This window comes from Sarcophilus harrisii, chromosome 1 (genome assembly GCF_902635505.1).
Source record: "Sarcophilus harrisii chromosome 1, mSarHar1.11, whole genome shotgun sequence".
Lineage (NCBI taxonomy): Eukaryota > Metazoa > Chordata > Mammalia > Dasyuromorphia > Dasyuridae > Sarcophilus > Sarcophilus harrisii.
This window is the reverse complement of record NC_045426.1, coordinates 654,707,084-654,992,864: the sequence shown is the minus strand read 5'-3', so window position 1 is coordinate 654,992,864 and position 285,781 is coordinate 654,707,084. Positions and strand designations below refer to the sequence as shown.

Below are 285,781 nucleotides of genomic sequence, written 5' to 3'. Positions count from 1 at the left end.
GCATTGAGGGAAAAAAGAACTACTGGTTTTTACTGAACAAGAGCAGAGTTGCTTTAGGAACATCACCTTGATATCTAAATTAATGGTAATTCATTGTGTAATCTTTTCTGGTTATTCGGTTTGGGTATTTGTTTTTTGTTTTTGTGGTTTGCTCTATTTTTGTAGTCATGTCTGACTCTTCATGATCCCATTTGGGGTTTTGTTGGCAAAGAAACTAGAGTGATTTGACATTTCCTTCTCCATATTGTTTTCAGATGAGGAATTGAGGCAAACAGAGTTAAATGACTTCTCCAGGATTCTCCAGCTAGTAAGCATCTGAGACTGAATTTGAACTCATGAGGAGGAAGTCTTCCTAGCTCCAGGCCCAGAGCTTTATCCACTGTGCCATCTAGCTGTCCAAATTTGGGAACAGAGTTGAATTTTATAAACTAAATAGAGGCTGGGGGCTGGGGAGGAGTTGGGGGGCACCTGGTCAGCCTCAAGCAGTTCATGAGTCTGTGGACCTGATTAAAGTCAGCTTCAGTCAGCTTATAAGGAGGTTTAACAGAAAGAAAGAATAATTCCAATACATTAAAGGACTAAGTCACAAGAGATTTGTGATAATTATACTTATTCCTTCATAGACTCAAGGAAAGACATCTAAGGAGCTGTGAAATGAATATGTTCAATTGAAGATGAAGTTGTTTAAAATTGGAACATGGGTGATGCTCACAAATTGTGCAATGGGAGCAAACAGGCAGTCCAAACTTGGACCTCTTAGCTTGAGTGGATGTCATACTCTGAAAAGCTATTCCAGTTATATCCCAAGACAATACTTGAAGCACCACCTTTCTCTTTGTAATCCCATGTGCTCTTCATGCCAAATAAATTCAGTGAAGTTTGCTACTAGAAGGTTGACTACATGGTAATTAATTTTTTGACCAAATCAACTCATGGAAACTATCTTCTGAGATACAAAATATTGTCATCCATGTCAATAAAAGGCTCCAATAACTAGGCCCAAAGAACTATAAAATTGTGCATACCATTTGATCCAGCAGTGTTTCTACTGGGTCTGTATCCCAAAGAGATTATAAAAGAAGGAAAAGGATCCACATGGGCAAAAATGTTCATAGCAGCCCTTTTTGTAGTGGCAAGGAACTGGAAATTGAATGGATGCTCATCAGTTGGAGAATGGCTAATTAAGTTATGATATATGAATAGAATGGAATATTATTGTTCTATAAGAAATGATAAACAGGATAATTTTAGAAAATCCCAGAAAGACTTACATGAATTAATGCTAAGTGAAGTAAGCAGAACCAAGAGAACATTGTACATAGTAACAAAAAGATTATATGATGATTGACTCTGAAGGGCTTGACTCTTTTCAACAATGAGATGATTCAGTGCATTTCCAATAGATGAGATGGAAAATGCCATCCACATCCAGAGAGAGAACTATGGAGACTGAATGTGGATCAAAGCATAGTATTTTTACCTTTCTTGTTTTTGCTTGAGTTTTCTTTTTCTTTCTCGTGGTTTTTTTCCCCTTTTGGTCTAATTTGTTTTGGTCAGCATGATGAAATATGTTTAGAAGAATTGCACATGTTTAACCTATATTGGATTGCTGACTTGTCTTGGGGAGGGAAGATGGGGGAAGAGAGGGAAAAATTTTGTAACACAATGTTTTGCAAAGGCGAATGCTGAAAACTATCTTTGCATGTATTTGGAAAAATAAAATGGCATCAAAGGAAAAAAAAATAAGATTCCAATAGTTTCCTATTCTAGAATTAAATATAAATTTCTCTATTTGACATTTAAAATTCTTCACAACTTGCCCCTTCCTACCTTAGCCATCTTCTTACACTTTAGTCTCTTTCACATTTCCTACCAAGCAATTGTATTGGCTTATGTATGCACTGTTCTTTTTACACCACTTCATCTTTCATCTCTGTATCATGGCACTGAATGTCCCCAATACAGCAGGCAGAAATGCTCTGCTGCCTCACTTTCCCTATCTAGTTGGCTTCCTTCAAGCTTCAGCTCAAAATTCTAGGAGACTTTTCCCATTACCCTAGTTGTCTCTGTTCTCCCTTGGAGATCACCTTCTATTTGTGCTATAAATATCTTGTACTATATTTATAGGTTGCTTTCCCCTTGGTCCTTTTCCATACCTGAAGTGAATAGTATAGTGCCTGGTACAAAGTAAGCACTTAATAAATGCTTGTTGATCGATTGCCACTGATGAAAGAAATCATAGATCCTTGTAGTATTTAAATAAATAGAGGTGAGAAAAATAGACTCAAAAAATTAAGTGATTTGGCCAAGATCATCAAATAAATTAGAGCCAAGATGCCAAACCACATCCTCTGATTAAAGCCCGCAGTCTCCACATTGCTCTATATTTCTATCAGAGTTCATAGGTAATTAGATATTTATATATCTAATATTTAGGGTTAGATATTTATATATCTAATTGATGTTTTATTATTGTTATTACAGATGAAAGAGAACATTTAGTCCAACTTCTTTATTTTATAGCAGGTCTAGGGAGAAAATAGATGATGCTGAAAAGAAATGAACAACTTGTTGAAAAAGACAGTTGCCTGCCTACAAAGTGTGATTTGGTGGAACCAGTCATTAATGCTTAATATTCTACTAGTAGAAATTCATTTCTTTGGGTTAAGGATTTTTTCTTTTTGAAAAGAGCATTGGATTGGGAATCATAAACTGGATTGGAGATTAGCTCTGCTATCTGCTAACTATGGGAACTTGATATCAGTTTTCTCATCTGTAGAATGAGAATAATAAAATTTATAGTACCTACCTCACAAGGTAAGTTGTGGTTGTTTTTAATTAAATCTATATAAATGTGAGCTATCATTCTTATGCTTCCATAATTCATTGCATCTATGATCTCACTGAGATAGGCACTGCCTTTATCAGGGCCAATTATAACCCAAATACACCCTCTTCCCATTTTGTGGGAATTCTTATTCACATTCTCCCATAAATGCTTCATAGAAGATCTACCTAACATGTAGGACTCAAAAAAATCCTTTTGAATTGAAATGTTCTAAATGCCAATCTTCTACAAGAACCCTTTTCCAATCCCTGTTCCCTCTGTTGATTATCTCCAATTTATCCTCCATATAGCTTGTTGGTACATAGCTGTTTGTCTCCTCTATTAGAGTTTGAGCTTCTTATTAGGGCAGGTTTTTTGGCCTTTCTTTTTATTTTCAGAATTTAGCACAATATCTGATACATAGTATCATATATCTGACACATAAGTATCATAAATACTTGTTGACTTACTATACTTCTTTGTGTATCCCCCAATCAAATATGAGTTCTGAGAGGGCAGGGCTTTAGCTTCTTTTATTTATTTTTTTTTGCTTTGGAATCCATGAAGTCTTGCACAGGAGGGCTTTAATAAATGTTTACATAATATATTGAATTATTTGCCATCTAGGGGAGGGGATGGGGGGAAGGAGTGGAAAATTTGGAACACAAGCTTTTGCAAGGGTCATTGTTGAAAAATTATCCATGCATATATTTTGAAAATAAAAAGCTTTAATTAAAAAAAAGAAAATAAATGTTTGTATAGCATTTTACAAAGCACTTCACAATAGCCTTGTCATTCCAGTTTTGCAGATGAGAAAACTAAGACTCAGAGCAATAGAGTGACTTGTCCAAAGTTACACAAAGTTACAAAGTTATACAAAAGTTACTCTGTGTACATAAAAGGCTATGTGTCTTATATTCTATTATTACTTCTTTGCTTTTGTTATAAGGATTTTTTCCCTTTTTCCCCCTCAGTGGGGCTAGAGGAAGGAAAATTTAAAAAAAATTATCACAAAACCAAAAATTAATACAAATTCAAAAGAACTTAGAACAAATCTTGCCTAGTTGTATATTGTTGAAGGCAACTCCTATAGAGGGCCAGAACTCTGGAGAAGTACACTTGAAACAAGGATACTTACAACAAGGTGTTAACTCAGTGGAATTGATGATGATGGTTCTTTAGTACAGATATACTTAGTACTTAGCATGGTGATGTAATGGTTCTCTAGTTCACACATATTCAGTAAGCTATAATGATGTAATTACAAAAGGATATTTAAGGGCTGTGGACTGAAATAAGACATTCCATCTTTTACCATCCTCCTGGTTGATCTCCTGCCTCCTTCACTCCACCACTAAAATCAAGACTGGTCCTGAGATCTTCCAGAGAGCTAGTCCGGACATTACAAACTTCCTTTTCTTGAAACATTTTATGTTTTGTTTTTTTCCCCCACAAAAATACTGTGAACTCCTAGAGAGTAGGTGTTATCTTTTACCTGTATCTCCTTAGTGCCTAGCAAAGTGCCTGACACAAAGTAGGTGCTAAATTAAAGTTTTGTGAGTGTGCTCCGGGCGACAACATAATGGCCTTCAAGTGAAGACTTGACTTCTAGTCCCAGCTTTGCTATTAACTATGTGACGCTGGAAGCTTCTTTGGGCTTCATTTTCTTCATGTGTAAATGAGGGAGTCATCCCATATCATGTCTAAAGTCCTCCTGCTTTGGTTTCCCAAGAGCACATAGTTATGTCACTTCTGATATATTTCAGTATGTTTTAGATCAATGACCTTCAGAGGATCAGGGAGCCCTGGTACTAAGAGTCTAGCAACTGAAAGGGGAAGGTTAATGATGAGGAAGATAATAAAGGCAAACTTTTTTTTTTTTTTTTTTTTTTTTTTTTTTTTTTTTTTTGGCCTTAGCAATTTTGCTGAGGGCTATTAAATCTTTAGTAAATCTCTGATTGAGGAGGAATGAAGGAAGTTTAGACCCAATCCCCTTTGCTCCTATAGAGGACAATATCAAACCAAAGCAGGAGATTATATGCAACTTTTCCCTCTGGAATTTACTAAAATGGGAAAAGTGAACAAAGTGGAGGCAGAGGAGGGGAGAAAAGGAGGGCATGCAGGAACAGCTAGGCCTGTCCTTCAAGAGGGTGAGCCTAGTATAAATAACACAATGGGCTTTCTTCTCCTCCACATTTGTAAAAAATGTCCTTACACTTTTACTAGATTAAAACAAACAGGGAATACAACTTTGGAGAACTCATAAAAGATGCAGCCTAGTGTTAGAGGAGGGGATGAAATAATCTATCTTGTTTTCCCTTGGAAAGGGATAGGGTACATGCTAATTGAATAAATGCCTCTTTTTATTGGCATCAGTTTGGAAAACTAAAAGGGACGTTAGAGCACATTTAATCCAGATTCTGTCTGATGCAAGAATACGCTTGAGAACATCCTCAGCAATTGGTCATCCAGCTTCCACTCCAGCGACAAGGAACTCACTACTCACCAAGGCAACTTTTGATCAGTTCTAATGATTAATTCTTTATATAAACCTCTGCAACTCTTTCTACTCTGAGAGGTTAAGCAGAACATATCTGATCCTTCTTCCATGTGATAGCCCTTCAAATATTTGAAGACAGCTCTCATGGTCCTTCCCCTTCCAGGCTAGACATTTCCATTTGTTCTATTTGAGCCAATAGTAATGTGGAGATCATGAGAATGAATCTCCATAAGAAAAAGAAAGAGAAGAAAGGAGAAAAGGAGGTGCTCTATAATTAGATGATTTGAAGGGAGAACTTTCCAATTTGCAACTGACCAAAGTTCCTTGGAATCACTTTATTCCTCCCATCTAAGATCTAAGTTAAACACAGATCCATTGCCTAGATCCTATTATTAGCTTGACTATTATTCTATAAGATCAAGAAATACAAGAATCTGGGTGTGACCCAGGAACTGTTATGACCTATATATAACTTAGGGTTGGTGGGGAAAATTTATGGCACCCATCATGTGCCACAAGTTTTATAGACATGAGAAAAGAGGACCAAAAAACATAGACCAAAAAACAGTACAGGAAGGAATACTTGTACTCTCTTCAGAAAGTTGAGCACCTTAAGAGATACTCAATAAAAAGACAAATTGTGAAAATTTAAACCTTTCTTTTACCACATTTTGCAACCAATCAACACATTACATGGTTTTAAGTCCCCTTTTAATGCACTGATAATAACAGCTCATATCTGAGTAACACTTGAAAGATTGCAAAATGACAAAGTCACAACTTTGGAAAGGAGGTGCATTATTTTTATCCCTGTTTACACATGAGGAAATTGAGGCAGACAGAAGTTAAGTGATTTTCCTAGAATCACACAACTAGTATCAAAGGCAGTATCTGACTCCAAATCCAGTGCCCTATCTACTGTACCATCTAACTGCATCTAGCTAGAATGAAAGAAATTTATTCCAAAGTAGTTGAAATGAGGGCTGACATTCTTAGGACAAATGATATAGATAGTTCAATTATTATCTCCATTTTACAGATAAAAAAAACAGGCACAAACAAATTACATGACTTACTCAAGGTTAATAAATAAATGTAACTAAACCTCAGATCTTAAAAAGAGGAAGAGATATATAGTAACTGTTAATTACTACCTGGGTAACCCAGAGGCAGTTAGGTAGATAGAGTGCTGAGCCTGGAATCAAGAAGACCTGAGTTCAAATTCAACCTTAGACACTTCACTAGCTGCGTGATCTTGGGAAAATGACTTAATCTCATTTATCTTAGTTTTTCCAATTATAAAATGAGTTGGAGAAAGAAATGGCATATCAGTCCAGTATCTTTGCCATAAAACTTCAAATGGAGCCACCAAGAATTGGACACAACTGAACAATAATCATGTTAGGAAATTGCTTAACTTATCTTAGCTTCATGTATAAAATGAATACCTGTTGCATCAAGATTCCTTTCAGCTCTGAATCTATAACCCTATGATGTACCCCAGGACCAGCCCAGATGTGGACAGTAGTTGTTGCTCAAACCTTGGAATTCAACTCCTGAGCATCATGGAAAGTTTGCTAATCTCAGAGCCCAGAAACCTGGGTTTGAATCCTGCCTTCACCATTAATTATTGGTTCTGTGACTCTGGGGAAAACACTGATCTGAGACTGTATTCTCTTCCTTATTTTTTTAAAATAATAGCTTTTTATTTTCAAAATATATGCAAAGATAGTTTTCAACATTTGCCCTTACAAAACCTTATGTTCTATACTTTAACATTTAACATGTATGGGACTACGTGCCATCTAGGGGAGGGGGTGAAGGGAAGGAGGGGAAAAGTTGAAACAGAAGTTTTTGCAAGAGTCAATGTTGAAAAATTAGCTGTGCATATGTTTTGTATATAAAAAGCTATAAAAAACCCTTATGTTCCAATTTTTTTTCTCCCTCTTTTTTCCTCACTCCCTCCCCTAGACAGCAAGTAACCCAGTATATGTTAAACATGTGCAATTCTTCTGTACATATTCCCAGAATTATCATGCTGTACAAGAAAAATCAGAAAGGAAAAAAATGAGAACGAAAACGAAAACAACAACAACAACAAAAAGGTGAAAATCCTATGTTGTGATCCACATTGAATCCCCATAGTTTTCTTTTTGTATGCAGATGATCTCTCCATTACAAGTATATTGGAATTGGTCTGAATCATCTCATTGTTGAAAAGAGCTAAGTCCATCAAATTGATTATTGAATAGTTTTCTTGTTGCTGGGTACAATGGTCTCTTGGTTCTATTCACTTCACTTAGCATCAGTTCATGTAAGTCTCTCCAGGACTTTGTAAAATAATCCTGCTGATTGTTTCTTATGGAAAAATAATATTCCATGATATTCATATGCCATAACTTATTCAGTCATTCTCCAACTCATGGACATCTACTCAGTTTCCAGTTCCTTGCTACTACAGAAAGGACAGCTACAAATATTTTTTGCACGTGTGGGTCCTTTTCGCTTTTTTTCTGATCTCTTTGGGATACAGGTCCCCCCCAAAAAAGACACTACTGGATCAAAGAGTGTGCACAGTTTGATAGCCCTTTAGGCATCGTTCCATATTGCTCTCCAGAATGGTTGGATCAGTTCACAACTCCACTAACAATATATTAGGGTCCCAGTTTTCCCACATACCATTCCAACATTTATCATTATCTTTTCCTTTCATCTTAGTCGATCTGAGATGTGTGTGATTATCCTCTTCTTTAAAAATAAATATAATAATGTTTATATTACCTTTCTCAAAAGACTATTGGCAAGAAAAAAAACTATGGGTTGTAAATGCATTGGAATATTATTGTGATAAAGAACCGAGGGGTTAAAAATGTGGGAAGAATTGCATGAATTCATTCAGAACCGATCAAGCAATATACATAATGACTACAATGATGAAAATATTTACTAAATGGAAGTTGAACCCTAAGTCATTAAAAAAAAAAACACGAAGATCTGGAGAATAATTAATGACACATACTGGCCTCAGAGAGGAGTGACTATTAGTACAGAATGTTGTAGCTATTGCCAGATATCATCACAGTATCAGATATTTTTGCTTATTTTTCTTAGTCGGCTAATAAACATTTATTAAGCGCCTATAAGGGAGTAGTCTTATTTCCTTTCCAGAAATGATTGCAAAGACAAAAGTATCAATAAAATATATCTAAATAAAAGTTTTATATAAATGTGAGTCCTTATTGTTGTTATCTTGATGCAACACCTGGAAAATCCTATAAAATTAGCTCTGAAATTACAAACTTAGTAATATATCCCTTTGAGATAAGCATCATCTTTTAAAATGCAGAGTCTCAGAAGAGGTCACATTAATTTCACTAACTTCTTTTTTTTCATTATAGCACAGAAATGACCCTGAACTGTGGCATCCATGGTACACCCTATCAAGCTGGAAAGTCTGTCTGAGAATCTGCAGACACACAGAGAGGGTGTTATTGGGTTTTTTTAATTACAGAAACTCATGAAGATTTCTAAGGCATAAAGGGTGTCAGTGGAGGAAGTTCCAGCTGGAAAAAGCTACCAGTCCTTAAAGCACTGGAGTCCCTTTTGGTGAATGAGTCCTTCTTAGGTTTAGCTCCAGTCAGGAGCTTGGATTTCTAAAAGCTGAAAAATTGGGGAAGGACAACAGACTTCTTTAACAGCCCATTTTACCAAAGGACAGCTCTGTTTCATCTGGTCCCACTGGAGGGCATTACATTCAGATGTAGAAAAAACTGCTGGAATGCTCCATTACTCACTATGATTTACTTTAAATTTTCAGGGACTGTACATTGTGAAGGATTCAGTTGGTTGTACAATGAGGTTTCTATGATATGCCAAAAACAAAATACATACATACGTGTAACATAGGTCCTCTTGGCCAGGTGCATTAGATTTCACTCTTCCCAGCCCATCCCCCTCCAGCACCCTTAAGGACATTGGCAATTTCTGCAAATGGCTTTTCCCCAAATTCATGTTGTTACTTCAGTTATGAGGGTGTTTCCCTGCACTCCAGTTCCATTAAATACTAACAGCCAGATTAACTTTTACTTCAGAATGTGTTTACTTCAAACAGAATGTTTACTTCAAAAAGTATAGCCATACGAATTTATTCCTATGTGTGGGGTTTTGCACCCTCCCCCTTTGTTCCACCTCAGTCTCTGGAGGAAAGGTAGGGGGATCAGCTTCACAGTTTTAGTTGAGTTGTGAAGAGCACCATCCCTGTTCCAAGTCCAAACCCTGTTCCCCCAACTCTGGCTGGAATCCCAGACACCTAGGCTCCCCTGGGATTCCCTGTGGTCTGACAGGCTGTACCATTCCACTTCAGAGCACTTTGGAAAGAGCCAGGAGAAAAAGAGCAGTGGAAAAATTGCAAATGGCACAGTCTCTGCCTTTTTTTAGGCAGTCAATCAGAAATGGCTATTAGTGGTAAAGGACACAGCAGACTCCATGTTCAGCAAACTGGGAAAGTCCAGTGAAGTTTGGATTATAAATGTATATATAACATGTATATGAATGCATATTATATATGTCATATATAATTATAAAGTCATTATATTATATTACACATATGTATTATATATAATTGGGTGATCAATAAACATTTATTAAGTTCCTAATATATGCTAGGGATGATGCCAAACTGGAGACACAAGGAAAGGCAAATGACAGTTCCTGCTCTCAAGCAGCTCCCAGTCTAATGCAGGAGACTAAGTACAAACAATTCTGTACCAAAAAAGCTTATAGACAAAATAAATTGGAGATAATCATCAGAGAGAGAGGGATTAGAATTAAAGGGAATCTAGAAAGGCTTTCTATACAGAGAAACCATAAGGAGGGAAACAAGACCATTTTAGAAAATGAAAAGCCACAACTACATTTTGTTGTCACTGAATATTAATTCATTTGGTTCTACTTGGTAGAATATTATGGGTTTTGTGTAAAATGTTATTCTTAATTCTGTACATTCCATTATTTGTCTTTATTGATGGTTATTAAGTTTGAAAATACTTGTGTTTCCTTAAATGTTTTAATATCCTTAACTCCCAAGATGTCATTTATTCATTCATTCAACAAATAATTATTGAATGTTGAAAGGACAGTGAATAGGGATTTTTAACCCGGGATCTATAAATAGACTTTAGTATGGGAACTTGGGTGAGGAAAAAAATTTCCCTCTAACCTTCTATTGAAATTTTGTATTTCTTTTAATTATTTAAAAACATTATTCTGAGAAGGGGTCCATAAATTTCTCTAGAATGCCAAAAAGATTTATCACTCACACACACACACACACACACACACACACACACAAATTTTGAGCCCCTGCCTTAAAGAACATAGTTCTGTCCATATCTAGATGCTATTTAGGCATTGTTTGGGTGCACCAAAAAAAAGTAGGTAAAAGTTCACTTAACTCTGTGTCTTAACTTCAGTCCTGGGCCCAGCCTTCAGCACTCCACTATAGGACTCAAGGGTCAAACACAGAACTTCTATCCCTCCCCCATCTCCAAATAAGGCTCATAGGATACTCTCCCAATCCCTCCAATGATACCAAGCTGGACTGAGTCATCTACCCTAGATTTCTGCCCATGACCAATGAGGAAGAAAGCAGGGGGGAAGAAGAGGAAATGACTATCTTCAGTTAATAGTCAGCCCCACCCCCTAAAGATGAGGGAAGGACCCCTCCCCCATGACCCTTGTACCTGGTACAGATCAGTGCTTCCCTCCCAAGAAGAGGTATAAAATAATCACAGAGATGAGGAAGGGGTGGGGACAGAGCCAGGAAAGAAGGAGCCGATTGTTTTTTGCCTTAAACTATAAAACCTTGAAGTTTGGGGATCTTTTTGCACTGATTGTTGATAAAATTTCTTTGCTTGTGCTCCTCTAAAACTGAGATTCCTTTGTTGGGAGGTGGTTGTGAAGTTGCTGGAATACAAATAGGGAAATATCTCTCTCTGCACCCCCAACACACACTGGCCTTCAAATCTGTTCAATTGCCACCTCAAGAATCAATGATTTCGTTGAGATGAACATTTGCTCCATAAGCCCTCTTCTTCTTCTTGAAAAATCTTATCACCTGGTAGTTCAGAGCTGAACCACCCTGACCTTGGCTAGGCTGGCCCTTCGATGGGTAACCCATGACTGTTGTAGCTTGGGAGGACCTTTAGGGTTTGTGTTCTGACCTTGGAAAACCCAGGGTCACTGACCCCAAACCATAATCGAGGGTTGCGCAGAGAATTCGCAAAGTTTTGTTACCCTGCTTTCAGTTGCCATATTTGCTGGTTAAGAGTTTGGGTGCTTTGGGTATGATGAAGCCCCTGACTTGTTACAACAAGCCATAGGTGACTCAGGGCTAGGGTGCTTTGGGGATAATAAAGCAATCCTCTTATTGGCCATTGAGCAGGAAAAGCTGATGACTCAGGGAATCTTTAAAAAGGAAGAAACTTTGCCGTTGGCTTTTTTTTAAGACCCTATAGAAGGTATCATCAAGAAACTTCCCATAAGAGGTGGGGAAGAGCTGGACCTTTTCCATCCCATCAAAGGTGCCCACAGGACAAGAGCAGTGGGGTTCATGAAGGTTAGAGACTTTAAGCAGATGCCTTTTGATGTCTCTTCAGCTTGGGGTTCCTTTGCCTGATTCTACTTCCTGAAATGATGTTGAGATGGATGTGTCCAGGCGTGGAAGCACCCTTTCAACATGGAGATGCTGGGTTCATTTATCCAAATCTACTGAGAAGTCCCTGCCTTGGAGAAGAAACCCACTGCTTGGGGAATGAGCCCAGTCCCTGGCCTGGCTTGTTGGAAGATGTCTACCTCGAAGGTAGACTATGAGATGAAATCTAACAATACTTGTTCAGCATGTTGGACTAGATCACAAGATTATTTCTAGGTCTTTTCAGCTCCAACATTACATGTTTGTGTTCTCACAGATTAGGGTTTTTAAACCTGAGATCCAAGGATTCCTCCCAGGTTTCATATATAGATTTCAGGATAAAAACTTGGATGGGGAAAAAATATATCTTTTCCCCTAACCTCTACCTGAAATTTAGCATTTTCACAAGCAGCTTCTTGTTCTAAGGTTTGCTTCTCAGTAACCCGGAAGTTCAGAACAGTACTTATAAGCTAAGTTATCAAATCTGCTTAAAGTCTTCACCAATGCATACAAAAGACGAATACACATTTAACAACTCTCGTGTGTGTTGGAAATATCTGCTTTAGTTGTACATTGAATGTCTTTCTATTCCCTCCCCTCTTTGGGGAGATTTTAGACATGAGTCAAAGCCCGAGTTATAAGTGCTCCTCCCCAAGTGTTGGGTGGGTGTGTAAAGATCATGAGAAAAAGACAATTCATGTTAGAGACCAGGACTGGGGACTTGTTGACCATGTGCCTGGATGCGGAGCACAGCTAGCTTCTCAAGCAGCAGCAGGTTCTTATTGTTAGAGCAATAATAACTCATACTTCCATGTTGTTTCAAGGTTCACAGAGAACTTTCTTCACATTAGGACTATTTCTTGCAAATCGGAACAGAGTCTCAGCTGGCTTGATCATCGTCATGTAGCTATTATTATTGCTATTTTCATAGGAGTGCTGGTCTCCCAACTCCATTTGTAGCACTTTGACAAATAGGAGTGACCTCAGCTGAAATCTTCCTCACCTCACCTTGACATGGAGGTCAACCAGGTTTTAAGGTGTCACAACAGCAGACAGCACCATCTGTCTGGTCTGACCTGGAAAGCCTGAGCCTGGAATGTTCACCATACATGAAAGAAGTCTCACTAATTTCTTTTTTTGTTTGTTTTGGTTTTATTTTGTTCTGTGTGTGGGTTTTGTGTGTGTGTGTGTGTGTGTGTGTGTGTGTGTGTGTGTGTGTAAGGCACTTGGATCACAAAGTAATTTGCTTAGGATCACACAGCTAGTAGGTATGTACTTTGTGGGGAGGGGGGGGTTTGGTTGTTATTTTTTTGAAATCTCACTAATTTCAAAGAGGTTCATTATTGACCTCTTTGAAAGTCAATAAATGACCTTCAAAACTGGTCATTTTGAATGATCAATTTATTCAAATTAGGTATTTAAAAAAAAAAAAAACACGACAGCTCACAAAACCATCCATTAAGGCTTGGAGTAGTTATAATCTATATTGGTGGAAGGAGTACGCACAAAAAATGAATGAATCAATAAAACATTTATATCATTTTGTGATAGGCATGTATTAAGTTCTGAGGAAAGGCATACAAAAAGCTAGACAATCTCTACCTTGAAGGAGCTTGTGTTCTAAGAGGAGAAAAGGAAACATAAAGGGGCCCAGTATTTTGGCTTGGGAAGTCACCCAGACAGTGAGTGGACTCAGAGGATGATTGAGATACCCTTTCTGGGAATGGCAGTTCCTAGAACAAGAAGAGAAATGTAACCAGATATGTCAGGAAAATGGCTGAGGCACACTGTATGTGAGGGAGACCTGCAGCATGTAGGATGTGGTGAACTGCCACCAATCAGAAGGGCAGGGATCCAGGATGAAGCTGGAAAGTCATTGGAATACAAGTGTATAGGAGAAAAGTAGCCAGGTTGATCCATACCACTGAAATTAAGACTCTGTAAAGTTGAATTTTCAATTTAATTAATGCCTTGTACTTGTTGGGCACATTAAGAAATACAAAGATGAGTGAAACTTAATCCTCTACACGTTCTAATATATCCATTTAGACATGCATAGGAATTACTGCCACACATGGATAGCCATACAGTGTCACAAATACATGTAAATTTATCCATGTACAAAACATACTACATGTAAAATATCTGTACACTAGATATATCTGCATGTTACATTCAAATATTCACATATAATTATCCTCCTTTCCTCCCATAGATAACATAATTAAACCATTAGGACAGAGGCTCGATTGTTGAATACTGATTCAACCTACTTGTTAGGTAACTGCTTGCTACCTGTGAAATCTTGGGACGAATCCTTTCTCTCTCAACTTTACAATTCTTTATCCATAAAATAAGATGATTAGAATAAATGATTCTAAAGGTCTATTTTAATTCCAAATCCTTCTACTACTTTACATTGTAAAGTACTACAGTGACTGTTTCCAGCTGTGTCATATGCTTTACTTTTTCCATCTGTACTTAGGTCATAACTTACTAAAGGAGAAGGAGATTGTGGGTGGGAGAAGAACTCAGCTTTTATCTTTCAAGAATATAATTTATATTCAAAGGATTTCAAAATGAAGAGATTCCCTTTCAATTACTGACCCTCTGCTCCTTCTTAATAGGAGATAGAAAGGACAGAAAGAACATGAAGGGAAGGCTAGGTAGCCCTCAGTATTGCACATCTGTAAGACTTGGAGACCCTCCTCTCTTCAGGTGAGATGGCAGAGGAAAATCAGCTGTGGGAAAACATGATTTTCTTTCCAGATTAGTGTTCCCAGAGTCCAGCACTGAGCCTGGCATTTTGATAGTATTTAATAAATATCATCCCAACTTCAATAGAGGAGGGCCTGGCAGTCATGGGCCACCACTTACCTGGTCTAGGACAATTGAAGGCAATTAATTTCTAATCAGTTAGAACTGCATAACAAGCAGATCAGTCACCCTCCTTCCTTCCCCTGGGTCCCCCTTGAGCTATGACACCACACCCCAGTCACAAGGCCTCTTACTCACCCTCTCTTGGACCAGGAAGAAAGCAATTGGCTTCCCCAGAAGCCCTCAGTGCCAGACCTGAGGGACTGAGGGGCCTCAGCTAAGTCCTTCTTTCTCCAGCTCCAGCTCCATAGGAGCGGTCTAGAAGAGGACTAAAGATTCCCCTAGCTCTGAAAGCTTCCTGTTCCATCCAACTGACAAGTTCAAAAAGTGGAATGAATCGCTTTAGTCTTTAATGAGGGATTGTCTACTCTCTGGAGTTCTTCAGTCAGACACTGAAGGACTACATTTCTCAGGGATGTTGTTCAGGGCCCTCCTGCCCAGAAACGGTTCAATTAGTTGCATTCTGAAGTCTCTTCTAGTGCTGAGATTCTAGGATTCTATAATCTCTTAAGAGAAAGAGAAGAACAAAGCAATCAATACATCTTTATTGAGCACTATCAATCTCGGGCGAGCCCTACGTAAATTGCTATAGCACTTTATGGTCTACAAAGCACTGTCTGCACAACTCTGTGAAACTCATAGGTCAAATATTATTCATACCATCTTCCAGATGAGGAAACTGAGGTTTCAAGAGGGAAAGTTACTTGTTTAAGGTCTTGCAGCTGGTAGACATCAGAATAAGGAGTTCAATTGAGACATTCCTAGTATACCAGGCTGCTGCTCAAGGAGAGCTGGAAAATTAGCAACAATTATCGCTGGGCTTTGCACAGTGCTTGGCACATTGTAACTAATTCAATACTAGTTGACTGACACTTTCCCATTCACTCTTGCCTGAAAACACATTAAATGGGTACATACTTTGTTTTGATGTTAAAAACACTTGTGAAGCAAAGGCAAGAAACTTTTTTGGTTTTATAGTGTCAGATTTGTCTTTTATAACTCCTCTCATTCTATAACCCCTAACTCCTCTTTCTACCCACAGTTGTGAAAACTTTTCTCTATTATGGTGTAATTTTAAATCATCATATCTTGGATCCATTTGGAATTTATATTCATGGCATAAATATACAGATGTATGTATGCACATTTACATGCAAACATACACATGCACTGTGTGTGTGTGTGTGTGTGTGTGTACATGTGAGATATCATGGAGAGAGCCTTGGGGTCAGGGAGAACATGGCTTATATGAGGTTCTTCCTGCCATAGCAAGTCACTTTAGCTCTCAAGACCCCAGGTAACTCTCTAAGACTTTAAGTTACAGAGAATTTTCCTATTTGCATCAAAAGAGGAAATTTCTACACTGAGAACTCCTCATAAAATTACAGATCCAGACCAAAAAATAAAGTCAGTCAGCTAAGGCATTGATCTAGTACCAGAGTATACCTCGATGGTAGATCGCAGGAGTCAGAAAGAGCTAGGGTGAAATGGGGTCTCACTGACTAGGCAAGTCACTTTACCTTGTTCATTTCAGTTTCTTCATCTGTAAAATGAGCTGGAGGAGGAAATGGCCAACAGCTCCAGTATCTCTGCCAAGAAAACCCCCCAATGGAATCAGGGAGAGTCAGACAGGACTGAACCACGAGTGTATAACTGCACTATGCTCTGGGACACAAAGAAAGCCCTGAAAGAGCTCACAGTCTAATGGGGGAAGCAGCATGAAACCACTAGGTGTATACAAGGTCTAAATGGAGTACATTGGAGACCCCATCAGACAAAAGGAAGGGGGGGAGGGAAGAAAGGGAAGGAAATGGGGACCAGGAAAGGCCTCCTGCAGAGGGTAAGATATGAACTGAATCCTGGAGACAGGAGGTGCAGCTTGTAGGAAAGGGAGATTTTAAGTTAGAAGATACTATGTTTTGGGCGTGAGGAATGGCAAGAAGCTAGTGTTGTTGGATCTTAAAGTGAATGAATGGAGGGGAATAATGAGTTAGAATCCTGGCAAGGCAGGAAGGGGCCAGATTGTTAAGAACTTTAAAAGCTGAAAAGATAAAATTAAGTATGTAAGGACAGACTTTTCTCTGGCTAAAATACACCACCATATGGTGCCTGGCCTAAACTTATTTTTCACCAACTTTTTCCCCTTATTTTCCCAAATGTTTTCTAATACAGAATTCCCTAGTAGTCTGTGTTTTTGTATTTATTAAACATGACGCTGCCATGCACATGTTTCTGGGCTTGCTTACTGAATCTCTTCCACTGATAGAATTTCTTATTTTTTTAATCCAGTACCAAGGTCATGATAATTATTATTTTGTAATACGAGGATCTGATAATACCAAATCCCTTTCATATATGCTTTTCCCCAGCCATTATTTCCCTCAATATTCTTGAGCTTTTATTTTTCCATATGAATTTTGTTATCATTTTGTTTAATCCTATAAAGTATTCCCTTGGTATTGAGTGGTACTGATGTAACCTACAACACTGACCTGGGGATCCCCAAATGCTGTTAGGCTGTCTCATCCCTCAACAATACCATATCAAGTCTATAAATGGTCACCACCACCTTTTTGGAACATGTGGTTCCCAAATTCCCTTCTTCTCTAATAACGCTTGTTCATCTTTTAGACACAGGATTAGTTGATTTATTTAATTCATAATATTTACTCAAAGATCATTCAGTGCTAGCGTCACCCCTGTTTATCTCCCGCTTATTCTGATTGTTATTGGAAATGTCAAGATCCTGTCTACTTCTCTCAGCTCTTTTAGCTTTCAGTACAAAGAGGAGAAGACCCACTCTTAGGAGAAGCTCTCTTCCCCTAAAACAATTCCCTTTAGCAATCTGACCTTTCACTTATTAGAGCATCATTCCTAAGGCTTAAATGCTGACTTTTCCTTTTAAGTATTTATATCCCCCTAGATGATGATAGGAATTTGGCCTAAGTAGGGACTGCAATGGTTAACCAGTCCCATCTGAACAAGAATTTTCTATTTAATGTTAGTTCTAGATCACAGGACTTGAAAAGAGCCTTAAGGGTGCAGTTTTCTCCTTTCTTAGATGAAGAAACCAAGGCATGGAAAGGTCAGGTGATCTACCAAGACATGGAAAGATACTAAGTGACAGTGTTTGACAGAAAAGAGGATGTTTAAAGTCCAGACACCAGGAAGAGCTAGGCAGGAGTCATGAGAGTCGTCCTTATCTGAAGACATGTCATGTGCAGGAAAGATTAGGCTTATCTTGCCTGGCCTCCAGAGCAAAACTAGGAGAAAGGGGTGAAAGTTACAGGGAAACTGCTGGCTCTGAAAAAGAAAGCCCTCCTGCTGCTCAGAGGGAGCAGGCTTCTGCAGGGGGCTGGTCTCCCTTTTACCAGAGGTATTTATGATACTTTTCCAGGGATGGTCCCACAATATTCTGTGCTGAATAGGTCAGAAGTCCCAGAAGGCCTGGGCTTAAATCCCAGCTCTTCCAGTCCTCATTTACAAAATGAGAACACGACACCAGAACCTGCAGCAGCCCCCAAAGTGAGCCTCTGAGTCAGATCCACAGCAGAAGCAGGACACCCCTGCAGGAAGTCCATGTTGTGTAGCAATACTCAAACACACCTGGTTGCCTTCATAGGATCATGAGACGATGGGGTGATGGACTCAAAGGGTTATGTTACATCATAACACTATGAAGTCATCTTGGGGCACAATGGAGTAATATTGCATCATGCCTTTCCTGAGAAGCTATTGCTTTCCCCACCCCCCTCCTCCACCTGTTCCCCAGGTAAATGTGCTACAATATCTTACCAGCTCTTCTCAGCACAAAAAGTTCAGCTTCAGTTAAGTGGGTCTCATCCTTCTCTGAGCCATCAGGAGGCTGATTTTGAATACAGCTATAGTATTTACTAGCTATATGATGGTGGACAAAATCAATTAACCTTTCTGAGCCTCAGTTTCCCATTTGAAAACAAGAATAACCACACAATACTCATTTCATAGGGATGCTATTAAATAGGATCATCTTTTTTTTTTTTTTTTTTTCTTGCTGAAGCAATCAAGGTTAAATGACTTGCCCAGGATCACACAGCCAGGAAGTGTTAAGTGTCTAAAGCAGTGGTTCTCAAAGTGTATCCAAAGAATTGTTGGGTTCTCTGAAACCCTTTCAGAGGGTCTACAAATTCAAAATTATTTTTTATTTCTAATAGAGTAAATAGCTATAAATATAACCCATGTGAACAAAAACTCTTTGAACAGATCCTTGATAGTTTTTTAATAACATGAAGATACTGAGAACAAAAGTTTGAGAACCATTGGTCTAAAACCATATTTGAACTCATGTCCTCCTTTATTTTCTTGCTGAAGCATTGGGGTTGACTTGCCCGGGATCACACAGCTAGGAAGTGTTAAGTGTCAAAAGTCAAATTTGAACTCAGGACCTCCTGACATCAGAGATGTAGCTCTTATCTACTGCGCCACCTAGCTGCCCCTAAGTGGGATCATCTTCAAGCCCTTCATCTTCTGTTCCAGAGGCCTCCTTCCCCTGTTCCTTCACTCCACCCTGACCACCCTTCCTTTTTGACTGGTTCTCGTAGAATCTCCATTTTCAGGTACCCAAGCCAGCAGTGTCTCCTGCCTTTCTATGCTTCATCCCTGATTCTCTGAACTTTCTCCATCATGCCCCATTCCTTCTCTTTCCTCCCAGTTCCCTTCAGCTTTCTTTTCTTATTGGAATGTAAATTCCTGGAGGGCAGTCCTTGAGTTCTAGAAAATGATCCTTCTGCTTGTATTTGTATTTCCTGCACTAAGCTGAGTGGCTGGCATGCTGAAGGGCTTCCTGATGTGTTGAGCCCCCTCACTGTCTAGCTCCCACCTTCTCCCAGGCTGAGGAAAATCTGTGCCTTTTTGTGGTGGCAAAGAACTGGAAAGGGAGTGGATGCCCATCAGCTGGGGAATGGCTGAACAAGCTGCAGTACTTTAAGATAATAGAATATTATTGTTTTCTAAAAAATGATGAAGAAGCTGATTTTAGAAAGCCTGGAAAGATTTACATGAACTGATGCATTGTACCCAATAACAGCAAGAATGTGCGATGAAAGGCTTGGTTCTTCTCAGTGGTTCAGTGATCCAAAGCAATCCCAATAAACTTTGGACAGAAAATGCCATCTGCATCCAGAAAAAGAACTAAGGAGACTGAATGTAAATCAGCACATGCTATGTTCACTTCTTTTTTCTGTTTTTTTTAATTTCTCCTATGATTTTTCCTTTTGCTCTGATTTTTCTCTTCCAACATAATTCATAAAACAATGTGTATTAAAAATAAATAAATTTTTAAAAAAAAGAAGAAAAAAAGAAAATCTATGTGCTAGCCTACTGTCATTCCCTCTATACAATGTTCCAGTCTCTTTCGCTGGGCTTCAGACACACAGAATACAGATCTAGAAAGTTTTCCCTCCTCTCATATTCAGCTCTTGTGGCTGCTCACTATCCCCTTCAAGGTTCAACTCCAGTATTACCCCTCTAAGAGGAGTTTTCTGGTTCCCCTGTTGGGTAGTGCCCCCTCCTTCTCTCTCAAGTTACATTATATCTATTTTGTATTTCTCTCTCTCTCTCTCTCTCTCTCTCTCTCTCTCTCTCTCTCTCTCTATATATATATATATATATATATATATATATATACATAGTTTTTTTTTCTCAGTTGAATGTAAGCTCTTTGGAGACAAGAACTGTTTCACTTTTGTTCCTGCTTTTCAGCATTAGGCACAGTGCCCCCATAGAAGAAAAACTTGGGGATGCTGAATCAAATAAGAAGCCATGTTAGTAAGAATTAATCATTATTATTATTCTCATTCTTGACACAATTCCCTAAATCAATAGACAATGGCTAGCTACCATCTGTAATAGGAATTCCCAACATTTTTTGAGTTATGGAGACCTCTGGCACTCAAGTGAAGCTCATGGCCCACTTCTAAGAATAATGTCTTTTAAATGCATCAAATACAACACAGAAGATTACAATGGGAATCAATTATATTAAAATACAATTATAGAAATATTTGGAGGAAAAATGGGTTCATGGACCCTAGGTTAAGAAACCTGGGAAAGGAAGAAATTCAAACTAGGAGTTTGGCCTGCCATTTAAGACTCTTCAAAATGTAGTTTCTACATATCTTTTCAATCTTCTTTCACACTCACCTTTGTTTCTCTAACATGGGATAGATAAGTGATTGTTAAATCGAATTGGATTGAAATCTTCTTGCTTTCTATGTCTTTAAATATCCCCACTCCAGATAGGAAAAGCAAATATAATAATTATAAAAATAATAACAATATACTGCTAGGAAAGCTGAGAATTAGTTCAGTCTTTTCGGAAAGCAATGAGCAGAATTAGGAGTTCCAAGAAGGTTTTTTTATTGTCTTTGACCCAATTATCTCCCAATTATGTTTATACCCTACTGATACTATTCACAAAAGGAAAAAGTCTACCTATATCACCACTATTATTATCTTAAACAAGTATCTATTAAGTGTCTACTATGTATCAGGTCCTATGTTAGATGTGTGGAACAAACAAAAAACAGACCCTTTAATACATGTTTGTACAAAACAGATACAAAATAATTAATTTTGAAAAGGGAAGAGGACAGCTGCTGGGAAGATCCCCAAAGGCTTCATATAGAAGGTGATGCTTGAGCAGAACTTTGAAGGAAAAGAGGAATTCTAAAGGTAGAGATGAGGAAAGAGTGCCTTCCAAGCATGGGGAAAAGCTTATGGAAAGATATGGAGAAAGGAGAATGCAGTATGAAGAAAATGACCTGTTTGACTGGATTGTAGAAATTATGAAGGGAAGGAAGGTATAATGAGGTAGAAGGTAGGTAAGGGCCAGGCTGTGAATGGCTTTGAGTACAAAACAGAGGTCTGTGTCTGACCCTTGAGGAAACCCGGAGCCAATGAAGTTTATCGAGTAATCAAATGACACCATCAGACTCCAGCTTTAGCTAAGTGCTCTTTGGCAGAGAGGGAGACTCAGAGCAAGAAAACCAATTAGGAAGTTATTGCAATAGTAGTGGAGTGACACTGTTGGAAAACAGATCGCAAAGGCCTGAGAAGTAAGAGAAGAGAAAAGGAAGACTATGGATACAACTGCCTTTCCCAGGAGCTGGTATTTACTGAGAGAGGCTTGAGGGCTACAAGACAATAGCATAAGGTGATGGTAGTACCTAGTGATTTTTCAAAAAGGTGAAATAGGTGGGATTACTGGCTACAGAGAAAAAACCACTTGATAGGGAGAGGTTGAATATTAGAGAGGAGAATGACTGTGGGGACAAAGACTGGAGAGGGAATGGTAACAAAGGCACACATATCAAGGGTACCTGTGAAAAGGGCTTTGCTTTATCAAGGAGAAGGGCCACCTCTTCAGAAAAGAAAAAAGATATTGATGTCAGGAGGTTTTGAGATGAAAGGAAAGAGAAATGAGGGAGTTTATGGGAATTGTCTCAATTTTTTCAGTGTTATTCCTGATCTACCGTGGGGTGTAATATTCCCACAAAGGACTCCAGTTCTAGGCCCAAGCTGTTCAGTCCTAGAGGAGTCTAATATCTGGAGAGGGAGTCAGGCTTTTCTTACAGTCTCTAGTTCCATCCCCATCCTGGAACCAGTCAGCACCTAAGAACTCCTGATCTCATGCATATACAAGCTTACCACCAAGGCTGAAAGTATCCATCTTAGAATTGCTGTTCAGTCACTTATCTTTAGGAAAATAAACAATACAAAGAGAAAGGCAGCGATTGAAGGTTCAGTCTAAGGCTTGGCCAGGCAAGTACATGTTTTCACTATCACATGTTTTTGGTTGCCATAGCTGCTAATGAAGAAGGAAAGCTAGAGAGAAATCCTTCCTCTCCTGCTGAGAAGTCTGAAGGGAGCTGGTTCTGCCTGTGTCTCAAAAAAGCCCTGAAAAAGGACCAGAAACTCTCATTCCTCAAAGCCCACAAAATATGGGCATCTTCTCTTGGATCAGTTGATAATCTTCTTTGACACAGGTCTCTCTCTTCCCCCATTCAGCAAAACGACCCAGGGGCCACCCTGAAGAGCTTGTGGCCTGCTGGAAGGGAGCACACATAGACCCATTCTTACCCATGATCTATAGCATAGATTCCCTGCTGCATCAGCAAAATAGGAAATACTCAACTGAGTGAGTCTCTGTGTGTGACAGTGTGGAAAAATTGAGAGAAGAGAAGGCTTGGAGCAGATAATGAATGGACCAAGTCAGGTTGTATATTTCTTAGAGCTCCATTCCATAGTACATGAGTAGGGGCTGAAGAGATGTATGGTGGGAAAAATGGTATAATGTATGCCATCAAATGTTATTGTAATAAATATGGAAAAACTCAAAAAAGCCTAGGAAGGACATACATGAAGTGATGTAGAATAAAAAAAAAGCAGTCAAGAGAAACATGAACACGCTCACTGCAATCATGCAGCTAAAATCAACAGCAGCAACAAAAGCCAAGCCACACACTGACGAGATCTTTGTGGCTACTTTGTGAATATGTAAAGCCTTTGTCTCTTTAAATAATTAATATATAAGTTTATAAGTAACATATAAGTTTATAAGTACAAATAGAAGTTTATAAGTACAATCACTTAAGATAACTTTTTTTAACAGTTTTGTCTAGTTTTCATTCTATTGGTTTTGTTTGTATCTTTACCATCAAATATCTGAATATTGTGCTGATCAATAGAAATTAAAGCTTTTATTTTTAAAATACATAAAATGTACATATATCTAAAATATATATATTTTAGGAAAAAATCCTCCTCATTCAAGTTTCCACTTCAAACTTTGCTCTTAAACTGTAACATCTTGCTCTTACTGTCCCCAGTTTTGTTTCTGAACACAGATAGATAGATGGATAGAGAAATGGATGAATAGATCTCTCCAATAATTAATCAGCAACTATTTAGGAGAACATTTCCCTGTCGCCTCTTCATGTTCCCTCATCCCCATCCCCCACCCATGTCCCAATCCAATTTTGCCCATTCCTTCCACTATGCCTTCTGGAATTTTTGTTACATAGCAAACAAACTCTTCATCTTGAACTTCTTTCTTTCATACTTGTTCTATCTATTAGTCCATACAGAGATATGGCTCCCCTCTGCTGATATTGCATCCCTAGTTCTCCTCTTCACTCCTAGCCTCTAAGAGAAATTTGGCATTTCCTTCAATTATGAATTTTATTTTATTTCATTTGATGATGAAATATTTTAATGTTTTCCCCTGAAAATGAGCAAGAAAAACAAAGTTTTTAAAGCATACTTTGATCTATACTTAGAGTTCATAAGTTCTTTTTCAGAAGGTAAATGGCATTTTTAATTGTGAATTCTTTGGATCAATTAGGAGTTTAAAAAAAATAGACTTCACCAGACTGCCAGAGAAGTCTGAGACACAAAAAAGGTTAAGAACCCCTTTTCTATTCCTTTTCTTTCTCTCTGTGTCTGACTCTTTCTCTGTCTGTCTCTGTCTCTGTTACTATCAACTCTCATTTCTATGCAGATCTATATATCCAGTTCTAGTCTCTCACATCTGAGTTTTAAGTTCCCCTATCACCAACTGTCCATTGGAAATTTCAAATTATGTTTTCCATAGCTATCTTAAATTTAATATATTTTAAACTGAACTCATTATCTTTTCCCCTAAATCTTCTGTTCTTCCCAATGTCCCCGTTTTCTGCCTTCACAGCATTCCTATTATCTGATCCCTTTTTCTCTTCCCACAGCTACCATCTTAGTTCATGCTTTCTCTTGAGTAGTTTATTATAACCTGACTGGTCCCTTTGCCTCATGTCTCTTCATCACACACTGCTGCCAATCAATTCCATTGGTTTCCTCTTCTCTCCAGGAACAGATCCTCTATTTGGGCTTTTAAAGCTCTATATAACTTGGCCCAAACCCATCTTTCCAGTCTCCTTGAATATTACTCCCTTTACCAAATACTGTAATCCAGTTAAACTATCCTCTCTGTTCTCAGTTTTCCTTTAAGGAATTTAAAATTCACCTCTCTCAAGACTTTATTTGTAAAAGATTTGTACTAGATGACTGTCTATCTGTCTTCTCATATTCCTTTCACTCACAGTAGTCATACAAAGTAGTAGGTGGTGCCGTGGATATTGCCGGATTCAAACTTCCCAAGATCTTAGTTCAAATCTGCCTCCAGACCCGACCTAGCTTGTGACCCTGGGCAAGTTACTGTTTGCCTCAGTTTCCTCATCTGTAAAATGGGCTAGAGAAGGAAATGGCAAATCACTCTACTATCTTTTCTAAGAAAACCCCAAATGGGGATCACAAAAAAATCCACAATGACTAAATAACAATATTATTATTTCTACAAGTTATGTTCTAATGTTCCTCAAGCACTGATACTCCATGACCTACAAGTTCTGATAATCTGTAAGAGTACATTATGAAGTAGTGTTAGGAAGAGTCCAAAAATATGATAGGGGCTCTGAGGAAAAGAGAAAACCCTATGATAGATGAGAGAAACAGGGAAGGCTTCCTGGAAGAGAAGGGCATGTGAGCTGACTGGTGAAATACGATCAAGATTTATACAGGCTGAGTGAGACAGGAGGGCTGGGAGTGGTGATGATTCTCCGGCAATGGACAACAGGTGTCTAGAGGGGGTGGGAAGGGCTTGGTCCTGGAAACTGGAGGTCTGGGGAGGACTGGGTTTCAGGGTGCCAAGGCCATTTAGTGGAAGGGAAGAATTCTTGCTAAGTAGGGGAAAGGTCATGGCAGACCTGAGAAGCTGGAGACTTTGAGCTTTGCCCACTTTGGACTGGAAAATCACAAAACATTTAGATAACGGTCACCCCGCCTCCTCTAAACACACCTGGGAGGAGGGGTGGACTCAGGATTGGTCCTTTTTCCTGTCTCTCACCCCCAATCCTCCCACCCCTACCAATTGGTCTCCAGGGGTGGGATTTCAGCTCTCTCTTGGTATTTTTTAGCCCTCACCAGTGGAAGTGTTGTCATAAAGTTGAGCCAGCTGGGCTTTGGCAAGCAAGCTTGGGGAGGGACTCAATGCCTGGTGGTTCGGGGAGTTGTGATCCAAAATTTCCCCCATTGTGGGGAAAGGAAGAAGAAAACTTCCCTGAACATCCCCTGCTGAATGGGGATTTAGCCTCAGAAAAGGTGAGGAGGGCTGGAAGATGCAAGGGACGGGGGAGTGGGAGCAGCTGGAAGCCCAACCTCTCTAGGCCTCAGCTCTCCCTTCTGTATTAGGCAGTGGATTACACTAAGGATCCTTCTGGCTTTAAAGACAGTAAGCTACTTTGGATGGGAGTTCTCTGGGATTTAGGGTCAGGAAGTAGCTGTCACAGGGACAGGAGGCAGCCTGAAGGAAGGAGTCTTGGGCCAGTGGTAGAGCGGGGATACAAAAATGGTAGAGTTGGGAGGCACCTTGAAACAGTTTATTAAAGATGGAGCTGGTAGGGGATTTGAAGATTTTCTATATCAACCTCCTCCTCGTTATACAGATGGGGAAACTCGGGCTCAATACTTGCCCAAAGTTGGATAAGTGAATTTCTGGCAAGGACAAAAATAGGATGGATGTTTATCCACCCTGCTCTCCCTGGCTACCTGCTCTCCCAATCACTTATTCTTCCTCCCTGGAAGCTTAGGACATATGAGTAGGTGCCCACAATGCTTGGCAAAATATGCAGTCAAGCTTGTAGAAAAGGCTAAAATAAAAGGCTATCGCTTTCATTCAATAGAAACAAAAAGAGTAGAGAGGAGGAGAAATAGAGACAGAGAGAGGGGGAGAGACAGAGAGAAGGAAGGGGGGGCAAGAAGAGAAAGGAGGAGGAGAAGAAATGGAAAGAGACAGAGAATAACAAGTGATATTTTTCTGGCCCTCCTTGGAGTCTTAGTATATTCTTTTGAAGAAGATACTAGAAGTATTAGCATTCTTATTTTACGAGAAGATACTTGATTATGATCACACTGTTTTTACTAGGTACCAGGAGTGGGATTTGAATCTAGCCCTTCTTGCCTCCAAGTCCTGAACTCTGTTCACACTGCTTTTCTCTAATGAGATGAGTAGGAACTAATGAGATGAGTGGGAGCTCAGTGGTGGAAGCAAAGGGTTCTCCATGATGGGGGTAACAATCAGCCTCATCTCTCTGAGGAAAGCTGTGTCTGGTTCAGTCCCCTAAGGGGAGATGCCTTAATACTTTTTTTCCCTCTTAGTTCCAGATGGCCTCTTCTTGCCCCATGGGGTCCGTTGATAGCCTGGAGCTTCTAGACCTTCTCTTTGACCCACAGGATGGGGTCTTGTGGCTCATGGAGCTGGGAGACTCTGACTGTGCCCATGCTGAGGACAAAGTGAGTTCCTCCCAACCCCACAAGTCCTTGGAAGGAAGACCTTCTTCCAGTTGAATGAGGAGCAAAGCCAGATCTCCAGACTCCCAAAGAGAATTTATACATGGATCTAGAACTAAAAGGAATCTTGGAGGGCTCTTCTTATTGTCCTGCCCAAGCCCCTCAGTAATTGTTCCATTCCTAACCACAGTTCTAGGAGGGGGGAGTAGAGTGCCTGTTCATTACCCTCCCCAGCTCCAAGCCCTCATTACTTATATTTTCCTCCTTGTTTGGTCTCCAGCAAACCCAGTTGGCTCCAGAACCAGACAAGTTCCTTAGCTCCATCTTAGGAGGTGGGGACTCTATCTCCAACTCCCCAATCTGGTCGCCAGCTGCTAGTGACAGTGGGATCTCTGAAGATCTGCCCTCCGAGCCTCAGGACAGTCCACGGTGTTTTCAGGCTGGAACCAGCCCAGATGGCCAACAAAAGGCTTCTCTGCCTTCCTACTGTCATGGTGGCCCCTGCCCTGGCTCCACTGGGCCTGAAGGGCCAAAAGCCCAACAGCTAGAGTCATCTGTATCCATAGATCTGGGTGAGTTCTGATAGTGGCAAGGGTCTTTATCCAATCTTATCAGAGTTTCTCCTCCCTGGAAGGTTTTTTTACTAAATTTATTGATAAGGATTAAAAATAGGGAATGGGGGACTCAAAAATTAAATTCACGCCTATCCATATGTGTTATGGGGGAGACAAGAGCAAGACCTTAAAAGAAGAGGATAATTTGACTATGTGGATGGGGGGGGGGGGTGATATTTGATTAGGAAAGAATGGTGGAAGAGAGGGTACCTTTAAGAGGGCTAGGAACAAAACCAAGATGAAAGCAGTCTCTGGGCTAGGAGCCAGAGGAAAGGATAGCAGTCCCTGTTCCTCCTCCTATGGGAGAATGGGCTGGGAGGTGAGCCCTGGCTCTGAGCTGAATGAAGACATCCGATAGCAAGAAATAACCCTAAGAAGTATCTTTTCTTGCCCTGTTTACGTGGGGCAGAAATGTGGAACTCAGACGGCATCTTCCAGGACAGCCCCGACCTGACAGGCTCAAGTCCATCCTGTATCCTCACAGTCAAGGATCTGCTCCTGTCCAGTAATGCAGACCTGGTAAGCTCCTTCTTCCCATGCTCCTGAACTGTCCCCTACTTCCCCCTCATGCTTTGTCTCCCGGTAACTTCCTACCTAGGACCTCCAGTCCTATCCCCTAGTCTTGCTCCCAGATTGGTCTCTTTGTCTTGGCTGCCGTCCACAGCCCTCGGATGTTCTTGTCCATATCTAGGTCTCAGTGGGTCACAGAAAGTCAGGGCTAAAGGGATCTTAGGGATCACGGAAAAAGCTAGAAAGGATGTTGGAGATTAGATGCACCCTCTCATCTGCCAAATAGGAAGTCAAGGTCCAGAGGTGGGGAATGAGCAGACAGAGGTGGAGGAAGCCCTTAAACCGGTGCTCTCTCCACCACAACAAGGTCCTCTTGGCAGGTGGGCCATCTGAGGTTCAGAGGTGAAGGCTACACAGCGGACCCAGTCAGTGACAGAGATGGGACTTGAACCCAGGCCTCCTGCCTCCTAGGTCAGGGCTCTTTCCACCATGTTCGGCCACTCCCTTTGACCCTGAACCTTCAGCCTCACTGGCATGGAGCCCATTTGCTCCCTCCCTCCTCCCCCTCGGTCTCCCTTGCCAGCTTGGGCTCTGCATAAGCAGCTTTGGGGGATGGTCCTGATCCCTGACTGTCCTCTGAGACTTTGGGTCTGCCCACAGCAGCAGCAGGGCTCTCCAAGTGTGCAGCGGCCCAGCGTCGGGCAGAGCCAGGAACTGGTGCTGACTGAGGATGAGAAGAAGCTGCTTGCCAAGGAGGGCATCACTCTGCCCACACAGCTGCCCCTCACCAAGGTGAGCCCCCTCCATCATCCAGCTCTCAAGGAGGCAGCCACTTGGAACCTCCGATCCTCACCTTCAGAAGCTCTCTCACCATCACCTGTCCACCGTGACCAGGGAGAACAACCCAGTGCTCTACACACAGACCTTTCAAGTTTCCTTCCAAGTCTGTGAGATCCCTAATGTGAACATCATTGCTCCCACATAAATGAGGAGCCTTAAAGTCAGCTGAAGTGACTTAATCTAAGTCACGTGGCTAGTAATTGTGGGACTAAAATCCAGAACTCCTCATTCTCAGTCTAATGCTCAATCTATTTGATTCATTTTTCACAACTATCCCACTGCATGACATCTTAGTTCTGGAGGACAACTTAACAGATTATCTTGGAATCTTATACATGGAATTATGGGACCTGGACTGTTCTGAACCCCAGTTCTAATACTTCTTAGTCATGTGGCTCTGAACATAGTTTGTTAACTTGTCACAGCCTCACTTTTCTCATCTGTAAAATGGGGATAGCACTATAGACCTCAGAGGAGTGTTATAAGGAAAAATGAGCTGTAAACTTTTAGATAATCCAGAAATGTTAGTTATTCTCCTCACTATTACTGTAGTATGCTCAGGGAAAAATTCATGTGACAAATCATGTCATATCACAGAATTAGGTGTATGATGTTACCCCTCCCAGGAGGACTGTTTAAGATGGGGAATAAATTAGTAAATGGAGGGATTTCAGGTGACCTGGGAGGAGAAAATTTGATGGAGAATCTTCCAGTTGTCCCACCACATGCCAGTTATGCTTTTGTACTACCAGAAAGTCAACTGTTCCCTGTAGGCAGGTGGTTAGGTCTTATCATCTTAGATATACCCATCCCTTTGGGGGCCAGGCCAGCAGTACAGGAGACAGGTTCCCAGACACAGCAAATCAACAAAACATTATCTTGTACATTGGTCTTGTACAGAGTTCCTCCTAACCAAAGAGATCAAATAGAGGAGATAGAAAAATAATGGGACCTGAAGTCAAAGGGCTAGAAGATTTTGACATGTTGCAAAAATAGGGACTGTACCACAATATTTCTAAAAGCACTTTTTTGATATCTCAAAAATAAAAATAAGGATTCTAGGATTCCAGGAACCTCCTGGCAGATAACATGAGAGGCAAGGAGGCTGGGATTCTGAGGATCAGGAGAGCTTGGGACAGTGCGGGGTTGGGCTGTCAGGACCACAGACTGCCCCCTTGACTCGTCCATATTTTTTCCGGCAGTATGAAGAACGAGTGCTTAAGAAGATCCGAAGGAAAATAAGAAATAAGCAATCAGCACAAGAGAGCCGGAAAAAAAAGAAAGAATACATCGATGGGCTGGAGCTCTGGTAATGAACTTCCCTGACATCTGTTCTGTGCTGGAGTAAACTTATTTTTCACAATGTCCCTGATGAGAAGGGATGCCAGGGATTGTTCCCCTCATCTGACAGAAGAAGGAATTAAGGCCCAGGGAGAGGAAAGCCTTGCCCATGATCATATACAATAAATGAGTAGCACAATTATTTATTTTGAAAGGGGCCATAGAATTCATCTGGTGCAATCATTTCGTTTGCTGCAGAAGGAAACTAAGAAGCAGAGGAGGCAAGTGATTTGTCCACAAAGGGCTGACAGTGGCAGAACCAGCACGAGAACCTAGATGCTCTGACTTGGTGCTGGGTTTCACTTCACCCTGGCTCCACATTCTCATTTCTCTTATTCATCTTGGTTCCTAAGGAAGCCTGAGCCAAGCAAGACAACAGATACTTTGAGGAGGGAGCTAAAAAGAGCAAGAGACAAAGAGAAAGGCCCATTGAAGGAATTAAAGATGTTTAGCCTAAAGAAGAATAGATTAGGGGGATAGATCACTTTTCCTCCGGCTCCTAACTGGCCAGGAATGTCCCTTAGGCTCTTCTTTAGGATACTCCTTCCTCTACATCCTCTTCTGGAAATGGCAAGAGTTTTATTATGTCTGTTACAATGACTTCCAAATTTACATATTGAACCCTAATCTAGTCCCACATCATCAAACGTCGGCCAGACATCTCTACATATGTGTGTGTGTGTGTGTGTGTGTGTGTGTGTGTGTGTATAGGCACCTCAAATTCAATGTATCTAGAACAGATTTTCTTATCTCCCTCCAAGTTTCCAATCAGCAGTCACATCTAGTTGTTTCTACTCCTGCAACATCTCCTGCAAACATCCCCTTCTTTCTTTTCACAGGGTCACCACTCTTGTTTTGACTCTCATTATCTTAGATTTGACCTATTGCAATAGTCTCCTAATTTGACTGCCTCAAATTTCTTAAATCTATTCTCCATGTTGCTGCCAAAGTGATCTTCCTAAAGCTCCATTCTGATTGTTGCTACTTCATTATTCAAAAGAACCAAGTGGCTTCCTACTATCTCTAGGAGCAAATATCAACTGCTCTTCATAGGCTAGCTCCTTCCTATTTTCCAGTCTTCTTGCATTTTTTTCTTTCAATACATTTTTTAGTGATATTTTCTGTTTCTTACAATACCAAAGCATCCCATGGATTTTGTTTCCTTCCCTCCCAAAGAGTCAATGTATATAATCAATACTATTTTTAAAAAGGGGGGTAAAAGTCAGCACAACTGATGGCTACATTGAAATTTTTAAAAAGTCTAATTTGTAACACCTGTGAACCTGCCCTCTCTATAAAGGGGTGGATTGGAAGTGTTTTTTCATTCTTTGTCATTCAAGTCCCACTGGATCTTTATAATTTTGTTACATTTACTTTTGATTTTTTGTTATGTTGTTATTTTTTTTGATTTATATTTTTGTAAGTTAATATGTTATTTTCTTAGCTCTGCTTATTTTATCCTATATTAGTTCATATAAATCTTTCTCATCATAGTAACATTCCATTACATTTATATACCACTAGTAGTTCAACCATTCTCTAATGAATGGATTTCTGTTTTTGATATATCAAAAAAGTGCTTTTATAAATATTTTGATGTACTCCCTATTCTTGCAGCATGTCAAAGTGCACAGCCCAGAACCAGGAGCTTCAGAGGAAGGTCTTACACTTGGAGAAACAAAACTTGTAAGTCTGAACACTCCTTCCTCCTGTACCAACAGATACAGGGAGGGGAAGGGTGCCAGCCCAGCCCTGTTAGCCCCAGAGTCCCGTCAAAGAGCAAGGCCCTTCACAGCCCAACTCTGATCCCAACTGTACTTCATAGCCACATTTCCCCCCTCCCCTTTGCCCCAGTCCGTTCATCCACCAGCTTCATTCCTGTCTTCTCTCCTCAGGAATGCTCTCCCTTCCTCATCCTTCAAGGGTCAGGTCAAGTTCCATTTTCTTCAGAAAATCTTCCCAGATTCTCCCCACCACCACTACTCTCTTCTCTGATCACCTATAGTTTTCTTTACCCCCTTCATTTGGCACCGAGCCCACCCAACCATGAGTTTGAAACTTTTTTCCTACTTCTTTTAAACTTTTGGTGTATTTGTGTCTTGTCTCACCACCTAGATTGTAAGGTCTTTTTGGGCTGGACTGGGTTGGCTCCTTTAGAACACCTCTGGGAGATGGGGGTGTGCAGTAAAAGAGTAGTGAACTAATTCCTCCCACTAGAGCTTCAAATGCAATTTAAAGAGTTGCCTGAAGCCTACAACATGCTTAGGATCCTGGGAGGTCAAGGGAATTTAGGGATAGCTGGAAGCTGAAAGCTGGCCCCTGCCACCAAGGAGTTAAGAGTTTAGCTGGGGAGACAAGACTGATCCATAAAACGAGGAGACCATAGCTCATGTGTATAACCTGCTGAGTGTCTGTCATCCCAGGACCAAAGGGTGGCTGACCTCAGAAAGGCTCTTCAGCACACAATTGGCTACCAGGGGATAAAATGTTCTACTCAGGTCAATTCATAGTGACTCAATCTAATTGGAAAATTGGTCAATGTAATTAGAAAAGGCTGCAATCTGTGTCCATGGGAGGAACCCCCACAAAACAGAAGTCTGCCACTGGGGTTTGGAAGCAAGACCTTAGGAGTTCAGATTCCAAGTCTAGCTCTGTCACCTCTTTGCCATGTATTTCTTTCCATCTTTGGGCCTTGGTTTCTCTCTAGGGAGTGGAGGAAAGGAGAGGATAGACTTGATTTCTTTTCTTTTTTTTTTTTTTTTTTATTAAAGCTTTTTATTTACAAAACAAATGCATGGGTAATTTTCCAACATTGACTCTTGCATAGGCTTGTGTTTCAGATTTTTCGCTCCTTCCTCCCACCCACACCCACCCCCTAGACAGCAAGTAGTCCAATACATGTTAAATATGTTAAAATATATTAGACTTGATTTCTAAGAACTCTTCTGTCCTAAAAGTCTGTGAAATGATTAGTGAGATTCAGGCCTTTAAGATAGCCCCGGAAGGTATTTTAGTGTATACATTCATGTCTTATTTTATACAAAAAGAAATCGAGACTCAGAGAAAATGGCTTGCCCAAGGTCACACAGCTTATAGCCAAGTCTTGAATTCAGATCTTCTGTATGCAACATTGATGTTTTTTCTGTTACATAATATGGTGCCATGGAATTAAGCCAGAGTTAAAGGAATTGGGGGGGGGGGGGAGGGAGAGTGTAGAGACAGAGACACACACACACAGAGACAGAGACAGACACACAGAGAGACAGAGAGAGATAGCTCGCCAGCGCTTAGGAAAGGTGATATTCTGGGAAGATTTCTTGGAGAAAGCAGGGATTTAACTGGGCCCTGATGGATGGGATTGGGAAGGGGGGGAATTTGGGAGAAGTAGGGAAGAACATTGATCAAAGTATAGGAGGCAGAAATGAGAGTTGCCTGGGCTTGAGACACCTAAATCTGGGCTCTGGTTTCATTAGATTTTTCCTTGTACCCTTTCCTTCTAGGTCTCTCATGGAGCAACTAAGGAAACTCCAGGCCCTCATGGTACAGACGACCAGCAAATCAGCCCAGACCGGCACCTGTATAGCAGTATGTTCCTTCTCCCCTCCCAAACCTTTTTTTGGTTACTTGTTTTAGGAATCCCTAACCTGAACGGTGAAATGCCAGAAAGCTGCCCCTTAAGCTGTGCCTGAAGAAAGAGGCAGAGGGTACAAGGGACAATGACTCTGTTTCAGACTTTTAGCTCCAATGCAATTCAACAAACATTTGTTAAATTGCTCCCTATGTTTAGGCATTTTGCCAGGTGCTGGGGAACAAAGGCAAAAAGAAGCACCATCCTAGATCTCAATTAGACTTAAATTCTATCTGAAAGGGCAGAAAAGTAACTCCCCTAGAACTCCACAGGCCCATTTGAGACTCAATAACTCAGAATGAAGAAAGTGGAGGAAAGATCTGATTAACTTCTGAGATCATAAGATGAGAATCAGAGATCACAGAAAACAGAATGTCTGAGCTGGAAAGAACCTCAGAATGTAAGAGCACCAAAGCCAGAAGGTATCTCAGGGCAGACAACAGAATGTTAGAACTGGAAGAACTTTAGAACTTAAGCGCACCAAAGTCAGAAGGCATCTCAGGGCAGAAAACAGAATGTCATAGCTGGAAAGGAGCTGAGAGAGACTCCAGAACAAGAATCTCAGGGTCTAGAACAGGTAATACCAAAGCTGGATAGTACCTGAGAAGGCAGAATGTCAAAGCTGGGGATACAAAGGAAAAAACCATCTGCCTGTTAGGTGGCACAGTGGAAGCAGTGTTGGACAGGGAGTCAAGACCACTTGAGTTTAAATCCCTCCTCAAGCTGTGTGACTTTGGGCTAGTCACTTAACAACAACTTAACAGCCCCAGCCTCCTCATCTGTAATATGGGGATCTTATTAGCAAGATTGTTGTGAAGATCAGGTGAGATGACAGGTAAATTGCTTTGCCCTTCCCAAAGTACAATACAAATGCTAGCTATCATTATTGCTTTGAAGGAATGCACAATTTTCTGGGGCTTTTGACACACAGAAATGTCAGGGCTCATAGAAAGCATTGATTAAATTTAATATAGTTAGAGCAGGAAGGGAGCTTAGAAATGATACAGTTGCCAAGTTGAAGAGCCTGAAGCCAGAGATGTGGATTGCCAGAGATGGAAGAGAGGAACAAATCCAGGGCTCTTTCCACCACACAGATGAGAGACTAGAAAGGGGAGTCAGAGGGTGAATAGGACCTCTATGTCAGCACACAGCTGACCATCAGGCAGGGGAGGGCTGGGCTTCTCCCACTTTGGAAGTCAGTTCTGGAGATGTGGGACGGGAGCCTTGGTGTCCATGACCTTTGTTCTTCCCACCCCAGGTCCTGCTGCTGTCTTTTGCCCTAATCATCTTCCCTTCCATCAGTCCTTTCGCCCCCAACAAAACTGAGGCACCTGGAGACTTTATGCCAGTCAGAGGTAGGTCCAGTGGATTTCCCTTTCCCTCCCTGATTTTCCTTTGAGCACTTGGGACCCCCTCCAACATGACCCTACCGAGAGTTAAGAGAGGCAGGAGCTAAGATTGGCATTGTACTAAGTACTCTACAAATAACATCTCATTTGGTCCACACAAAAATCCTGAGAGATAGGTGCTGTTATACTTCTCTTCTTACAATCAAGAAAACTGAGGTTGTAACTTGTCTAAGGTCACACAGCTAGAAAGTGTATGTAGCTGGATTTTAATTCAGATCTTCCTGACTCTAAGCCCAGCATTCTCACCACTGTGCCAACTAGCTAAATTATTAAATACTAAAAGTATTAGGAAAAAATATTAAAAGCATATTTCTATAGAACTTAATTTATATCAAGTATCTTGAAAAATCTCCCAGGAAGTCTGGGATGAGAGTATTAGCCCCATTTTACAGATGAGAAAACTGATGGGCATCACAGTTAAGTGACTTGCTGAAGGTTGGGGGAAGGAAAAAAGATTCCAAAACCAGGAATGAAGTTTTGAGCTTCTAGGGCTTTGCACTGGTTTCTACGGGGTCCCAGGGACCCCTGCAGTTTGCTCTCCCTGCATCTCACCTTCGCCAACTCTCTTCCCTGACTGCCCTCTTCTTGTTCCCAGTATTCTCCAGATCACTGAACGCTGATGCTGCTTCCCGGGTGTTCCACGCTCCAGTCCCAGGCGGGGAGGAGCTAGGACCCCGAGCCCCTAGTCACTGGAGCCGGTATCCCCAGGAACCCAGCAGCCCAAGGCCTCAGTCTGATGCTGCCACGCCAGGCAATGGAACGCCGGCCCAGACACCAGAGCTGGCCCTCTTGGACAGGATGGAGCCCCGCCACACTAAGGCTACAGGATTGCTAGAGGCCGAGGAGGAGCTCTGAGAGGCCCCTCCCCCTGGAGACCCCACTCCACCCAGAGGCTAGGCCGTACTATTCCTACAGTGTTGTGGGGGAGTTTTAGCTCCCCCAGCTTTAAGTGGAGTGGTCCAATATGGGGCAGGTCCCTGCTCTTCTCTTGAAAGTAAGCTACACCCTACCACCCTGGGCTGGACCCAGGCCAAATGAGGTGGTCACCCCCTACCTCCCTTTATGTCTTCCCTGCTTCTGACTGAGAAGCTATTAGACAAAGACTGAAACATACACAGACTCACAAAGGATATAAAAAATGGAAGGAACCTTAAAGATCAGGTCAGTCGTGATTCTGCATGTGAGAACACTGATGCCCAAAGGTGGGGCAGGAACTCACTTAAGGTCATCCAGAGAGTCTGGACCTGGTTAGGACACGGGCCAGAACCACAGTCCCAGTCCAGTGTAAATTTTATAAAAACATATATTACTACCAACAATATATCCCCAGGAACAAATCTGTCCCCATGACCAGGCTAAGGTACATGTCCTGGCATCCCTGAGAAAGATAATTCCAGAGCTCTCAAAAGTGAATGGGACAAATCTTGGATCTCGAAGGCTCCCTCATTTCCCAAGTTCTGCCTTTGAGGAGATCTCATGGGTATCTAGCCTTGGGGATGCCTTGTGGGATTTTGTAAGCTGAAGTGATCTTTTAATAAAGTATTTTGGCAGAAAGCAGCTGGAATGTTTCTGGGTTTGGTGAGGAATGAGCAGCATGGTTCATGCGGGTTGGGATCTGAAGTCAGAGATGTTACTTGGGGAAGAGCGTTCTATGAATCCAAGGCAGAGTCTTCCCCTTTCCTCATGACTCCAGCGAGGTTTGCTTGGCTGTGGCAAAACTACTCTTTGGATTGCGTCTGTCTGGCCATCTTGGCATCTTCTCATTCTCTCCTACTCTGTGTGATCCCCTTCCCTTACTTGCCACAGGCAAACCAAACAACACTTCCACTGATGCTGTGTGAAAAGGAGACTGCGAGGACAACAGAGAATACCCATGCAGACAAGGTTTCAGGACCTTGGAGAGCAGCACTGCTGCTAGCCAAGCTTGAGGTTTGGAATCCAGTCCTATTCTATCAAACTGGAAGTTTAGGGTTTGTCTGCTCTAATCCTCAAATTTTAAATCGACAGCCTTGAGAGATTAATTACTTTCCCATATCACACATCATATTTGTGACTATAAAAGGATAGATAAGTTGGGACCAGATCTAAATCCTATGATTTTAAGTGAATTTAGGAGGGGAAAGAACAGATCTGCCAGGTCTATTGTTCAAGAGAAAGATGAATCTTCCAAGGCCTAAAGAAATTAACAATTATTCTCAAAGTCAACAGAGCCCGAATGTGGCCAAATCCCCTAACTCCAATCCAGTAGGCTCCAGTTTCGCCCTCCTCCAATTCAAATCTCCTCCCCTTTCTTGCTGGGGCAACACTGGAGCCCAGGGCAACAGGAAGAATTCCAGAAACTCAAACATCCATTGCCTGGTCCCTAGTCAGGGCAGTATGTCTGGCCAAGGTTTAAGGGCCTCCATGGAGACTTCTCAGCAGCTGTTTCCCTATTAGTATTCAGACTTTCTTGCTGGTATGAAAAATCTGGAGGATTAGAGGAAGAAAGTAAGGAAAGGTAAAAGACAACAAGTAGAATAAATACAGGATACTTGGAGCCTTATGGAAGAGATCCTGTGGATCGCAGTATCTGAATATCTAGAATAGACCATAAGAGGTCATTTAGTATGTTTAGTCCGACCCCCTCATTCATGGATGAGGAAACTAAAGTCACAAGAAGAGCAAGGACTTTTCCAAACAATGCAAGTAGTGACACAGGCAGGATTGTAATCTGGGACCTGGAGCTAGATTCAAAGCTCCTTTAACATGTTTCATGAAATTGGCGGCGGAGGTGAAACCAGTAATGTAGTGAAGTCAATCACCCTCCCCCAGACTACTTTCCTGCTGTTTCTTCTACACAACACTCTCACCTCAGAGCCTTTACACCAGCTGGCTATCCTTCCTCCCTGCCACCTTAAGAGTCCCTTCTTTCCTTCAAAACTCAGCTCAAGCACCAAAATGGGAGAGGAGGGGAAGAGGAAAGGAGGAGAGGGAGAGACAGAGACAAAGAGAGAAGATGACAAATGTTTTTATTCCCACTTCCTGGCCTCTGCTATCAAAATCTCAGGGACACCACTTCCCCCTTCGTTGGGAGTAAAATACAAGCTCCAAGTTTTCTGGGAATTTCCCTTTCTATTACACTATTTGCTTTCTCACATCTCTCAATCCAGGGGTTCACTGGTCAGATACCACATGAAAAATGTTAGACGTAGCCCCACTGGATGAGTCCAACTGTCTCTGTAGAAAGGTCTATGGGTCAGGCTGTCCCATCCTCCCCTTCTCCCTCGACAAATATCTACTTCTTATCCAGGACAGAGGCCTGACAGATTCACTGACTCAATTACCTCTTCAAGCCAAATCAACTCAGGTAGATACGATTTAGAGAAGACAGGGTGGGATGACTGCACTGAAAGCCTCCCCACCTTGGTCCTGAACACCAACACCCACACTCAGGAGACCCAATCAAAAAAGCAGAAAGATTAAGAGATGTTTAGCTGGCAAAGACCTCAAACACTATTTAGTCTGCTTCCTCTTGTTTTATAGAGAGAGGAGCAGGTCCTGGGATGGGAAGGGACTTGCCCAAGATTACACAGCTAGTATCCAATATAAAACTGGAACTTTGATGTGGTTTTAGGACCTGTCTCAGCTGCCACTGACAGCTTCCTGATCGAGCATGGCTGTGATCCTTGTGCTGAAAGAGGTAGGTATTTATGCTCAGGCAACAGAGAGAAAGGGATAGCAAAAAGTTCTATTTATTCCCAAGGACAAGAATCACCACTGATTTGGGAAGATAAGCTTCTAGAGGTAATCAACCAGGTCCTTCCCATCTGCCTGTGGGTCACTAATTCCCTACCTTTGGTGTCTAATGTGACTCAGAAGACAAAAAGAGAGAAGAAACAGAAAACAGAGAAAGGATGAAGGAAGGCTTGACAAGAACTGCTCCATGGAACCCAGAATCAGTCCTAAGCCAAGGTCTGCCCAGGCCTCATTTCTCGAAATTTCAGCAGGACTGCCAGAGATAGAAATCCTAGGGGCTGGATGGCAATGGGCCCAGGCCCTCTCATGCCTGGTGCTACTAGAACCAGATACTTCAACAGATTCTAACTGAGAAGATGAGACACACAAAAAAACAATAGAATAAGAAGATTTAGAAACAGCAGAGACATCAGGTTGACTCCCAGAAAGGAAAAATGAGGCCCAGAGAAAAGGAAATTAGTCCAGGTCACAAGGCTCCCCAGTGAGCTGCTTCCTGGACTCCAAGTGGAGAGAACAGATCCTGGTTACAGTGGGAGAGAATGGCAAGAACTGCAGACAAGGTCCTCCTAGGAGACCAGAAGGCCTGCAAATGTTGTTTTACAAACAACAGAAGGGTGTGAAAATTTTATAGCATAATATTAAAAAAAAAAAAAAACTACTATGAAAAAGGAAATCAAATTTATTTAAAAGTAAAAAACCCACCCATACTTGCTCAAAGGATTATGGTTATGGGAACTGGAAAGATGCTTCAATCACCTAGTTCCACTTTACTTTACAGATAATGAAACCTGATTTCCCCAGGATGGGGTCTGAATCCAAGTCCTCTTGACTTTCAGTGCAGTGCTCCTTCTACTAGGCCACACTGCCCCCAGGAGTGAGGTTGGAGGGGCCTGGAGATATCACTTGAGTGCCCTCGCCCTTGGCAGAGTGCACCAGCCTGAGTCCACATGCTGTCTCAAACCAATTCAGCTGGGCATAGGCTCCACCTTCACCCTCTTGGGCAGCCGGGGGGCAGGGGGCTGCTCCCGTTTGCCACCTTCCAGCTCTGGTCTGTGGCGATGGGCAGGGGGCTCTGTCTTGGGTGCTGAGGGCAGGTCTGGGAGGGTGGGGAGCTCAGCCTTCACTTGTTTCAGAAGGGGCAGCAGAGGTGGGGCCCGTTCCACCACAAGGGGCCCCTGCCATTCAGGGATCTCCAAGCACAGGTGTTTCATGAGCTTGGCCATGACATCATCGACGTAGCCATGAATTCGAAGGTCAGCCTGGCGGTCCTGGGAGGAAAGGGGAGGCAGACCTAAGTGAGGGGAACCTGGCCGGCTGAAAGATGAGGTCCAGGAAGCTGCTGAGGGGCACAAGACCCTCTTGAGAGGGAAGTACTCACGTGCTTGGTGGCTTGCAGGTTGACTATGACCAGGCGGCCTCCTTTGCGTTTAGTGAGCAGAGGCAGGTTGCCACTGGGCCGGATCTGCAGTGACGTACCCAAAGTAATAGATAGATCGGCATTCCTGGAAATTAAATGGGAAACCTCAATACCCTCAGTTCCCTGAATCCCCCAGGGTCTGGACCTCCCCTCTATCTCCTCACAATGGTAAGACACAGGGATGAAAACCCTCTTATCTTGCATTCTCCCCCTCCCCCAACAAGGAGAAGCGTAGGGAAAGAATGCTGAATGCTGCCCGGGCTAGAGTTTTTGTGTTCCTTCTGCCCCTTGGGGTTTTGAGCCTGAGCTTCTTCATCTGTTGAATGGGAGAATAACCCCCATACCGACCTTCACAAGCTTTTGTGAGGAGTACTCAATGAATTTTTAAATGTTATAGAAAAAAATGAAGATATTAGTATTTTATCATCCAGCCTTCAGTGCTGTCAATTCTGGCTCCAGGAAGTCAACCAGCATTTTAACATCACTACCAAGTGCCTAGCACCGTGCTAAGCGCTACAGATACAAGAAAGGTAAAGAAGGTTTAGCACTTTCATAGGAACTGAGTTTTATGAGGGAACAATATGGAAAACAGCTCTGTATAAACTGCAGCCTGGATAGATTGGAGACGGACACAGAGGGGAGAACGTAGCATGGAGGGGAACTTTCAGGAAGCACAGAAGTGGAGCTGAAGAGTGAGAAAATCCCAGGATCAGGCAGAACCAGTGACAATTCCTGGAGCAGAGAGAGTCTGCTTCTAGGAGCCGAAAAGAAGCCAGTGTCACAGTGTGACACTGGGGACTGAGATAAGGCCTATGAATGACATGAGCAAGACCGGGAAATAAGAATGTATAAAGAAATAGATACAATAACAAATAAAAGCACAAACTCTAAACTACTGGGAGTTTTTCAGTAACATGTATACAGCAATTAAAATCAGTAGTATCTGAGTTTAACCTTCCTGGATTTCCATATCTTCCTTTGTAAAATAAAGAACTTGGATTCAATGGCTGTTGGGACCCCTTCTAATTCAAGTACCATGATTCAAAATCTGATTTGTGCTGTGTCTCCTTCCAATTTTTGCTAATTGTATAGGGAGTAAGAAAAGTAGGGAGGAGTCAAGTTATAAAGGGGATTTTATGTTTGGTCTGGGAGGACAGAGAACCACAAGAGTTAACTGAATAAAGAAATTATGTGGTCAAACTCAAGCTTTAGAAAGATCCATTTGAAGCTGAACTGGAAGATGGGCTGGAGGGGGAAACCCAACTAGCAGCTATTCCAAGAGTCCAGGAATGAGACAATGAGGGCTTGCACCAGGGTGGTAGCTGGACCAGCGGAGAGGAAGAGCCCATGTAATAGCTTTAGCCTTATCCAAAAGCCTACTAGCTTTTGCTTTTCTGGCTCTAGCCTTTCCCCTTCCTCATTCATTGCCAAAGGCCAAAGGTATTCCCCTCTAGCCCCAATCCCAGAAGGAAGAAGGACAGGGCAAGGAGATGAAAGAGGAAGCAGCAAAGTATTCAGAGTTTATCACACCTGCAGGCTTCATCAGCAAGGTTGAGGTCTCGATCAGGCAGGGCATCTTCCCAGTCCAAGATGGTATCTCTCAGTTCCCCTCTAAAATGAGCAAAGAGGAATCCATGAGTGACTGAGCACCTGTGACTGGCTGCCCACCATCCTCAAGCAAAGTCAGAATGAACTGCTTGACCCTAAACAATCAGTAGAGCATCAAGGAAGAAGCTAGCAAGAGCAGAGTTGTTGGGAGGAGGGTTCTATCAATTGGCCTGAGACACCTAACTGCTCTAGGAGTGATTCTGGTTAATGATAAGGCAGAGCAGAGTTGGGGGTGGGGGGGATATGAAGTCAGAAAATCTGGATCTGGCTCTCACCTGTCTGCTGTGACTGTGGGTTCTAAATCATCCCTAACCACTGCCTAGCTCCATGACCTTGGCCAGGTCACTTCTCCTGCACTGGATAATCTTTAAAGGTCCTCCATAGCTAAACTAACACGACTGTTATTCTGGCAGGTGCAATGAGGGTTATCATGCAGTAAGAGCAACAAATAAGAAGAGTCTTCAAACTACAGGGATTATCCACATTGCTCAAGGCAGAGGCATCCAAGGGAAATGTTAAGTGAAAAGACAATATAACAAAGATAAAGTTAATTTGTGGTTTTCAAAGTCAATATGCAGCCACAAAGCTCTGCTTCTATTTGAGTTTTAACTTCTTTCCTCTAGAGTGTTAGAAATTTACTGCAGACTGAAAGTATTATTCTCCCAATAAAATTTTCCTCTGCTGTGCCCTGGAGTATTAATAGGATGGAAGGTCTTTTTGCCTTTGCCTTCCAAGAACCACAAACAGTACCTGCTGGGTGTATGGCAGCAGCCTGATAAATGCATGTCAACTGAATGGCGAGAGCCTGGCAGCTTCCCCAGGTTAAGCTGGCAGAGCTAGGGATCCAGTCTATGCTATAAAGGGCAGATGAGGGGCCCGCTGAACAGCTACCTCTCCCACAGGGAGTACTTCCTTGCCAAAGCCCCATGAGGCCAGGGAGCATAAGGACAATGCATCCTTTTTCACATATGAAACTGAGCACAGAAAAGTGCCATCACACAGCTAAGGGGGCATGGGAGTTAATCACAGACCCAGGGATTCGGACCTCACACCAGAAGGAAGCTCAGAAGCATCTAATCCAACCCTTCATTGTAGAGAAAAGAAAACTGAGAAGAGAGCAGAAGTTATTAGAACAGCCGGTTTCTAAAACTCCTCTCAGTTTCCCAAGCTCATGGGTCACTCACCTGCAGGCCCGAAGGCCTCGGGCCTTTGCCACAGTGCACAACCGTCCTGTTGCCTTGAGGCCCATGCTGCCCACCACCACATCACGTACATACTGCCTGAAGAAGAGAGTCCAGGAATGAGAGAGGGGACAAGAGATCTGGGGGAGATCTGCACATGAGCTTGGCGAATTTTCTTCTGACATATACACCCTTATATCAAGTACTTTTGCCAGTTATTCAAATGATAAATCTACCACCTGATCAGTCTACTGTGTGACCTGCTCTGAAAGTAAAACTTTCCTCTCTTCTAGCTCTAGGTTGTCCAGAGCTTGGCAGAGCTCTTCTCCCAAAGATAGCTTCAACAAATTAAATTTTATGTGATGACCACAATTTCCCATTACATTAATTAATGTAAACCTTACTTTTAAAAATAATTTTAAATTAAATTAAAAATTAAAATAAATTAAAATTTTCCCCCCATCTTTTTGAGAGAACTGCAATCTTCTTCATTTAGGTAGGCACTTTACATCAGGATGCATCTCACAATTCATCCATGCCCTCTAAAATCGCAAATATGCCAGGTATGATGTCCAACATCTAGAACTCCAGCTGAGTGTTATGCTGGTGCATTGTTGAGCTCAGAATTTCTGAGCTACATTGGTAAAACCCCAAGACGAGGGCCACCAAGATTTCTACAGAAAGGTGAATCAGCCCAGGTCAGAAGTGGGGCAAGTTAACGTTTCTAGGCCAACAAGGATTGAGATAAGGCCTATGAATGACATGAGCAAGACTGGGAAATAAGAATGTATAAAGAAATAGATACAATAACAAATAAAAGCACAAACTCTAAACTACTGGGAGTTTTTCAGTAACATGTATACAGCAATTAAAAACAGTAGTATCTGAGTTTAACCTTCCTGGATTTCCATATCTTCCTTTGTAAAATAAAGAACTTGGATTCAATGGCTGTTGGGACCCCTTCTAATTCAAATGCCATGATTCAAAATCTGATTTGTGCTGTGTCTCCTTTCAATTTTTGCTAAGGTGTACATTATCAAACCTTACTGCTGTTACTCATAATTCACACCATAGAAAGCTTTATATAGGATAGTGCAAGAGCAAATTACTTTAACCAATCAAAAATGTTAATCATATTTATCAAAATGGGCACCCCTTCATCAGGAACCCTATTAGACATTGCTTCCTTAGGGACATCCAATATAACTTACATAACAGCTTTAGTAGTAGACCCGTTTTTAGCTCTGGATCCTTGGTAAGTTCTAGGCCTGCCTGGGCTCATAGCTTAGGAAAGGCCTAGAATTGGACTGGCTGAGAAGCCATTGGGCCTGCTTCCCTAGAGCTTCTTCACCAGCCCCTGCACGCTCCCCATCTCCCACCTTCCATCCTCAGGCAGCTGGAGCACTCACGTCTTACACTTGGCACATTCTTCCACAAACATGTTCCCATGGAGTTCAGCCAGTTTGTCCCTGTGGAAAGGATGAAGCATGGTGGATGGGACCTTAGAGCTAAAGCTTTCTCGGCCTTCAAAGTCCAGGGTACTCCTCTACCAAGAAACCAGAGACTTTGGAGTTAAAACTCTGGGCCTTGCCAGTAAGCAATTTCTTGAGTAAGTAATTTTTTCTGTTCCAGTTTCTAGGTTACATTTAGTTATTGCTCCTCCTTCTCCGAGGGCTTTAGAAAAATGATATGGAAAGCTACCAATGTTCTAACAATATAAAAGCTTCTTGCTAGAATTATTCCAAAGTGTTGGAGACCCCTCAGATATACAAAAGATCTGAGAGTTGTTGGGTTATAGGGGATTCTAAGGAGAGGGCTCCTTCATCATACGACTCTAAAGGAAGTCTGGGGCAGTGACCCTCTCAGGCATGCCCACTGTCCGTAAAGATCCACACATTAACTCTTAAGCCTGATTCAGATATACTCTGAATTTTCCCTCAGACTCACTCTACTTTGTTTCTCTTGTGTATTACTTGTGTATTTTCACACATCAAACACAAAACCCTCCTCTTTCATAGAAAACTTTTAGCTATTTCAAATTTCAGCTTAATAGAAGTACAGCAATGGATTCTTGCTCTCAGACCAGATTATATCTGAGGCGGATCATAACTGATATTTATAATGCCTGAAACAAACAAAAAAATAACGTGTCCCTCAAACCCCAGTCAAAATGCATGGAGGAAAGCTGAAAGAAGAAACCTGAAGTCCTATCTCAGGCTGGAAGACTGTTGAAGGGGTCCTTATTCCCCTAAAAATTTCTTCACTAGAACAGAGTATCAGGGAGATCCCAGATGGTCCCTGACAAACATTTAGGGGAATTGGAAATCAATGGGAGAGGGATCTGGAACCTGTGCTTGTCTTGACTCTGGATTCCAAAGAGGGAATTCTTGCTTGCAGGGTTCAATGATGGGGTGATGAGATGTTGAAAGTATGAAGGAAACATGGATAGGGAAAAAAGTACCTGGGGAAGCCGGAGCGCACGTGCAACCCATCTACATTCTGGCTCACCAGGAACTTTAGGATGCCCACTCGCTCCAGTTGCAGCAGGGCCATGTGGGTCTTAGAAGGCCGGGCACTCTCAAATGTTATGTCAAACTTGGGTGCCAGACCCTGTTCCTCCATGGTCCAGACACCCTGGGGACCCCTGGAGTGAAAAAAAGAAAGGATAGGACAGGGGAAGCAAAGGAAACAGAGGACTGGCTAGAGAAGAATTTTTGTTACCTGTATCTTTCTTTCCTTAATACCCAGTTATGAATCTAGCTTCCCTGCTCGGACTAATGAGCTCCTGGAGGCAAAAAGTCTGGTTGAACCTTCATTCTCATATCTTATAAACAATACATTTCTTCAGCATTTTCTTTAAGGTTTTTTTTTTTTAATAACAAAATACAGTCATACAAAATAAATTCCTTCCTGTCCATGTCCAAAAACTTTCTATAAACTTAGAAAGTGAATTTCTTACAACAACCCTGTGAGGTAGATTGTACAAGTATTATTGTTCCCTTTTTACCCATTAGGAAGCTCCAGTTAAGTGGCTTGCCCAGTACCCCACAGATAGTGAGAAGAGAACTAAAATCCAGATGTTCTGCCACCAAAATCCGTGTTCTTCCCCCCTGTCCTGTTACCACTGTGGAGTGGTTAAGTCAGAAAGCTTGAGTTTAAAATCCCAATTCCAACACTCCTAGCTGTATCATCCTAAGAATCAGAAAATTACAGAGATAAAAGGGAGCTGAGAAGCCGGTGCATCCAGATTCCCATACAGTACAGAATTCCCTTCTTACAAGATTCCCAAATAACTGTTACGCAACTTTTGCTCAAATTATTTCCAGTGATGAACAATTCATTACCTTTTAAGCCAGCTCAGTCCACTTCTTCCTTATTAGGAAGATGAAATGAAATCTGGCTACTGGCAGGTTCCGTCCATTGGTACCAGTTCTGCTCTCTGAGGCCAAGTACAGAAAAAGTACCATCCAGAAAAGTAGGATTCTTCTCCCATATGACAACTTTTCACATACATAAAGTGATTATTTCCCCTTTGAGCTCTCGCTTGTCTAGGTTGAACCATCTAATGTCCTCATCGTGTCCTTGCATAGCATCCTCTTCACTGCCTTCCCCAGCCTGGTTACCCTCCACTAGACACACTGCAGTATTCAATGCCCTTCCTAAAAGGTGGTGCCCAGAAACAAACACTACACTTAAGGGCAAAACAATATTTAGAATGACTTGCAAAAAATACAAATAAAAATCAAGAAAGACTGACATTTCAGCCTGCTGCCTCACCAGTTCTTCCTATCCTGAGCTCTTTTCATGGAATCAATTCAATGATCACTAATGGTAAGAACATCCAACAAGGACTCCTAAACTAGATGAATTTTGAAGAGACAAAGGGTTCAGGTTTTATCTTAGATAGTGAATCCCATGTTATTATGACCACCTACCAGTGCTGTTTTCCCTCCCCCCCTCCCCCCCCTTCCCTCACCTGAAGTCCGGGATGCCTGAGGAAGTGCTGATACCTGCACCTGTGTGAAATACCACATTGGAAGAACTCTGAATCATCTGTGCCAGCTCCCATACTTTTCTGTCTAGCTCTTCAGGGGAGTCGAAGATCTATGGACAAAAAAAAAAGGACCAGGAAGGTATTAGGATATCTGCAAGGGAATGAGATGCCAATCAATCTGCTTTCAGGAAGGGTTTCACCCACATGCCAAGATTATGGCAGGAAATTGGTTAGGAAGTTGAACCTTGAACAAGCATTGCTAAGAGATGAGTTGGGCTCAAGACTGAATAGCAGGAAGAAAGTGAACAGGATTACATTTTTGTGGTATTTCAATAATTCCAATATGTTCCACATCACAAATGCCTGGCCTTCAAACATAAACCACAACCTTGGAAAATATTAAGATTATAGTTGACCCCAAAGTCAATAGAAAGATAGAGTGTTCTGTATGAAACAATCAGCAGGATGATTTCAGAATGATCTGGAGAGACTTCAATGAAATAATGCTAAGTGAAGTGAGTAGAATCAAAAGACTATTGTACACGACAACAGTTTTATGTGATCAACTGAGATGGACTTGTTCTTTTCAACAATAAGGTGATTCAGACCAATGCCAACAGACTTGTGATAATGAAGAAAGCCATTTGCCTCTAGAATGGACCATGGGGACTGAATGTGGATAGTATTTTCACCTTTTTAAAAAAATTGTTGTTTGCTTTCTTTTTTTTTTCTTTTCTAATTTTTTTCCCTTTTTCATCTGATTTTTCTTGTGCAACATGATAAATGTGGAAATATGTTTAGAAGAATTGCTCATGTTTAACCTATATTGGATTAGTTGCTGTGTAAGAGAGGAAGGTGGGGGAAGAGAGGGAGAAAAATTTGGAACATAAGGTTTTGTAAAAGTGAATGCTGAAAACTATCTTTCTACATATTTTGAAAATAAAATTATTATTATTTTTTTAAAAATCAGAGAAAGAATAGTGGGCTGGTAATTTAGAAAGACAGAAGGATAGTTAGAAACACAGGGAAAAGATCCATATAGGAAATGTGTTTTGCAGGACTACAGATGTATAACTTAGGTCAGATTGTTTGCCTTCTCATTGGGGGGAAGTGGAGAAATGAAAGGAGAGAATTTGGAACTCAAAATTAGAAAAAAAAAAGTTAAAATTGTTTTTACTTATAATTGAGATTAAATAAATATTAAAAAATTCATATACCAAGCTGGACAGATCCACTAGGGAGGACTTATGAAAAGGCCAGGACCTACAGAGCACTGAATCTTTCAAGAGGTTGAGATGCACCAATAAAGGAAATATCTACATTAAGGAGATAACAGAGTTATAACTAAAGTAAATAAATGCCTCCCCTTTTTCTAACCATCTCCAGAGAAGCTGACCACCTGTTCCCACCATACTTTCCTTAGTAATGAGCTCTAGCAGCTCAATATCAGGCTATTTCTGGCAGTTAATCCTGTGGTTTCCACATGACATTTGTTTTATTTTCTGCCTTACCTGAATTAGGGTCAAATCTTCTTCATCTTTTACACAGAGATTAATTGTGCTTTAAGTGACTGACCTGCAAATCTAGATTTGTTTCTTTTTTAACTTGAGTTCCAGAAAGCATATTTCTGCAATTCTACTACCAGATTATAAACTTCCTGAAGACAGGAGTAATAAATGATTTATCTTTTACCTTTCCTAGGGACAGGGTTAAATGAATGAATCTCTTGGGGATTTGGAAAAGGTGCAGTTGAAGGAATCAGAGATTAAGAGCTGGAAAGATTTTACAGGTCAATGAGTCTAGACATCTCACTTTATAGATGAGAAGACTGAGACAAAAGAAAGATTGATTGATTTGCCCAGGATTGCACAGCTAGTGTCTGAGGCAGCATTTGAACTCTATTCTTCCTGATCCCAAGTCCAGAATGCTACCTACTACCCCACTTAAAGGTTTCATGGAATCTGCTCCATCTCTCCTGAGTTCTCCCATCATCATACAAAGTTCAGGGAGCTTCATAAATATGTGGGAACAATGAAGGTTCACATTTACATAACAATTTATATTTATGAAATAGGCATGTGAAGCAGGTAGTAATAGAATGATCATCTTCATTTTGTAGAGAAGGAAACTAAGGCTGAAAGGGTGAAGGGACTTGACTGTCCCTGTCATACAACTAATAAAAGTCAGCTAACCCCTCTAAATGATGAACACACATAAGGTCTCTTCATCCACAATCCACTGATTCTTCCACTATACCACATCTAGTCCTGAAAGAAAAGTGAAATTGGTATCTGTTTTTCAAACATTTATGAAACTCCTACCATTTGCAAGGAACTGTGTTCCACATAGGGAACACAAATATATTTAATGTAAACTTTAAAGTTTTGTGTCTAGGATGTTTTTTCCTTTCAGTTACTACCTAGCTGGTTTGTTTCCACCTAGAGAAATGTGATGTGATAGCTGTGTTAAAGAGAAAGGAGTATCTTTCTTAGAGAGAAAAGTATATGAGCTCAGGAGTGAGGGAGAGGGAAGACAAGAGGAGATGGAAGAGTGATTAACATAGAATTAGTGGGATCCTAATGTGAGCTCACCTAAACTATGTAAGTAATCATTCATTAACTCCTTCTCTGCTCCAGCAGGGTTGGCTGCTAACACATCTCAAGCCTAGTTCCAGTGTTCATGTCAGGTACTCTTTTACCTCACCTACAGTTTGAGGCCTGTCAATTATCTCAATATGATTTCTGACTAAGATGTAGATACCAAATGGGGATGAAGAATCCTGAAAAAGTCTTGGCAAGCCCTCACACCAGAGCTGCTAATTCTCTCTGAACATTCTATATAAATAAGATAATATATGTAAAGCACAGCTACAAAATATTGTACACAGTGACTGGCACAAAGGCAGCCCTTTACAAATATTAGATGTTATTACTATTAAGAGGTAAGATTCAATTTTACCAGAAGTCTTCAAGCAAAGCCTAGAAGGATCATGTGGTGAAGATGCCCTTTTCAGGATTCTTAGCCAAATACAAGTGCCTATCGAGAGATGGTATTTCCTAAACATAAGGTCTCAAAGGAAGCTTATGAGAATCCTACAACTATGAAATTCTGGGTTTCAGGAAGATAACATTTTGAATGACACAGGATTTGAAGCTGTATTTCCTATTTCCTGTATAAACTCAATTTAAGAAAAATAAGGTTCTGAGAGATTAAATAATTTGTTTTGGGTAGTAAAAAGGCAGCAAAAGGCAGAACTGAGATTTAAATTTGGGCCATTCTCCTACTCCTGGGTTTTAAAAGAGTGGTAGAAATCCAGCCACAGAATCACCTGGACACCCAGAACAGCCCCTTTTTTTATACAAGCACCCTTCTAAATTCTTTGATTCATTCTGTGTTCTAAGTTCTTTACAGCACTGATATTTCATGCTTTGTAGCTTTCAACTCTGACATTTTAAGTTCTAAAGTCTTCTGTTATCTAGTCAGAGACCTTGTTTTTCCAAATGACATGTATTCATACTTCCCAATCTACCCCCTTTGTCTTCTGACATATATAAACATATATATGTACATAATACATTAATGCATGTACAAATATTCACACATATATCCCCTCATACATAAATGTCATACATAGCTACAACTATACCTCAAGGTCCAGCTCAAGTTCTATTCAAGGACTTTTGAGTCCAGCCAATTGTCATTCAAGCCATCAATTAAGCACATCTTTATGCAGGGCCACAAGTTAGATATACTTTAATTTATGCATATTTTTTTCTTCTCTCACTCCCTTCCCCCCAAAAGAATGTAAGCCCTTTGATGGTAGTGCCTAATACATAGAAGACACCTGATAAATGCTTATTGATTGGTTGAAATTATAATAAAATGAAGTCTAACAATATAAAATTGCTTCCTACTGAAGAAACATGAAAAATCTTAAAAACTCCAGTGTTTTGTCTTAGGGAAAGGAACAAAAATAACAACACATTCCTGCTATTTCTTTCAGGTTCCCAAAATGCTTTCTTCCCCACAATGCTATAAACAGCAGTAGTCCAAGGATAATGTCCATTTTATAGATGACAAAATTAAGACTTTGAGAGTAATATTAAGGTAGGTGGCCCCATGGATGAGCACGCCAATTTGCAATCATCAGGAAGATGGGAATTCAAATTCATCCCCAAATTCTTCCTAGCAGTTTTACTGGGAATAAATTAACATCTTACTTAACATCTGTTTGCCTAACTTTTCTCAGATGTAAAAATGGGAATAATAATAGCACCATAATTATAGCAGCTAATTCCAAGAGCTATTGGGAGGATAAAATAGCATCTATACAGCACTTTGAAAACTTTAAAAAGCCATATAAATGCTGGTTATCATTGAATGAGCTGAGCAGGATCCTAGCTTTCTTCAAGATCCTGCTAAAATTCCATCTGCTCCAAAAAGTCTTTCCTGATGCCCATTACAAGGAGCGCCTTCCTTCCACTGACTAATTCCAATTTATTTTTTATATATCTTGTTTGTACGTAATTGTTTCTCTTTTTGTCTCCCCCCGTTAGATCGTGAGCATCTTGGAAGCAAAAACAATCTTTGCCTGAGTCCCGGCACTCAGCATGGTGCCTGGAACACAGTAGGCGCTTAATGAATGCTTACTGATTGACTGAGGGACTGACCCAGTTAGGAAGCATCTGAGGCTGGACTCAAATCAGGTTTCCTCCCTTTCAGCATTTTTTTGGGGGGTGGGAATGAGACCATTCTCTATCCATGTCCACCCCACCACCCACCCACCCACCCATTAAGAGTAATGTGGAAACAGAGACGGGGACCCAGAGAGTCGCATATGAAAGGAGTGCCTCCATCTCAGCATCAGCATCCTTTCTTCTTCTCCCTCCCCCCCCCCCATCCCCAGGATATTGATGGGGGGACCTCTAGGTTGAAGAAAGGGTAGGAAGTTGGTCTATACGAGACAAGTAGTCAGCCCATCCCGAGGACAGCAATGGGGGGGACGGGGAGGGGGAAAGAGAGTCAAGGCCGGCTCAAAGCGGCGCCCTTCAGCCCACATGCTGGGGGAGGGATGGCGGGGACCCCGGCCCAGTCCCTCCAGGCCCCGCCTAGCCTCACCTCGGGGAGCCCGCACTTGCCCTTATCCGCATAAGGCGAGAGCCCGGCCGCGTAGTTCACCGACATCGTCTCCCAGGCCGCGGCCCGGCCCGGCCCGGAGGCCCCCTCCCCCCAGCCCCTTCGGGTTCAATAAAGTTTTTCTTGTCTAGGACACTTCCGCCGGAAACTCTCTTGCAGGGAACAAGGCAAACCCAGAGAAAGGTTTGGGAAGAGAGGGCGGGATTTAAGGGTATACGCCTGAGCAGTGACGTGAGTGGGAACAGAGGCGCTGAAGGCCATCTTGATTCCTGGCACAGCCTGTTTGAAAGTTTAAACATGAAGCGGGGAGGGGTGGGGTGGGGTGGGGAGAAGTGGGGGGGGGGGGAATCCAAGATGATCAGTGGGCATGCGTGGCAGTGGCTCGCCTTCTAGACCTCGAGGCGGGAAGACTTGGGTTCAAATATCATCCTTGCTTCTTAAAGTAACAGCCTTTGTATAGCGCTTTAAGATTTACGAAGCTCTCATTTTACCTTGAGTAGCTTTTGATTTTTATGTTTTTATTTATGTGGGTGAAGAGTATGACTTCTGCTTCTGTGCATTTATTAGACCTATTTGAAATTAATATAGCATCTACTTATTGCTGAACTGAAAGCTAATTAATTATAGTTGGGATTTTAAAGTATGTTCATCCAGCTACTTGGATTTTCCCCCCCACGTTTTATTTCTGTTCTCTAATGGTAAGAATGACATTTTGAAATTAAAATTGTGTGTGTACATGTGTGCCTGCGCATGGAAATACACATGAGCGTGCACGTGTTAAAGAATTACTAGTCAGCAATATTTAAAAATAAATGATTGGGCAAAGAAAAAAAAAAAAAGATTTGCAAAGCCCTTATCTTCACTTCCTTCCCCTATTTAATATTTGGGAGACTGCTATGATGTTGAGGCTGTTTGGCAACTTTCAGAAACTTAGTTTCCACATCTGAAAAAAATCCCACTAAGACGGATATAAGTTATCTCATTTGATCAAAAAAGTGGAATTTGGGCTTAACGAATCTCTCTGAGCTTCAGCTTCCTTATCTGTAAAACAGAGATGAAAATACCTGTGGTGATATCAGATGTAGAAGGACAGCTTCAGAGTCAACCTGGGTTAAAGTCCTACCTGACACGCCCCACCGTGGGCTCCTGGGCAAGTCACTGGCCTTTGAATGCTTCAGGCAGCTCTCTAAAACTATTAGTTACAACCGCAGTTACATTGTTGCAGGCATCAGCAGAGTGTATCTGCACTGGCAAGTCCCTAACATTGTTGCAGGCATCAGCAGAGTGTGTCTGTACTGGCAAGTCCCTATACTGGTGAAATCACAGGTTATCCCTGCTCCCCCAAACTCTTCTCTTTCCTAAAGCTGTGTGTAAAGCACTCTCTATAAACCTAATTATTATGAGTAACAGAGCGACTGTTAGGTTGTTTTTTTTCTCTGAATTGGAATCATAAACATCCATCAGTAGGTAGCCCATAGCACAGAGGTACTGTATAAATCATTTCCCTCAAAAAAAACCTGGTCTTTCTGATGCCTCCTCCTATCTAATTCAAAGCTATAAAGAGAATTCCAGAAGAGGGAATAGCCTCAAAAGATATTTAGTCTAACCCAAAACTGCATAAAAATCTACACTATTGATGGCGAGTCCTTTGTAGGAACATCTCCTGGACAATTGCTAAAAATCTGCCTCTGAGACTTGTGCCCATTGTAAATTGTCTCTTCTACATGAGAGCCCTTCAAATAAATGCAGGAAGACAAGGAGCAGCTGTGCTCCATCTCTTTCCATAGGGACTACACTCTAATAGACTACAGACTACAGAAGCTCACTTTTTAAAAAATACACATTATTTTATGAATCATGTTGGAAGAAAAAAAGTCAGAACAAAAAAAAAGTCAGAGAGGAGGGGAAAAAAGCAGAAAAAAAAAAAAGAAGTGAACATAGCATGTGTTGATTTACATTCAATCTCCCTAGTTCAAAATTCAATGACTTAGATTCAATCTCCATAATTCTCTTTCTGGATACAGATAGCATTTTCTACCCAAAGTTTATTGGGGTTTCCTGAGAAGAACCAGGTCTTTCATAGTTGATCATTACACACAGAAGTTCACTCTTGAAAGGCATCTTCAAGTTATCAGAGTGGACCCCAAATAGCTAGAACTAATATCTGAGCTCCTTTTTATTCCCATTCCCTTCCTTCAAGCAGGAAATTGGATTGGATCTTTTTGACACTTTTAAACCTTGATTTTCATATTTGCAAAATGTTTCTCTAGTCACCAAAATCCTGTCCTGCACCTAAGGACTTCATTTTAATTTTCATTAAAGACTTCATTATGGCATGGAGTTATCCCTGAGCTCTCCAAGCTTACGTCTGGATAGTCCAAGCTCTGAAAGATTTTGACTGTGAAAAGGCTACAGATGCTGAAAGGTGACAAATGGTGTGAAGAAGTTCAGAAGCAAGTAATGTTCTTTATATCCATGACAACTTAAGACACTATCTACTATGGCAGAGATTCTCAAACTTGTTTTGCTCCTGGCACAGTATTATTTACTATGCAAAGATGTGGCACATTAATTTTAAATTTCTAACACTATGGAAAAGGCAAAGACTTGTAACTGCATAGTTTCCTTTCAATAAGAGCAACTATTTTTCTTGAGACTGAGTCTTCGTTTTTTTTGTCCAGACTAGAAGTGCATCAGTCACTCATGGATCTGATCTCAATAATGACTGGTCCAGCTTTAACTGCTTTCTTTTTCCAATAGGAGGAGATTTGGAATCCTTGTGGTTTTCTGCTCTAAGGCACTCATTACACTGGTACCTGGCTTAGCATGGGCACCCTACTAGTCCAACCTATTGCAGGTCAGAACCCTTCAGCTCAAGTGATCCACCATTCTCAGCCTTCCTGTTAGTAGAAATGACATGTATGTTGGCACACACATATGTTTTTGCCTCATCCTTCACAATGTCAAGGGATATTGTGTTTTGAGATTAGTAGTAGGCAAATGTTGTTTATTTTGTGAATAAATACTTCTCTGGTGGGTAAGAATAATCTATACTAAACGAGATAATTTGTTGTCTTTTATCTGCAGTAAGGTAGCATACAAATTTTCCCAGCATGCCAGTATTGAGGTGTGAAGGTAGTGCAAATGTTATTGCTGAAGAGATCATTCAAACCTTTTAAATAAGGGATTATTGAGATGTTTGGGTGTAAGATATACCACTTACTTCATAGTGCCATTTTGAGAAAAGTGCTTTCTAACCCACCCAGTGCTTGAGAGATTGGAATTATAAGTAATATAATTCACTCAGTATCCACAGTCATAAACAAGGATGAAACTAAGTAAGAGATCTTTGCCTGTATTCCCATAAGATCATTCTTTTTCTTCTTCCTGGTCTAACTTCACTTATATCATCTGGAGAAAGAAGTATAGATTCCCCATTCCACATAAATTCCTTCTCAGAGCTGGGAAAGGCAAGGCTCAGGTCTGTGCTTCCATAACATCCTTTCCACACAGCCAAAGAGCTAGAAGACTTTTGAAGTCTAGGGACTCAGGGACTCCCATTGCAGCCCAAGCTCTCACCATGCTTGCTGTAGCTTGAACAGGCCCAGAGCAGAGGATGGTTGATCTAGGACAAATCCTGGAAATTTCGAGTGGCTGTACTAGGAACTAAAAGTGGAATTAGCAGAATGGAAGCCATCAGAACGGGGACAGGCTTGAATCAGAGGAGATTGGCGGCAATGGCCACTTCTATGAAAACTTCCAGCCTCAGGGAGACTAGCATAATATGGTGCTAATATCCAGTGTTTCTCCTCTGTTTCTGTGCCTGGTTGCCAAGCCAATTTCAGCAAATTTCAACCCTTTCTCTGATCTCTCTTCCCCTTTCTTTAGATCACTTCCTAGAGGCAGGAAGACCTAATTCAAATCTAGCCTCACATAGCATTAGCTGTGTGATCCTAGGTACTTTATTTAGTTTCTGCCTACTTTAGTTTCCTGAACTGTAAAATAGGGACCATAATAGCACCTACTTTCCAGAGCTATGGTGAAGATCAAATGAGACCAGATTTGTAAAGTGTTTAACACAGAGTATTTGGCACATAGTAGGTACTTAATAAATGTGTGTTTCCCCTTCCTTCTCTCTGGCTGAAAAGAGATGGACTTTTCTACTATAGCCTTTCGGTCGAATGCCTCACAAGAGCATTAAAAAGTAAACCATCTAAGTCCTATGAATAAAGTAAATTAGTCCTGGGAGGTTTCCCAAAACAGAGCAGGGGCTTAGAGCAGAGAAGAAAGGTTTAAACTATTTTTGTAATTTTTCAGCAACCTCTAGGTCATATAGTAATAATAATAACAAATAGTTAACATTTATATAGCACTTACTATGGGCCAGACACTATGCTAAGCATTTTGCAAGTATTAGTTCATTGATCCTTACAACAATTCTGGGAGTTATTACCATTTGCACAGATGGGGAAACTGAGGTAAGCAGAGGTTGTGATTTTTTCAAGATCCCACTACTCTTGAGTGCCTGAGACTTATTTTGAATTCAGATCTTGTTGACTTCACATGCTCTGTGAACTATGGTACCACCTCTTACCCCTGGGTTCTCCTATCATATCTCTAGATCTCTAGCTCTAGAACTTTTAGCTCTATAACTCCCAATTATAGAACTGGGAGCCAGACAAATATGTCTAAGCTTGGGAGAACTCAGAATATGGGAAGGGAGAGTGGGAATGTTCTCTGATAATAAGAGATAATAAGATAATAAGAGACTGAATGAAGCATTTGAGAAAGTCAGGCTGCCTTTAGAAAGAAGGAAAGAAGTGGGGTAAAAGAGAAGAAAGGAAGGAAAAAAGAAAAGAAAAGAGGAAGGAGGAAAAAAAGGAAAGAAGGGAGGGAGAAAGGAAAGGAGGGTGGAACAGAAAAGGAAGGAAAGAAGGAAAAAAGAATAATAGAAGGGTAGGAAGGAAGGAAAGAAGGAAGAAAAAAGAGGGAGGAAGTAAAGAAAAAAGGGAAAGAAGGAAGGAGGAAGGGAAAGAAAAATGGAAGGGAGAGAAGAAGAAATAAAAAGGAGGGACAAAATAAGGAAGGGAGGGAGGGACATCCACTTAACATGCTAGAGACCTTCCATTTCTCCTGGCATGGCAATGATATCAGTAGAGCACTCACATTGTCCATCTGTCATCCTCTACCTTCACTGGAGGATCAACCCATCTTTTCTTCCCAATATATATTTTTCTGATGACATCTTTTAGTTCTGTGCTTCTTGAAAAACATTGATCATCTATTGCTTCTTGCTTCATTAGCAATATTGATTTCAGTACTTGAGAGCCTGTCGTGTTCCACACCTCTCACCACCTTACAATATCAAAAAAAGTTGGTATAAAAGAGACAGACCTTTGTTTCCTAGGAAAGCTCAAGTTGTTTTAAGGGAGCTTTTCATTTTCTTGAAGACAATCCAATTCTCTTCATGTTTAATAGTAGGCCCAACTCATCATTCATGAATACTGTCTGTCCCAGATATAAATACCAATGGACAAATTCTATAGAAAATATCTGTGACATTTCAGACAATAGACAGTCTTCAACCATTTGGCCCCCTCTTTATGGATGATGAAATTCTACCCCTCACCTCCACCCTTTTTAAAAATGGACAATAAACACTGTTTTGAATGGTTACCTATATCTTCCAGAAGGCTCTGAAATGTTCCAGAGTTTGATGCCATCAGCACAAAATCACACTTCATTCTCTCCAAAGTCACTAATGATCTCCTAACTGCCAAATCTAATGGCCTTTTTTTCAATCCAGTGACATTGTACAACTTGTGCTTATTCAAAAATGATATTCCATCTTCATCTTCTTGTTCATATTTGGAACGCTCTTTTTCCTCACTTTTAATTTAGCTCCCCTGGCTTCCATCAAGATTCAGTTCAGGTCCCATCTTCTTCAAAAGCCCTGCAAATTGGTAGTGCCAAAGGCACAGAAAGGTGAGATAGGGTGTTGGGAGTGAAGGACAGAGAAAGGACCACTTTGGCAGGATCATAGAATGTGGAACAGAGAATAATATCCAATGAGTGGCTGAAATGGTAGGACTTTAGAAGCCAAATAGAAGAATTTATATTTTAATCTAGAGATAGTAGGAAACACTGGAGTTGGTTGAGTAAGGGAGTCAAACACTTAAAGAAAATTACTTTGGCAGGAGTACGTAGAATGAATTGGAGTGACAAGAAGCTCACAGAACTGAGATAAATTAGGAGATTGTTATGATCATCTAGGTGAGAGATGATGAGGACCCGAACCCAGATAGCAATTGTGTGAATGGAGGGAAGGATCAAATGTGAGAGATGGCATGAATGTAGACATGGCAAGATTCGGCAAGTGACTGGATATATAGGCTGAGGAAGAGTAGGTGTCAAAGATAGTGTCAATGTTATGAACCTGGGGCACTGGAAAGATGATACTGCCTTCAGCAGAAGTGTTGTTCTCAGTGAGAACCAATGAAATCACAAAGATGAGGACTTGCTTCATAAATTGGATTTAAATGAGGCAGAGCAGTGCAAAGCCATCAGCCTCACCCTCTCCACCAGAATCTTTGGAGTTCAGTAGCAAGGTAAAAGTCAAGATGATTGGTGATGACCCAGAATGTAGTAGGTGACCTTGATCTTTTAAAACTAAGGTCTTTCCCAGGTTCCAGTTTGTCTGAATCAATACACATTCAGTGAGTAAGGGCTAAGTAAGAACTGAGACAAAAGATGGCCTGGTTTGTCATCATCAAAGAATCAACAGGAAGAGGGAAGTTTGGAATAGGGGAGGTTTTAGGTCAGAGAAAGATAATTAATTCAGTTTTTGAAATGTTGAATTTAAAAATTCTTCAGGACATCCAGTTCTCCAAGACACCCAACAGGAAATTAGTGATATGGAACTACAACTCAGAGGAGAGATTAATTTACTTTCTTGATCTGGGAGTCATGATTATTATAAATATAGTCCTTAAACCTATGGGAGCTGATGAAGTTACTGAGTATATATAGAGAAAAGGCTTCTACTACTTTCTTCACTTTTCAGTCAGTAATAAGATAGTAAAGATATGGGCCTATTGTGGAATATCGATTATGAAAGTCTGCCCATTATCTATTATTACTCTCATTGGAGATGCATCAGTTCATGTGCAGATAAATCTCATAAAGGCTTTGTTGAGATGGGAAAGTAGTCCTATAGGTCAGTAGTTGATATTTGTGGGTCTGAAATTCTCTAAGCAAGGGAACTCTTGAGTTCCCCATCTCCCATCTCCAACCAAGGGCAAGTTAATTATATCAAAGAAAGGCAGGGAGCTCCATTATGATTATATAAGTGGTTTACTATTCATATGGATTATTTACATAAGGGTAGTCTTGAGAGGATGGCTAGATTATTCAGTGGGTCCCCACAAAGACCTCCCCCAAATCCCATGATAATTATAGAAATCAAAGGGAGGAAGAGCTGCAAAGCATCAGTACATGTCATTGGGGATTTGCATTAATGCTTAGTAAGTAGTTCTAATTTGGGCCTGAGTCCCTGGACTCTGAAGTCACGCCAGCACTATTAGGTGAGTGCCTAGACACCCAAGGCTAAGTGGTGGACTCAGTGAAGATTATGTTCTGATCACAGTGTCCTTGTTATATTTTGTTATAGCTTGCAACTGGTTATTATATCCTTGTTATGGCTTTCAACCCAATAGGACCCCACAAGGCCATGTGCTGGTCAGTTTGAGTAAGTTCCCAGGCACACACAAGGTTATTTTTTAGGCACAGTGTTCCCGTAACAGTTTTTATTCTCCTTGGAATGGCTTTCACTACAGTAGTACAGCTTTCACCAATCTGGATCCCACCATGTTTTTAGGTCATTAATTTTTTCTTCAATATTGGAAAGAACTGAAATTTTCCCCATGTCTTTGACATCTTCTTCAGCTATCTTATGAAATACTCTCTCAATGCCCTCACAAGTACTTTAAGGTCAGTCTCTTATTCCTATCATTGTTCTCTTTATTCTTATTTCCATTACCTTCTGCAAGTACATCTGGAACTATGATAATAGAATCCCAGTATGGCAGCTCCACTGTCCTTGGCAGTGAAAACAGTTATAAAAATTTTGTATATATTTTCCATTTTCCTCAGGGATTTCTGTTTTGGCTCATTTTCATCTTCCAAATGTCCTCAAGATGACTTTGCTCAGTTGGATCTTTGAGAAAACATTCTATAAACTAGCATTATCCTTCCATGGCTCCTTTTTCCTTTATGAGGCAATACTTCTCATTCTCAGCGATCAGTCTTCATTAAGATTTTTTTGCGAACCAGAGTTGCCTTTGGCTGTGTCCTCCCTTCCTACCTGGCAAGGAAGTTAAGTGTTTGCTGAGTAAGGTGTTTTTTATGATGTTTTAGTCTCCTTGTTAATGGTGATTGATTTATATGTATTAGACTTCTGAATAAAATTAAGATGATTATTGTTGAAATCATTTATGCGGTCCTTACCCACTTTTCCAATATCAATTGCTTCTTTAAATGACTTAGGACTGAGTTGTTTCAATTGTTTGCCTATCTTTTTTTCATTATTCTTGTAGATTTTGGCTAATTCTGATTCTTGTTCTAGGAACATAATGTTCTGACTGTATACAGACAAATTCAGTGTTCAGATTCCACACCAGTAATGAATCTTTTATTGTCTATTAAAATATAAACAATTTCATTTTTGTGTGTCTGTGATATCCTTTGGTATTATCAAATTATCAATCTGTTCTTTTAGCAAAGAAAGTGTTCGTGATTTGAAGGGCTGAGGTTCCTTGGTAGTCTCCCAGTCTTTGGCCTCCCTTATTCTTCCTCATCCATATTTTCTGACATTTCCTGCCATGCACTAAACATTTAATAAAAGCTTGTTGGTGGACTGAAATCTATGCTCTAGAGTCACAGAACTTTCTACCTATGTAACCTCGACAATCATTGACTTTTTTTTTTGTATAATGAGATAGTTGAATGCAATATCTCAATTTTCTTCCAGCTCTGAATTGTGTGTTCCCATAATTCTCTGCCACAAGTCTAGATGATAGAAATGGAGTACAATGACACCAGATGCCTTTCCCGCCAAAGGCCTGCCTCTGCCTCCAAGAGGAGGCACTGGACCAGAAACAGGCACATAGGCCCCTGCCCCCCTCCACATGCACACATCCAATCTCCTCACCAGCAGCCTGGGCTGAGGCCACCTGTGTGGAGTCAGGTGTCAGACCGGGCTAAAGTAAGGAGACACTGGGGGAGAGCTGCCGCCCAGTGCTGTAACCAGAGCCAGGAGGCCCTGCTCGGAGCTCGGCTGCAGAGCAGGTAGGAAAGCAGAAAAGGACGGTGTGGGCAACGAAGGCCACTCTGTTGTGGCCTTGGGGATTGGGACACCTTGTTGGAGTTTAGCCTCTCATGGGGGTAGCTCCGGCACCTTTGCCCCTCACCTGGATAAATGTGGTTGGATGGCCGGATGTCTGCAGCCGTGCCTGTGTTTGGGGGGTTTACTGTGGAGAGCTGTTGCCTCCTGGGTTTGTAGCCTGAGACTGGGACTCAAGGAGGGAGATGGATTTTTTTTGGTGGATCAGACACATGATGTCAGGTCATCAGGTTGGATGGCCGGAGGGGGGGGCGGGGGGGAGGGAGCCTTTAATTCCAGGATGAGGGGTGGAGAAGAAACAATGATGGCCTCAGACTATTTACCAGCAACAAGACACCCAAGGAAGGGTCCTGCCTTGGAGCCAAGAAAAATGGTATTCAGGTCCGTTTTCCTCCCTGGATCCTTTCCCAAACCTCACAGAAATAAATACTCAGAAGCAGACAAAGACACCCAGGGGAAGATGCCCACATGCATTCATTGTCTCATACACACACACACACACACACACACACCTAACAAGGTAATGATATGAAACATAGTTAGCTTTTGGTGCTTTCTCTGTCATTCCTCTCACCTCAGTGTCTTCCTCCAAAAACCATTCACTCCCTGAGGTCACTATTAGTACTATTACATTAAAGTTCACGGAAGAAGGTTAGTTTGAGCTTCCCAGGAAACATCGCTGTTGTCCACAGGACCTTTGATGTCCATTCTGTCCCTGTTCTAATGGTAGAAATTTCAGAGCAGATAGGAGGGGAGGAGGTCCTCTGGAAAAGAGGAGAGATGTTTGAACTCCTGGTAGAGCCCATTTTGTCCCTTTACACAGGCAGCTCTTGGCTTTGCCTATAATCCCATCCCCAGAAGGGATTTATCCTAAATGTCCCCAATTCACTGTTATCTAGTGGGAGGAGTCTCCGGAAGGAGCTCCTACAGGTCTCAGCCTTCCAGGCTGGACAGCCAGCAGCCTGTCTCCTACTTTGGCTAGGGGGGGCAGGTGTGTCTATTCAGGGCTATGCAGAGGTAAATGACCTAAAATCAATTTCAGGCATTCTCTTCCCTGGAGGACATCAGGCTAGACAACAATCCCACTGGGTTGCTAAGCACTGGACTTAGCTACAGGGCTACATAATGAGGATTTCCTAGAAGCAGAGAATAGGATCTAAAAATCAGGGACCTAGGAAGACATGTATAAACCTCAGAGTAAAAATACCTGGGTCTTAGTCCTGGCTTTGCCCTTGACCTGCAATTTGAGTCTGGATAAGTCATTTTCCCTCTCAGGTCTGTCTCCCATCTAACTAATGGGACTGATAGTCCTTGCCCTCCTCACTCAGAGGGAGTCAGAGTGTAGAAACACAGGATGTAGAAGGGACCTTAGGGTCCAGCCTCTCTGTTTTACAGACAGGAACATTGAAACTCAGAAGAGACTGGCTTGTCTGAAGTCACGCAAGTTGCTCAGGTCTTTGATTTGGAGACCTTCCATTATGATACCGGAGAAATATCTTCTCTCTGAGTTCACATGATGGGAAACTGCTGCCAAATATATATATTTACTGCAACATAGAAATTATTGAGGTGAAAACCGAGGTTTTATTATTATGCTCAGTCCTCAGAGAAAACCTTAACAATTATTAGGATTCTAACAGAATTACTTATGGGAAAAATTACTTCAGAGTAACAGAGAAATAATTCATTTACATACTGCAATCTTGTACATTTCTCTCAGGCCATAAAAGCTGGAGAGAAGATAGAACCATAATCTTGTACTTCCTTCAGGGTCATAAAAGTTGAACAAATTTAATTAAACACACTCACAATCTCACACATCCCCTATGGAAACAAATTTCATCAAATAATAGGTGAGCTAAATCAGGTTATAAATTAAACTACATTTAGAGGATTCACACACAAAAAAAACTGCCACCCAGGAGTCAGTGACAGTTGAGATTCTTCTTAGGCTTTTTATCTAAGGAATGCTTAAGTTTTTAAGTAAATTTGTATATCCCAGCGATTAGGTTTTGATTAGATGAAGTTAATATTAATCAAAAGATTCAGGAGGAATAAAAAAAATTCTCATAACAGATATATAGTACCAACCTTGAAAATAATTGCTAACATTTATAGAGTACTTATTATGTGCCAGGCACTGTGTTAAGTGATTGGATTTTTTGTTGTATTGTTTTTATTTTTTTTTCAAATATAAACTTATTTGATTTTCACAACAGCCATGAGAGGTAGGAAAATTATTATCTTCATTTTATATTTGAGGAAAGTAGGTCAGACAGAGATCAAGTGATTGTCCAAGGTCACACAGCTGGTAAATTTCTGGGATCATATTATCCTGACTCCAGGTTTAGGGGAGTCTATCCACTGTACCACATAGCTATCCCCACAAACTTTTGGCATGAACTTTGAAAAATATAATAGTAAATATGATAGTAATAATATAATATATAATAAAATATAATAACAATAGATATCATTTGCTTCAAGGTTTACAAAGTATTTTATATAGATTGATACATCTGATCAGTGGGAGAGCACATTAGAGAAACACAAGGGATTCTTATTTCAAGACCACATGGTAAAGCAAGCAACCTTTCTCAGACATCAGGAATGGCTACTAGAATTTCCCATATAGGAATTTATATTTTCATGTCATTGCCATACATTTGCATATATCTTCAAAATGGAATGGAGTTTCTGAATGACAATTCATGACAATGTTATGATAGAAAAAGTCCTCGAGGAATAGAAGCTAGAAGATCTCCACGCTGGTTTCTGCTCTGCTTCTGTCTAGCTATTCAAACTCAGACAAGTCATTTTCCTTCTCTAGCTCTCAGTTTCCTCCTTTGTAAGTGGAAGCAATTAGACTCAATGATATCCTAAGACTTCTGAACAGTCCTTTCTTCTCTAGCTCTGACATTCTTGCTCTGTCCCTCTGACTAAGGATTTGGGGTGAGAGGTGGAGAGTGGTAAGAGGTCAAACTCTTCACCCATTTGACAAGTTAGAATTGTTTCATTCTTTTTATTTGTATCTCCAAGTGTCTAGTACAGTGTCTGGCATATAACAGGCACTTAATAAATGTTTGTTAATTTATTGTTGAACTATTAGTCCAGAGCCTACCCCAAGATTTTGACTAACACCCCTCATACAACCATCTCTCCCAGGTTCCCCTGGCAAAGTCAGAAGAATCTGGCAGTAGCTATGAAGAGCCTTCGGGCTAGATTTAAAAAGACAGAGGTGAGTCCTAAGGGCTGGGATGGGAGGCCAGGAGATACCCACCAACCGGAGGTGTTGCTCCTCCCCAAAGAGTCATTTTACCTGAAGCATACTTGGAATTTCATCTCTCTCTGTGACCATCCTGGACTCCTGTTCTCAGAAAAAAAAAAAAAAAAAAAAAAAGCCCTGTTAGGGCCTGGTCAAGGCAGGTACCCTGCAGGGTCAGGGTCCTTGATTCCTGGGGGAATCTGTAGTCTGGTTAGGAAAACAAGACTCACCTGCATGGAACACAAAGATAAAGAAATGACTTAGAAGAATTGAGCATCTAGATGAATGGAACAGAAAGTGGGTGGCAGGTCTCATGACAAAGACAGAGTCATGGGATATGGGGGGCTTCTAAGAGAAGGGATGCCTTCTTGAAGAAGCTAAAACTTGGTTTCTAAAAGGATAAGAAGAGGAGAAGGTATGTAAGGCAGTGAAATATAGTGGGAAGAGTACTGAATTAACTTTTGTTGAAACCCCAGTTCTGTAATTTACTAGCTGTCTCTAGTAGGTCACTGCTCTATTCTCAGTTTTAGTTTCCTCATCTGTAAAATGGGGATAGTCCAAATATTTATATTACCTCCTCCATGGGAGGGATCCAAGGAAACTGCCTCATAAACCTTAATATGCTGCAGAAATAGGAGTGAGCACTTATAGTAATAATGATAACAGTAAATATTCCTGCTTTATATACAGAGAAAACAGCATGAACAAAACTATGGAAATAGGTGGAAGCCTGCAATGTTTGGGGAAAAATAAGGAGATAAGTCTGGGAAAAAAGATGTTAGGGAAGCATTCTATGCCTCAGAACCCCTAGATCCATGGAAGTTTCCTCTCAAGGGCTACCTAACATGTGAAGCCTTTCCTAATCCCCCACAATTGTTAGTACTTCTTGCCATATACAAACACAAAATAAATTATTTTGTCTTTTATAGATAGGTGTATGTATACTCATACATAAGAATATATGTATATACATATATATATATGTCCATACATGTGTATATATGCATACACATACTTAATCAGAGTGTCCCAAAAAATCTTAGTTCAGAAAGTTTAGGATTGTACTAAGACATTTTGGGCCAACCTGTGCTGTATATCTACTTACTATCTATGAGAAGAAAGTAAATTCCTTGAGGGAACTATGGTCATTTTTGTCTCTGAAGCTCACTGCCCAGGAGGGGAAGCTGCTAGGGAGCACAGTGTGGCTAGAATACCAGATTTGGAATTTTGAAGATCTGTGTTCAAATCACAACTCCAATTCTTATTGGTTTATGACTCTATTCAAATGAGTCATTTGACTTAATCTCAATTTTTCCTCTGAGGCAATTGGGGTTAAGTGACTTGCCTAGGGTCACACAGCCAGGAAGTATTAAGTGTCTGAGACTAGATTTGAATTCAGTTCCTCCTGACTTCAGGGCTGGTGCTATAACCACTGCACCACCTAGCTGCCCCAAATGACTTAATCTCTACCTCAGTTTCCTCAGTTTTAAACCTTCCAGGGTTGTTGTGAGGTTCAAGTAAGCTAATATTTGTAAAGTACTTTGCAAACCTTAAAACAGTATCTAAGAGCTGGCTATTATTATTATTATTATTATATAGTAGGTGCTCAATAAATACCTGTTTAATAGAGAGTGAGACTAGTGTCAGATCTTGGAGACCCAGGTATGCCGGGTTCCGGAGTTTGTGCTTTGTCCTGTGGACAGTGGAAAGTCACTTAGCAGTGTGAGAACAAATGATAGAAGATGAATGTGGTTGCCTCTGCAGGCTGGACAGATTGATAGATTGACAGAAGAGACAGAGAAACTGGCTGGTGCATCACTCCTATAGTCTAGGCAGGAGATGGGAGCTGGTGATAGGAAAAATTTGTAAATTTGTAGTGGGTGACTGACTGGCCTGGGGAGTGAGTAGTCTGAAATTATCTGGAGATCTTGGAGGCTGACGTCATTGCCAGGAAAGTTAGAAGGAGAAACAGGTCTGGAGGATGAATTCCATTTTGGATATGTCATATTAGATGAAGCAATAGGACATCTTGGTAGAGCAGGCAGTTGGAAACAGAAGCTCATCATGGAGGCTGAGGTTGAAGTTGAAGTTGGAGTCACAGTTTGGGAAGTAATTCACAAAGAGGTGAAGTCAGGGGTGTGCTGGAGCCAAATTGTAGAGGTTATCAAGTCTATTATTAAATTTCCAACATGATTATTTACATATTGGAAACTGAAAAATGCTATAAATTCTAATTTTGAACCAGCGCTGCATTGCTGGTATGAATCGTACTTGGTCATAGTGTATTATCCTGGGGATGACTTTGTAATCTCTTTGCTAATATTTCATTTAAGATTTTTGCATCAATATTCATTAGGGAAATTGGTCTATAATTTTCTTTCTCTGTTTTGACCCTACCTGGTTTAGGTATCAACAACAAATGCTATAAATCAAGCTTTGATTTATTGCTTTGTTGATTATCAAGACTTAAGAAAGTGATGGAAAAATGTTGATATTGCATATTAAACTTTAAAATATGTCCTACATATATTTTCCCTCAGAGAGCCAGTTGTTAAAAGTTTACCAGCACTCTCCTGAAGGTAAAGTTGGAAGCCATTAAAGTTCTGCTGTGGAAGCAGATAGGCACTCTAAAAAGGCTAAGAACAGAAAAATTCCCCTTCCCAGGTCAGACCTGTGGTCCACAGAGTGTAGGATTCTTTCCCTGACAAAACTACCCAATGGCAAAATCTGGAATAGAGTAAGGGTAAAGGCCCTTGGTGAGACAACTTTACACAGGTAAAGTGTAATTGTTCAATTGTTTTCCATTTTGTTCAACTCTTTGTGATTGTATTTAGAATTTTCTTGGCACAGATACTGGAGTGTTTTGCCATTTCCTTCTGTAGCTCATTTTACAGATGAGGAAACTGAGGCAAAAAGGGGTAAGTGACTTGCCCAGGTTCACCCAGCTAGTAAGTGTCTGAGGCCAGATTTCTTCTCTTTCTCTCTCTCTCTCTCTTTCTCTCTCTCTCTCTTTCTCTCTCTCTCTCTCTCTCTCTCTCTCTCTCTCTCTCTCTTTTTGCTGAGGCAATTGGGGTTAAGTGACTTGCCCAGGTTCACACAGCTAGGAAGTATTAAGTGTCTGAGGCTGGATTTGAATTCAGGACTTCCTGACTTCAGGACTGGTGTTCTGTCTCTTGTGCCACCTTGCTACCATAAGTAAAATAGCATGGGATATATAAGAAAGAACCCTGGACTCTGTGTCAGACAGATATGGGCCCCTGTCCTGCCTCTGCCAATTCCCAGCTCTGCAGTCATGGGCAAGCCACTTAACATTTCCGAGCCTCAGTTTCCTCACCTGTAAAATGAGGGAGCTGCCCCACATGTTGGCTCAGGTTCCTTCCTGCCTGGAAGTCTTTTCCTATCTATTTGACCTTTGGGTCAAAAAAACAGAAACTGTGTTTAGGGAATAGATGACCTCGATAAGAAGAAAAATGGGAGAGTTCAGTAACTCTGTAAACAAACATTTGTTAAGTGCCTACTATTTACCAGGTGCTCTGTTAAATGCTGGGGATAAAAAAAAAAAAAGAGGCAAAAGAAAAACCAGTAAACATTTATTGAGAACCTGTCATGTACAGAATATTCTTCTGAGTGCTATGAGAGATAACAAAATTTAGTTAGGACTTAATTCTGTCCTCGCAGAGCTCAAAGCTTAGCAGAGAGACTGAGACATGAACACATATAACTAAAATATGTAACATTGTGTTATAATTCAATTTAATAAGCATTTAGCAAATGATAACTACTGTACTGGTATCCCTGGGATACAAAGACAAAAATCAAACAGTTCCCGCTTTCCAGGAGAGTCTGTTCTACTAGTGGAAAATAATATGTAATCAAGTAAACACATGTTAAGTATACCCAAAGTAATATATGGTGCTGAGGAAAGAACATTGGATTAGAATTCTAGGACCTGGATTCAACTTCCATCTTGGGCATTTAACCTTTCTCAGCTTTAATTGTTTTGTCTGTTAAAAAATGAATGGGCCCCTAGAGTTCTCAGTCTGTGACTGGAATAGAGAATAATGTCAATAAAGAAAGAACATTTGCGGGAAATCATGTAGGAGGTGGTACCTAAATCATGCTCTGAAAGAATCTAGGGATTCTATAAGGCAGAGGCATGAAGAAAAGCATTATAGATATGGGAGACCACTTGGGGAAGATGATGGGGGCAGAAGACAGGATATTATGTATGAGGCACAGCTAACAGACCAAGAAGGAGATGAAAATGAAGAAAAAGCAAAGTAAAGTGCTGGGAGATCATTGTGAGAAGATCATTGTAGCTGGGAGCATCTGAGAATCCTCCCTGGAGAAGTGTCTGTGGAGTTGGACTTTAAAGGAAGGGCAGATAGCCAACAGATAAAGAGAGGTAGGGAGAACAGCACAGGTAGAGGGGTCCCTGGAAGCAAAGACAGGCTTCTGACCTCATCCTTCAACTAAAACTGCTAGATCTCCTAGAGTTCTGTTGTGAGCCCTCTTCTCTCTCTACTATTTCCCTTGGTGATCTCTTCAACTCCCATAAATTCAATTATCATCTTTATGCTGATGGTTCTCAAACTGTCCCCAACTATCTACTGCACATGTTAAACTCAGTGTGTCCAAAACTGAACTCATCACCTTTCTCCTCATCTTCCTCCACCTCCACCTTCCAAACTTCCTTGTTACTGTTAAGAATACATCATCCTATACTATAACATATTTAACATGTATAAGACTGTTTGCATCTAGGGGAGGGGGTAGAGGGAGGGAAGGGAAAAGTCAGAACAGAAATGATTGCAAGGGATAATGTTGTAAAAAATTACCCAGGCATGTGTTCTGTCAATAAAAAGTTATAATAATAAAATAAATAAATAAATAAACTTTAAAAAAAATTTTTAAAAAAGAATACATCATTCTAATTCAGCCCAGTTCCAATAATCTTGTGATGAAAAGAGTCATCTGCACCCAAAGAGAGGACTGTGTGTGGATCACAACATATTATTTTCACTCTTTTTGTTGTGCTTTGCTTGCATTTTGTTTTCTTTCTCATTTCCCCCCCTTTTTGATCTGATTTTCCTTGTGCAGCAAGATCATTGTATAAATATGTATGCATATATTGAATTTAATATATATTTTAACATGTTTAACATATATTGGATTACTAACCATCTAGTGGAGAGAATGGGGGGGGGGATTGTAACACAAGATTTTGCAAGGGTTAAGTTGAAAAATTATCCATGCATATGTTTAAAATAAAAAGCTTTAATAAAAAATATTAAGAATACATCATTCTCCCCAATTATCCCCATATCATCCTTGATTTCTCATTCTTTCTCAGCCCTCCATAATCAATCTTTTGCTAAAGGGCTCTCAATTTTGCTTTCATGTAACATCTTTCAAACACATCCTTTTCTCTGATACTACCACCACTCTAGTACTGCCATCACTGCACATCTAGGCTACTGCAATAGCCAGCTCTTCTGCCCATCACAAATATCTGCTCATTCTAATCCATCCTTCATTCAGCTGTCAAAGTGACCTTCCTAAAGAGCAAACCTGACCATGTCACCTCCCCTACTCAATAATCTTTAGTGGTTCCCAGAGTGAAATATAAAACCTTCTGTTTGTCATTCAAAGTGCTTCATGATTTGCTCCTCCCCCTCTTTTTAGTCTTCTTACACCTTGCTGAACCCTATCCCCTGAACACACTCTTTTAGTCCCATGACCCTGACCTTCTCACTGTCCCTCACACAAATCACTACATTTTCCTCTGGGCATTTTCACTGGTCATTCCTATGCCTAGAATTCTCTCCCTCCTCATCACTACCTCCTGATTTCTCTGGCTTTCTTCAAGTGTCCATTAAAATTCCACCTTCTATGATTAGCCTATTATGATTCCTCTTAATTCTTGTGTTTTCTATATTTATTTCCTATTTTTCCTGAGTAGAGTTAGCACATAGTTGCTTGCATCGTCTCCTTCAATAAATAGTGAGCTCTTCAAGAACACAGACTGTCTTTTACCATTTTTGTATACCTAGGGCTTAACTTAGTGCCTGATACACTGTAGATGCTTAATAAATGTTAATTGACTGGCTGAAAGGCTGTATGGAGGAGGGCAGGGAAGAGAGCAGAAAAGAAAGAAAGAAGAAGAAAGCCAGAGATCCTGGAGACTGGGTTCAGAGGCATCAAGCTTGCCAACTGGGGTGCCCTGTGCTTATAGGGTAGAATGGGATGAGGCTGGCTCCTTCAGATACCTCCTTGGACTAAGATCCCACCTCATCCCTACTCTCTATGCACCTGCTCCCCTGCCTCTCTTGTTTCTGTGACAAAGGGAGTCAGGTTTGCCCTGCATTAAGCATCCCAGAGGAGGGAACCAGATACCAGTCAGGATGGGTGACTGCAGCTGCTCTAGGGGTGACAGCTTGGGGCAGGGGGGTTGGTGTCCAATCTCATTATCTTTATCAGAGAACATTTATCCTATGACTAATTACCCAGGCGCTGGGTTGGGCGCTGGCTGGTGGGGATCTCTCTCCTGGGAAGAGTAGGGTCTCCTTTTTATCTGGCTTTTCCTATCATTCCCTGCATCTATTAAGTTCATTTTGTTCTTCTTGCCCTTGATCATGTCCTTTCTCTCAAGTCCAGAATGTCATCCCTCTTTATAATTTTGCAACATTTAATTTTGATTTTGTGCTTATTATTCTTTCCATTTCTGTTGTTTCTGTCATTGTGTATATTGTTTCTCTGGTTTCAATAACTTCACTTTGTGTCAGTTCATCCACATCTATCCATGGTTCATTCTGTCAGCTCATCATTTCTTATAGCAAAACAATTTTCCATTTAATTCATGTAGCATAATTTGTTTAGTCAGTATGAGGAAATACTTGTTAATGATGAACTGAGCTCTCTTTGCAACAAAGATGGCCCTCAGACAAATTAATTTACAGAGCCCCCGATTTTCCCCTTTCTGTCCTTTTGACCCTACTTTTTCACCCTACTGATAAATCTCCATCCAGAAAACTGAACATCCTACATTCTCCCTGTCCTTACTTTCCCTTTCTTTCTATCCTTACTTTCTTTGGGATTAGAGCTGAGTTAAGGGTACACTATAAGACAATAATAAAGAAAAGTCAGGGTCTTTGCCATTGGGAAGCTCACAATCAAGATGGAGAAATAAATTTCACCTTCATAGATAGTTAAATGTGAAATTTGGATGACAGACTTGAAGTACAATAGGAATTTGGGGGATGGATAAGTGTAGAATCGGAATGATCAGGGAAATTTCCTTGAAGAAGGTGAGGTTTGACTGTAGTCTGGAAGGCTGAAGAGGATTTACAAAGACTAGAAGGAGTTTATTCCAAGCAAGGGGAACTCTGGAGTATGTGCAGTCTAAGGAAGACATGGACAAGGGTGAAACAAAAAAGGCATAAGGAGTGGGAAAGGAGAATGTGACCCTTGTCTTCCATTTTCTCATCTGTGAAATAGGGTTAATGTTAATTGTTGGTTCACACACAAAGTTGTTGTGATGATCAAATGAGATAATGAATATACAAGGATTTCTAGAGAGGCAGTTGAGAAGTAGAAGGAACTAGTCTCCAATCTAAAAAGACCTAGGTTCTAATCTCACCTCTGGCACACTGGATTCAGGGCCCCTGGCTCTAAGTTACAATAAAAAAAAGTGCTTGGTCTGAAAGATCAGGAATGTACCTGTACCATTGAAATCATAGGTCTATTCCATTTTCCTAAAGAAATGTGACCTATAATCACATAAAAAGCTGCAAGGATGCTGACAAGGGTTAGGGAGGGGGGCAGAAAAGAACATTCTGGAGCCCTAAAATATCAGGCAAAAAAGTTGGGATTCTGACTAGATATCATAACTTCTTTAGGTATTTGAAAGCTAGTCAGGTAGAGGAAAGATTAGATTATTTTGCTTCAATTTAGAGGATAGTCTAGGTGCAGCAGATAGAAATTGTAAAGAAGTAGATTTCGACTCCATTTATGTGAAAAAATGCTAAAAAAAAAATGTATCTCTGCAAAAGGGAAAAAAAGGTGTTTTGGAAGAGCATTGGAGGTATCAAATGAGATAATACGTAAAGAACTTTGCATGATCCTGGCAACACTGGTGGTAGTGATGAGGAAAACATGGTGCAGATTATGACAGTGATGGGTACTGATGATAGTGGCACTGGTGATGACAACAATGATGGTTGAATGATAATAAGTTAATGATAATATTCAAGGACGATTGAACTATATGGTCTGAGGTCCCTTCTAGTTCTAGGACTATTTTTGTGAATGTCAGAGTTTAAGGAGCAGGAAGTGACTTTTGAGAAAAGAATGTCACAGCTGGAAAAATCTTAAAACATAGACAATTAGAGTTGGAAACGACTTCAGAGATCATGAAGTTTAAATTTAGAGACAGGAAGACACTTGATGGTTACAAAACATTTTCTCATAGGGACATGAAACAAAACATTCAGCATACCCAACAAGCTTTAAAATACTTTAGTATTTTAAAATACTATTTTAATATTACTATTTTAAAAATACAATTTTAATACTACTATTTAAATAAATACTTTAGTTTTATTCCAGGGGTTAGAGAGGGGGATGAAAGAGGGGCAAGAAGGAAATGGAGGGAGAATGGCAAAGAGAGAGAATAGAAGGGAGGTTGGGCAATGGTAGGCACAAGCCCTTTGCCCAGTGAAGTGTGATAAATTACATGCACAATTTATGCCCAGGAACCTCCAGGCTTTTAAAAAATAATAAGTTGGAGGAGTTCTGCCCTGTTCTTTTCTGGAGACCTTTCCCTGAAGAAATCGGGAGAGCTGACCAAGACCTTTTCCCTGTTTCCCTCCACCCCTCCCATCCCATTAGGAAAGTCCTGGCCAGTGGTGGGGGGCGAGGGAGGGGTAGGGGTGAGAGCATCGATGGGGGAGGGTTGGGGAGAATAGGGGAAAGAGGGAAGGAGTCATGGGAAAAAAGACGCTTAAGGAGAGAAGGGGACCGGGTGATGGAGATTAAGGGGGAGATCTTGGAAAAGGGGCTGGGGGTGGCGGGGCAAGGGGACTGGGCCGGGGCGGGTGTTGGGGTGAGGGGGGAGGTGAGGCGGGGCTGCGGGAGGCTGGGAGGCTAGGGAGCTGCAGTGTGACCGGCGGGAGGCGAGGAGGGGCGGGAGAAGCAAGAGAAGGAGCAGGGGCCCTCGAGTCCCGAGGGATGAGGCTCGCTGGGCTCCCGTCCCGTATTCGGGCAGCACCGCCCCGAGCCCTGAGCCCCAAGCCCTAAGCTTCTCCGGCCCCAAGCCCCGAATGGCCGCAGCCCCGGAGCTCGCCTTGGACGTGATGAAGCAGATCTGTCTCTGCGCCACCGCCTCCTTCTCGGTAGGAGCGGGGCAGGGGCAGGGAAGGATGGGACAGTGGCAGTGGTTGGGGGGCTACTGGCTCACCCCTCCCCGCACCTGGGCTCTGACCCCGCACGGGATCTTCTCAGCCCCTTAGAATAGTTCGGGTTGTTTTCTTTTGGTTAGTGGGGGTGGGAGTCGGAGTTTGAAAGAAGCTCCTCGGGATGGGGGAGAAGTTTAAAGGGGTTAGAGTTGGGAGGGGGTTTTGGGGGATAGCAAAAGATTCAGAGAGATAGAGTGGGTGGGTATGCTCTAGCGTGAGCTGAGATTTAGAAAGACGGGCTTTGGGGTTGTTAGAGAGTTTAAGGTTTCTGTGGAAGGTTAGGGATGGAGTTGGAGAGAGGTTGAAGAACATAATGTGGAGGGGAGCAAATTTAGAGTTGAAGTTGGTGAAAATGGGCTGGGGGACTGAATTGGGGGAGGGGTTTCGAGAGATAAGTTTCAGGAGGATGTGCTGGCAGGCCAGGGGCCCTGCCCCAGTCCAGGACTGCCCTTCCCAAACCCCACCCCCGCTCACAGCTATGGCTGAGCCCAGCCGACCTTGGCACCTGCCCCCCCTGTGGCCGATGCCTGATCCCGAGGCCCACAGCGAGAGGCTGGCACCAGGCAAGTTGGCAGGCACCCTATGGTGGGTAGACAGGGAAAGGGAGAGAGCTGAGCTAGCTGGGGGTTTCAGGTGCCCTGCCTGAGGCTGCCCTCTTCCATGCCTGCCCATAGGCAAGGGCAAAAATGAAGGGCAAAGGGGACTAAGTAGTGTTTGGAGATCCCAGCCTGACCTGCTCCCAAGGCTCAGGCTGAGACAGGAACCTAGCTGGGAGATAGCTGGGGAGGAAGGGGGCCAGCCAGCACCCGCTAACCCCATCTCCCGGCTGCCCAGCAGAGCCAGGACTGGGGAAGGAATGACGAGAAGCTGATGCAGGCTGTGGAGAGTAACGACGCCACTCGAGTCTCTGCCCTGATTGCCCGAAAAGGGCTGGTTCCTACCAAGTTGGATCCGGAGGGCAAGTCCTCGTAAGTGCCCCACCCAGCCCCCGGGGACCTACCAATGAAGCAAGCCAGGGGGCAGGTCCCGCATCCTTGGGAAGGATGCTGCCTTGGGATGAGGGGGATGACAGCAGCTTCCCTGGAGCCTCAGTTCCTTCCCTCACTCATGAATGCATTCAAGCACATGCTTCTCCTCTCCATGCACCTTTCAATCCAGCTGAACTGGCTTCCTCTGTTCTTTTAAAAATTTAAAATGTAAAGCTCTTTGTTACCTGGGCCCTTCCTCCCACGCCAGTCTACTTACTCCATACCCTCTGTGGCCCAGCCACACTGGCCGGCTCACATTTCCTCAAGTGGACACTTCACCTCCATGTCTGTGTCCCCCTTGCCCACCAGCCTCCCAGAACTCCTCTCTTCTACTGGGAGCTTCAAATACTACATTCCAAGCATCCCCTCAGCCTCCAGGGCCCTCCTCTGTCAACCATCTTGGAGACAGCTACTTTTTATTTATATGCCTTCATTCTACTTATATTTATATACTCATATATATTTATATTTATTTTGTGTGTGTGTGTATATATATATATATATATACATAGTATACATGTACGTGTAGATATATATGTGTATTCTTGTCTCCCCTGTTAAAATGTAGGCACCTGGACATTGAAGGCTATTTCATTTATTATCTTTATAGCCCCATCATCTGACATAATGCACAGTTCATAGTAGTTGCTTAATAATAATAATAGCTAGTATTTATGCAGTGCTTATTATATGCCAGGCACTATGCTAAGTACTTTGTAATTATGTCATTTGATCCTCACAATAATCCTGTGGGTAGATACTATTATTATTCCCATTTTACAGATGAGGAAACCGAACTATAAAGAGGATAAGTGATTTTCCTTGGCCTTGAGTGTGCTTGACTCCCTGGGTTCAGAGATCAGAACCCTAATGACTTTTCCCATTTTTTTTTTTTTTTTTGCAGCTGCCACCAGCTGCCTGTTCATTTCTTCAACATCTTCTATACACTACAATCGATAATAATAATAATACCTAGCAATGTGCTTTTACAAGTATTATCTCATTTTATCCTCTTAACAATTATGAGAGGTAGGTGCTATTATTATCATTCCCATTTTACAGATGAGGAAACTTAGGCAGAGAACACTTAAGTGATTTGCTCAAGGTCACACAGTAAGAATCTGAGGCAGGATTTAAATCTTGATTCCAGGTCCAGTACTCAATTAACTGGGACATCTAGCTGACTATAGACAAGATGTAAAGTTGTGCATTGGTAGTAGTGGAGAATTGTATAATTATAAAATTATGTTAAAGGGAAATTATGTATAAGATTCTATAGTAAGGTATTACTTAGTCTGTATCACCAAGTAATACCTTACTGTAGAATCTTATACAAGGAGTAACTGGCTGAACCTGTGTTTTATTTCATCTGTGTTGACCCTGGATCTAGGGCTCTTTCTATTATACCTTACTATTTATCAAGTTAATCTTTAACTAAAAATTTCAAGGCCTAGCTTATAATAATAACCATTTCAAAACCTTTTCCTTAAAACAACTCCATGAGGCAGATGGTACAGTTTTTGTCCCCATTTTTTTTTTGAAGAGAAAAACTACAATTAGGGAGATTAAAAGACTTGGTTCACAACTACTGAGAATTAGGAAGTGAACACCAGTCTAATCTGTATGCTTTCCACCATCCAGCCTTGACACTCATGATTTGTGATTTTCCTAGACCTGGAGATAAGCTATTTTGCCCCATACCCACCCAGGAACAGAGCCTCTAAGACCAGAACTGTCCCTACACCAAGATATGATCTCTCCTTATGAAAAGGCCCACTTTTCTGGGCCTTAATTTGAATGAATTCATAGAATGAGAATCCTGAGCTTGTTTTTAGTCAGTCAGAAAATTTTCTGTGCTATCAATAGATACTGTCTCTCTATTTGCCTACAGTGGAAGAGGGGTGGAAATGTTAAAATGAACCTGATCACCCAGAATAAAAGAATAATTCATTCCAATACCAAGTTTATTCCCAAAGATACCTCCTTTTCACGGCCCCAAATTTCCTGTTCCACATCCCAAGATCTCTATGATGGTCAAGATGGCAGCCTAACTTCTCTGGGTTGATGCACTCCTGGGAAAGGACTAGAAGTTCCTCTAACCTTACTCCAGCTGCCAAGCAGTATCTGTTCATTTTCACTGAGGCCTTGTAGAACAAGGCTTCTTAAACTTTTTGTGACTCCACGCACAAAAAATAGTCAGCCATTTGTAAATAATAATTCGTAACCTCCATGCTAATAGATCATCAATATTTTTCATATGTCTCTTCCTACATGTTGGCCAAGGAATCTACTATGGATCCTACTTTTACAAAGAAACATGAAACATTGGGGTAATCCTACTTCTGCAATTTTCACAATATTTTCACAATTCCAAATTCACTTATGTGACCCCCATATGGGATCTCAGCCCACAGTTTAAGAAGCTTTATTCTAGAAAATCTTCCCCTAAAATTTTTGGCTAAATCATTCCTGATTCTAAAGGTAGGGATTGGAAATTCCCTGCCCTCTTTTCCCCTATTCAACAAATATCTCAACAGCTTAAAATTTTTAAAAGAGATCTCAATGTGTGACCAATACCATTTAATTCCTTTGGGATTTTACGAGGATGAAATGAGTTAATCTATGTATATGGCAACACTTAGTATTATTTATTATTCCTTCCATTGCCAAAGAAATGAACTGGATTATAATGCAGACTTTCTAGGATGTAGTTAGAAGTGTTAGGGTAGAAATAGACTGAGGAGAGAGTAGAATGGAAAGAGAATTTTAGAGCAAAAGACTTTGGTAAGAACCAATTGGTCTATTAAACCATGGTAATAGAGGAAGGTTTTGGGTAGCTGAGGGCAGTGGGCAGTCACTGGGTTGTCAAGAATCCCTGAGAAGAAGGGGAGCTTTGAGCTTTAATCATTGGTTTTCCTACCAGTAATGCTCAGTAGTTCCTCTTTCCCCATAGGATAAAATCCAGGTTCTCTATCCTGGCATTCGAAATTCCCTCCCCACCTGGCTTCAGATTCTCTCTTCAGAATCACATTTTCCTTGTTCAACCTGCCCCAAGCCAGACTTTCCCTCCTGAGAACACAGCTCTTGCACTCTTCCTTTCTATTGCTTGCTGTATGCCCAGAATCCCTTGACGTCCACCTCTCCATCCATAATGGCTTCCATTGAGCTGATCTTTGACCTGAGAAGGAAAAATCAATGTGTGCAGTCCCAGGTTAGACAGAATAGTGTCAACTATTCTGTTCCTTTAACTCTCCTGCCCCAGGGAGAGGTAACTTCAACACAGTGCTCCTCACCTCATCCCCACAGCACCCCAGAATTTGCAGCTATCTAGTCCAATCCATATCCGAAAGGAATTCCCACTATATTAAGATATAAAAGAATTCCCACCATAATTTATAGAATAATATAAAGGAATCCCCACTATAATTTATGTCATAATAACATAATATTTGACCACTAAATGAGTAATCATCCAGCCTTTTCTTGAAGACTTCAAGCCCTGAGAGCCCCAGTGTCTGCTCTGAGGGAGGATACATCTAGGAGTGTCTCTACAGTTATAAGCCCAGTCCCCCCCTCCTCCTAAGCAGAATGGAATGATAGAGTGGGGTCCAGAGCTTAGGAACACAGGTCTTCCATACTTGATCCTGAGCCAATCTTCTCCAAACCTCAATTTCCCCAGCTGTCATAAGATCACTGAATCAAAAGCTAGAATTAGAAGGGAATCTTAAAGAAGTCATTGGGTCCAAATCCCTCTTTTTATATATGAAGGAACAGAGGTCCAGAGGGGTTAACCTCTCTTTTAACAGTCAGTGACTTGCATCAGGCCATACACATAAATGAGAAAGGCAGGATTAACTTCAAGTCCTATGTCCCAAATCCAGGGGTTTTTTTGCCCTGGATTTGGAGTGGAATCCTCTCAAGTGAAAGCATCAGACTGAATGATGGTGTCATGAAGAGATGTGCAGTCAGGACTCTGGTTGAGTTCCATCCAGCTCTACTCCTTTTTGTATGTCTGACTAAGGGCAGGCCATACAGCATCTCTGGGTCTCATTTTCCTCTTCTATAAAATTAGCTCGAATTTGAGGACTTCTATATTTTCTTCCAGTGCTAAATCCTGTGACCACTAATCACTATAAGCTCCTTCTAAGTCTATCATTCTGTGAAATAGCACTTGTTCTTTGAGGATCAGCTCCTATGCCATTTCCTCTAGAATCTTTTCAGGGATCTTCACAGCCAAAAGTATTCTCTCCTTCCTCTTTTTCTGTGCTTTTTATAACTCTCTTAAGGCACCTATATTCTACACTGAGGCACGGTTTTCTTAGTGTACATTAAGTCCCCTAAAAACTATGGGTTCCCAGAGAGCAGAGACTGTGCTCAGTCAGTCAGTTAATAAGGATTAGCAAACATGCTATTAAGCATTTGTCATGTGCCAGGCAGTCCGCTAAGTGCAGGGAGGGTATAAAGAAAGGCAAAAACTCTGCAGGAGACAAGATGTAAATAACTATGTAGATACAAAGTATACACAATGGAAAGTAGTCAGAAGAAACATGTAACCACAAGGTTTGGGGATTGGGCCTGGAAAGGCTTCCTGCAGAAGGTAAAATGTGAGCCAGGTCTAAAGGAAACCCAGGCAACTGGAGGGAAAGCACTCCTGCCCAGGACAAAACCACTGAGTCGGGGCAACAAGAGCGTTTTGTTCAAGGCACCGAAAGTAGGTCACTGTAGTTGAAACATAGAATGCATAGAAGTGGGGAAAGCCTGGAAAGGAAGAAAGGGACCAGATGGTGAAGGGCTTTAAATACCAAGCAGAAGATTAGGACTCCGAATTTAGTGTTGATCACATTTTGGCTGTATTGAGTTGAAGGTGGTAGGGTTTGAGAAGCCAAATCAACACCAGGGATTTTTGGACAGGCAGGAGGGGAAGAGATATTTGGGAACCCACTCTTTTTGTGTAGGTTTTGGGCCTCCTTAGCAGGGAAGGGCCCTAGGGAATGGGAAATTGGGAAAGGAACATTTTTATTGTCATTGGTGGGTAGGGATGATGCTTTCAAAATACTCTGGCCACCTTGATGCAGACCATCCTTACTACCCATGTCATTCTTGCTTCTGCTGTTTCTCCTTTCAGCTTTTATTTTACTATCAGACTAGTCTTTCTTAGCCCACATATGATCATCTCACTCCTCTGCTCAAAAACTTTGAGTGATTCAACCTCTTAAGTAAGCACTTAAATAAGCTCTTATCTTTCCAGCTTTGGATTCCATGGCCCAAATACCTCAATCTTTCCCAATAACAAGCTCAGAATGTTTCTGCTCTGTTTGTTCTTCACCTGGCTGCAGTCAGTAAAAATTTTTCCTCTCAGACCTCATGTAGTGTTTCTTTCTGTCTCTCAATGATGCATTTATATAATACTGTGCATGATAACTGTTGGTGACATCTTCAGAGACTATAAACTCTTTGAGGCCAGAGAATATATGTTCTTTGAATGTTCTCAGTACCGGATTCTGCACCCAATAGGTACTCAATTAAGTAAGGATTTATTTAGGGTCTACTATATGCAAAGCTCAATGCTAATTTCTGGGAATGTGAAGACATATGGACACCTTTGAAGAGATTACATTCAGCCAATTTGGAGGTGGAGGGGAGAAAGCAATAATGAGGAGGGGTTTGAAGAAAGGCTTCCTGAAAAACGAGGGAGTGCGTTCCAGATATGGTGAATCAAACTGTGCAAATCAGAAGGTGGAATGCTGATTTCCGCAAGTAAGCCATTTTAGATAGAATATAGAGGACATGGGAAGGGGAATAATGGGAAAGTGGGCTGGAAAAGGAGATTAGAAGTAAGTTGTGATGTAAATGTCATCCTGAGGACTCTGTATTTTACCCATGAGGAAAGCAGTGTGGTTCTATGGAAAGAAATCTCCATTTGGAGTAAGTGGACCCAAGTTCAAACAGGCCTGAGCCACTGCCTCTTGAATAAGTCACTTAAACTTTCTCCAGCTCGGTTTCTTCATATGTAAATTGAAGAGGCTGGCTTAGAGACCTCCACGATCTCTTTCAGCTCTACCTCTCTGATCCTGCAAAATGGGGAGTCAGCGAAACTTCTTGAGCAGAAGAGTGTTAGACCTGTTTTAGGATGTGTCCTGACTGGATTGTTGCATTGTATTGTCTGTTGTGTTGTTGTATCATATCCAAGGTTCCACTTGGCTGCTATGCGAGGGGCATCTGCCTGCCTGGAGGTGATGCTGGCCCACGGTGCCAATGCCATGAGCACTGATGGCTCAGGTAAACACCCTTCCTTCATGATGGGACTCTAGGGGAGGACTAAGGAGGAGCAGTAGAAGGACCTGCCCTGTCACAGCCTGGAGGGCAGAATGCTGAAATAATTCAGTTTCTCCCTCTATAAAATGGGGACTTATGAGCCTGTTGATATTGATGCAACATGGTAGAGTGGAGAGGGTTCTTGGGAGACACAAAGAATTAGCTTCAGTGGTGTGACTGATACTCACCGGATGACTTTGGGTAAGCCCCTCCCCTCCCTAAACCTCTGTTACTTGTCAAATGGAAGGTTTATTTGGTCTAGATCTCTAAGGTTCCTCTCAAGCTCAAACATTCTAGTTCCAGAAGCCAGATTGACCCAGGCCTCAGCTAATCCACCGTGAGCAGTGAGACCGACCTTTTTGTCACCAGATTAATTTTGGCTGACCTCTTCTAGTTTAGAAAATGTTCTTCCCCAGATGCCTCCCGATAGGTGGCCCAATGGATTTTCTGTCTTTCAGGTTACAACGCCCTCCATCTGGCAGCAAAGTATGGACACCCTCAGTGTTTGAAACAACTGCTGCAGGTTCACCTCTCTTTGGACCTCCGTTTTCCATCAGTGTTAGATAATCTCTAAGGTCCCTCTCAGCTCTCTGTGTTCTAAGGTGCATCCTACTCTAACACTCTCTAGTCAGATCAGGCACCCTACACGTAGACTACTGTCCCCCAAGGGAGCAAGGGCCTAACAGGGAGGTAGGGGCAGTGAGAGAAGAGGTGGGAGGGAACAGCCGTGGACCTCAAGATCCCTCCTGGTCTGGCCTCCCACACTTTTCACCTCCTTCACCTTAGGCATCCTGTGTGGTGGACACTGCGGACAGCAGCGGCTGGACTGCGCTCCATCACGCAGGTGAGTACTGAATCCTGACTTCCCTTGCCTCCTCTCAGGCCTAGGTACCAGCCTGATAGGGTGTCTTGAACTCCAGTGCATTCCTCCTGATGGGAGCTCTATAGCCAGCATTGCCTCCTGGCCTAGAACCTCCAATTCAGCATGTATCATGATTCAGTTTCACACCATAATATAGTGAAAAACCAGCCACATCAAGAGATGTGGGTTCAAATCCCAGCTCTGCCTGTGAACATGGGAAAGTACCTCTTAGAGTCTTCTTCTTAGATAATAAAATAAAAAAACTTGCACTATCATGTGGGGAAAGTAATAAAATGTATTTTATTAATAAATTTATTAACAAATTAAAAGTAATTTTATCAATTTATTATTGTCTTAGTGACAATGGGTCACTGAGAATGAAGAAAAAATGAAAAATGAGGGTCAGGATAATTAGTTCAGTCTTCTGGAGAAACATTCCTAAATTGATCTGGGTTCTACTACCGGTTTAGGCAAGTTGTTATCCCTCTCAGTTTCTCCACTGGCACTTTAGCATTTTTAAAGATCCATGATCAATGTGGGCACAAATTCTACCACATGCAGATTACAGCCATCTGTCTCCTTGGTAGGTAGCTTAATGCAATGCTGTGACTAAAAAAATTCTTTTAAATGATCCCGTTGTTCATGTTCTAGTACATTGGCCTCTGTAGGCTTAGCTGGGAAGGGGCTTGGACAAGAGACGCACATGGCCTGTACTTGAAGTCTTTCCCAAAAGGCAGGAACTGCATACTAATAATCAGCTGATGGCCACTATGTTATGATGACCCATCAAAACCTATAGTCCTTTTCTATAGCTTTTGAGTAGGCAACCTGAGCTAGTGGAAAGAACAATGAGCTTGGAGTCAGAGGATGTTAACTTGAGTCCCAGTCCTGGGGCTACATATTGCTTAAGTGACCCCAGGCAAATGACCATTTCTCTAGCTCTCAGTTTCCTCATCTGTAGATTGGGGGAGTGAGTATGGCTGGACTGAATGACCAAGTCAGTGACCCTCTGAGAGCTCATATTCCATTCCACAGCACAAGGATGTAGCAGCAGAAGCATTCTCAACAAGGTTAATACCTACATTCTCTTCCTCATAGGGGTTGAGAAAACAGATATGAAATTGCTTTTGAAAAATCTTAATATAAGGGATGAGTAAATGCAGAGGCTGATGGTGGTAAGCACAAGACTTTAGAGAGTGAAGTGGAGTCTATTGAGGCTGTCACCTTGGATACAGCCAGTGCTTGAAGTATAAATGTAGAAGCTGCAACTTCTGTAAATATGTAGTTAAAGGTAATATTTATACACCACTCTAAGGTATGCAAATTGTTTTACATTTATGTAATTTCACCCAAGCCTCAATAACTCTATGGAGTAGGTGCTATTATCATCTCCATTTTACAAATGAGAAAACTAAGGCTGAGATGGGCTATGTGACTTATCCAAGGTAATGCAGCTAACAAGTATCTAAATCAGAATTTAAACTCAGGTCTTCCTAACTTTATACACTAGACTATTAGCCCTCTCTGGGTAATATCTTTGTCTTGACATTGAGAATGTCGCTTCATTTTTTATATCTCAATATTTCAACCCTCAATCAGAACCAGGGCACTCTTTCTAAAGCTGAGGGATATTTCAAAGGTTATCAAGTACAACTCCCTCCTTTTGTAAATGGAGAAACTGAGGCCTATAGAAAGGAAAAAAAACTCACACTAAGTATCAAAGAGGGATAAGAACCGAGGTCCCAAAGCCTGTTCTCAATTGATTTCTCTCCTTCCCCTCTGATGGCTCCCTCCCTATCCTTTTCTGTCCCCCCTGCAGCGGCTGGTGGCTGCCTGGCCTGCTCTGAATTGCTTTGCTCCTTCAAAGCCCATCTGAACCCCCGGGACCGGGTGAGCCTTCTCCTTTGACCCTAAGCATGCCTTATACCAGCCTGAGTTGGGCAGCATCCCTCTCTTACTGGTCTTAGGGGAGCCCATGTTCTTAGGGCTTCATTTCAGGGTTGGGGCGCCTCCCAAGTAATATAGGAAAGGCCAAGGGCCACCTGGAGTTCCCTTTACCCTCAAGGCATCTCGTTTCATGCTTTCTCTTGCTGTCCTCATACCCCTTCCCAGTCAGGCGCAACCCCCCTCATCCTGGCAGCTCAGATGTGCCACCCAGAGCTGTGCCGGCTCCTCCTGCAGCGTGGGGCTTCTGTGAATGACCGGGACCAACAGGGTAGGTGAGTATGCTTCATGGAAACCATAGTCCTTGGGCCTCAGCTGAACCAACGAAGTTTTGGAACAGGTCCAGAGGACCTGGCCCACAGGACCTGGCCCTCCTCCCAAAGGTTTCCTCTTCCTTAACTTTTTTCACTGATCACCGAATACAAACATGTCTTCACACCTTCTTGTCCTGGAATAAGAACTCGGGGGCACCAGATCCCTAGTGCTTTTTCCCTTTTCCTGTGGCCTCTCACTCCTTAGGGTCCAGTTCTAGCATCTGGTCACACTCTGCCATCTCCTTTCTGTGCTGGCCTGCTGGGCCATTTTCTGTTGTTTCCATCTCCTTTCTGTGCTGGCCTGCTGGGCAATTTTCTGTTGTTTCCTCACAAGGATGTAGAAAGTGCAGAAATATTAAAACTAAGGTTATGTTTGGAAGCGCCCTGTGCTTGGAGAGGAGAGCCTTAGGATCCGCAAGATAAGGCACAATCCACCCCACATTCAATCAAAAGATAATTTATTGAACTAGGGATACAAATACAAAAACAAGATCGAATCAGTTTGTGCCCTTAGGGCCTCTCTCTTCTGTACAGACAATCCCACATAAGCAGAGAAGTGTCTACATGAGTGAGCTATGGGGGCACAGAGGAGTACTCACACCCAAGAGAATCAGGAAGGGTTTCCCAAAGATTTTAGTGCCCAGGATAAGCTTTAATAAGTGTTTACTGAATTATATTACTAGATTCTAAGAGGAGGTGGGAATGCATTGCAAGCCTGGAGAACAGACTGTGACAAGAGAATAAAGTGCCCAGTGGAGGAGGAGATATGAGCTGACACATAGGCAGAATGTTCTTTGTAAAGATTCAAGCACTATAGAAACAGGATTATTACCTGTCCAACTAAAGTAAGCTTCTCTCATGATCCTCTCCAGGCCAAAAGCTGGCCCCCTTGGAATCCCAAAGAGAAGTAGCATCTTCCTCCATAGAAAATCATTCCACCTGAATCTGGGAGTCACCTTAACCTTCTCCCTTCCTATCTAGCACAATTTGAAAGATATATGTCAGTTGAAAATTGGTGACTCTAGCTTCCATTACCATAGTTCATAGTCATGCATTAGTTGTTACCTTGGGTATCACCCACCCAGTTGACATCAATCAGGATAGGTTCAGAAGTAGCTTTCTGTTGGGGGGACCACATTTGGGGTCTGGTTTTCAGGATAGACAAACAATGGGACACCTGAGCTCTCTGACTACAAGCAAATTGCTTCTCTTTTAGGGTTCAAAGAGGAATACTTTACAATTTGGTTCCCTCTATGCCGGGGTAGGGAGTGAGAAGTCCAAAATGGGCACCACAGAATTGAAGCAAGGAAGAAAACCCAGGGAGGGGGATCTTGGCACCCAGCTCCCATTCCATACCACTTTGTCACAGGACAGCTCTGATGTTGGCATGTGAGGCAGCCAGCGCAGAGACAGTGGAAGTGCTGCTCCAAGGAGGTGCTCGGCCTGGGCTCACGGATGCCTTGGGCCAAGATGCTGCACATTATGGAACCATAGCAGGGGATGCCCTGATCCTGCACCTCTTACAGGAAGCCATACAAAACCAGGTTCTGACCAGTGGTATGTGCAGATAGAGGTGATGTGCAAGGTGGGCAGAGCCCCACCTTCCTTGGGATTTCCTCTTTGCATTTCCCAATCCTATTCCACCTTCATGTGGTTTTGTATCTCTTACCACATCCCCCCACCCTTCTTAGAAGGCTTCTTTCCTCCCCTGATCTAACCAATATCAAGGCACTTCTCCACTTGGGCATTTCATGATCTGCATATTCCCGACTCACAGTAGTGCTTTCACAAGTTCTTCCTCCACCAAACATCCCTAAGTTAACCGAGTCTGGGGTATGAATTATCCTGGGATCCAACCCTGGTAATTCTTGGCCCATCTAGCTTCAACCCTGTTCCTATCAAACCAAATCCCCACTGGATTTGGTGACAAGTTCCTCAGTATCTTCTCTGCAGCTGGTGATGGGAGGCAGAGAACCAGGGTCTCTAAGTTGGGACATTAACTACTGCTCTTATCTCCACCTGCTACAGAAGAGGAGTCAGCAGAAGTGTCTTCACAGGTATCAATTGCCAAGTCTTTACTGAGTCACATCCAGCCTTGTGTGTTAGGTTGATGGGGTTGGAGAGGGTCCGAGGCGTAGCCCTGCCTTTGGGAACTTCCAAGTCTTAGGGAGGCAGAGGAACAAATCTGGTCCCACACTTTGGTAGCTCCCAATTTGGTGGAAGACAGAATTCAGGGGCAAACAGCAACGCATGCAGCTGCAGAATTGCAGGGTTTAGTTAGACTTTTCAAATCTGGGTCATTGGATCAGAGATTGAAATGGACTAGAGAAATCAAGGGAGCATCTTAGGGGACATGAGACCTATATCATGTGTGGAAATTAAATATTTGATGGAAAAACTCCTTTCTTCCTCTTTTTAGCCCTTTGTACTCTAGAGTACAAAGGTAAAATTGGTAGAGACAGTAGACTAACAGCCGGGGTGTTGCAAAGCTCTATCTAGTTCCTCTCCAATGAAATTCTGACATCACACTAAATTACTGAGTCCCAGGAAAAAAAAGTGACTTTCAAGCAAATTAATGGCAGAATCAGGATTTTAGCTCAAACAGGAAGGGGTGTGGTAGAGCTGGAAGGACAATTCCTTTACACTCATCATGTGTTTCCCTCCATAGACATCTCAGTCCAGTCGGGAAAGGGCAGCAGCCCCCAAGAAGAGAAAAGCTCCTCTCCCTCCTGCTAGCATTCCTGTCCCGGTAGGGAGATGCCTTGGGGATGGGAGTGGGTGGAGGGAGAAGGATCACATGGAAGGTCCAGGCTTGGGGGGGGCACCCCATCTTGTGCATCTCTCTCTCCCAATCTGAAAGTGTGAGAGGCAAATCTGATGGTCTAAGGCCTAAAACCAACAACTGCCCTAGGATGACAGGGAGGCTTATGAGGAAATTGTACGGCTAAGACAGGAGCGGGGTCAGCTTCTCCAGAAGATCCGGGGTCTGGAACAGCGGAAAGAGAAGAGGAGGCAGGAGGCGAGAGCTGGGGGAAGGGGCCCTTCAGATTATGCTCGTGTGTGCTGGGGGAGTGGGGAGGGAACGGCTTAATTTGGAGGGAGGTAAAGAGATATGGAACATGGGAGAAGGAGACAGAACCTTGCAGAAGAAGCCATTACCTTGGAGAGGGGAGGGAAGGCTGATAAGGGGTTCTGAGATCCCACAGGCTCTGACCAGTCCACTTCTTCTCTTCCCCTCCCATAGCACCAGGAAGCTGAAGACAGCTCTCTACAAAGCCTGGAGAGACAGGTTGGCCTGGGGGTGGGGGGAGAGGCACAGGATGCTGATGTCAGGCCAGGCTTGTGGGGCCCACTGATGGCATTTCCTTTCAAGCAGCCTTTGCACCCTGCTATCTGTGGTTGGCAAAAGCCACCTCCAGGGAGTTAGGTCATGCAAACTGCTCCCCACACCCTAGGTGCAAGAGTTGCAGCAACTGTTGGCTGAGAAACAGGAAGAGAAGGAGAGTCTGGGCCGTGAGGTGGAGAGTCTGCAGAGTCGCCTGTCCCTTCTGGAGGTGGGGAGCAGGGAGAGAAGGCACCCTTGGATACAAAGGGAGACACAGACATACACAGTGACCACATATATGCCTTTAAATAACTCAGAGAGTAGACCCTTAGAAGGGGCTAGAAATGATATGGGGCCTCCAAAAGTTAGAAACCCTTTTCTGCACTGACTGAACAGGCTAAGGAACCCACAGATTTTCACCCTGGCTGGGCAGGGTGAAAGAATGGGGAGTTCCAGTGATGACTACTTGCAGGTTAAGAGGGGGACCCTGACTCAGGCTCTGCCTCCCCTCAGAATGACAAAGAGAACACCAGCTATGATGTGGCCACGTTGCAAGACGAAGAGGGAGACCTGCTGGACTACCCAGGTTTGGAGCCAGCCTGGGGGGAAGGGGTGGGGACCCCTTTAACTTTGTCATGCTATTTCATTCCCTGTGTGCTAGGGTTTTATTCCCCTCATCTCCCAATTCCTGCCCCTTTTGTATTAGACCTGTGAACTGTGCTGCAGTTCAAAGCTGAATGAGACCTTAGAACACATACTGTCAAAGCTGGGAGGGCACAGGAAACTCCAACTTCATTATATAGATGAGTTAGCAGATCTAGAAGGGGGGGAGCGAGACTAGAACCTAGGCCTCCTGACCCCCACCCTAGCTAAGACTGTCTCCCATCCCCTATAAGGCTTGCCGCCATCTTAATTGAGGAGCCTCCCCTCCATTCCATGCAAGGGAACCCTTGCATTCTAACTAAGGCCCTGCTTCAAAGGATAGACTAAGGGTTCCAAGTCAGGCTCTGAATACAGAACCTGGGGATCTGCCAGCCTCCTCTTTCCCTTGAGCAGAACAAGATAAGGAACCTCCAGCCCAAATCTGGATGGTGGAACAGCTGGCTCCTCCTGCCACACTCCCTATTTTTCTGGGCTGCACCATTATCTTCCCCATCATCCACAATTGAATACTAGTCAGACTTCTCTTCCTGCAGCTTTGATATATTTCTAAGGGCACTAAATTTGGAGTTTGAGGAGCTGATTTAGGCTCACTGCTCAGCTGCATGCTGTCTGCATGACCTTGGGCTAGTCTGGACTTCAAATCTTCTAAAGCAGAGTTAACTATTTTTTTTTGCATCATGAACCCCTCTGGCAGCCTGGTGAAGTCTATAGATTCCTCAGGATTTTTTTCAAATAAAAATGTAATTTTTTCCCATTCAAATTCAAAAACCTCCTGAAACTTTCCATGGACTTCAGATTAAGAATCTTGTAAATCACATCTCTTTATTTTTCCTCACATTTCTTTCTCACTCCCATACACATTATTCCCTCCACCTTTCTTACCTGGATTATTGCAATGGCCTTCTAAAAGGTCCCCTTGCCTGCAGCCTTTTATTTTTCTAATCTATCTTTGATGTGCTGCCAGTCATTCAAGCATAGGTCTGACCACACAATCTTTTGCTGAAGTTCCACCTATATTTCCTCTAACATACAGTTCAGGTGACTCAGCTTAGCACCAAAGATGCTCCAATACTTCCTTTCTAGTCTGCTACACACACGTGTGCACACATAGAGTCAACCAAACTGGACCACTTACAGTTCCCTAATCTTGACCTGACATCTCTCTTCCAACATATGCAAGTCATCCGGAAGCCGACAATTCACTTCCTCTTTTTTGTCTTTTGAAATATTCCTTCAAGGTTGAGTTTAAGTCTTTTTCTCCAGGAGGCCCTGATTTCCATCATCCCCCATCAATTTCTCACTCCTTTCACATTTTCCAAAAGTATTTTGTCCTGATCTGTCCTTGGCTTTCATTCCACCTTGTGTTAGTTGGGCTGATTTTTCTTCATACTAGGTGGTAAACCCCTTCTAGGTAAGGATGATTTTCATCTCAAGATCCCTCAAATTCTTCGTGGGCTCCTAGGAAATGTGATTTTAAAAAACATGCTTCTGCAGGGGTCGATGGGTTGCTGTCCAAGGGGCTGAGCCCTGCTGCCCAGGAATTGCTAGCCTCCCTACAGGACCAAGTAGCATCACTTACTAAACAAAACCAGGAATTAATGGAAAAGGTCCAGGTACAACCCTTCTTTATCCTATTCTATGTTTCAGAGTCTGAATTCATTCCTTATCCTTAATCCCACTTATTCCCACTCTCCCCAGCTCCCTCCCCTAGTGAGAGATAAAGCCAAGATGGGACTCACTACCACATTCACCAAATGTGCAATAGAACAGTGGGAAGAAGATAATGTAGTCTAAACTTCACACTTCACCTCTTAAGTGCCATCAATAATAGTTCACTTCTGTAGTGGGTTAAGATTCAATTTTGTGATTTTTCTACACAACCCTTTGAGGATTATTTTCTGCCTAGTTTATAAATGAGGAAAAAGAAGCCCAGTGAATAATGGGGGGACTAAGATCTGAAGCCAGACTTCCAATTCCAAGACCAGGGCTCTCTCTATGACTTTCAGGCTTCCGGGTCCCCTGTGGAGGTGAAGGTCCATGGCAGGGGAAGCCTGTCCCTCCCCTGACCCCTTTCACATCCCACCTCTTTCCTGAGTCCCTTCCCTAAGGAGCAGATGTCAGACTATTTCCTCTAAACTCATTTTTCTTCTTAGGTCCTGGAGAACTTCGAGAAAGACCACATGGACTTGGAAACCTCCGCAGACTTTGTTCCAGTCCTCCTCTATGACACTCTGAAAGCAGAGCTTGAGCAGGTCCGAAGGCAGCACGAAGAAGCTCTCCAAGCTTTGCAGCAGAGGGGAGCTGAAGACTCGGCCCAGGGACCCCTGGAGAAGGAGAAAGTCAAGAAGGGTGGGACCCAAGGGAACGGGAAGGAGAAGGAGACGGACAGGAATGAAGTGGAAGCCGAAAAAGACAGGGGAAAGGAGGGAGTAAAGGAGGGGGAAAAGGATGAGATTGAAGTGAAGGAGATGGAAACAAATGAGAATTCAGTGAATGGGAAAGAGGAGGAAAAGGAAGTGAAGATGAATGTGACAGAGAATAACAATGTGGAGAAGGAAGCATCAGCTGTGGCCACAGCATCAGGTGAGGACCACGATGGGGTGGCAACCACGGACCATGATGGGGTGGCAGCCGCGGACACCGACCCAAAAGAACCCAAGATTCCAGGGCCTTCTGCCCATGAGAAGACCAAGGCCAGCCCAGCCGAGGCCTCGGAGCAGCTGCAGGAGGAGCTCGAATCCCGAATCCGGGCTCTGGAGGAGACTCTTCGGCAACGGGAGCGGGAGGCGGCTGCGGAGCTTGAGGCGGCAAGAGGCAAGTGCGAGGCCGCAGAGGCCGAGGCCGGCCGACTGCGAGAGCGGGTGCGGGAGGCAGAGGGTTCGGCCAGCGGCGGGGGCAGCAGCGGCGGGGGAGGGAGCAGCGGAGGCAGCGATTCAGCGCAGCTGAGGGCTGCCTTGGAGCAAGCCCGTGAAGACCTCAGGGACCGCGACGAGAGGCTCCGGAAGCTAGAAGCCCAGGCTGAGCAGGCCTCAGCCCTGGAGGCAGAGAGGGACCAACTGCGGGCCGAGATGGAGACGGCTCGAGGGGAGCAGCAGCGGCTGGAAACGGAGGCCCGGGAGCTGCGTGAGGCGCTGGAGCGCGGGGCCCGCGAGCAGCGGGAGGCGGAGGTGCAGCTGGAGAGCCTACGGGAGCAGCTGGCCTCCACGTGCGTGCCCCGACGCCAGCACCTGGAGACCGTGGAGGAGCTGGGCCGGGCGCGGGAGGCTGCCGAGAGCCGGGCGCACGAGCTGGAGAGCGTGTGCGAGGAGGCCCGGAGGGGCCTGGCCGAGCTGCGCGAGGCTTCCGAGGTGGCGGCCCGGGAACTCCGCGCCCGGGCGCAGGAGCTGGAGCAGGAACTCGTGGTCAAGGGCAAGGAGGCGGCGCGGCTGCAGGCCGAGCTGGACCGTGAGCGGGCCGGCAGCGTGGCGCGGTCCGAGCACGAGCGCGTGGCGGGCGCCCTCCGCGCCGAGGCCGAGCAGCTGGCGGCGCGCCTGGACGAGCTGGGGCGGCGGCACGAGAAGACGAGCGCCGAGGTGTTCCAGGTGCAGCGCGAGGCGCTCTTCATGAAGAGCGAGCGGCACGCGGCCGAAGCGCAGCTGGCTACCGCCGAGCAGCAGCTGCGCGGCCTCCGCGCCGAGGTAGAGCGCGCGCGCCAGGCCCAGGGCCGAGCGCAGGAGGCCATGGACAAGGCCAAGGAGAAGGACAGGAAGGTGTGGGGGTGGCGTCGGCAGAGGGGCGGGAGGAGGGCAGGGGGGAGGACAGCTGGAATTGGGGAGGAGATGGAATTGGGGAGGAGCACGTCCTTGGGGACTGATCGCTGGCTAGGGGATGTGGTTCCAGAAGGGGATGCAAGATTCTTAGGAAATGGTTTAAGGACGGGTGGGATTGCAGAGTTGGGCCACAATGTCCTGTGGGGTGTGAAAGAGAAACAGGATGGTGAGCAGGAAGGTGGGGGATGAAATGGAATGGAAATGGAGGGTGAGATGAAAAGGGGGAGCAGGTGGATAGAGCAGTGGAAAGAAAATATGTGTGGACACTGGGCACATGGGAAATGATGGGATGGGGATGAACTGGACAGAAAGGAAGTGAGGAGCAAAAGTGTGGGGGGGGTGTTCAGGGGATGAGGGATGGGATGAGGATTTGGAAGTTGGGGGTGGAATGGAGATAGGATGGTGGTTGGGGCCAGACACTGTAAGATGAGTTAAGAGTGGCAAAAGGTAGAGAACTCCCTTAGGGGCTGGATTTGTCACTTTCTGGGTTGAGGTAACCTTGTGCAGGTCATTTTATTAAGGTGTAGAAACTGGAAAACCCCTGCATTTCTCTTGAGGACCCTCCAAAGGCCACCCCCAGAGAATTATCAATCTCTTTGAGCCAAAGGTCCTCTGAAGATTATAACCTTTGACCAACAGCCAGGAATCCCAGGCTTCATCATAATTTTGCAGCTGGGTACTTGGGAGGGCATGAAATTTAGGCATTAAATGATGAGACTGGGGTCTTTTGTAGGAAAACCAAGGGGCAAAATTAAAAATTACTGCCCCCACAACTGACTCTTGGAGTGGAGAATATTGCACTACATTTTAGTCAATGGAACTTTTTAAAGCAATTTTGAAGACATTTTCTTGATACGGCCCTTCAGTTTAGAGGAAACAAGCTCAGAGAGAGGAAATGGCTTGCTCTAGATCATGCAGTGAGTCAGTGACAGAAGTAGGACTAGAAATCCTTCTTGGGCCGATTTTGCAATGCCATCTTTCCTACCTAGCCATGCCCTGGGTGGGATGGGGGAAAAAGGTGGGTGGAGAAGGGGTGGAAGAATTTAGGCTTGGAAAAGATGGGGCTTTGCAGTTATCAGTGCCCCACCCCCTCCACAGATCACAGAGCTGTCCAAAGAAGTCTTTAACCTCAAGGAGGCCCTCAAGGGTCAGCCTGTTGCTCCTTCTCCAGAGGTGGCCACCCTCCAGGGACAGGTGAAGACATTGCAACAGCAGCTGGAGGTGAATAGAGACGCTGGGTTTGGGGATGCCTGGCTTGGGCTCTGCATGGAGAGGAGAGGAGAGGGATGTCCAGGGTGATTCCCCTTTTTCTTATTCCTCCTTGTGCCTCCCATACAGGACACACACAAATGTCATAGCACAGTGGTGGCCTTGTATCGGAGCCATTTGCTTTATGCCATCCAGGTCAGTTTCCCCTCCCCGACTTGGGATACAGGAGATGGGGCAGGGTCCCTGGGCCTGAGCTGGCAGCAAGCAGAAGTGGGTTAATGCCTAAATTGTGGAGTTGTGGGACCAGGAAGGTGGAGGACTCTGAGGGGAGAAACTTGCCAGCCAGGACTGGCTTCATGGTCTGACCTGGGGAGAGACCATTTGGATTACTGGGGTATCGGGGTCGTAAGAGAAGCCTCAGAGGATCCCAAAAGCCAGGTGGAACTTGTCAGTCCAGTAATCAGAAGATACTACTAAGGTGAGTTAATTCCCTGAGCCATTATTTTTCAAAATGCCCTGGATTGTAAAGGGGAAGTGGGGCTGTTCCTTTCATCTGGAGGTTGGTGCTGTTTCATTCATTCCCTCTCTCACCAGTGTGTGAGGAAGAAGAGTTGGCCCGCCCCCTATCCCAGTAGTAACATCTTCTCCACCCCAGGGTCAGATGGATGAAGATGTCCAGCGAATCCTAAATCAGATCTTACAGATGCAGCGGCTGCAGGCACAGGGCCGATGAGAAGACTGGGGCCCGAGTCTCACCCTCCTCACTCTGGCACTGCCCAGGGCACACCTTCTGGACCCTGGCATCACTGCAGGGACGCTCTCCAAACACAGCATACCTTTTGGACCCTGACACTGCCCAAGGCACACCCAGTAGAGCCTGGCACCATCCCAGGACAATCTCCAAACCAGCAGTCTCTGGACTTGGGGGCCCCTTGCCTTTATGGCTCATCTCACAAATGCCCCCTTTCCCTAAGCTACCTGAACACACACACACACATACACACACACACACACACACACACACACACACGAAGGTGGCAGCTTCCAGAGCCCCTAAATCCTGTGACAAGCCTCTAGCCCACAGCCTCCCCATCCTCAGGAACACCAATAAATGTATTTATACTCACAAAGTACAGTGTGATGTGGCTGGTCTCTGTCAAGGGATAGGGAAAGGAGGGCTCCTCCTGAGCTCCATGACCTCGGTCACAACCTGTTTCTGCTCTTCTGTTTCCTCGTCTGTAAAATGAGAACTCTGAAGAGCTAGTATTACAAGCAGTAAAGAAACATGATGGGCAAAAAATTGAGTAACAAACAAGGTTGACAGCCATTGCTAGTCTTAAAAAGTTTTTAATACCTGCTGATAGTCCAATGTGATCTCATCCATGTTGGTATTCTCTCTCAGAAGGCCAATTTCCATTCATTCTTGCTTTTTCATCCTCTACCATCTTTGCCCTTGTCCTCCCATGAATCCTTCACTTATAAGTGAAGCAAGAAAAATAAAGAAATAAATATTGACAATGAAGAGATTTCTAAAGGCTACGAGCAGGGTAGATAGTGTTGAACTTGAAGTCATAGGAAAGCCTGAGTTTAGAGTCTACCTTTAGAAACTTATTAGCTGTGTGGCCCATTTAACTTTTCTTTGTCTTTCTCTTCTTCATCTATTAAAAAGAGGATAATAATAGTATCTATTTTACAGGATTATTATGAAAATCAAATGAGATAAGATGAAAAGAGCTTGGCAAATCTTAAGGTTTTATGTAAATACTGTTATTGATGTTGTTATAGCATAAGCTCTGAAAACCCTCTTGAATTAAAAAGGTTTAAAGTCTCAGTGATGGACTGAAGATCAGGCTAGATAAGTTACAAGAGTCTCGTTACCATGATGGCTACCGGATAGTGAGTTTTGGGATCATAGCAGTTCTTAAAGTAATTCATGATAATGATATGATGGATCATTTTACAGACTATGACATGTGTTTGGAAGGATTTTGTCCTTCAGGTTGTAGATCTGGAAGAGAGAGTTCATGTGAACAGTGAATTAGGCTTGAAATTAAATAAGAAAGGGGATTGAATATCCTGTAGGAAGTAGCCAAGCACCTTTAAAGCCCTTGCAGCTCTTGAATCTCCACTTTGTAGTAGATGGCTAATATACAGAATACTGCTGTCTGAGAAACTAAAAAGGGAGTCACCCAGAAGGCAGTGGGAAGGCCAGATGAGTGTGAGCAGGCAGCAACTTAAAAAGAGTGAGAATCTTGAGGGAAAATAAGGAGGGAATGATGTCATCTGAGAAATGCACGAAACTGAACTCCTTCTCTTTTCCCCCAAACTCTCCTCTCTTTCTAACTTCCCTATTATATTAAGGGAACTGCCTTCCTCCCAGTCACACAGTTCGGGGTCTCTGGTCTATACCTGTTTCTCTCTGTCCCTGCCATCACTCTGGTGCTGGCCCTCATTCCCTCACACCTGGATTTTACAATAGCCTTCCAGTTAGTTATTTTGTCTCCAGTCTCTCCCAACTTCAATCTGTTCAGCTGCCAAAATCTTCCTAAAGCACATGCCAAAGAGGGCATTAAGGTAGTTGGTGACCCTGAGCAAGTCACTTATTCCTGTTTGTCTCAGTTTCCTCATCTATAAAATAAGCTAGAGAAGGAAATAACAAAACATTCCAGTATCTTTGCCAAGAAAATCCCAAATGAAGTCACAAAGAGTGACTGAGATAATTCAACAACAAAAAATGCAACAAACATGTCACTCCGCACACATTTGTCCCATTTCCCAATTCCCTCATCTCCACCAGCTCCTTATCAGGATCAAATATAAAATCCTGTTTGGCATTCAAAGCCCTTTCTTACCTGGCCCTCTCCTATAATTCTAGTCATTTTACACCTTATTCCCTAATCAAGGACTCACTGAGGCAGACTTCTTTGCTATTGAAAGTCCAGATTCTGTGTTTTTTGCTTGATGTCTCCCATATCTGAAATCTTATCCTCCTCATCTCTGCCTCCTCTCTTTCCTGTCTTAACCAAAGTCCTGCCTTGATAAGAAGCCTTTCCTAGTCCTTAATATCAGCCCCTTTCCTCTGGGATTATTTCCAAGTTGTTTTATATATATCTTGTTTGTACATCCAGTAGTTGTTTGCATGTTGTCTCATTAAACTTGAGCTCCTTAAATGCTGAAAGGGTTGTGGGAAAACTGGAACACTAATACATTATTGGTGGAGTTGTGAACTGATCCAACCATTTTGGAGAGCAATTTGGAACTGTGCCCAAAGGGCTATCAGACTGTGAATACCCTCTGACCCAGCAGTGTTTCTACTGGGTCTGTATCCCAAAGGGATCTTAAAGGAGGGAAAAGGACCCACATGTGCAAAAATGTTTGTGGTAGCAAAAAAAAAAAAACCTAGAAATTGAGTGGATGCCCATCAATTGGAGAATGGCTGAATAAGTTGTGGTATATAAATGTTATGGAATATTATTGTTCTATAAGAAATAATCAGCAGGATGATTTTGGAGAGGCCTGGAAAGAGTTACATGAACTGATACTAAGTAAAGTGAGCAGAACCAGGATTTCATTGTACATGGCAATAGCAAGATTATATGATGATCAATTCTGATGGACGTGGCGTTTTTCTTTCTTGTTTATTTTTTTCCATTTTTTAATTATAGCTTTTTATTATCAAGATATATACATGGATAATTTTTCAGCATTGACCCTTGCAAAACCTTTTGTTCCAATTTTCCCCCTCCTTCTTCCCATTCCTCCCCCAGATGACAGGTAGACCAATACATGTTAAATATGTTAAAGTATATGTTAAATACAATATATGTATACATATCCATACAATTATTTTGCTGCACAAAAAGAATCAGACTTTGAAATAATGTACAATTAACCTGAGAAGGAAATAAAAAAGGCAGGCAGACAAAAATAGAGGGATTGGGAATGCTATGTAGTGGTTCACACTCATTTCCCAGAGTTCTTTTGCTGGGTGTAGCTGGTTCTATTCATTATTGAACAAATGGAGCGGATTTGGTTCATCTCATTGTTGAAGAGAGCCACATTCATCAGAACTGATCATCATATAGTATTGTTGTTGAAGTATATAATGATCTCCTGTTCATTTCACTCAGCATCAGTTCATGCAAGTCTCTCCAGGCCTTTCTGAAATTGGTCATTTCTTACCGAACAATAATATTCCATAACATTTATATACCACAATTTATTCAGCCATTCTCCAATTGATGGGTATCCACTCAGTATCCAGTTTCTGGCCACTACAAAGAGGGCTGCCACAAACATTCTTGCACATAGAGTGGACGTGGCTCTTTTCAACCGCGAGGTGATTCAGACCAATTCCAATGGACTTGTGATGGAGAGACCCATCTGCACCCAGAGAGAAGGCAGTAGGAACTGATTGGGCATCCCAACATATTATTTTCACTGTTTTTGTTGTTCTTTGCTTGCTTTTTGTTTTTTCTCATTTTTTTCCTTTTTGATCTGATTTTTCTTGTGCAGCAAGATAATTGTGGAAATATGTATAGAAGAATTGCACTTTTAACATATATTGAATTGCTGTCTAGGGGAGGTGGGAGGAAGAGAGGGAGAAAAATTTGGAACACAAGGTTTTGCAAGGGTGATTGTTGAAAACTATGTTGGCATATATTTTGAAAATAAACAGCTATTATTAAAAAGAAATATATATATATATATATGGGAAAAAAACCTGAGCTCCTTGAAAACAAGCTATTCTGGCCTTTTTTTTTTAATCCCCCAATACTTAGCAGTACAGTGTTTGAAATGTAAGAAGCGCTTAATTAATGTTTATTGATGACGAGGTTAGTCAAATTTTTAGGATAAAAACTGACAGGTAGATAGCTTGTGCTACGATGCTATCCCTAAGATATCAGAAGAAATGGAGAATGGCTTTCAGTACGTTGTGATATAAGATAGGCAGGCATGAATGAGATATAACATGCATCAGTGGATGAAACATCCATTATCTGACATACAGAATTTTTAAGATTTATAAAATAGTTTTGGTACCAAAATAGCTGGTGGCTCAGTGAATAGAGCACCAGTCTTGGAATCAGAAGACCTGAGTTCAAATCTAGTCTTAGAAATTTGCTAGCTTTGGGAGCCCGGGCAAATCACTGTGTCACACTGATGCCTTAGTTTCCTCAACTGTAAAATAGGAATAATAATAACAGCTACTTCCCAGGGTTACTATGAGGATGAAATGAGATAATATTTATATAGCATTTGCTTACCACAATGCCTGGCACCTAGTAGGCGCTGTGTAAATGCTTATTCCATTTCCTTCTATTCCCTTCCCTACTGAAGAGCTGTGGCTGCTGGGGAAGGAAGTATCATTCAATGCTGATGAAATTTTTGTTGTTCATTTTTATTTTAGTTGTGAACACCTCTTTGTTGGACAACTATTTGGGGTTTTCCTGGCAGAGGTATTGGAGTACTTTGCCATTTCCTTTTCCAGCTCATTTTACAAATGAGGAAACTGAGGCAAACAGGGTTAAATGACTTATCCAGGATCACATAGCTAGGCCGAGTCTGAGATTATATTTAAACTAGGGAAAATGAATCTTCCTGACTACAGGCCTGGCACTCGATCCTCTGCAGCACCACCTAGCTACTCCTGATGAAATTACAGAATCTTTAAATTAACGAAGAAATAAAGGAGTTAAAATATTTCTCTTAGCAGCTGACATATAACCCAAAGCAATCAAGGCAATAAATTATTTAAGCAATCAATCTGTTGTAAGAAAAACACAGGAGCAGGTAGAGGGAGCAGTGAATAGAACACAGGCCCTGGAGTCAGAAGAAGCCGAGTTCAAATCCTATCAAAAGAAAAGAAAACACAAAAGTCAGATGCATTTGTGTGTGTGTGTGTGTGTGTGTGTGTGTGTGTGTGTGTGTGTGTGTTGCAGTGGATAGAGAGAAGGTATAAGAATGAGGAAGACCTGAGTTTGAATACTGTCCCTATCACTTAATTTTTATGTGACTCTGGACAAGTTTCCTTCTTTCTCTGGGGCTGTTTCCTCATCTATAAAATGGGTGTGATAATAGCAGCAACCTCACAGCATTAGGAAGATGGAATGCAATAATATTATTATTATCATCACTCCTAAGAGAAACCATGAGAAGTTGGTAAAAAAAATAGCATGAATGGCATTGACAAAATATGTTAAATACTTAGCCTTAACATGCCAGGACCGATGAGACCTTTATAAAAGATAAATTTAAAAATTTTGACAGAAACAAAAGAAGCACCGAATTGAGAGAAAAGAATCCTTTTTCATGTGGGTAGGTCTAGTCATGGTGATTCTCAAACTATCATAATGCCAGGGCAATAAAAATGGAAATGCCACTGACCAGTGGCTTCAGAGGAGGTTCCTTCTATCCTGTGTACTAAGGTCCATAGGCTGCCCTGAAAGTCTTCGGTCTGTAATTTCTTCCTGTCCATCTGGGTCCCTTCAGCCATGTCTACCTAACTCATGAGATGTCCTGATTCAGGTCCTCCAGGAACCAGCGTCCAGCTTCCCAGTTGACAATGCTCCTGAAAACCCCAGGGGGGGTTTTTGGCTCTTCCCAGTTGGGGAAGTAAGGGAAATTAGGTACTGTTTCTTTTTGCCTGTAGCTGTAAATTTTAGTTTTGTTCAATTATGATGATACTTAGATGGGGGAGAAGGCTGATCTGGAACTAAAGTCCCTTCCAAGTGTCAGCCTTTATGATTCTCAGCTCTCTTCTTCCATCCTGGGTCCACATGTTTCCCTGAGAAAATGAGCCAGTGAGAGATCAGCTTGTAACTGCTCTTGATCTCCTTGACTAGTACACTGGAGCCTTGAGCCCCTGACTCAATGGGGATAAGAGAACCTGGTCATTCCAAATGGTTCTAGTCCCCCAGAAAGAATGAGGTTGGGGAGGTTACATTCAGATGTTGGCTACTAGTTTTTCTTACAACTAAAAATTAAATGAATTTCCTAAAGTCAGAGCTAGTAAGTGGCAAAGCTGGAATTTGAAACCTGGCTCTTCTCTCTAAATAGAGTGCTCTTTATAGGACATCATATTGCTAGGCAAATCCCTTATCTTCCCTGAGTTTTGGTTTCCATATTTATAAAATGTGGGCGATGGACTGTGTGATTTCCAAGGTCCATGTCCTGTGTTCAATGATTCATTCTCGTTTTTCCAAGGCTCCCTGGATTCCCCTGAAGAGAACTAGAAACTATGTTTTTCAGAATTTTCTGGTGGGGCAAGAGATCAGAGGCCAGAGACCTTTACTCATACTCTGAACACTGAATCCAGGGCCAACAGCATGGACGCTGGAGGGAGCCAGAATGACAGACTGTCAAATGAATGGGTCCTAATCCTGGGCTCTTGGATCATTGAAACCTCTTCTGCCACATGCCTTGAAACCAGTCATTCAAGCTATTTCTGACTTTTAAGATTAAGACTGTCACTTTAGAAAGTGAAAGGCAAGAGGGACAGGAAGGAGGATTTCCCAGAGTGGTATGATCAGGGGATTTTGGGGAAGCTGGAGTTGCTTAGATATAAGAAAGCCTAAAGCAGCTGGTAAGTGGACAAGCTGAAACCACTGCACTCCTCCTTCTTGGTCTCCTACAGAAGCTCTAAGCTATGGGATCTCCTGCCACCAGGCCCATCCCCGCCATGACTTGGAGGCTGGCTCTGGCTCTGAGCTGGGCCTCCTGTGGACACCAAAGAGTTTGGACAAAAGTAGAAGGTACGTGAGGCAAGTGGGGGGATCTCAGAGGTGGTTTGTAAAAAGTGAGCTGCAGAAAAGAGGCCCTCTTTAATCGGTAGAGAATGGAAGATGTCATAGCAGGAGATAAGATAAAATCCAAGGAACCCTTGTTCTAACTTATCTTTGCCCCCACAATCCTTACACCTTCAAAAAGCAAGGATGAGCAAAGATATGAAATCAAGAATTGTATTTCCTCTTTCCTGATCCCTTCTTCCACCTACCTCTCCTGCAATCCCCTTTTATACACAGCAAGGAGGCCAGTGTCCCTGCATTGTAGAGTACCTGGAAAGAAGAAAGGAGGGGCTGAAAATGCCCAACAGAGAATTTCATATTTGGTCCTAGAGGGGAGAGGGAGCCACTAGAATCATTCAATAATGCAGTGACCTGGTCAGACCTACAGTCTAAGAAGTTCAGTTAGATGACTAAATGGAGGATGGATTGCAGCAGGGAAAGGATTGAAGCAGGGAGACCAAGCAGCTAGCTATTGGAATAATACAAGTGTGATGTTGGGAAGGGGGCTTGCAGCAGCATGATGGCAGTGTCAGAGGCAGCAGTGCCTCATCATATGGAGGAGAAATGTTATAAAGATAGAAACAATAGGATTTAGTGACCAATTGGACATGGAAGGGAGAGTAAGGAGTTAAAGATGACCACTAAGTTGTGAGCAGGGATGATGGTTTGAATGGTGGTTCCTTCTACAGTAATGGGGAAGATAAGAAGAGAAGAGGGAAGGGTTTGGGGAGAAAGTGAGTTCTGTTTTTGACGTGTTGAGTTTAATATGTCTACGAGATATCAGTTTGAGATGTCCAATAAGCAGTGAAGATTCAAGCCTGAAGGTCAGGACAGATGTTAGGGCTGGGCAAACAGATATGGGAATCATTTACACAGAGATGATAATTGAAGGCATGAGTTCATGAGATCACAAAATAAAACAAAATGGCAAGAGGGAAAAGAAACAAAAAAGAGAACCCTGAACAAAGCCATAGGAGGCAGCTTGTTGAGTAGGCTCTATTTGGATATGGATCCAGCAAAGGAGATTGGCCAGACAAATAGGAGGAAGACCAGAGAGAGGTTAGGGTCATGACTTCCTAGAGAGAAGAGACTATCCAGGAGAATAGAGTGATTGGCACTGTCACTGTCTCTGTCCTCAAAGAATTTACATGTTACTATATAATATTACATTCTATTAGAAAATAATAATAAAAACAAACTATCTCACATTTATATAGACCTGTTTGGATCTGTGAACTTATTCTAAAAACACTACATTTCCTTTATAATCCTACAATTTTATTTCATGTCTTTAAAAACATTATTCTAAGAAAGAATCCATAAATTTCACCAGACTTCAAAAGAGGTACATGACACAAACAAGTTTAAGAACTCTCACAATATAGAGATATCCTATCCTAAATATCCTAAATAAATATCCATGATCATTCAAAGAGGGAGAGACTATTTATAAATTTATAAATAACTAAGAGATCAGGAAAGTAGGAGGTGCCAAATGAGTTGAGTCTTAAAAGATGCTCAGGATTTTAAGGAATGGATGTGAGAAAGGAGCATATTCTCCATGTGGGAAACAGCCTATTCTAAGGTATGGAGGACAGAGACAGAACACTGGGTTTGAGCCTTATCAGGGGGCTACTAGTTTGGCTGGAGAGTGAGTGGAGGGGAGTGATAGCATGAAGAGCTTCAAAGGTTCCTGGCCCTATCCTCCCTGTGCCTTTTTCTTTCATCCTTCAGAGTCCCCAAACCCCCTGTCTGTGCAGTGTTGGGCTGTGAGGTATCCCAAAGCCATAGACTGCTCCTGGACCACCAACAAAGCAACAGAGATGACTCCTGAGCCGGATCTGCAAGCCTCATTTATTGCTACTTACAGGTCAATCACAGAATTCTAGAAATTTAGAAGTTTAGTCACTGGATGGGACTACAATGACATATTCCAATTCTCCCCCCCCCCAAAAAAAAAAAACACAAAAAATGTTCCTTATAGGAAGTTATCCAGTTCCTGACAGAACACTTTTAGTGAAAGAAAGCTCATTTTCCATGTGTGTATTTGATTCCCTTGATCCCTCTGATCATTTGGAACTTCTTCCTTATATTAAACTGAAATCTACTTCCATTTCACCAGTTGTTCCTAGTTCTGTCCTTTGAAGCTGGGGAGGACAAATCTGCCTTCTCTTTCACATGACAGGCCTTCAGCTACTCACAAATACCTATCATGTTCTTCCCACTCCCCACCCCCCAATTTTTCTCTTTTCCAGACTAAACATTTCCAGTTAATCCAGTGACTATCCACTATCCTAACCACTTTCCTCTGGATGCACTGAAAGTCACAGAAAGTGGAACTTTAGAACTAGAAGAGTTCTTGAAGATTATTGGTCTAACCTTCATGTTTCAGAAGAGGAAGATAAAATTGAAGTAGGGAGAAGATAGTTCAGTGGCCCAGTAAATAGAGCACCAGGTTTGGAGTCCAAATACTAGATTAAGAAACGATGTGGGCTTGGACAAATCTCTTTAATGCCTGTCTGCTTCAAATATAAAATGGAGATATTAATAGAATCTAAAATTTATAAAGTACTTACACACAGAGTGCCTGTTCCATAGTAAGTAGTATAAATGCTAGCTATTACTAATATTTTGTTGCTATTTTGTGATTTGCCCCAGAATCACACAGAAGCAGGTTTGGAACTTAAGCCTCAATCTCTTAATTCACAATCCAGGTTCTTCCCACTATATACCCCAAGTTCATTTTAAAATTATGATACCTAGACTGGGATAGAAGGAGGGATGTGGGAAATGACATAAATTTGTGGTCCGTCCCTTCCAGTGCAAACTAGAAGATGTTCCTGAATCAGGAACAAGGTAAAGGGGTTACTGAGCTCAGAATCCTGTCTTTTCACATCAGGTTCGGGATGATCACCCAAGGAGAGACACATCCCTGCCTCCAGCCTTCCCCTGAGGCCCAGAGCTGTGTCATCCCCGACATCCAGATGTTCTCCATGATCCCCTACATACTCAATATCACAGTGATCACTCAGCAAGGAACCAGAAGTAAATTGGTCCCCTTCATTGCAGAGCATATAAGTGAGTCCAACCTGGGAATTCCAAATAACATATTAGGAAGTCAGAGCTGAGTATAGGGAATGGGTGCTTAATAGAATATCACATATTCAGTGCTTGACTTTGGGGCAAAGACATAAACTTGGTGGGGAGGATCTTTAAAGTGGGGTTCTGGGTAGCCATGAGAAATAATGTTGTCTTAGGACCCTTCACACCATAACCAATGAGTTTATATCTGGCAGTTAAACCCGACCCCCCGGAATCTATGAGTGTGAGTCCTATCCCTGGCAAGCAACTCCGGGTGCAGTGGGAACCCCCCCATTCCTGGCCTTTCCCCAGGTATTTTCCACTCAAGTACCTGATCCGTTACCAGCGACAGGGGGCCAAGAGATTCCAACAGGTGAGGCCTTGACTGGGACAGAATGGGGCTTTTGAAGCCCAGTATCTCAGAAGGGTGGTTAGAAAGAAGCAGAGCTTCAGAATTCTGGATGCTGCAAGGGTTTCAAATGTTAAAACATATACTTCGGGGTGCAAAGGGTTTTAGAGATAATCTGGTCCAATTCTCTCATCTAACTGGTGGAGGATTTAAAATGCAAGGATATGAAGATATTTTATTCAAGCTCACAGCAGGGTAATGCACGCCAGAAACCAGTTGTCCTGATTCCTAGTTCCAGGCTCTGCCCACCAAGATTACAGCTTCCCTCCATGTTAAGGAAACCTCTCTATCCCTCCCTTTTCTTCAGATGAAGTCCCTCCCTGGGCACTGACCACCCACATTTTGCTCTCAGGTGGGGCCAACTGAGGAAACATTCTTCATCCTGCAAGGCTTGCGCCCCAGGACCCAATACCAAGTACAGGTTGCAGCTGGTGACTTTATGGACTATGGGGAGCTAAGTGCCTGGAGCACTGCAGTGGCTACCACCCATGGCAGCAAGTAGCCTGAATTTGCAGCAACCCCAAATTCAGCTTTTGCAATGGGGCAATGCCCCAGATATTCAGACCTGACAAACCAGTCCCAAGCCTACCTGCGGAATCCTGTCATCTCTGAATCTAGGCCATCCCCTGTGGCTTCTATTGTCCTTCTCTGGTGCTCTGCAGACACTTGTTGGATCAGACCCACCCCCAGAATTGCCAGCTCCTGTCTCATTTTCATGTCCCATAGGCTGTGCCTTTGCCTCTTGGGAGCTGGGCTCTTTGGGCTTCACAGAACACACTCTTCTGAAGATTGGACCTCTTGCAAAAGCCTTCAACGGAGTAACTCCTGCATTCCTCAAAGGACCTCTCTCTAGCCATTGATACTCTGCATGGATTTATTCCTTAATAATATTTATTCTTAACTCACGATCGTCTCCTTATCAGAATCAGTGATTCTGAAACCCACCCCTGCTGTCATTGTACCAAAAAAATTCATAGCCTGTTCCTTTATTCCCATCATCTTCAATTCTATCTCCCAAATGTCTTATGATATTATATGTTCCTCTTCTACTGTGTTCTCTGAAATCCTTACTCTGTTATCAACAAATTTGCTGCCATCTTAAACCTTTTCACGTCTCATTCCTTTCATCTTCTGGCTCTCATGGAGATCTTGTTTCTTCTGATGACATGGCAACCCTAGTCCCCCTTTCCACTTGCACACAAACTCCCTGATTCACTGGGTGTAGTCTGGGGGGCAGAGGTGGTAAGGATATTCTTTGTTCTCCATAATTGTCACTCTTTCTCTAACATCAATTCTCCAAAATATCTCCTCCTTTTAGATTCCTTCAATCCAAATTTATCACCCAAACAAGATTCTAGTATCTGTTATCTACAAACTCCAGAATACTCTTTCCTTCCTCAATGAATTCAGTGGCTGAGTCCTAATTTTCTTTTTACCCCAAGTCCTATATTGAAGGAGATTTCAATATAGTCCCCTTGATAATTCGATACTCTCTCAAACACTCAAACTTCCCTATCCCCCAGCCTACTCATTTGTCATGACCTCCTCCATGACACATCAGCTACACATAGAGATACTCACATATACATTTCCAGCTAAAAAACTCTGAAATTCCTTTAATAGATTATAATCTTTTGCCAGCTCTCTTTCTCTCTGCCTTATGACTTTAACCCTGATCTCCATTCTTACTAATTTCCACTCCTTATATCCTTCAGTTTTGTTCTCACTACCATTAAAACACACTCTGTACTAGCTACACTGCTTCCTTCCCTGTATTGAGTCTCTGGTCAACCACATCATCTCTATATTGTCAGCTTCTCTTCAGTTCCATGTCCCTTTTCCTCCTGCCAATCATGACTTTGCTAAACTCCCGCTTTGCATTATTCCCACCATCTCTGCCTCCATTCCTATTCAAGTGCTGGGGGGAAAAAAATCTCAAAATTATGTTGACTGAGTCCACTCCAAATCTGTGTTACATAATCTTAACTGAGACCTCACTGCAGTGAATCAATCCTTTCCCTAATTGGTGCACTCTCTCCCTTACCACAGTGGCCATTCTAAATCTTTTTATCCCTTTTAAGCCTCCTGTCATATTCCTTTCTTCACACACTATGAGCTAAGGACTTCACGGGTAAAAATGAAGTCATTTGCAGAGTTCTCTCTCTTCTTTCCTCCTTATCTGACATCAATCAAAAGTCCCTCACTAATTCTTCCTTCACCCTTGTCTTATCTGAAGATGTGGCCCTTTCCCCTGCAAAGGCAGACTCTTCTTTATGTCTCCTTGATCCCACTCCATCTCATCTCTCCGGCGGACTGCCCCTCTACCATTCTTACTCACAGGGCTGAGGTCCCACATCTCCCTTCCTCCAGTTTCTATATCTCTCCTCCGCTTCTTGTCTCAATGTTGTGAGAAACCCCTCTATAACTGGCCCCTCCATTTCCTCCTCTCTTCTAAACCCTCTGCGGACCACCTTCTATTCACCCTTCAACTATTTATTGAACCCTAACCCCTCTGCTGACCTCCAGTCCAAAGCCTCCAGCTGCCACCGAACGTCATCCCGCTGAAGGTACTACAGACAGCTTAGAATCAGCATGTCCGAAGGGGAGTCCGTCATTTTCTCTCCCAAACCCTTCCTTTGTCCTAACTTATTCAGTAAAAGCGTCGCTCCTCTCCCAGTCACTTAAGTTCAGAAAACAGGCATTATCCTCAACTCTTCCTCCGCCTCACCCCCGAATCCAGCCACTTTCCAGGTCACGCAGCTGCTCCCTCCATCCCATCTCTCTGTGCATTTCCCTCCCCCTCTAACCCTGCTCCCGGCCCTCAGCAGCGCGCGGCTGGGCTGTCACAGTATGCGACATTTGGTCTCCCTGCTTCAGATTTCCTTTCATTCCGGATCGTCCTCCCCTCAGTCATCAAGCGCGTCTTCCCACGGCACAGGCTTGCCGCCCACCACCCCCCTCTCGGTGAGGCGGTCTCCCTGGGAACGGCAGAATCACGTAGAAAGCCCCGGGCTGGGGGAGCGCGCTTTGCCACCGCATCCCCGCGCCCGACGCCGTGTCGCCCCGGTCCCCCGGGCTGCCTTTGGGCCTCGGCTCCAAAGGGAGGCTGCCGCTCTCCCGCAGATAACCTCTGTTTCTGTCGTCCACGTCTTGTAGATACACAAGGTCTGAGAACGGCCTCCGCGCTTAGGCTGTGACCTCCTTGCAGACGGGGGTCCTGCAGCTTTCGTTGCACCCCCAGAGCGAAGCCTTAGTAAAGCTGCTTGACTGACTGACTGACTGACTGACTGACGGACTCCTCCCCAGGATTCCGTCTTTAGCCTATGGATCCTGGGCTTCAAGTTCACGCTTCGCTCGCAAGGGGTCAGGAGGAAGAGGAGGGAAGGGAGGGAAAGAATAGGAGAAGCCTCATAGAACGGGGACTGTCAGCCCAGGAAAGGAGCGTCGATCAATTCCACCCGTTTAATTGACGGGAAAACTGAGGCCCAGGGAGGGGAAATGAACTTCCCCAAGTTCGATCACACAGTGAGATCGCGTCTCCTAACCCCTTAAATGGCCCAGAGAGTGCTTCGGGGGCCCAGCCAGAGGAGAATTTAATCAATAAATGGCGGGAGGCACACGCGCATGCGCACAAAGTAGGCACGAAAGCGCCGGGGATCGGGGCCGGGCAGGGCCGGACTTCCTTCTCTGGTCCCGGGAACCTTCGCAGCGGCGAGGCCGAGGCGCCGTCGGACCCCATAAGGAAAAGAACCATCTGTAAAGGACGTGAGGGGGAGGGAGAAAGAACGGGGCCTGCGTCGCAGGAAGGGGCGGGCCGTAGCACCCTCGGCCAATAAGAGCGGTGGGCCCGGTTCGTGTTTCCCGGAAGTGGGCTGTGCGGGTTGGGAGAGCCGCTGTGCCGCGGCCAGTTCCCGAAACAGTTGGGGAGTTGGGGACTGCGGAGTGGGCTCCGTGAAGTGGCGCCAAGATGTCTGAGAGAAAAGTCTTGAATGTGAGTAACACGCGGGTAGCAGGAGCCCCAGACCCGGGTCCTCCGACCTCCGTCCTCCCTAGGCCCGCACTGCGCGGCTCCTCCCCCAAGTCCCCCCCCCTGCCGGGGATGGCGCCCCCCCTGGGTGGGGCGCGGGAACCGCAGGCGGCTCGCTGTGGATGGGGCGGGGGGGGGAGGGGGGGGGGGGGGGGGGGGGGGGAGCGAGGGGGGGGGGCGTGGTGCCGTCCGGGGCCGTCAGCTCCGAGTGCTCCTTCATTCATTCAGGAACATGGATTTGGCGCCTGCTGTGCCCCAGGCACCTGCGGAGCGCTGTGATTACCGAAAAAAAAAAAACAAACCAAAAAAAAAACAGTGTCTGCTTAAAGCAGCTAACGCTCCAAAGCAGGGGGTGGGGGTCAAACCAATAGAGGATATTAAGTAAACACCGGGTAAATGGGGAGTCGTTTGCAGAGGAAAGGGGCTGGAATTAAGAGGGTTGACGGGGCCCAAGGGGAGAGCCAGGCCCGTGGTAGCCACCGGGCTCAGGTGTGATCCCACCTGCGTCGTACCTCATCCCAGCGCCAGAAGCCCACGTTTTCTGCGCGAGGTTTCTTGCGTTGGACTGCATCCTTTCACGTTGCCAAGGGGTTCTCAAGCCTTTCCTGGTCGTACTCTCAGTTTTCCGGGGCGAGGGGGAGGTTGCCCCCGTCCTGAGAGCATCCTTGTTCCCTTTCACCCCTCCCCAAGAAGTTGCTGGGGTGCTTATGAGCAGCAGCTTTCTTAATGTTTCTCCCCACAAAGTTCTCCCTCTGTTGACTGAGCTTTCCGATATTCTCCCTTTAGTTTTCATTCTCATCTATAAAATGAGAGACTTGGCTACATGGCCTTTAAGGCTCCTTCCATCTCTAAGCCTTTGATCCCATCATCTTTTGGTTTTTCTCCTTTTTAACCTCTTCTCTCCATCTTCCTACCCCCGCCCCCATCTTCCTTTTCTTTCCTTACATTTTATCCCCAAACTAGTGTGCCTTCCAGTCCTCCTGATATATTTCCTTCTTGGCTGGTCTTTATGATCCTCTTCACTATATAAATACCCCCTCTTTGAGATTTTCCTCTAATAATACAACATACACACCTTCTCTTTTTTCTTGCTTTTTTCCTGCTGTATTCCTCCGTTTGAGAATGGGAGTCCAAGCTCGCCTTCTCTGGATCATTACCTCTCTTTATCTTGTTCACAGAAATACTATCCACCGGATTTTGATCCATCAAAAATCCCTAAGCTCAAGCTACCCAAAGATCGGCAATATGTGGTGAGACTGATGGCCCCATTCAATATGAGGTGAGAATACAGTGGAATGTATACTTATTGTGTATCTAATTTATATTTTAATATATTTAACATCTACTGGTCATCCTGCCATCTGGGGGAGGGGGTGGGGGGAAGGAGGGGAAAATTGGAACAAGAGGTTTGGCAATTGTCAATGCTGTCAAGTTATCCATACATATAACCTGTAAATAAAAGGCTATTAAATAATAATTTAAAAAAAAAGAGAGAGAGAGAATACAGTGGAATCCCTTCCCTGAAATATATAGGAAAGTGCTAATAGCTAAAGAATTCTACCTAGCCACCTCTGGCTTTGAAGGCCAGAAAAGGTTGATATGGGGAAATCATAGATATATTGCCCCCCAGAAATCCTCAAAAACAGAACTTCATTATCTGGGGTCTATGAATTTCTTTTAAAAAATATTTTGATAACTGTATTTCAATAGAAATGCTTTCTTCCAGCATGGAATTAGTCTGGACCAGTTTATGGGGAAGGAGGTAGAGAAAACAGTTTTCTTTCCCATCAGGTAGAGGTATTTCATAACTGACTTAGGGAGTGATTCCTATTTCCTTCTTTTTCTTTTTCCAGATGTAAGACATGTGGTGAATATATTTATAAAGGCAAGAAATTCAATGCCCGGAAGGAGACAGTGCAGAATGAGCTATATCTGGGACTCCCAATTTTTCGTTTCTATATCAAGTGTACCCGGTGTTTAGCTGAAATCACCTTCAAAGTAAGTTATTAAAAATCTTTTATACACACACAAATATTTTATTAGAAATGTAACTTGGAACAATACAAACAACTAAATTTAGTGACTATTTACAATAAATTGAATAATTTCAATGCATAAAATAATGTATCATTTTTTTCAGTCATTCATTCTATGTCAGAATTTTTTGACATTTATTCCCAATCATTTTTTCTCTTATATGGGAGTAGTTATTTTATACCTAATTCTTCTGGTTCTGCTCTAGTTTCATTCTATTATTTTAGAAAGCCCTTTCTAAGAAGGGTATTAGAACTTTGTAAAAAAAAATTATATTTGTTTGTTAAAATGTATCACCATGTACTTGGAAGTATGAAAGAATGCTAATCACCAAATTTAATTATGAATTATACCACATATGCTTTTCCAAGTATATTCACTGGGAAAAGCATTCAAAAAGAATAATGCATAACTTCCTTAAATCATGAGATTTTAGATTCTGGACTTCATCAAATACAGGTCAATAGGTTTGTTGAAGACAGAAAATATTAAACATGAAGTGGAGGATATAGTGGTCTAGGGCTTGTTTGAAATGATCCATCCTCTTATACCCTTAAAATATTCTTAATTCTGATACTTCTTTCAAGTGAGAACACCTTTACTAATCAGTCATTCAAGAACATTGAACTAAATAAGAACAACCTAGGCAACCAAGTTTCAGAAAGAATAGAATACGTTAAGCCACTGTATTGATCAAATGAAGTGATACTATACAGGAAGTATGTTGATTTTGGCTGAAGAAACTCAGTTATATCTGTGAATTTTGCATAGAAGAGCAAGCCAGTTTAGAACCCAGTTTTTAGTCCCTGTCCTGTTCCAGCCAAATCCCTGAAAGGAAATCATTTTGAGGAATGATAGACAGAGGAGAGCCTCTGTTTCCTCTCCCCTCATCTGGAAGTTGTAAACTTCAAAAGGATTCCATGAACACTCTAAGATTCTAGCATCCTGGAATAACTGATGTCAGTGTCTACATTAGGAACTGAGGATAAAATAGACACTGACGTGTATAGGTTGATCATATAACCCTCCTTCCTTCCCCCCTCCCAGTTCAGTTAACTCTAGTGGTTCCTTATTACCTAGAGGATCAAATATAAACTCTTCGGTCATTTAAAACCCTTATATCTTGCTCCTTCCCATCCTCCCAGTCTTATACTTTACCCCTCCATACCCTCTACAAACCAGTTGCTTGTCCTACTTGCAGTTCCTTGAAGGCAGTCCTTCACCTACATTTTCTTGCCTTTGTACTGACTCTTCCCCAGAACTGGAATGCTCTGTCCCTAACCTCCTACTCTTGCTTTCTCTGGCTTCCTCCAAGACTCCCACCTTCTACAGAAGGCATTCCTTAGCCCTCCTTCCTTCTATCTCCACCCCCAACTACTAATAGTTTTCCTTCTGAAACTATCTTCTGTCTATTCTATTTTATAGATACTTAGTTATATTCTTGTTGTTTTCTGTATTAAAATATATGTTCCTTGAAGGCAGATATTATTGTTATGCTTTTATTTGTATCACCAGTACTCAGCCCTAAGTGTAGTAATTACTTAGTGCTTTAGTAGGCTGTCAATAAATGCTTATTGGTTGACTGAGTAAATGTTTATTGACTGACTTTCCAGATTTCTTTATACTCTTCTTGCTTGTGTGTTTCTTGAATTCTAGCATTCTATTGTACCACAGTTAATTATCTAGTCTAGTCAAGTTAACAGGCAGCTTTTAAGTGCTTACTACATATCAGGCACTATATTTAACTTTGGGAATAAAAACCTAAGTAAAAAAAGAAAGACATTTCCTGCCCTCAAGGAGAGGGAAGACAGCACATAAAAGGGAGCTGGAAAAGATGAAGTGCAGGCAGGGAAAAGGTATATAGAGGTGTCATGGTAGCAAAGTCCCAAGTCTAAAGCCAGAGGAGAAATGAAAGGTAGTACTTCCTTCATGAAAGTGGAGGTTTTGCTATATTGTTGAATAGATTGCTTCCACTTTTTAAAAATCACATACAATGCTACTAGAAAAATCTTTGAATATAGAACTATTTTGTTTTTTGTAACATTTTCAAGATATATTCCAAGATCATGAGTCTTAACCTACCCTGATAGGCCCCCTACAGCTACTTAAATTAATCTCCTGGATCTTTTGTAAATTTTCAAGCTGGTAAAGGCAAGACTACCTCTGAGAAAAAGAATGAGAGGCAACTAATTACATTCCCTTGACTGTCAGATGTCTCAAGAAGGCCATGGGTCAGACATACAGCTTTGTGTATATCCCTTCCCTGCCCTTTGGATGGTTTAGAACATCCTTACAAAAGCTTTCTACTTACTTAGACTGGCTAGCCTGTGTTTTTTTCTCATAGAATGAACTGATCAATACTTAGTATTTCCAGATCCCAAGGCCAAAAGTTGTGGGAAATGCAGTGGTGCATGAGACAGTTTCTACCATCATAGAATTTATTGATACTAATAAAATTATTCATACTCTTGCTCATATACTATTTTATGGTTTGTAAAGTGCTTCCTTTACAATAAGTCTGTGAGCTCAGCATGTGCAAATTTTATTCCCATTTTCAAGATGAGAAAACTGAAGCTGAGAGGAATTGTGGCTTTTTGAGTTTCCCAGCAAAGAAATATGAAAGCCAGTCCTGAAGCCCTTTGGCTCTGTGTCCAGTGTTCTTTCCACTGTCTCATAAAATGAGAAATAAGGAAACTGTAACATCAGATCCAGTCAGGCATGGCCTGAAATAACTGTTTACATCATTATCTGTGGCCTTTTCTTTCCTAACTCATTCTGAAATGGAATTGTTCCTGATCATCAGCCTCACTGGATGAGGTTCCTGATGGCTACCTAGGTTTGGGTTCGACCAATTGGGTTTTCTTATGGCTTCTCTTTCATTTGACAACCACATAATAGCAGCTTATAAGTCAGATCGCTTTTGACCCAAAGCCTGCATTCATATAAAACTGATGTCTTTACCTCCAGACAGACCCTGAGAACACAGATTATACCATGGAGCATGGAGCCACCCGGAACTTCCAGGCTGAGAAACTACTGGAAGAGGAAGAAAAAAGGGTACAGAAGGAAAGAGAGGATGAAGAATTAAATAATCCTATGAAGGTAATATAATATCAGTTCCTCACATTGCCTTTTTATCTTGAGCTTTATAGAACACTTTCTTCACACCAGAGGTAAATAGCATAAATATTATTAATCTGGTTTTAGAGATGAGGAGGCTGCTACTGGGGCAGAAGTGACTTGTTCACAGTGATATAGAAAGCTAATAAGTGTCAGCACTAGTGTTTGGCTCCAAGTCTCTCTTTTTCCTGGCTTGGAGCATTCTCCAGGGTTCTTTGCTTGAGGTGGCAGTGCCCTGGGCAGCCCCTTTCATGTGGCAGCTGGTAGTCCCAGAGCCAGAAGGCAGAAGCCCCAAGCACCTGCACCAAGACCCTCGCAGGGTATGTTCTGAGGCTCGCTCCTTCTCTCACATTCTGGATTCTGTGTCCCAGAGTCCCTTCCAGTTTTCATCTTATGTTGCCAGGAAATAGTGAGAGGGAGTGATGATGATGATGAGAGTAACTGGCATTTGTAAACTTTAAATTATACAGGATGCTTTACATAGATATTATCGAAAGTTCAACAGGAATTCTGTCAGCTTTGTAAATGAAGAAACTGAAGCTTAGCCATGTGTAGTGCCCAAGGAGACATGGCCTTCAAGCATCAAAGGAGGGATTGGAACCCAGGCCCTCCTGACTTTAAGTCCAGCATCAAGGTGGAGATGTGATGCCAAGGGCTCTGGATCCTGGGCAGTCGAGAAGACAAGATGTAGCCCCAGAACCAAACTGCAGTCCTGCATTTGTCCCCATTACAACACTGGGAAGCCAGTGATGCAAGTATTAGCATGAGAAAACTGAGGCTGAGACATTTGGGCACAGTACCAGGAGCCCAGCTGGCCCCGAGTCTCATTCTGTGCCCGTCCCCTCCCCTGCCTCTTCCCCCCAGGTGCTGGAGAACCGGACCAAGGACTCCAAGCTGGAGATGGAGGTCCTGGAGAATTTGCAGGAGCTGAAGGAACTCAACCAGCGCCAGGCCAATGTGGACTTTGAGGCGATGTTACAGCAGCACCGCGTGTCTGAGGAAGAGAAGCGCCAGAGAGAGCAGGAGGAGGACCAGAGGGAAATGGAGTAAGTGTAAGGGGGAGGAGGATGAGGGGAGGTACATATTTTGGGAAGGACATTGAGAGTCTAGGGATGGGGAACAGAGGAAGGTGATGTCGACACAGGGGGTGGCCCTGGAGGTCTTAAATCAGAGGCTTGATGTCCTTTTGTGAGGAATGTTGTAAGATGCTTATTTGTGTTTCTGTAATATTTTAATGTTTACAAAATACAGTTCTTACATGGCCAAGATGTCAGTAGTTTGTGTTATTATGCCCATCTTACAGATGAGGAAACTAAGCTAAGACTGTGTAAGTGTCTTGTCTGTAGTCACATGGTCACCCCGCTGGTAGGTGTAAGGGAACTTGAAGCCAGTGGGACTTTTTCCAGGGCCTTTCCTCATCACTGTACCACTGCTAGGAGACTGCTAAGGTCTTTGCCAACTTTTGAGATTCTAGTTTTCCAAGAGAGATTACATAACTTACTGGTGGTTTCCAGACCACACAAGGGGTCTGGAATAGAAGTGACCCTGGGAGCCCTAGAAGATTTTATCCCTTACAAGTAGAGAGTTGTTAGCAGGGATAGAAGCAAAGTTGTCCCTTAATGGGAGTGTGGCAGGAAGATTGGAAAGAAAAACCATTCTACTTTAAAGAGACTTGAGGGAACAGGGAGATAGCCAGCCAGCCAGGAGGATGTGGCTCACTCATTGCTAAATTGTAAATGCTCTTTAAGAGATCCACCTTCTTTCTGTTATCATCTCATCTACCCTGAGCAGGGGTAGACAACCAAGATGTAGTTACCACCGAGTAGCTACAAAGTTGCTTTTTGTTGTCTTCAGTATTTGTATTCCTTGCAAGCCTCAGCTCATTCTGCACTGTAACATTTTTAACATTTCTGGGGAGCCTCACCACTTTTGTATTCATATTCACTTACTTGCCCTTTCTTTAATTTTCTGTATATTAAAAAAAATCCGATTCTCGATGCATGCACATTGCTCGCTTTTAGAGTTTCCCTTCTTCTTCCTCATTAGGATAATTTGTGTTCTTTCTTGAGAGCCTCCCAGTCCTCTTGAGTGAACTTTATCTGTAGAATCTTTAGGCCATAGGATTCTACCTCTTTATAATAATTCTTTGAAATTGGGTATTCTCAGTTGTCTGTGGTGACCCTAGGTCTTAGTTATCCCAGCTCAGAAATAGATACAAATGAGTGTTTCCTCCATTTTTTTTCTCCCCACACCCATATACCCCTTAATATTTTGACAAATTCATAAAATGAAAATGACTGGGGATCCTAGCTGAGATCCCAGCCTCCAGAGCAAGCCCTACCACAGACTCTCCAGCCTGCCCTTTCCTCAGTATGATTGTCACCCCTTCTTCTGAGGACAGAAAGAACCCAGGATGTGAAGGGCTGTTAGGAAACCCATCTGGGAATGCCTCCTTGATGTTCCACAATGTCATGGTGATAGACTGTGTGGGAAGCAGCTCTGGAGCCCATTCTCTTCAGGAGGAAATGGAAAGGGAATAGCTTTGGGGGTCACTGAGGGAAAGAGGAGCACTGTCCGTGGTCACTGACTAATGAGAGGCCGCCTCTGAAGTCATAGCTCGGACTCCCAAGGAGCAGCCAGGAGGCCCTCACCAACCACGGTCTATCCCACAGGGCCATGATGGAGCAGGCTCGGAGACGGCGACTTATCGAAGACTCGGACTCTGATGAGGAGCCCGCCCTCACGCCTTCCCAGCTGCCCACTCGGGGCGCTCCCACAGCCATCTTAGAGGAGGTAAGGTCTGGGTCTCCTCCCTGCCCACCAGCGGTCACTGTGTGGCTGCTCTGGGCACCCAGACTTCGTCCTTGGGGCCAGTGAGGAATTTAGGCCATGTGGAGGTGGCCGCCAGCCAGAGCAGTCAGCAAACATTTATTCAAAGCTCTATTGTGTTCCAGGCACAGTGTTGACCATTGGGGACATAAAGACAAGGAAGAACAGGTATGGCTGCGCCATAGAGAGCATGGAAGGGACAGTATCAAAAGACTGAACAGGCATGAGAGGGCCAGGCTGTGGGGAACCTTAAACACCCGGCAGGAGTTTCTATATGACCCTGGTGGTAATGGGGAGCACTGTACTCACTGAGCAAGTCTGGGGAGGAAAGAGCAATTTGGCTCTTCCTTCCCACCCTCCCCATTCAGGTCCCTCCTAGACTTAGTGTCCTCTGGTGGCTGCTAGGGAAGATACCTGCTGTTCTCTCCAGGTCTTCTTCCTAGGCCAGGGCTTTCACCTGTATCACTGCCATCCTGGAGCTTTGATGAACGTGCTTCCTGAGTGGCCAGCCTTGTGAGGGTTTCTCAGGAAGTGATTTGGGAGAATTTGCTCCCTTTCATGCCTCTGAGTAAGAAGTCATTGAAAACTGAGCCAGAATGGACTGTCGGCTTCATAGCCTAGACTCTCCATGGGCAGGATGCATTACTCAGAAAGAATGCACTCCTTTTGAGTGACCACACCAAAGGCTGGGCATGGTAATCATGGCTGCCATTTGTATAGCACTTTAAAGTTTACAAAGGCCCTGTGTGCTATCTCAAGAAAGGATTAAGCACTAGTTAATTCCAAATGAAAGGGTAATTCTTGAGTTTTTAGGAATTTTTGAGAATAGACTGCCTCATTGCTCTCTTCTTCTCCCTCAGGTCCCTCAATTGAAAAAGCAAAAGTTGGAGAGCTGGGAACGAAGCGTTGGTGCACTGGGCAGCAAGTCAAAGCTGGCAGGCCTGGTTGTGGCAAAGAAGGCAGCTGCCCAGAGACCCAGCAGCAGCAATGGGCACATAGTCGTGGCCTCTTCCAGCACAGGTAATGGGCTCCAGTGTCACAAAAGTCCCTTAGCCACTGGAGAAAAAATGTCATTGGCAGTTAGAAGTGGAGGACCATCTGAGGTCAGAGCCAACTCTGCTGCTTGCTAGCTGTGTGACCTTTATTTATAAAGGCCTCAGTTTTCTCGACTATAGAATGAAGAATTTGATCTAATCCAGGAAGTCTTAATTTATTTTGTGTCTTGGATCCCTTTGGAATATATCCAGTCATATCTGTGGTCCCCTCTTTTGGAAAAAAAATTTTAAAATAATTGAAGGAAATGCTAAATTTCATGTAGAGGTTAGGGAAAATGTAGATCTAAACATTTTTTGGATACAAGTTCATGGATCCTCTAAAAATCTATGAACTCTAGGTTAAGCCTCCTAGGTTTAGATGGTCTGCAAGATCCTGTTCTCTGAATTTTATACGATTTTCAAATTCTTGGTCTGTATCCTATTTGCTGAAGAAACAAGAAGTGTCTTTCAAGCAGCCACTAGGGGGCAAAGGATGCCCATGCAGGTGCAGAGAATAGCTTTGTTTCTGATCCTTGATTCTCTTTGTACCCCAGAGTCAGATTGAGGAGAGAAGCTCATTCTGAAGATGTGGGGGGGTGGGGAAGGAGGAAGTAGTTATTTAGGTTTTCCTGCTCTGCTGAAGCATCCGTGACTGTGGAGCACTGGGAACCCAGTGTGGGGGAGGGCTCAACCAAGTTGACCCCAACCTGTCTTTGTAGGCGTACCACAGAGTTTGAAGGAGACCAGTTCGTCGCCCAGGACCCCCAATGCCTCATCCCTGAGCCAGCTGGGGGCCTACTCAGACAGTGAAGATAGCAGCAACAGCAGTTGAAGCCTTCATCCCTCCCCTTGGAGGGAGGCCCCAGACACTTAATGGCCCCTCCCCCCTGGGGCCAAACCCCGGAGTCAGGCTGCAGTGGGTTTATTTCTTTGTTCAGTGAGCCCAGCAATGTGAAGAGGAGGACTGGATGGGAACAACACTGCCAGATCCTCTGACTAGTGAGCTCACTGTGCTTTCCCACTTCTCAGCTGCCCAAGACCTGGCTGCTCCTCTCCTCTCCAGGCCCATAGACTTTGGGAGGATTCAGTGTTGTAACACTCTTCCCTCCTTAGGGAGTGGCAACTGAAAATTCCATCCATTCCTAGCCTAGTGCCCTCCAGGAGATCAGGGGTGATCTTACAGAAGATATTGGGACTCAGCCTTGCTTCCTTTGGCCCAGCCCCTCGTGCTCATCAAGCCCGGATGATCAAAGCAGAATCACTGCGGAAGCAGAGTTGCCTCTTGCCATCTTTGGAACTTGAGGGCTTTTTTCTCCTTGATGGGGCTAGAATTCATTTTTTCTGTTGCTAGTATGTCATGGTCACATACCCCAGAGAATGGAGCTTGAACCTTTGGGAATTGAATTATGAGATATATGATGCTGTATCACAATGGACATCTTTTTCCCTCTACCTCCTTCCTTCCCAGACCTAAGTAACATATGGGGGCAGATCCTAAGACCAACCATGCAGCTACTGACCAGATTAGGCCAACCTAAAAGTCCTGTCCCCATTATCCCTGCTCCTCTTACCCACCTCCCACCCCCTGAATCCTACCAGCTCCACCTGATTTGTATCTATAAGTCATTATCTTAACCAAATAAAGAAAACCGAATGGACTGGTGATTATGCTGATCTTGAGCCTTAAATTTCTTGATCATCACTAAGGGAGGGAGGCAGCATGGGGTAGTTATCAGGGGCTTACTGTTCTGGTGGGCACTGGAGCAGATGCAGAGGTCCCTGTCATCTCTGAGCTACTGCAGTTCTTTCATAGTCCTTCACTCCTCCTTTGGCTGGGAACAAGACTATTGATAGACTATTGACTTTGAGCAAAGCATATCACCTTAACTAGAAAATGAGAAAGTTTTATTGGGTAATTTCTAAGGTGTCTCCCAGCCTTAAAAGGCTCTGATAATGTGAAGAAGTAGGGTTTGGATCCCGTAAGTTTAGCAGGTCTGAAACCTGCCCTCAGGCTCCTGCAGCAGGAGGTTGAGGCAGAGTTGCCTCCCAACCCCATTATCTCAGCTGGTAGTTCTGCTGTCCTACACTTAGCCAACCACCCTATAGGGGAATGACTGGTGAATGGTGGTTGTACCCTCTTCTTCTCAGTGGGGTCCTTGTTATTTCACAGCAGGACTCGGCAGAGTAGTCTAGCCTCATCCATCAGAGGGCTATGGTCTGTGTCTTCCATGAGTTCTTTGCGTGCAAGGAATCATTGTTAACAGCTGGGGTGTGGGAAGCCTTAAATGGAAGGTCCTGATTTGGCATGACAAGGGAATGGGCTGGGGTGGGAGTGGGACCTGCCCAGTCCCACACACATACCTCCTTATTCCACCAAAGGTCTGCCCAGCCTCCCGGGGCATCAGGTTCATGTAATTAGGCACCGAAGTGGTCTCCAGATTTGGAGTCAGGAGATAGGCTCTGCAGCCCTGGCTTTGCTGAATACTAGCTTTTTGGCCTTAGATAAGTATTCAGTTTATTCATGTAAATAAGATAAGGATGATAATACTTGCATAGAATTGTTGTGAGAAAACTTGTGAATTTCAAAGTATCAGTAATATGAACAAGGTGTCTAGAAATACAAACAGTTCTTGCTTGATGTAAATTCACATTACTGTGATTTTATCTAAAGAATTCTGAAAGAAATCTGCATTCCAGAAAAATGAGGAACAAAATTTCAGACTTATGAGTAGGATAAAATTTTATGAATACACAAAAGATAGAGCATTGTAAGATATAAAATAGATACTTTAGTTAAATTTTAAAGGTTTTGTACAAATAAAACCAATGTAATCAAGATTAAAAGAAAGCAGAAAATTCATAGTTTCTCACATAAAAGACATTTCAAAGATAAGAGAATTTTGTCAAATTTGTAAGAATGAGTCATTCCCCAATTAATAAATGGTCAAGGGATATAAATAGGCAGTTTTTCTGATGGAAGAAATCAAGGCTCTTTTATAGTCATATAAAAATGCCCATAATCATTATTGATTAGACAAATGCAAATTAAAACAACTTTGAGATATTATCTCACACCAAAATCAGATAAGTTAAAATGATAGAGGAAATGACAAATTTTGCAGAGGATGTGGAAAATTTGGGATACTAACATACTATTGGTGGAACTGTAAACTGATCCAACCATTTTAGAGAACATTCTGGAATTATATCCAAAGAATTCTAAAACTCTGTATTTCTTTTGACCCAGCAATTTTATGTCTTTTTTCCTAAAGTGCTTAGGTTAAAAAAAAAAAAAAATTATATGTTTTAAAATATTTATAGCAGTTCTTTGTGGTGGCAAAGAACTGAAGATTGAGGTGATGCCCATCAATTGAGGAATAGCTAAATAAGTTGTGGTATGTGATTTTGATGAAATACTACTGTGCTGTAAGAAATTATGAACTGGTTGATTTTAGGAAAATGAAATAATGAAGAGTGAAATGAGCAGAACCAAGAAATTACTGTATACAGTTATAGCAATATTGTTTGAAGAAAAACTGAATGAATGAGTTATTCTGAATATTACAAATACTCAAATCAATGACAAAGGATTTATGAAGGAAGATGTCCTTCACCTCCAGAGAACTGATCAAAAGAAGTATGCATAGTATTATTTTACATAAATATGTAAAATAATTATATATATATATATATCAAATATACACATATATGTGTATATCTATGTATATGTGGGTGCATATATATATCAAAGGATAGCTTTAGTGTGGAGTGGGAAGGTGGAAAGAATTTAAATGTGAATTTAAAAAATTAAAATTAAAAAAAGAGAAAGAAATCTATTCCAAAAGCCCTTGTGGACTGCAGTCTCTCCCCTCCTGCCCCTTACATAGCTTGATACTCATCTGCTTCCCACAATCTCTATCTACAACCAAATCCACAAACTCTAAAAAACAAAACAACCTCTCCAAGTGAAAGCAAAACTAAAGTGGGGAGTGTCTTAATATTTGTAAGGATTTTACAAGTATCATTGTCCCCAGTTTACAAGTGAGGAATTTCAGTGAGGCAGAGAGAAGTTGTTAATTGCCCAGTGCCACACAGCCAATAAGTGCCATGGGTGGGTTTGACTACAGTGTTCTTTTCCCACTGTGCCATTCTGCTGCCTCAACACCTAAATGTCGGTAAAATGTGTATTGGATTGAATTGAGCTAATATTAACAATAAAGCCAGGATAACTGGACCCTGAAGGGATTTGTCAGAGCTTTTAAAGATACTGATTTCCCCATCCTCCCAACCCCTTTGCTCATTCTTTACCTTTATAAAGAATATCAGTCCTCCAATTAAATGCCTTACCCTTCCACCCCATTCCAGGGGAAGCCATCTCCCCGAGGAAAAGACCATTCCTGACTCCAGGAGTATGAGTTAGTGCCCATTCATTTCTGTGTTTCTTCCTTCTGAGGAATCAGAAGACCTAGAATCTGGTTCTATTCTATCATAAATTTGCTTTATGACTATCAATGAGCCCACTTCTGTGGCTTCATTTTCCTGTTTGTAAATATAAATATTTATTAGCCATAGGATATATTGGAGATGCATAGATACCTGCTCTAGAGGAGCTAATTGAGGGGAATGGGTATAATCACAGATGAGTTGGTCTCAACCTCTAAATTTCCTTATAGATCTGGCTTTATCTCTTCTTAGGGCTCTCCCAGCTCTGACATCCTGTGTTCTAAGGACCCTCCCAGCTCTGACCTCCTGGGTTCTAAGGGGCCCTCCCAGCTCTGCTATTCTGTGCTTTAAGAGTCCTCTCAATTCTAATAGTCATGTCCCAAAGGGTAGTTTATGTTCATGTCTATGAACTTTGGCCAGTCACTTCCTTATTTGAATCTGTACCTATATCTACATCTACATCTATAAAATGGAAAGAATTGTTCTACCTGTCTCCCAGGGTTGCTATGAAGAAAGCCTTTTGTAAATCTTTTTTCTAAGCTTCCTTCCAACTCTTAGATTCTGCAAAGGTCCCTTTCCTCTTCATCTGATGTTCTGTATTCTGACGTTGTGTGTCCTCATGCTCCCTTGCCCACACTACTCTCTTCCCCCCCCACCCCTTTCCTCTCATTTCTCACACCCACCTCCTAGTGATGTCAGCACTGCCTCCCCACTACTCCTTTGTTCCAAGGTTTGTTAACAAGGTGCTCCTGGATATGTGGTGTTGTCACTGTTTCAGGGATGGATGACGAGGGTTCCCTATTTTTAGGCACTTGTCTATGATATACTCCCAAGCCCAGTAGAACAAGGAGGCAGGGTCTGGTCCCCAGAGCCATCATGTGGGGATGGTTTGTGAGGATTCAATAAACACACCTGCAGAAGAGAGGTGGGTAGTAGCATGGGGAGGGACCATTCTGGTTTCCAGCCAGCCAGGACCCTTCCTTTTATCCTGGGTCTGACTCTAGTGAGGAAGAAGTCTTGGCATCTAGGAGAGATTATAGGCAGCTGTTTTTCCCAGGGCTCAAACAGAAAGAAGACTGGGCATTTTCAGCCACTTTCCATCTGATACACAAAGATGCTTTGAGTAGCTCCCTTCATATTCCTTATGTATCAAGCATGTGTTTCCAGACACCATCCCCTGTTTCCATCCAAATCTCCCCAGGAAGCCTTCCCTGACTGCTTCAGCCTCCATCTTCTCTCTTTTCTCTAACTTCCTACATGCTCAGAACTTACCCCTTATCTGATACTTTGCATGTAGATATAATGGGAAAATCTATGATCTGGGAACCAAGAAGACTTTTTTTTTTTTTTTTTTTGCTTTTATTTGCATCCCTAACACTTAAACATAGTCCCTGGCACACAATAAACACTTAAATGCCCGTTGACTGACTGACTGACTGGTTCTTGTTAGCATCAGCTAAGTGGCAAAAAGTACATAGAGAAGTGGTCGTAGAGTCAGGAAACTCTTGATTTCAAATATAATCTCAGGTACTTACAAGCCCTAGGACCGTGATTCTGCCAAGCCAACTACCTTCTACCTCAATATTCTCAACTGTAACCGTAGGTGACAATTCCAAAGGATTCGTGATATCCAAAAAAAAAAAAAAAAAAAATGCTGTTCACCATTAGAGAAAGAACTAAAGGAATCTGAGTGCAGGTTGATGACACTTTCGCTTTATTTTTTAATATATTTTTTTAGTCCATGTTTTCTTTCCCAATATATTGTTGTTTAGTTGTGTAGGATTCTTTGTTACCTCATTTGGGGTTTTCCTGGCAAAGAAACTGGAATGAAGTGCGGTGGATAGAATACCAGCCCTGAAGTCAGGAGGACCTGAGTTCAAATGTGGCTTTAATATTCCCTGGCTGTGTGACCCTGGGCAAGTCATTTAACCCCAATTGCCTCAGCCCAAAAAAAAAAAAAAAAAGAAAAGAAAAGAAACTGGAATGATATGCCATTTCTTTCTCCAGCTCATTTTATATAAGAGGAAATTGAGGCAGACAGGATGAAGTGACTTGCCCAGAGTCACCCAGATAGTTTCTGAGATCAGACTTGAACTCAAGTCTTCCTGACTCGAATTAACACTGGACCAACTAGTTGTCCCTTCATAACATGACTGACATGGAAATTTATTTTTATTTTTAGAACACATATAAAGTTAATTTTTTCAACATTGACCCTTGAAAAACCTTATGCTCCAATTCTTCCCTACCCCCCATTTCTCCCATCCCCTCCCCTAGATGGCATGTAATCCAATATATGTTAAACATGGTAAAAATATATAACATGGAAATTTAACAAAATAATAAAAAATAAAATGAGGATAGCAGTAACACAAATCTTCAGGGTTCTTGGGAGGATCAAATGAGATAATGTAAAGTGCTTAGCAAGCACCTGTCACATCATGGGCTCTTAGTAAATGCTAGTTTTTTTTTCCTGTTCAGATGCCTTGAGAAGATTCTTGTTCAGATGTCTCAAGAGAGGTGGTATTAGTGAGTAGAAGATAAAAAAATAGGAGAGGGAGAAATCTAGAATTCAAAGAAATTTGTGAGTAGTACGAGAAGGTAACAGAAGAGCATAATGGAAAGGAGTAGTAAGGGAATGGAGTTTTAAATGGAAAGGGAGGCACTCAGCCCAAGAGAGTAGGTATCTATGCATCTCCAATATATCCTATGGCTAATAAATATTTATATTTACAAACAGGAAAATGAAGCCACAGAAGTGGGCTCATTGATAGTCATAAAGCAAATTTATGGTAGAATAGAACCAGATTCTAGGTCTTCTGATTCCTCAGAAGGAAGCATGGAGCAATTGATTGTAATCTTTGGGAGAAAGAAGTATCCTTCCCTTCCTTCCCTTCTTCCTTTTACCTTTGCCACTGATGGTTTATCACTTCCCCCAGCTCTCCCTAATACCGGCAGAAATGTTTGATGAAGGACAGTGAGCTTTCAGATATGGAGTCTGCAACTAGACCAGGTTTCTTTAAACTTTTTCCACTTGTGATCCCTTTTTGCCCACAAAATATTTATGCAACCTCAAGCATATAGGTATATAAAATAACTTTACAAATTAAACATTTACAGATAATAAATTACCTCCTGATGGGGTCAAGATTCCACAAACATCGCTCTAGATTGCAGCAGGGAAGAATTAGAGTCCCTATAGATATCAGCTCCTGGACATGTAGACTGCCCTATCCTAGTTCCAATTCTGGAAAAGTAGACTGTATTCCCTACCTGAGACCTTAACTTAAAAAGACCAAGGTCTCCCATTTTATCCAAGGCTTGTTTTCTACTTGTCCTGATCTATATTTGGTCACTGGATCCCAATGGCTCTGGAAGGGAAAGTGAGCCAGGTAACCTTGTACTTTTCTTGCACTTTTAAGATTTAAGTGACTCCCTTAATTAAATCCAATTCATTTGCATGTCATGGTATCACCTCCTAAATGTCATAGTCCTCTTCAAGAACGAAGGACAAACAACTTCCTGATTCACTGAAAGTGAGCCTGCGATTGTAGTATGCCCAGGAGAATGAATCTTAAATCAGTTGTGAAAAGGATGTTCTGGTGGGGAAAAGATCATCCTTCTCAGGCCACTAGAGAGTTGAATGCCCTGGGCCTGGGCAAGATTATGGGGGGCCAAGCTAAGTCCCAGGAATGAGAGCAAGTTGAAAGTTTACAGTAAATCCTGCACTGTCCAGTTCTATGTTGGGGAATGGAGGAAAGGAAAATGAGGGGAGAAAGATAGTTGGGATTCTGGAATGTAACAGCAAGGTAAGATTGCATTTGGACCAATTAGCAACTTGATCTGGCCCTTAACAAATCAACTTATTCAGGATCAATTCTTTCCTCCTGAACAACTCTGAGAATGGCTCTCAACTCATACCTAACTTCTCTTATATCCCTCTCATCTATTGAACCTCCTGCCTTTTTCACTGGGAAAGAATGACTGGAAGTTGTGGAGAAGCAGATTTTTGCTTCAGTGTAAGGAAAAATTCCTAATAAGAGCTGTCAAAAAGTGAAATGAGATGCCTCAGGAAATAGTGGAGATTTTCAAGTAAAGACTGCATTACTCCTTGCTGGGAATGCTGTAAAGGAGATTCTTGTTCTGGTAGGGATGGTACTGAGGTGCCTTCTGTCCTGAGGTTTGGGGATTCTTTGAAAAATGCCCAGGATTCTTTCTGTATCTCTAAACCCCGCAGTCACAAGCCACAAATCAGTCTGGTTTGAAGATCATGGGGTTTCGGGTTACCATTTGTTGCACATAAAAACGTAATTAGCCAGCCCCTATAACATTTATACACCTGAGAGGTGACAGATTTGATCAGATTTGTCAACAAACATTCCCAGTGTCACTGAGTAGCCTCCTAGCAGTTCTGAATAGAAAATAGGACAACATCCTGCCTTTACCTCAAATTGTATGGACCATTCCTTCTCAAATTCAGGATCCCTGAACAAATGAGGGGATTGAGTTTGATCTTTAGTGAGAAACGTGTATATATATATATATGTATGTATAATAGGTACATATGCAATATACATTCACATATATGTGTATATACACACATATAGCAAAATGCTATGTAAAAACTATTTTTTTTTAAAACAAATTTGTCAAGTTTCTTTTTTTTCCCTTTAAAAATTTCTAGTTTTTACTACTGGTTCAGCTACTGATTTGCTGTGAGACCTCGGCCAGACCCCTTCTACTCTTGGAACTTCAGAAACCCCATTTATAAAATGAGGGAGATTGTACCAGATGATCTCAAAGCTCTGTTTCATTTCTCAGTCTGTGATCTTGAGAAAATTAAGGTCTCTTCCAGCTCTTCCATGTGCTGCCTTTCTGGAAGAGGAGGCTTTTAAGAAAAATGGGCTGTGGAGGAGGAATAAAACTCCCTGAATGGAAGGGATGGAGCACTGAATTTGGAGCTGGGAGACCAAGTTTCTCCAGCTTTGCCACTAATTCATTGGACTAAATTGTGGACAAGTCACTCTTCCCTCTTTGGGTTTCTGTTTTTTTCATCTATAAAATAAGGGGATTGCAGTGCAAATCTTATTACTGTGACTTTAGCTCTTAAATTCTAGGTTCTAGGCTTCTCTAGCTGCAGAGGAGTGTGGCAGGGTTGGAAGAGGGTAGAGAGATGTAGTCTCTCTAGATGTAGTCTCTACTAGATGTAGTCAAAGTCGTAGAGCTGGAAACTGGGGAATCTGAGATCCCATCCCAGACCAAGGGACTGTCACCTTTGTCATTCCCCAGAGGCATCAAGAATGACAGAACCTTTATTCCAAGGAGCAGAGCCTGAGGGAAGAGATGTCCCCAATAAGGCAGATGGTAGACAGGGGAGATGGGGGAGTGCAGAATTTAAGGGGGTGGACATCAGTGAAACTGGATAACCCTGATAGACAAGGGATCATGGCTCAGCCTGAAAGGATATAGGGAATTACTTACATGAGAGACTCAATGTTCCAGAGTAATGAAAAGTTTATGTCTTAGATATACAGTAGTAGGAGTCAAGTAACCAACTTTTCCTTCCCTTGAGAGAAGCAGCTCAGAACCCTGGACTGTAGCCTCTAACAATCTTGAGGTCTATGCCAGGTTCCTATTCTGGATCACTGGGGTTTGAGGTGTTTATCAGACTTGTGAAATCAGCTGGCAGTGGAAGGTAGTAGTGGGAATTTTAACAATGTAACCTTAAGGAAGTGAGGGTTTTACAGCTGTTAAAAGCTAATTGGCAAAGTACCTGCAAAGCTGGGTTGTTTTTGTTTCCCTCACTAAGATCAGATCCTACTGGGTGGAAAATGAACTAAGACCATGGCTGGGGGCTTTTTTATCATTTCAACATGAAATGCTCTCTAACCAGGCAGGGCACGGGGCATCTTTAAGAAAGAAACTGAAGCTGGGAGAAGGTGATTCTTTGGAAATAAAAGGTGGGACTATTACACTTGCCAGGAGATGCTGAAGAGCCAAAGGGGAAAAGTAGGGGAAGAAAAGTCCTGGACCTTCCATCCTGGTGGGTGGGTAGGTATTTGTTGGTGGGAATTCAGAAATTAGGCCCCTCTAGACACTTGATTGGCTGATAACTGCTGGCAGCCAGATCACAGTACTCCCCAACCACTAATTTGGTTTATCAAAGCCAGAGGCTGGGGCTAATGGGGGAGGGGTGGAAAGGAAGTGAGAAAGAGCTGACCAGGGCCATCTCTGATGTCTTAAATTTTTTTTCCTATATACTCTGAGCTCCTTTGTGGTCTTAGCAGAGCAGGACTGGTCACATGGGGTCTCCAGTAGGTCTTCTGCTCTCGGGGCTTTAGAATGGGGGGAAAGGGGGTGGGGAGTGGGAAACCCTGGGCCTCCAAAGAGCAGCAGATGGGCCGGGCTGGGCCACGTGTCAGAGAAGTGATAGCATCATCTACCCCGGGCTTCCCTTAGCAGCTGCTCTTAAATCTCCCCCTTGACAATAACAACCCCCCAGAGTAGGAGGAGGGAATAGGAAAGCTGCAAAAGACCTCTAGGGCTGGAAGAGAAGGGAATAACAGCCAATGACCTCTCCGCCCCCTCCCCCACAGCTGTCACCTTTGTCAGCCCCAAACTCGCCCCTTCATGCATTCTGGGCTCTTTATTTTCCGCAGCCTCAACATCTGCCCAGCGAGCCTGGCCCCTCGCTGACCCATTCCCCCCCCCCCTCTCTTCTTCCTCCTCCTCCTTCTCCTCCTCCTCCCTCCCTCCCTCCCTCTGGTAACTGGAGGGGCTTTGGGCACTGCTAATGGCTCTCAGGCAGCTGTAGGTCTAGGTCACCGCCTGGAAGACAGAAGGACGAGGGAGAGGGGGGGCAAGAAAGGAAGAGAAATGATAAAGAGGAGGGGAGGAGGCAAAAGAGGAGGCAGAGTAAGGGCTGTAGGGCCACGGAGGGTGAAAGAGGAGGAAAAGGGGAGGAAGGGGAAGAGTGAGAGGGGCTAGGGGCTAGAGAAGAGTATGGGGAAGAAGTAAGGGGAATACGAGCTGGAGAAAAGGGGCAGAGGGGAAGAAGGGGGAGGACTAAGGCGGATTAGGGCAGGAAGATGAGGATGACGGGGAAAGAGGCAGGAGGAGAGGGAAGAAGGGAATGGAGGAGAGAGGGGAGGACAAGAAAAAAAGGAAGATAGAAATCGAAGGAGTCCCATAGGGAGCCCGAGGAGGAGAGAGGAGGGAGAGTGGGAGTAGAAGGGCGGGAGCTTTGACGCGTTGCTCCAACCCCCCGCCCTCGCCTCTCCATCTGAGTTAAAAGCTCGGCTGGTCTCTTCAACGCCGCCCCCTCTGCAGGACCAGCAGCGGGGCCGCCTCTGGCTGGATCCGCTTCTCCGGCCCCGGCTGCCCGCCGCCCACTGCCCACCTCTGGTGCGCAGCGGGACGCTCACTCCTTTTGTGGCAGCGGCATTCAGGGCTGGCCTGGAGGTTGGGGGAGCTCCCGCCTCCCGCCGCGCTGCCTGGGCGGCTATAACCGAGCAGAGCAGATGAGCGGAGCCAGCAGGGATACTGAGCTCCCCGCAGCCCAAGTTTGCGCTCCTGGAGCTACAGACGCCGCTACCCGAGCCTGCCTTCTCTTCCTCGGTCTAGAGGTTCAGACACCCTGAGAAGCTGACCCCGATCTGTGCAGGGGTTTGGGGAGAGGACAGTAGCCTCCCTCTCTAACAGCTGTCCAGTCCCCCGGACCCGGGGTCCTCGAGAAAATCTAAGCCTTGAAAGCCGAGGCTGATGATGATCTGGGGATCTCAAATCTGAAGGTGGTCGGCCGGGACCTAAGAAATTCCTTGGCTATTGCCCCAGAGACATCAGGAAAAATTAGTCACGACCTTAGAGCCTGCTGGGTCCCTGCTGGTTTGGGGTTCTGCACTCTCTGAATCTGGCGCTGACCCGGCTACGGTGGTCACCTGACCTTCCACCTCCAAGAAAACCTGGAAGCTTTGTCCTCGGGACCCTCCCCCAGCCTGGACTAGGATGGGATCAATAGCTCCTTTCCTCCCTTCTCTAAGCCCTGAATCAGACTCGACCTCTCTAACTTCTGAATGTATTCCTCAGTTTCCCAACCTGGTTCCAGGAGAGTGCTGATGAATCCCCCCAGAGACGGGGAGCAAAGGTTGAACCTAAGAGCATTCTTAAGTAATCCATCCTGGTCTCCTTTACCTGTCTGATTCTGGAAGGCTAGACTCCCTGCCGAGGAGTAATTAGAGAGAGAATACATGGCTAAGTGGCTGAGGGACTACCTGACCTTTGGTGGACGAAGGCCACCCCCACAACCCCCCAAACCCGATTACACAGAGAGTGATATCTTCCGGGCTTATCGGGTTCAGAAAAGTCTGGACTTTGAGGATCCTTATGAAGATGGAGATGGGCAGGAGGAGCCCGAGTCATCCTGCCTCAGTTGCCCCGGCAAACCTTCCTGTTCTGGGGACCAGCAGTACGGCTCCCCCAAACACCGGCTCATCAAGGTGGAGTCAGGAGACCTAAATCGCAGTAAGATGTTGCTGGGGACTCCTGAGGAGGATAACGTAAGTACCTGAGTGGGGGGAAGAGGGAGAGGAGGAATTTAGCCCTTAGACAGTTCAGCTCTACCACACATAGAACGGCCACAGCCTAGGTGACCTCCGAAATGTGATTCACTGCCTTTGTATTCTGCCCAAGGTCAAGAGTATCAGGTTGAAGAGCAGACCAGAAAGAAAAAAAAATTGGATCACAATAACTCATGTTCCTCTAGCCAAAGCTCTTTCCAAGAAAGAACCCTCTAGGTTAGGCAACAAAAATGGTATTCAGTCCATTTTACAGGTGAAGGAACAGGCTAAGGTTTGTCCATTTTCATATAACTATTAAGGGCAGGAGTTGGAATATGAATTGGTTTCTTCTAATTCTAAATCCTGCATCTTTGTGTGTATGTATACACACATAAACATATATAAAAATATATATGTATACACACATGTGTATATATATTTTCTGTTTGGAATAGGAAAGAAAGGGAAGTCAAAGATCTGCCTTGTGACACCTCCAGGAGCTGGGAAAGGCTGCCTAAGAGTAGTGGATGAAAAGGAGAAAGCCTCAGGAGGACCAGCATCAGATCTGTCAGGGGCAAGAAAGGTTGTGTGTGATCATGGGAGCCTGACTGGGAAGGGGCTTAAGGCGATGAACTAGATATTAGATGTGATAGATGGTGATTAAATAGGAAAAATGGCCAGGGCTCCATGGACAGAATGAGGGAGAGGCTGTGACTGCTGATAGAAGGGAAAGGACAGAAGAATCATTCTAAGATAAGGGGATGAATGAGCTTTGAAAGAGAATGTCAGGACTGGAATGGCAATAAATCACAGAATGTCAGAATTTGGACTTTAGAATACAGAATATTTGAGTCGGAAGGGACCTTAGAGCAGAGAATGTCAGAGCTGGGAGAGATCTTAGACACAGAATGTCAGAAATGGAAGGTCAATAAAACAGAATGAAAGGATTGGAAAGGATTTAAACAAAGAATGTCCAAGTTGAAAGAGACCTTAAAATACAGATTTTCATGTTAGAAAGACCCATGAACCATGCGACATAAATGATGAAAGAGACTCTGGAGATAGAACATCAAGGCAGAAAGGCTGAGAATGGGAAGAGGGGAGTATTTGGGAGAGATGTCAGAGGAGAACAACACTGAGTCCCTTGTCCTTACCTAGACCGCAGATGATGGTGAGTATTCGGACCCCTTTGATGCCCAGCCCGAAGCTCAGTTGGGTGCCTCAGAACAGCTGCCCCCTGACAACAGCTACATGGAACCCTATGATGCTCAGTGTGGGGTAACAGGTGAGTGTCACTGCATTAGAGTGGGTGGATAATACAGCTTCCTCTCCAGGTCGTCCATTTGTCCTTGAAGTCTAGTCCTGGCTGACATTCCTAATCCCACCTCCAACCCCCACCAGGAAGGGAAGTGTAGAAACTAGCTCTCATCACTGACCCATTCACTCGCTCTTCTATTCTCTCTCTACAACTTCTCCCTTCACTATCTCAGACACTTCCGTGGCTTTAATTATATCTTCTAAGTGAGTGACTCCCAAATCTCAATCTCCAAGGTAGCCTGATCTGCCTCTTGAGCACCAGCTCCATATTTCCCAGAAGCACAGAATTTGTTAAAAGGCACCTCTGAAGTGATCCAGCCCAACACATACCTGAATAAAGAAACCTCTTTACAACTTAACTGGAGTCTCTTCACTCTTAGATCTCTAGTGAAGGCCCACTGCCTCCTGAAGTAGCCCATTCTACTTTGGAATAAATCTAAAGCTAGAAAACTTTACCTGGTATCAACCCTAATTCAGCCTCTTTGAATCTCTTACCCATTGCTCCTAATTCTATCTTCCTGGACAAGAAAAACAAATCCAATCCTTTTTCACATGAAAACCTTTCAAATACTTGAAGCTATCATTCTTACCTTCCAGTGATTTGTCATACAAGGCAGGTGGGTAGCAAAGTGGATCAAGCACTGGATCTTTGTCAGGAAGACCTGAGTTAAAATAGACTCAGACACTAGCCATGACTAGCCAAATCACTTACCCTCTTCCCTAAGTTAAATGACAATAACAATACCTCCTACCCCACAAGATTAGCTGTGAGGATCAAATGGCATAATATACAAGCTGCATGCTTTTGGTGGATCCTATGGGATCATATCATGAGTACAGTCTGATTGCTGCCCTCCTGGGCTTTTCCAAGTTCTGCACCTTGAGTTGAATCTAGACCACAGAGCTGTCAGCATGTTCCTGGATGGGACTCCAGTAGAGTTGGCCCCAGCTCCTGTCTACTAACTAAAGGGTTCAGAAGGTAGAGAATGATTGTGCTATTGCTGATCCTTGTTCTGGTTCTTCTCTGGAGAGAGTTGGGGACTGAATACTCCATCAGGTCCTTCTGGGAGACCCCATGCCTTTGGTCCAGGGATGTCTTCAACCTTCTTTGAGTCTAAAAACTGCCTTGTGCTGTTCACCTAGTTCTATTAAGTCTAGGGTTAATTCTGGGATCACAGTTCAGCCTGGGAGACTCTGCTCTCTTGCCTGAGCTCTGTGGCCAAAATTCTGACCTTTCTAGATGACCCCACACTGCTGGCGTGGAGCTGGGAGGAATCCATAATTTGTAAACCTTGAGGCTGAACCCTGAAATTTGTTTTAAGGTGACTATACAGTACTGCCTGTTGAGAGTCCTGGGAGCTAAGTTGGCTGTGTCTGCAATCCAGAGCCAACTTGTCACAGTGGTTGACCTGGTCATTTGCTTTTGGCTCCAATTTGTGACCAAACTGAAAAGGTCCATTGTGGTTGCTTCTTAGATTTCCTGTCATTTCTAGGTCTAGAGCTCTTCTTAGGACTGTGTTTGTCTTAGAGGAGAAACTGAGGCTGTCTTGCTTACTCTTATTCCCCTCTCCCCCCAAAGTCATTTGTCTAGAACTCTTCTTCACCCTGTCGCTCTCTTACCCTGCCAAGGTAGCATATCCTTACTATTAGACTGTAAGCTCCTTAAGGGTAGGGACTGTATTATCTTCCCATATTTGTGTCCCCAGGAACATTAAGTGCAGAGGGGCAGAGATAGGGACTGGACCTGTAATTTTATAGGAAAATCCAAGGTGAGGAAATTGCCTTCACCAGTTTCATTATGCACCTTTCCCACAAGTCTTAGAGAGTTGCTTAGAGTACTAAGAAGTTAAATGTTCTGCCCAGGGTCACACAGCCAGTATGCATTAGGGTTGAGATCTGAACTCAAATCTTCCTGGCTTTATGGCCACCTCTCTATCCACTGAGCCACACTGCCTACCAAATATATAGTAAGCACTTAATAAATGTCTATGGAATTAAACCAAATGTGGAACACAAGATTTTGCAAGAGTGAATGTTGAAAACTATCTTTGCAAGTGTTTTGAAAAGTAAACGTTATTATTATTTTTTTGTTAAAAGAATTAAACTAAATGTAATTACCTATCAGACCTACAGCTCTATGACACACCCTATGAGGAGCAGGTGGTGGGGAACAGCCCAGAGGCTGAAGGGAGGCCCCGGCACAGCCGCCTGCCCCGGGATGATGAGCGGCCTGCTGAAGAGTATGACCAGCCCTGGGAATGGAAGAAAGACCACATCTCCAGAGCTTTTGCAGGTATCAGCCCCTGAAGGCTCTGACTAACCCTGGCCTTGTTGGCCCTCCCACTTTGGTCTTCCCTCTCCCACCCTAACATACACACTCTGCCAACCCCATTCCTTGCTTAATGCTAGAAGTGGGTCACCCTTTGCCTCCAGAGCTTTCCCTCTGATAACTCCCATAGGTGCTGACTCTGCCCAGTCCCTCATTCTGAGATCTATCCAGGTTGAATCTCTTCCCAGTCCCTGGCTGTGACTCATCAGACTAGTTTCATTTTTAATACATGGAAGCCCTATTCCTCTTAAGCCCTGAGAGCATCCCCCAATTCCCACTTCTCCCCTCCCCGAGGCTCACTTCTCTGAATCCAACGACCAGTCTCTGGTTTTTGCCCTCGGAAGGACCAGCTGGTTAAAGAAAAGCGTTCTTTGGTTTCTCTGCCTGATCCAGTGCAGTTTGAGAATCCTGAGTGGGAACGGGCCCCAGGCCTGGCCAAGGAGCTCCGGAAGCCCCCAGCTAAGACCTCTGGCGGCTGGGTAGGGAAGGGGCCCAACCCAGAGGAGCATAGCCCCCAGCCAGCCGAGCGTGTGGACCCAGCCCTGCCCCTGGAGAAGCAGCCGTGAGTGATGAGACCAAGTTCAAATATAGCCTCTTTCAGGAAAGAGTTCCCTCCCCCTAGGCAGAAGAGATCCCCAGCAGAACACTTGACTTTGATGGTCCTTCTCCAGAGTAATGGTCTCTCAATTCCCAGGCCCTAAGAGATCAAGTCTCTCTCCTTTGGGTTTGTTTGCGGGCACGTGCCAAGTTAGAAACAGAGCTGGGATAAGGGGAGGGGAGGGGCAGAGCCTGGTCCATCTCTGAGGGTGGGCTCTGGCCCCTTCAGCTTCACTCCCTGTTTCTCCCTGTCCCCTGTCAGGTGGTTCCATGGTTCCCTGAGCCGGGCCGAGGCCGAGAACCTCCTGTCCCTCTGCAGGGAGGGCAGCTACCTTGTCAGGCAGAGTGAGACCAGTCATCCGGACTTCTCTCTGTCCCTCAGGTGAGCCCTGGGTTCTAGACCACTGGCCACAAGGGAGAGCAGCCTGGAGGGTCAGACTCCAGTGGGGAGGGAGAGCTGGAAGAGGTCCCAGTGTCCTCCTGGGAGCTAGAGAGGGAAGGGCTCCATCAGACAACGTGAGTCGCCAAGTGACTGTTAAACAGGCAGGGCATCTCTGTGCCCTTGGGCAGGCTGGCAGACATGGTCTGTCACTGGGCTGCTATTCTAAGCCTTTCTGCCCTAATAGGAAGCTTGAGCAGCCCCACAAGGGGACAGGGAGAATAAGGCTAATATTCTCTAGAGCAGCGTCTCCTGCTTAGTTTATTTCTCTGTGGAATGGCGACAACCATAGGTGCCTCGATATCCAGGCCATGGAGGCCACCTGCCCTTGGGGACCTGGGACCCCAAAGGGAGAGCAGTACTCACATCCTTGGCCTGATTCTCTGGGACGGCGTCTCAGGGACTGATTGACTGAAGCTAGCTAAGTCCCTTCCCCTCCCCCTGGTCCTTCCAGAGCTTGAAGCTCCCTCCCCAACCTCCCTCTGACCCAGGGTCGCCTCTTCCTTCCCAGGGGCAGCCAGGGCTACATGCACATGAAATTCAGCCGGACAAAGGACAACAAGTTTGTGCTGGGTCAGCACAGTGGGGTCTTCTCCAGTGTGCCTGAGGTGGTGCACCACTACAGCATCCGCCCACTGCCAGTGCAAGGCTCTGAGCACCTGGCCTTGCTGCACCCCATCGCTGTGCAGACCCCCTGACTGCCTCTGCACTAGGACCCCGGCTCTTCCTGCCCATCATCCCCCCTGGGCTGCTGCTGACCTCTGGCCGTGGTACTTCCATTCCGGGCAGAGTCTCAGAGCTGGAAGGGCTCTCACCCCATCTGGTCCAGTTCCCTTCGGCAGCATCTCTGACTAATGGCCAGTTGTTCCCTGGAAACCTCCCGGGATGGGAAACTAACTGTCTCCTGAGGTGACCGTTTCCCTTCTGGGTGGCTTTTGGTGTAATCTGATTATAATCTGGCCCTCGAGAACTTCTCTCTGTCCCTCCCAATTCTGGCCTTGGGGGCCAACAGAGGACTAGACTGTCTCCTGCACCAGCCCTTCAAGTGCTTGGACAACAGCTCCCAAGTCCTATTCTCCACGTTCAGCATCTACATGTCTCTCAACCAGTTGGGCAGCGTCGGGTCTCAAGGCCCGTGTTGGTCCTGGTCACCCTTCTCTGGCCAGCCCCATTCTGTCACTGCCCTCCCTATAACAGGACCCCAAGCCTGAGGTAACACTACAGAGGAGATCCGACCGGACACACAACTCCATAGCCCTGGACTTGGTGCTGTTCAATAAAGGCCAAAAGTCAGGGTGACTACAGGGTTCCACTGGCCTGTTGACTTATATTGAGCTCTTCCAGGATTCATGAATCCCCATTTCAGTTCCTGGGCAAGGGCCCTTGGGGAAAACGAGCGTCCCCAGATAAAACAAAAACGGGCCCCTAGCTCAGCCTTACGGTTGCCCCCAGACACGATGCTCCCACCCAAGACAAGACCTGGGCCTTGGACACGGAGGAGTCCACTTTATGCTGGACACAACTTACCTGGAGAAGATATAAATGGTGAGAGTTTGCTCCCCTTCCTCTAGCCTTTCCCATCCCAGGCTGGAGGAAGCAAATGGTACAAACGGACAGCCTTGGCTCCTCTGTTCCACTGCCTGAGTTTTCAGACTCCATAGATTTTTCCAACTCTTTCACACTCAATAAATCAATTATCTCTGGCTCCTACATACTGTCGTTGGGGGAGGAGAGGAGGACAAGAGCTTTGGGTGCTTGGGAGGAGGATTGGCTGGTTTACGAGCATGTGGGACCCTTTTCAATCGTGCCTTGTCCTGGGTGCTGGAATGGGCAAGGTACTCGGACAGGATGTTGGGGGATAGCGTGGATCAGTCTGGCTAAGTTGAGATTGTGTGGTTCAGCCCCTGTACCTTAGTCTCCCATCTATCATGTAGGATGGTGTCCCACAATTCATTCCTGTTGAAGGACAGAGGAACTAGATGACAGTATGCAAGGAAACTACCGATTGGGAGGGCAGTGACATGGCTGATAGCCTTTCTCTTGCTGAGTGATCAGGCAAGTCCCTTCTGTCTTCTAGACCTGAACTCCTTGTTTGTGAAATGGAAATACTTTAAAAAGACTATTTTAGAGACATGGAGCATAGGATGCTAAGCACAGGAACATCTGGAAGATCTTCTAGCCCAGTGGCCAAGATAGAAGAACTGAGGTCGAGAGAGGGAAAGGAATTTGTCCAATGTCACAGAAGGACTTGGGATCAGAAAGCCAAGACTGGCATTGGGGGTCTCAGGGGTAGGGAGATGGAGGTCATCCAGGATGGGGGTCTGGAGGCCTGAAGCTGGCGGAGGATCCTGGAGCCTCTTCACCTTCTGTGAGTCTGGATCTGCTCTGCTTCAGTCCCCTTCAGGTCCCCTTGGCTCTGCCAACCTTCCAGTATGTCTGTGTCTCTGACAACATCAGAGAGGACATCTGTCTCCATGGAAACAAGAGGGGGAAGACTGCTCTGAGCCAGTGAAGCTTCAAGGTGACAGGCAGAGGCTGGAGGGAGAAAGGGCCCATCCCATGGGGATCTTCAAAGGCAGAGAGAGGGCAGGTACAAGGGGCCACCTGCCCTTCCTCCCAGGTCCCTTCCCTTCTTCCATCTGTGCTTGAGGGAGCAGGGTAAGAAACAGCTGCAGGAGGCTGGCTGTGTGTGTGTGTGTGTGTGTGTGTGCGCATATATGGGATGGGAACGCTGGGCTGCAAGCCAAGTCTAGGGGAAAAATCCTTAGTACTCTGATCCTGGGACAGGCTAGGGATTCCGGGATGGCCTCAGACCCATAGCTTCCCTCAGGGGGACCAAAGGAAGCACAGTGTGTGTGAGGAGGGGGAGTGGAGGAGTCAGTAAGTAAGTTCCTTGAAAACTGAGTCTCTCATCCCCCAATATCAAGGAGGTTCCCCGGAAAGGTCACTTCTTTCTGCATCCCCCAATCCACTCAGCTATTCCCCTATTTATAGATAATTATTCTTTGGGGAATGGGGGGGGAGAAGATGTATTTCAGTCTTTCCCCTATCCCAACCTCAAGATCTCTTCCCCAGATTTTAGTCTTCCTCCAATGCAATCAAGATCCCCAAACTTCCTTAATCCTACCCCTCCCCTAAAGCTCAGCCTCCCCAGGTTCCTAGAGAAGAAATAACTTATGGAAGATCCTTTTCATCAGATGAGCCAGTTCTGCAGAAAATCCTACCTCCTTTCTTCAGTGTCTCCTCTATATTCTCTTATTTTCACTCTCAGGTCTCCCTTCCATCTCAGCCACCCAGAATTTAGCTTCCCTAGAGTCCAGCTTCCAAATAACAGATTTTTTCAGATTTATCTCAACACTAGCCCATAGATCCCAGTCTCTCCAGCTCAGCCCTACTTTACCTTCCAATTTTAGCCCCCAAGATCTAATTCTCCCCCAGAGTCTATTCTCATTTCACAATATCCCCAAATCTCAGCTCCCAGTCTCTTCCATTCCAGTTGCAAGGATTCTACTTTCCTCAGATCCAAGTCTTTTAATTCCAACTCCTCAGATTTCAGTCTCTCAGATTCCATCCCTTCCCCTATTCCTTCTCAGGTGCTCTGGGGTCTTACAGGCCATACATCAAACATCATACATCCTGCCCTCATCAAACAAGGGCCTCTGGTTTATTAATGCTAGACCTTACGGAGAAGCCATAGGATACTAAGTCAGTTGGGCATTAGGGATGGGGAAAGGGGAGAGCAAGCTCTAGTAGTGTCTAGGAAATGATGGAAAAAGTATATGAGAAGCAGTCTCACATATTAGAGTCATATCAGATGATCTTGGTTCTTTTGTTTTTTCACTTTATTTTTCAATCAACAAGCATTTATTTTCTCCATTTTCTCCTCTTCCCCACTAAAATAAACAAAAAAAAAATCCTTTATAACAAATATTAAGAGTCAAGTATAATATTGGGGCCATAAAATTGGGCCATCCTCCTTTTTGCCACTTTCATTTCCAAAAATGTAGCTCTGGCTTATCTTTAAGCATTGGATCCTATCCTCCATGACTTGGCTGAAGAGGCAACCTCCCAGCTTCTGGGAAACCTTAGTCCTCCCTCACTTTCCCATTCTCAGGAAGGCTGACCTCTCCCCCACACCTCACTGGACTGAGCAAAGAAATCCTAGGTTAAGTGAAGGTTGGAGGCAGGGAGTGAGCTGGTTTTATTGGCTAAGAACTAGCCTGATGCAGGCTGGAGTGGGTAGGGGGACGGTTCCAGGGGACTAAGCCCTAGGGGTAGGGGTTGGGAGTTGGAGACCAGCAGAGTAGATCCTCTCTCCTCTCTTTTTCTCTGGTGTCCCTTGCAGAGGCTTGTTCTTGTTTGGCGTGGCCCCCTTAGTTTCTTTGTGGAAATAGAGAACATTGCCATAAAAGTGGTTCTCTGTAAAGAGACAGAGGAGAATGCGTCTCAGTCCATATATCTTTCTCCGGGGCTAACATTGGAGCTTCCATTTCAATTTCTCAGTCATCTTCCCCAGCTCTGACACCAGGAGCAGGACCTGTGTGGAATAGCTATCTCTGGGGATAGAGAATCCCCATGGGAAGGTGACTTAGGGAGCAATAATTGGATAAAAGCAGCAGCTATGGATCAAATTGGGCCATCCTCCTTTTTTCCACCAATGGCTGAGAACACAGTTTGCTAATGTACTGAGACACCGACTGAGAGGCAGCTAGTGTGGTCTGGCCAGGACTCTGGGATGGGGGAGTAGAAGGGGGGGACACTGTACCCCTGGGGCCTGCCCAGTGCTGGGGGACTACTCACCGGAGTCTGTGTTTCTTCTAAAGCATCTCCAGATCATTCTTGCCAACACAGCCCCCAATCCTATCATGACACACGCCATCAGCAGCCATATGAGAAAATCTTGAGAAGAGATAGTCAGTGGAGAAGGAGAGCCAGTGGAGACGTCGTGAAGAGGGGAGATTGGCAATGAAAAACAAGTTCAGAGGAAAGAACCATGGGTTGGGAATCGGGAGACCAGGGTCTAAACCCTCCGCTCCTGCCTCTGACTCACTCACTGCAAGACCTTCAGCAAATCTGCCTTCCTTCCCATCTGTAAAATGAACAACATGGTTTCTGGGGCCCCTCTCCTCCTGACACTGACATTCTATACTTCAAGAATCCTTTCAGTTTTCACTCTATTCTCTGTTCTAAGAAATGTATGATGCTAATGATAGCCAAGCTGATTAATATGGATCATCTCACAAGGAGCAGGGACAATCTGGGAGGAGGAACGGGGAGACATTGGGATGGGCATTATCTCTTACCTGGAAAGCCTTTGATCCAGCTGCTTGTGAAGGAATCTGTAAAGAGATAAATCTCTATTGCTCACGCTACCATCTCCCTTGGCGTGTTTTTGCCCTCACTTCTCTGGAGGGGTTTTGAGCTTTTAGCAGTTTTGGTTTTCCTCCTTCCTTTCCCTCTGAGGATCAGAACCTGACCCCTCTGTATGCTCACTAAGACTCCTGTGATTTTCAGAGATCACTAATCCACTGGGGAGGGGACGGCACACATAATTCTCTACGATGGTCATATGTCTGGAAGTTGCTGGGTCCACCACTACCCCCTCTCATAAGTAGGAAGAAATATTACCCCCTCACTCCCGAGTTGGAAGGTGATCTCCATCTCTGGGGAGTCCTGGTATGTTCAGCCATCCAAGGCACATGTGTAGAGAACTCAGGATTAAATCTCCATCCCCTATAATTTTTTCAGGGATGCTTCTCCAGGGAATGGAGAAGGGCACCCCTGTGGTAAATTCTTCTCCCACCCCCATCCCCAGGAAGTAAAGGAAAGATCTGGGAGGGGTTGCAGCAGCTGTCAATGCTGGGTCCTTGCCCAGGGGCCGGGCCAGAGCCAACACTGACTCCTATGTCTTATGTCTCTGCTAATTGGTAATTGGCCCCTCCTGGAAGAATGGAAACTGGTAATTGGTAATTGGCCCCTCCTGGCAGAATGAAAATAGGGTAGGCGTGTGGGTGGCACAGATTGGCACCGTGCCAGCAAAGCCATGGAGCTTCAGAGAGCTGGGATGTCTGGGAGCGGGTGTCATGGGCTGGCACATGGAAAATCTGGGGACATCACAGGCTGTCCTTTAGGGGCCAGGCCAGAGGCTGTGAGAACCACTTCTGGGAGATGCTGTCAGGGAGGGAAGGAGGAGAGGAGATGACTGGGAAATCGGCCAAAATCAGCCAGAAGTCTGAGGATGAGAAAGGAGGAGACCCATAAAACATTTTCCTCGGTAGAATCTTGTTCTAGAAGTTAGGCTATCTGAATTTTTAGCCTTGGTTCTGCCACTGATCTCCTATGAGATTAGAATGACTTTGTCATTAGTGAGACCTTGTCCCTGCCCATGTGACCTTGGACTTCCTAGCTCTGGATCTCAGTTTTCTCCTCTGTCAAGTAATAGGGTCCTACTCAGCTCCCTTTAAGATCCTCTCCAGTCCTTTCATTCACTATATACTTTTTTTTGGAAGCAATTGGGGGTAAGTGACTTGCTAGAGTTAAGTTACCCACCTAGTAAGTGTTAAGTGTCTGAGGGCAGATTAGAACTCAGGCCCTCATAACTCACGGGCTGGTACTTCATCCATTTCTCCCATTCATTCACCTTATGAACAGACATTTATCAAGCTTGTGAGCAAGGTTAACCCTATGCTAAGCACTGGAGACACAAAGATAAAGGGGATACGTACCTTGCTCACAAGAAGCTTACAATCTAGTCATGGAGAATAACCCTACTTCGATAGCTGTGATAGAGAGGTAAGTACAAGGTAGGGTCTGATATGCAGGAAGAGCCTGAGATTTGGAGAAACAGGGCCTGACTTGAGTTTCTCTGTAACCTTAGGCCTCCCTGAGTCATCTGTAAAAAGAAGTTATTGGATTCCACAGACTTGAGTCCCCTCAGCTTGTCAGGGGCACAAATGCAAAATCAAAATAGTTTCTCCTCTCAAGAGACTTACATATTACTGGGTAGGCTGGAAGAAGATACAAAATGGACCCAGACAAAGAAATAAAAGATCATTTGAAGAAGATGAAAGAGGTAAAAATTGGAGGGATCCAAGAAAGGCTTTCCAGAAGATGTAACATGGAAATGGAATCTTGAAGGAAGAAAAAGATTCTGAGAAACAGTGAGGAGGGCGCTAGTGAGTTCCAGGCATCTATGGGAGGACAACCTATTCAAAAGCACAAAGTCAGGGAGGGGGCATTGAATGTCAGACAGATCTGGAGAGTCCAATTTGGCTAGAACATAGTGTCCATGAAGGGGAGGAATACAAAAGAAATCTGGAAAGATAGTTTCGAGTCAGACTGTGGAGTCTGGCTTAATAGATGCTTGAATATATGATATAATAATAAATATAATAAAAGCTTAATAAATGTCTTTTGATGTAGTGAGTGAATGAACTGAAAGGGATCTTTAAGGAAGTTGTATTTTATTCAAGAGACAATAGGGAACAAACAACTGAAGATTTTTGAGTGAAGAGTGACACGGTTATACTTAAGACCGTGGGGTCCTGCAAGATAGGCCAAAGAGGGAAGAGACTGGAAGCAGGGGAGGTAAAGGAAACCATTAAGGTAGTCTAGGTGAGAGGTGTTGTGGATTTCTAAAAGAGATAGGACATAGAGTGAAGATAGAACCTGGTAAATGTTTAACAATTGGCTTCTCTCCCCCCTTGGAAAATGTTTATGTGACACTTTCAAGTTTAATCAGCATTATTAGCACTTTCTCCATCACTTCTTAACATCTAAATAATCAAGAAAAAAATCAAATGCTTCATTGTAGAATTTGCCAATTTCTGAGATGTAAATAAATGCTCACACTGAAAAACAGCAATCTGGAACCAAATCAAGCTGCCTCCAGCACAGTCTTGGATTGAATCAACAAGAATTGGAACAAGAAGATGGATGGAGGGAGGAGCTCAAAGTTGAGATCTAGCAATGTTGAAGTGAGGATAGAAAAAGATGGCATGGGATTCAACAGCAGAGGGTTGTGATCCTTGGTTAATGACAGAATTGAGACTATGAAGGAAGGAAAGTAAGATCAGAACAAGAAGGATGGACGAGGAATAGATGGGAAGATAGAGGGTCAGAGATAGCTGTGAAGACAAACAATAGATGTGAAAAGAGTGAGGGAGAGAGAGTAGGACAGGAGAAGAATTTCAGAGTTCAGCTTCATGGGAAATGCTACAGTTCAGGGTGAGAATGAGCTGACATGATCAACACTGGATTGTTAAGATGACACTGTGCTCCTCTACTGTTCGTTCTCCCTGCCTTCCTGCCTTCTCCCCATACCTGAGACTATGAGATGTGTCCCATTGCCTTCAACCGTCTGGAGCTCTGGGATTTCCATTGTCACATGACACACATAGTGCCCGCTGTCATTAACATTCACATTATTCAGACTCAAGGTGATGGTATTGTTCCGTCTGAGGACCGACATGTTTCTGGAACTCCATATAACCTGGTTAGAGTTCTGACTGATGGGCAGGGACTGGTACAGTTTTTTGCCATCCTTCTTCCACTCTACTCGGAATTGCTCCCAATGGGTCCAGGTGACTTGGCAATCCATGTTCACTTTGCTACCCGAGTCCACCTTGATTTGTTCCGCCTGCTGCACCATCAACTCTCCTGAGAGCACTGGGTTGGGAGAAGAAAGAAAGAAAGGTCATGCACGGTTGATAATGGGGGCTTGAGCAGGAGAAGAAGAAAAAGGAAGCAGCAGATGAAGGCTTAATTCTTCTAGAGATCACAGAATCTGAGAAACCCAAAGGACTTCTGAAACTTCATAGAAGCAGAGTTGAAGCTAGAACCCAGGTATCCTGACTTCTGGTCCTGAGCACTTTATTTAATCTCTCGTCCCGTCCTTTCTAATATTCTACATGCTAAGATCTTTATCAGATCTGATACCATGTTCAAAATCCCTCCAGTTCCAATACTTCCCATCTAGATTTTCTTTCTTCTCTATTTTGGACATTTCTGTTTTCTATGTTCTAAGAGTCTTTCCAGCACTAATGGTCTATGTTTTATGATTCAGTGGTTTCTTCATCCACACTGAGAGTCTGAAATATTGTCCCCATAAATTCAAACAGTAGACAATTAGCTTGGACCTTGGTATACTCCTTAATAGATAAATTTTAGAGGAAAAGTAGGAAAAAGAAGGGCTCCTTCAAGACTCTTTGAGATCCCCATGGTCTGAGAGGACAGAAACTTCAGCTATCTTGGAAATCTAGAGGGTTATGGTTTCTTTAATGATACAGGAAGAAAGAGGCTTAAGGGGGTCTCCTAGTAGGCAGGGACCTTTGACTTGGTTACTTACCCCCCAACAGTATCAGGAGAAAAAGATCTGTAAGAAGACATTCCATCTCTTCTCTCCCCTCAGGTTCCTTTCTACCTTTAGTCAGCTCTGCTCTTCCTTTCTGCCTGTAGAAGCAAATGTTTCTGAGGGTAGATCTATTCCTCCCTCCCTCCCCACCTCTTTCCACCCATATGTTCTCTGTATATGGCCAACCTGACAGATAGCACTTCCTGCCACAATATCTGCCCCTCCCTCTCTGAAGAACTTTGGAAACAATTGAATGACATGGGAGATACTGGCAAAGGACTGCCCAGCGTAGCATACCCACTATATTGTATGAATGAAGCAGAATTTTAGGAGCTCAAAAGAAACGTACAGATTTAGAGACATTTCCACCACAAATGTTCATTGAACTACTTGTGCCCGACCTGTGTTAGAGCCTTCAAGCTCACATTGGTCTGATCAGGGACAGTTGGACATACCATACCTAGTGCCCACTGTCACTAGCATTCACTTCATCCAAAACCTGGGTGATGGTATTTTCCTGGATCCAGACCAATTAGTTTCTGGACCCCCATGTAACCTTGCTGGAGTTCTGACTGACGGGTGGTATACTGATACTTTGACTCCAACATAGCAATGTCATTTTGATTCTCTTTGAGAATGATGGACAACAACTAATCCATTGGAGTGGTTTGCCATTTCTTTCTTCAGCTCATTTTGCAGATGAGACAAACAGAGTTAAGTGCCTTGTCCAGGGACACACAGCTAGTAAGTGTCTGAGGCTGGATTGAACTCAGGTCCTCCTGATTCTAGGCTTAGTGCTAATTCAATCTATTTTTCTGTGAAGGAATCCCTTCTACAGATATCCTGAATGGAGTGGGAGGGGAACTATTCAGTCTGTTTCCATGTCCAGGAACAGGGAGCTCACTACCATCAAAGCACCCTTTTCCAGTATGATTCTGTCTTGTTGGTTAAAATTTTTTTCAGCTGAATCTGAAAACTGTCTTGCTGTTGCTATTAGCAAGATAGATACAGATATATCATAGAGAACTGGAGAAGGTTCATAATCACAGGCTCTCAAGGTTAGAAAGGCAGGAATCCTACCTATAACATAATAGTATATGACATGTTTATAAATCATTTTCCATACATTTTCTCTTCTGATCCCATAAAATCACATTGCTTTTAGCCTTGTTTGCACCTCTCCATCATGTCTTCCTTCTCCAGGAATTGAGAAATCATATTAAACTGCAAGATTCAATCTGCCCAATCCTCTTATGTCCTCAGTACCCTCTGACCCTGATTGGATGCTGTAACTAGAGGTCAGGGTCATGGGCTTCAGTGCTTCTATTTAGAAAGGAGAAAACACAGGCTTTTCTCCCCTTTTCACACCTGCTACATTGCTTAGGATTTTAGAATAGTCCATCATACTCTTGGTTCAGGCTGTTCCCTCAATTCTTCCCTAACATAAACCACCACCCACCTTTCTGCTTCCTTTTGATTGTAGTCTTTCCCCATTAGATTATAAATTTCTTGAAGGCAGGGACTATTTTTGTTCTTATTTATATTTTTATCCCCAGTGCTTAGCACAGTGCCGGACACCTGGTAGCAGTTTAATATATGTTTATTGGCTGATTAATCGTCACAACAACCTTGGGGAATCTATTATTGGTATGATTATCTCTATTTTACAAATGGGGGAACTGAAGTTCAGAGAGGTTAAAATGGTTTGCTTATAATCCAATAGTTTATAAGGGCCAGTTAGCCAGTCAAAAAGTATATTTTAATTCTTTCCCAACATGACTAAGATGGAACTATGTTTAACATAATTGTATATGTATAACCTATATCGATCGCATTGCCCGCTGTCTTGAAGAGAAGGGAGATGGAGAGGAAAAATTGTTAACTCAGAATGTTACAAAAAATCAATGTTGAAAATTATCCTCACATGTAATTGGAAAAAATAAAATACTATTGAGAAAAAAATTTAAAAATAAATTTAAAAATATATAAGCCCCTACTAAGTTCCAAGCACTGTGCTAAGTTCTAAAGATGCAAAGAGAGGTCCCTTCCAACACCCCCCCCAAAAAAAGAAAAAAATATACTCTCAAGGAAGTCATAATCTAAAGTATAGCTAACATTAAAATTAAAGTTTTAAAACTAAAACTGCACTAAGACTTTGGGGACATCTTATATAAGTCTTTTAAGGTTTGTAACCCCCTTTCTGTGTGGTTTCTCATTTGATCTTCATCACACATCTATGTGTTTAGACAGGGATGAAATTTAAATCTAGATCTTCTTGACTCCCAGTAAGCCCAACAGTATGAGTTTAACAGTAGAATAGGAGACCCTGTAACCAACAATGGTGGGGAGATTTCCGGGCAGGGAGCTACTACACTTTAAGTCTCAGCATCAGAAGCTTTTGTGAGCATCAACCACAGGCTGATCTCTTTTTAGAGGCAGCAGCCACTGCAGTGGGGTCTGTTTTCTGAGAGGCTTCAAAGAACGGGCGGCCCACCCACAAACCAGGGTTGCAGGAGTTCTTGAAACTCAGATGAGAAGACTTCTGCCTTAGAAAACAGCTTTCACTTTAACCATGATCTCAAAAAAACTTAAAGTTAAAATGGATTTAATGAAGAGAGAAATAGAGAAACTATACTATATGTTAGCTATATTAATCAATATTGATGTATTTAAATTTAATATAACCAAATAGAATAAGATTGGAATTTTGTTGTAGTGTAGGAAATGATGAACTGGCAGAGTTAGGAAAATACAGGAAGACTTGAACTTATGAAAGATGTGATTCATCTTCAGAGAAACAGGACAAGTGGAAATAAGCATAGTATGGTCTTACATATATGAACCTATATTTGTATGTATGTGTATGTGTATGATATATGTATAGATAGATATAGATATCTCTGAGCTTAATTGTAGAGAGAGAGAGAGAAGGAAGGAGGGGGAAAAAATTAAAAAATTAAAAATGCGCAGCAGAGAACAAAAGAAAACTTACAAGGAAGTAAAGAAAATACGGATAGCTCTGAACACAATGTGTAGTATTTATTATATAGGCTTTCTTGAAATGGAAATTTATTTCTTTATATTTTGAATCCTCTCAGGTTCTGCTGTGTACTGGCAATTTCTATCTTTTCTTATTTTGTATTTATGTTTAAAATTTAAAAATAAATAAAGTTTTTTAAAAAGAAAAAAAATAACAGTTTTCATTTTATAAGCAAGGCACCTGAAATCCAAAGCACATATTATTGGCTGAATTGGAATTCAAAGACAAAACTCTCAATTCCAACTCCTGTCCTCTCTTCTTTCTGTTCCAGACTAAAGTCCCTTTTGCCTCATAGCCAGACTTCCCCTATCCCTGCTCCTCAGGGAAGTCAGAACTTGTCCTGGAAGGAACCTCAGAGATCATCTAATCCTGGAGTTCTTAATTTTGTGTGTGTGTTCCATACTATTAGACTAGTGAATATTGTAAATTCCTTTTAAGAATTGTTTTTCAATGTGTAAAAGAAAATACAGAGGATTACCAAGGAAACCAATTATCTTGAAAAATAATTTTCAACATAGTTAAAAAAAAATTTCATGGGCCCCAAGTTTATCCTCTCATCTACAGATGGGAAAATAAGATTCATAGAGTAGAAATCACCTGCTGAGATTACACAGGCAGTAAGTAGCAGAGATTCAAACAACTCTGAAAACAAACAACCTAAGAATCATAGACATTATGCAACTACTGTTAATACTAAAATACCAAAGAACTCACACAGGTTTTCACAACTACAGTTAACTTTGAAAAATAAAATAGAAACAAAATAAAGCTTTCTTTATTTCACTGGAGGAGAGAAACTAGACATATGAGCAGGGCCCCCCCCCCACCCCCCTCCAGTAGAAGACCAGCTTTAGTGTGGACAAATCTTAATAGATACATTAGTGGCTGCATAGTCAGCTGTAGCCCTGACAATGACAGGGTAAGAGGAATAATGAGACAGGGTTGATTGATAGTGGGGCTTCAAGACTGCAACATAGGTACTGCAGGTACATGTCCAAGCTCAGAGAATACCTGGTGCTGGTGTGAAAAAATTCTGTGATTTTGCTGTGGCTGAGTTCATCCAGAAGGTGAGCAAAAGAGATTGTCATCACGCTAAGCTCAGAACAGAACTTGCTTGCTGGAACTTGGCTCTGGTAAACATGCTATAGAGAAGTATAAAAAGAGAGAGATGGTTTTAGCATGGGCAGATTCAAACCCAGATATCTCAACTCCACATTCAGGTCTCTTTTTAATGCATTATAAATTAGAAACACTCTCTCTGGTAAATGCTGCAAAAAATTGGAAATGAAATAGCAGAAATTAGACTTAGACCAATATTTTGTACCATATTCCACTATAAATTCAATTAGAAGAGAAGCACATCATTTTTCTTTACATCTATGGGTGGAAGATGAATTCTTAACCAAACCAGGTATAGAAGGAATTACAAAATATAAAGCAGATAATTTTGATTATGTGAAATTGAAATACTTTTACAGCAAAATAATGTATCCAGGATAAAAAGAAAAATAATGCATCTAAGAAAAGAAGGGAAATAGTGAACCAGGGGGAAAAAAATCTCTATATCAAGTATTTCTGATAGAGGTTTGATATCCAAGATATGTAGACAACTCACAGAAACATATGCAATCAAAAGCTATTCCTTAATACAGAAGTGGTCAAGGGAAAGAAATAGTTTTTAAAGAAAAAATTGTGACTGTTAATACCAAATGTTCCAAATTGTTAATGATAAGGCAAATAAAATCAAAACTACCTTGATATTTACCTCACACTCAACAAATTTGTAAAGATGACAAAAGACAAGAGCAAACATGATCTCGTTGGCTTTGGCATTCTACCTCGTAGCCACTCTGCTTCCCTCGGATTAGACAGGATGGAGCCATGAACTCCCAAACCTTCATTTCAGAAGGAAAGTCAGCTCAGAGCACCCCATTTCTTATCTAGAAAAACTACTTTAGGGCTGTGGGGAGTTTTCCACTTTTCCCCACCTGTTTCAGTTTCCTGTTATGTGTTATCTTCCCCTACTAGATAGTAAGCTCCTCGAGGTCAGGAACTGTCTATTTTTTAATCCAACACCTGTCATGGGTGCTTAGTCAATATTTATTGATTAATTATTAATAATGGTATATGGAGAAGCACGGAAAGACTTAGGTTAGGCAAAATGAAGTAAGGAGAGTAAGGAAAACAACAATTGTAATCATATACTGAAAATGCAATAGAAGATTAATGTTTGAAAGGGAAACAAGGTTGACCCCAAAAAAGAATTGAGAAGATGTCTTCTTCCTCATTTGAAGGGAATGGAACGCTATGTATATGGAGATGGAACACTGTATATAATATCCAAATTTTTTTTATGTATTGGTGTTGTACTTTTTTCCACTTCACTCTCTTTAAAATATAAATTTAATATATAAATTCTAATAAGGGATAACTCTAGGTGGCAATGGTAGGAGATACAGGGAAAATCTAAGCAATATAAAAACAAAATAAAAATCTCTTAAGATCTAATTTTAAAATTAGATGATTTCTTAAAGATGTAAAGTCAGAAATAAAAACTCTCTTTAATATCAACCAATCCAATTCTCTAATTTCATAAATTGGGAAACTGAGACAAGAGTGAGAAACTTTCTTTGAGCCAATGTAGAAGTACCAATAGAAGAGCATTCAATGACTGTAGATTTGGGAAGTTGAAAATTGCCCTTCAATCCTTTATTTAATCAATTAATCAAGTAAGCCAACAAGTATTTATTAAGAATTTATTATATACCAAACTCAGTATTAGGAATGCAAAGACAAAAAAGAAACAGTTTCTGTCTATACATTGTATCAAAGGAAACAACATGAATACAAATATAAATACAGTATATAAAAAATTTATACAAGTTAAACAGGAGGCAGCTGGGGCAGTGGGTAGTTCAGTGGATAGAGATCTGAGTTAGGAAGACCTGAGTTCAATTTGACCTCAGACATTTACTATCTGTATGACAACATAGCAAATCATTTAACCTCTGTTTGCCTTAATGCACTGAATCCCTCAAGTATCTTTGCCAAGAAAACTCTATGGACAGTATGATGGAACTACTGAACAATATAAATTCAATACAATACAGGGTAGCTAGGTAACAAACAGGGTAGCTAGGTAGAACAGTGAATAAAGCTCAGGACCTGGAGTCAGGAAGACCTGAATTCTGGCCTTAAATGCTTCCTAGCTGTGTGATCCTGGGTAAGTCATTTGGCCCTGTTTGCCTTAGCTTCCTCATCTGTAAAATGAACCGGAGAAGGAAATGGTAGACTATTCTGCTATCTTCGCCAAGAAAACTCCAAATGGTGTCACAAAGAGCTGAACATGGCTGCAAGACAAGACAAAAAATAAACTAAACACAAAGCAATGGTGAGTGTTGTTGGAGAGACATTAGACACCGAGTCTAGGAAAAAAGGTCTAATGTAGAAAGTAGAAATTGAGCTAAGTTTTGAAGGAAACTAGGAATTCTAACAGGCAGTGATAAGGAGATGTTGCCTATGTAAAGGCAAAGAAAGAAATGGGGGATATAACATCATGTAAGAGGAGCAAGAAGACAATTGAAAATGACTTTTGTTAGGCTTCTGGAGACGTAACAGCTGCTGGAGTGTCTCCTCCCTCTTCATTTCTCTCATCTGTAAAACAAGAATGCTGAACTAGATCAGCACTTTCTCAAAATTTTAAATGTCTTAAAAATTTTTGAGGATCCCCTCCCCCAAATATCATTTGTTGATATGGACTATGTCTATTGGTAGTTAACCATTTTAGAAATAAAAATAGCTTAGTGTTATTAGGAAAATAATTTTGACCCCTCAGATGCCCTGGAAGGAAGTCATCAACACATTTTGAAAAACTTCTCCTCTCTTACACTAAATTATCTTTAAAGTCCTGTGCAACTCTAAACCTATGATCTACCATCCTTTGGTTTCCAAGGACCCATTCAGCTCAGTCATTCAATGTCTTAAAGTTCTTCCCAGAACCAACATTCTAAGAACTCTTCTAGCTCTGATGGCCTGGGTTCTGTGTTCTAAGGACCCTTACAGTTTTGAGCACTTATGTCTGGAGCATTAAGTTCCTTCAAGATCTGAAATTCCATGTCCTGTTGAATTCAACTTAAAAAACGAAAACCAAAGCAAACAAAAAGCCATTGAGTTCATTCTGTCTATAAAGTATTGTTTTAGGTGCTGGTGATATAAAGACAGAATCAAAATAGAACCTAACCTCAACAACCTTACTTGCATTCTCCTGGGAGAATGCTTCATGCAGAGTAAGTAGACAGGAGGTAATTTGAGAAGGGAGAGAGGGCAGTAGTAACTGGAGGAATATGGTGGTGGTAGTGGGAGGAAGTGAATAAGGTTTAACAGAGGAAATGGCTCTTGCAGTGAGTTTTGAAGATAAGATCCTAAGCGTGGAGCTCAGCGGAGCATAACAGACCTAGGTGAAAGCTCTTATAGAGACAGAAGGAAGAGATGTTTAGTTCAGGGAAGATCTAGTAAGTCAGGCCAGAATGATGGAATGTAGAATGAAAGCAGAGGGATAAAATGAAACAAATTCGGAAAAAGTTAGTTGGAGTCAGATTGTGTCCAATATTCAGCTCTGATATTAGATTCTAGGACCCGACCTTGCTCTGATTTTTTACCCTTTAAGCTCTGAATTCCCTTACTCTTCCATTAGCCAGGGGCCCCCCTCCCTAGTCCTGAACTACATTTCCCAAGATGCCTCGGCCTATACGCCTGCGCCGTAGGGGCGGTGATGGAGCGGCGAGGCTGGGGGTGGGAGAGGACCTAAGTCCCAGGCTGGGCGATGGGTTCTGGGCACCTTTGTGCCTAGGGGCGCGCGGTGGCGGCTGCGGCTGCGGCTGCGCGGGGCGCACCGGGGCTCTTGCGAGCATCCTGGGCCGGGCGCCATGGGGGATCAAAAGGTAGGGGCCAGGGCCGGGTGAGGGTGGGGGTGTAGATGGGAGACGGGGCGGGGCGCGCGCTGCACCAGGTGCTGCAGCAGCCTACTCTCTGTCCCTCCCTGACTCAGGCAGGCCTAGAGTTCGGCATGGGATGTGGGATTGCGGGGCCGACAATAGAGGTTTCTTGGGGGCTGGCGGGGAGGAGCCCCTTCTAAGAATGGATCTAAGTGTCCCCCCCAGCCACTTGGCCTGGAGCAGAGTTGGGGCAGCCGCAGTCCCGCCTACCATGCTGAAGACCCGCATTGCTGCTGCAGCCTGGAAGCTGGGTTGGGAAGGGAGGGACTCCCTTACCCTGAGCATTAATCCCTTGTACAGGTTGTTGCCCTCCCCCCCCCCGCCCCCAGCCTATTTATTCCCTTCCCCTTACTTAGCCCTAGCTATTTTCCCTTACCCCCATTCCATTCACACACCCACACCCATCTCCAATTTATTGACTTTTTAAACCTGTTCATTTCTCTAGCTCTTCTTTTCACTCTCGCCATTACCCCTTTCCCAAGCTCTGTATTCCTCCCTACTTCTCAGATAGATTCAGTTCTCACAAATTCGTGTGTTTTCCTTGAATCCCTGGGTCTTGGGACATGGGATTTCTAGAGGATATTGTAGATCATTTGGGCTAGGAAGGATGAGATAGACTTCAGGTGAGGATGGGACTTTGTGTCTTGGGTGTTGGCACAGGAGGCACTGAAGAAGATCATCACAACTCTGGCAGTGAAGAATGAAGAGATACAAAACTTCATCTATGCCCTGAAACAGATGCTGCTGAACGTGGAGGTAGGAGGAAATGGGGAAAGGGGGAAGGACTATAGATCAGCCTCCTGGGAACAGCTGAGATTCGATATTCTGAAGTCTTTCCCAGATCCCACTTTCAATGCTTGAACGTTCCTCCCAGCTTTGGTATCTTGTGTTCTAAGTCCTCCCAACTCTAACATTCATTCTATAGTCTATGTTCTAAGAGCCCTTCAGCTCTGACATTTATTGTTCTAAGATTCCAAAACACTCTCCTGGTAGGCTAACTCCAACAAGGTCCAAGAGGACTTGGAGGCAGAGTTCCAGTCATTGTTCTCACTGCTGGATGAGCTGAAGGAGGGCATGCTGATGAAGATCAAACAAGACAGAGCTAGCCGAATCTATGAGCTCCAGGTAAGTCTGCTTCTTCTGAAAGTAAATTTCCTAGATCTAGGGAAGGAGGTGCAAGATTAGGTAACTGTGAGAGCCTTTATTGGGCTCCCTAATCCAGTCCTACTTCGTTCCTTCTGATAGACCTTTGCAAATGTCTCTCCCTTTGGAAACCCCTATTCCTTTTCTGGGGCAGTGTATAACCTTAAGTAAATTTTCCTTTCTGAGCCTATTTCTTCATCTTTAAAATACGGCTATTGGACTAGCTGCTCTAAGAGGTCCTTTCCAATTCTAAACCTAGGAGTCCGAGGATTCCACCTTCATCTATCACTAGCTTAAATCATTGTACCAGCATTAAGGTGATGATAACTTTATATTTATACCATTTGAATATTAGCACTTTATAACTAGGTCCAGAACATGCAAATGAGGAATCCCCTTTATTCCAATCCACACTTTTTGAAGTTAAAATTATGTAAAATATGGTCACTGATTAAAGCCTGTGGTCCTGAAATCACTTTAATCTGTATTCTTGAGTTGCCATATCAAGCCCAATGGAAATTGCAATGCAGATTTAAATAATGCACCCACTTCAAGGGATTCATTAATCACATTAACCTGGATCTAGCTATACATATATTCTCATTTGATTCTCACAGCAACCTAATGAGATAAGTGATTACAGGTATTATTATCTTATTTCACAAAAGTAGAAACTGAGGCTCAAAGAAATGAAATAATTTTTCCATATTCACAGATCAGCAAAAGGCAGAGGTGGAGCTGCAGTACAGATCTCTCTTGACTTTATGTCTCCCCTTTGTTCTAATCTATTTATTTTCTAGTCTTTCTGAATCTGAATTCTACTCTTCCTTTAAACTCCAGCTCATGTTGTACCTCTTCCATGGAGCTTTTCTAACTCCCCCAACACCCCATGTCAAGTTACTAGATTAGTCTGCCTAATGACCAGCTCTGGTGACATTCTGCCCCAGCTCAGGAAGCTCTTCCTGCTGACAATGGGAGTCCAATGTCAGCAGCCTAGCATTTGCTGCCCTTTATGCCCTTCCCCCATCTTCCTTTTTTAGCTTTCTCTTTCCTTTGCTCCCCTATATGCCCTTTTCCCTCAAGCCAGATTTGGCTTTTCTCTTTCCCCTGAATAGTCAATATACTGATAGTGGGGGAAAAAAAAAACTGGGTTTGGAGTTGGAGAGGCTTGGAATCAAATCTCAGCTTTACTACTTACTTGCTGAATGATCTTGAGGAAAATTCTTTCTCTCTGATCCTCGGTTTCCTCATCTGTAAAATGGGTATGAATGAAATAAAAGACCTGTAAGGTCTCCTCCATGTCTAGGTTTATAATTCTATAAATAAAGTTTGATTTTGCTGCCTTTGTCATCCTGTTAAGGCCCAGTTCAATCACAAGGCTCTGTTAACTGGAAGGGACCCTCCCGACTTTAACCCATAGTAATAGATTTCTAAAATTGTTCCCTCCTACCCCCTTGAAAGAGTCTGCTCTTAACAATTGTTAAGAAATTTTTTTATATTAACTGAAATCTTTCTTGGCAGTGACCATCCATGATATCTCTTTAGGTTTATAAAGTGTCACTTTAGCCTTCAAAATCCCTTATACCACTGAGATTTTGTGATTTTTGTGAATCTTGACTTTGCCACTTACTGTGTGATCTGGTCCATATTAACCATTACAAGCCTCAGTTTACTTATCTCTAAAATGTAGAAGTTGGCTCACTTTATTTTTAAAGACCTTCAGTCAAAAAACTTTTATTAAATATCTACTGTGTGCTAGGTATTGTGCTAGATGCTGGGCATACGAAGATAAAAGTGGAATAATCCTTCCCTTTGTGGAGTTTACAGTCAAGTAGGGAGAGCAAGATATTTTCTTTAATTATATCTTTTTATTTACAAGTTATATGCATGGGTAATTTTTCAGATTGACAATTGCAAAACCCTTTGTTCCAACTTTTCCCCTCCTTCCCCCCACTTCCTCTCCCTGATGGCAGGTTGACCAATACATGTTAAATATGTTTAAGTATAAGTTCAATACAATATATGTATACATATCCAAACCGTTATTTTGCTGTACAAAAAGAATCGGATTCTGAAATATTGTACAATTAGCCTGTGAAGGAAATAAAAAATGCAGGCGGGCAAAAATATAGGGATTGGAAATTCTATGTAGTGGTTCATAGCCATCTCCCAGAGTTCTTTCACTGGGTGTAGCTGGTTCAATTCATTACTGCTCTATTGGAACTGATTTGATTCATCTCATTGCTGAGGATGGCCACGTCCATCAGAATTGATAATCATATAGTATTGTTGTTGAAGTATATAATGATCTCCTGGTCCTGCTCATTTTACTCAGCATCAGTCTATGTAAGTCTCTCCAGGCCTTTCTGAAATCATCCTGCTGGTCATTTCTTACAGAACAATAAATATTCCATAATATTCACATACCACAATTTATTCAGCCATTCTCCAATTGATGGGCATCCACTCAGTTTCCAGCTTCTGGCCACTACAAAGAGACCTGTCACAAACATTCTTGCACATACAGGTCCCTTTCCCTTCTTTAAAATTTCTTTGGGGTATAAGCCCAGTAGTAACACTGCTGGATCAAAGGATATGCACAGTTTGATAAGAGAGCAAAATACTATTTACATATAAAGATATATTTAAAAATGGATATGAGATAATAACAGGACAGAGCTAGAAGTCTGCCTTTGAGTCCTTGAGCAAAACCTTAAAGAAAAGCTTCCTTTGCTCCCTTTCTCCCTGGCTGTTCTGCTCAGTGAGCCCCAAAGGTTTGCAGTCCCTTTGGCTTGGCCCTTTTCCAAATTTGCAGTTCCTTGGTGCTCAGCACAGAGCCCGGCCCTGAGCATGGGGACATTTCAGGATTTGTCTGACTGACCTTACCCATTCTGCCCTCTCTCTTCCCACAGAACCAGCTGGCAGCCTGCACCAAGGCTCTGGAGAGCTCTGAGGAACTTCTAGAAACAGCCAACCAGACACTACAGGGAGCAGACAACCAGGATTTTCCCCAGGTTTGGGACCTATGTTTACAGTTAGGTAGGGAGAGTCTTGATGGGGATCTGTCCAAGAAGGCTGGGGACCCGGCCTCATGTGGACTATAGCAATAATGGAAACAACGATACTGACATTAAGAAAGAACTTTAAGGTTTGCAAAGGGTTAACATACATGGTTATTGTTGAGTCATTTCCTTTGGGTTTTTGTGACCCCATTTAGAGGTTTTCTTGGCAAAAATCCTAGGGTGGTCTGTCATTTCCTTCTCCAGCCTGTTTTACAGATGAGGAAACTGAGGAAACAGTGTTGACTTGCCCAGGATCACCTAGCTATGAGTATCTGAGACTGGATTTGAATTCATAAAGATGAGTCTTCCTGACTCCAGACCTAGCACTCTATCCACTGAGCCACCCAGCTGCCCTGCATACATGGGCAAGTATCTAATCATAGCAATAAAGCCTTTCCTTGATATTTTAAGTGCTTTCCTCTCAATCTGGGATTTAAGTGCCATAAGTTACTATTCCTAATTGAGAGCTAAAGAAACTGAAGCTAAAGAGGGAGAGTGACTAAGGCAACTTCATGCAACCAGGCATATTTGAGCTAGGATTCACACCCAGGCCTTCCAGCTCTGATCCCAGAGCTTTTATCCACCATAAAACATACACATTTATCCAATAGAAGTAATCCCTGGGTTGGAAGCTCCAGAAGGCAGGTTTGGAGACCTTGGGAGAATGGAAAAATGGGAGAGCACTGTAAAGTGATGCAGGGGGACAGGATGGCCTCTGAGGCACCTTTCAGCCCCAAATCTAGGGATTCAAGCTGTGGATTCAAGTTGTACCCATCCTCTTACCAGATGCTGTTCCTTTTGTCAGTATGAGGCGGGGAAAGAATGCTGGAGTTGGAAGGGCTGGAATTGAGGCCTGGTGCTGGAACTTTCTGCCTGGATAATTTTAAGTAAATGACTTCCCCTCTATTTCCTCACCTGTAAAATGGGAATAATAGTATCTGCCATCCCCACAGCACTATTCTGAGGAAGGCTCCTTGTAAACTTTAAAATATCGACTTAAACATGAGAACTGTTATTTCTTTTGATTCCTCCAACAAGCATTTGTACAGTCCATACTATTCACCAAATATCAGCAAGCAAAGGCAAAATCAGCTCCCATCCTCAAGAGCATAAATTCTCCTGGAAGATACAACATGGACATAAATAAGTGAAAACAAAAAATATACAAAGAAGATTCTTTCTTCCTCTTATGATTTCTATGAGAAAGTTTTACTCATTTGTGTATTTCTTAGCACCTAACAACATGTGCTGTATACAGTAGGCACTTAATAAATGCTTGTTGAATTGATTCAAACATTTTTTAAGTGTCTGCTATATGCAGGGCCCTGTACCCAGTGCTATGGATACATAGATGAAAAATAAGGCCCTTACCCTTAAGGAATTTCTAGTCAACTACACATATACACACACACAATAACTGCGATATAAATTATAATATGATTGAGATCCTACTCACATGGATCTGAGATCTTACTGGTCTCAAACAATGCAGACCATAACTTAAGTGCCTATCTCTTCTGTGCTATTTATTGTCCATGGTGCAGGAGAAGGAGTCCCCCCAGGGTTGGGGGGGGGGGGCTGGGAGCCTTCTCTGCTTCCCCTGATATTGCAAGATTGTATGTGGAGATGTAATATTGCAAGATTGTATGTGGAGATGTAACTTGGGGGGGGGGGGGGGAGAAGATCTCTATTCCCTGCTCATCCATTTCTCTGAAGGGATCATTTGTTCTGATTTTTCTTCTAATTTCTTTAATTGTTGCCACCTGCTCTCCCTCCCCACGCACCTCTCCTTTGCCTTCGTGCATTATTTCTTTTACCTCTGGCGACCGTAGTATAGCATCACCCACAGCCAGGCGCTGTCCCAAGAGAGGTCAAGGGGGGTCCGGGGACCTTGGGGAGCTGGAGGGGAAGTCAGAGAAGGCTTCTCCAAGAAGGTGACACCTGAGCTGGGCCTTGAAGGAGCAGCTTATGACCTCAAGGCCTCACCTGTCTGGTAGAAGGGATAAGACAGCCACAAAGAATTAAAGTTAAAGGCTTATTTGTGTGTTATTAGGTAAAGGTGTATAAAATACCTTGTACTTTTAGAGGAGGGCAAAGAGTGCTGAATTTGAAGTTTGAATCTTGTCTCTGTTGCTCATTAGCTGAGCCTAGCAAATGTAACTTCTCTGGACCTCAGTTTCCTTATTTGTAAAAATAAGAGGGTTTGACTGGATGATTTCTGGCTTTGCTTTCAGCTTCTGTCTTTCCTCTTCTCTCTTCCCAACTTTCTAGTGGGAAGAGCCTGGGCAGGGAATGAGAAAACCTGAATCTGAGTCAGACAGAGAGTAAATTCTACCTTCTCTCTGGGCCTTAGTTTCCCCTCTATAAAATGAGGGGTTAGATGGATTAGGCCCATCCTGCTCAGGAAAGTATGACTCTCACTCTCTCCTTCCTTTTTCTAGGCTGCCAAACAGATAAAGGACAGGTAAGATTCCCTACTCTTGATAGTATTATTGCTCATTGGAAAGTGCCCAACCTGCCCCCTGCAATCGGATCTCAAAAAATTCCCCTCCAGACCAACGAGATAGGAGTTTAATGGGACCAAAGGATTTAGAATGTCAGTCACTTTTTTACAATGAAGAAAATAGAATCCCTGTGAGGGTAATTGATTTGCTTAAAATCACAACAAAAATCAGCAAATAGCCTTGCAGAGGTCCTCAAACTATGGCCCATGGGCCAGATGTGGCAGCTGAGGACAATTATCCCTCTCACCCAGGGCTATGAAGTTTCTTTATTTAAAGTCCCACAAAACAAAGTTTTTGTTTTTACTATAGTCCGGCCCTCCAACAGTCTGAGGGACAGTGAACTTGGCCCCCTATGTAAAAAATTTGAGGACCCCTGCCTTAGAGTCTAGGTAGGTCCTCTGACTAAAATTCTAGGTTTCCAACTCCAGGGGTGGGCAGGATTCCCTGGAAGCAAAAGAGAGAACGCTCCAATTCCCTTACCTGTGGCTCCTGGTGGGTCCTCCAGGTGATCCCAGACCATCCTTCTTCCTCCCCTCACTACCCCCCCACAGTGTGACCATGGCCCCAGCATTCCGGCTTTCCCTGAAAGCGAAAGTCAGCGACAACATGAGCCATCTCATGGTAGACTTTGCGCAGGAGCGGCGCCTTTTGCAGGCCCTGAAGTTCCTACCAGGTGAGGTGATATGGGGACTGGTGGGTAACCCGGGGTCCCTGGGAGGCAAGGCAGGGGGACTGGAGTAAAACGGTAGAAATCTGAGAAAGCCCAACTTCTCGGCTGGTGGGAACCAGGCCCCGAGCTCCATGGGAAGGTTGATCCCTGACACCCCCATTCTCTCCAGTGCCTAGTGCCCCAGAGATCGATCTTGGGGAGTCCCTGGTGGCAGACAACTGTGTGACGCTGGTGTGGCGGATGCCGGATGAGGACAGCAAGATCGACCACTACGTGCTAGAATATCGGCGTACCAACTTTGAGGGCCCGCCTCGGCTCAAGGAAGACCAGCCCTGGATGGTGATTGAGGGCATCAGGCAGACTGAGTACACCCTGTCTGGTGAGCGCTGATCTCCTTCTTCCTTAGGGCCGAACAAAATCCGGTTTTCTATTCCCTCTGTCTGCTGGGCCCTAATGGACCTATGCCCCTGGAGTGGGGGTAAGGAGGCTATACCACTTTTTTGCTACAAATCTTTTTCTCTCTGTGTGTCCTAGTTTTCCCATCTACAAAGAAAGAGCGTTAAAGTCCCTAAAGACTCTTCGAATTCTGATATCCTATAAATTCCAAAACTGTTCATTCTGAATATTGTTGCTTACTGGAAACACTAATAATAGTAGTAGCATTTTAAGTAGTAATAATACTTAGTATTTGCAGTAGTAGAAATAATACTAAATAGTACAAATATTAACAGAAGTAATAAGAATAATGGTACTTTAAAGTTTGCAAAATACTTGGCAAATACTTCATTTTAACCTCACAACTACCCTTATTATCCCCATTTTATATATGAGGAAGGGAGCTTGATTTGATTGAATCAGCACTTTAGGAAAGTCACTTTATTGGCTGAATGGAAGTTGGGTTTGAGGGGAGACTTGAGGCAGGCAGACTCCTATCATGTTACTGCAATAATCCAAGTAGAAGGCGATGAGGGCCTGCACCAGAAGGATGACTGTGGCGTTGCAAAGGTGAAATCAACAGGCCTTAAATATGGCGGGATGAGAGACGATGAAAAATCCAGGATGATTCCTGAGTTGTGATTCTGAGGGACTGGGAGGAAGCTGAGTAATAGAAAAGGGTATAGGTGGAAAGGTAATAGACATAGCTTAAAATATCTACTATACATCAAATTCAAGATGTCTGAAAAGCATTGGAGGTCAGCAGAGAGATGGGGGTAGGAGGATAACTTAGAGAATCATCAATATAAGAAGCTGAGGAGATCACCAAATGAAGTAGAATATAGGGAGAGGAGAGGTCCAGGGCAGAACTGTTAGGAACACTACAGATAGAGAGTGTGATCTGGAAGTGTGATCTGTGAGGAAAAAGAGGAGAGATCAGATAAATAGGAGGAAAACCAGGACTAGTGCTCCTAAAACCTAAAGAGAAATGAGGATTAAGGAGCAAAAAGTACAGCAATGTCAAGGGCTGCAAAGAGGTCCAGGAGAATGAGGATTGAGAAAAGATAGGTTCATCTGGCAACTAAGAGATCATGAGTAACTTTGGAAAGAGCAGCTTTGATGGACTGATAAAGCCAATTGTAAGAGGTTAAGAAAAGAAGGAGACCAATTCCAATGATCTTGTTGATGAGAGCCATCTATAGCCAGAGAGAGGACTGTGGGAACTGGGTGTGGATCACAGCATAGCATTTTCACTTCTTTTTTGTTATTTGCTTGCATTTCTTTTTCTTTTTCATTTTTTTCTTTTTGATTTGATTTTCCTTGTGCAACAAGACAATTGCATAAGTATGTATGCATATATTAGATTTAGCAATGTATTTTACCATTTTAATATACATTGGATTACTTGACATCTAGGGGAAGGGATGGGGAGAAGAGAGGGAAAAATTGGAACATAAGAATTTACAAGGGTTAAGGTTGAAAAATTATCCATGCATATATTTTGAAAATTAAAAAGCTTTAATAAAAAAAGAAAAAGAAAAGGAGAAGAGAGAAAGCAGAGGCTCTTATTGTAGATAACCTTTCCAAGGAGTTTAGCCACAAAGTTTAGCCAAAGAGATTTGGAAATATAGTTAACAAGAATGGGAAGATCAAGTGATCTTTTTTTTTGGAATTTTTTTTAGGACAGGAGCGATTTGGGCATGTTTGCAGGTAGTTAAGAATGAGTTGGTAAAGAAAGAAAGATTAAAAATAAACTATATGTATAACATATCAGATTGCTTGCTGTCTTGGGAAGTTAAGGGAGGAAGGGAGAAAAAATTTGGAACTCAAAAATCTTACAAAAATGACTGTTGAAAGTTATTTTTACATATAATTGGAAAAATAAAAATACTATTGAACAAATTAAAAAAAAAAAAAGAAAATAAGTGATAGTTTGAGGATGACACAGGACCAATCTTTTGGAGGAGATGGGATGGAATGGGATTGTTTGAACAAGTAGAGGAGTTGGCCATGGTAAATAAAATTAGACACCAAGCTGGTCTTAAAGGAAGGGCTGAGGTTATCCCACCTCTTCCTGACCCAGGCTGATTCTATGAGGTTGGTCAAGTGGTTTTACTTTTCTGGGCTCTACACACCTCTATGAGTCTATAAACTGCAGAGAAGGTGCTGACCTGCATCAGTAGAGAAAGCACTGGGAGGTTTCCTATCTCATTGATCTAGGCCCTGTTCCCTAGTCTTTAGTAACTTAATGTCACTGCTACTCCATAAGGTACCACTTCATGGCATTATTTATTTTAGTGTGACTTCATGCTAAGGGAAGTAGTAATGCCATTCATTCTGCTAGGATTAGGATTGCTATTTTGGGGTTACCCAGCATCAGTAGTACTTGGAATGCTAATAGGTTTAGCCTTATTTGATTTGGTATTAAGGGTTCTCATTGTTAGTAAGATCATAACATGTTAGAGTTGGAAAGGAACTCAGACACTGTCTAGTTCTGTTGTTCCCTTGGACGATAATGGTCCAAGAGCTCAAAAATTCTAGACAATTTAAGCAGAAAATAACTACCCAATTAACATAATACTTACTATTTTAAGATGATAGTAAATTTATGAGGTCTTGCCAAATTACTTCTTTTAATTAGGATAGAATTTCCCACATAAAATATGAGTAATCATGTTGTAGAATTTTATAATTTTATATCTTTTGGAGTTTTTACAATTATAAGAACAAAATTTCTACATTTTATAATTATATAATGTAAATTTTAGTTTGGAACTTTTTTGGAGAAGTGTTATCTTTCTAGTTATTATAAGCACTTAATGAATAAAAGAATCTTTTGGATAGTATATGAAATTACCATGGGAATCCACAACATTTTGTTGTTGTTGAAAAGGGTTAGTGGCAAAAAAAAAAAACAAAAAAAACAAACCGAATTTTGGAAACCACTGATCTATTCCAGTACCCCCATTTTGTAGATGAAAAAACTGAGATATGGAAAAATTGAATGGTTTGCCCAAAGTCTAATAATTGGTTGAGAGTCTAGATCCAAACTCAGGTCATTTGAGTCCACATCCAGAAGCTTTTCCATTATGTGACAATGCCTGCTAGCTTCAGTGTTACTCAGTGTTAAGGTTAGTAGGAACAGCAATAGCAGGAAGAGAAAAATAAGAAAAAAGAAGGAAGAAAAAAGGGAAAAGGAAGGGAGAGAAAGAAAAAGGGAAGAAGAAAGAGAAAGGAAGGGGAAAAAGAAAAAGGAAGGAAAGAAGGAAGACAAATCAGTATTATTAGCTCTTTGGGTGTTGTACAGAGTGTGAAGAGCAGTAGTACTCTTAATGGTTGCAGCTTTACCCTGTATTAGTGTTGTTTTTTAGAAAATTAATTCATTCTTCAAGGACTGCCATTTTGTTATTCACAGGAAAAGAATGATCATTATTGCAAGGTTTCTGTGGCTTCCTTTTAGGTCTGAAGTTTGATATGAAATACATGAACTTTCGAGTAAGGGCATGCAACAAGGCAGTGGCTGGAGAGTTCTCAGAACCTGTCACACTGGAAACCACAGGTGAGTGATCCCTTCCTGTTCTTCTCTTTCCCCTCCTTTGGACCTTCCTTAAGAGCTTTAGAGTCCTAGTTTTAAGGGCAGCCTTGGAGTCGTTCTGTTCTATCTTCCTGGAAAGACTTACAAGACTTACACCAGGGAAGGTCACTGCCTGCCTTTCTAAATAAGCAGTTTTCACAATTAGGGGACAGTGACCAGTGGCCTCCTAGCCCCCCCACCTAGCCCAGAGTCCCATGGTATAGAGTATAATTACTTATATTTCTGTGCTTTGTGCAAATATTACTGATCTACCTAACAGGTGAGCTCAGCACTCTGTCCTTTCCCACCTCACCCCCTCTCCTCTTCAATGACTTGAAGGTTATGAGTTCTGGGCCCCATTGCCCAGGGGGGTAGGTAGTGTGTCCTGCTCTGGGCTGCTCTCGGATGACATGGTTCTGCCTCTGACAGCTTTCATGTTCCGACTGGATGCCACGACATGCCACCAGAACTTGCGGGTGGAAGAATTATCGGTGGAATGGGACGCCATGGGAGGGAAAGTCCAGGACATCAAAGCTCGAGAGAAAGACAGCAAAGGTCGGACTGCCTCTCCTGTCAACTCCCCAGCCAGGTAATCCCTCCCTTCTCCCCAGAGTCCCAAGGTCTAAGGGTGTGACAGCCTGCCTTTGGGAAGCTTCCAGTTTGGAAGGGGCAGAATGCAAAGCAAAAACCTGGAAAACTTGCCACAAACCACATGGTGACCCTCCAACAGGTCTACTAGCAGCTTCAGGTAGGGGCCCGGTGGCAGACCGAGTCTGCTTTCTAAGGGCTAGCCTCTCTCAGCAACCGAGATGCTCATCATCACCAGGAGGCTAACCAATTCCAACAAACCCAACAAAAAATGACCAACACAATGACCATTGGTCCTTCGCTCCCCCTGTGCCACTGTGGAGAGAGTGGCAGAAATCACTTGGCAGGGGGTTCAAAGAATCCATTTTTAGACCTTCTACAAACCTTCATTATTGATACTCTGAACTTGCGATCCTTGTCACTATGTTCCATGAGCCATCACCACTGGAAGAAATTAATTATGTAAAATTGACGTGCTAACTGCAAACCAAACCATAAAGAAAAAAAGGGATTTGAAGCCAAACTGAAGGATGGCTCCCAAAGTTCTCCTTGAAGCAACAATTATTGCACTTTAAAGTTTCCAAAACATTCTGCAATTCATCCTCACAACAATTATGTGAGGTAAGTTGTTATTCCCGTTTTATAGATGGGGAAACTGAAGTTGAGAAAGGTTAGATGATTTGTCAAGATCACAAAGTTCTAAGTGACTGAGTTAAAATTAAAATCAGGTCTTCTTGACTCCAAGCCCAGCACACTATTTCTTCACCACCTGAAGAAGCAAGCATTAGCTTTATTGTGCTACCAAAGGTAACAAGAAGTATCACTTCATAGATACTTGATCATCTTGTATTACAGCACTTACAATCAACATTTGCAAAAAGACCACCATCAAAATGATTTCAGCCGATGTACCACCATCTGAAAAGAAAAGGAAGGCAGAAAAATTCTACCCCAAAAACCTTGATAAGATCCTCCAAATTAAAACAATTAATTCTTGGTGATTCCAATGCAGAAGTAGGCATAAGGGAAAATGGTGAAAAATATGCTGGGAATATGACTCAAGATTAAATTCACAAAATAGGCCAAAGTTATATAGACTATATAGAGAAACCTCATACCTCTCTATTTTTTTTTTTTAAGCTAAGGCAATTGGGGTTAAGTGACTTGCCCAAGGTCACACAGCCAGGAAGTGTTAAGTGTCTGAGGGCGGATTTAAACTCAGCTCTTTCTGACTTCAGGGCTGGTGCCCTATCCACTGGGCCACCTAGCTGTATATATTATGAATAATTTCTTCAAGAAGATATTCTGGAGCCGTTAACCATGGGAGCACTAAAAAATATCACACCAAATGAAATCAATTCAATTTGGACAGAAAGGAAACAATCAGTTACCATGTAGGAGTCATTTCCAAATCAGATATCTATGGACAATCAAACCATGAACTTGTTAATAATAGCTAATATTTACATATAATTGTGCTAAATTCTTTACAATTATTATCTCATTTAATCCTCATGACAATGCTGGGAGGTAGGTGCTATTATCATCCCCATTTTACAGATGAGGAAACTGAGGCAGAGACTATTAAGTAACTTGCCCAAGATCATATAGCTGGTAAGTGTCTGAGTCAGATTTTCCCAACTCCAGGTCCAGTACCCTGTTTCCTTGGCTTTTAACTGCAAAGGTCAAAATATATACTAAATTTTTTTTTAAGTCTAAGCATAGGATGTGGTGTGTAATTAAAACAGCCCGAACCTGACTTATAAGAACCCAATTGGTTTATCCGTACTAGAATGTTGTGTTGCCAACGTAGGTTGTGCCTCTTTGCATGAGTTTTCTAAATTTACTTTGTGGGGAATTATATACAGGTATCACTGACATCTTTTCCACTCTTCTCCCAGGAAAACGATGATTCCTATGAGACTGTCTCTCTGCTCCCTTCTAAGAGGGGTACTCATCTAGAATTATATCTATCTTGCTAAATAATGCTGTTCAAGGAGAATAATTTTTAGCTTCAAATCACTGTTTCTTATAAGAGAGGTAAAGTGGATACAGTGCTGAATCTGGAATCAGGAAGATTCATCTTCTTGAATTCAAATCTAGTCTTAGACACCAGTTGTGTGATAATGGGCTAATCACTTAATCCTGTTTGCCTCAATTTCCTCAAGTGTAAAACGAGCTGGAGAAGGTAATGGCAAACCATTCCAATATCTCTGCCAAGAAAACCCCAAATAGGATCATGAAGAGTTGCACGTGCTTGTAAAATAACAATAACAACCACAAAACCCCAGGCTTATACCCAAAAGCTCGACTTCTCCCACCAACTACTAATTGCTCAAAAAGACAATCACAAATGGTGATTAAATAGCAAGTAAACTCATCAAAGAAAATAGCACATGGAAATTGGATACATAAAAGTTTTTTTCCCCCAAAAAATTGGAAAGAGCATAAGAAACCTGAAAAATGGGAAAAAATCTGTAGACTCCAATAAGAAACTATTTTCTTCATTAGTGACAGTGGAACCACCACAATTGGCCTGTATTATCAGAGACCCTATGCTGTAGAATCAATAGAAATGGAAGCAAAATTCAAAGACAGCATCTACATTAGATGTAAAAGAGATTCTGTTCTAGAGATAGCTCAATTTTAAAGGCATTTGATTCACAGAAGGGATAAATAAATGCCATTATTGCTAATTTTTTTTAAAAAGGGGCAATCAAAAAATGTTCTAACTGCTAATTCATGAGCTTATTTTCTAATCTTTGAGATCCTAATGAAAATAAACTACACATGCATCATCAAGGCATCTTTGATGAAGGGAACAGGCAAGCTTTCATAAATGATGTTGCATAGTACACTCCATCTTTATAGTCGTGAAATTAACTGATACTACAAGATTCTGCTATATTTATTGTGTATTGACTATTTAAAAAGCATTTGATTTAAAAACACAAAATATCACCTTCAACTCAGTTCACCAAGAATTCAAGTGCTTCCTATTGTGCCAGGCACTGAATTGGATAATAAGAAAAACACATGAAATGGTCTCTGGCTGCAGGAAAGTTATATCTTCAAGGCTGCTTCCAACAAAGTGTCTCCTATCAAAATCATACCATATTCCTTAAAAATCATAACAGAGATAATTAATCCTCTGATTATACTTATCACGCAAAGTCCAGACATCTATCTGCTCAACAAAGGTGTTTACGACCTTTGGAGGATGTCCAACACAGAGTCCAAATAGAAAAGGGTTCCCTGAAGGGGGTAAGATCCATTAGATAACTTTTTTTTGTGAATGACATTGTGTTGATTGCATCAAATCCTAGATCACTCTAATGCTCCTATAGGAGATATACAGTCACTCAAGGGTGATTGTATATCAAATGAAGTATTTGTAAAGTGTCTAGCACAGTGCCTCGCACATAATTGACACTGAACACTTGTTTCCTTCCCCTATTAGAATCTTGTTTATTCAAATAGGAAAAATCAAGTGGATGAAGAATATTTCTTGTCCAATCTATGCTGAGCTTCTGAAAGAATTATCCACAGAATTGGTCTTTTTGTCCTAGATGTTGCAGAATGACAAATAACTGGGCCCAGAATTGGAGTATAAAATATGTTGCCTCTAGAAATTGCACAGGGTTTATAAGCCAAACTTCTTCCTGAAACAAAGGCCCATCCGTTAGTTAACACTAGTGCTTTTGCATTAATGCTTCTTGGCTTCAAGTTCATAGACTAACACAGTCTGAAGAATTAAAGTTGTCATTCCCACAGAGAGCGATGAGAGCCAGAACAGTAGGTATTAATAGGCAGGGGTATATTGCTGATAAGCAATTACTCATGGCATTAAAAAATGTCAGAAACCATTATGGTCAGATAAAGAGACAGGCCAGCCATGGAGTAAGAATGAAGCATAATATGACAGAGATTTTTCTCATGAAATTTGAATGGGGCCCCAGAATGTTAGATGGACCCCTTCCTTGTGGAAGATTTATGGAAGATAATGGACTAAACTTAAGAAGGCAAGGATGGATTGTGATATCAATAAAAACTAATTTTAAAAATGCTGCTCTGAAACACTGGGCAACCCTCCCACTACTAACAGTGCTGCTGAATACTGCTAATTCACAGCATTCAGTGTGACTTCAGGTAGTCACTCGTCCCTCTATTGTTTTACATCATCCCTTTTGTGTTTTACATCATCATTGTTTTCCCTTGTATACCCTCCCTCCCTTTTCAGAGAGCCATTCCATATAACAATATTTTATTGACCAGAAAGAAAAATTTTTAAAGTGAGAAAAAAAATCAACCCAACTGATTATTGCATTTGGAAATGTCCAAAATCATGTGTATTAGGCAACATCTGTGGACTTTTCTGACACTTCCATGAGTGGATTGAGGATGTCCTCCCATATCTCTTAGTTTGAGTCATCCTTGATCTGTATAAAGTGGATACATTTTTATTATTAGCACACACAAGGTGCCTGTAAGCCCCTAAAGGGTAGATGCTTAACTTGGACTAGAGATGGAAAGACTGGTCAAAAAGGTTTTCCTGTGGACGTGGCTCTTTTCAACAATAGTTCCAATAGACCTGTGATGGGGAGAGCCATCTGCCCCCCGGAGAAATGACTGAGGGGACTGAACGTGGATCACTACATAGTATATTCATTTATTTTGTTATTTGCTTGGTTTTTTCCCCCTCTTTCACCTTTTGATCTCATTTTTCTTATGCACATGACATGTTTGACCTATATTGGATTGCTTGCTGTCTATATGAGGGGTGGTAGAGGGGAGGGAGGGAAAAAAAACTCTTTACATGTATTTGGGAAAATAAAAGGCTGTTTTTATAAAAGGCTTTTTGGAGGGTGGGGTGTTTCTGGATGGGAGGGGGAAGAGCCTCTCTCTCACCTGAGCCTGCCTAATGCTCACAGATGTGCCCAGTCCCCTAAGAGGATGCCCTCCGGGAGGGGAGGCCGGGACCGCTTCACGGCCGAGTCCTACACGGTGCTGGGTAAGCTTGGGGTGACTGGGACCAGAGGGACAGGAACGTGGCCAGGGAACCTCCAGGGCTACTTCTGGGAGCAGTACTCGGGACCAGGAAGGACCTCTTTCTGCCTCCCTGTAAAGTTCTAGAAGTCATGGAGGGAGCAGGATGGAGGCCGGGTGGGGGCTGGTACCAAGTGGGATGCCAGGGGCTGGCAGAGGGGGAGGGCCAGGGCCTGGCGGCTCCGGACGAGCTCATCCTCTCTCCAATGCTCCTCAGGAGACACCCTCATCGATGGCGGTGAACACTACTGGGAGGTGCGCTACGACCGGGACAGCAAGGCCTTCGCAGTGGGCGTTGCCTACCGCAGCCTGGGCCGATTCGACCAGCTGGGCAAGACCCCGGCCTCCTGGTGCCTGCACTTGAACAACTGGTTGCAGGTCAGCTTCACGGCCAAGCATAACAACAAGGCCCGGACGCTGGATGTGCCTCTGCCGGACTGCATCGGGGTGCACTGCGACTTCCACAAAGGTGGGGGACGCCCAGGAAAGGACAGCTTTCTGCTGGGTCTGGGCCCTCTGTCTGCTGGACGCCTCCCTCCCTCCCCCCAGTATAGCCCTTGTCCCTTGGCCCCTTCTTGCTCAGCGCCCCCCCGCCCCGTCTGACCCATCTGTCTGTCTGCCTGCAGGGGTCCTGTCCTTCTACAATGCCCGAACCAAGCAGCTGCTTCACACTTTCAAGGCCAAATTCAACCAGCCACTGTTGCCGGCCTTCATGGTGAGGGAAATGGGGTTGCCAAGCTCTGCAGTCTGTCTGAGCCCCATCCTCTCTGGACCTCTTCCCTGTCTCCCCGGTCCCGCTGCCCCTTCTTCTCTGGTGCCTGAGCCCCAGCTCCCTTGCTGCTTTCTTGCTCAGAGATCAGCTAGGTCCCTTTGCGTTACACTAGCCCTTCCCCAGCTTTACCCTGTCCCCGCTTCCTGGCCCCTCCTGTAGCCCCTCTCATTCTCTCCCCGTGATCCCCAGGTGTGGTGCGGAAGCTTCCAGGTGTCCTCCGGCCTTCAGGTGCCCAGCTCGGTGCGGTGTCTGCAGAAGCGGAACAGTGCCACCAGCAGCTCCAATGCCAGCCTTACCTAGCCTGTCTTTTCCTGCCCCAGGCTGCTGCTCCTGCCCATCAGTGCCCATGTGGGCTTGGAAAGGGCCAACTGCTGCCCTGAGCCTCAGGGTGTCCCTTGGGCCATGACCTCACAGAGTGGACTTGCTGGCTGCTCTGCTCTCCCTGACCCCTCCTCAGATCCCCAGCTGAAGGTGATGTGAAGCCCACTGCAGCCCTGAAAAGGGGAAGTCCTCGGGGTGGCTCTGGCAGCCCCCTCCCTTCAGTTACCTCTTCTCATAACAAATGCTGCTTTGGGCCTTAACACTAGACTGGGAGTCCAGAACTAGGGTGTGGAAGGGTGGGCTAGGGCTGGATTCATTCTCCTCTTCCTCCCACCTCCATCCCCCAATTAAAATGAAACACACCTGGCTGGGCCCACGTGGTGGTCATTTCTGGCCTGGGGTGAGGACTCAGGGGGCCTCAAGAGTCCAAACTCCTGCCTGCCTAAAGCTGGGTGTGTGGGAAGAAGCCGGGGAGCCCTGGCTGTAAGCCCCAGACTGCTGGAGACAAGCCTAGGGGCCACAGCCGGGAGCAGAGCCCAGGCCTCTGGGTGTCTCAGCCCACTGCCCCAAGCAGAAACAAAACTGCTGCTGACCCATTGTGTCACTCTCCCTCTATGCCTCGGTTTCCTTATTGGTCAGTTGGGGCCCAGAGGACTCCAAAGCTCCCTCCTCGCTTTGCCACTCCACGGTCTGTGCTTTGGGGCCCTCACAGCGGTGACAGCCTGGGCTCTCAGGCCCCTGCCAACTCAACATAATCTGTATTGGGTGTTCTAAGGGCCCCTCGTGGCTCTGCTCTGCCCAAGCAGCTTTCTAAGGCCCTGGGCTCTGCTCCTGGGCTGTGGCCCCGTTCCCCACCTCCAGACACCCCCTTTGCACGACCATTGTCTGTTTCTTTTCTTTAGCTTTAATATCCATATGGGGGAGGTGTCCCTAGAGGAGGTGGGGCTCCAGATGTGCCCCCCTACTAAAGGGCTAAAACTGGAAGGAGTAAAAGGGGGAAGAGGCGTCTTGGGCAGCATCCCCTGGAGTCAGGGCCCAGAGGAGGGCCTGCCCCCACTGGTCCGAGGGCCCGTCCAGGTGTCTGGCAGCTGTCACTTCTCCAGGTTGGCTCTTCTCTGCTGCAGCTTCCTTTCCAGTTCCTCAGTAATATCTGCCCATCAAAAAAGGACGGTACAGTTGGCTTTGTCTCTCTTCCACCCCCCCCCAGTTTGGCTCCTCCCACCCCCATCCCCTGCCCCTCACCTGTGGAGATAGACGGGCCAAAAGGAACCTTGGGCTGGGAAGAGGCGGGGGCAGCTTTCCTGGGCCCACAGAGGCCTCTGGGCTCTGGGAAGGATAGGGAGAGGCAGTTGAGGGTTCTGTGGGCCCAGCGTGCTGGGGGTCACATGTGAGAGGGACGGAGCCCTACCTGTCTTGGTCTTGTTGGGCACAGGAGGCACTTTGGGCAGTGGCTTCCCTGGTTTCTTGGGTTTAGGGCCAGCCAGCAGGCATTGGGGCAGTGCTGGGGGGGGGGGGAGGGAGAACAGAAGTCATCATGTTATTTAGCCCAAGAACAGACCTTGCAGACTCTGAGGGGAACAGATGGGGAAACTGAGGCTGGAAAGGGGAAGAGGTCTTGCCCAGGGTCTCCATGGAGTGAGCTGCCAAGCTGGGATTCCAGGCTGCGTCCCTTGACTCGGCATTCAGGGCTTTTTCAATTGTACCATCCGACCAGCTCTATAATAACTGGTGACATCGGTGATTAAACCTCACAAGTCTGGAGCTTCCATCGTGACAGAGAGGAGGGAAGCCCAATTGTCCCCAATTTCTAGGCCGAGAGCAGAGGTGGCTCCTCAGTGGCGGGCTCCAGCCAGGGCTCATGGACGTCCAGCAGCTTTGGAAGGTCAGAGGCAGCAGAAGAGGACAGGGAGGGGGGAGAGGAGATAGCCCTGGTCCCCCACCCTTTTCCTTGACCCCTCCCCCAGCCTTGCCCAGGACAGCAGTTCCTTCTCACCAGGAGCCTTCAGGCGGCAGAGCTGGGCCATTTCTGTGGGAGGATGCAGGATGGCCAGGACCATGAAATGGAAGGAGAGGTTGGAGTTAGTTGAGATGTCCCCACAGTTGGCCCCTTTCCCTGCCCCCCAGCTCACTGCTCAGGAGCCCTCACCATCTTCATTCACATATTGGGTGGTGGGCTCATCACTGATAGGGATAATGTAGTTCTCATCCTGAGCAGGCACGGGTGGCACAGGTGTGGGCAACCAGGGGGGCTTGCCCAGGCCAGGCAGCTGCTGGATCTGTTGAGCTTCTCCTCCAGAGAGAGAAGGACCCAGAGGATGAGATGTACCTAAGATGAAAGAAGGGGCAACTGTCTTTTTTAGCCACATGTAGAAAAATCTCAGAATGGTCCAGGCTAGAAGGGCCCATAGAAATCACCTCACTTACAGAGAAGGAAACAGACCTAGGGAAAATGGCTAGTGTCAGGGCAAAGAATTGAATGCAGGACTAGAATCTTTGATTCCAACAGGTTTTTTCTATTTTCCCACACTCCCATGAGTCTTTCTGTGTGTGCCCATGTTCATGTGTGTATTCATGTGTAAGCACCTGTGTATCCTTGCATACCTAATCCTAGTTTACTATATTATCAGCTGCACGACTTCCAAAGTTCTTTCTTCCCTCTGTAAAAGAGGTAAGACAAACTATTATTCCCCATTCTATGGTTGAGGAAATAGAGGCTCAGGGAAGGAAAGTTAAGTTACCCAGAGTCACAGCTTTAAAATGAAGTTAAGACTTAAACCCCAGCCTAATTCCTATTCCAAGGCCCTTTCTGCTGAACCGAGCTGCCTGTTGACACACACGTGTCTATGTGCGCATGCACAAATGTACGTTCACATTTGTATGTAAGTACGTTCTAGGGATGTGTAAACAGCAGCTCCCATGTCCGTAGTGCTTCAAGATTTACCGAACACTTTTGTCAAAATCCTAACAGACAGGTGGAGCTAAGTAGCACGCATTGGCTGTATTTTTACTGAGGAGGAAACCGTTTGCCCCTGGTCACACCTAACTAATAAGGTGGGATTGGAACTCGGTTCTCCTGACTCCGAGAACAGCATTCAAGTCTATGGGGCTCTTAAATGCCTCTTTTCAAATCTTCCTCCAGCTGCCAGAAAGGTAACATCTCCCTCTTCTGAGCCTCTACCCCCAAAATGTGATTCTGATAGATGTCTCCTCATGTTGTGATTCCCACTGTAATTGTGTCTTGTTCCCAAGCTCAGCTCCTGGAGGGGGGGCTTATGGTCGTCATGATTGTAACCCACCCCAAGGGTCTGTTCTCAGTAAGTGTGAACAAATGTATTTAAATGAAGGAATGAATGCTTGTATCCACGCGCGTGTGCTCATGTCGTGTGTGTTCTGTGCATGGAATCATAAAGACGGGGCAAGAACGGCCGCAGCGGGCATCGTGTGCGGCCTCTCCTCCTTACAGCAGCCCGGGGAGGGTCACACGGGAAGGAAGAGGCACAGAGCCCCCGAACTCTCGCTTCCCTTTGCTTCTACCGTGGCTGCCAGCTTGCTACCGCGGGGGAGTGTAAGAGAGGGGGCAGGCGCTGATCCGCGCGGGGATCTCCTTGGGAAATCCTTGGCTCTAGGAAGCCCCGGACTCCGGCCTCCCCTCCGGTTTTGCGCGCTTTCTCTTACCCGCTTGGAAAGCGGAGATGATAACCCCGACCGTGGAGTCAAGGACGAAGTTTGGGAAAGTGCCGGTGCCGGAGGGGCGAGTGGCAGTGGCGGGAAGTGTTCCCACCTTGTGCGGGGGGAGAAGGGGAAGGGGGCTTCACCTGGCACCCGCGGGACCGGAGGCTTGGGCACTGTCCATGCGTTCTCTCCGTTCTCCTGGTTGGCCTCCACAAACCCTAGAACAGAGGAAGGGGCCGGAGAGCCCAGAGGAGGAGGGGGAGCCGGGTCAGAGCCAGCTCGGCACAGGAAGGAGGGGGCAGCCCCGGGGGCGGGGCGCAGCATGGGGCTACCCTCTTAACGAGGGCGAGCTTCGGGACCACGAGAAGCCCAGCCCCAGGGGACCTCACCGGCTCGGGAGCCAAGACCTACCCAAGACCTTCTCATAGTCTTCGTCTGGGTAGAAGGGCACCAGAGCCCCCTTGGTGTTGGAGACAAAGTAGTTCACTACGTCATGGAGAGAAGCGCAGGAGACCTGGGAGAAGAGAAGGAGTCAGGGGCGGCAGCCCATCCTTCCAACACCTTGGAGAAGATGGGACATCCCGAGAATTTCCCGGGGAAAGAACCCAAGACCCCGCCCTTGAGCGCGTAATATGCTCCCGGCTCCGCCCCACTCACAGCTAAGCCCCGCCCACAGGGCCCTCTCCGTCCGGTTAGCGTTTATCAGCTCCCCAGGCTCCGCCCTCATAGCCCCGCCCCCAGACGTGGCTCCCCCCTCACCGGCTCCTCCACGTCGATGACGTAGCCGAGGCTCTCGCGCTTCACCTTGTAGTGTCTCACCACCTCGGCCCTGCAAGAGCAGCAGCACGCGCCCCCGCCTCACTGAGCCTGCCCGCTCCATCCCTCCCGCCCCCTCCCGGGGCCGCCCTCCGGCTCCGCCTCCTGCTCCCATTGGCGCCTTGTTGGAGGGCTGACGGGATGGACAGGCTCGGCCCCGCCCCCTGCCCCAGCTTACCCGTTGAGCGTCTGGAGGGTGGTGATGGAGAAGCCTCCTGAGCGGTCGCTCCCGGGCCGCAGAATCATGTTCCCGCAGTCCGGGGACCTCTCCAGGAGCAGCTGCGCCTCCACCCGGCTCACGTTCAGAAAGCAGCTTTTTGGGGTGGGGGGAAATCGGTCACCTCCCCGCCCAGCCCTGAGTCCCCGTCCCACCTGGGGGAGCCGAGGCAAGCCATTTCATAAAACCATGGCTAGGCGTTGTAACAGCGCGTTAAGATTTGCAAAGCACTTGGCACGTATCATTCCGTTCGAAACTCACAATTCCGGGAAGGGGCGCTATTGTGATCCCCATTTTACAGACGAGAGCATTGAGGCAATTAAGTCACAGCTCAGTGACTGAGGCTGGATAGGAACCTGACTCTGAAACGAGGTGGCCTCTGAGCTGCCCACAGCTGCAATCAAGCCCAGTCTCCGCGCGGTAAACCCCACAGCCCTAATTCTGAGCCCCGCCCCCAGCCCCAGGCTTGTCTGACCCCCCCCCCCATAATCCTCAGGCCGGCTCCCCCCCCTCCCAAATCCACACGGGGCTTTACACAGAGAAAGGATTCCCCCTCGCTCCTCACAGTCTGATTCAAAAAATCCACCCCCCTCCTCTTGCAGATGGGGAAAAGTGTACCTCCAAAGTGAAGGATCCGCCCAGGCCCCATAGAGGCAGCGCTGGAGCTGGCACAAGAACCCCAGGGCTCCCAGGGCTCTGGCTCCCAGTTCTGGCTTGGCCCTCCCTGCTGCTGTTAACCACATTCCCCTCCTCGTGATTTAGCTTCTGGACAGGAGCCCAGTCCAGGACTAAGTCCCTCTACCCATAACCTTTGTGCCCTTAACTCTTGCTTGCCTCCGACTTTCACTTCTCTTTGGTCCCCTAGCACCTTCCAACCTGGACCCCGGCTGCCTCCTGGGCAAGGAGGCTGAGCCCTGCAGGCAGGAGACTCACGAGGGCTTCTCCTGGGCCCGGCGATCCTTTTCCTTGGACAGGGCCTCAGCCATCATGTACTTGTGTCCCGGCAGCAGGGTCAGGTTGGACGGGACCTTCAGCTGCAATTCAATTCAGTGTCAGCTTATTGGGCTGCTTTCCTACCTCCCCTCCCTCTAGCTGGGCCACCCTACAGAGGTGCCAGCCCCAGATAGATTTTGTTCTGGGACTGTCTTCTTGTGGGAGGCAGAGGAAGAGGCTGGAGCTGGGCCCTTCCAATCCTGGAAGGGAGGGATACTGGAAGGGAACGGGGGAGTCTTACCTCCACCACTGTCATGATGAAACCCTTCCACATCTCCCGAGACTCCAGGCTGTCCACCTACAAATAGGAACTAGGAGGGGGCTGGTGGCCAGGGGCTGTGTCCCCTTCCCAATTCCAGCCCCAGGAAGCCTTTACCTTGAATCTGATCTCCTGACCTTCCAATGACAGGCAGAAGTGAGTGCCTGGGTCCTTAGTGCAGCTGCCCTTTGGGGGCTCATCTGTCAGTGCCAAAAAGTTGCTCAGGTCCACCTTCTCCACATACTGCAGGGAATGCCAGGATCTTAATCCTCCCTTTCTGTGGGAGAAGGGGCTATATTTCTGGGGACCCACCCTGTTCCCAGAACTACACTTTCTGAAATGCTCTATCCTCCTGGATTAAATCACAGACTCAAAGAGAGGGAGGTTTATAATCATTTTACAAAAAGGGGAACTGAGACCCAGGCAAGGGATATATCAAAAGACACATTGCTACTAAGTGGAAGAGCTAGAATCAGACAAGGTCTAGTTTGGTCCAAACCTTAAATTTTTCCCACCAAGAGTTAGGAAAAGGTCTTGCCCAAACCAGCTGTGAATAAATGAGAGATGGGTATGTAGAAGGAACCATTGTGTGTGTTTGAAAAAAGTTTGGGATGTTTCATCCCTTCTTCCTTACCTGGGGTTCCCTGTTGCTGTTGTAGAGAAAGATAGTGAGACCCTGGAGGCCAGCCCAGAACTTTTTATAGTCCTGAGGAGGAAAGAGGGAGAGACAAACATGAGAAAAGGAGATAAGAAGAAAGCCCCTTCTTGCTTCAGGTTGCCCCATTGGCCTCCTCTTGCTCTTGGCATCTTCTATCCACTCACAGATGAGGAACTCTCTAGACTTTATGTTGAAGTCATATGTGGGCTGGCAAATGCTTTGATTACCCAAGGGAACCAGATTTGGAAGTCATGGCTCCAACAGATTATATGGAGACCATGCTAAAGGCACTGCTTCATTCAGTCCACAAAGTGGTCATTATGGCTTCATCAGTTAATGTTAAGAACCATGTTAAGATCACAGATTTACCTAATCTCAGAGTTAGATAGACTACATTAAGCTCCGTGACCCTAAAAAGGTCCTCAGAACAGAGAATCTTCTGGAGGAATTCTAGGGATTACCTAGTTTAATTCCTCTGTTTGCTAGAGGAGGAAAATAAGGCTCTGACAGGAGAAGGGTCCCACAGTATAACAGGAAAGAACTGGGAAGTGGATTCAAAGGCTCCCAAGTCACAGTTTCCGATCTCCTCTCCTTAAACTTACATATTCCTATTTGCTATATGGGTATGCTAAGAGTCCACACACACACACACACACCCCCCTCCCAAGGTCCTGATATCCTTCCACCCTTTCTTAGTGCAGCAAACAGCTCATGATCAGGAGAGCAGGGGTTCCTGTCCTCAACAACTTCCCTTTTCTATCTGCAGAAAAGCTTGAAGACAGAGACAGAGAGGAGGAGGGAAAAAGACAGAGAAAAAGAAAAGAGATGGAGGAGGGAAAGAAAGAGAAGGGAAAGGGAGAAAGAGAGAAGGAAAGAGAAAGAGGAGGGAAAGAGAGAGAAGGGAAAGGGAGAAAGAGAGAAGGAAAAGAGAGAAGAGGAAAAGAGACAGGAGGGAAAGAGAAAAACAGGAAAGACAGAAATAGAAGGTACAAACAATAAAAGATGGAAAAAGAGGAAGGAGACAGAAGGAGAGAAAGACAGAGGGAATGAGAAACAGAAATAGGAGGGAAAGATAGAGACAGATAGAAAGGAAAGAGACAGAAACAGAGAAAGGAAGAAAAGAGAGACAGGAGAAGGGAGAAACAGTGAAAGATGGAAAAAGAGAGACAGAAGGAGAGAGAGGAGAGAAAGAGAGAAAAAAGAATGAGAAACAGAGATAGGAGAGAAAGATACAGAAATAGGAGGGAGAAACGGAGGGAAGAGACAAAGAAGAAAAAAGATAAAAAGGAGAAACAGTGAAAGGTGGAAAAAGAGACAGAGATAGGAGAAAAACAGACAAAGAGAAGGAAGAGTCAGAGACAGATTCTCTTAGACAAGACTTTCCTGGCACCACAGTCCATTGCTCTGGAGCCTGGCTATATAGAGCTCCATTAACCCCATTGCCCTGAATGGGTCTGTCACAGCGAAAAGGGGTTTTTAGAACAGAGAATGTCCTAGAAGGAATGCTAGAGATCCATCTAGTTCAACCTCCTTGGTTGACAAAGAAACAAAGGCTGAGACAGAAGGCTCACTCAGAGAATTAGTGACAGAACTGGGAACTGGATCCCAAAGCTCCTCACTCCCGATGCAGAACTCCCAATCCTAGCCCTCTTGATGCCCATCCCGTTAACCTTACCCTGTCTTTTGGTCCCTTCTTCTCCAGGAAACCCTCATAGTAGTGAGAGGGGAGGGATGGCTTGGATTTCGGGACCCTGGGCAGTCCTGGGGCGGTGGCCATGGCTGTGAGAAGGAAGGGGCCAGGGATCCCAGAGCCCAGGAGCCGGGCAGCTCCCAGACAACAGGAGCAGGAAGCAGAGGAACAGGTTCGAAAGGGAATTTCCTCTCCCTCTGCCCCGGGTGACCCAGGGCCCTCCCTTCCTCCCTCCCTTCCCAGAAGTGATTGGGTGTGGAATCGCAGGTACCGGGGATCATTGGCAACTTTTCTGCTTCTCCTGCTCTGTGAACTAAAAAGGGCTTAGAACAGAAAACGTCCGAGCTGCCCTGTCCTTATCACTCTCTTCTCTAGGGGCAATGCTTTTTTTTGATTCCCCTCTTACCAGTCAAACCTCTCCTTTTTACACTTCTTTAAAGAACCTGCTCTTCATTCAGGTCACACCCACTGACTATGAGTATCACTCAAGGTCCTGGATCCTCTTCTCCCTCTGCACTATTTCACTTGGTGCTCTCATCAGCTCCAGTGACATCCTTATACAAATGACTCTCAGGACTTTTATTTAGCCCTAACCACCCTCCTGCTCTCCATTATCATTCTCACCTGCCTATTGGGAGTTTTAATGTCACATAGAAATCTTAAACTCAATTATGTGCAAAACCAAAGTCACTAATCTTTCCATCTCTTCCTGCTTCTTAATTACCATCCAACATACTGACATCCTCCCAGCCATCCAACCTCGGAGTCATCCTCTGGCTCTTTCACCCTCCTCCCCATAGCCCATCTCTTGTATATACCTTCTCCCCTCTCATCCTCCTGCCAAGGAGTGTCAGGCCCACACCAGCTCCTACCTGGGTGATTGCAAGAGCCTTTGGATTGTTCTTTATGCCTAAAGTCTCTCTCCACTCCACTCCACCCTTAAGTTGTTTGTCAAATGATCCTCCTAAAGTGCAAGAATATTTCCTACCACCATTACCATTTGACAAACTTCAAAAACTCCCTGTTATTCCAGGAGATATAAAATCCTCCATTTGGCCTTAAAAGCCCTTCATAACCTGGTGCCTTCCTACCTTTCCTGTCTTCTTACACCCTACTCTTTTCCATGTATTCTTTGATCTAATGACACTGGCCTCTTTACCATTCTTTGAATAAAAGGCTTGATCTACCAACTTGGAGCATTTTCTTTGGCTGTTTCCCCCTGCCTTGAATTTTCTCCCTCCTCATCCCCATCTCCTTGATTCTTTGGCTAAACAAGTCTCAACTAAAATCCTATCTTTCACAGGAATCTTTTCTGGTCCCCCTTAATCCTAGTGTCTTCCCTCTTTTGATCATTTCAAATTTATCCTGGGGTGAAGGGAAGAAAGGAGGGAGAGCTTGTTTAAATGTATTTTGGGGGGTGTTGTCTCTGCTGTTAAACTGTTCCTTGAGGGCAGGGGCTTTTTTTTTTTTTTTTGGCCTTTCTTCATATTCTTATATACATATACATACATATATATGTAGGGGTGAAAAGCCTATCAAACTTAATGATAGCTGTTGTCCAAAAAACAAATTTAAGTTCAACTTTAAATTTAATTCAAGTACTAACAAATGTAACTTAAATTTAAGTGCTACCCAAAGGGGGGGACAACTCTTTTGATACGTAAACAAACTTACTTAGAGGATAATGAAATATACACAAATCATTGTAGGCCTAAAAGCAGCCACCAATAAGAAAGCGTTAAAGCTCAAACTCACCTGTCATTTAATCCCAGCAATCCATCAAAATCCCTACACCCAATGTTGGCCAATTCTATTAATAGTTAGAAGATATAATATATATACATGAATTCATGCCACGTAATAAGTAGAGGGCTTAACAAATGTTGACAGGATTGTCTAAATCATTGATTTGGAAGAGAACTCAGCAGACTTCCAATCCAGTAAGAATCCCTACATCATCATCGAAGTTTAGTGGTTATCTAATCTTTGTTTGAAGTCTTTAAGGGGTAGGAAACTCCCTCCAACATAAGGCAGCCCCATTTCATTTTGTAATTGTTATAGCTAAACATTGGGCCAGAATCTTTCTTTCAATAAGATGGCACTTTACAAACCTAATGTTTAGGTTCACAAATGTGAGTTGTTTTTATAGCCCTCATTGCTTCCAGTTCTGTCCTCTAGGGACAAACAGAACGTTTCCAATATTTCTTCTCCATGATAGCTCTTCACATTTTTGAACGCATTTATCACATCCACTTTTTTTTTTTTCATTTTAAAAATGTTTTAAAATTTCGATTGGTCCTCACATGTTATAGTCTAGAGCCCCCCTATCCTCCTCTGAATAAACCATAGTTTCCTCAATATTCTGTCTCTTCCTCAAATGTAGCACTCTAAAATGAATGTAATAGCCTATGTGCGGTCCGGCCAAGGCAGGGCGCCAGAACTATATCCTCCTCTGATGGGGATTTTATGCTTCTATGAATGACATTACATTACCTCTTTAAGCAATTATGCAAAATTGTTGATGAATAAGGTCCTTTCAGTCCACTAAAAACCTCAGATCCTATTCACATAAATTGCTAACCATGTTGTCTCTTTCATAGTGTTATTTGTGCAATTGATTTTTTCGAACCCAAATATGGTCTTCACATTGGTTTCTACTGAATTTCTTGTAGATTTAGCACACTTCTCTAGCTTGTTAAGAAGTTTTGCTTTGTTCTGATTTTTTGGATGCATTAGCTGTCCTATCTTTGAGTCTTCCAGAGGTCACAAGAAGTTCTCCTGGTAGAGATCAATCAAGCTGGAATCCTATAATCCCAATTCTTAGTTTATAGGGCCGCTGGCTCAACAGGTGAGCGTTGCCTTATTTGACTCGGGTCCCAGCCTTCAAAACCTTGCATTTGATGTATCCCCAGTGCTGCTGGGAGCCCTCTCCAGCTCTTTCTATACTCTTCTTTGTAAATTCCTTGAGTATAGGGACTCTTATTTGCTTGTACTTGTATCCCCATTCTAATGAGAAGCAAGACCCGTGAAAATGATTATGGTACAAGAGAGAATGAGAAATGCTCAAAATCTAGAGCAAAAAAAAATAAATAAATAAATCCAGAGACAGCTGTAAAACTTCTGCAGAAACCTCTAGCATCACTTCCTTTGGGAATTTATCATGGCACTTTGACCAGGATTGGCAACCTAGAAACTTCTATTGTAAAAAGCTGTAATAGCACACGTTACCCATACATATAACCTGTAAATAAAAGGCTATTAAATTTAAAAAAAAGAAAAGAAGCTGAATCGCGAGGGCGGGAGATGAGCCCTGGGACAAGACACAGGAGGCGGGAATCGGAGGGAACGGGGAGCTCGGGGCTACGGCCCCTGGGCACTTCCGGGTCGGGATGCTGTGATGTGGTGCTTCAGGTCACTTTTCCCTCAAACTCGCGCTCCCGACTGATGCTGTGATGTGGTGCTTCAGGTCACCCCCCCCCCCCCCCCGGGGGGGGAGCAACGGGAGTAGGAATGACAAGGAACCTAATACACTTGGGCAGGGGACTCCTGTTCTCTGCCCGAGGTCACAGGAACAATGAGCAGGAGTGAGCCGGACTGTGCAGGGCTAAGTGTGGGAAATGCAGAACGGCTGGAGACAGAAAGGGCTCTGGAGGCCTTCCAAACACCTGGGAGGGCCCAACATCAGGGCCACGTGAGCCGGAAAGGTGTCAAACGCTCAACAACTAGGTCCTGCCTCGAGCCCCAATTGGCGGGACGGGGAAGTGGAGTGGCTGCTGATTGGCTAGGGCGGTCCAGAAGCTCCTGTTGTTGGGCTGCTTGAGGTCTGTGGATGCTAGTGATTGGTCGAGAAGGGAGACGCTTTCTATCAGTGACGGGGCCGTACCTGAAGGCTTTCTGCCACGATTGGCAGGTGGCCGCGGCTCCGGGACCAATCAGCGCGAGGGAACTCCGGGTCTCCGGGTGGGAGGAGGCGGGGGCTGGGAGGCAGGGAGGACCCCTCGCAACTCCTGCCCTGCCTCGCGCTCCGAGGTCGGGGCAGCGTGTGAGGGGCGGAGGGGCCTGCCCCAAGCTCGCGCTCTCTCTGCGGTCCCTCGCCTCGCCGGGCCCAGGCTGCGCCTCAGTGTCCCCTCTTCTCCGGCGGAAGCCCCTCGGACGGGCGCCGGGGTGGGGGGGAGAGGGGCAGCGGCGCCGTCACCCTGAGCCCTCCTCCCCGCCTCCTCGCTCCGGCCGGGCGCGGGGTCCGGGGCGGGGACACACGGAGCAGCGTCACGCACCGGGAAGGAAGCGGCCGGAGCCGGCGCGCGGCCGGAGCCGGGCGCGCGGAGGCGGAGCGCAGGGGCCGGGCCGGGCCGGGCCGGGCCATGGCAGGTACCCAGGCGGGGGCTGGAGCAGGGGCCGGAAAGGGGCGTGCGGAGCTGGGCCCGCCCCGCGCGCCCCACCTGCCCAAGCCCGGCCCCCTCCCCGCTTCTCGCCGCTTGTCCTGGATCCCCGCGAGCCCCAGCCCGTCCCTCTCCATCCCGGCGGCTTCCGAGCCCCTCCCCTCCCCTCCCCTCCCCGCGGGCCCGGCCTAGATCTTTGCGAGCATCCCCGGCTCCCCCGCCCCCGCCCCCGGCCTAGCCCGGCCCCATGCCTCGGTCCCGCGTCCCCGCCCGCCCCAAGCGCCCCGGGCCCTCGCCACCGTGCCCCGGCTCCCGTGCCCACTCTGCTCCCTCCCGCCTTTCCGTGTCCCTAGCCCTGGATCCGCAGTCCCCTGCTGGGGCCGGCCTCGCCGGGGAGGAGGCGCTGGAGGAGGAAGAGGAGGAGCCCGAGCCGGGCCCCGAGACCCCCGATGACTCGGAGAAGGCAGCCCCCGGCTGCGGCCCGGGCGGCGGCGCCGCGGGGACGGCAGGGGGCGGGCGCGGCTGCGTGCTGACCCGGCGCGGAATCACCCTGCGGGTGCTGCTCAAAGATGCCCTCATCGAGCCGGGGGCCGGGGTCCTCTCCATCTACTACCTGGTGAGAGCCCGCCCTCCCGGCCCGTAAAATGAGGGGGGGTGGGCAGGGCAGTTAGGTGTCCGGGTTCCAAGGGCCCTCCCACCGCCCATGGGCCATCCTCTGGGTTCTGAGGCGCCCTCCCCCCTTCTGTATCCTGTCCTGTCACCGCGGGGCTGCCTTTGGGGGCTGGCCCGTCCCGTCCCTGCGTTTGCCCTTATTCTCGGCTTGCCCCTTCCTCCCGCCCGCTTCCCCACCCTTCCCATCCTAGGGGAAGAAGTTCATTGGGGACCTGTTGCCGGACGGGAAGATCACCTGGCAGGAGACTGGCCAGGTGTTCAACTCGCCCAGTGCTTGGGCCACTTACTGCAAGAAGCTGGTGAACCCCGCCAAGAAGTCGGGCTGTGGTTGGGCCTCGGTCAAGTACAAGGGTCAGAAGTTGGACCAGTACAAGGCCACTTGGCTGAAGCGGCACCAGCCCAACGCTCCCTCTGCCGCAGAGGAGGTGAGATTGAGATGGGGGCGAGGCGGGAGGTGAAGGGCTCCCCCCATCACCCCCCAACATGGATCAGCTTCTGGGAACAAAGTAGGGTGCTGACTGTATCAGAGGTGGGAGAGAGTCCGTGTATCTGAGCTTGGTCAAGTCAGACCTCTTAAAAGGTGGACCTAAGGAATGGAGATGGAAAGTAAAGAATGGCCTAGGTAAAGGTATAGAGATGAGAGGTTAGGTAAAGTCCTGGACATCTAGGACTAAGGGAACTACAGGATAGGGGAGGGAAACGAGATTACAGAGGGAGGCTGGGTCCAGATAATTGAAGTCTTTGGACTTTGAACGTTTGAGAATGGCAACATGGGAGGAGTGAAAGCCATAAATGAGTGAGTGGATTAGAAATGTGACAGTAGGGAAAGGAAAGAAGACACTGAAACTGGGTTCAGATCTCAGCTGTGACACATATTGGGTAAACTTTTGTGGGCTTTGGTTTCCTGATCTGGAAAATGATATTCTCATCTATAAACTAATTCTTGAATTACTGACTCCATGTAGTTTTTGTGAGAAAAGTGCTCTGGAAAACTTGGAGGGCCACAGAAAAGTGATGGGTTAGGATTATTTGGGAAAATGCTTTTGGAGACCTAGGCAGGAGCCAGGACCCCAGGGAAAGAGCAGGAGAAATGGCACTGGTTCCATTGCCATAGGCCCCTTGTAGTCATTGCTTATTGTAGCCAGCAGGGGACACTAGGATAATAGAATTTCTGGTTGTAGTCCAAGGCTCTTAATATTTTTTGTCTTGGGCCCCTTTTGCAGAATGGTGTAACTTATTGATGGACTCTTTCTTGAAATACTGTTTTTAAATGCATAAAGTAAAACATACAGGATTACAAAGGAAATAAATCACACTGAAAAAATTATCAAAATATTTCTTATAACAAGTTCTTAGACCCCAGGTTGAGACCTTGATCTAGGTCAGCTGTCATTTTTGCAGATGGGGAACTGAGGCCCAGAAAGACTGAGGACCTTCCCCCAAACCACATAGGTAGTAAGGAACAGACCTGGGATTCAGAGTCCTAACCCATTGTAATTTCTCTTTAGGCCTCCAGGACTGGCTCTGGACTGCCTAAGTGACCATTCTCTGTTTATTTCTGCCTACTTAGAGTCTGGTCAGTGAGGGTGAGGAGGAAGAACTGTTAGAGGAAGAAGAAGAAGAAGCAGCAGTGACTCGGGAAGGGAAGATGCTGACCCCGGCTTCCACCTCAGCCCCCATGCTCTTGGAAGAAAAGGGCAGGAAGCAGTTGGGAAAAGCCCTGACAGAGTCTCCCAACCCAGGTACCTCTAAGCACTGGCAAGAAACCTGAGCTGGGAGTGAGGCTCTGGCTCTAACTCAATGTGGCTGTAGGCAGATCTCATCCCATCCCTGAGCCTCAGTTTCCCCATATGTAATTATTCCCACCCTTTCTCCCTCCTATTGTGGCATGGTAAGGGCCAAAGGAAAGACTGGCTGGGAAAAGCCATGGGGTGGGATATAAGTGGTATTCTGTAGAAATGAGGCATTCACGTAATTTTAAAAAATTGTTGTCATGCAGTCTGCAAAAATCTGCATTTTCCCCACATCTCATGCTCTGATTTCTTTTCCTCTCCCACCCTGTGCCTGATTTTCCTTAGTTTTATTCTCTGTCCATTTCCCAGTGAATGGGGTTTTAGGAATAGGGACATGGCAAAGGCTGGTTCTTTCCTTTCCCCACCTCCACATTTTCCTTCATAGAGGCTGGACCCCCTGGGAAGCGGCTGGAGAACAAGGGCCGGGTGCCAGTCCGATACTGCACCCTGGGCAGCCGGGATTTGGCCAGGTTAGTCCTGCTACTCTGCTCCTGGCAAGGAAATCATTGGCTCAAAGCTCTCAGCATGGGCACCTCCTGGGCAGAGGCTGAAGGGCTTTGAGGTGGGGATGGGGTGGGGGCTTTTTTCCATGGGGCTGGCCTCTCTGCTGTACCCCAAGGAGGGAAGAATCTGTGCCTGAGGTTGTGGGGGCTCCTGGGCCTGCAGGAATCCTCACACCCTGGTAGAAGTGACATCCTTCACAGCCATCAACAAGTTCCAGCCTTTCAACGTGTCCGTGTCTAGCAACGTGCTGCTTTTACTGGTGTGTGTCCCCCACCCCTCCCCAAGTCTGCTCTGTTGGGCCTTCCTCATTTCTGAGCCTCTCCTCCCTTTCTGTCCCCCAGGCCTCTCTTCCCTGTCCCATTGGAGCTGCCTCTTTCTTAGCCCCTTAGCTTTCTGACTTCCTCTGCCCCTTGGACTTCCTCCCTTCCCTCTCCTATCTCTCTGGACCTTCTTCCTTCCTCTGTTCCCAGTGAATAGACATATGTAAGCTGACATGGGTGCTAAGCCATGGGGGGAAGGGAGGAGGTAGCCAGGATGTGTCCCACAGACTCCGGAAGCTGGAGCTCAGGCTCTGCTAGGTCAGGGGACTCATGGGGGGACGGTTGTGCAGAGTGTTCCCTCTCCCCAAGACAGTTCCGGCTTCTGGCAAAGCCCTGGGGGGGGAGGGGTCAGAGAAATCTCCAGAGACAGAATCAGCTTGGGGAGGAACCTGGTGTCCTTCCCTTTGCCCAGATTTTGCAGGGGGTGGGCCAAAAAGAGTTGGTGGCTGGGGGACTTGACTAAGGCCTTCTCTGATGGACTGGGTTGTGGGGTGGGGGCTCCTCATGGCTGCTGCTCTGATCCTCCCTGTCCCCTTCGTCTGGCCCAGGACTTCCACAGCCACTTGACGAGGAGCGAGGTCGTGGGCTACCTCGGAGGTCGCTGGGACACCAACAGCCAGCGTGGGTATTGGAGCCAGGAGGGCTGGGGAGGCAGGGCGTGGCAGAGCTCTCAGCTCCCCCTGATACCCCTTCTTCTCCCACCCGGGCAGTGCTGACAGTGCTGAGAGCCTTCCCCTGCAGGAGCCGTCTGGGCGATGCCGACACGGCCGCTGCCATCGAGGAGGAGGTGGGCCTGCAGCGGCACCTTTGGGTGCCGTTTGGTGACTGACGGGTAGGAGCGGGCATGACGATGGTTGGCGAGAATCTTGTGTGTGACTTCTGCCTTCCTCCCTTCAGATCTGCCAGAGCCTGTTCCTTCGGGGCCTCTCCCTGGTGGGCTGGTACCACAGTCACCCCTACAGCCCGGCCCTGCCCTCCTTGCAGGACATCGATGCCCAGATGGACTACCAGCTCAAGCTGCAGGGCAGCGGCAACAGCTTCCAGCCCTGCCTCGCCCTGGTGTGCGGTGAGCTCAGCCCCAAGGGGCCGCAGGCCGGCGGGGCGGGGAGGCTGAGGGCGCCCAGGCCGCCCGGCCCCTGCAGCAGCCCCGGGGGTGCCAGCCCGTCTCCTCCTTTTTTCAGCCCCTTATTACTCTGGAAACCAGGGGCCGGAGTCCAAGATCTCTCCGTTCTGGGTCATGCCGCCCCCAGAGGTAGGTGGGGGTTCTCTGTGAGGGGAGGGCCGGGGTGAGTGCTGGGCACAAAGCCGCATTCCCCAGGGACAGTGTGGGCCGTGCCTCAGCCAAGCAGCTCCTGGCAGTTCTGGGGCTCCCCAGGGGTCACCCTGCAGGGGGGATGTGGCCAGAGGATGGGCTCAGATACAGGGGTGGGGCCAGGATCACTGGACCCTGACCAGAGGCGACCCTCATCTTTATCTAATGGGGACAGTCAGTGTCGCTGGCCCGTCTCCATGCAGAGGGTCGTGGTGAGGAAGGCATTCCGGAAACTCCCCATTGTGAGAGGAGCAGGAGCCGTTGATAAGCCAAAGAGCACCCGGTGCAAGGGGCCTTGGAGTCCGCACGAGAACCTGGGCCTTGGGCACAGAGCTGCTAACTTCTCTCCAAAGCCATACAGGCCATAATTAGGGGGCTGGGGGCAAAGCCGTCTGCAATGCAGAACCCGCCCTTCTCCCAGGAGAACCTGGAGAATGCTGGGGCCCTGGAAGGGGACGGACATCTCTTGCTGAATGGTCCTGGCTTCGCCGATCCCTCGGCTCCTGGTGGGAAACAGCCACCACAGCTCCACGGGCACAGAATGGCAGACCCGAGAGTGCCAAGTGCATGGAACATCTGACCAAGAGTTCCACGCGCACGGAACATTAGAACCGAGAGCTCCAAGCACACGGAACATCCAACCCAAGAGCTCCACACGCCCAGAACATTAAGAACTGAGCCATCCAACCCAAGAGCTCCAAGTACACGGAACATTAGAATCGAGAGCTCCAAGCACACGTACTAAGTCCAAGAGCTCCATGCTCACGGGAGTTAGACCTGAGAGGGCTGGAGAGGTCACCTGGCCTCGGCTCCTCTGAAGTCCGACAAATAGGAGACTTGGCCAAGCTCACACAGCTTGAGGTTCACAATCAGAGAACTTGGACATGAATCCTGGCTCCACTCCTATAGACTTCATTCGGAAAATGAAAAGGACTTAAGGATTTAAGAGATGATCTTAAAGGCAGGGACCCTGCAGTTTAGCCAAGCACCGTGCTAAGCACCGAGAGTACAGAGGCAAAAAGCAGCTGGTTCCTTCCCTCAGGGAGCACGTGGTCTAATGGGCCCCACATGCACTGACAGCTAGTAGGGCTGAGATACAAACTCAGATCCACACATTGAACTCCCCTGCTCTATGTGTTTTACTGTCCAGTCTGCTAGTGAGCTTCTTCAGAAAAGTGTGGGTGCAGGAGGATGGAGGGGTTAGCAGCTTTCTGACCCAGTCTCCTCTTTCCTATAGCAAAGGCCCAATGACTATGGCATCCCCATGGAGGTAGAGATGACTTACGTCCAGGATGGGTTCCTGACCAATGACATCCTCCATGAGATGGTGAGGCCGTGGGCTCTGGGGACATCTGATAACTAGAACCCCAGGGGCTGATAGATGGGGTGGAGAGGGGAGGAATGGAGGAGCTCGTGAAAGAAGTGTTCATCGGGTCCCAGAGTCCCAGGCTGGCACTGGAGCTCGAATTCCTGGGAAGGCTGGGCCCCTCCTAGGCCAGGAGCTGACTCACTGCCTGCCCCCAATCCCTATTGCCCCATGTAGATGCTGCTGGTGGACTTCTACAAAGGAGCCCCAGATGTGGTCAAGTTTCAAGACCTGTGGAACCAAGAGCAAACCTACCTGGACAAGCTGAAGGTGAGAAAGAATCTGGAGTCCAGCACGCACAGCAGACCCCTGGCCCTGCGTCACACCGGCCTCTGGAATCGGGCCTGTCCACAGTACTCGGTGACTGGCTTTCTTGGAGGCCAGAGCAAGCAATCAGCTGATACACAACTTAATGGTTCATTTATAAGGGACTTGATTGTGACCCAAGTATGTTTGAAGTATTTATGTACTTCTCACATTGGGAAGCTAAACTCCAAAGATAGAACTTGTAGTTTTTACCAAAACCCAGGGCATGCATTTGCAAGTTGTTTTTCCATTACTTTGGAACTGCTCACTACTGCTGAATCTGGAGTCGAAAATCCAGCCTCAGTTACTAATTAGTTAGGGGATCCTAGACAAGTCCCTCAATTTCCTCCTTTATAAAACTTGAATAGATGTCTTCTTAAAAACTTCATAAAACCAGAGAAGTACTTGTCTTCAAGGTTGTGAGGCTCAAAAGACAAAATGCAGAAAGCCTTTTGAAAAATTTCAAGTGCCATATAAACACTCATTACTGGGGAGGAGCAGTTAAAATTGCTGCTTTTGTGTTTGTCCTTTCTTGAAGGCGACTATAACATCAGGGAGGTGATGCCGTGACATGCAAGTGAATTGGATTTCAGTGAGGGAGGTCTGGGCAAGGTCCCCTGCCTCTCCGCCCCCTCCAGAGTCAGCTGGGTCCACAGGCCAGATATAGACAGGAGGACTGGAGATGGCCCTGCATACAGTGGGAGACCTGGGCCTTTTTAAGCTAAGGTCTCCAACGGGCCTCAGTTTGATTGAGGCTGCAGCCATTCAGGGATGAAGGCTTGGTATCTCTACCTCTAGTCCAAAAAATCTAAATAAATCAATGAATGAATCTGGGTGGAGGGGAGAGACCCTCCATTTCTGTCCAATGCTATTTACATTCAATCTGAGCCAAGCAAGACCCAAACAATGACCAAATGGGGCTTGGCCTAGGACCTATTTGTGGCCAATCCTGGTCCTTAAAGAGAAATCTAGCCAGTAAACCCCACATATCTTGGGAGGGTAGAGAGGTGCAAATGCTTTTAAAAGCCTCTGTTGGTAAGGGTATGATACCCTATGAACAGAGGGAAGGAAGGAAAAGAGAGAAGAGGGAAAGAAGGAAAAAAGTAGGAAGGAAGAGGAGAGAGGGAAGAAGGAAGGTAATTTCTTACTTAGGCTTGGGGATGTATCTCTAGAAAGTTTGGGGTGGGAATGGGTCTTTTCAAGAACTTTTTGGGCCCTGTTACATAACTGCTGGGCTTTTTTTTTAGGTTTCCTTGGCCAGCAGGACACCAAAGGACCAGGGCCTGTGCCATGTCTTGGAACAAGTCTACTGTCTCCTTAAGAACAGCAGCTGAAGCCAGACAGCTTCTGGATACTGATATATTACAGGGTGGCAGGAGAAAAGCTGATGCCCCCAGTGCAACGGCAGCCAGCCCCTGGCAGGTCAGGGATCATCCCTGTGCCACATAAACTTCTGAGGCAGGAGCTGGCTGTTAATGGAGGTGACCAGCTGCTTTGTACTACTGACCATTGCTCTCAAGGTGGGAAGGTGGCTACTGATGGGGGGTGGGGGGATGCCACGTCTTCTCCAGTTCTACTTTGCTGTGTTGCATGTCAAGTGTCTCTGTTCCCCCTGCCCTGTTGGCTCTGGACTGTAGGATGTAGCTGTTTTTTTGTTTTGTTTTGTTTTGGGGGGAGGGGGGGGGCACAGTTATTGCTGTGCCAATTCATTCAGGTGTAATTTATTTGTGCAATGGTAGCGTTCAGACAATAAAGTGGAAAAAAAAATCACATCACCTTCTTGGCTAATATTTCTGAATCAAGTCCAGGGCTGGGGGTCTCCTTACAAGGAGGTTCCTGGGGTTTGACTACTATACTACAGAATCTATACAATACTATAGAGTATGGGTGAATTTAGTACTTGGTGGGATTCAACTATTTCACATTCTTTTTCCCTCAAAGGGCACTTGAGCAAAGTTGCCGGGCCTCACTGAGCTGTCTGGTTGTACATGCAGCTGGCACAGAGTATGTGTCTGACCAGTGAGGCAGCTGTAGTCTCCAGCTTAGCCACAGATGGCCACAGTGGGAGAAAGAGGGTTGGATTATGCTTTATAGACATTTCATTTTGTCTCCCAGAAGTCTTGAGAAACAGGTACTCATCCCTATTTTACACATGAGGAAACTGAGGCTAGCTAGCAACTGAGATTGGCTGGCCGTCCTAGCTCCAAGTCTACTTGTGCCTGATATTTAAGAGCTGTGTATGGTACAGGATGAAGCACGTTTTCAAAGTGCTTTGTGAACCCTAAATGGACATAAAAATGGTTATTAGGACCACTCTCTCATTTCAGAGACTTAGTATCTATGACACTATCAGGGCACACATGGCTGCTTTTCGGGCAGTGATCTGAGGCTAAACTGACATTTGTGCATTTCATGGAGAACGAGGCACCCTATCACAAATCCAGTGGGCTCACTTGTGCTGGTCTGTGACCCTGAACATGAAACATCAGGGTTGGCTGTTAGAAATGGAGGCCTTTTACTATTTCCAGTTCCTTCCTCATCTCCCATTATCCACTCACCCAGACGTCTTCTGCCACTGTCTCCTGCTCCACCTCCATCTTAGACCATGGTAACCCTTCTTGCCTAGGTCAAGCCTTACCTGCACTTAACTACCACATCCTATTTCATCTATTAGTTTGCCCCTCCCACCCCTTCCCCCGCAGCCGCTTTTCTGCCTACAAATATTCCCATTTCTCTGTTCTCCAAATTCTCACTGCATCCATCCATCCTAACTACTGTTCCTTATCTTTTGTGACTAAACTTGATAAGGCTCTCCCTCTGGGGGGGGGGGGGGGGGAGGTTGGGGCGCACTAGGGAGGGAAGGGGGAAAGACACTTCTTCCTCCCACTTAGCTCCCCATAATCTAGCTTCTGACAAAGCTCCTCTCTACAAAATTACCAATTATAACGAGTCTGATGGCTTTTCCCCAATGCTCATCCTTCCTTTACCTCTGCAGTCAATACCGCTGATCACCCTCTCCTCGATATTTTCTAGGTTTTTGGAGTCACTTTCCTGGTTCTCCTGTCATACCCACTACCTGCGAGTGTCCCACAGGAATCTTACCTTTTCTTTTGATAAAATTCTATGATTGATGCCGATAACTCAATTTCTCTGAGCCTAACTTCATCTTGTAGACATCTCCACCCCCCTCCCAACCCCCCTACTCCCTCTCCTCACTTCCAAGATCAAATATACAGTAGTCTGGAGTTCAAAGCCCTTCATAACCCAGGCCCTCCCCTATACCTCACAGTCAGCCATAGACTCTTCATTCCGCCGATGCCAGCCTTCTGGCTATGCCATCAGCAAACCACTTTAGCTCTTGTATATCTATTTCCTGGCTTCCTTTAAATTTCAGCTAAAATCCCACCTGCTACAGGAAGCCTTTCCCAAGCCCTCCTGCTTTATAGGGCCTTTTCTCTGTTGACTATTTCCTTTCTCTAATCGATGCAGAGTTTGCATGCTTGTGTCCCATTATGACTGTGATGTGCTTATGATGTGCCCAGATTATGTCTAGCACGTCCTAGGCACTTAATGCTTACTACTGGTGTTTAACAAGAGCTGGAGCATCGGCTCCAAATCCCAACTGTGGGACCTTGGGCCCAGGCATCTGCAGAATTGAGTTGTTCCACTGCTAAATCCCATGAGGATCTCTGGCTAAGGGTTCTCAGAACAGCTTTGATTAGGAAATATTTCAGAATTTTTCCCTCCCAAAGACAATGAAAAAGTAGAGACACATAGAAAGAGAAAACATTTAATACTTTTTAAATCAAGATTACAATTCAATTTGCCCTAGACAAAGGAGAAACTGTAACAAAAGTTATATTGATCATCTGAAGACACCCTGCTCCCCTACCTCCCCCCAAATGAACATAATGGTGGCTCCTATGGGAATGATGACATGGTTAATCTATACCTCCATCCTCTCCTTTTCATACTCAGGTCTAGAACTGAGTGGATAGAAGCCAGCAAAAGGCTTGTGGAGGCCTGGGTGGCACCATTGGGCCCCAGGCGTGGGCTGCGGAGATTCTAGCATTACTGCGTCCTGTGAAGCCATTTCATATTGCTGTTCCTGGAGTGGGTCCAGGAGCCTTCAGCACCCTGGGGACCAGCCCCCAGTTGGTACAGGGCAAGGAGAGCAAAAGCCCGATGGGTGGGGGAAGCCAGGTCCCATTTCTGATAGCTCCGCACCAGGTAAGGGGAGGGGGGGCAGGAGACAGGACAAAGGGAGAGGGGAGTCCGACAGAGATCATGAAGGAGAGAACAGGGAAGAGATGCCACAGCCGAGTCCGGCAGGTTTCTCAGGGAGGATTCAGTTCATCAGACTTTGTGCTTAACCCTTCAGAGAGGAGGCTGGCTTGTCGGGGATTTGGCAAGCCAGAGAGGCAGGAACCCCTGCTGGCTCCTGGTGGTCCCATGTTTTGTTTTCTGGGGAAGGAGGACCCTGGCAGTGCCAACGTAACAGCAGCTGCCATGTGAGTAACAAACATACATCAACATGCTCAATTAAAAAGAAAAGTTAAAAGGATACATTGCTTTCTGTATCTGTCACACTGCCAATAAGAGGAGCAAAGAGAAGGAGGCAGTGTCTGCAAAGGAGGCAATAACTCTTGTGTTTTTGTAAGAGTATGAGGCTGAGGAGACATCACGGGGCAGAAGTGCTGCCAAGGAGGTGTGGGGGCAGGGGGCACTGGGCAACGCTTTTCTTTCTGTGTTTGTGGCTCGCTTTCAGGGCTTAGCCCCCAGTGGCCATTCCCCACCTCCCCCCTCACAGCTGGCCCTGGGGTACCAGGGGAGTCCTCTGGCTCTTGGCTGATCTTCAGGCTGTCAAGGAGCTGATGTCTAGGCAAAGCTGCTGCTCTGTGGGCAGAGAAGCCACAAGGGGATCGTGCTAAAGGGATCTGGGACCCATTGCCTGCAATGGGCTGTGGCCGAGCCTGGGGATCCTGGAATCAGGGCATAAATCTAAGGAGAATTTGAAAGCCAGGCCATGGAACAAATTGTCTCTTACTTCCACTTAAAAATCACCATACTATAGTTAAGTCTCCAAAGCCTGGCCCACACTGTTATACATTAGCTCCTGCTTAGAAGAGAGAAAGAGAAGAGTGGGAGAAGGAAGAGAAAGGAAAGGAAAAGGGGAAGGAAAGAGAATGTGGAAAGAGGCAGGGGGAGAGAGGGAGGGAAGGAAGGAAGGGAAGAGAGAGAGAGAATGGGAACACCAAATTTCTTATTTCAGCCAGTTAAGGCAGCAGAACCTGAGGCAAGAAGGCCATGACCTCAAGAGGGACCTGGCTGATACCTACAGGAATAGTCCCCGACCCCAGCCCAAGTCATAACAGATAACACCTCCCAGGAGGAGGCTGCAACCAAGCAAGGCACGCTAGGGGCACCCACAGGGTGAGGGAGTTGGCTTTCCTGGGCTTCGGTGCTCGACCCTCTGAGGTCCTGTGGCCCAGGACTCGGTTGCCAACCTTTGGCCACAGCCAGCAGAAAAGAGCTACTCAGACCAGCAGGGGAAGAAGAGAACGGAGGGAATGGTCTCCATGGCATTCCTCCATTCCTTAAAGACCACTCCGAACACTTCTGAGGAGATTCCTGGTTGTGGCCACAGATCCTACACTTGCTACTGCTTTAGTTAGCCCTGCAGGACTTTTCCCAGTCTTGGTTCAGAGAAGGGGCAGAATCTTCTAAGTCAACTTGAGGATCTCAAGGCATGGGAACAAGTGACAACTAGGGCCTCGGGTGAGAGGTTGAGAATATCTATGGCTATGGACCAAACCAGGTCACCCTCAAAAGACATAGACAGCCTTTGAAAGTTCCTTGGTAGGGGGCCAGAGCAGGGGAGTGATGGCTGCTCAGGCAAGGAAGCATTTAGAGAGGAAGCTTAGTGTTTCAAAGAGCACCTTAGTGTTACCCCTTTGCATGGGAACCCCACAGCCAAGTCGAGTCCCAACCAAGTTGAGGGACTGACTGAGAGGGGGAGCGTGGCTAGTGGAGTCAGTTGAGTAAATGAGTTCAATCCACCCAGGCCCCTCAGAAGCAGCAAGTGAATGAAGAAGGGACAGTCTGGAGATGGATGATGGGGGTAAAAGGTGGAAGAAGAGAGGATACTCCCCTCCCCACCAAAAATAACTCGGGTGGTCACTAGTGTCTTATGTAAACTTAGGTGATTTAAACAAACTGTGTTTCTCCACTTCCATCACCATAAACACCACAAGACCCCCTACACTGATTAAAACTTACTGGCTCATCTTTCTTTGCCTATACTCAACTTGTAACTCAACTAGGTAGCATCCACCACTTAGTCTTCTCAGGGCAAGCTGAGCCTGACACAGGGATCAGGACTAAGGGGCTTTGCTGCCTGAACCTTTGCCAAAGGGACTGGGGCAAGAGGAGGGGAGGAGGCAGCAAGCTCCTTGAAGTCTCTCGGGAAGTATCAAATCCATGGGAAGGATGGAATTGAGGGGACACCCAGTCCAGATAATCTGACACCCTTCTGGCATGGGCAAGGTTAATACTATCCCACTTTTCTTCCAGTGAGACGGATGTCACCAGGAACAAAATGGAATGCAGGAGATCAGGCCTGGCCTTCCTCATTAGGGAGAGGAACAGGAAAAGGGAAGAGGAAGGGAGGGCAGGAAAGGAAGTGTGGAGAGCAGCCATTTCACTGAGGTAGTGGGACCAGCACCTCCACATAGTTGAGGGGGAAGAAGCCCGACTGGCCATTGATCATGCCTTCGTACCAGTTTTCATCAATCTGATTGGTCAGTGTGATGATGTCGCCCTCTCGGAAGCCCAGTTCCCCATCATTCTCAGGCTCAAAATCATACAGGGCCTTGCAGCTGGGCTGGTCCAGAGGTGCTAGGGAAGAGAGACAAGGGGCAGAGGTGAGTGATGAGAGACCCCCCGAAGCCTGATGAAGGGTAGTTCCTAATGACATCATAACTCTTTGATCCAGAAGATCCCTTCCAACTCTATATAAAGCCTAAACTTTTTATAGCCTAAGACTCTGTTCCTGTACTTCCTGAGAACCTACCATCTCTTCTGCCCTATGAAACCTCTGGCTTTCAAGACCCTCCAACCTCTCACTACTCCTCCACTCCCCACACTCACACTGAATGACTTCTGTGGGCATGCTCCCTGTACTGACACGGATGAAGTTTCTGGGGATCAGTGTCTCTAGTCTTCACAAAGTAGACAATTTAAATGCTCCCAGCCTGGTAGTTCTGCTTTTAAATTCCCACCACAGTACAATGAAGCACTGGAGGAAGACTGCAGCTGAAGTTAAATCTCCATTTTTTGTGTTTTCACTTACATCCAACTCTTCATGACCTCATTTGCCGTTTACTGGGAACATAAACTCACCCCTTAAATAATACTGGCAGAGTGATTTCAGCACAAGCTTGTTGCAGCAAATTTTGAAATGGCTGTATTGGGTATTGGGTAACAGACCATCCTTACCACTAGACTCTCATTTTGCCCCATTTGATCCCTTACTATAAAGGCAGATTCATGGCTCTTCATGATTCATCTCTCATTCCCATAGCAGGGCTTCCCTATCTATACAGGATGACAATACAAAGTTGACCCCAGGTCCTTCCTCAGGGGGAATGGCTGCTGGATTTCCCTTTTCCAGGGCCAGGAAAAGCCTGCTTTTTGACAACCAGTTGCAGCAAGCCTGAGAGCAGGATATTAGAGGCCCCTTGGCTTTTTCCCTTGCTATACATCTGCTGGAAAGACAGGCAAAAAGATAGCAAAGAAAGCATAATCCATTTTGATCTGGTTTATGGATATTCATCTTGTTCTCTCTTTTACCCTTCCCAGCTTTGGTACACCAGTCAGTCAATTCCCAGTTCCTTTAAGAAAACTTCTCATACACCACCCTAATTAGGCTTATGCCCAGCGCTCTCATTTTGGAGGGTGCCGTTTACTTCCTTAGTTGGAGGAGACAAAAGCCACCAGAAGGATATTCATTAGACACATTAGGAAACTGAGGGGGAAAAGAGGGCATGGCTAGCTTCAGCATCCCTAAGAGTCACAGGACTGCTTTGTCGCTTAACCTCTCTTAAGTTTTTGGCAATGGATCTATTCCCAATTTGTATGTTTAGAAAAGTGGTACAACCAATCCAAACCAGGTACTTCATATTCGTTCACATATCATATTTATTCCTAAGAATACTGTCACTTTATTCCAAAAGAATGTAAGAACCTCTAGGGAAGGAACTGTTTTTTTGTCTTTGTATTCCAAGTACTAAGAAGGGCCAGACATATGGTAGGTAGATGCTTAATCAATGTTTGTTGGACTGAATCAAATCCCATTGTAAGGTCACAAAATCATACTGTAACATAACTGAGCTAAGTGTTCACTAGCAATAATGATAACAAACGTTCCTAATGCCATTTTAAAGTTGACAAAGTACTCTCCCTACACTGTGAAGGGAGTGAGTCAAATGCGAATTTGACTCACCACAGTCTTATAAGTTGGGTTATTCCAGGTATTATTAACCTGATTGATCAATGCTGGCCAAGAAATTAAGAAGGAAAGCAGACTCAGGGCAGTTAAAGACACACACTGCCTCCAGTGGGGCTTTCACTTCTCAGTTCCTCCCAGTTCCAAGTCTATATGACACCCCATCACTTGTCTTCAGTACGATGAATATCTTTTTGATATTTTTACTCTTGCATAGAAAAAGAGACACTGCGCAGCATTACCAGCAATGTTATAGGAACCAGACCCAGAGGTCAAGCCCAAATGAAACTCTTGTTCCCCTCTTAAGCCATCCCAACTTGGTGGGAGTGGCTATGGATTTCATATGCTGGATCTCAAAAAACTCCCCAGAGGAACCCCAGGAAATGATATAGCTTTCCCAGACTGGTCATGGCTGCTATTTCAACAACTGGGAATGATTCATTCGTCCATTGAGCATCTTGACTTAGGGACTCTCGAAATTTCCAGGCTTTACTCTTGGTGGTCTCAGTTACAGAGGCCCTGAAGACTCCTACCTCTCAATAAAAGAGCCAGGACCTCTGGCAGCTTTATGTTATACACACCATGCTGCACATCTACCCAAAATGGGCAATTTGGACCCCAGAGCGTGTACTGTACTTTCCTGGCACAGAGTTTAGGATACAGTAAGCATTTAATAAATGCATGCTGAAATGAATCACATTGAATCTCCCCCTCTCTGTATCTTTGCCTAGAATGTATTCTCACCCTTTTTGCTAAAATCCTACTCAGATGTTGCCCCACCCTCACCTCCCCTAAGGTAGCAGAATATCTTTCAATGCCAAATATAGCATGTCTTGGTCACTTTTGTGATGAATATCAATCAATGACCAGCCTTGTCCAATATATACTGCCAGCTCTGTATTCAAATTCTTTCCAGCTTGCATTCTGATAACCTGGAAAGCACGTATCAGGATAAATCAACAGAAGAAGGGGTTTTAATACAGGAAAACCATGACAGAGGCAGGTCTCCCTATTCAAAGTCTGATTTGCAGCTTATCCCCCCAACTAGACAGTGGTGAGCTCACTGAGGGAAGGGATGAATGCAATTGCATTTTATATTAGCCCCAGAAGCAAGCATGGTACTCTATACATATTAAGCACAACATCTGATGAGTGAGCGAATGAATAATTTTTTTATGGTTTAAAATTTTTTAAGGTTTTATCTTCCTTCATCCATTTCCATTCACAGTCTGATCCTAATACTACTGAAGAAACACATTGTATTTTTAGATCAACTGCAACTCATAAGCATCTCAACTGTGTTATTAAAGAACCCCCAATCATTAACTGCTATGAAAAGAAAGTCCTCTTAGGGACAATGTGTTAGTGTTCCACCCAGGAGAGAAAGGAAGGAAAGCAAGCATATTAGTGAACAGAAAGCAAGAATAAGCAAGAGGAGGAGGACAGGAAGAAGGGAGGAAGATGGAAAAGAAATAATCCATTAGCCAGAAGTGATAGGATGCATGCAGCTGAGGGCACACTCACGCATACTCCTGATGGGGGTCCGGATGGGCTTGTCAGAGGATCGGAAAGAGGAAGAAGCTGCTTCCAAATCAAACAGAAAGATAATCTTACAACCAGGCTATATGTGCTCATATAGCCTCCAGATGCTCAAAGTCTCTTGTGATCACAGGCTTCCAGAGGCTTTTGGAGATAAGGACCAGGACGCATAACCCTTTTCTTCCTTTAGGACAGGGATGTAGACCAGGGGAGATGAGAATGGGGGGAGTGGTAAGGGGGTTGAGGTGGAAGCCTTCAAATGACCTAGGATGACCCCTTTTTCGAGTCTGAAAGATAACTCCACCCTCGGGAAAGCACACTGGCCAGCTCACAGGTCCAGGACTCTCCTCCTCACCCCAAGCTGCCCCATCTTAGCTCCCCCTACCTTTGGTGTTGCCTGGCTTCATAATTACCTGTGATCTTGGGGGCTGGGGCACAAGGGAAACCTCCATTGGACTGGTCAGGTTCTCCAAAGTCATAGGAATCTCTAGGCTTTGGCTTGTATTCCCGCTTGGGGCGGGAAGAGGCTTCCCGCATCCTATGGGCATGGAAAATAATCAGTGAGTACCAGAACAGGCAGTGCCCACAATCCCAGTCCCAATGCAAGCACAGATGCTAAACATTTCAGGGTTGCTACTAACAATCTAACAGCACTATCTCCTCTTTCTCTCTTCTCCATCTCCCTCTCCCTCTACAAGGTTATGACTTTTTCCAAAGGTTGGTAAGTCCTGGACATGATGATTTTGGGATTCTTAACTTTCCCAAATCAGAACACCCCTTTACATGGCTATTTCAAAACAATGTAAATCATTTAACTTTTGAAATTAGGAAAGCTAGAATTCAAAGAGTGACTTTTCCTAGGTTATCCTGAAGATCCCCTACACCTGTACTTTCCAGATCAATGACCAGCCTTGTCCAATATATACTGCCAACTTTGTATTCAAATTCTTTTCAGCTTGCATTCTGATAACCTGGAAAGCACGTATCAGCATAAATCAACAGAAGAAGGGGTTTTAGTACAGGAAAACTGACAGAGGCAGGTCTCCCTATTCAAAGTCCCTGGGTTCTTCTGATTAATCCTACTAAGTGACTATCCCTACTAAGTGACTAAGTGATATCTTAGTTATTCTTTGATAAACTGATTTCCTCACAGCACAGTTGTGGAAGTTCTGAAAGGACAAGAGTTTCCACTGATTTCCACCAGAGCAGATAAGCAGGTTTTAGAACCAGATCTCTTATTCTATTCACAGGACTGAGAATTGGAGGGACCTCAGAGATGTTCTTGTGTAAAACCCTCATTTACACTTGAGGAAACCAAGACCTGGGAAGAGTGGATAGCTTTTCTCCAGTATCATATAGTTGGTTCCTGACTACACCTCTTGGGCCAGTGTTTTGGAGAAGTCCCTACTTGGGACAGTGAGGTAGTTTTGTCTGGAATTAAGACAAGAACTGATTGAGAATGCACTCAATATAAAAAGCTCCTTCTCACTGGGTACACTGAACACAGCCAGAAAAAAATTATCCAAAGCAAATCTTGGGAAAGGACTATCACAAGCCCTGGATGGGGTCTCATTTATTTCCCACTGTAAAAACCATAACAAAAATCTTTTACCCATAAAGAAGCTGGATAGTTCAATATAACAGAAATCAGTCCAAAATCAAAACATTCTACTAATACGACATAACATTTAAACAGATAAAGTGTTATCACTATCATCTGAGGAGCACTAACAACTAGAGGGATCAGGAGCATCTTCCTGTAGAAGTTGGAATTTGAGTTGAATTTTGAAGGAAATTAGGGTTTCTAAAAGACAAAGATAAGGAAGGACTATGTTCTGGGAGGAGTCCAGGAAGGGGTGGACAGCCTGTTTAAAGGCCTGAAGGCAAAAATAAAATGCTGAATTTTGAAAAATGAATTTTCTATCTTCTTTGCTAGCATCTTGTCCACATTTTGCATCTCTTAAAAGAGATATTCCCCAAAGTTCAGTCCTTGCATCTCTTCTCTTATTTTTAATATTCTTTTCCTTGAAAATTTCAAAAACTTCCAGATTCTAGAGCTCAGCAGAAAAGCCTTCAGAGACCATCCAATCCAGACCATCTCATTTTCTCAGGAAAGTTAGGAAAATTAAGTCAACTATCCCAAAAATGACTTGCAAAGCTCTATTCCAGCCCTGACCTCTCTCCAGTTCCAGAACTGTACCTCCTAGATCTAATATCCTATCAGGTCCCCCAAACCCAACATAACCAAAACTATGAGAAGGTAATTCCCTCTATTTCTGCTTCTTTTTTCTGACCTTGCTATTTCTGCCAATGGTGTTTACTGTCCACCTGATATTAATAATCTCACCACAATCCTTTCTCATCTTTCACATAAAACAACAGCAAGCATTTATATATATTTTAAGTTTTGCAAAGTGAATTACAAATACTCATTTTTTCAATCCTCACAACAGCTGTGGAAAGTAAGTGATTTTATCGCCATATTACAGTTAAGGAAATGGAGGCAAATGGGTTAAATGACTTGTCCAGGGCCACACAGCTACTAAGTGTCTGAGGCAATTTGAACTCAAGGTCTTCCTGACTCAATCACTGTGCCAACAGCTGCTCCATTATCCCATCAGTTTCAGCTATCATCTCCAATCAATAACCAAGTTCTGTGAATTCTAGCTCTAAGACATTCCTCACAGCTATTCCTTTGTCTCTACTTCTATTGGTGCCAACATAGGAAGGGCCTCATTTGTCTACCCTGTTCCACTAGCCTTCCACTTCTCCTCACTGGCCCTGCCAATCCATCCTTCACACAACAGGCAGGCCTTATACATAGATCGCATCAAGTCACTTCTCTGCTCATAACCTTTCAATGACAATCAGTCACTACAAAGTAAAAGTCAAACTCCTTAGTATTATTAAAAAAAAAAAAAAAAAAAGCTCCTGCACAACTATTCCCAATCAGCTTCCTTGCTCTGCCTCCCATACACAGGGCAAACTATGGGAGTTCTATACCTCTACCTCTACTATTCTACATGGCTTCTCTTCTCCTCCCCACATCACCAGTGAGGACATTCTTGTCCCAACTAGCACACCTGCATTGGGTGCCCACTAGACCAGGAGCTTCATGGAAGTGTTAAGAATAGAAATCATCTTCTTGAGGAGCAGCAGCACTGAGGCAGGAGCTGGGCTTCTGAGCTGACTGACCCTTCCCATCTAAGACCTTAGCTAAGCCACTGGCCCTGTCTTGGTCTCAGTTTCTCCATCTGTAAAATAAAAGGGATTGGAGACCATCTCTAAGGCCCCTCAGACCTAGATACTTCATAAAATCCTACACAATGCCCCATTCCAGAAAACCAGAATCATGTCTTTCTCTGACATTTTTACCACATTTATTTTATGGTCTAGTGATGCTGCAACTGTCCAAGCCTGCTCCTGCCATGCATTGCCCGGATGACTTAAGGCCTTCGGTACCCTCACCTGTAAATGAGAGGGTGGGACCTGGCAGCTCTAATCATTTTCAGCTCTAATCTACGATCCTAGCATGCATTTATTAGGATCCTTTGCTTTCTTAATGACAACTCAACTGCTATTTCCTATGGGAAGCTTTTTCTGATCCTGCTAATTTGTTGAATTATAATAAATGTGGCAGAATGATTTTCATAAACCTTAATGCAATGTTGTTTTTATAGTTAAAGATGATCTCTTGTCAAGCTTCTGCATCTGCTGAAATAATAAAGTGCATTTCTATTTTCATAACAGCAGAGGTCACTATTGCTGTGTTTCAGACTGCAAAAATTTTCCCCATCTCCCTTCAGAGCTAGGCTGATCATGTGCACAAAATAGAACCTCTTAAATAAGTAAAGAATGCTCTTTCGGTGTAGGTGCTAGGCTTCCTAAGCAATTCTGAAAACTAGGCTCTTCTGAAACTGAGGAAAAGACTGGGGCTGTGTTCCTAGGAGAAAAAAATCATCTCTGAGAGGATCCAGAGAGCCAAACCAAATCCAGGGCATGTTCCAAGGTAGGGACAAGGCCCAGATCCCTGTCGCTCATTACAAATGGGCTCTCTAGGCTGCCCATCTCCTGCATACTTGAAAAGAGCATAGAGAAAGTCAAGGAAGAGGAAGAGGAAGTGAGAGGTCTATATTCTCTGTCTTTCTGTCATCCTCCCTGGGAAAGCTTACCTGCGCTTCAGCTTGTCGGCCAGCTCATCCAGGATCTGTACTGCCTGCCTGTGGTAATCCAGCTGGGCATCCACCAGGGCTGAGAGCTGGCTCACCTGTTCAATCTGCAAGAAACACAGTAGCTCGAGGCTGGCCTCTCTCCTGTGAGGCTTCTCAGGTGGAGCTGAAGGCCGGGAGGCATGCAACTGCCTGCTTAACTTTTCCCTCAACAACCAAGCATGTCCTCTCATGAAACTCTGTGGTTGCATACTGAAGTGCCTCCCCACCTCATCAGATCCTATTTAGACAGTCTGAAACAGACAGGACCCTGGCTCAATCAGAAGGACTAAGTTTGAACTCTAGTTCCAACATTTACTAAACTGTTGTGGCTCTGTCCTCAGTCCTATTGATTCTTCGTGATCCCAATTGGGATCCTGTTGGCAGAGATACTGGAGCAGTTTGTCATGTCCTTCTGTAGTTCACTTTACAGATGAGGAAACTGAGGCAAACAGGCTTAGATGACTTGCCTAGGATCACACAGTATAAAAATTAGAAATCTGATTGCAGCCTGTTCTGGACTGAAGCTTAGAACTCTCGCCAAGGACTGCTCCTGGACCAAGTCAAAAAGCAGCATCCCAGGTGAAAGGGCAGCTATCACATTGGAGCCACTAAGACTGAGCAGAGGAGGGAGGATGGAGGCCATCTGATTCAATTCCTGCCACCCGGAAGGGGAAACTGAAGCTCGGCTCAGGGCCTTCCCAAGGTCACAAAGGCCCAGGGAGCCCTAGCCCAAGGCTGGCCCCTTCCCTTCCCCTGCCTGACTTCCAGGACCTGGGGCAGCAGCCTGGGGCAATGAGGAAGAGCCCTTACATCGGTCTCTAAGAGGTTGTGCATGCTGGTCTCAGCCACTTCCTTGGACTCCTCAAACTTCTCCATGGCCTGACGAAGCTCCTCATCTGCTATCTTCCCCTGGCGCTTCTTCTTATAGTCAAAGTCCAGGCGCCTCCCCTCCAGCTTTTTCAGATGGTGCTGGGGGAGAGAAAAGAACAGGCCCCACATGTGACAAGACTCATGGGGAGCCTTGCAGTTCTATCTGCAGGAAGAATCCCTGTGTAAGCCTGAAGTGCTACAACAGAGTGAATTACTGCTACAATGCTGCTCAGATGTGCACATGTGTACAGTCACTGTGGAGCTGGAGAGCAACGGGGACTTCTGTCTTATCCACGGGCGAGAACAAAGAGAAGCAGCAAGAGACTGGGTTGGGGAATTTGAAGGTGTCTCTCTAAATGATCTGTGTTTGCTCCTGCTCCCCCCCTCCATCCCTAAGGGTGGCACATGCCTCTTTGAACCATGACAAAGCTAACAAGTGTCCCTGTTCTTACAGCTCCAACTGCTAGGTCAGAGGAATAGTAATTAAGGCAGGTACCTGGATCTCCTTCAGGTCTTTATCACAGAGGTTCTGGAGGGGATCAATAAAATTCTGTTTGACTTCTATGTCCAGAGAATCCTTCACTTCTGCCAATCGCTTCATTGACTCACCAGCATCCAAAAGGGCATCACCTTCAGAGAAGAGGAGATATTAGGACAGTCGGGATGGAGGGGAGGGGGGGCCTTTCTAGGGCCAAAATCACCTGGCCATGCCATTTCCCTACTCAAGAACGCAGCAAACTCCCTATTATATATATAAAATCAACTAGTTACCTCAGCCCAGCATCTAAACATTTTTCCAAGCTTGTTTCATGTATTCTGTTTCAGTCTTCCTCAACTTCTTCAGTAAGTAATGAACTTGCCCCACTCCAGGAAACACATGATTACTGATCTAGAGCTGGACAGGACCTTAGAGACCATCAAGGTTCAATTTCCTCATTGTACAGAGGAGGAACTGAGGCTGAAGGAGAGGATACACCTCATCCCAGTCCCACTTTGGGTGGTCTGCAGTAGCACTATGCTTTTAACATTCTCTCACCCCGAATTCAGTGCTCCAGGTTATATTTCTCTCCCTTCTTTGAGCTATCTTTCAGCTATTGAATGTCTACAGTGCATTCTCTTCTTGCTTCTGCCTTCCTTTAAGGTTTAGTTTATCAATACCCTTTTATGACAAGCCTCTGCTAATCTCCCCATAATGATCACATATATTTTTATCATTTTATATGATTCACCTCCCAGTAGAATATAAGCACTTGTTTGTTTTTGTTTTGCCTTTACATGCCTAGGCCTAATATAATGACTCCAGCAAGTAGCAAGTAATTTAAAAAATGCCACTTGAATTGGATCTGAATTGTAAAGACTTTTTGCTGAGAATGAGGAAGCTGGAAGATCATGATGTTGGCCCCGTCCCATTCTCCAACACATGGAGTAGCTGGAAAAGGTATTGTAGGCCTGAGGTGAGGGGGATATCTTTGTATAGCCAGGGACTATACTCACAGCAAATAAAGTAGCATTGTATATTGTAGAACTTTTCTTTAATGGACAGACTCTAAAAAAACAATGGGTTTTCTAAAGGCAAGTCACAAATGAATATCAGTTTTCCAAAAAGGTAAGCTAGCTTCAGAACTCAGAACCTCTGAATGTCACCATCTGGACAAGACTGAGCTCATGGTAGATTGTATGTGACTAGGAATGTTCTAAAAACCTTGATTTCCTAGGTGAAGGAAGCTAATGTGAAAAAGCTGCTGCAAATTCCTCTGATCCACATTGTAAAATGATTTAACAGCTAAAATAGGCACAGTTTTGGCTAGAAGAAGATAGATACTATTTCTGTCTTCACAAAGACTACTTACATCCTCAATCCCTGTGCCCTCAGGTCCTAGGAAGACAATTTTTCCAAAACCAAAAACAGGTATTTCTTGGAAATTACCAGGCAAAAAATATTTCTTAACTATATTCAGCTCCGACCCTTTAGAAATTATCCCTGGGAAGGTGAAACCATGTCTTCCATAAAGCTCTCTAGACAAGGTGTACTTGGCTCAAGCACAGATAGTGCTGAGTGTAGAAGAAAGTCTTATGAGCTCTTTCTTCTGCCTCCATCTGTATCTCCACATGCAGCAAATTGGCCGTCAGCTCCAACTAAAGAAAGTACCTTTGACTGTGGCTCCTGCTGAATGACTCTTCAGGGTCCAAAATCAGCAGAGAGAGGAGTGATGTTTTTATGAGAAAGAAGCCAATAGCACTGAATAATACAAATAGTGGCCTAGAATCTAGATTACTGAACTCTGGGTCTACTTAACCAGGCAAGTGCTTGGGCTTCTCCAAAAAACAAATGTGGCCCTAAGGCAGTGAGAGAACATTGGCTTTATAATCTGAACACAGAGCTTGCCTACTTATATGTCACCTCAGGTATGTCACTTTCCTTTTCTAGACTTTGGTTTCCTCAATCTGCAAAATGTGGAGGTTGATGGGTTTTATAGTACAAGAGAATCAGAAAAATAGGATTCAGCATTTTCACAGTAACAGCAAGATCATGTGTTGAACAAATGGGATGGACTTATTTTTTCTTAGCAATGCAATGACCCAAGACAATTCCAATAGACTTGGGATGGAAAATCCAGAGAGAGAACTATAGAGAGACTGTGGACTGAAACTACTATTTTCACCATTTTTTGTTTGTCTTGTCTTTTTCATGCTTTTTTCCTTTTTGGTCTGATTTTTCTTGTACAACATGACAAACATGGAAATATATCTAAAAGGATTATACATGTATAATCTATATCAGACTGATTGCTGTCTTGGGTAAACGAGAAGTACGGGAAGGAGGGAGAAAAATTTGAAACATAAAAATTTTTTTTTTTAAATTATAGCTTTTTATTGACAGAACATATACATGGGTAATTTTTTATAACACTGACCTTTGCATTCACTTCTGTTCCAACTTTTCCCTTCCCTCCCTCCACCCCCTCCCCTAGATAGCAGGCAGTCTTATACAGAAACATAAAATCTTACAAAAATGAATGTTGAAAACTATCTTTATGTGTATTTGGAAAAATAAAATACTATTATGGAAATAAATGACTAAATGAATAAATAAAGAAAAAAAGAAAAAAGAAAAAGAAAATCAGGGTTCAAGTACTGGCTCTGCCATCAACTACCTGTGTGACTTTGGTTAAGTGACTGAGGTCTTTCTGGGCCTCCATCTTCTCATCTGCTAAATGAGAGGGTTGAATGAGATGAGCTCTAAGTTTCCTTCTAATTTTATAATACAATGACTGTAAAACTAGACAATTCCTAACATACCTCGCAAGTCTGCATTTCTTTGAGATGACATTTGAACTGTAGAATACATTATATTCTTTTGAAGCATAATAATTAGCTCCCAAACACATACCCTTTTCCTCTGTCTTCTCCACTTACCAGCTCATTTTCACCTCTGTACCATTGTTGATACTGTTTCCAAGGTCTAGATTACTCTCCTTCTCCAACTTCACCTATTTAAAAACCCATCTATCCTTTAGGACCCAACCAAATTCTACTATCTTCTAAAAATCATTCTGCTCATTCATTTATTTTCCCCTTTTCTGAACTCCAGTAATGTCTGTCAGTATCATCCAATTTCACATATAACTGTTCTGTAGTTACTTTATCTATGTCAATATTACTTTCCCAATTAGACTGAAACCTTGAAGGTAGGGAGCCCCTCTTAACATCCAGCACAATTTTGAGCATGCAATTCAGGGATAGGAATCAGGGGATTTAGCTTCCTCACTTTCTGGTTCTGCCATTAACTTGCTATGACTATTGTCTTCTCTAGGCCTCAGTTCTCTTACCTGAAAAAAAAAAAGATATTTGGCCAATCCTTCAAGATCTAGGATTCTAAAATTCTAGTAGCACTCAACAAATACTTGAAAGTCCTGAATGCTCTTTTGGAAAATTTTATCTTATGTAATGTATTTTTAGATTACAGCTTCTGAATATAATTCTTTCCCATCCTCCATTCAGTAAACATACTGTTCATATGTATGTGTGTGTGTGTGTATGTGTCGATATATACATATACACATATATATGTATATATATCTATATAAAGATGAAAACACAAAGAGGAGGAAAAAGCAAAAAGCAATTTAATAAAACTAATTAAAACATCACTTGCCTCACCATTTACGCAATATTTCACATCCATACTTCATATGTCATGCTAACCTTTTATTTAAGACACAATAACTGGTACCCACACTTTTGGTACTTACCAAAGTTGGACTCATCTCCTAGCTCCTTTCCATAGCGAATCATGCACTCGCCCAAGAGCCCTTCAGACTGTGGATAGCCAGGATTCTTCACCTGCCCCCTTATCTTTGACACAGTGTTGAGCATTGTCAGCTTGGCTCGGGAGGCTGCAAAGGGGAAGTCCAGTCACATGGAGACTTGATTTAGCTTTTTTGGAAGTGGGGCCAGAAAGCTGCCAGCATCTCCCCACTGTCCTACCCTTTTTTCAGTTATCCCCAATTCTTCATGACCCCATTTGAGGTTTTCTTGGCAAAGAAGGGTGTGCCATTTCCTTCTCCAAATCATTATACAGATGAGAGAATTGAGGCAAACAGGGTTTGACACTAGTCCAAGGCAACACAGCCAGCAAGTGTCTGAGGCTAGATTTGAACTCAGGAAGATGATTCTTTAGAACTAGTAGAACTAGCAGATATTAATTAATAGAATAAATAATAAATATTAATAAATAATAAAGAATTATTATAATTAATAAGAATATAAGATTTATTATATAATTATTAATTAATAAATTAATATTAAAGCAGATATTAATTAATTCTGCTATTCTTTAGAACTAGTAGCAGAAAGGCAAAGTATTTAGGCTTCAAGAATAGGTTACCAATCTATTCTGGCATCTGTTGTCATACAACTTCTCAGAGTATTCCAGTGCCAAATATGATCTTGGAATTTAAAATGAGGGTTTTAAACAACTTCCCACTTGTAAACTTTCATCTGTTTCAAGGAGAAGTTGGAAAAGCCCACATCTTAGCACCATAAAGCAAATATTGGATCTGCGAACTAAGGGAATCTATGCCAGATTCTTTCATAAATAACTATGGTCTTATACCTGGGTTGGGCTGAAGGTACTCAATGGTTCTGGCCAACACCTCTGCCACAGCCTTGCTGGTAACATCCACTTTCTATAAAGAAAATAAATATATGAATGCTTAAAACCCACCTCCATGACAAATCATTAGGGGACAACAATCTCCCAGCATAGTTCTTCCCTCTGTTTCCTTTACCTTCTCCATTTCTTTGAAGTCATCATCAAGCTTGGTCCCTTCAGCTCCTCCAACCTTTTCACTGACCAGCTGGAGGGAGAGAATGAAAAAGAACAGTTAGCAATTAGAATCATGAATATCTTGAAGAAAATGTTGGTAAAAAATCAAGTGGAAAAACTAATGTGGCCTCATATATTCCCTGCTACAATCTTCCAAGTCAGCTCAACTTGAAGTGAAAGAAAATGAGCTCAACGACTTTGGATAAGGCTTCCAATAGTGCCTTGTAGAGACAGAACAGATCAAAGGTAAAGCCAAAGACAATGAGATCTTGGAGGACCGACTACTTTTTCCTGACACTGAAACCATACATAATGCAATTTAACTATGTATGGTTGACCACGTGAAGGGGATCAAAGACAATGAGATCCTGTTGCATCAGTTAAAGTAGGGCACTGCCACACAAATCAGGAAAAGAATAAAATATCACTTAAAACAAAGGTGAAACCAATATGCCCTGAAAGGTCAGGCTTCCATATGGGCCTTAACTCCACTGGTGACAATATTAAAGAGCTTATGAGATGAGGGTAAGGTTAAATACTACAGAGCTAAAGAAAATTTCCAGTCACTAAAAATACTGGAAGTTTTCAGCCTTTTTGAATCAAGGAATATTTCTCAAAATATCCATAGTCACACACATACTAAATATGTATGTATAAAAACTGAGGAGTGTATATAGGAGATGGTGGTGGTGGTGGTGGATATAATTTGGAAGCCAAAGATAAAAGAATTCAGGAAAAAAAATAGTTTTCACACAAAAACTTAAAATAAAAATTGTAAAATGAGAAAGGTGGACTAGATGATTTTTAAGAGTACTTTAAACTGCTTTGTGGGTATTTTTAGGTGGACTAAGTTAAGTTTTAGATGTTATTTCTGCAATTGTCAATTTTTTAATATTAAAGGATTTAAGAACTGAAAACATCTTAAAAGACATTCTGTTCCCACCTAAGTATAACAACTTCTCTGCTTGTTCTAGAGAACATGCTTAAAACAATCTAAAGTCATTTGGGAACAACTGCTTGAAAAGTGTGAAGCAATCATTTGCAGACTATTTAATTTGAGGGTGTTAAAAGTGAGATGTCCTAGAAAAAGAAAGGGTCTCCCTCTTTACCTACCAATTAACTGTGTCTCTGAGTGGATTAGCAGTGGAATCTTCAAACCTTCTGCTTATATTTTATATCTTTAATGGCTGGCTATTTCACCAGAGTGTGAAGAAACTTTTATAAACGTCATTGCCCTATAGAAACATGAGCTACCATGTATTCTGGTTCTATGCCAGGAAAACATGGAAGGTTCAGAGATATAAAAGACAGGCTTGGTTCCCACTGTTTTATAAGCTGGCTAAAGACCCAGCATGGTATAGTAATAATAAACATTTAAAAAATGTTTTAAATATTTAACATTTAAATGTCTTTTTGCAAATCCCTTTATGTACATTCCTTCATTTGATCCTAATAATAGCACTCTGAGGTAGATGCTATCATTATGCTTCCCTTTTACAGAGAAGTAAGGAAGGCTAAAAGGAGATAACTTATTTAGGCTAATGAGATTCTGAGGAAGGACTTAAACTAAGGTCTTCCTGACTCAATCTAAAAGCTAGTGAAACCATACTGTGCTCAGGTGATCAGACAATGCTTCTCTGAAGGTCAGATGAGTTATCTCTTAAAAGGATGGGCAAGAATTAGGCAGAAAGGAGGGGAGGTGGTAAGCAAAACTATAAGAGATACAGAAGCAGGAAAGATGAATAGGAAACCTCAGTTAGGGCTTCCAGTTATCCTGAATTTCATATCAGGCTTCTGTGAATCAAGAGATTATGCCTTGATATGAGCAACAATTTTGCTTCACTTTTGTCTTTTTATCTCCACTGTGCCTAATACAAGGTGGGCCTCGGAATTATCATCTTCACTTTAAGGGGGAATACCAAAGATTAGAAGTGAAATGATCTACCAGATATAACAAAGCTAATGGACACCAAGAAGCTTTTCCCCCTGAGGTGTATTACTCTGTAATGAACATCTGCTAGCTGTCTGATTCTAAGCACCCTCCCAGAAAAACATTAACCACAGTGAGGAAATGCAGTTACGCTAGCTTGATGTTCTCCCCAGGTTCATGCAAACCTCAAAGAAATAGGGTCAAAGGCAAAGAGAATAGGGAAGTGATCCTTTTAAAAATTACTGCTTTCTGTCAAAAAAAAAAAAAAATCAAATGAACTTATGAGGATTCTTTTTATAGAGAACCTAGGCAGATTAGAATTTCCCTTTGATTTAATTCTGTAGTTTCACTTCTTTTGACAACGATAATACAGGAATTCCTATGCGGACTAGCTGGGAAGTCATTTAGCACCTGAAAGGCAGTAGGAATCTTTTGACACTGGGAGAAAGCCTGAAATGGACAATGCTCAAAAGTCCTTGTCTTCCTAAGATAAAGACCTTGTCTGAGTGTCAGTGGGGTGAAACAAAGGCTGACAGACAGAATGGGGTAATTTCATTTCCCTTTCTGCAGATTCCACTGAATAGTAGGTATGCTGTTAAAAAGCCACTCCACTGTAAAGTTATCCATGTATATATCCTGTAAATAAAAGGCTATTAAATAAAAAAAATAATAAAAAAAAAGCCACTCCATATATATATATATTGCTGAATTTAGGTATAAAGGAAAAAGTACTGAATTTGAAGTCTGAAGTCCAAAATCTGGATGCCAGCTTTGCCTTTCACAAATCATGTAAGCTAAGGCAAATCACTTAGCAGCTATGAGTTTGCTTTCTTTATGAAATGAAGGCTTCCCTAAATAATGTTTACCTAAATAATAGTTTTAAACTCCAGAATCTTATGACATGCATTCTGCACCTCTGTTTACACATTTTCTAAGGATCATCAGACGTCTCCAAATCACAGACCCAGAGTAGGGCTCTAATTATTAACAAAGATGGATTTTTCTTTGCTGAATCTTATATAACTCTCATCACCACCTGATTTGACCCATACATCAAATTACATAAAGAAGTAATAATAATTTCCATCAAGATTCATCCAGAATAAAGGTATAGCATCACAAAGGTAAATCAAATGACTAAGTACAAAACTATTATCCTACAGAGCCGTGATTAAGTGCCACACTAGAAAACATTCTCTTCTGCTCCCAAATAATCTAAACAGAGGAACACAGCTGTAGGCCTAATGTGGAGCCTAGCTCCACATGAGTCATCAGTAGGCAGAATAATGGCAGCCATTGTGAAATGAACTGAAATGTTATCTGATAAAATATCAGCCACCCACCTCTCACCACCCCAGGAATAAAGGCGGAAGCAGATTCTAAGTGGAAAATCCTTGAAGGATATAGTCATTTATTTAAGAGTCCTAAAATATGCAGACCTACTGAAAGGTTCCTAGAAATCACATTATTCAATAATTTAATCTTATAATGAGGAAAATAAGGCCCAAGATCCCCAATCTGCCCTGTAACTTATTCTTTGGAAAAGCACCACTTTGTGGTACTTTGTAGCCTATAAGTCTAACTTAGCACTAGAAGCTTGCCACAATTTGGCTTTAGTATTATTACATAATATTCCTCTTTCTACACTCTCCATTATTGTCAAATAAGACTATTTGCTATTTAAAAAAAAAAAAAAGACTATTTGCTATTGCCCAAATGTGATATGCAATCTCTTGCCTCCATTGATTCTTGAAAGCCATCTTCCTATATATTTTAAGTAGAATTCTTTTTTCTTCAAGTTCAGATGCTACTGCATATGTGTATTCTTCCTTGATCCTAAATTTAAGTCTTAGGACAGTATCTGAGGACATTAAAATCTTAATGCAGACAATTTCTAATTCATTTCCTTCTAGAAATTAACAAATTTTCTTTCTTTCTTTTTCTTTCTCTTTCTTTCTTTCTTTCTTTCTTTCTTTCTTTCTTTCTTTCTTTCTTTCGCCTTTTATTTACAAGTTATATTTCTGGGTAATTTTACAGCATTGACAATTGCCAAACCTCTTGTTCCAATTTTCCCCCTCCTTCCCCCTACTCCCATGGCAGGATAACCAGTAGATGTTAAATATATTAAAGTATAAATTAGATACACAACAAGTATACATGATCAAACCGTTATTTTGCTGTACAAAAAGAATCAGACTCTGAAATATTGTACAATTAGCCTGGGAAGAAAATCCAAAATGCAGGTGGGCAAAAATATGGGGATTGGGAATTCAATGTAATGGTTCTTAATCATCTCCCGGAGTTCTTTCGCTGGGCATTGCTGGTTCAGTTCATTATTGCTCCATTCGAACTGGTTTGGTCCATCTCATTGCTGAGGATGGCCAGGTCCATCAGAATTGGTCATCATATAGTATTGTTGAAGTATATAATGATCTCCTGGCCCTGCTCGTTTCATTCAGCATCAGTTCATATAAGTCTCTCCAGGCCTTTCTGAAATCATCCTGTTGGTCATTTCTTACCGAACAATAATATACCATAATATTCATATACCACAATTTATTCAGCCATTCTCCAATTGATGGGCATCTACTCAGTTTCCAATTAACAAATTTTCTTAAAGCATTTTTATCTGCATCTGAACTCTAGCCCTACTCACTTTGCTTAACTACAAACATGCCATCTCTAGCAGCCTACTGATCATTTCAAAATGGATGTCTTACAAATATCTTAATCTCAATATATCTGAAACAGAACTCATTACATTTTCTCTTGAAATTACTCATTTATAATAATTTCTGTGAGGGACTAGACTTCTTTTTCTTTTTTGTATGTGGAGATTATCTTTTTTTGTTAATTTATTTTATTTTATTTTTCTTTTAAAATTTTTTGAGGGATTGTGAAACAGAATCTTCACTATGCACAATTCTTTTCTACTTTTAAACATACAATAAATTCAACACATTACTTTCAAAAAAAAAAAAAAAAAGAAACTACTCATTTTAGCTTCACTACTTCTGCTAAGGGAGACCATAATACTTCCCCACTCTGCAACCTCAAGGCTATATAATCTTAGTTTCCTCACTTTTCTTCATCCCTATAACAGATTGATGACTGGGTCACTACAAATTTATATTAATCTTCACTGGGTTATCTCAACAAGGCTACCTCTTAACTGATCTATCTACTTTACCAAGGCTGCTCTAAACATTCTCTTCTTTTCTCAAGTTTCTCACAATACCGACCCTTTTCAGCTGGGGACCTTGACTCATACTTTATGAGAAAATTGAGATCATTCTTTCTTCTCATCTTAAAAACCAGTGACATCATTTCCTACCAACTTTTCCTTTGTTCCAGTTTCTCATGGTACCACTTCTACTTGCCAATGTCAAACCCTCTACAAGTGCCTTTGATCCCACACCTTTCTGGCTTTCTCCAACAAACTGTATCTATCATTATCCCACCTGTCTAATTTTTAAAGTCCTTTTCTACTTCCTTCTTGGTTGCCCAAAAGGGCTATCCAATTGTACATATTCCCCCGTCCCTTTAAAAAACATATTAAAACATATTTGTATTGTTGTGCAAGAAAAAAAATCAGAACAAAAGGGGAAAAAATACAAGAAAAAACAAATAAACAAATAAAAGTGAAAATACTATGCTTCAATCTACATTCAGTCTCCATAGTTCTCTGTCTGAATGAGATTGGCATTTTCCATACCAAGAATATTGGAATTTTCTTGAATCGCCACATTGTTGAGAAGAGCCAAGTCCATGCTCCATCTCTCATCTCTCTCCACGCTATCTCCTATGCTTGGAATGTACTTCATTCTAACTGGAACTTCATTTTAACCTAAGCTGCCTTAGGGTGGGGATTGATTTTTTATATTTGTATCACAAGTGCTAGCTCAGTGCCTGGTGCATAGCACTGAATAAATGCCTGTTAAATTCTCCCTTTCCAGATATAATTTTATATTAATTTATTTATGCACATGTCATATTTTCCCTAATAGTCCCTTGATTACAGGGATCGCTATTTTCCACCCTTTTATTCCCCACTGACTATTAGTGTCTAGATGAGACAGTGGATAAAGCACCCAGCCTGAAGTCAGGAACATCTAATTTCAAATCTGCCTTCAGATACTGACTAGGTGTGGTTGGCAAGTCACTTAAACCTGGTTGCTTCAGTTTTCTCATTTGTAAAATGATCTGAACAAGAAAATAGCAACTTATTCCAATATCTTAGGAAAGAAAACCTCAAATAAAGTCATTAAAGTCAGACATGACTGAAAAACAAATCAGCAGTTAGTGCCTTGTATATAGTAAGTGCTTGCATGTTTGTTGAAGTGAATTTTGATCATTGTTGTCCCTGAATGAAAGGTACCACTAATTACTAAAGGAAGGAACATAATATTTTCTCCAATCTAATTCAATAAATACTTGTATTAAGTATCTATGTACAAGGTATTGATTTAGATATTCTCTAATAGAGAATTACAATTTAGGAAGAAAAGATAGTCATGGTAACTTAATGACCAGAGAATTAGAAGTAAATGAGCACTGATACTAAAAGAATCACTTCTGAGAAGGACCTCAGGCATTGGTAGGGCCCAACCCATAACTGAGAAGGGAATAGGAATCTCCCTCTGTAAGTCTGTCAGTCAATAAACCATTGGCCTAGATCTAATATGTCTGGCAAGCATTTGAATAACACCTGAATTGAGAAGTTTAAATAGATTTTCTTATCGGGGAACCCTTAATGAATCCTAAAAGGGCTCCTGGCCTATAGGAAAATTAACTTCCTTAATTACCGACGGATTATGGTTTTTTTTTTAAAGTACTATTCAGACTGTCTTCAGAGAGAGAGTTTCAAGAATAAGAAGTCTGGATCTTTCAAATGTTATTTCTTTGCCTTAAGTGGGGTTCAAAATAAAGAGTAACTTTTGCTAGAAGTCTGGAATGATGTAAGAGAAAGAAATGGGAGAGGAGGAAAAAAATACAACTGAATCAGCTTACTCTCAGAGAAATTTTTAAACTACAAGCTGCTCTAGATGAAGTAGAAAAATGTAGCTGAGGTAAGGCACCAAGACGGAAATGTTAGGAGGAAGGCCAGAGCAAATCAGAAGATTGGGGGAAATAGAAAACAGATTAGTCTGACAGTTCCCAAGATCATTATCATAACAAGTCAACCAAGATGACAAGGTAGATGAAAGTCTACTTAAAGAAAAATAAATGAAACATCCTTATCAGTGGGAATACAGATGAAGGTAGAACATATCTATGAAATATTACAGAATTATAGGGGATTGATGATAATAATCCCTCTTCTGACCTTTCCTTTCTGTCAAGAAAACTATCCTTCCCGTCACCCAGATTCACAACCACACCATTAGCCCTAATCCTTTACTTTCCCTCATTTGATACATCTAATTAGTTGCTAAATCTTGTCATTTCTTCCTCCAACATCTCTCATCCATTCCCTTCTTTCTATTCAGCACAACCACCACCTCATCTTGACAGGATTGTAGGAAAAAAAACTTCCTAATTTGTCTCCCTGCCTCAAAAATCTTTCCCCATACAATTCATCCTCCACACAGTTGCCAAAGTCATATTCCTAAATGTACATCCTTCTTACTTAAGACTCTAAACCAAGAAAACAAGCAATTTACTAAGCGCTGTAAGAAGTGCAATCCAAAACTGCCTACCATGTTGCTGCTCAGTAAATATTTGTTGGTTAATAGAATTGAGAATGTCTAAGACCTCTCTGGCTCAAACAAGTTTTCATTTCAGTTCTTTTAAGGAGATGCTAGAAGGCCTCTATATATAAAAGCAGGGCAAGTAAACGAACACTAATACTAAAGTTACTCAGGCTTGTCAAGAAAAGGGAGCTTTCCAAATCACTATTGACCAGAGAAATGCAAATTAAGAAAAATTTGAGATACTACTACACACTCTAAGATTGGCTAAGATGATAGGAAAAGATAATGCTGAATGTTGGAGGGGATGTGGGAAAACTGGGACACTAATACATCGTTGGTGGAGAGCGATTTGGAATTATGCTCAAAAAGTTATCAAACTGTGCATATTTTGATCCAGCAGTGTTACTACTGGGCTTACATCCCAAAGACATTTTAAAGGATGGAAAGGGACGCATATGGAAAAATGTTTGTGACAGCCCTCTGTGTAGTGACAAGAAACTGTAAATTGAGTGTATGCCCATCAGTTGGAGAATGGCTGAATTATGGTATATGAATGTTATGGAATATTATTGTTCTATAAGAAACAACCAGCAGGATGATTTCAGAGAGGCTTGGAGAGACTTACAGGAACTGATGCTAAGTGAAATGAGCAGAACCAGGAGATCATTATACATGGCAACAAGACTATTTAATGATCAGTTGATGGATGTGGCTCTCTTCAACAATGAGATGATTCAAACCAGTTCCACTTGTTCAGTGATAAAGAGAGCCATCTACACCCAGAAAGAGCAGTGTGGGAACTGAGTGTGGACCACAATATAGCATTCTTACTCTCTTTGTTGTTGTTTGCTTACATTTTGTTTTCTTTCTCAGTTTTTTTTTTTCCTTCTTGATCTGATTTTTCTTGTGCAGCAAGATAACTGTATAAATATGTATACATATATTGGATTTAACATATATTTTAACATAACATGTATTGGATTACCTGCCAGCTAGGGAAAGGGGTGGAGGGAAGGAGGAGGAAAATTTAGAATAGAAGGTTTTTCAAGGGTCAGTGTTCATGTGAGTTTGCAAAAGACAGTCCTGGGTCTCTGCTCTCAAGGAGCTCAAAATCTAATGGAAAAGATGACAGGAAACATGGACAAACAAGCTATATACAGGATAATCAGGAAATAAGAAAGGGAAGGCACCAGAATTAATAAGAGTTGGAAAAGGCTTCCTATAGAAGAGGGCAATTGAGTTGAGATTTGAAGGAAGGCAGGAAAACAGGAGGTACAGTTGAAAAGCTGAGCTACAACCAGAGAAAATGTCCAGAGCCAAGAGATGGAAAGTCTTGTTCACATAACAGCAAGGAGACCAGTGGTTACTGGATCAAATGTGGCAGGGAAAAAAGTGTAAAAAAGATTGGAAAGGAGGATGAAGAGTGGGGTGCTAGCTGATAAAGGACTCTGAATGTCAAAGAGAAGATTATATATGATCCTAGAGGTAAAAGAATAGAATTTATTTAGTAGGAGGGTGACATGGCTGGTCTGTGTTTTAGGAAAATCACTTTGGCGTCTGAATGGAAGATGAATTGAAGTGGGAAAAGGCTCAAAGCAGGCAGACTTGTCTGAAACTGGTCGTGGCAGTGGTCTAGTCATGAGATCCTGGGCCAGAGTGGGTGCGTCAGAGGAGAGGAGATGGCATATTCAAAAGATCCTGCAAAGATGTCCCTGACAGGATTTAGCAATGGCCTGGATGTGGAGGAGCAGAGAGCTGGAGAGGTGATAAGGTAACAAGAAAAGTAAGAGGGAAGGAGGGAAGGAGGGTTCAGGAGGACCCTAGCATGTTTGGATTAGAAGAACCTTGATAGCATACATGGATTACCAGAGCTAGATGGGACCTTATCATATAAATGGAGTAAAAGGATCTTCATTCAAATTAAGACTGCCACTTATTGCCCAAGTAACCTTAGAAAAGTCATTTAATTTCATTCAACCTCACTTTCTCCTTCTATAAAACGAGAGATCCTAAACCGTATTTAAGGACTCCTAGCAAATCCATGATTCTACGAACTTAAAATATAACTCAGAATGGTAGGGCTGGAAAATGTAGTTAGCGTCTCCAACTATGCCCAGCACATTGCCTTGCTGTCCAAAACACACTGACTCATTATGAGCTCAGGCTGGGCTAACCTCTTGTCATTTGAAGATGGCTAAGCATCTCTTCCACAGGATGGAACCCTGACCTTAGAGTGTTCCCTGCTTCTTTGGCTGAATTTCTATTTTCAATCGACCAGCCAACAAATCTCACTAATTTTTACTTCAGACTACTACACACAACCATCTCCCTTTTCACATTTCCATGGTCACCACATTAATCCAGATCTTCGTCATATGTCAAAGAGCCTGAACTAGAATGGTAATAATGTAAGTCATAAGGAAGAGAAGAATTATTTTATAGCAAAGAAGTGATAGGAAACACTCAGAATTCAGTGACATTATGACATAAATTTGTCAGAAGCCAATAGCATGCTGAAGAACCAGAAACTGACAATATCCATCAACTGAACAAGGTATAGTATAGAATAATTATTGTGCTACATAAATTGATAAAGTAGATAGTTTCAGAGAAACTTGGGAAAATTTGAATATAAATTGGGAAGAATTTGAATATAAAAAGAACCAGTAAACAATTTACACAAAAATGACAGCATTGTAAAAGCAAATAACTTTGATGAGTTAGGAAATCCAATCAACATAATAAGTAACCACAATTCCAAAGGACACAAGATGAAATATACTACCCACCTCCTGATAAAGAAGCAGTGGATTCAGTGTGCAGATCAAGCCATATTTGTGGACATGGCTAGTGAGGGAATTTGATTACTTTCTCAATAGGGAGATTATAGAGAAGGAAAGATGGGAGGCCTTCATGAAAATAAGATTTTAAAAAGCATGCAAACTTTGCTTCCAGTGGATAGATTTTATTAATGTTTAAAGATTAATTCTATGATCTTGTGATCGAAGCCCCTACTGACCTTGATTTGCACTTGGGCTGAATATTACTTGACCAAGGTCCACAGTTATCTATTCATAAATCCTGATTGTCAGCAACAGTCATTTTAGATTTCTATATCATTCTATATTTGGTCATTACATCTACACGATATCACTTTTTAAAATAATAATTTACAATTATATTGTGCTTTAAGGTCTGCAAGGGATTTTCCTTACAATTACATGATGAGATAGGTTTGAGGAAGAATTACATTTCCATTCTGCATGCAACAGGAAAATTATTTTTTTCAAATGTAAAATTCCTAAGATTCATGTAAACCCTTGGGATGACCACAGATTCAAAGATGAAAGGTATTATGGAGATAAAGTTTTCTAAGGCACTTTATATATAGATTAGGAACCTGATTCCCAGAAAAGTGAAGTACCTTACACAAAGGTCAAACCAGCTAACAATCACCAAAATCATTAGTGCATCTTTGTTATTCTCTCTTTGAAAAACAAATTACATTATAAACTGAATTCTTATTCCTATCACAAAATTAATAATCACAAACATTTCCACAAAGAAAAAAAAGAGTACATATGAAACTTTCATTTTCTATTATTACATGCATTGGATTTTCTTAAGAGATAATGACTGGGGTTTTTTTCCCTTTTTGATCTGATTTTTTTTTGTGCAGCAAGATAATTGTATAAATACATATGCCTATATTGGATTTACATATATTTTTACCATGTTTAACACACATTGGATTACTTGCCATCTAGGGAAGGTGATGGGGGAAAGAAAGAGGGAAATTGGAACACAAGGTTTTGCAAGGGTCAATGGTGAAAAATTATCCTTGCATATGTTTTGAAAATAAAAAAGCTTTAATTAAAAAAAAATAAGGAAAAAATTAGGAAATTTTAAAGAAATCCACTATGCTAACTATGGATGCCTTTTTTTTCCCAGCATGCTACTGCCAACTAATTTTTCCCCTTTCATGCCATCCTGGTTTGCCAATTTAAACCCAACTTTCCAGCAAGAGTTCCTGAGAAAAATGGTAAAGAAAAGGAAAGTTTTATATATTCTTAAAACTAAAATATGATCTAGCTAAAATATAAAAAATAATTGCCATATAGGTATGAGTGGATAAGTTTTGAGATTTTCTTTTTCCAGTAGAATTTAATTTGGTGATATTTTCTATAAGGTGTCTAATGTATTTGTTAATAGTCATCTCAGGATAACAGAATTTATTTTTCTAATAGAACTTAAATTAGAAGAAAAAATTTGGAAATGAACATTTGAGTATTATGGAAAGTCAGAAAAGAGATTCAGTTTTCTATCTCTTTCTCTTTCTTACTCTTCTCTCATCTTACTTCATTTCCCCTATTTTTCTGCTTCCTTTTATGTTAAGGGACAGGTCAAATATCCGAGAGCCTCCACAGATGTGAATCATAACATCTGAAGGAGTTGCAAAGCAGCCTTTGCTGCACAGGTGTTGCAGACTGGGAATGAGATAAATTGGAGGCAGAGGGAAGAGGAGAGGTCAGACAATGCAATGGCCTCTCAGTGGAGAGGTCAGAGAACAGCAACTGCCTCTCAGTCTCCTTACATCCTCTCATACAAGGAGAGCCATTCTGCAGGTCTGGGTTGGATCTCACACTTTTTTATCTTGTATTTTGTATTTTTTCCACTTTCCCTTAAAGATTTTATTTACATACTGGGAAAAAAAAAAAGAGAGATAATAACTGGACTTGCAATTATTAATGTAAGGAACTCTCAAATGAGAAAATTCCCTTTATTATGGCAAGGTGTCATCTTTTCTGCAATTTATAATTTCAAGAAGGTTGCCTTAATACCTTAATAAATGATCAACAGGATAATTTCAGAAAGGCCTGGAGAGACTTACAGACTAATGTGATGCTAAATGAAGTGAGCAGAACCAAGAGAACATTGTACACAGCAATAACAAGATTATGTGATGATCAACTCTGATAGACATGCTCTTTTCAACAATAAGGTGATTCAAGTCAATTCCAATAGACCTATGATGGAGAGAGCCATCTGCATCCAGAAAGAGGACTGTGGGTACTGAGTGTGGTTCATAACACAGTATTTTCACTCCTCCTCTCCTCTCCCTTCCCCCCCCCCCCCTGTTTCTGATCAGATTTTTCTTGTGCAGCATGATAATTGTGGAAATATATAAAGAAGAACTCTATATGTTTAACATATTGGATTACCTGCTGTGTAGAGAAGTTGGAGGAAGGTAGGGAGAAAAATTTGGAACAGGCGAATGCTGAAAACTATTAACAGGGGGAGGGGGGGAAGAGAAGAGGAGAGGGAGAGAGATGTATTACTTTGAAGAAATTCAGAAGTTACATTAAAATGTAACTGGGTGATGTTTAACAAAATAAATAAAAACAGTACAACATATGTATGTTCATTTGTGTTTCTATTTGAGTTTGACACAAAGGTGGCTTTAATCAGATCTTCTTGGCTTTCAAACTAACTCTATCCAATAGGCTAAAATGCCTTATCACTATATATTCCTAAAGACTTTCATATTATATTTAATAAGACAGAACTAAAACTATCCTGCTTTGTTTTGGTTTTTGTCCCCTTCTAAACTTGTCTATTCTTTTTAATGTTTCATTGAAAGGCTTTTTTTTTTTTAATCACCTCACTCGCCCACAATTTTATATCTGTCTTCTGCACTCACTCCAACCCCCCAAAATCTCCTTTGTAATAAGGAGCGTTGAACAAATTGACTCACTGCCTATATCTCAAAATATGTTTCTTCTTTCCCTCAAGTCTATCACCTCTTTCCCAAGACCTATTAAGAATACTCCATAATTAATCTTCTACCGTCATGATTGGCTATAACACTGATCAGGACTATCTTCTGCTTCTATAGTTAGACAACAATCATTTATGAAGTGATTACAAAGGTGCTAGGCATTGTGTTAAATTTTGGGAACACAAATACAAGCAAAAAGAAATCCAACATCTGTCCTCAAAGTGTTTCAGTCTAATAAGGAAGACAACATACAAAAAGATATTTTTATATTTTATAGGGAAATTGGGGGGTAGGTGAAGAGAAATGATGGAGAAGTACACTCTGGCAGGAAAAGAAATGATGACTGCCTCGGGTACTCTCCTTAACTGGAGGTTCTGGGAGGAGTACCTTAGAATAGTGCTTGACACACAATCTGCTTCGATAAATGGTTTTTTATTCCATCCCTTGTTAAGTGGCCAAAGCCCTCAGGACTTTATCATATTTCAATACTTCAGTAGATTTATGATTTCATCAACAGATCACAATTTATTAATGTCTTCTCATCTTGTACACTCCTATCATATTCCACAAATTCTTTAAAGGATGAAAAGGGAAAAAAAAAAAAAAAAAAAAAAAAAAAAAAAAAAAAAAAGAGGTAAAATATTTTCCCACAGAGAGCTTGGATTGTTAGGATGAGTGAGACCAGGGATAGCTCTTTAGAGATAATGGGCACAAAGGTGAAACAGAACAATCCCTTACCTTACAGAATAAGATGCCTTCAATACAGGGTATTAAATTACAATACAAGCGTATGTAATTTAATCATCTCAACAAGAAACTTTATCATCTAATTTCTGTGTTGTATTGATTATTTTCAGGCTAAATGACCTGAGTTGGCAATTTGCTTTGATGGATTAAAAGATTTTTAAGGAGAGGAAAATGAGACCCAGTAGGGAATTATGGTGGAGAGACAGTCATACTGCTTATTTCATGATCAGCAACACCACCACCATTGGAAATATATTTCCACCAAACAAAAAAAATGAAATCAACTTCCTTAATCTTAGAAGCTATCAAACAATAGGGTAAAGACTTTTCATATAATATGCTTCAATACATATTAGCAATATTGGCTGAATGAAATGTCACCACACATTCTTAAAATTACAGATTTGGCATTAAATAGGATCTTTAAAACCATATAGTCCAAATCCATTTTACAGCTGAGAAAACTGAGGCATAAGATAAAGTGACTTGACAGAGGTCACACAGGTAAGCCTATGGGACAGACCTTCTCTCTTACACCAAAGCAAATGCTCTTTTGATTGTGAATTGCAGCAAAATAAATTTTGTCCATAATCTCCACAATTCTGGGAAATGCTGGATCTTTTTGCCTCCAAGTACTCTTACCACCTGAGATAACAAACAAGGATATAGTCCCTAATTAAAGTTACCTTTATCCCCTTTTTAAAAAGTCCTATGAATTTGGAAATGTGAGAATCATTCAGTTCATTTCCCTTTACTTTCCCTCAAAGATCATCAGCTACTTCCTATAGGAAGTCTATCCTGATTCCTCGAATTGTCCTTTCTTGGATCATTCTGTATATATTTACATTTAGCTTTCTGTGTACACAGCTGTGCTATTTATTCCAATCACCACCACAACAATAATGAAAATAATAACAGCCAGCATCTATTTAGGACTTTAAAGTCTACAAAGTACTTTACATTTGTTAACTCATTTGATCCTCACAACACCTTGTGAATTACATATTACCCCATTTTACAGATTAGGAAACTGAGGCTGAGATTAAGTGATTTAGTCAAGATCAAATAGCTAATAAACATCTCAAGCAGGATTTGAAGTCAGGTCTTGGCTGACTCCAAGTCCAGCATTTTAGCCACTGAATCACCTAACTCCTTCAAGGCAGGGATTATTCTACTTTTGTCTTTGTTATCGCTTGTGCTTGGTAGAATAAGTGCACTGATTTTTACACAATTTTTCATATTCATTCATTTTCATATTCATATAAATTTCCTCATTTATTGGGATTGGATCTTAATCTTTAACAAATTTTGACTCAGACTTTTATCAGAAATATTTAATGCAACAAAATATTTAATGATTGAGCGTTGTCACTACTGCTTCTTATCCCAAAAGAGATCATAAAAGCAGGAAAAGGACCCACATGTGCAAAAATGTTTGGAGCAGTCGTATAGTGGCAAAGAACTGGAAATTGAGTGGATGCCTATCGGGGAATGGCTGAATAAGTTATGATATATGAATATACTGGAATATTATTATTCTATAAGAAATGATGAGCAGGTAAAGTCTGGAAAGACTAATATGAACTGATGCTGAGTGAACAGAACCAAGAGAATATTGTACAACAACATTAAAATTATGTGATGACCATCTGTTATACATTTGACACTTTTCAAGAATGAAGTGATTCAAGACAATTCCAATAGACTTGTAATGGAAAGTGCCATATATATCCCAAGAGAGAAATATGGAAAACTGAATGTGGCTGACTGAAAGCATAGTATTTTCACCTTTTTGTTGTCATTGTTGTTTGTTTGCTTGGGTTTTTTTCTTGTTTTTGTTTTTTCACTTTTGATCTGATTTTTCTTGTGCAGCATGACAAATCTGGAAATATGTTTAGAGAATTGCCCATGTTTAACCTGTATCACATTGCTTGCTATCTTGGGGAGGGGAAAGAGGGAAGAGAAGGAGAAAAATTTGGAACACAAGGTTATGCAAAGGTGAATGCTGAAAACTATCTTTGCATGCATTTGAAAAAATAAAATACGATTATAAAATAATTTGAAAAAGAAAAAAATAAAACTATGCCAACTCCAAAAAAGAGAAATACTTAATGCAAAGAAAAATAATAAATTAAGCTTTCACAAATCTTGAAGCAAAAATACGAATTTTAAATCATTTCCAAGAGAAATTTGAGGGGTTAGAAGTACTCCTTGCAGTCTGTTCAAAAATCTGATTCAGTTGCTAAAAGAATAACTGGATTAAGAATGCTATATGGCTTCTCCTCAGGACAACTTCATTTTTTAACTGTAATGTGCCTAAATCTAGTGAGAGAAATATCATATTTGAGAGAGAAGAGTGATCAATAGAATTACTGATTCTGATACTAGTAAGGTTAATTCAGCCTTTTAGAATATTCCAGTTCCTTCAAGGTATAGGGATTTGCAGGGATCAAAGAAAATCTTTAACCCAGAAATATGCTGGAAAGACATTTATGAAAGATAAATAGAGCTAGACTCTGGTTACCTGAAACAAATCTGATCTACAATTCCAACTGAAGAGCAACCCATACTGTGGTTATGCAAGTCTTCAAGCACCTCCAGTGCCAACAATTTGCATTACTTCTCAGGCTACTGTGAGACTTCTGTTTCCACTTAAAAATGCATTTCAGGACTTTTGGGCTCCTAACATTTTGGGCTTAAAGACAGAATTCCTGAGTTGGCATAAGAAGATGTCATTTGGTTTCTGGAAGGCACTGAGCTGAATAAATGTCATTTGAAATCACAGCTGTCACTCTTCTACCCTTGGCTACTTTTCAAATGTGCAACAAAAAACTCCTCACCCAATTCCTTCCAAATAATCACTTGTCTAAGTGAATCCAAATGCTTCCAGATTGACACAATAGGAAAAATAGAATCAAGGTGAAAATGGACCATCAGAAAGAAATTACTTTAAGAGAAAAATCAGAAATGATAAATGGGAAAAACTACTTAGTAAGCAGATTTAAGAACTGGAAAGATTTATTGCATTCAAATTAAGAAAGAGAAGCAAAGAACAAGCTTTGTCTTAATGAACAATTTCCTGTGAGAACACAATTCATATAATATTAAGTCATGGGGGCCAGAAAACCCATCTTTATGGACATTTAAAAAAAAAATTCTTCATTCAGTATGTTGCCAGGTGGCTAAAAAGAGAATGTTAAACTCAGAGTAGATTTGTTTCTTTTTACCATCTCATCATCTAACATTGTTAAAGAGTTGTGTCTATTTCTAGGCCTCCTTCTTACAGATATGTATTAACTACTGTATTTGTCTGGAGGAAGCAACGTAGCAAAGCAAAGTGTGCAATGGAGTTAAAATCAAAAGACTTGGTTCAAATTCCAGCTTATTTCTTGCTCTATTGTGTGACCATGGGTAAGTGATTTCTCCTTTGAGTGACTCAATTTCTTCATCTAGGATATAAAACTTCAATTTTCTGATTCTCTTGCTCCTAAGTCCTGATGATCCTCTACAATCACTTAATAGGTTGGAAATTTTGAAATTTTCTAACAAACAAAACTTCATCCAAACCAAATGCCATCTTTGCCTGGATTATCTTTCCCATTGTCTCAGAGCACTAATATGCCTGTGATTCAGCAGGAGGATATTGTATGTAGGAAAAGGAAAAGGAAAAAAAAAAAAAAAAAAAAAAAAAAAAAAGGAACCTCTTCACCAAAAAGGGGAAAAAATCTCTTAAGGAAAAGGAAATCATGTGACTTGAATAAATCATCAAAGGTCAATTCCTGAAGGTTATAGGTAACACATATCTTTTCTTCCTTGTCACCAACCATGAACCTGATTTGGGGGCTGCGGATAGAAGGGACACTGCCTGAGTCACTAAGTGCTTTTCTCAGCTCCTGGGTCAGCATTTTTCAAGGTGAGTGATGACAAACAATTCAGTAATATACATAGCTTGTATGATGGCAGTGAAAGGAGAGAGAGCAGATCAAATGCTGAAGCTTCCCTAGTGTGTACTATAACAATACTATTTTTAATGTGTGCTACAGCTACGTGAACTGACAATGGGAATCTGTTCTTAATCTATGAGACTCACTTGTCCATTCATTTATTCAACAAATATTTAAGATCCCTGTCCTCACAGGGTTACGGTAACACAGGAAAGATAACCTATATACACAAATTACAAAGTAGAAGTGAAAATGTTTGAAGAAAGATACAAGAAAAGTGCTAGAGAGTTCTAAGCAGAGAGATATTATTTCTGGCTGAGAAGAAAAGGAAATGCTTCATGCAAGAAATGGCATCTGACCAAGGTCTTTAAGGAAGTGGAAGTGGGTAGGCAGAACTTTGATGGGGAATATGGGGAAATTACTCTTTTAAAAGTAAAGTTTATGAACTTTTTTTTTTTACTAATACATGCAAAGAAAATTTTCAACATTCACCCTTGCAAAACCTTGTGTTTCAATTTTTCTCCCTTCTTCCCCACCTCCCCTAGTCAGCAAATAATCCAATAAAGATTAAATATATGCAATTTTCTAAACATTTCCACATTTATCACGCTGCATAAGAAAAACTAGATCAAAAAGGAAAAGACTAGAAAGAAAAAAACAAGCAAACAATATTAAAAAAAGGTGAAAATATTATGTTGGAATTGATGTACATTCAGTCCTCATAGTCCTCTCTGGCTGCAGACGGCTCTCTTCACCACATATCTATTGGAATTGGCCCAAATTACTTTACTGTTGAAAAGATCCAAGTCCATCACAATTGATCATTACATATTCTTCTTGTTGTCATGTACAATGTTCTTCTGATTCTGCTCACTTCACTTAGCATCAGTTCATGTAAGTCTCTCCAGGCCTCTCTAAAATCATCCTGCTAACTTTCTTATAGAATAATAATATTCCATCACATTCATATACCATAACTTATTCAGTCATTCCCAACTGATGGGCATCCACTCAAGTTTCTAATTCTTGCCACTACAAAAAGGGCTACTATAATTTTTGCATATGTGGTTCCTTTTCTCTAGCTAGATCAAGACATAGTTCCAAATTGCTCTCCAGAATAGTTAGATCAATTCACAACACCAACAATATATTAGTGTCCCAGTTTTCCCACATCTCCTCCAACATTTATCATTATCTTTTACTGTGTAAACTTGTTTTTAAAAAAATATTCTGATAATTATTTCAGTAACTAGTTTCCTTTTGTAATCCTTTAAAACATTCTTCTGAAAAGGGGTCCACTGGCTTCATCAGACTACCAAATAGATCTAAGCCACAATAAAGGTTAATAACAACTGTTGTAGATAGACTGAAGAATAGCCAATGCTATAACTACTTGTACAAACTTAAGAAATAGCCAGAAAGGACTAGAGTTGTACTTTATTTGGAATTTTTTTTTAAATAGCTTAACATGGAAGACAGGAAAGCAAATAGCATTCCCAAGATACACTGGGACCAAGTGTGGGACCACACTTAACTGACTTAAGCTCTTTGAAAATACTGCTGCCAAAAAGAAAATGACTTGGGTAAAGAGAGCAGATTAAAGGTAGAGACTTGCCCAGGTTTTCCCTCAAGTCCCTCCAAATATCTTTGAAAAATACCCTAAACAAAATTTTAGAGTCATCAGAACCCACTAAACGACAAGAATGGAACAATATTTCAGATGAAGGTTGCTTGGAAAGTCAGCAGGAGGAATCTGTTGCATCAGGATGGTTTGAGTGCAATCGCACCAGCACAGCCCTGAGACTCAGGAAACCAGGAACAGACTGTGTGAGCTTTAAATTAGTGGCAATGGCAACAATCACCAGACTTGTTAGCCCCCAGAGGCCAAGAACAACTCAGCAGAAAAGGTTTGGCTCACTAGGAACGACATCCCAGCAGAGGATTCCAGGAGCCACTGAATCAAAAGCAAGATGGCAGGACTGTGGTGGCAGTAATGACCTGGACAACAACAGCCTGGGCTTCCAAAAATCTCAGCACACAGGTAGGAAGGCCAGATCAGCTGATCAAAGGGAGATTGTCTCCTTGGGGCCTATAACAGGACTCTTGCTTTGCCCATACTCAGATCTGGGTAGAAATGCTGGCTCACAGTACAAATCCCTAGAAGGATTTCAGAAAACAGCTACACAACCCCTCTGAAGCTATCAAGTGGAGAATGGCTGAATAAATAGTGCTTTGTAATTATGAAAGAATATTATTTTTCTATAAGAAATGATAAACAGGATGCTATCAGAAAAATCTGGAAAGTCTTCTATTAGCTGAAGCAAAGTGAAATGTATGGGGCACATAGTAATAACAAAGCTGTGGGATGATCAGCTGTAAATGACTTTGTTATTCTCAGCAATACATCCAAGACTACTCACAAAAATTCATGACGAAAAAAGGTTATCTCATAACCAGATTGTGGGTCTGTGATCGTCTAAATACAGACTGAAGCATACCTTTTTTTTTCTTGAGGTTTTATTTTGGGGGGGGGGGGGGAGGAAGGGAAATCTATGCTTTCTTTTGACTTTTATGGGAATATTAAACACAACTTTATGTGAATCTTCTCAATGGAGAAGGGAAGGAATCTAAAATTCAAAATTTTAAAAACAAATGTAAAAAATTGTTTTACATGTAATCAGAGAAAATAAAAATATTAAAACATAAAAAAAGGAAAATACTGGCTGTCCACTGAAGTGAGCAAACTAAGAGTACACATAAAAAGAATGAGAGATATTATCTTCCAGTACATCATAACTAAATTGGAAGCCAATCTTACCAGGCACAGGCCAAAGTTTCAGGCTAGGTTTTGTTGGGTTTTTTTTTTTTTTGGTCAATGATAAATTTAACTCTAAGTTACAAAGCAACACACCACACTACACATAAATGCAAGGCAAATGTAAAAAAAAAAAAAATCCTAAATTTTAGATATTTAATTAAATCAGAAACTGAGGCATTAAGTCTGAAGACCCCCAAAGCATTAAAAAAAAATTAAAAACTCCAGACATGCTACCTAATAATAAAATTAACGACAAAAAAAATGCCAATATCTCAAATGATTTTGAATAAAGGAGATGTACTTAGAATAGAAGCTTATAATCTTCCATTATATGGAGCTTATAATCTAATGAGGAAAACAAAACACAAATACATACAAAATGAGCTTATATATGGGATGAATAGGAAATAATTAAAGAAGGAAAACACTGTAATTAAGAAGGGTTGGGTAAGGCTTCCTGTAGAAGGTAGGATTTTAGTTGGGTTTTTAAAGGAAGCCAAGGAGGTTCCAGTGCAGGAGAACACTTTAGGGGGTTGGGAGTAGGAGGTGGGGAAGAACAGCCAGAAAAAAAGCCTGAAACCTTGGATACTAAATTTTTGCCATGTAAACACCACAGGAGAGGTGGAGTGAGAAATAACACATTCAGTTGTGCTATGCTACTTGTTTTGAAAACACAATTGCTATATTAGACAATGTTTTGAGCATGACGCAAAATTCTGCTTTCAATTTAATCCTTCACCTTAAAGAGTCCTCTCCAAATTTAGCTATGATTTCTTAATTGACAAACTTAATGTCCTAGTGACTCTGATCATTCTTGACTTCTCAGCAGCATGTGAATCACCTCCCTCTGGATGCTTTTGTCTCTCAAGGTATTAATATATTCAAGATATTGCTCTTTTTTGGTTCACCTTCATTCTTTTGTCTCTTTTACTAGATGTTCATCCTTGTAAGGGCCACTAAACATAAATATTTCCTAAGATTCTATCTTGGGTCCCCTTCTCTATACTATATACTCTATAATACTACATACTATACTATATTATGTACCATATAATTACTCTCTCTTTTTCTCTCTCTCTCTCTACACACACACACACACGTATCACATACACTAAATATCACATAGCAACCCCATAGTTGTCATTTGAGCCATCAGGTGTCAAGGGTTCTATTATTCTCCTACTGTTATTCAGATGACTGACAGATCTATATGGCCAACCCCAGTTTCCCAGCTGAACTACTTTCATAAAGTATCTTCTTGCAATATCCAAAAGGGAAGTCACTGTCTTATCCCCTAAAATTATACATCTTCCAAAGATGCCTATTATCATGGAGGACAGCACCATCCTTTCAGTCAACCAGGCCTATGAGTTTACTGTCATCCTTAACTCTTCATTCTCAGCTATACATATCCAATCCATTGTCAAATCTTATTTCTCCTTTATAATATTATATATGTTATGTGTGTATATACATATGTGTGTATCTCCCCTTCTCTCCATTCATATGTCCATACCCTACTTCAGGCCTTCATCTCTTGCCTCAAGTCCTGAAATAGCCTTCTAACTAGTCTTTGGGCCTCAACTCTCTCCTCGCTTCCAATCTATTCTCCACTCAAATTTTTAAGATTTTTTTTTTTTCTAAAGTGGAGATGTGATCATGTTATATATCCTCTCTTTTTAAATTTCTCTCTCTACCTCCCTCTCTTTGGCATTTAAAGTTCTTTATAACCTTGGCATCTCTACTTTTCCAGCTTTTTTATATTTTACTCTCCTCTATTAACTCTAACTATGCTGGCCAATTTGAAGTTCTTCAACCATGATATTCCACCACTTGCTTTTTCCATGGTGAACAAGCAAGTTTGTTCTGGCTGCCCATTATCCCTGGAAAACTGTATCCCTTCAATACTATTTCTTAGCTTCCCTGGCTTCCTTCAAGACCAAATCAACTTAAATCTACCTTCTACAGGAGGCCTTTTCCAATTCCTTCAGTTCTTGATACTTTTCCCTTCATCTACTCTTTATATGTCCTGTAATTCTTCCCCATTAAAATGTAAACTCCTTGAGGGGAGGAGCTATTTAGGCCTTTCTTTGCTTATTAGCATAGTAACTGGCACATAGTAAGCACTTAATAATCCCTATCAAAAGATAAGAATACTTATGATCTCTTCAATTATAGACCAGAATGCAGATTTGATATACTTTAGACAAAGTACTTACAGCTTTTATAATGATTTACAACTCAAAAGCATGTAAACACACACACACACACACACAAATACATTAGCTAAGAAAAAAAACGATGTTTAAAAAAATTCCAGGGTAAAAGTTGGAGCAACTCATAACTGAATTGGTGATTATTGAATAAGCCATGTGAATATGCTTTAGAGTTTATACCAATTTTATTATTATTGCAACACTTTTGACAAAGTTCTACATTTATGGCTTAGTCCAGCAAAAAGCAATTATTCACCCACATATGCAGCAATCTTCCGCATATTAAACAGTTTAAAAAATTTTTAAAACAATACCAACACAAGATGATGACTTTTCCCATTATCTTATCTATTTGAAATCTACCATATATAAAATGAGAATAAACAATAGCAATAACGTCCATATTATTAACAAGCTGACAAAGACATTGAGTTACAGAAGAGAGGCCAATACTCAGGCCTCCCACTTCCTAGTGTTAACATTTTTTCAACTATATACAACAGCCTAATATAATTTTAGGAACTTTGACATATAGTTAAAAAGGTACCTCTTGATAGGAAGGCCCTTCTTAGAACCTCTCAAATCATTCTTATTTATAAAGCCTTAAGTAGGCACTACATGTCATGAGTTATAAAATGTTTTTCCCAAAACAACTCTGTGAGGAAGATGGTACAAATATTACCTCCATTTTATCGATAAGAAAACTGAAGCTCAAAGAGATCTGCCAAAGGAGATATATTAAAAGTCTGGCCGTAGCCCCAGACTAACGCTTTTTTGGGATCATGAATGATTAAATGAATGAAAAAGCACTTATTAAATGCTTGCTATATGACAAACACTGTAGGTGCTGGGAATACAAATACAAAAATGAGGTAGTCTTTGTCTTCAAGGACCTTACATTCTAAGAAGGGGAGACAACACATAGAGGAAAAGGATTGGTGGCCAGGGAAGGGAATTTTGGACTAGAGAGTCAAAAGAATATAAAGAAATATAACCAAAAGGCTGTTGACCATCAAATTTTCCAAGAGCAACTGATTTGATTACTGAGGAGGTCTGACTGGGTATAATAGAGGCAAAATCTCCAGGAGCATTGTCTTAGATAAAATCCAACATGTGAGTTTGCATTCACTTACTCATCAATCAGAACAGCTCAGCCCCAGAACAGGTTCTAAAGCTGACCGGATAAATACTTTCAAAGTTGAATGGAGATATGAAGGGGATGATCCTAAAAGACTGGTCCAAGGGATGCTACCTCAGATGTGAAAAAAGGGGACAGTAATAGGCTATTTGGCAATATGTCCAAGGTGAATGTAATGCTGCCTTATCAGCATGCTCAATGGATTAATTAAATGTTTAATGATTATAAAACACTCTGGAAACAAAGGGTTAAAGTTAAAAGTAAATGTAAATCAACCTAACTTACCTCTCCTATCATATTCTAATAAGAAATTGGCCTGAAAAAATGTGTGCTCCATAATAGATGACAACAGAAACAATCTAGGACATTGCAAAACCATCTGTTAGGACTTAAAGTACCATAAAGTAAATGACATCTGTAATTTCATATAAGTATCTTTTGAAAAATTATATAATTTCTTAATTTCCTTATTCCCCAATGAAAAATGTTTTTTCATTTTTTCATTTTGAGTTTGAAACTCAATTGAGTTTCAATTTTTCATTTGAGTTCCAAATTGTCTGTCTTCTCTCCTGTACCTTCCCTACCCCTTTTGAGAGGGCAAGCAATAGGATATCAATTATACATGTGAAGTCATGCAAAATGTATGTCCATATTAGACATGTTGCAAAAGAGAACACACACACACACACACACACCACAAGAAAATGAAGTTTTTAAAAGTATGTTTTAATCTGCACTTATATCCATTCTCTCTTATATAAATTTCTTAAATAAGTCAGGGAATCAAAGAAATAATTGCTAATAGATTAAACTCCTTTCCACATTTACTTTTTACTTTCCATTTTTCTAAAAATCCCAGAGACATGTCTGACAGCAAATCATCTGTGCAGGTGCTACAATAGAACTTTGAAATGAACAGCAAGAAAAAGAGAAAATCAAAGGAATTATTCAAAGGAAATGAAACTTCCTGAATTCAAACCTGCCCTAGAGTACCAAACAATTTAGGAACAAACTAAACAAGGGGGAAAAGGGGGTGGGGGGGAGGAGTTGGAGGGAAAGGAAGGCATGTAATTAATGACCACAGCACAGCACTGAATAAAACTTCTTATGAAGCTTCTAGGACCAGATTGACGTTCTCACCTCCTCCACAAAGCTTTATAAACATCACATATTCAGAGGTTGAAGGCATCTCAGAGTTATCTCATCCAACCTCTTCATTTTATTTTTTATTTCTTTTTCTTCTTCCTTTTTTTTTGAGAGGCAATTGGGCTTAAGTGACTTGCCAGGATCACACAGCTAGTAAATGTCTGAGGCCACATTTGAACTCGGGTCCTCCAGACTTCAGGGTTAGTGCTTCAATCCACTGCACCATCTAAGTGCCCCCAACCTCTTCATTTTAAAGATAAAGTAGCTGACGCCTGAAGAGACAAAGTGGCTTACCTAAGATAACACAATAAGTAAGTGACAAAGCCAAGGTTCCAACCCACTCCATTTCTCACTGCACCATCTGTTCTCCAGTCATGGAACTCATAAGATTTAGAAAGAGACCTTAGAATATTTTATATTTTAGAATAATTCCCTCATTTTACAGATTGAAAAACTAAAATCTGAGGCAAAGTGAATTGCCAAAGACTTGGATTTAAACTAAACTCTCCTTTACTGGCTATATAACTATGGTTCAGTCACTTAACCTCTCTAAAACTCAGTTTTCTGTAAAATGCAAATAAGAGCTGAAGGATATATTTCACAGAATAGATATTGGGCTTAAAGTACATAATATTTGCAAACTTTAAAGCACTATATGTGAGCTATTATTTATAGGATCACAGAACTTCAGAGTTGGGAGAGACATTCTTGGCCCTCTAGTCTAATCCATAACTCAAAAATAATTACAACTATAAAATCTCTATGACAGGTAATCAAGGCTTCAAGCATTTGCTTGAAGGTATCCAATAATATATGAAAACCACTAGCTCTCAAGGCAGTCTGTTTCATTTGTGTAAAGTACTAACAATTAGGAAGTTGGCTTCTTTGTGAATTCTACCCACCCACTGATCCAAGTTCTGCCCTCTGGAACTAAAGAGAACAAGTATAACTTATTATACTTGGAGGAGAAAGGGCAAAACAAGCTATAAGTAGACTATAAAGGTAGGAGGGAGCTGGTTTATGAAACAGAAGATTTTATATTTTATAGAAATAGTCAATATTGGAAGAATTGGTAGAAAGACAGGCACACAGATACACTGCTGTTAGAGTCCTGACTTGGCCTATTTTGGAAAGCAACTGGGAATTATGCTAAATAAAACCTAAAATGTCCATACTCTTCATCTACAAGTCTAAATGCTAATGATTTACCCAAAAGAGGCAGTTAAGAAAAGTCTCTTACACAGCTATTTCTAGCAACACTTTTTGTAATAGGTAAAAAACTGGAAACAAAGTAGAAGTCCATTAACTGGGGAATGGCTAAACAAAAAGTGGTACATGAATAGAAAAATACTGACTAATAAAAAAAGAGATTAATATGAAAAATCTAGAGAATAGGAAAGTTTAAATGAATTTATACAAAATGAGGTAAGCGGAATCAGGACATCAATATAAATGATGCCTATAGCATTGTAAATGAACAGAATCCCTAAACATCATGTCATTATAATGCTTAAATTGGTTACTAAAATGACATTTTTTAAAAGTATCTTTCTTTTTTTGTTGTTTTTTGTTTTTGGTAAACATTTGTTTTTAGCTAAAAGCTTGTTGAATTTATTTTTTATTTAAACTTTTTATTGACAGAACGCATGCCTGGGTAATTTTTTACATTATCCCTTGCACTCACTTCTGTTCCGACTTTTGCCCTTCCTCTCTCCACCCCCTACTCCAGATGGCAAGCAGTCCTATACATGTTAAATGTCACAGGATATCCTAGATAAAGTATATTACTTTTAAAAAAAAAGTATCTTACTTTCTTCTTTGCAAAAGTGGGAGACTAATTTTGAATACACTGTCAGATTCAATTGATATGAGTCAGTTTTGCTGAACAAAACAGTTTTCCCCCTTTGTTTTTTATTCTTTGGTACAAGGGATGGTTCTCTAGTTATGGAAAGGTAAAAGAAATATATGAAAATGAAAGTAATTTAAAAACAAAATATAATAAAGTTTTTCATGGGGAGGTGAGGGTCACTGGAAAAAGCACTATATAATTCCAGCTAGCACATGTCACTGTGTGACCTTAGTCAAGTCACTTAAGCTCTCAGTGCTTTATGCAACTAAAACTAAATTGAAGAGATTATCTTTTGGTTGTTTTATATATATATATTGTATATACCTAATATAACATGATAAACCTCACATTACACTCTTTGAAGTCAGGGACTGTTTTTTGTCTTTCTTTAGATTCCCCAATGACTGGCACAAAGTGGAACACTTAATAAATCCCTATTGACTGAAGTAATATGCATTAAATGTTGAAATTTAAAGAGAATTTATAAATGAAATTTATTATAAAGATTATAAATGAAATCACAAGTTTAGTCCCTATCCCTAACAAATCATTTCCCCCAACATAATCTAGCTTATTCACCTCTTGTTGGGCCACCTCTTGTGGGCCCAATTCAATATCCATCCATAGTGTATATCTAAAATATGTGTACTGATAGACCAGCTCTGTCGATTACTCTCAGCTAACCACACATCACCGAAGAAGTAGGTATTCTTTACTGAGTTGTTTCTGTATGCATAATTGTAAATCTTATAAAATGTTCCACTGCTTGATACAATCAGCAATATCATATACAAATAGAAATATATGGAGGATCTGATCTACAAAGAATCCCTCTTCCATTCAGATTTTGTATTGAACATCATCCATTATCATAGTTAAATATTTATGCCTTACTTGATATAGAATCAGAAAGCTAACTTATTTTGTAACACCTATCAAAATATTTTGTAGGATTCTGACATATGAATGAGAGACACCTATAATGGAGGAGAGCCTATTTACTGAAAAATTTCACTCTACTTCAAATGCTTTTTTAGAATTAACAAATAAGCAGCAATGAATATTATTTTTTATAGAAAATAGGATTGCTAGAATTTGAACCTCGATCTTGCAACTGCAAATCCAGTGTTATTTTTACTACAACATATCATGCTACCATTCTCTCAAAGGATTGTAACAATATTTAGAACTAGTCTAGAGTACATGTGTATATTACTTCTTAATCCCCAGAATATTAATATTACATTAAATTCTTCCATTTCAAATACTTTGACTCACAACAGATAACAAGACATCTGTATAATATGATGTTTTATATAAACAACCAGATAAAATCACATACCTGGCACAGTGCAATGAAAAGCTCACTAACCCCGTTACTACCACTAACCTATTTCAAGATTGCTGTGAGGATCAAATGAAAAAATATATGAAAATATACAATACATATAATATATAAGATGTGGTATATTTAATATATATATGCAACATATATAAAGCACTTATAACAATATAAAAAGCTTGTTGTTGCTACTACTGCTCCTGCTGTTATAATTACAGTTACTATTATGTGACCTTGAACAAGACATTTCATCTCTCTGGGCCTATTTCCTTTTCTTTGAGATGATTTTATTTCTTTTATTTCTGCTTCATGATTCCAGGATTCATGACATGATCCAGATCTTTAAGAAATGGCACCTCTTTTTAGACACTTCAAATAATCAGGGCTTTCTACTAGGAGTTCACACTAATAAAAATATGATACAGACTACATTAACTTAATTAGAAGAACTTGTAAAAAAGCAGCAAAAAATTGAAGCCTGGATATTCTGATTAGAAACATTTCATTCTACCAATGGAAGCAATTCTACTGTTTTTCCACTTGGAAGATGAGAACAGTTATAAAATAATTTTTTTGCTTTCCCACAGAAGTAATCTAATGATCTTAAAAAAAAAAAAAAAAAAAGTATGACAAGTTCCTTCTCAATGGCCCTGGAAAAGTATAACAGAAAGTTTTTTCAAAAACCAACATGATACAGTAACAGCAACATTGTGAGATGATAACTATGACTGACTTAGTTCTTCTTAGCAATTTAATTATCTAAAACAATTCCCAAAGACTCACTATAGAAAATCTATCCACAGAAAGAATGGATGGAGTCTGACAGAAGACCAAGTCATACTATTTTTACTTTTTGTATTTTTTTTTGGTAATTTTTTTGGTTCTGTTCTTTCACAATATAACTAATATGGAAATGTTTTTACATGATTGCACATATGTAACATGAAACTGCATGTCATCTTAGGGAGGGAAAGAAAATCTTATAAAAAATGAATGTTAAAATTGTCTTTACAAATAATTGGGAAAAATAAAACTATTTAAAAACACAACTACCTAGTGATGGTTGAAGCTACAAATCACAAATCATATTTAAAATATTTTCTTTACAAGGAAAAAGAGGTGGTCTCTATTAGCTGACGACTGGTAAAATAAATTTCAGAAGAAAAATCCCAGCCCACAAATGAGTTAATAAATCCCCAGAGTATGATAGAAAAGGAAACACCATCTCAATAGCACAGATAAAACAATTGCAGGGTTGCTGCAATTGCTGTACTTGCATCAGTATTTGGTATAATTGTGATTTCCTTAGCAAAATACTTGCTCCACTGATGATAAGTGAAGCCCCTGTAGGCCATCTCATCTTTTGAAGACTTTCTTATATTTACAGATTCTACCACAAAAAAAATTCAATCAAGACACTGGCAGTCTCTGGTTTCACTACTGTAAAAGAGCTGTTATACTACATGGGCTGTCCCATTTGTTGTTTTTCTTGCATCAGTGGCCTACTTTTCTTCTCTAGTCATGTGTCTTCAATAATGTTTTACAACTATTTTGACACAAGTCATCACTGGTTACGTGCTGTTTCTGTTCACTTTTATGTCTTTTTATTTCCTTTGCGGTTGATAACTTGTATTCTTAATTCTTTGAAGACCACAGTAGTTCATGATTTGCAACCATAAATATTAAGCAGAAGATTCAAAGCAGTGCACATTCTGGATTCATTATAATTCAAGTCAACCCAATCTCCTCTCCCTACTTAGTTCTGGTTCTAGCTCATCACTTCTGCATTGTCTACCCAAGATATACAGAATGCATTCTTCTAGCTACATGCCATAAATAGTCGTTTTCATCCTCTGTTTTCCCAATGTGGATGGATAGTAGGATTTTTTTCCCCACACTGCTGTCAATTTCACTAAGAGGACTTTGTAGTGTGTTTTAGGAGTAGATGCAATTATATAATATCATCAAACCTCACCATCAACATAGCTTCTTTCCCAAAGGCCACAGAGGCCATCTTCTATGACTATACCAAATACCTCTTATGAACATATTATTTCTCAATTTAATAACTAATTTCATGTTTTATACTAAGCAGATCACTGAACAAATTCATTTCATAGTTAAGCATTGTGCTTGAGACAAAAATAAAAGCTTGGGACAGCTAGCTGGTATAGTAGATAGAGCACCAGCCCTGAAGTCAGGAGAATCTGAATTCAAATCTAGCCCTAGACACGTAACAACACTTCCTGGCTGTGTTACCCTGGGCAAGTTCACTTAACCCCAATTGTCTCAGCAAAAAAACAAAATAAAATAAAAATAAAAAATAAATGCCTGATAAATGTTCTATCTCTTATATAACTGTCTATTATATTTTTTATGATTTTGATAAATTCTGAAGAGAAAGCCTGTCAGCTTAAAGAATTATTTTGATTATCACTACCAAATGTTTTATCAAAATCAATAAACAAACAATTGGAATTTTTAGTTTATATACCCTTCATTTAGTTGTGTGATCAGAAAATATCAACATGTATGCAGATAAATTACAGAGACAAGAAAATCTGAATTAATTTTGGCTGGGAGATGGGTAAAGATCAGGAAAAGTCTCAGGTAGAAAGTAGCACTGGAACTGAAGCTAGGAGTTGGTGGCAGTGAGAAGGGAGAGCACCTTAGGGCTGGAGGATAGTCTATGAAAAGAAGGAACAAAAAACAAGGAGCATATGAGGAAGAGTGAAGTGAAACCAATCCGCATAGACTGGACACAAACAATGAAGGGCTTTTGCTGCGTGTTGTATTATATCCTAGAGACAACTTTTAAGCAGGATAGCCATAACAGGATGATATCTTTGAACTAGAAGGGACCATCAAAACTAACCCACTCATTTTTAAATTTGAAGAAACTAAGACCTAGAGAAGTTAAGTAACTTGCCCATGGTTAAATACCCATCATGTGTCAAGATGTAGATGGTGCAGCCAAATCCAGGCCCAGGACCATCTTCCCACCACGTCTAGACAATCAGTCAGGGTCAGATCTGTTTTAGGATTATCAATTTGGTAGCTGTGTTGAGATGCATTAGAAGAAACCAAGACTTTAAGGCAGGAACATCAATACAAGGTCATTATAATAGTCCAAGTAAAAGGTTGATGAGAGTCTGAACCAGGGTGGCAGCTATGTGAGGGGAGAGATAAGGAAAGATACAAGAGCTGTTGTAAAAGTACAATCAGTGAGACTTGGTAATTGAATGGATAAAGGAAGGAAGAGTCAAACATGATTTTCACACAGGGATTATAATACTCTTGACCTCAACATGACTGTTGTTCTATCTCTATAATCCAAACTCTGAAATTTTTTTAATCCCCTTGTCCATTTATCCCTCTGTGTGCTATACTGCTCCTAAACCTAGTCTTCATATTTTCACCATATACTTGTGTACAACCCCCTCTTTATTCACTTTACTATATTTAAAACTTTAATACTCTACCCAGTTCAACCTTTCATTGTCCTCTACCCTCAATTCTCTTGCCCCCTAGTTCTAAAGCTATTCATCCCTTTTTAAACACAAATTCTTGATTCTCCTTACTATCTACATTCTCTACTCCCACTCACATGCTGCTAAATATCACTGGAGACAATCCATTACCAATTTATATTATCTAAAATAGACTCTTACCACAACCCTCTTTGACCCTTCAACACTCTCTCCATAATGTTTATTCTAAGCCTTCTTCCAAATCTCTCATATTCCCCACTTATCTAACAAAAGGCCTGGTTATATAATTAGAATAATAAAGGCCATCCATTATATGTACCCTTCCTCCCTCCCACCCCCAGTTATGCCTCTCCTCCCCACCACATTTGCTCAAATCTCCAAGAGGTAGTCCTTCTTTCTTGTCAAGGCCAAGCTCTCCATTTGTACCCTTGATCCCATGTCATCTTGTTTGTTTGTTTGTTTGTTTTTAAATAATTATAACTTTTTATTGACAGAACCCATGCCTGGGTAATTTTTTACATTATCCCTTGCACTCACTTCTAGTCCGACTTGTCCTTTTCCCCTCCCTCCCTCCACCCCCTCCCCTAGATGGCAAGCAGTCTTATACATATTAAATATGTCCATGTCATCTTGTTTGAAAGCTAGCTTCAATCATCATCTAATTTTTGATCTCTCTCTAAATTTGCTAAAATTTAGCAAATTTATCTTTTGCCTTACTGCTTACAAACATATCTAAATCTACCTTATCCTTTAAAAAATTTTTTATTTGACCTTCCATTCTTTCAATCTACCTTGAAACAAACACTAGGTGTATCTACTTCTTTACCTCCCATTCACTTTTTAACCTCATTCCTTAACTCCTTGAAAACTACCTTCTGACACTATACTAGAGCAAAATTGGTCTCTCCAATCAGAGTTATCAGTGATTCACTAAATCTCTAAATTTTAATCATTGTTGACTTTTCTGGACAGAAAAATACTATTAATTAATTACCTCCTCTTCCTACAACACTCTCTTAGTCCTCATTCCTACTGAGTTCTCTGCAATATTTGATTAACTAGCTTCCCTGACTCCTGTATACCCTCTCGTCCATGACTACCCTTCTATTCTCTTCCTATCCAACTGCTACCAGCCTACTCTGCTGAGTTATCATCTAAGTTCTCTTTCATGTCCTATATGTATATGTATCCCAGAAAACCTTGTCTTATGTCTTCTTTCTCTATATTTTCTATGCTCTCATCCCCAATAGATTTTTATTATTAGTTATGCAAAAATGATTCCCAAATTTACATGTCCAGGCCCCTTTCTTGTTCTTGAGCTCTAGTCCTTTATACAGGTCATCTATACCTAAATGTCCTACTGTATCTCAAACTTAACATATCTTTCCCCCCTGAACTCACCCCTTTACCAAATTTTCCTGTAAAGGGCAACCAACATCATTCCAATCACAGAAGGAAAACATAGATCAGTCATTTTTTTGGTTGCCTTATTTTAGCAAAATCACTACCTTTTATCATTTAAATTTTTTTGGAATCTCCTTCTCTTTGAAATAGCTTGAAAACTGATCCCTAAATTTTTGAAACTGCCATCTCCAACAGACTTCTTCTATTTCTATTTGGTTGAGTTCAGCCACTTCTTCCTAATTTCATCATCACCTGTTCTTGTGGTAGATAATGGACAGTGGTGCTAGAATACAAAGTGGTGGTTCCACTATTACTGAAAAAAAAAAAAAAAAAAAGATCACGAAGAGATCCATTCTCTTTCATATTTGTTTGCTGTCCCCCTTTTAGTTTAATTTTCTATGGCACAGCACTACTGGATCTTACACCAAAGCTCTCTATAAGCCCATTCTATCAGCTGCTTTTTGCTGTCTTGTGAGATGATACTGCTTGGAGCTTTCCTCAGCCTCTTCCACAGTGGCTTATAAATACTTGTACTTGAGCTTATAATCTAAACAAATCTTTTCTTTGATTCCTATGCCTCTGCACATTATCAGGGAAATTAATTATTTGCTGGCTGCTCTGGACATAGTTTCTAGGCTTTGGACCCCCTCACTATAACAACTATTTTGTGTAGTTAAAACTTTTCTAGCAACTGGTAGAAAGAAAAGAAATGGAGCCTAACTCTGTCAAACATCAAACTATGCTATAAAATGAAATAGACAAGGTAAGCAAGACCTAGAAGCAGTATAATACTTATATAGCTTAGGAAACCCAAGGGCACCAATTCTTGAGTAAAGAATTTATTTTAACAAAAACTGCCAGGAGCATCATACTAAGCCAAGGCTGTCAATTCTTTTTTCATCTATGTGAGAAGTCGTTGAACTATCCTTTCATTTAACACAATTTCTATCTTCTGATTTCATCTGTATAAAAGTCACTGAATGTTGTTCAGTTCCTCCAGTATTTTATTAACTTACTGTTCACTAGACAAAGATCATGCACTTAGTAGAAAATTAAATTGTTGTTGGTCTAAATTAAAATTGTGTGGTTCTTATTCTTCCTTTTTATATCATTTTAGATATGAAGGGAACAAAACACATTATGAACTCAAAGAGATTCTGATTTTTAGATATGTGAAGAACACACAATCTAGAGCAAAGCCTTGCCCTCTCATCTGGCTGGCGCTGATCAGTCACCATGTAGATATGCCGGTATATCTCTGTTCTTTGAACATACTGAGCATTGTAGTCTGCATGCTTACCTCTTCCAGGAAGACCACTGGACCTTTGACCCTTACTAATTTTATGACCCTCAAAAAGTCAACCTCTCTTCTTCATGTTTAGACTGATAACATCTATAATACCCAATTTAGAGGAAATTATGAGAATCAAAACAAAATAATCTATGTAAAGCATTTTAAAAGCCTACTTTTTGTAGGCTTTTAATCCTGATTTTACAACCTAGGGTTGCAAGACTTCTTGACCCTTCATTTCTTTCTCACTCACTATATCCTGTCTGCTGTCTATTCTACCTTTATATCACTTCTTGTATACCATGGCCCCTTCTCTCCGCTGACACTATCACCACACTGATGCAAGTTTTCATCTCTTCATGCCTGGACTACTACTAACTGCCTGCTGATCAGTCTCGTTGCCTCAAGTCACTCCTCAATCCAGTCCATCCTCCATCCAAGCTATCAAATAAGACTTTCCTAAAACCCACGTCTGACCAAGTCACTCAAGTCAACTCTATTGGCATACTATTACGTCCAGGATCAATATAAAATCTTCTATTTAACTTTTAGAGCCCTTTACAGCTTGGGCTTTCCCCCATCTTTCTAATCTTATACCTTACTCCCTTCCATATTATCATTCATCTTTCTTTGCTGTTCCTCTTAGACAACACTTTACCCAAGTCTGGACATTTTCACAGCCTGTTTCCTTTATCTGGGATTTTTCTCCCTTCTTATTTTTGTCTCCTGGCTTCCCTGGCTTCATTCAGGTCGCATACCTAAAATGCAAAAAAACTTTTCACAAATCCCCTGAATGCTAGTGTTTTCCTTCTAAGATTTGCTCCACTTTACCCTTTGTATATTTTTGTTTGTACATAATTGTTTACATCTTCTCTCCCCCATTAGACTGATTTCCTTGAGAGTAGAGACTGATTTTATTTTTGATTTTTGCCAGTCTTTATATCCCCAGAGCTTAGCTTAGTATCTGGCATAAAAAGCATTTAAATGTCTACTGATATTTAGTCAAATTTTACCTCTTCCAGAAGAGTCTTTTTCCCGTCCCAATTCCCTTTAGCAGCAACACACTTTTCCTTCCTTTGAATCTCTATTATATTTCATTCCTCTCTTGAGAAATTTATTGCTTTCTACACCATCTATATTGGTGATCTATTGTACATGTTATCTCCCTTGATAGAAAGATTTTTGAGGGGAAGATATATGCATCCCCACAGCACTTTGAATATAGTAGGAACTTAAGAAATATTTGAGTAGTGTTGTAGTGAGAAGAAGTTATCTCCCTATCAAAGATGTGAAAATATCATCCATACCTCATTTGAAAACTTGTTCTAGTTTTGATGATACCCCCAGGTTCTGAAATCCTTTTGTTCAAGGATACCACATTAAGGAAGACTGATTCAGTTTCAGAGAACCTGAGTTAAGTCTTTGACTATGGGTTTTTTTTTTTTTTTTTCCCTGAGGCAGTCGGGTTTAAGTGACTTGCCCCCAGGGTCACACAGGTAGGAAAATGTTAACATCTGAGGGCACATTTGAACTCAGGTCCTCCTGACTGCAGGCTGGTGCTCTATCCACCCAGATGTCCTTTTGACTATACTTTTAGAAGAAGGCAATTAGACAAAGAGAACAGCAAAGCTGAGATAAGTAGAGAAAAAGTAGCAGGACACCTACAGACTCCAGTTTCCTGGACAGAAACTTGTATGTTCATTCCAAGGTTCCACAAGGCACCAGAAGAAAACACATGACTCTAAAGAGCCAGTGATGAGTTCCTGGACCAACCCAAGAGACAGACAAACTAGATACAATGGAGCTGCAGTAATAGGTCTTGAAATCTCGATTCAACTCTATGTAATCTCAAAGGTGAAATTCTGAGCAATGGGTTGGTTATCTAAATATCAGTGAGGATCATTATTATTAATTTATATAACAAAAAATTGTGGATCCCTGGATCCACAAGCTATTTCCTCTGATTTCTTATCAATAAAAGTTCCCTATGAAAGAAATGGTTCTACAGTTTAGTAGGATAGGAAAACAAATGTGAAAAGAATATAGGATTTGAATGTCTTAGAAATGTGTTGGATTGGGGAAAGGAGTTAGTCAGTCAATAAACCTTTATTAAGTTCCTACTATGTGCCAGGCAAAGCATTGGAGATACAGAGGCACTTTTTTAATGCCTGCCCTCAAAGCACTCAAAAAGACAGTATATGCAAACAAATATCTACAACTTTTTTTTACTAAAACTTTTAATTTACAAATTATATGCATGAGTAATTTTTCCAATATTGACACTTGCAAAACCTTTTGTTCCAAATTTTTCCCCTTCTTCCTCCCATCCCCTCCCCCAGCTGGCAGATAGTCCAATACATGTTAAATTTTAAATGTGTTGAAATAATGTTAAATCTAATATATGTATACAAAATATGTACAAATTATATAAAAAATAAGTAGGAAATAATTGAAAGGGAAGAAACCAAAAATTAAGATTAGGAAAGGCTTCCTATAGAAGACAGGATTTTAGTTGGGATTTCAGGGAAGCCAGTAAGTAGATAACAGGAGGAAGAGCATTGGGGGGATACTAGAAAATGGGGGATAGCTAGAAAAATGTCCAGGGCCAGGAGATGTCTTGTTCAGGGAATAGCAAGAAGGTCAGTTTCACCGGATCAAAGAAACTAGAAAGATTGAAGGGCTTTGAATGCTAGAGCATTTTGTATTTGATCTTGAAAGTGATAGGGAACTATTGGAGTTTATTGAGTAAGAGAATGACATGGTCAGACTTACCTTTAGAAAAATCACTTTGATGGCAGAATAAAGAATAGACTAAAGTAGGGGCAAACTTAAGGAACCTTGACTCACCAGTAGTAGATGAAATGTGAGATGAGAATCTGCAGCAGAGTAGCAGCAGTGTCACAAGAGAACAGGGGGCCTATGCAAGAGATGTTGTGAAATCAACAGCCTTGGCAAAAGATTGGATATGGAGGGTGAGAGCATGTGAAGAGTTGAAGACACCTAGATTGCGGGCCTGGAAGACTAGGAAGATAATGCTGCCTTCAAAAGTAATTGGGAAGGGAAAGAGTGGGCTTAGGCAGAAAGATGATGATTTCTCTTTTAGAAATACTGAATTTTAAAGTGTCTGTTGACATCCTGTTTGAGATGTTTGACAGATAACTTGAAATGAGAAGCTGGAAGTCAGCAAAGAGAATGGGGCAAAAAAAAAAAAAAAAAAAAAAAAAGAGCTACTTTCAACTTTGAAGGGGAAACCGGGAACACCAGTATGGAAATAAATGTGCCTTTCCCCCAAATCTTACCATCGCTTATCTATCACATGATGTCTATAAAAATATACTTTGTTAAGTTGACTCACCACCAACAGCTGAAAAACATGGTACATGATAATCAGGACCAGGTTCCTCTGTTGTGGTTAATAAAAATGCAACTGGGCAGGTAATGACTGAGGAGGAAGCACAAATTGGAACGGGAACAAAGGTAACACGTGTCATTACCTTCTATACTCCTGACAACTCTGCCTTAAGTGGTGGTATTAATCATTTCTGGGGAATACAGGGGCTTGGAACATGATGCTAGTGATCCCAGTTACACAGTAGTGTTAACACCATAGCCCAGCCTTCTCAACTTTCCAAATGCTTGAACTTTCTCATTTTGCTAAATGCTGTTCTGGAATACTTATCCAAGATAATAAGCTCACAGATTTCAGAAGCAATGTGCTGCTTCTAAGCATTCCATCAGGTGGTTCTAACATTGAATTCTTCCATCTCTAAGTTTTAATTTCAGCTGTCTCTAACCCCCAGAATGGATATTTCTGCTCAACCTTTAAGATGCAGATAATCACATTCATTCATTCATTAAGTATTTATTACGAGTAAGCTCTATTAGGTACAGAGAAGCTCCATAGAATCACAATACAAATTCCTTGCCTTCCCGGGGTTTATTGCTTAGTAAGAAAGATAAATAAAAATTGAAAATTACTACTAATAAGAAATGTCATAAAGTAGATATATTTGAAAGAACACTGAGATAGAAAACAAAGATGCAGTTTCTAGTTCTAGCTTTGCCTTTTAAGAGCTATATGATTTTGGGCAAGTCATTTACCTATCTATAAAATGGGTGATATCTGAATGACAAAGACAGGAGAAGTTTTCTCAAGAAGTTTATGAGACTAGGCCTAAATCATGTGATCCCTATTCCCAGAGGTCTTTAGAAGATCAAGCCTTAGACCCCAAGTTGCAGAAAGTTACATGATCTCTGAGTCTAGAGGTACTTAAAGGCCAAGACCCAGGTCAGTAACAGGAAATGATGTGAGCCACAGGAAGCAGACAACACAGGTGACCAATGATCAAGGATGATTACTTCCTTTTAGTCTATCCAATAAAAAGGCTTGGATCTTTTGCTATTTAATCCCCGACAAACTTGTCAGGTCTATGAGCACATGTTGGGAGCTGAGATGTCTCCCAGGTGTGCTTAGGCCTCTCCCTGCAGGGACTAAATAAATGCTTCTCTTTGTACCGGAAGATGTTTCTGATAAGTTAATTTGGGGAAGGGGATCTAGGACCCATACAATACCTACCTAATTGACCTTGCAGGGTTATTACACATATCAAATTAAATAATTTATGCAAAAGCATATTGAAAATTATTTAGTTCTATAGTAACATAAAATGATGTATTAGTAGTAATAGTATTTATTTTGTTAAGTCATTTCAGGTGTATTCAATTTTTCATAATCCCATTTGGGGTTTCCATGGCAAAGATCCTAGAGTGGTTCTGCTGTTTCCTTCTCCAGCTCATTTTACAAATGACAGAAATGAGGCAACAGGGTTAAGTGATATGCCCAGGGTTACACAGCTAACAAGTATCTGAGACTGGATTTCTGGAAGATTAGCTTTCCTGACTCCTTGTTCTACATTCTATTCACATTGCAATCTAGGAAGAGAGGAGTAGCATGAGACAAATCTGGCAAGATAGATTGGCATTAGATTGTAGAAGGCTGTGAATGACAATTTAATTTACTCGCTAAGCACTATAAGAGGTCACTGAAGATGTTTTTTGTAGAGGAGTGTCTTGACCAGTTCCTTCCATAACGAAAATTATGATATAATTGTTACTATATAAGATAATTTTTGATTGCACATACTTATCAGTAATAGCTTTTAAGCACCTTCACATGTGTATATACTTATGAATTTCTACATGTACAATTGTACCAACTGATCATATGATCATTTAGCAAACCAAAGTAGACATTAAGCTACAAGATAATATTTGGTTTTCACTAAACATGTTATAATACTCTTTTTAAAAATAAGGATGTGATCATGTTTCATTATTTGGGGGCAACAATACAGTCTTGAGCTTTCTAGGACCTTATATGTTATGGAAAAAAAAACACAAACATCAAATAAATAAGCATTTATTAATCACTTACTATGTGCTAAAGCACAGCAGATACAAAGAAAGCCCAAAACAAAATCCAGTCTCTGCTCTCAAGAAGCTCAGTCTAATGGGGAGACAATACGCAAACAATTATGTACAAACAAGATATCTAGAGGATAAACTGGAGATAATCTCAGAGGAAAGACCCTAAGGTAAAGGAGAAGACTTCTTGCAGAAGGTGAAACTTTAGCTGAGACTAAGTAGAAATGAGAAGAGAAAGAATTCTAGGCCTGAGAGGGAACAGCAAGGAAGCCAGTGTAACTGGATAGTAAAAGTATAACCAAAATAGATATAGTAATTGAGTTGAGATTAGTAATGGGAAGGAGATGAGGAAAGTCTTTATGAAAGTTTAAAATTGAGTTGAACTTTAAAGGAAAGTAGGTGGAAGTAAAGAAAGGGGAATAGCGTCTATGCAAAGACAAAAAAAAAAAAAAAAAAAAAAAATGGAAAATGGAATGTCATGTATGAGGAATACTAAAAAGGCCATGTAAATGAACCAAAGGCTGTATGAAGTAATTCAGAATAAGCCTGGAAAAAAAACAGGTAGATAACAGGATGCACTAGAACATACAGGATAGAAAATCTCTCCTGTTCAGTAAAATTACTTCTGAGTGTAAAATCCTAGTATCTTCATTATGTTGTCTCTTTTGAGGCCAGAAATGAGCCTTCCCTGTCTGTGTCCCATCAGACTTTTCTCTCCTCACTCCCCTTTTTTTTCCAAGAGGAAGCAGTCATTTTGCAATCTGTGATCTGATATTTCCATTTCCCAGGGCAAAAACTGATGGAAATATTTAAACCTCTACCCACCTCACCATTATGATGAGATTCCCCAAGGTTTTCTTGCTCTATACTCTGCCCCTTGGCATCATATATGGACACTTCTCAAATATTCTGGCACTAACCACACAGCGAGAATACATCTTGGCTCTTGATCTTTAGATGAGGAAATGATAGGGGGCTGGCAACGATCCAATAACCACCTTGCCAACTTGTGAGTCTATTGGCACCTGTGTGGTTGGAAGTCTGAATAGAGGAAGGCAATGGGGGCAGGATATCCTCTTTTTATACTAAAAAACTGTTCATTTCCTCTTCTACTTTCCTATTTCTATCCCTTAACTACAGTTCACTTCTGCTCATTCCTCTTGCCTATTTTGCATTTGATGGAATCAGTCTAAGCTTTCTCCCAAAACTGATAAAAGGCTTTAAAACAAAACAAAACAAAAAACCAAAAAAAACATCAGCATCAATCAGATGAACACATTTTTCCTTTCTAGAACTCATTTATAAACAAAACTGCTTATGATTTTGAAGGAACATGTTGGATATGTAGTAGAAAAAGTACTGGACATGGGAGGTGAAAGCCATGGCTTTTAAGTCCTGGCTGTCCCTGTTGGAGTCTAGAAACCTATTATTTGGGTTTTTTTCCCTAGCCTTGTCTCTCTCTGTCCAACAAACTATTTATTCCTTCAACATATCTACTTCCCTCCTTTCTGGCACTCCCTTATTTCTGCCCTGCCCTCTTTCTAAAACTGCCCCCTACTTACCTCTTCCTCCTCCCCCTCCCCATAATCTGTAAATTCAATACTGGAAATTTCCAGGCTAGAAACTTCTAATTCCTAGCTGATTGATGTCTCTCTACTTATCACCTCAAGGTTTAGATACCAGTCAGACCTGAGTGAATGGGTTTCCTCCCTCTTTAATAATGATCTGAATAAATCTGATCTGTAAGTAGTCAAGATACAGGGCTAGTTGCTCTGACCCTGGAACTAACTGCTTGATTTGCTCTGAGGCGTGGACTCAGGAATCCTAGACCATTACATTCTTCTACTTTTCAGGCTGTCCTTTAAACCTCTCTGGTTGCACATCTTTCTTCCCCTTTCTCAGCCTCTCTTTGAACTATTAGCCTTGGTGTGAAGGGCAGGGGAGGTAGAAGGAATAATGAGGAAGAATCTGTAGAATCAGTGAACTAATTTGAAGGTATCAATCTGTTCCAGAGTGAAGCAGTTTATGGGCTATCCTAGTTTTAAAGTCAATTCTGACCACAATGATAATAGGTTCATTGGGCTGCCTTTTATACCCTGTTGTCCATTCCCTTGACGGTCTCCAAGGCCATATAACCTTCCCTTTATCACATCAAATAAAAGGGCCTATTGCTTACAGCATTGACTATCCAGTTTAATTATTTTGCAAAATCCTTTTATTTTCAGTAAAGAACAACTATGATTGTCAGCAGAGATGACCATGAGCACTTTACATTACCTCTATGAGTTTCAGTTTCTCCAACTATAAAAGGGGATAATAATATTTGTGCTATTTCTATTGCATTGTGATTTGTAAGACTTAAATGAAAAGTGAAAATGTGAAAAGGCTCATCACCACAATTGGGACTTCTGGCTGCTCCCATAACCCTCCTCTAGCAAAAAAAAAAAAAAAAAAAAGGAAAAAAAGTAACAGCAGATAGAATACTTATTTAAATATCCAAGTGACTTCAGAGAATTGCATCAAATCAGCCAAAAGTCCATTGGTAAAAGGACAGGAGTGCATGCCAGCAAAGCCAGCAATAGAGTAGGCAAAGCAGCCAGCAGCTTCCCAATCCAACCAAAGCAGAGTGGTCAGTGTAAGGCTATGTATACTGGGCAAAAAGAATAAAAGGCTCCCTTAAAAAACCCTCAGGGTGGTCAAAAAAACCCACTCAGAATCCTTGGAATATACTGGGAGTAGCACAGGACGAGACAGCCCAGAGCTGTCTTCCTGGTTAGATCTTTACCCACTATGCCAATCTGCCTCTTCATATCCAATTTCTGAGTCCTATCAACTCAACCTCCACAATTATTATCCCTTTTTTCCACTTATGCTACTGCAGTTAAAAATCACTATCCTTCCAGAATTTTAACCAACTGATGTCTCTGCCTCCATTTATTCTTTTCCCTTCTCCATCTATCCTTTCCAACTCTGCCAAAATAATCTTCCTGGGGCACAGATATGACTCGATTATTCCCCTGCCCTAAACCATTCCCATGGTTTCGATCATCAAATAAAATACAAACACTTTAGTCTGTCATTTAAGATCCTCAACAATCTGATTAGCTGCGAATAACCTGAGTTTCAATTTCCTCAATTGTAAAATGAGGATAATAAGATCTAAGATATAAAATATCTATTCACAGAGTTATGAGGCTCAAATCAGATAATACTGCTAAGCAGATCTCTCTCAGATCCATATAGCCCGGTCCTATTCTCTCTTCTGCATCACCAATTGTCACTAGATACTTTTAACTGGATATCCCATATCCATGGGATGTCCCATAGACATTTAGAACTGAACACAATCAAAACAAAACTTGGTATCTCTTCCTCCAAAAATACCCCTCTTTTGGACTTCCCTATTTCTATTAAGGACACTATCATCCTTCTACCTACTGAGGTTTATAATCTCAGGGTCATTTTCAAGTCCTTACCACCTCCACCCCCACCCATGTATAAATCCAACAAGATGTCTTCTTAATTCTATCTCCACATCTCTTGAATTCACCCCCATCTCTCAAATCACACAGACACCACTGCAGTTCAAGCCCTCATTAATGCTTGCCTAGATTATTTCAATAGTCCTAACAGATCTTCCCCATCTCAAATCTTTGACCTCTCCAATCCATCCTCCATACCGCCAAAGTGATATTCTGGAAGTGTAAGTCTAATCATGTCATTCATCTTTTCAATAAACTCAATATTAATTACTTCTAGAATCAAACAAACTATTCTTTTTGGCATTTAAAGGCCTTCATAACTTAGATGTAACTCATCATTCTCCAGTCTTATTATATGAGGCATCCCTTCATGTACTCTTCAATCTAGTCAAACTGGCCCTCTTGTACTTCCTCAATCAACAAATATTTATTAAGCAACTGTATTACAGGCCACACACAAAACATTCCATCTCACATCTCCAAGCATTTGCATGACCAGAATGCATTTCCTCCTCATTTCTCCTTCTCAGAATGCCTTAATTTCTTCAAAGCTCAACAAGTACAATCTTCTATAAAGAGGCATTTCTTGTTCTCACTCAGGTGTCAGTGCCTCTCATCCACCCAGAAAATAACTTTTATTTACTTTTATATACAACTGTAAGTTATCACAGAAAAAATGAAAGCTTCTTCAGGGCAGGAACTGTTCAACTTATCTTCGTATCCCCAACGCCTAGCATAATGCTTAGTATTTAATAGACGTTTAATAACTGCTTGTTGATTGATTCCAAACTATTCTTCTAACATTATTTAAAGGTATTCCTTTTAAAATATTCAAGTAAGCTAGATAACTCACTGATTTCCTGACTTTATCCTTCCTTTCTGTGCACTATTCCCCCATACCTCCCTTCTCAACTATTTGCACCTATTAGGGAAGGGAAGGAATAAGTGTTTATATAGAGTCTATTAAGTACTAAACATTGAGCTAAGTGGTCTTATAAACATTATTTCATTTATTCCTCACAAAAATTCTGGGAAGTAGATGCTATTATCATCCCTATTTTCTAGTTAAGGAAATGTTGACTTACTCAGGGTAACACAGCAAGTAAGTGCTGATGAAATGAGTGAGGATGAATTTGAACCCATTTCCTGACTCCAGGCTCAGTCTATCTTTATTGTGCTTTAATAGTTGCCTATTAAGCCTCTTATTCCTGCTTCCAATGCTTGGCACCCAGTGTTTACACATTCTATGACATTCCAGGGACCCCTCTTTCTTTAAAATTTCCCACTCTGTTTAATCTTTGTCATTATTTTTTAAAGTTTTGCAGTTTATCTCTATAAAGTAATCTCTCTTCTCTAATTTATCCTCACAGACTTCTGTCTGCATGGACCAATCTTTGGTCCCTTCTGTCCCTCGTATCAAAGCTACTTGTGAATGTCTCTCTCCCATGAGATTTTTAAGTTCCTTGAGACCATGACCTATTACCACTGCTATCTATGTAAAAACAGTATTTAGCACAAAACAGGTATTTAATAATGAGTGTCCTGCCACATGAGAAACTCTTTGATGAAAGTTTATATAATTTATACTCTCCAGTGTTATGTAGAAGGTTAAGTTTATGGGATTGAAATGTATTAAATCCTTTTTTTCCAAACTCATAATTTTGCATTTTGAAATTTATTTATTTATTTAAAATAAGGTAGTCCTACCAAAAAAAACCAAAAAAACAAAAAAACAAAAAAAAAACATGATATCCTATTATGAATATTGGAAGATCTTGGTTTCATCATGTGTGTTTAAAGAAAAAATAAAGATATGACACTGCATACTTATAAATGTTATTAAACAGCTTGTATGTCTGGGAACATATTCTAACCTAATTTAGTAGGGATTCATTCTGGGAAGAATATAATCTTTCCCCTAGGCTTTTCCAACATTCTCAAAGTTTCTGGACTCCAATATGACAGCCAAAAACTGGAAGAAAAAGAACCCTCCTCTTTTTTAGGCAAAAATCATTTAAAATTCTCAATATCTCATTGATATTCAGTGTAGCTGTGAAACAAGGTTGCCCACTATCACCGTTACTATTTAATATTGTATTAGAAACGCTAGCTATAGCAATACGAGCTGAGAAAGAGATTAAAGGAATAAGAATAGGCAATGAGGAAGCCAAATTATCACTCTTTGCCGATGACATGATGGTATACTTAGAGAACCCCAGAGATTCTGCTAAAAAGTTATTAGAAATAATCCACAACTTTAGCAAAGTTGCTGGTTATAAAATAAACCCACATAAGTCATCAGCATTCTTATATATCACTAACAAAATCCAACAGTCAGAGTTACAAAGAGAAATTCCATTTAAAGTAACTACTGATAATATAAAATATTTAGGAATCTATCTGCCAAGGGAAAATCAGAAACTTTATGAGCAAAATTACAGACCACTTTTCACACAAATTAAGTCTGATCTAACCAATTGGAAAAATATTAAATGCTCTTGGATAGGGCGAGCAAATATAATAAAGATGACAATATTACCTAAACTAATCTATTTATTTAGCGCTATACCAATCAGACTCCCAAAAAACTATTTTAATGACCTAGAAAAAATAACAACAAAGTTCATATGGAAAAATAAAAGGTCAAGAATTTCAAGGGAATTAATGATATTCAGTGTAGCTTTCCTGCTTTTCCAGTTCTATCATGCATTTTAATACTGTCAAACATATATTTTGATCTGAATATGACCTTAGGAGGTCAGAAATGCAACTGGCAACCAGATAGCCATGAAAATGTTTCTGTAGATGATGCTAGAAGATACCTACACTTCATAAACAGAGACCTGTACTTGAAATCTATCATCAATGCTCTTCACTCCCCAGTCATCTTTTTACTAAAGCCCAACATACCACACTCACACCTGCTTCTTCCTACACTCTTGCTCACACTGGTCTGCTTAGGTGGAACTCATTAATTTGTCTACTCATTGCACAAATATTCCCTAATTTACCTGGCCAAGTTCTATGCTATGTGTCATAGGACAAAACTATCATCAGGGAGTAAGGGAGTAGTTCAGGAGAAAAGCTTCAAGTCTTAGTTCTGTCATTAACTTGCTCTGTGACTTTGGACAAATCGAGCCATGGCTTGGGGCTTTTGCTTCCTCATCTTTGAAATGAGGGCACTGGATTCAAACAATCCTAGGAGTCTAAGTCTCTTACTTTGGGGACAAAATAATAGGAAATTCTTTTCCTTGGTATACCGGGCTTTATAACTGACAAAGCATCTTATCTATGTTACCTCAAGTGACCGCATAATAACTCTTAAAGTGAACATCAAAAGTATTATTAAACCCAATTTATAGATGGAAGAAAAAAATGAGACCCACTTGCCTATGGTTACAAAGTTACTGTTTGAGGCAAGATTTGAACCCAATTTTTTCTGCCTCCAAGTCCAAGAAACCCAGTTTAAGAAATTTATAATCTCATCTCCAAGTCCTACCTATCTCTCATTTCATAATTATCATCTCAGATCACTCATATCCTGGGTGATTTTGTTCCTAGGAACTCACCAGACTAGAATCAGCAGCACTAAAGTGGCAATTAAGCACAGTAGCCATCAGACATCATCATTAGATCTGTGTTAGGATTTCCCCCACCTGTATAGGGAGTTTCTGGTGAGACACTTCTTTTACTAAAATAGACTGGCACCTTCTCTACAACCTGTCTTTGAAAGTTGTCTGGTATCTTAACAAGTTAAATGATTTCCACAGGTTCACAAAGTCAGTAGGTATCAAAGGTGAAATTTGAACCATCACTGTGGTAGTGGCAGATATTTATGTTGAGCTTCATGTATTAATCTGAATTTTTCATTTTTTCTGCTATGAATTATCTTTTCCTAAGTACATGTCAAATATACTTTCCCACATGTCCTGGAAAATATTTGTTTCATCATATGGGTTTACTATGCATCAAGCTTACATGTAGTATACTTGGAATGAATTAGTAACTTCCCATTCTCATTACAATGCTTATCAGGGAATATTTCTATTATATCCTTCAAAGAAACAAATACTTCACGTGCATTTACTTCATTTGGGCCTCCTAACAACACGTGAGGAAGTGCAATTATCATTCCCATTTTACAGATGAGGAAATGGAGGCTTGAGATCAGCTAAGTGACAAGCTGAAAGTCACAAGGCCAAGTAAAGAGCAGAGGCTGAATTCATACCCTGTCTTTCCTCATTCCAAGTTCAGGGCTCTCCCTCTATACTGTCCTGACTCACAAAGTCTAGCATAAAGCTTTGCACACAGTATGAGTTCCAAGAATGATCCTTTGTATTAGAATGACAGGGCTCAAGTTATCCTACAGACTAAAGGAAGATCTAGAGCAAAGGGTTGTGTCACCCTTTGAAGAACCAGCTCCCAGTGGACCTCTGCACAGTGTGAGATATGGTTCATTTCTAATGAGGTGATAAAAGAAATGGTAACTGGAGCAGCAAACACTTGAGCCACTAAAGCTGTACAGGGTAACAAGCACACAGCAGCTAAAAGCAATACTAAGCTATATGGAAACAAGGCCCTTTATCTTTTATTTTGCAAATGAGGAAGCATTGTGCTGATCAGAATAAATTCACCTAGGTATAGGTTCCACTCATAAGTGGAGATTTGGATCAGTAGAAGGATAAAATATTCCCACAATTTAATTTGGGGCCCAAAAGAGTTCTGAGACAAGTTAAGACTGTAGTATCCACAGTTCCAAGAACATCGCTATGTTCACAGAAAATGCTCAATAAATATTGGTGGAATGAATGAATACTCCCCAAAAATGTCTACTCATTAAATTTAGTCTCCCTTTTTAAGTTAGAAGACTATACTCCTTATGTCCAACTAAAAATAACCAAAAAGTATTTAATAATGGCTTTCAGTTCAACATACTACCAATGCTAAAAAAATAAATCTGATTGACAGTCTTAACAGAGCAAAAGTAGGAATTTTTCAGGAACAATTTCAAATAAATAAGACTAGAAGCAAATGAAATCTCCATTAGGCACAAGATTGGCTGATCTAAGGTCAGTCAATAGCACTTATTCAACAACTATTCTTCAACATGAAGATACAATGAAGGCTATGGGTTCCTTTTACTTAAAAAAAAAAAAAAAAAATTCCAGAGACATCTAGATGAAGCAGTGAATAGAGCACCAGCCCTGGAGTCAGAAGGACCTAGGTTCAAATCTACTTCCTAGCTGTGTGACCCTGAGCAAATCACTTAACCCCAAATGCCTCACAATAAAAATAAAATAAAATAAAAATCTGTTTTCCACATAGAAATTACTTAGAATAGATTTTTTTCTGAACGCTGGATTTACTATCAAAAATCAGATTCTAGCTTCCAGGTTAACTAATGAATTGTTCTGTAAGGTGTGAGGAGTCACTAAGCCTCCCCTAGGTTTATGCTTTCCTACCCCTTTTCTGTCGTTGTTGTTGTTGTTGAGACAACTAGGGTTAAGTGACTTGCCCAGGGTCACACAACTAGGCAGGGTTAAGTGTCTGATTTGAACTTGGGTCCTCCTGACTTCAGGGCTGATGCTCTATCTACTTTGCCACTTAGCTACTCCTTTCCCCCCCTTTTTTAACAGGGATTTTGAGAAAGGAGACAATATATAAAAAAAACACTTGACAGAAAAAGTGTTAGGATCATTTTTGTTGTTACTACAGAGAAATATCATGGGGCTGTGAAAAGAGGGCCAAAAGGTCAGAGATAACTATCTATGTGCCCTTAGGCCAATTACTTTACCTTTCAGCAGTGTAGACACAGCTGCTTAATAAATGCTAGTTGAATGCGTCTCTAGGCCTCAATTTCCCCATTTGTAAAATGAAAGGGTTGGACAGGAGGATGGCCTCTAAGGTTTCTTTTAACTTTAAATCAGAGATCCCTGTGACAGATTCTGTGAAGAATCTTCTCCACTCGCAACAAACAAAAAACAAACAAGACTATCTTCCTTTAGAGAAAACTGCTAGTTGGGTAATTGTTTGGACTAAATGACCTGCAATCCCATAAAGATTCTTATTTTCTTACAAGACAGCTGCTCAAAGTCTTTCATTTTATAATGCTCTATTTTCTTTTTACTAATGAAGGATTTTTTCCCTAGTGTTAAGAGCTAATCTTTCTTGAACACTTGGTAGATTTCTGTCTCCAACTAAAGCTACTATCTTTTGGAAGGTCATTACTTCTCCAAGAAAAAGCAGTGTGTTAGTTTCTCTGTCAAATGAGGGAAAGGATTAAACAGGATGATTTACAAATTTCCTTCCATCTCTAGAAATTCCACAAGCAAATAAACAGCTAGAAATGGTTTTGGAGGCAAAGGAAAGTGGGAGCACCAGAGAACTAGGGGCTGTAGAAGTCTGGGTTGGAAAGCTGAAAAACTAACAGTAAAGACCAGGAATCCCAGATTAACTACTGTTTAGCTTTTCCTATATTAGAAGTAGTTTAGGTGAACAAAAAGGGGTTTGCTCATGTCCCTGATGTCATGGTCCTCTTCAAGAATGAAGGACAAACAAAAACTACAGCAGCAAATGATTATATTAAAGGTCTTTCCCCCTCAGAGTTAAGTATTAATTCTCATCAAAAGAAATTTGATCTGAGTGATATAGAGAAAAAGTTTGACGAATAATGAATCTTGCTTAGAAAAGTGGGAATAATAGTTAGAAATTTCCTAAAGATTCTGGGGAAAAACATGCCTTTTGAAGGGTGAAATAAAAATGAGAGAATATAATTTAAAGAGAATATCCAACTGGTCTTTAAGTTTTATCATGTACTGATACAGTCTGTTTTAGGCAAACCCATTATAAGACACTCAACCAACAAATAATTATTGTATAACTAAGAATATGAATTTTCAAAACAAATAAATTAGATTGTATTTTACTTTTTAAGAGAATATACAAATAGTATTCATTTAAATTTCTAGGTCCACTTTTCTAGCAAACACCTACTATTTAAAGATAATAATTATCAAAATGACCAAGAGGATGATTTCAGAAAGGCCTGGAGAGACTTATATGAACTGATGCTGAATGAAACGAGCAGGACCAGGAGATCATACTATACTTCAACAACAATACTATACATGATGATCAATTTTGATGGATGTGGCCCTCTTTAACAACGAGATGAACCAAATCGGTTTCAATAGAGCAGTAATGAATTGAACCAGCTATACCCAGGGAAAGAACTCTGGGAGATGACTATGAACCACTACATAGAATTCCCAATCCCTCTATTTTTGTGCACCTGCATTTTGGATTTCCTTCACAGGCTAATTGTACACTATTTCAAAGTCCGATTCTTTTTGTACATCAAAATAACTGTTTGGATATGTATACTTATATTGTATTTAATTTATACTGTAACATATTTAACATGTATTGGTCAACCTGCCATCTGGGGGAGGGGAAGGGGAAAAACTGGAACAAAAGGTTTGGCAATTGTCAATGCTGTAAAATTATCCATGCATATAACTTGTAAATAAAAAGCTATTAAAAAAAAAAGGGGTGGGGGGGTTAATTGACAGAAATGGCACTTCTGACCTCAATGTTCAAGTCTCAGGTGAGGAAATCCCCTCTATCATGTACATATGTTGCCTAGGGCCTAGATAGGTCCCATAGTTTGCCCACAGTCACTCAGTCATTAGCTACCAGAGAGAAGTCTTTCCCACTTCAAAGGTAATTCTCTCTCCACTACAGAAATAGAAGCTATCAGCTATCACCATCATTACTATCATCATCATCATTGCCACAAGCTATTACTACATTTGCCTTTTCTTTAACCCTTTTCATGAGGCCCAGGAACTAGGCCATCAAGCTTCATGCCATTAAACACCATGAACCCATGCTATTACCATAAAGGAAACTTGGTTTTCTTCAGCAAATCAAAGGATGTACACTGACACTGAGCAAACTTGAAGATTGAACTTGACCAGAGAAAGAGCAACAAGGCAAGGCACTAACTCATTTACCAAAGCAAAGAAAAATGGCATTTGAATGTCAAGGGAAATGCAAGCTCAAAAAAAAAAGGCTGGAGGGAGAGGTCATGGACAAAAAATTCAGAACTAAGGAGGAGAGGTTGCAGTAAGAGAGCCAGGTTAGAATCTAGAAGGGAGAGAAATTCTATCTTCTCTGAGTCACAATGACTGGCCTGGAAGAACCAGGGCTTATCTGTCTCTAAAACAAACAGCACTTTGATGAGCTGCTGCTGTCAAGTTAATAGATGCATATACTTGGTCCCTGGTGACCTGAGCTCTTGAGGGAGGAAGGGTGTCAGGAAAAGAAGATTCAGGGCTTCTCTGGCTCTTAAGGAACCCAAATACTATATGATCTCATGAAACTTGTTATTAAAAGCAGTTCTCTAATAACCATTTTTGGACTAACAAAGGAAAAACATTGTATTTACCTAGCCCTGTGATGGAGAGTACCCACAACTATGTATAAGGTAGAGCCAGCCCAGGCCTATAGTCTGCTCCTACTCCTAAGTTCTGCTAAAGGGGAAAGGGTGAAGTATAAATCCAACTGTGGTAGTAGTGCAGGGAAAAAAAAAATCCTGGGTTTGAAGTAGAGGCACTAGGTTCAAAACTCTACTCTGCTATTTACTGTCTGAGTAAATAACCATGGGCAAATTTTAAAATGAGGCCTTTCAACTAAAATCTCTGGTTATATCCTAGTTTAACTACAATAATATGATTTCATTCAAGGTCTTAGTATCTTTTCTTTTTATTATTAGCCAGCATTTCTTATAGTATTTTAAGGCTTGCAAGTAGTTTCTAATTTTATCCTCACAACCACCCCGGGAGTAACTCTTGTTGCTTATTGCTACACTTCCACTAGATGCATAAAGGGAAAATAAAGACAAAAAAACACTTGTCAAATTCATCACATTTCAAAACATTAGTAATGTTTACTGGTGGGATAAATGGAAATTACTGGTTAAAATGAAGCTTCTCCAGATATGAATTGTACAAAATAATCCCAGAAGTCAGTAACATTTTTTACTGAAGCTACCTTTATCCAAAGGAAGACTCTCTCCTCTGTTGGTCTATGTGATAGGAAATAGGATACTGAGACTGGGATGATTTTCTGGGAAGGAAAGAGAAAAAGAGCAAAAGAGCTCCATGAAAGAAAAAGGATATAAACTCCTTTAGAACAGGAATGTTTTGTTGCTTCTGTACCACCAAGGCCTGGCTGGCATTGACTACTATATACTGTTTGTTTCAATTAAAGTCTGTGTCCTAAATCAAGACTCATCCCCTTAAGGTTCCAAGTAATGACTAAGGACCTTACATTTTCTGTAAGCAGCTTCCAATAAAATGAAAGAAATATCAGAAGCCAAAAGAAAACATTTTCTTATAACTTTTAAGCCAGTAGGATCTATTCCAGATACAGTTCTCAAGTCTTATGAATTGTATTGCTTTAAGAATATTTTGACACAAGCTCCCCTTCTTGAAGATGATTAGGCCTCTGGCTATATTCTCCTTGGAAACTTAACAACACTACCTCATATGCAGCCAAATGGGCTGGCCACTTCTGTTTTAAAATACTAAATAAAAAGATGCATTACTCATTCATTTTTATTATTCAAGCAAAGCGCTGAATGCCTATTTGGTTCTAGGCACATACACAAAAAAGCAGAAAATATAGTACCACATAAATTTAACATATATTGGATCATTTGCTATCTAGGGGAGGGGGTGGGGGGAAAGGAAAAAAATTTAGAACATTACATTTTATAAGGGTGAATGTTGAAAATGATCCGTGTATATCTTTTTAAAATAAAAAGCTTTAATTGTAAAAATTATGTATAGTGCCAACTTTCCAAGAACTTATCATCTAAAATGGCGAAAGAGGGTACAGACAAGTAATTGTAGAAAACAAATACCACAGAAATATACAAATAATGAGCGATATTGGCTGAACAGAGTTTTCAAATAGGTGGCTCACTGATCAACACTCCTGAGGATTGCTGGGACTACATTAAAACCTAACTGTATAATATTTAACAAAACAAAGACATTTTTTATTTTGAGTTTGACACCACCAGGCTAGAGTTCCCAAGAGGAGAAAGCTATTCCTGTCCAATGTGTCAAGGGAAGGATTTCCTAAGAAGGTTGTGAGGCATATGCAGAGCATTGAAGGAAAAGCAGATAGAGATGAGAATTCAAGGGAAAGTAGTCTAGGGATCTCAATTCAACTAATATTTTTATTAAATTCCTACTACCTGACAAGTATTATACAAGGCACAAAAAATATGAAGATAAGATAAGACCAAGATAATCTGTCCTCCAGGAACTTAAATTTACTAGGAGAAGAATATGGAGGCAGGAATAAAAGGGTTGGTTTGAGGGATTGTACAGTCATCAAGTTGGTAGCCAACGTAGTGAGCAATGAAGCTAAGAATGAAAAAGTAAACTAATACCAAGTTGTATGGTATTGCCAAGATGAGCAGTCTCAGGTTTATCCTGCATCTTCTTCACTCTCCTTTCTATTCAAAAAAATCCACATTCTTCAAGGCTTTTCCTGTCTTCTCTTCTCAAAATAATACTGTCTCTTATGGTAACAGCAATAAGTCTCAAAGTTCTCAAAGGCATAGTTTCTTTAGGTATGCTGTGAAATTTTGAATGTAATGTTATCACAGATAAAAGGAAACAAATAATTTTGTATAATATAAATTTTACATCTCCAGAATACCTCAGGTTGATATAAGACATATTCAGAAATTAAACTCACCTCTTATCACTGTATTCTTAATAATACTAATAGTTTTTCATGTCTAATATGGTAAATATTGATATGATCCAAATAAACAAGAGCTTTTTGAAGGGTCTACAATAATTTTTTAAGTATAATAGTGTGGTGTTCTCTTCTTTTTCTAAAATATATGATGGTTCTCTGTGAGCAGGTTTCTTGGGGAGGTTTTCTGGAGGCAGCCTTAGTTTCAGTTCAGATCAATAATCTCTATCTTTAGATAATCGCCAGGTGATGTGGAGAGATCCAGAAAGTGGTAAATAAATGCACTCTTTATGGGGCTACATCATCTTATGTTAAAATGTTACTAGATAATTTGTCTTTTGAAATCTTAACCCCGAATGATTGGAAATCCATAGCTAGAACATGTTTAGAACCAGGACAAAATTTGTCCTGGCTTTTGGAGTTTCATGAATTACGTAGGATGCAAATCCAAGCACACAAGCATTGCTTCCATCAATTCCATTTAGTACCTTGTTTCAAGTTCTGGCCCATAACATCTCACTTGTAGGATCAGATCAATCATACTGAACCATGCTAAATTAGATAATTATTGTCTCTATCAATTCTAATGACTTAACACTTTGTAAGGATTCCAACATAACAGGGTCCTGAGACCAAAAAGTTTGATCTTTGTAGTATTAGACATAGACTCAGTCAAGTAAGCATTTTTTTTAAAACAAAAAGTTTATTAAGTGTCTAGCACTATGCTAAGCACAGAGAATACATATATATAGACAAGACAGATTCTGTCTTCAAGGATCTAACATTCAAAAGGAGGAAGACAACTTTTAAAAGAGATAGAAGAGTGGTTGGATGATTGAGAGAATTAGTCTGGAATGCAGCCTGGAAAATCAAGGCTGTCTTGGGAAGCCTCCTTAAATGAAGGTTCTGGAGGAGTAAGTCTGAAAGGGCTGACTACTTCTATTATGTGAATTTCAGGAGGAGAGTAAGGTTTCAGGATGAAGAGCTGATGTACAGTAGAGGAAGTCCAGACTCTCTTTGTTACCAGGGTTCCAATTTCTAGCTTTTCCACCACTTCTTCAATGGAAAAATTCCACCACTTCCTCTTGCAGTGTCTGTCATTTATCTTTTCCTTCCCACTTTCATAATACTAATACCTAATATAAAAAGGAGCCCCATTCTTCTAGTTATCCAGGTTCACAAGTCATTCTTGACTCCTCCCTCTGTCATTCCCTCCCTGTATTCATTTTCCAAGTTTTATTTATACTATCTCCTTCTACCTATCATAACAATCTTTATTCTAGTTCAAAGGCCCTCATCACCATGTTTTCTGGACTGTAGCAATAATCCCCTGATCTCACTGCTTCCAGAATTTCCTCCCTCAACACAGCTGCCAAAAGGAAATTCCTAAAACACAGATCTGATCATATTTATCAATGAGCATTTATTAAGTCCCCATCGGATTTAAATATTAAGTTCCTACAAGAACTGTACAAAGCACAAAGGTGACAAGGACAAAAGTGAGAGTCCCTATCCTTAGGGTATAGGGACTTACAGGGAGGGAAAAGCTGTTTACATATATGCATAGCTATAAAATAAATAATAATGGGGGTAAGGGAGAGGGTATTAGTAGCTGGGGAAAGCAGGTCAGATATAATCTTGAAAGTAGCACTTAAGCTGAGTTTTGATGGAAACAAGGAATTCTAGTATGCATAAGTAAAAAAAAAAGAACCTTCCAAGAATTGGAGGCAGTCATATGAGGAAGAACAAGAAGGCTAGTCTGGCTGGACACAAAGGGCAGAAAGGGGAATAATATATAACAAAGGCTCGAAGTTGGGGGTCAGATTTTGAAAGGTTTTGAAAGCCAAGCAAAAGAATTTATATTTGATCCTATAAGCAAGACAGTCCTATTTCCTCTATGATGAAACAGAAAATTCTCAGCCTGACACTTGGAGCATTCCACAATATTCTTCCTATCTACTCTTGTAGCACTGTTCCTTCCATATCATTCATTCCTTTTCCATCAACTGTTCCCTATACATGGAGGCCACTTCTCACCTCCATTGACTTTGCATGGATTCTGCTCCAGATCTACATCTTACTCTCTTCACTTCAGCCTCTTGGAATTCAGGTTTCCTTCAAACAACAAAACAAGTACCACTGCCTGTATGAAACTTTTCCTTTTAATCTTGCTGGTACTGATTCCTTCTTGAAAGATCTTTGTATTCCTTTATATATATTTTATATTTCCCTTATCTATATACATATTGTGTCCCTTTACTCCAAGTAGAATGGAAACTCCTAGAGGCCAAAGGTTTCTTTTGGCATGATATTGCTAGCACATAGTCAACAATGCTTTAATGCACATAATATACATTTAACAAATGCTATTTATCTGTGAAATGATTATTAATAACCATTGATTTGTAGAGATCAGAGTTTCTCCCATTTTCTAAAGTCCTTATTTCAAAGTTTACTCTTTTGAAGGGCATTATTATTAATAAAGAGATTGAATTAACTCCTCAATCTTGATCAGATCATAGCCAACCTTAAGAAATTTAATATAAAGTGGGAAAGTCCCTTGGATTCCATTCAGATTTGGGTGGAGATAAATTCTCAGATAAGATTGCCCAAAGCTGGGGGTGGTCTAGATGTAGAGATAGTCTCTTTGACGAAATGTCACTCTCTGCCCTTCGTTAGAATGAGTCCTTCTCTCCAGGTAATATTCTCTCATTATTTGTTAACCAATCAGAATTGGCTGCTACTCAAGAACACAGACTCTTCCAAGGGTATAAAAACTGTGAACCCACCATCATGAGGAGACTATGGCATTTGAGAGCACCGCTGACCTCTTTTATTAAAATATTACCATTATTAATAAAATGACTACCTAGATATTTATATGTAACTTTGAGATGACTGCATATTTTAAAATCAGCCAGAGTCAGGAATTCAGGTTAAGGGAAAATCCTTGATCTTTATTCTTTGCAAAGGGGAAGGGGAATGGCAGTACGAAGCGAGAGCAATCGCTACATGACTCCGCCAACAGTGCTTCTACCTCTCTCTCTCCACCCACCAAATCGTCTCTACGTCATTTCCTATACAACATATCAAAACTTGCAGAGTGGGCAGGGCCATTCTTTCTCCAAGCATATATTAATAAGAGTATTGTCCAATTGCTATTTAACCTCACATGCTTGGGACCTCAGTGCATCAACTCGAGCTTCAGCCCATTACATAACATTTTGAACATCACAAGTGAATTGCTTCAATGTTTACAAAGCATTTCATATTCTCAAATAATTTTTTCTACAAAACAACCCTGAGAAGTCTGTAAAGCATTTTATAGATGGAGAAATTAAGAGTAACAGGGTCAAGTAACCAAAAATCATACAGTTAAATGGCAGAGCAACAACCTAACTTCAGATCTTTTGATTCTAAGTCAAATACTTTTCCCACCTCGAGCACAATTGCTTCCCCTGTGTCTGTGTTATAGATATGGGACCCCTCTAGATTTCAACAAACTTGTCTCTTTTAGAATGTGAAAAGATGCAAGTCACTTTCTCTCTATGAAGCCTCTACTGCATGAAAGAACAGAAGATCTTCAGGAGTACTCAATATAATCGGAGCCCTCAAAAAGAATCCCTAGCATGACACACTGCCACGGAGATATTTCTCTTTGTTTAAGGATCTCTTAATTCTATAGAGGGAGGGAATGGGTCTGTACTTTCACTGGCAGAGAGAATTTCTTGGAGGAGACTCCCTCCACCAAGATAGAGTGGTACCCACACCACTGCCCTTAGCACTGAAGAGTTAAGTGATTGACCCAGGGTCACAAAGCTAAATATGTGATAGAACCACATTATTAATCCTGCTTTGAGTCCCAGGCATTGTATTAAGCACTGGGTTACACCCCCAGTTCAAATGATAAAATATTCCTTACTCAGAATGTTTGTTTTAATGGAGAAAACAAATACATCTGGTATAAATATAAAGTGGAAAAAAAATACAAAAAATATTTAAAGTAGTTAAATACTGTTTAATTTAGAAATAAGAGCACTAGCATTTGAAGTATCAGGAACAACAATGTAGAAGATGGTGCTTTTGCCCTACATTAAAGCAAGAGAGGCAGAAAGGAGTACATTCCAGATTTGGGGGACTACAAAGACATAGAGATAAGATGATGATTCTACTTGCAGGAGGAACAGACAGAAGGTCTGTTTGATGGTTCACAATAATGTGGATGAGGCAATAATGTCCAATGAGACTGGAAAAAGGCTGGGACTAGGTTTTTAGATCTTCCAAGCTGGATTGGAGTTTGGCACAAATTAAGCACAGGCACAGAGTACATCCTTAATGCATATTGATTGACTGATTATATTTGAACCTAGACACAATAGGAAACCACTCAAGTTGGTTGCATAGGGGAGTCACATGGCCAGACTGCAATTAAGGAAAATTACTTGGCAGTAATGTGTAGGATAGACACTAGCAAGAAAAAAAGATTTGAAGCAAGGAAACCAATTCAGAGGTCATTTTATTAATCTAGGGGAGGAGTGATAAAGGCCTGAACAAACATGGCAACTTTGTGACGGAAGAGATTCAAGAAATATTATGAAGATTTGCCAAGTGGGCTGGTTACAGAAGAGGTCAAGGCTCATGAGAAATCTAGAATACTGAGACTTTTAAGCTTTGAGAGACTGACAAACTGGTGGTACCTTCAACAAAAGTAGGGAAGTTTGAAGGATGAAATTATTATGGGAAAAGATAATGGATTAAGCTTTCAACGTGGTCTTAGAGATCCAGTTTAAAATGTCCACTAAGCAACTGGTGACATGAAAGTACAACTCCAGGAACAGACTTTTAAAAAAATACCACAATAAGAGGAAGTGGAATGGATTATGAACCAGCAAAGAAAAAGGAATAGTCAAACTAACAGGCAGTGAACCAAGAAAGAAATGTCATGAAAAGTCAGAGAGGAATAGGAAGTCAGTAGGGCTAAATGTTAAGAGAGAGGTCAAGAGGAATAAGGATTAAGCTGATCTCATTAAAGATAGTTGGTAATTCTAAAGAGACCATATCATTTCAGTTAAGTAATGAAGTTGGAAGCCAAATAGCAAAGGGTTAAGAAGTGAACATAAATAGTGGAAGGAATGCAGGTAAATAACTTTATAAAATTGGGGTAAGAAGGGAGGAGAGACACAGAATGATAGTTGAGGGGAGGGCACGGTATAGCAAAGTTGGAGGAAACCTGGGTATATTTGAAGGTAATAGGGAAACAACCAAAAGCTTAAGGGAGAAAGTCTATTGAAGACAGGAGACATATCAAAGACACATGAAGAGGGACTGGTCTTGGCAGGAAGTGACTTCAGTAAAAGATTGAAGAAAGAGCTCATTCTCAGTAAAGATCAAAGCCCTCAATGAAGGGAAAGGGAGGTGAGGAAGGCTTGAGAAGGGAGAAGGTCTGGAACATTTTCTTTATGGAGTGATACAAGTAAGGACAACCAAAAGAATTGCCTTACTGCAATGAGTGCTCAGTTGAGGTTGGATAACATGAATGTGTAATGAACTCAGTGAGAAGGACCTTCTCCATGATAAATGACTATCCTCGGAAGAGAGAGAGAGTGGGGAATAAGCCAGTCAAGAAATGAGAGCCAATAGGACAAGGAGGCAAGGGGTTCAAGAACAGAGGGCAATATAAAGTTGAAAATGGAGACAGAGTTGAGACTGGAGAGAAAAGAAGTCAGAGCAGGAGTGATGGCTTGAGAAAGTATAGTGAAATGGAGGAATTAGAGGTCTTCAGAGCAAAAAATAGGTTTCGGAAATGTAAGGCTTAAGAGGAGAAGGAATAATAGGAGATTAGTTATCAGGGAGGGTAATGTCAGAATTTAAATTTAGGGAGGTTGGACAATTGTAGGTAAAGGACAATTGTAGGATGTGACCATTCCTATGTAAGGCTGAGCAGACACAAAGGAGTAGATAATATTTAAGGAGATTAGGAGATTTAAAAGAACACATTTCTGGATATTAAAATCTCCTAGTATAAAGGCAAGATTTAGGGAGGAGATGGCAAGCAAGTACTCCTTAAGGGAAAAAGAGAGATTGACCTTATGGGCCTGAATATTAGCCATCATAATTTTGTAGAAAATTTTGATTTAATGTATGCATACATTGCATTTATTTATTTTTTTATTTTTATTTAATAGCCTTTTATTTACAGGATATATACATGGGTAACTTTACAGCATCAACAATTGCCAAACCTCTTGTTCCAATTTTTCACCTCTTACCCCCCCCCACCCCCTCCCCTAGATGGCAGGATGACCAGTAGATGTTAAATATATTAAAATATAACTTAGATACACAATAAGTATACATGACCAAAACATTATTTTGCTGTACAAAAAGAATCAGACTCTGAATTATTGTACAATTAGCTTGTGAAGGAAATCAAAAATGCATGTGTGCATAAATATAGGGACTGGGAATTTAATGTAATGGTTTTTAGTCATCTCCCAGAGTTATTTTTCTGGGCATAGCTAGTTCAGTTCATTACTGCTCCATTAGAAATGATTTGGTTGATCTCGTTGCTGAGGATGGCCTGATCCATCAGAACTGGTCATCATCTAGTATTGTCATACATTGCATTTAACATTTTTATCATGTTTAACATGTATTGGATTACTTGCCATCTAGGGGAAGGGATGAAAAAAGAAGGGGAGAAGGATTGGAACACAAGATTTTGCAAGGGTTAATGTTGAAAAATTATCCATGCATATGTTTTGAAAATAAAAAGCTTTAATTAAAAAAAAATTTTTAAGAAAGAAAATTTTGATTTAGTGGATTTTAAAAGAGAAAGAGTTTAATAAAAAAAAAAAAGGAAAAAGGGGGATAAGATAAAGGGACAATCTGAAAATGACACTAAGAAGGAAGAAGTATTCCAATTTCTTTTGAGGAAGGGAGGAAACTGATGGAAGTATGGGAGAGAAGACAATTCTAGAGAACTAACCAGGTCTTCCTAGTTTTGAGGGCAAGTCTCTATCCATTAAGAGATACTTCTCCCTAATGAGAGGTTCTAACAATTCTAGCCCAAAGTACTCTCTTTTCCTTTTTTAAAACTTACATTGTATTAATATTTAAATCCCTCATTTGTCATTTATCATCTTTCATGGGTGCATTTACCTCCCTAAAAAGATTGAGTTCCTTGAGAGCAGAAATTGCGTATAAGATTTCTTTTACATCACTCCAAACACCCACTACATTCACTGTAATACAAACTGTAAATGTTAAATACATGAAATGAATGTAATGCTTCCTCCAAAGCTTGAAATGGGATCATGTTGAGTGAGAGTATTTCTAGGAAACTTCAGCCAAGTTTTACACCCATATTTTTCTGCTAGGATTAGACAAGTTTTGTCATAGACCCACTCTTCAGATTCAGGCACTAGGCTAGCTTTCCCTTGAGTAGAACAGAAAAAGTAGATCACGAACTCTCCCTGGATGCCAAAGTTCTTCAAAGACTGATCCCAGCTCAACAGGAAATGAGCAAAAATGTAACTAAATTGCAAAGCTCAGGAAAAGTGTTTGCCAATTTCATGAATATGAAAGGCCCAGGAGATAGAAAGGAACCAGCTGCAGACAGACTGACACATTCCCCCACCCAATTTCAGGGACAGCTTTGCAAAATAATGAAAAAATGCAGGCCCAAATATTTTACTAGTGAACATTAAATAATCTTTCGACTATGAGGATATTTAGGGTGGAGGTGGGTGGGGACAGCCTCCATGGGCCTGTTGGACTCCTGACCTAAATAGAAAGGATTGAAACCCTTGATTTTTTTTCTTTTTTTTTTTAGGTTTTACTATTTCTTAAAAACTTTTTTGGTTCTGAGTTCCTATGTCTTTTCTCATTTTCTTCCCCCTAACAGTTAGTATATATATAATCAGATATAAGGTATATATGTACAATTATGTAAAACATTTCCATATTACCGATTTTGTACAAAAAAGACTCAAATAAAAGAAAAAATGAAAGGGAGTAGAAAAATAGCATGCTTTAGTATGTTTTCAATCAATATCTTTTTTTCTCTGCAGGTGGATAGTACGTTTCATCATTAATCTTTTGAGATTGTCTTGGATCACTGCATTGCTAAGTCCTTCATAGTTCTTCATCGAAAAATATTGCTGTTAATACGTACAAATGTTCTCCTAGTTCAGTTCACTTCACTTTTAATCAGTTCATATCTTTCCAGGTTTTTCTGAAATCATCCTGCTTGCCATTTCTTATAGCATAATAATCATCCCATTACCATCATAAACCACTGCTTATTTAGCCATTCCCCAACAGATGTCCAATTCTCAGCCACCACAAAAAGAGCTGGGTTTTTTGTACAAATAGGTCGTTTTTCCTTTTTTGGGATGTTTTTAGGGCACAGACATACCACTGGTAATGTTAGATCAAAAAGCCCTCTGGCCATTTGCAAATTGCTCTCCAGAATGGTTGGATTGGTTCACAACTCCACCAAGAATGTATCAGTGTCCCAGTTTTACCACATCCCTTCCAATATCAAACATTTTCTTTTTATTACATTAATCATTTTGATAGGTGTGAAGTGGTTTCCTCAGAATTGTTTTAAATTGCATTTCTCTAATCAATAGTGATTTAGAGCATTTTTCATACGATTATAGATAGCTTTGATTTCATTGTCTGAAAACTACTTTTTCATAGCTTTTGACCATTTATCAACTGGACAATGATTTATGATTTTATAAATTTGACTATTTGAGAAATGAGGGTTTTATCAAAGATACTTGTTGCAAAAAAAATTTTTTCCCTGTTTTTTTGCTCTCCTTATAATTTTGTTTACATTGGTTTTGTGCAAAACCTTAATTTTATATAATAATAATTATCTATTTTATATTTTGTAATGTTTTTAAAAGTTTCTTTGATCCTAAATTCTTCCCTTATCCATAAATCTGACAGATAAATGTTTATGGTATCACCCTCTTTGTTTAATCTTTTTCTACTCAATTATGCTCCCACTTTAATCTTCTCTTGGTATACAGATGTGAGATGCTGGTCTAAACCTACTTTCTGTCATACTGTTTTCCAATTTTCCCAACAGTTTTTGTAAAACAATAAGTTTGTAGTCCAAAAGCTCGGATCTTTGAGTTATAATATAGTAGATTACTATGGTCGTTTATTATAATGTAATTTGTATCAATCCATTCCAATGATCCACCACTCTATTTCTTAGGCAGTAACTGATAGTTTTGATAATTGCTATTTGAAAGTCCTTGATTTTATTAAAAATAAAACAATTAAAGCAAAGAAGCAATTACATTTATATTTAAAATAAAAAACACATTAAAACTCTGAGATACCACTTCATACCTCTCAGACAAGCTAAGATAACAGAAAAAGATAATGATAAATGTTGGAGGGGATGTGGGAAAACTGGGATACTAATGCATTGCTGGTGGAACTGTGAAATGATCCAACCATTTTGGAGAGCAATGTGGAACTATGCTCAAAGGGCTACAAAACTGTGTATACCTTTTGACCCAGCAGTGCCATTATCTGTATCCCAAGGAAATCTTAAAGGAGGGAAAAAATCCCATATGTGCAAAAATGTTTGTAACAGCTCTTTTTGTGGTAGCAAAATACTGGAAAATGAGTGGATGCCCATCAATCAAGGAATGGCTGAATAAGTTGTGATATATGTAGATAATGGAATATCATTGTTCTATAAAAAAGGATGAACAAGCTGATTTTAGAAAGGCCTGGAAAGATTTATATGAACGGATGCTGAGCAAAACAAGCAGAATCAGGAATACATTGTACACAACAGCAAGAATGTGTGATGATCAACTATGAAAGATTTGATTCTTCTCAGTGATCCAGTGATCCGAAACAATCCCAATAGACTTTGGACAGAAAATGCCATCTGCATCCAGAAAAAGCGTTAAGAAGACAATATAAATCAACACATGTTATGTTCACTTCTTTTTCTTGTTTTGGGGGTTTTATTAAATCTCTCCCATAGTTTTTCCCTTTTGCTCAGATTTTTCTCTCCCAACATGATTCATAAAGTAATGGGTATTAAAAATAAATTTACTAGTGAAAAAAAATAAAATAAATACAGAAGACAATTTTACTACCGCCTTCCCACTCCCCCAACTACTCTGCAATGCCAAAATGTGCAGTTCATTTCTGAAATCATATCATGCAAGTTGGCCACATGCCTTGAATTAAAATGAAGTTTCTCCAGATTAGATCAGTCTCAAAATATTGGCAGAAGCCATAGTAAAGGAGAGCCAAGATGAGACTTAGGGCAGATTTTGCTTATGTCTCTTGTTATAAACCATACAAAATCTAAACAGTCAAATAGGAGAGAGGCAAATATAAGATTAAATTCATATAATTTTTATATTGGGAGAAGATATAAATTGTAATTTGTATAAATGTTAAAATATAAAGAGAAAACTATTGTTAGGAAGACAAAGTGGCTAATTCATGGAGTATGACAAAGATCCACAGGTCTCTCAAAAACATTTTATAGCTCAATTTCTCAAATTGAAAAAAAAAGGCTGTCATGGAATAGCACTCAACTTCAAGGAAGCTATGAGGCTTTATAATAAAAGTGCTTGGTATCTTTAGGTACCTTTAGGTATCTTTAGGTAAAATAAACAAACAAACCCAGAGCTAAGAACAATGATTAGATAAAACAGTATTACCTTTATTAAATACATAGGTTCTGAGTCAGAAATGAACTTTCAACTTTTAACTTAATTTGCACAGCAATATTTAAAGTTGATGTCATTTAAGCTCTAATCATGACACAAAAATCCTTAATTATTAACAGTAAATTGCAAAGTACTTCATATTTACAAAGTGTCATATCCATTTATTTCTGTTACTACAAGTCTTGTGAAGGAGGTTAAATTAACCTTATTTTTACCAATAGGTCAAAAGAGGCAGAGCAGCTAAGTGATTCAGTTAGACTCTCTAAGGTTCTATGCAAGGACTGCTTTAACCTTGCCTTTGGGAACTATGCAATGGTAAGAATATAGTAAGTACCTAAAATATAAACCTATTAACTAATTAAAGCATATTGCAATTAATGACAAAATACTTACTGGAACTATTTGTTCCTGATTGTTCAGTTATTATTCAGTTCCCAAAATGAAAATCTGCTAGTTAACTGCTGAGACAAGTACTTACAGTCAGTAAATTTGCTAGTTTATCAGAATCTAGGCATCATAGTTTCCTGTAGAACACATATTTACAAGATTAAACCGAAATAATCCCATCCTACATAAATATCTCAGTTGCAAAATCCTTTCCAACTTCCAACTACTTAAAAGAAAGAAGGGATCTTTGGTGGTAATCTTGCAGCTATAGCATACTAAATGACAAGACCCTATTCTGATAACCCCTTAAATCTCAGCCAGGGAACCAAGAGCTTGTTTTTAAAATATTTTGATAATTCAATAGAATTGGTTTCCTTTATAAATATACTATTTTATGCATTTAAAAGCATCATTCTAGGAAAGATTTTACCAGTCAGCCAAATAAGTATGTGACACACAAAAAAAAGTTAGCGCTAGGCTGTGCTCTTACTTGGTCTTTTGTATTTCTAATGCATTGGTCCTAAAATTCCACCAGTACTGAGGCAAAAGGGACAAATTTTTGATTCCTAAAGTATGTTTTACAATGGTCACAGCATTTCATATTTATAAAACCCAATAAACCCAATTATTTCGATAGAAAATAAAAATTTTATCCATAAAACTGAGTTTAAAAAACAAAACTTGAAGGAGGTCACCATAATGTGCATTAGCATAGTGCTCCACTCTTGGAACCTTGATTGGTATTTTAGAAGATCTATCCCATGCCATTTCTGACATCTAATAGGTTAGGTATAAAATATCCCTTAGTACCTTCTTGTATGTCGCCTTAGTATTCTCCTAAGAATTCCTTCCCAATTTCCTGTGATCCCAAACAGAGGCTAAAGAACATCCCAAAAGTTTCAAATCCAAAAATGATGGCAAGAGTGCCTTCTTCTTGCTCAGAATGAACAAATCTTCCACTTTAAATATTCTCTTCCCCCTTTCAAGCAATAAAAGTTGGCAATGCATTCCGACTGATAGCCAGTTGTGGCCTTAGGTACTAATTCAAATCTCTCATGGTAAGAACCACAAGAATAATCAGCAATTATCACTTAAGACTTACTATTTAGGCCTAGGAATAATTTCATAAAAACATATACCTATATTGAATATAAAAATTTCATTTTAGTATCTTACTAGCAGAGAACTCTCTGCTCCTCCCCTTACTCTCAAAATATACAAATAATAAAGACCCTTTCAATTCCAGAGGTGCTGCAAATACAAGGGGTCAGACAGATGGTAAGAGGAACAAAAAGAGCAAATAGTTGTTAGAACAGAAGGGAACAAAATGAATTTTACTGCTTTTCCTCTATACACTTTTTTTCATCTTAGAGCAGCTTCAAAAAATTTCATTCCTTTAGCCTGTAATGGCATTCCAGGAAAGTCAGTTCACATTACAGAAAGCTAAAATTCCTTATAAACTCTCCAATAGGGACAAATATACAGAAGCTTAAATAATAGATTTTTAACATAAGCTAAAAAGGTTTGAATAAATGAGTAAGAAATTTGCTTGAGTTGGTTAGCAACATAACCAATGTAAGCTTTTAACTAAAATGAAAGCCTTAGTTCCCCAACCAAGTTTTTAGTAACTTTTAAAAAAAATGCAATTTTAAACTCTTCCAAATTCACCCAGCATTTCTTTTTTCAATTTTGAAATACTGAAATTAAGTCTCCAAGTTCAAAAGTACACAGAAAGTACACAGGAAGAAGTCTTTCCTGGGAAACAGTTCATCTCCTCTGGTAGTGTGAAGGAGGATAAGAAAGGTGTTAATGATTAGAAAGAGAAAAAATTTATATAAATAACACAAAGTTATCAAGGAAAATATAGTAATAGTTCCAAAAATAGAAGTGATACATTTATGCATAAATATAAGTGAGTTTTTTTAGAGCAAGGTCTGAAAGTATATTCTATAAAGTTTATGGATACTGGACTTTAAACAATTAAGTTGGCCTCCAAAGCACTTTCAAACCTGGAGTTGTGAATGCATATGCCTTTAAGATAAAATGTCTGTCTGCTAACCTGAGAAACCCAAACTGGAAGAGGCACATTATGTAGTAACTTTAACTCAGGGAGTTATTTTACCCCTTCTCCCAAAACCTATGTTGGCTATTCCTTCTGTAAAAAAATGGAGTATCCTGATTATCTTTCGTTGGTATTCCAGGATACTGCTGCCCAGTAAGGATTAAGTATCAGTCAATCTATTTCTTCTTAAACAGATGCCTCTTAGCCATTGTGCCCCCACGATCCCTTCCACATAACCTCCAAATTGATTTCTCTGTCCCTCATAAATTCTTCCCAATCTTCCTAGGAAGATGACCATGTATAACATATGATAACAACTCAAACAGTCCTTATTTCTCTTACCTTCACAGGCTTTACTAATCTTGCTGGGGCAAGGGCAATGTCTATGTGCCAAAGGGCAGTCACTGGCCCATTTTTCGCCACTGCACAGACTATCTGTCCTACCTAAGTAAAGAATGGTGCTGGTCTCTAAACCAATGTCACTTAATCGTCCTCCCAAGAGAGCTTCCTACCTGGACAATCTGTGACCCAATTTCATTTCATGCCAGAGGTTCTACCTCCAGAGACAATTTCTCGACACTTCCCCCGGGAGTTCCCTCCATCCTCTAAGGGCTGGCTTCCCCGAGCAACCTCTGGACCAAAGTCACTTTTTATCACAGGCTCAGCCCATCCCAATTCTATGGGACTCCCAGGACGGGAGTGGCCTTTCAGGATAATCTCGGTACCGGTGTCATTTCCCCCTGGAGAGTCTATCCTTCTGCCCAGAGCAGAGAACAGAGGTGCCTTCCTCCCCAACATCTGGAGTGATGTCACTCCTCTCCTCCCCTCCCCCTGGACTCTCCGTCCATCCCCCTAGTGTTGGGGCTAGGCTGGCTTCCCAGCCCAAGCCCAGCATCCAAGTCGATGTCACTCCCATCCCCACTCCCACTGCAGGGGGCTCCATCTTTCCTCCGGGGGGGAGGGCTGGTCTCCGCACAACGCAGGGAACGCTGTCACTCTCTCCCACCCCCGGGGCGCCAACCTTCTTCCTGGGGGGAAGGGAGAGGGCCCACTCGCAGCTCCACCTCTGGAGCTAAGTCATTCCCACTCCCGCCCCCGGGGCTCCATCCGTCCGGCTGCCCTCCCCACCGCGGCAGGCCCGCTCCCCGCGCCGGGAGCCCGAGGCAGCGCCGACAAGGCCGGCTGGAGCTAGCGAGCGGCGGCCGCTGCTCGGTCCGGCCGGTCAGCAGTCCCTCCGCCCCCCGCGCCGCTTACCTGGCTCGCCTTATAGAACTGCTTCTTGAGCCCGGCCACCGACATGCTGCCTCCCGCAGCCAGACCTCCCGGCCGGCCTCGACCCCGCTAACGAGAGACAAACAGACTGGCAGACGGACGGCTGCAGACGCTGACACCGGCTGGGCCCGCCCGCTGCTGCCCCCGCCTCAACCGCCTCTGCCCGTCCTCGGCACCGCCTCAGCGCCCGCCCGCTCGCCCGCCCGCTCGCTCGCTCTCCCGCTGGCTCGCGCTCGCTCTCAGGATATTACATGGCAACCGCACACTTCCGGTCCGGGCCCCAGCTCGCGCCGCCGAGTTCTTCTCCCCTCCCCCTCCCTTCTTCCTCTTCCTTTTCCCTCTCTTTAGCTCTCCACACCTCACGCTGGGGTAGGAATTTTCAAATCCCGAGAGCAGAAGTGGGCCGGGACCTCGAAGCCCTGGCGCTCCCCCTGTTGGCGGGGGCGGGCGTAGGCGGCACCGAGCGCAAAGGGGGAGGGGATAGAGCGAGGAAAAAAAAAGCCCGACGGACACCACCATAGAAAATGGCGAAGGCGGCCTAGAGGGGAGGTTTGATGCGACAGTGTCCCCTGCAGGTGAAACATCACAAAACCCCCGTTTCCTTCTCCCGACTCCACCGAAACATCCAAGTCCACTATTATATCATATTTTTTTTTAAATAACTTTTTATTGACAGAACCCATGCCAGGGTAATTTTTTACAACATTATCCCTTGCACTCCCTTCTGTTCCGATTTTTCCCCTCCCCCAGATGGCAAGCAGTCCTATACATGTTAAATAGATTACAGTAGTATATCATATTTTTAATGCAATTTTATAAGAAAAAAGAATTCAATTTTATAGGAAACTGGAATTGAATTGGGTATCATCATATCACGAGATCTCAAGGTTGGAACTAAAGAAATCATCTAATAAATAACTGGCAACAAAAACACGGCACTACAAAGTTTTCAAAGTGCTAGAGGACCTTACCTCCTTTGAACCCTGGGAAGTAAGTTCCCCCATTTTTTAACAAGCTAAAAAAAATGAGCTCTAGAGAGTTAAACAACCAGACCATCCTCACACAGCTAGGAATTATCTGATAAAATTTGAAACTCAGGTCTTCCAAAGCCCAGTCCAGCATTTCATTTATTCCCATACACTATACTTGAGCATCCCATACTCAACCTATACTTGAGCAAGCCAAGTCCCCTCTATAAGGCCCACTGAAGTGGTTCTGCCTCCGCTGCTTGAAGACCCCTAGTTGGTGAACGCACTATATAAAGAGGCATTTTATTCCGTTTTTAGCATTTATTAAGATTTCATCCCTCACATGGAACTAATGTCTTGCCTCAATCTTCCATGCATTGCTTCTAATTTTGTTTCCAGTTCTACCTCAAAGAAAGTCTGACCCTTCTCCCCCTCTGATAACCTCTCAAAAATCCTCTCCAGATTAAATATTCTCACTTCTTTCAATCAATCATTGAATGTCCCAATGATCGGTTCTCTTTACTAGTAATCCAAGCTTCCTCCTCTGAACTGTTTTCAATTTGTTCATGTCATGCTTAAAAGGTAGGGTTCCAAGCTGAGCTGGATGCAACAGATACCATGGTCACATATGCTTCTAATATCACAAAAACTCTTGTGGGTGCCATGGTATACATCATATTGAATTTGTAGATTTAGCAAACCCTATGGAGCCATGTAAATGTCCGCTCGTTATTAAACACCTGAATACAAACTCTGGTTTTATCATATAATAGCTTGGACAAATCACATCAACAATTTCTGATCTACAGTGGAAGGAGCGGGGTTCCCCACACCAATGAAATCACCAATGAAAATTATTTGTTCTTATCTCTTAAAAATTATTATTGTTGTACCAATTTCAATTACCATCCCACGAGACTGGACACTTTCCCTGTGTCTTTAAGAGAGACTGGAATCTTGGGGAAAATAATAACTGTCATCTGTAATGAATTAACTGACAGCTTGGAGAGATAGCTATGTGAGGCAAAGAGTAAAAGAACTAGGAAAACATCTTTCTGAGAAACTCAGTAGATTAGTTATCATGGAGAAAGAATCTGAAGAGACATTAAAAGAACTGAGTAACTTTTGTTCTACTTCCTGAGAAGAGATTTATCTGCCATACTAAGAGAATAGAACTGTGGCCCAATAGCTCCAGTGTGCATTGAGAAATCAGCAGCTGCAAATAAATCAATGACTAAAAGTGACTAAGAATATGAGCTTTTTCGTGGTTCATATGTTGCAGAAATATTTTTCATTTTAATACTATTTTATTTTTCCAAATATATGCAAAAAGTTTTCAAAATTCACCCTTCCTAAACTTTGTGTTCCAAAATTTTTCTCCTCATCTCTCCCTCACCTTCCTCCAGAAGATAGATAGCAAGCAAACCTATATACATTAAATATGTGCAGTTCTTCTAAACATATTATCATATTTGTCCTTCTGCACAAGAAAAATAAGATCAAAAGAGAAAAAGACATGAGAAAGAAAAAGCAACAAAAAGGTGAGAATACTATGCTTTAATCCACATTCAGTTCCCATAGTCTCTGGATGCAGATGATTCTCTCCATCACAAGTCTATTGGAATTGGCTTGAATCATTGCTCATTGCTGAAAAGAGTTCAGTCTATCAGAGTTGATTAACTTGTTACTATGTACAATGTTCACTTAATTCTGCTCACTTCACTCAACCTCTGTTCATGCAAATCTTTCCAGGATTTTCTGAAATAACCTGCTCATCATTTCTCATAGAACAATAAAAACAATAAAAATATAGTTACATTCTAGTACCATAACTTATTCAGCCAATCCCCAACTAATGGGCATCTACTCAGTTTCTAATTCCTTGCCACTACAAAAAGGGACTATTACAAACATTTTTACACATGTGGGTGCTTTTCCCTTTTTTATGATTTCTTTGGGATACAGACCCAATAGAGACACTGCTGGATCAAAGGGTTTGCACAGTTTGATAGCCCTTTAAGGCATAATTCCAAATTGCTCTTTAGAATGGTTGGATCGTTTCACAACCTCACCAACAATGTATTAGTGTCCCAGTTTTCCCACATACCCTCTAACATTTATCATAATCTTTTCCTGTCATCTTTATTGCTGAAACATTTTTAAATATCTTTGAATTGGGTGTTACATTCACCCAATAGTAACATCAGTAATCAATCAGTAACATCAATATTTGTCTAAGCCTATGAGATCTAGGTTTACTCTGAATTCAGAGAGAGAAATGAGTGAAAGTTTATAGGGAAAACAGTTTTTCTGGTTTATTTATAAACTGGATATGATGGATCAGAGCTGATTAATTAATTGATATTAATTGACTGTAATTCTATTAATATAATAGGAAAGATATCCCTTGATCAACATAAAATTCTGGTAGAAAATCAATGAGATGAGATCATTGTAATCAGAGAAGAATGAGGGTTGTTGTGATTATCAAGCTTAGTGTATAACCCACCCAACTTCATCAAGGCTACATGTGAAGTCTCACCAAAATTGTTACTTTTTTTTTGCCTTTTGTTTGTGTATCTAGCACTTATCACAATGCGCACATAGTAGGTACTTAATAAATTCTTGCTGATTGGTTGGCATCATTATTATTAGCCTCATTCTCATATTTTTGATAGAGTTCAAATCAAAATAGTCCTAGGACAAATCACTATCCTATAAATCTTTTATATTTCATGTTGAGCAGACTGTTGCATGGATGGGCAAATACATTTTTCTAATTAAATAATATTATAGGAATGTTATTCTTACAACATTATAGAAATATAAGCTTATTGAAAACAGGAATTATTCTGGGTTCTTTAAGAACCCAAAAAAGCCAGAAAAATTAATAAACATTTTACTAAAATAGTTCCTATTATACTTAACATATGTTGCTAAGCATTTTACAAATATTATTTTATGTGATGCTTACAATAACCCTGGAAAGTAAGTGCTATTATTATTCCCATTTTGCAGTTAAAGAAGCTGCTCAGAATTATAGAGGGACTCGAATTTTGGGGGAAATTATATAACAGTCATTTGTAATAAATTAACTGACATGACTTAGAGAAATATTATGTGAAGCAAAGAGCAAAAGAATTAGAGGAAATAGCTTTCTGAGTTGCTAGCAAATTTCTGAGGATGGATTTGAACTCAGGATTTGAACACAGGATATGAAAGAGAATGTGTATCTCACCCTGTTCCTACATGGTTTTATTTTCAACTGCATCCTAGTTTGAAATTTTTTCATTTTACATACTTTGAATATTATGAATATTTTGTTTGGTAAATATATTAATAACCTTTTTAATTTTTATGGATCAATGATATATTTAGACAATTGGGGGCAACACTTTTGTCAGGGATGATGCTATAATTCCAATACAGCTTATTCGTTGAATTCTAAAGCATATTTTAAGGCAGTATGGAAAATGAAGTCAGAAAAACCTAGGTCTGAGTCCCATCTTTGAAACTAGTACTCAGGGTGAGTGATCCTGGACAAATCAATTAACTTTTCTGAATATCTGTTTCCACACTGGTTAAAAAAAAAGTACAATAATAACACCTACCTCACAGTGTTGTTGTAACTATCAAATTAGATACTATAATAAATATAATAAAGCACTTTGCAAACTTTAAAGCCAGTGTTGTATTGGTAAAAAAAAAAAAAAAAAAAAAAAAAACTAGCTGGGAGGAGGGAGAGCATAACCTTCCCAACACAATTTTAAGATTAATGTGTAATATTACTAACATTTCCTCCATGTCTTTTTAAATCTAGACAAACAACAAAACAAGCCAAACCTTGATTTGTAATGTTTTCAGGTTTCTAAGGTACAAATGTTCACCAAAAATTTAACAATAGACTTTTGTGAGCAAACTGGTTCCAGCTCACCTCTGCTTAAAGTGCTAAATAAATGTTTACTATTATTACTAATAATAATTTATTCATTTTTGAAAGGTAGCAAATTTATGATATATAATTCTAAATACCAAGTTGCTAGGTTTGATAGATGCAAAACATTTTCAACTCATAGTAATATGCTATACAGTTTCTGGGTTTGTTTGTTTTTTTGCATAATCTGCATTGATCAATAAATTCAGGTTCCCTAAGTAAAATCTTTCTGAAATTTCTATCGGCAATGTTTTGCTCCTGAATTGCTATTATAAAAACTATTCCATTTCCAAAGCAAATTCACATCACTCAACCAGTAGTTCAATGAGTCTTTGTCTACATGTTGCTAACTGATTTCATATGTAAGTCACCCCCGAAGGGCCTATTGATTCCATTCTTGGGTCTTAGCCATTTCACAGGATCCATCTGGAAGAAAACCAACTTTGGTTACATTCAACAAATGCAGTGATCTTTACCTATTGTTAGCCTTCATTATTCCTCAGTGAAGGGATGTTTATTTATTTAAAAAATAATTCTCTAAGCTTTTAAACTATTATACTCTACAAACATCTATCAATTCTCTTCTTTTTGATGAAGGGTTAATCTTTTCATAGCTGCCTTAGGGAGATGGGCCCTGTATTTGTTAATATTGTATATATTTTTGTTAAAATATTTTCCACATCTGTTTTTATCCATTTTATGGGTCCCAATTTTTTCCTAAACAGTATTTTAGTTTTCAAAAAACATGCAAAGATAGTTTTCAACATTTCACCTTTGCAAAACCTTGTGT

General features: G+C 41.9%; 11 protein-coding genes and 1 long non-coding RNA gene across 22 annotated transcripts; 7 read left to right on the top strand and 5 right to left on the bottom strand.

Moving 5' to 3' along the window:
• Window positions 1–25,876: 25,876 nt before the first annotated feature.
• Window positions 25,877–36,991, top strand: CREB3L3 (cAMP responsive element binding protein 3 like 3). Of its 2 annotated transcripts, none has more exons than XM_023496693.2 (10): window positions 25,877–26,067; window positions 27,124–27,258; window positions 27,536–27,827; window positions 28,279–28,388; window positions 29,043–29,171; window positions 30,422–30,528; window positions 32,178–32,246; window positions 34,061–34,145; window positions 35,447–35,543; window positions 36,193–36,991. In XM_023496693.2, exons 1-10 carry the CDS (start codon window positions 25,957–25,959, stop codon window positions 36,450–36,452), a joined length of 1,395 nt encoding a protein of 464 aa, XP_023352461.1. In that variant the 5' UTR covers window positions 25,877–25,956; the 3' UTR covers window positions 36,453–36,991. The 2 variants fall into 2 exon arrangements, with proteins under 2 accessions (XP_023352461.1, XP_003760639.1); XM_003760591.3 differs by having other exon boundaries at window positions 25,878–26,067; window positions 29,040–29,171.
• Window positions 36,992–39,991: 3,000 nt separating this feature from the next.
• On the bottom strand, window positions 39,992–52,840 carry SIRT6 (sirtuin 6). Of its 2 annotated transcripts, XM_031947842.1 has the most exons (8): window positions 52,651–52,834; window positions 47,515–47,642; window positions 46,000–46,182; window positions 44,948–45,007; window positions 43,542–43,637; window positions 42,280–42,360; window positions 40,711–40,834; window positions 39,992–40,600 (listed from the first exon to the last, which is right to left on the bottom strand). In XM_031947842.1, the coding sequence occupies exons 1-8, from the start codon at window positions 52,714–52,716 to the stop codon at window positions 40,298–40,300; spliced, it is 1,041 nt and encodes a 346-aa protein (XP_031803702.1). In that variant the 5' UTR covers window positions 52,717–52,834; the 3' UTR covers window positions 39,992–40,297. The 2 variants fall into 2 exon arrangements, with proteins under 2 accessions (XP_031803702.1, XP_031803703.1); XM_031947843.1 differs by lacking the exon at window positions 44,948–45,007 and having other exon boundaries at window positions 52,651–52,840.
• A 21,608-nt stretch (window positions 52,841–74,448) lies between these two features.
• On the top strand, window positions 74,449–95,387 carry ANKRD24 (ankyrin repeat domain 24). Of its 4 annotated transcripts, XM_031947839.1 has the most exons (19): window positions 74,449–74,725; window positions 75,626–75,756; window positions 82,007–82,095; window positions 82,590–82,654; window positions 82,918–82,975; window positions 84,813–84,883; window positions 85,106–85,212; window positions 86,621–86,808; window positions 87,280–87,308; window positions 87,920–88,000; window positions 88,163–88,270; window positions 88,496–88,540; window positions 88,707–88,805; window positions 89,090–89,162; window positions 90,734–90,852; window positions 91,393–92,988; window positions 94,147–94,269; window positions 94,387–94,452; window positions 94,913–95,387. In XM_031947839.1, exons 1-19 carry the CDS (start codon window positions 74,654–74,656, stop codon window positions 94,988–94,990), a joined length of 3,198 nt encoding a protein of 1,065 aa, XP_031803699.1. In that variant the 5' UTR covers window positions 74,449–74,653; the 3' UTR covers window positions 94,991–95,387. The 4 variants fall into 4 exon arrangements, with proteins under 4 accessions (XP_031803699.1, XP_031803698.1, XP_031803700.1 ...); XM_031947838.1 differs by having other exon boundaries at window positions 94,387–95,387; XM_031947840.1 differs by lacking the exon at window positions 88,163–88,270 and having other exon boundaries at window positions 94,387–95,387.
• LOC116420776 lies at window positions 94,777–95,929 on the bottom strand. The gene is made up of 2 exons (XR_004231216.1): window positions 95,612–95,929; window positions 94,777–95,493 (listed from the first exon to the last, which is right to left on the bottom strand). It is a non-coding gene; the product is annotated as an uncharacterized LOC116420776 (long non-coding RNA).
• Window positions 95,930–101,525: 5,596 nt separating this feature from the next.
• On the top strand, window positions 101,526–106,036 carry EBI3 (Epstein-Barr virus induced 3). The gene is made up of 5 exons (XM_003760594.4): window positions 101,526–102,011; window positions 103,779–103,914; window positions 104,944–105,122; window positions 105,341–105,498; window positions 105,887–106,036. The coding sequence occupies exons 1-5, from the start codon at window positions 101,906–101,908 to the stop codon at window positions 106,034–106,036; spliced, it is 729 nt and encodes a 242-aa protein (XP_003760642.2). The 5' UTR covers window positions 101,526–101,905.
• A 3,338-nt stretch (window positions 106,037–109,374) lies between these two features.
• YJU2 (YJU2 splicing factor homolog) lies at window positions 109,375–120,405 on the top strand. The gene is made up of 8 exons (XM_003760580.4): window positions 109,375–109,525; window positions 110,740–110,840; window positions 111,415–111,559; window positions 114,563–114,697; window positions 115,580–115,761; window positions 117,388–117,508; window positions 118,405–118,564; window positions 119,298–120,405. Exons 1-8 carry the CDS (start codon window positions 109,502–109,504, stop codon window positions 119,408–119,410), a joined length of 981 nt encoding a protein of 326 aa, XP_003760628.2. The 5' UTR covers window positions 109,375–109,501; the 3' UTR covers window positions 119,411–120,405.
• Window positions 120,406–130,147: 9,742 nt separating this feature from the next.
• On the top strand, window positions 130,148–138,691 carry SHD (Src homology 2 domain containing transforming protein D). The gene is made up of 6 exons (XM_031947837.1): window positions 130,148–131,576; window positions 132,735–132,861; window positions 135,019–135,186; window positions 135,616–135,784; window positions 136,082–136,201; window positions 136,770–138,691. Exons 1-6 carry the CDS (start codon window positions 131,268–131,270, stop codon window positions 136,954–136,956), a joined length of 1,080 nt encoding a protein of 359 aa, XP_031803697.1. The 5' UTR covers window positions 130,148–131,267; the 3' UTR covers window positions 136,957–138,691.
• Window positions 138,692–139,410: 719 nt separating this feature from the next.
• Window positions 139,411–144,912, bottom strand: TMIGD2 (transmembrane and immunoglobulin domain containing 2). The gene is made up of 3 exons (XM_031947894.1): window positions 144,543–144,912; window positions 141,059–141,233; window positions 139,411–140,677 (listed from the first exon to the last, which is right to left on the bottom strand). The coding sequence occupies exons 1-3, from the start codon at window positions 144,906–144,908 to the stop codon at window positions 140,520–140,522; spliced, it is 699 nt and encodes a 232-aa protein (XP_031803754.1). The 5' UTR covers window positions 144,909–144,912; the 3' UTR covers window positions 139,411–140,519.
• Window positions 144,913–153,575: 8,663 nt separating this feature from the next.
• On the top strand, window positions 153,576–172,125 carry FSD1 (fibronectin type III and SPRY domain containing 1). Of its 3 annotated transcripts, none has more exons than XM_031947830.1 (13): window positions 153,576–153,590; window positions 154,305–154,400; window positions 154,638–154,769; window positions 157,700–157,801; window positions 160,291–160,313; window positions 160,905–161,026; window positions 161,193–161,402; window positions 164,919–165,017; window positions 165,462–165,621; window positions 170,552–170,631; window positions 170,884–171,135; window positions 171,293–171,381; window positions 171,628–172,125. In XM_031947830.1, the coding sequence occupies exons 1-13, from the start codon at window positions 153,576–153,578 to the stop codon at window positions 171,736–171,738; spliced, it is 1,491 nt and encodes a 496-aa protein (XP_031803690.1). In that variant the 3' UTR covers window positions 171,739–172,125. The 3 variants fall into 3 exon arrangements, with proteins under 3 accessions (XP_031803690.1, XP_031803691.1, XP_031803692.1); XM_031947832.1 differs by lacking the exon at window positions 153,576–153,590 and adding an exon at window positions 153,670–153,944; XM_031947831.1 differs by lacking the exon at window positions 171,293–171,381.
• Window positions 172,126–172,647: 522 nt separating this feature from the next.
• On the bottom strand, window positions 172,648–184,034 carry STAP2 (signal transducing adaptor family member 2). Of its 2 annotated transcripts, none has more exons than XM_031947834.1 (14): window positions 183,948–184,034; window positions 178,351–178,422; window positions 177,834–177,959; window positions 177,699–177,747; window positions 177,398–177,498; window positions 176,426–176,560; window positions 176,191–176,260; window positions 175,843–175,945; window positions 175,575–175,649; window positions 173,906–174,085; window positions 173,753–173,785; window positions 173,168–173,260; window positions 173,002–173,085; window positions 172,648–172,909 (listed from the first exon to the last, which is right to left on the bottom strand). In XM_031947834.1, exons 3-14 carry the CDS (start codon window positions 177,914–177,916, stop codon window positions 172,851–172,853), a joined length of 1,065 nt encoding a protein of 354 aa, XP_031803694.1. In that variant the 5' UTR covers window positions 177,917–177,959; window positions 178,351–178,422; window positions 183,948–184,034; the 3' UTR covers window positions 172,648–172,850. The 2 variants fall into 2 exon arrangements, with proteins under 2 accessions (XP_031803694.1, XP_031803693.1); XM_031947833.1 differs by lacking the exon at window positions 183,948–184,034 and adding an exon at window positions 180,050–181,509 and having other exon boundaries at window positions 177,699–177,755.
• Window positions 184,035–184,372: 338 nt separating this feature from the next.
• On the top strand, window positions 184,373–192,491 carry MPND (MPN domain containing). Of its 2 annotated transcripts, XM_031947829.1 has the most exons (13): window positions 184,373–184,432; window positions 184,797–185,059; window positions 185,307–185,540; window positions 186,686–186,857; window positions 187,294–187,378; window positions 187,575–187,671; window positions 188,281–188,353; window positions 188,443–188,519; window positions 188,630–188,798; window positions 188,914–188,984; window positions 190,282–190,371; window positions 190,588–190,680; window positions 191,964–192,491. In XM_031947829.1, the coding sequence occupies exons 1-13, from the start codon at window positions 184,426–184,428 to the stop codon at window positions 192,048–192,050; spliced, it is 1,518 nt and encodes a 505-aa protein (XP_031803689.1). In that variant the 5' UTR covers window positions 184,373–184,425; the 3' UTR covers window positions 192,051–192,491. The 2 variants fall into 2 exon arrangements, with proteins under 2 accessions (XP_031803689.1, XP_031803688.1); XM_031947828.1 differs by lacking the exon at window positions 184,373–184,432 and having other exon boundaries at window positions 184,484–185,059.
• A 1,999-nt stretch (window positions 192,492–194,490) lies between these two features.
• On the bottom strand, window positions 194,491–280,378 carry SH3GL1 (SH3 domain containing GRB2 like 1, endophilin A2). Of its 2 annotated transcripts, none has more exons than XM_031947835.1 (10): window positions 280,072–280,378; window positions 211,134–211,202; window positions 210,959–211,031; window positions 210,096–210,239; window positions 206,339–206,472; window positions 205,783–205,941; window positions 204,934–205,037; window positions 201,175–201,299; window positions 200,747–200,806; window positions 194,491–197,613 (listed from the first exon to the last, which is right to left on the bottom strand). In XM_031947835.1, the coding sequence occupies exons 1-10, from the start codon at window positions 280,114–280,116 to the stop codon at window positions 197,417–197,419; spliced, it is 1,110 nt and encodes a 369-aa protein (XP_031803695.1). In that variant the 5' UTR covers window positions 280,117–280,378; the 3' UTR covers window positions 194,491–197,416. The 2 variants fall into 2 exon arrangements, with proteins under 2 accessions (XP_031803695.1, XP_031803696.1); XM_031947836.1 differs by having other exon boundaries at window positions 200,747–200,803; window positions 280,072–280,375.
• Between the last annotated feature and the right edge of the window lie 5,403 nt (window positions 280,379–285,781).

Coding starts and splice junctions, on each gene's coding strand:
- SHD (XM_031947837.1), top strand. CDS start 131,268: ATGGCTAAGTGGCTGAGGGACTACCTGACCTTTGGTGGACGAAGGCCA. Junction 131,577..132,734: donor GGACTCCTGAGGAGGATAAC/GTAAGTACCTGA, acceptor GTCCTTACCTAG/ACCGCAGATGATGGTGAGTA. Junction 132,862..135,018: donor TGCTCAGTGTGGGGTAACAG/GTGAGTGTCACT, acceptor ATTACCTATCAG/ACCTACAGCTCTATGACACA.
- CREB3L3 (XM_003760591.3), top strand. CDS start 25,957: ATGCCTGGTGGTTCGGGGAGTTGTGATCCAAAATTTCCCCCATTGTGG. Junction 27,828..28,278: donor ATCTGTATCCATAGATCTGG/GTGAGTTCTGAT, acceptor TACGTGGGGCAG/AAATGTGGAACTCAGACGGC. Junction 34,146..35,446: donor AGACCGGCACCTGTATAGCA/GTATGTTCCTTC, acceptor TTCCCACCCCAG/GTCCTGCTGCTGTCTTTTGC.
- TMIGD2 (XM_031947894.1), bottom strand. CDS start 144,908: ATGGTGCAGCAGGCGGAACAAATCAAGGTGGACTCGGGTAGCAAAGTG. Junction 141,234..144,542: donor AAGGCAGGGAGAACGAACAG/TAGAGGAGCACA, acceptor TTCCTCTGAACT/TGTTTTTCATTGCCAATCTC. Junction 140,678..141,058: donor TAGAAGAAACACAGACTCCG/GTGAGTAGTCCC, acceptor GTCTCTTTACAG/AGAACCACTTTTATGGCAAT.
- EBI3 (XM_003760594.4), top strand. CDS start 101,906: ATGGGATCTCCTGCCACCAGGCCCATCCCCGCCATGACTTGGAGGCTG. Junction 103,915..104,943: donor TCATTTATTGCTACTTACAG/GTCAATCACAGA, acceptor TTTTCACATCAG/GTTCGGGATGATCACCCAAG. Junction 105,123..105,340: donor CTTCATTGCAGAGCATATAA/GTGAGTCCAACC, acceptor TATATCTGGCAG/TTAAACCCGACCCCCCGGAA.
- SH3GL1 (XM_031947835.1), bottom strand. CDS start 280,116: ATGTCGGTGGCCGGGCTCAAGAAGCAGTTCTATAAGGCGAGCCAG. Junction 210,240..210,958: donor GTACCTTCAGCCCAACCCAG/GTATAAGACCAT, acceptor TCCCCTTTGCAG/CCTCCCGAGCCAAGCTGACA. Junction 197,614..200,746: donor GACCCCCATCAGGAGTATGC/GTGAGTGTGCCC, acceptor TCTCTTCCCTAG/CACCTCTGGACCAGCCCAGC.
- YJU2 (XM_003760580.4), top strand. CDS start 109,502: ATGTCTGAGAGAAAAGTCTTGAAT. Junction 109,526..110,739: donor CTGAGAGAAAAGTCTTGAAT/GTGAGTAACACG, acceptor TCTTGTTCACAG/AAATACTATCCACCGGATTT. Junction 111,560..114,562: donor TAGCTGAAATCACCTTCAAA/GTAAGTTATTAA, acceptor CTTTACCTCCAG/ACAGACCCTGAGAACACAGA.
- STAP2 (XM_031947833.1), bottom strand. CDS start 180,151: ATGGCCACCGCCCCAGGACTGCCCAGGGTCCCGAAATCCAAGCCATCC. Junction 178,423..180,049: donor AGAAGGGACCAAAAGACAGG/GTAAGGTTAACG, acceptor TTTCCTCCTCAG/GACTATAAAAAGTTCTGGGC. Junction 176,561..177,397: donor CGGGCCCAGGAGAAGCCCTC/GTGAGTCTCCTG, acceptor CACCCCAAAAAG/CTGCTTTCTGAACGTGAGCC.
- MPND (XM_031947828.1), top strand. CDS start 184,691: ATGCCTCGGTCCCGCGTCCCCGCCCGCCCCAAGCGCCCCGGGCCCTCG. Junction 187,379..187,574: donor GGCAGCCGGGATTTGGCCAG/GTTAGTCCTGCT, acceptor CTGGGCCTGCAG/GAATCCTCACACCCTGGTAG. Junction 188,520..188,629: donor CCGCTGCCATCGAGGAGGAG/GTGGGCCTGCAG, acceptor TCCTCCCTTCAG/ATCTGCCAGAGCCTGTTCCT.
- FSD1 (XM_031947830.1), top strand. Junction 161,403..164,918: donor GACTGAGTACACCCTGTCTG/GTGAGCGCTGAT, acceptor GCTTCCTTTTAG/GTCTGAAGTTTGATATGAAA. Junction 165,622..170,551: donor CCTGTCAACTCCCCAGCCAG/GTAATCCCTCCC, acceptor TAATGCTCACAG/ATGTGCCCAGTCCCCTAAGA.
- SIRT6 (XM_031947842.1), bottom strand. CDS start 52,716: ATGTCGGTGAACTACGCGGCCGGGCTCTCGCCTTATGCGGATAAGGGC. Junction 46,183..47,514: donor TCAGGCATCCCGGACTTCAG/GTGAGGGAAGGG, acceptor TTTTCACTCCAG/GGGTCCCCAGGGTGTCTGGA. Junction 40,601..40,710: donor ACCTGCAAGCCACCAAGCAC/GTGAGTACTTCC, acceptor CTTTCCTCCCAG/GACCGCCAGGCTGACCTTCG.
- ANKRD24 (XM_031947838.1), top strand. CDS start 74,654: ATGGCCGCAGCCCCGGAGCTCGCCTTGGACGTGATGAAGCAGATCTGT. Junction 74,726..75,625: donor GCGCCACCGCCTCCTTCTCG/GTAGGAGCGGGG, acceptor GCTGCCCAGCAG/AGCCAGGACTGGGGAAGGAA. Junction 75,757..82,006: donor GATCCGGAGGGCAAGTCCTC/GTAAGTGCCCCA, acceptor ATCATATCCAAG/GTTCCACTTGGCTGCTATGC.